This window comes from Cyprinus carpio, chromosome A24 (genome assembly GCF_018340385.1).
Source record: "Cyprinus carpio isolate SPL01 chromosome A24, ASM1834038v1, whole genome shotgun sequence".
In the NCBI taxonomy this organism is placed as follows: Eukaryota; Metazoa; Chordata; class Actinopteri; order Cypriniformes; family Cyprinidae; genus Cyprinus; species Cyprinus carpio.
The window spans coordinates 17,432,214-17,696,386 of NC_056595.1; the positions used below are offsets into that span (position 1 = coordinate 17,432,214).

At 36.3% G+C, this 264,173-nt stretch overlaps 11 protein-coding genes across 31 annotated transcripts; 6 read left to right on the forward strand and 5 right to left on the reverse strand.

Annotated features, from left to right (window-relative positions):
* Nucleotides 1-613: 613 nt before the first annotated feature.
* On the reverse strand, nt 614-14,054 carry phex (phosphate regulating endopeptidase homolog, X-linked). Of its 2 annotated transcripts, XM_042714446.1 has the most exons (23): nt 13,359-14,054; nt 12,041-12,067; nt 10,419-10,475; nt 10,018-10,179; nt 9,853-9,936; nt 8,471-8,697; nt 8,258-8,326; nt 8,038-8,154; nt 7,841-7,924; nt 7,058-7,200; nt 6,742-6,835; nt 6,517-6,645; nt 5,890-5,991; nt 5,722-5,799; nt 5,518-5,621; nt 5,375-5,433; nt 4,561-4,615; nt 4,370-4,437; nt 4,143-4,273; nt 3,975-4,040; nt 3,341-3,445; nt 1,259-1,335; nt 614-1,162 (listed from the first exon to the last, which is right to left on the reverse strand). In XM_042714446.1, exons 1-23 carry the CDS (start codon nt 13,480-13,482, stop codon nt 1,060-1,062), a joined length of 2,265 nt encoding a protein of 754 aa, XP_042570380.1. In that variant the 5' UTR covers nt 13,483-14,054; the 3' UTR covers nt 614-1,059. The 2 variants fall into 2 exon arrangements, with proteins under 2 accessions (XP_042570380.1, XP_042570381.1); XM_042714447.1 differs by lacking the exon at nt 12,041-12,067 and having other exon boundaries at nt 13,359-14,050.
* Nucleotides 14,055-21,418: 7,364 nt separating this feature from the next.
* On the reverse strand, nt 21,419-26,901 carry LOC109077056 (membrane-bound transcription factor site-2 protease-like). Its single transcript, XM_019092674.2, has 11 exons — nt 26,647-26,901; nt 25,915-26,063; nt 25,441-25,579; nt 25,217-25,320; nt 24,500-24,627; nt 24,225-24,343; nt 23,963-24,143; nt 23,340-23,434; nt 22,861-23,056; nt 22,705-22,780; nt 21,419-22,326 (listed from the first exon to the last, which is right to left on the reverse strand). The coding sequence occupies exons 1-11, from the start codon at nt 26,719-26,721 to the stop codon at nt 22,104-22,106; spliced, it is 1,485 nt and encodes a 494-aa protein (XP_018948219.2). The 5' UTR covers nt 26,722-26,901; the 3' UTR covers nt 21,419-22,103.
* Nucleotides 26,902-29,073: 2,172 nt separating this feature from the next.
* On the forward strand, nt 29,074-38,390 carry smpx (small muscle protein X-linked). Of its 3 annotated transcripts, none has more exons than XM_019092681.2 (5): nt 29,074-29,175; nt 33,048-33,109; nt 35,135-35,221; nt 36,009-36,143; nt 36,765-38,390. In XM_019092681.2, exons 2-4 carry the CDS (start codon nt 33,071-33,073, stop codon nt 36,132-36,134), a joined length of 252 nt encoding a protein of 83 aa, XP_018948226.1. In that variant the 5' UTR covers nt 29,074-29,175; nt 33,048-33,070; the 3' UTR covers nt 36,135-36,143; nt 36,765-38,390. The 3 variants fall into 3 exon arrangements, with proteins under 3 accessions (XP_018948226.1, XP_042570396.1, XP_018948225.1); XM_042714462.1 differs by lacking the exon at nt 29,074-29,175 and adding an exon at nt 30,372-30,540 and having other exon boundaries at nt 33,045-33,109; XM_019092680.2 differs by lacking the exon at nt 29,074-29,175 and adding an exon at nt 30,373-30,540.
* Nucleotides 33,152-114,536, reverse strand: LOC109104264 (connector enhancer of kinase suppressor of ras 2-like). 13 transcript variants are annotated; one of them, XM_042714459.1, is made up of 21 exons: nt 113,879-114,536; nt 98,850-99,013; nt 91,673-91,875; nt 84,669-84,774; nt 80,536-80,577; nt 78,607-78,726; nt 77,548-77,607; nt 75,823-75,891; nt 73,009-73,155; nt 71,941-72,077; nt 70,744-70,937; nt 69,806-69,895; nt 65,570-65,778; nt 59,518-59,566; nt 58,795-58,970; nt 58,033-58,106; nt 57,820-57,959; nt 57,070-57,173; nt 53,821-54,340; nt 49,124-49,323; nt 35,051-35,183 (listed from the first exon to the last, which is right to left on the reverse strand). In XM_042714459.1, exons 1-21 carry the CDS (start codon nt 113,940-113,942, stop codon nt 35,142-35,144), a joined length of 2,910 nt encoding a protein of 969 aa, XP_042570393.1. In that variant the 5' UTR covers nt 113,943-114,536; the 3' UTR covers nt 35,051-35,141. The 13 variants fall into 13 exon arrangements, with proteins under 13 accessions (XP_042570394.1, XP_042570393.1, XP_042570384.1 ...); XM_042714450.1 differs by lacking the exon at nt 35,051-35,183 and adding an exon at nt 47,015-47,914 and having other exon boundaries at nt 57,070-57,170; XM_042714448.1 differs by lacking the exon at nt 35,051-35,183 and adding an exon at nt 47,015-47,914 and having other exon boundaries at nt 113,879-114,534.
* On the forward strand, nt 39,554-42,971 carry LOC109077055 (kelch-like protein 34). Its single transcript, XM_019092673.2, has one exon. It carries the CDS (start codon nt 40,139-40,141, stop codon nt 41,903-41,905), a length of 1,767 nt encoding a protein of 588 aa, XP_018948218.1. The 5' UTR covers nt 39,554-40,138; the 3' UTR covers nt 41,906-42,971.
* A 4,380-nt stretch (nt 114,537-118,916) lies between the features above and the next one.
* LOC109099385 (acetylcholine receptor subunit delta-like) lies at nt 118,917-124,193 on the reverse strand. Of its 2 annotated transcripts, XM_042714464.1 has the most exons (13): nt 124,033-124,193; nt 123,828-123,962; nt 123,335-123,480; nt 123,117-123,161; nt 122,903-123,012; nt 122,673-122,828; nt 122,456-122,568; nt 122,176-122,376; nt 121,898-122,009; nt 121,620-121,734; nt 120,241-120,451; nt 120,021-120,139; nt 118,917-119,373 (listed from the first exon to the last, which is right to left on the reverse strand). In XM_042714464.1, the coding sequence occupies exons 2-13, from the start codon at nt 123,883-123,885 to the stop codon at nt 119,191-119,193; spliced, it is 1,569 nt and encodes a 522-aa protein (XP_042570398.1). In that variant the 5' UTR covers nt 123,886-123,962; nt 124,033-124,193; the 3' UTR covers nt 118,917-119,190. The 2 variants fall into 2 exon arrangements, with proteins under 2 accessions (XP_042570398.1, XP_042570397.1); XM_042714463.1 differs by having other exon boundaries at nt 123,828-124,186.
* A 952-nt stretch (nt 124,194-125,145) lies between these two features.
* Nucleotides 125,146-127,563, forward strand: LOC109102887 (calcium/calmodulin-dependent protein kinase II inhibitor 2-like). Its single transcript, XM_019116232.2, has 2 exons — nt 125,146-125,584; nt 126,257-127,563. The coding sequence occupies exons 1-2, from the start codon at nt 125,416-125,418 to the stop codon at nt 126,325-126,327; spliced, it is 240 nt and encodes a 79-aa protein (XP_018971777.1). The 5' UTR covers nt 125,146-125,415; the 3' UTR covers nt 126,328-127,563.
* Nucleotides 127,564-155,954: 28,391 nt separating this feature from the next.
* LOC109049917 (kelch-like protein 24) lies at nt 155,955-173,535 on the reverse strand. Of its 2 annotated transcripts, none has more exons than XM_042714470.1 (7): nt 173,458-173,535; nt 168,119-169,097; nt 166,253-166,437; nt 164,200-164,318; nt 160,640-160,828; nt 157,555-157,743; nt 155,955-157,400 (listed from the first exon to the last, which is right to left on the reverse strand). In XM_042714470.1, the coding sequence occupies exons 2-7, from the start codon at nt 169,036-169,038 to the stop codon at nt 157,200-157,202; spliced, it is 1,803 nt and encodes a 600-aa protein (XP_042570404.1). In that variant the 5' UTR covers nt 169,039-169,097; nt 173,458-173,535; the 3' UTR covers nt 155,955-157,199. The 2 variants fall into 2 exon arrangements, with proteins under 2 accessions (XP_042570404.1, XP_042570403.1); XM_042714469.1 differs by lacking the exon at nt 173,458-173,535 and adding an exon at nt 170,188-170,362.
* A 43-nt stretch (nt 173,536-173,578) lies between these two features.
* On the forward strand, nt 173,579-217,049 carry LOC109062124 (SH3 domain-containing kinase-binding protein 1-like). 4 transcript variants are annotated; one of them, XM_042714466.1, is made up of 19 exons: nt 173,579-173,888; nt 184,946-185,103; nt 200,401-200,524; nt 201,337-201,363; nt 202,790-202,896; nt 203,009-203,138; nt 204,664-204,857; nt 209,599-209,674; nt 209,806-209,900; nt 210,151-210,252; nt 210,579-210,630; nt 211,609-211,680; nt 211,968-212,127; nt 212,624-212,697; nt 212,953-213,056; nt 213,653-213,802; nt 214,734-214,954; nt 215,131-215,194; nt 216,284-217,049. In XM_042714466.1, exons 1-19 carry the CDS (start codon nt 173,885-173,887, stop codon nt 216,320-216,322), a joined length of 1,953 nt encoding a protein of 650 aa, XP_042570400.1. In that variant the 5' UTR covers nt 173,579-173,884; the 3' UTR covers nt 216,323-217,049. The 4 variants fall into 4 exon arrangements, with proteins under 4 accessions (XP_042570400.1, XP_042570402.1, XP_042570399.1 ...); XM_042714468.1 differs by having other exon boundaries at nt 212,983-213,056; XM_042714465.1 differs by having other exon boundaries at nt 173,580-173,888; nt 212,947-213,056.
* Nucleotides 217,050-221,850: 4,801 nt separating this feature from the next.
* Nucleotides 221,851-251,056, forward strand: LOC109061838 (mitogen-activated protein kinase kinase kinase 15-like). Its single transcript, XM_042714471.1, is given in 31 exon segments — nt 221,851-222,836; nt 224,077-224,216; nt 225,587-225,610; nt 226,668-226,745; nt 227,668-227,861; nt 228,556-228,724; nt 228,841-228,947; nt 229,080-229,250; nt 231,239-231,351; nt 231,449-231,608; nt 231,791-231,941; nt 232,013-232,120; nt 232,205-232,254; nt 232,753-232,849; nt 232,937-233,023; nt 233,107-233,240; nt 234,062-234,189; nt 234,283-234,413; nt 234,495-234,600; nt 235,429-235,586; nt 238,057-238,240; nt 239,701-239,709; nt 241,365-241,527; nt 243,796-243,970; nt 244,059-244,244; nt 245,368-245,473; nt 245,585-245,816; nt 246,728-246,843; nt 248,334-248,443; nt 248,580-248,656; nt 250,283-251,056. Coding segments are annotated over 31 exon segments (4,134 nt in total). The 5' UTR covers nt 221,851-222,529; the 3' UTR covers nt 250,446-251,056.
* Nucleotides 251,057-258,650: 7,594 nt separating this feature from the next.
* Nucleotides 258,651-261,509, forward strand: LOC109061817 (C-C motif chemokine 20-like). Its single transcript, XM_019078905.2, has 4 exons — nt 258,651-258,970; nt 259,349-259,451; nt 260,261-260,338; nt 260,449-261,509. The coding sequence occupies exons 1-4, from the start codon at nt 258,868-258,870 to the stop codon at nt 260,483-260,485; spliced, it is 321 nt and encodes a 106-aa protein (XP_018934450.1). The 5' UTR covers nt 258,651-258,867; the 3' UTR covers nt 260,486-261,509.
* Nucleotides 261,510-264,173: the final 2,664 nt, after the last annotated feature.

Consider the following 264,173-nt stretch of genomic DNA (forward strand, 5'->3'; position numbering starts at 1 on the left):
GTTCCACCGTTTTGTCTCCACAAGGCTTGCTCTGTTATTTCAGAGTAAATGGAGGTCAAAGCAATTGATTTTGGTTCACATCTTATCTGCATTATTGGACTGCTGCAATGTGTGTGTTTGTATGTGTGTGTGTGTGCTTAATTCATGTTCTGAGTTAATGTCCAACAGGGCTGGTTCCGTTTTTCATTCATCCAATTTCCTCATGTGCTTTATTAGACTGGTATTCATACACGTTTCCTTATTGGTCTTGTGAAAATGAATGATTTCCTCTCCTTGGGTGGGCCGGGAGGCATTGAAGGGCTTTGCCCTCCCCCTCCTCTCCGAACCTGATCGATAACAAAAGTGAAAGTGAAACCAAAAAAAGAGTGAAAGTGATTTCAGGCTTTCATGATCTTCTGCAACTGCATGTAATCGGGATTTGGTCATGATTTAGTCTCCAGGCTACATTTTTTTTTTTTACTTCTTCAATAATTCATTACACTCTGATGTCACAATACCGATGCAAAGACCTGTTTCATCATGACTTTACCATGTGAAATACACCCAAATAAAGTTGTTTTTCTACGAAGAAAAAAACTAAATAAAACAAAACCACAAAGACAATAAGAAAACCTCAGGAAAACACTAATTATTTACTTGCGTTTTCAATAAAATCAAATGACAGACAATGTTAACTGTTATCAACAACAACGAAAATTACAATAATAATTTATAGCACTCTTAAAGCGACAGTGTGACCTAATTTGTTTGTGTAAAAAACAGTGATGAATCAAACAAAGGCCTCAAAGTAATTTTATGGTCCGTTTGGCATTTGCACATTTTTAATTGAGGTCAGACAGTAAAATGCAGATCTGGCTGAAACACTCAGGTTTGTTGGCACTGTACATTTTATCTACAGTGTTCCAGTGGCTGAAGGAGGGCTAGGTGCTCAGTCGTCAGCATGGCCCCAGGATTCAGTGTTAGTAACTGCTGTTTCACTATAAGAAACCAGTGAATGGGACAAAATAGGGAGGTTTGGTTTGTGCTGTGATTGAAATCTTCACAGGGTCCTCTTTTTCATTACCACACTCGACAGGACTTCATTCCCCTGTTCAGGATTGACGTCTCAGGGCAGTTAAAAGCTTTATGGAACTCTTCATAGTTGCTCATCGCCCCAATAACCTTCATCATAGTAACAAGAGTAAAGTGAATGACACTGAAGAAAATAAGGGATGTAATATAGATGTAAATGAGCTGTGTGTATATTAATGCATCACACCTATATTTAGGAGGGCTGTGAGCTCCACTCTGGATCTGATCACGTGCTGCTTCTGGTCTGTAGGCATTACAGCGAACCTAGTAAATTACAATATATACACAACAAATCAATAGAGTCCCATTTAAACTAGACACTACAGGGAAAACCATTTTTATTATTATTATTTGATTGATTTCAGTTACATTATATCTTTAAAGGCCATTTTCTCAAAACTTCAGTTCAATAGCACTTACACACACCAAACTTCCACTTGTGTTCTATATTCTGAAGGTTCTTACAAAGGTAATTTTGTTCATATATAATTTGCCTGATTTTATACAAAACTGCATTCCTAAAAACATAATGAAAAATGTATTTTTTTCTGACTGTTGGCACTATTTTCTGATTTATGGAGTAATAAAAAAGGCATATCCAAAATCATTTCAAAAGAAAAATGAAACAAAAATCTTGAATCTGGATTTATCCAATGTACAGATTCTATTTTGGAAATGTATGCAAATGAGTGCATATTTAATTGGACAATCCATCATTTGGGGAAGTGTGGTGATATCTATTAGTTAAACTTTTTACCCTGTTTACCTGGATTGTCTTGTCTTAAATTACATGTGCAAATAACATTTACTTGAAGTATTCACTTTGAAAGTTGTCTGTATATAGTTGCAATCTTTCTTAGACAAGCACAGAGTTTTAGAAGTATATCAGTTGGGTTTTAAAGGTCTTCATAGCACAGAAACAGTCCTTTTAAAGAACAGTCCTTTTGTTTCCTCATCAGCACCACTTGGAGTCCCCCAAGGCTCTATTCTTGGCCCAATGTATATGCCATGTATATGCTCCCATTAGGGTCCATTCTCAGGAAATATTACATTTTGTTCCATTGTTATGCAGATGACGCACAAATTTATCTGCCATTAAAACGGAAACGTGCCAGTCCTCTACAACTTCCGTTTGACTGCCTCAGAGTCATTAAAGATTGGATGGCCCTAAAGTTTTTACATTTGAATGAGAGCAAGACAAAATTATGATATTTGGTCCAAATTGTACTAATAAGGCCTCTAACATTGATCTGTGCCCTTTGCTTCCCCATTTTAAATCCACTGTTAAAAAGCTGGGTGTAATAATGGATATGGATTTTAAACGTGACAAACAGATAAACAATGTAGTAAAGTCAAGTTTTTGTCAGTTAAGGCTTTTATCTAAAGTTAAGACTTTTTTGCCTTTTAATGATTTTGAAAGGCTTATGTTTTTATTTCATCACGTTTAGACTATTGTAAATTTGCCCTATATGTTGGTCTTAACCAGGCCTCTCTCTCATGCTTGCCGGTAGTGCTGAATGCTACAGCTCGACTTTTAACTCAAACGTGTAAACGGGAACATATTTACCCCATATTGACTTCCCTATGGCTTACGATCCATTTTAGAATTTTAAGGTTCTAGTGTTTGCTTATAAATCCTTAAATGGCCTAACCTCAACCTATCTTTCTGAACATATACAACTGCACGTTCCATCCAGGTCTTTGAGGTCTGCTGACCTTATGCTGCTGGCTGTCCCTAGAGTAAGACTGAAGCACAGGGGAGATCGTGCCTTTGCAGTAGCTGCCCCTAAACTCTGGAAATTTATTACCATTGTCTGTGAGGATGGCCCAAACTTAGTCTGCTTTTAAAACATTTTTATTCTTTGGCATTTAATTCATTTTGAGAGCTGTGTTTTCTCTCTCTCTCTCTCTCTCTCTCTCTCTCTCTCTCTCTCTCTCTCTCTCTCTCTCTCTCTCTCTCTCTCTCTCACACACACACACACATTTTTATGTACAGTACCTTATTATTGTTTTTTTTGTTTTTTTAAGAAATAAATTAAACTTGAAACTTGATAGTAATGAGAACATGCATACATTTGGGTGAGTACTAAAAATACCATGCTACTATGTCATAAAATGCTAATTCTAATCTTGTAAACTATATAGGATACACATATAAAACCCCTAAAAATTACTTTTTCAACCCATTCTAATATTTTAAGAATAAAATATGTTTGTGACATCTGACATTTAAGCCTAAGTATTTATGTGTGAAATGCATAATACTGACATGAGCATAACTGAGGAAAAACAGCTGGTTGTTGGTCAGACCCACACCAGGTAGGAGAGGCTCCTCGACTCCTGCTCTCTCTTTTTCAATCCATCTCCTATAGGCCTACAGACAAGTTCACATATACACGTATAAATATATACACCAAAACCGACACATTATTAAAGGAATCATTGAAAAAAATAATCTTCATTTCATTCCAAATTTTCTTTCATCCATGGAACACAAACTGGGGAATTTTAGGTTCTGGTCATTTTTTTCTGTGCAATTAAAATGGTGCTTTCAAGCTTAAAAAAAAAAAAAGGATAAAACAAAAAGAACCATTAATATATGATGACATTAATAAGATATTTAGGAATTTATTCACTGAGAATCTGGACTCTCCTGAGAAAAATAGCAATGTCCAATTTGTGAATGAATCATTATTTCGAGTCACATTTTTCTATGAATCAATTGATCTGATTAGCAGTCTGAATGATGTGTACACAAATCAACAACAAATTGTAATATATTCTCCAGATTTCCCTTTTTGTGATCCATCAAAGAAAGTCCTACAAGTTTGGAATAAGACAAGTTAACGGTAAATCAGATTCAGGTCACTTTGGGATAATTATAGTGGAAAATGCTGTAATACCCTGAAAGATTCTCTCATCCCTCCATTGTCAGCAATGTTCTCTGCCAGAGTCCTCTTCCCCTTGACCGAGAGGGGATTGTGGGTATTAAGTATTAGATTGGTAGCTCTGCTACATTTTGATGACACATTTGAACAGAAATGCATTAAAAAGGCTGGTGCCTACTGTACATTTAGTCCCGCCTCTTTCCAGTAATAACTGTTGTACTGGTCAATTATGCACTGTGTCTTTTCAGTGAAGCGCGTGATTGAGGAGTTGCTCCACCACTGGTCCAGGTTCCCATCTTTGTCGTATTTCCTGCCTAGATGAACACAGATAAACACAGATGTCCTTAAGAATCAGTCGTCTCCATGGCAACACATGTTGCGACTCACCTTCCTAAATCAAATGGCCTCACCATTGTTATCAAAGCCATGGGTCAGTTCATGCCCCACAATTACACCAATCGCTCCATAGCTCAAAGATCTGACACAAGAACACATTTTACAAATTATTTTCCCTAGAAATCTACATCTCAATATATAGGAATGAGCATACTATGAAAACATTAATTAAAAAACATCAACAAGAAAAAGTGTCTATTCTTACCTAGGGTAGTTAAGTCCCCAGAAAAATGGCTTCTGAAGTTCTCCCGCAGGGAATCCTGGGTAGAAAAAGACGGTTCAATTAGCCACAGAATAAAAGAATGTGATACAGTATATCTAAACACACATCAAACATCTAAAACAGTGAATACACAGCTATTACACCTGATAAATACCAAACCAGAAATGTGTTTTATAACTCATATTATATCGAATATCATTTATCATTATTAGTAATACACTTTTAAAGGCAAAACTTGTTACTGAGGTTGATTTGTACACCAAACAGTGTAAAAGTCTACGAGAGAAGCATGATATACACACACAAAAATGTATTCAAGTATTTTATGATCATCAAGGCTACATGTATGTCAAAAATAGAGTAAAACAGTGATATTGTGATATTTTTAAATATTTTTTTTTTTTTTTTTTAAATAACCGTTTTATATTTTCATATATTTTAAAATTTATTTTTTTCGTGTTATTGTACTGTTTTCCGTGCAGGAATCATTCTAATATGCTGATCAGTGCTCATGTAACATTTTATTTTTATTTTTATCAATTCTGAAAACAGTTGTGCTTCTTAATATATTCTTTAATAATTAGAAAGTTCAAAAGATAGATGAGCATTTATTTATTTCAATTTAATGCATCCTTGCTAAATAAAAGTATTAATTTCTTTCAAAAAAAATTTTTTACGTCTTAATATTTTTCTGTTTTACAGAATATTATGACCACTGAACAGTGTAATTGACCAATCAAAACCAAGTATTCAACAGAGCGCTTTATCTATCAGTGAACTAAAATTCATAACTCACTGATCTGGTTGGTAGAGGAGCTGTAAAATGCATTTACTGTTGTTGGGTTGGTGAACCACCTAAGGGGAAAAAAGCGATGTTTCATCATGTTCAAAGCCAGATTCATCTAATTTTAACAGGCTTTGAAAATGCTGACAATTTACTCTGTGCGTGGGACTGTTTTCCTCAGCCAGCCGATGTCAGACTGAGCTATGAACTTCAGGGTCTGCATGACATTCCCAAAGTAGTCCGTCTCACTGAATGACAACTGTGCATAAACATAGAAATCTTAATGACTTTGATATCTGCCAAACACAATTAAAACAATTAATCATCAGCAACTAAATCCAAAAAGCTTGCAAACATACTCGTTTGATGTCCTCGTTAATATAGGTGTCATTTAAGATGAACTCTGGGTAACCCACTTTCGCCAAGACTGCATGAGCTTATGTGAGATATAGACAGTAATGATGTGAAAAAGAACAGTTTCATTGATGCGGTGTATTCATAGCTGTCACAAAAACAATGGAAAACACCTTTTCTGTTGCTTTTCTCTTTGTTTCTTTATCCATCCAGTCATTCTCCTTCTCAAGCATGTCAATAAATGCCCATCGGATACCATTTATCAATTCCTCCATTTCATAAATGTTGAAAGACACCAATCAGAGAAGCATTCAAAAGCATGTTTATCAGTTTTACAGTAAAATGAGATCTGGTGTTTTATGCTGTTATTCATGATTAGTTCCACTAGATGGGGACAGCAATTGCATCAATCACACCGAAGTCTAGTTCTGGGTGCTGAAAATTCAGCTTTGATGTATTATGTAAAAAATAGAAACAATTATTTTAAATTTTAATAATGTTTCACAATATTACTTTGTTTACGGTATTTTAATCGAATAAATGCAACCTTGGTGCATTAAAAATCTTAACAAACCCCAACTTTTGAACAGTAGCATATGCAAAAGCAATTTATTCCTGATATAACAAAGCTGAATAAATATTATACGAATAGTTTGCATAACTTCTGTATTAGGATAAAAATCCTAATATTGTGAAATAACTGTTTTCTATTTTAATCTATCCTAAAATATAATTTATTCCTGTAATGGCAAAGCTGAATTTTAATATATATATATATTTGCACTTGATATAAATCGTACCATGTGTTTCTTGTCCTCCTGGAAATGCTTATCGACAAAGAGCCTACCGGTGGCATAGATGAGTGTGTTTTCTACATAATTCACACACTTGTCCCAGCGAGGGGTCAGAGAGGTGGTCCCCGTGGTAACCTGAGAAGAGACAGATATTTAATATTGTTAACCCCAGCAAATCTATTTTTATCCAAAGATTGGTGGAGAGTTAAAATGAGGTGGTGGTTAACTAACCCGAGCAAAGTCCAGATATCTGTAGAGAAAGCGTCGGCTCAACGTGGTGATTCTGGAAAAAACTGATCTCCATATGACATAATTGGCAACTGTCCTGGGGCGAGGGTGGAAAAAAAGAAAAAAAAAATTGGAGCAGCTGAATTACAGAGTAATCTTAACTGTTATTGAGCAAAGGAGGTAATAAACAGGTAGGACATATAAACAGCACACACAGTGACCACACAAGTGATATTGTCCAGACCAACAGAAGCAGAACCTCAGGGCTCTGATGTAGGTTTTAATGAGGTTTTAATATTTTTAAAAGCTGTCTGGATACCTGGTTTCTGTGGTGTTGATGAGTTTGAAGAGGTCTTTAAAGTATTGTGGGGCACGTACAATAACCTGCTCCGAAGAAGAGATTTTCAGGTCTGGGTACAGCTCAGTGTCAATCACTGCTCTGACAAAACCCAGCCAGTTAAACTGCAAAAAGAAAAAAAATAAACAATAAGAGATAATTATATTTAAAACAACAACAACAACAATAATAGCTATGTTTTGTATGGAAGCTTGTTTCTGCCACAGTTTTAAAAAATAAAATAAAAAGGTAATTGTGACTTTTTATATACAATTCTAACGTCCTTTCACACAATTTTGAAAAAAAAAAAAAATAATAATTAATTACCACCTCAGAGAAAACTTGTATCTAAATAGAGTCACAAATCAAGTGTAGTGTTAGTTCTGGCAGGTCACATTAGTCAAGCTTGCAAAGTCAGAATTGTGAGAGCAAAAAGTCCCTATGGCAAAAAAAAAAAAAAAAACCTTTGTGAGATGTCAAGAAAAAAACTGAATTGTAAGATGTAAATGAGTTTATAACTTGCAAATGCAAGATATAAACTTGGAATTCAGAGTAAAAAAGTCTGAATTATTCATAAACAAACAAACAAACAGAACACTGAATTGCAATATGTAAACTCGCAAGTACGCTGCATAAGCAAAATTGCATCATTCTAGGCAATTAATCAGCTTGGCTCATATTTTCGTCTACCATTAAGTAAGTGCGTGTGTATATCAGTATGACATGACTTGTAATATACATTTATATTAATAGTAATGTACTTACGTCTGGAACAGTACGCTGCAGTTTGGACAAGGTGTACTTGTTGTACATGTTCTCACTGGTGCGGTTCTCATATGGGATCACAATCTACAGAAGAGCACACACTCCACTGAAGCATCAAGTACCTTGACAGTACTATTTTCTTTCTCAATGCCAGTGATTTGAAGGAATTTGGTTTCTCCAGTGTTTTTGGTACTCACCTGTGCAAGTTTGATTTCAAAGTCAAGTACTGGTTTCATCTGAGCCTCAGCATCTTGCTCATTGGCTCCCAGCATGACAGAAACGTCAACCATCAACCTTAAAAGAGTTTCTCGGTACTACAGAGAGGCATGAAAGAAAGATCTGAGAATGCTGGGATATAAGCAGGGCTGACTGTGACAGTGTGTAATGATATACAGGCTGACAGATATACCGATGTACCATTTGTGCCTCAGTTGTATTGGTGATGTAATCTTCTCTGGATGACAGTGACAAAGAGGCCTGATCCAGCTAGAAAAAGAAATGAATAATAACTAGATGTTTTTTTCACCTCAATTTTATTGTTTAGACAAACAGGTAGCCCTGCCCTAAACTCACACCATTGGTTTGGGCTAGAAGTTGACATGTCAACACGTTTTGACATATAGGTCTCACCTTGATGATGTACTGGTTTGAGTTCTTGTCATCAGGAGAGACAAAAAGCCGAATAAGGACGGACTTGCTATGCTGACTGCGGATCTGCGCCAGTGTCTCCAGCAAGTTAAACTGAGACTCCACCCACCGGGAGGAAGAGCCCAAGGCGTCACCTAAGACCGGCCAGCGGAATTCCTTCTGCTTTAGATTTTTCAGCAGAGGTTTTGCATCCACAATCTCCAAAGCAGCTGTCAGGACAGAGGGAGGAAGGGAGTGATTCGCTTGGCAGATGCTTACATTAGTAAAGCAAGGATTCCGAAACTCTAAACTGAATTCTTAAAATATTTACTTAGAGTATGCCCTGAGATTTTAAGCAACAAAGTTAAAAACATATTTGCTTATTCACAGTTCTCTGATGCTGTTTATTGGTAAAAAACAAAACAAAAACAAAAAAACACACACATATACTGCCATTCAAAAGTTTGGGATCAGTAAGATTTTTAAAGTTTTTTAAAGAAGGTTCTTATGCTCATCAGTGCAGTATTTATTTGATCTAAAAAAATACAGAAAAAAATGTAATATTGTGAAAAATTATTGCAATTTTAAAAACAGTTTTGTATTTTAATATACATTTAAATATTATTTATTCCTGTGATGCAAAGCTCAATTTTCAGCAGGCATTACTCCAGTCTTGAGTGTCACATGATCCTTCAAAAATCATTCTAATATGCTGATTTATTATCAATATTGGAAAGAGTTGTGTTGCTTAATAATTTTTTGGAACCTGTGATAATTTTTAGGATTCTTAGATTAATTAAAAGTAAAAAAAAAAAAAAAGAGAAAAAAAAAGAAAAGCATTTATTTAAAATATAAATCTTTTATAACAATATATACTAGCTTTAGAGTCTAACATGATGTGTTAAATTGATAAAAGTGATAGTAAAAACTTGTACTGACATTTTATATTTTATATATTTATATTTATAAATGTGTGTGTGTGTGTGTGTGTGTGTGTGTGTGTGTGTGTGTGTGTGTGTATATATATACAGTATATATTATTATTATTATTATTTTTTTTCCCAGGAGTCCTTTGAGAATTCTAATATTCTGGATATTGTCACATACTGTGAGTGTTTCATTGTTTTAATTATTTTGACATTTATTTAATGCCATAACTTTCTTGGTAAAATAACAGTTGTTGGTGTTTAAATGGATAGTTGTTTTTTTTCATATTACATTATATAATACATAATATAATAATATCATATTTAAGATGTCCCACATCCCAATCAATATATAAAATGACAAACATTCTATGTTAATAATTATAATATAATTTAGAAAGTAATCATGTCTGAATATTGCTGCGCATATGAAACTGCAAAGAGTTCTTCTGTTCTTACATTCATTCATGCAGGACACATAGAGGACTTTGGCCTTCTTCACTGCCTCAATATCATCTCCTCCGATGGGCTGCTCTAACAACTCTGTCGCACAAAGATTCAAAATTAAAGCACCTTATTTGGGCTGAAGGTTTATTTCAGTAAGAATAATGTGGATCAATTCACCTTTCAGCTTGAGGTCTACATTCTGTCTGAGCCATGGGTAAATCCCATAGCTGGATGAGTCTTCCGGAATGGGGTTGTCCCGGAGCCAGCCTCCACATGCATACAGGTAGAAATCATCACATGGTTCTACTGACTGATCCATCTTACTCAGGATGGAACCAGCTAGAGAAGACACATCACCAAACACAGATTCAGCATTACAGTAATCTCAAACAAGTAAACGCACCGTTTCAACTAAACAGAGGCGTTTCTAAATGATAATGCCTACTTATTATGTTCAAAGTAAGAGTGAGTGCAGTTTAGGGAATTGCTACTGTAAGTGGTTGTCTGCTGGCTAAAGTTTTTAAAAAAGTCCCCATTATATTCTAGGGTCTGTATATGGCTTTATGATATAAGTTTACCTGCTTCGATACAATGTGGGGTGAGGCAGAAGTCATCATTGCTTGCTTTGTGTGACACTACAGTGGCAGAGAAAAAGAAATCTGTCAAGCAGAACGATCAAGACAACCATGCCCTGAAATGACCACCATGACATTATGAGTGCGCGCACACACACACACACACACACACACACACAGATTTAGTTCCCACTGGGCTCAGGCTTCAGCTGTCCATGCTCTGGAAGTCACAGGACAAAAACATAGTGCATGCTCTACTACACACATTCCAAACAAGCTACACATCTACAAACAGGACTGGCGAAAAGTAACGTTACATTATTTACTTGGTATATGTTACTCCATTAAAAACAGCAAATTAGGTAACATTCTTTAAAAAATAAGAATTGTATATATTTATGTATGCATGTATCCATTATTACATTGAATAATATTAAATTAAATAACACAATATTAATGAAATATTTTTTTATCATATAAATATTTTTTAAATAACATTTATTTATTTCTTGCTTTTCTGTATTTAATTTAATTTAATTTAATTTAATTTAATTTAATTTAATTTAATTTAATTTAATTTAATTTAATTTAATTTAATTTAATTTAATTTAATTTAATTTAATTGTCCCCATATAAGAACTTTATCCCTGTGTAGATGCACTTCTTGCAATGTATAAATTTGTTTTAATTTAGGGTTATTATAGTTGACAAACTAACAATAAATAAAATAAGAAGAAGAAGAAGAAGAAACTTATTTTTTCTTGAAATAAATGTCAACTGAAATAAAATGTGTGTTTATATATATATATATATATAAACTTCTAATTGAGATAGTTGACAAAGTAATATTTCTATTTTGATTTAGTTTAATTTGATGTACTAAAATTAAATTACAAACTAAAATAAAAATGAATATAAACTATAAACAACTTTAAAAAGATATGATAATAAATATAAAACTGACAAAAAAAAAAGCAAAAACCAAAAACTTTAACTTCAATTAAAATAAAAAACTAATAATGAAAATACAAGAATAAAAAATGAAAATGTTTATTTGATATATTTATCTTTTTACAGAACTTTTAAGAACTATATTCCTTTGTAGATGCACTGCTTGCAATGTACACATTTTTGCTGATGAGGATGGCAGGGATCCAGTTTTGTTATATTTGTCATAAAATGGTGTAAATTTAGAAGTCTGGTTACACAATGCTGTGTTATCCCAATATTGTTTGCAGATACGGTGTACATAGACCCTGTAGTAAACTGAATTAATGGAGAAAAATAGTAAATACATTTTTGCAATATCTGTTTCAGTGCACTGAAACTCAATCTGCACAAACTCTCCATGCAGAGGTCAGTGAAGCTGTGTGAATTTGTTTCAGTGAGTTTGACTAAGCACAAATCTGCATATATCATGTGAAATCAGACAAGCATTGCTTTTAAAGGCCTATGTTTATGGTTCAGTCCACAACTGGACAGCAGATGACCACAGCAGGATCCAGCACCCGGCCCCATGGGACTGAGCCTCATTATCCCCACAATAAGCAGAGAGAGCCTTGTGTGTGTGTGTGTGACTGGAATATGTACAGAGAGAAATGAGCATAATTACACCGTAGTCTCACCACAAATAAGCAGGTAGCCCTCAACAACTGAGAACAATAAGAAGAACATCATTTATTTGCTGTCTCAACTGTACACCACACTTATGTATACCAAAATACATCCACACACACTCGTACAGCATTTCATGAAAAGTACATTCACAACATCTCAGGTTCCACGAGACCCATTCACATCATTTCAGCACTCTTAAAGTGACAGTTCACCCAAATATGAAAATTCTGTCTTCATTACTCACCCTCATGTCATTCAACAAGTTGTACGGGCCATTTTTGTGCTGCTTTTTTGGAGTTTAACAGCCCCTGAACATTACATACTTCCTTTTTTTTTTTTTTTTTTAGAGAAAAGAGCAGCATGAACACTCTTTGAAACATCTTCTTTTGTGTTACAGAGAAGAAAGCAAGTCTATGGAAGCTTGTTTCGGCCATAGGACATATATATATATATATATATATAATATATATATATATATATTATATATATATATATATAATTCTCAGTATTGCAAAATATAAACTCAAAATTCTGACTTTATATCTCCAAGTTTATATCCCATCTTCCCCTGAATTCTGATCTCTCAATTCTGTTTTTTTTCCCTGTCACATAGAAAAGCAACTGTGTGACTTTTATTCCCAGAATTGTGACCCCCCCCCAAAAAAAAATCATTATTTTTTAATATCTCACAATTCAGACTTTCTTCTCTGAATTCTGAGTTGACATCTCTCAATTCTGTTTTTGTTTCAGAATAAAAAATAGAAAAGAAAAAAAAAAAAAAAAAACTTTTTTCTCACAATTATTTTTTCCTTACAATTCTGAGTTTATATCTCACAATTCTGGAAAAAAAAGGTATAAATGAGATATAAAACACACAATTGCAAAAAATAATAAAAAATAAAGTGTCAGAATTGTAAGAAAAAGAAAAAAGCCACAATAACCTTTCTTATTTTATCCCATGGTGGAAACAATCTTCCATACAAGTCATACCAACTGGGAATTTTAATTTTTAGGTCAACTACCCCTTTAAAAACACGCTCTTTCCTAAACTTAAGCACTCAGATTCCCAAATGACACAGAAATACACACTCACAGCCCTTGAGCCTCAAAACTTTAAAGACACATATACATGTTTTCTAACCAAAGCTCCTACTTACTGTGCTAATTACAGCCTTCAAAGACACACTGTGCGTGTAACAGTATACACTCCAAAAATAAGCTCACACACAAACACACAACTAAACACAGCTCAACTGACCTTAAAGCACAAATATCTATTTATACAAATTAGCACTAAGTAGGTAATTGTGCATGCAATTTACTCACCCGTGATGACAGCTATCAGTAGTGCAATGCAGACACACATACACACTGCTAGCGCGGCTTTCAGGAGAGTGTTGGGGCCCACACTCGGTTTGGATCCTTCTCTCCCCAGCCTTTCCATTTCCATACTACCACTGAGTTAAATGCGTTCTCTCTCTTTCTATTCCTCCCTCTATCCCGGTTTTCACCCCACCTAGCCTGGAGATATGTGCTTATAATTCCTGATCCCAGGTCAGTGGTCCTTGTGGGGCCACGCAGAGAAGTCTCTCCTCACAGGTCTCAGATCAATGGCAGATGCACAGCATGAAGAGTCATGCTCTACATGCCAAAGAGTGTGCCAGACTAAGAGAGAGGATAGGAGAGAAGAGAATAATCCAAAAGGGAGGGGAAAGAGAGCAAATGAGTGAGAGATCCAAGAGTAGGAGGAATTCTTCTCCTTAGAGCCAACTGGAGCACCTTACTTACAGGAGTAATTATGTGGCGTCCTGCAGGAAGGGTGGGATGACTGGATGTGTGTGTATATATGTGGACCCACCTCTATATAGTCTGTGTTTATGCTCAAGGTGTGTGTTTTCTGAGTCCCTGCACCTGCCCACTCAATGCTAAGTTTGAGATGATGAGCCCTACGATTAAATGTAACCACTTTTCTATTTGTTCTCAGAATGTCAAATAGAATGAGGAACATACACGGTGTGGTGATGATGTGCCTGTGCCAGGACACAATCTACACAATCTGGCATGAGATGCTGCTTATGAGAAAAATATATTTCATATTTTAAAAGATTGTGATGATTAAAACAGAATATATAAAAAATAAAATCTAAGTTAAGAATATTAGAAATTATAACAGTGTATCAGTGATACTAAACTGTATGTACATGGTACATTAATATGGTACCATGGCATTAACATCACAGTACCATGGTATGGACACTGTGCTTTTTAAAAAATCTGTTAATTTATATACAAAATTATTAGCTGTTTTTACAGTTGTAATCATCTCAAAGCAACTAAAAAGTGTTTAAGGTATGGCCTCCCAGTAAATAACCAATTTAAACAAACAGACTGCAGAGATTCCAGTGAACATATAACGTAAGCTTCCTTAAATTCTTCATCTTATCTTCTGATAAGAAATACATGCACTTGCTGAGCCATCAGGAGATGACAGGACTGCTGTCTGGTTTAGTTAATGGAGGGCAGCTTTCCATATGTTTTGAGTCAGAAAGATTTCAAAAGGGTTAAAGATCCACAGCTGTTAGTAGCTGGAGTGAATAACCAATTGTAATGTGCAAATGGGAAGACCTGACCTTGTCATTTTTCCAGCATGTCTCTGAGGGACTCTGAAAAGTTGTCCAAAATTTATTATAGTATATAAATTATACCAAAATAACACTGATTTAAATGTGGTCTTAATTTTGCTGCAGCACTGTGGATTCGTAAACCATTTTTTTGTTTTTTTTTCAAAAAAATAAAATAAATAAATAAATAAAATCTCTTAGAAAATCTTAACTTTTCTTCAAAAGTAAACACTATAAAACAGATAACAGAATGAGATTTATGTGGAATGTATCAACAAAGCATAGAGCGTCTTCTTATCGCCTGGCCTTATCACCTGTGACTCATCCCTAATTGACATTAGAATTGCACAGGACGTAACTCCCATGAATTACACCGGAAAGAGATTAAATAAATTGTGTGGTTAAAGGTTGGGCTCTGACGCTTGAGTATCTTATCAGTGTTGGACTCTTCTTTTCATTCCCCAAAAAGACTTTTAATGTAGTTCAGATCAAAACGATCTGTTCTCATTTCTGATTGTGTGCATAAGACATGTTCCTCAGTAAAGACAACACAGTCTTACTATGTGCATCCTGTAGTCGCTAAATCACACATCATTTCAGATGAGTTAAAGGAGATAGAGCTCCTGTTTTTGTGTGATGAAACTCTAACTCTATAAATTCATAATCAGACCCTTGACAGATCATCAGTGAAAGACTTCCTGAAGTGATAAAAAGCCACGTCTGGTCTCTCACCCTGAGGATTGATAACCCTGATGCCGATTATGTCTTATCAGTCAGTGTTTTAAATTGGTTTCTTTTGCAAAGAAAGTTTTACCATTGTGTTACTAGAAGAATTCAATATTTTAAAAACTTGAAAGCTTATTAAATAATGCTGTAAAGAAGTTTTTTTGTTTGTTGGTGTTTTTTATTGTATTTTTTTTAATTATTAGTTAATTTATTTATTTTTTTTACTGTTCATACTCACTCTCAGGTCCAAATCCATATGTTGTTTTTTTTTCTGTGGAACACAAAAGAAGAAATACTTAAAAAGGATTTTTAAGGGCTGAAAAAAAAAAAACACCATATGGCTGATGTGCTATATTTCTAACTCTCATATGAGGAATAGGCTGATATGTAAGTCATTATTAATCACTGGTCATTTTCCGCTCTTGCTGAAGCACTGAACGATACAAAAAATGATGGCTCGATGTATCGTGGCAGGTTTAATGTTTCTCATGGCTCAAAAAGGCTGCTGTAACATAAGAAATGTTTCTTAAGAACCAAATCAGCATGACTTCTGAGGACACTGAAGACTGGAGTAATGATGTTGAAAATTCAGCTTCTGTTTTAATATACTAAAATATATTAAAATAGTAAACAGCTATTTTAAATTTCAATAACATTTCACAATATTACTACATTTTTGATCAAATAAATGCAGCCTTGGTAAGCATAAAATAATAATAATAATAAAAAAAAATTCTTACTGAACCCCTAAATTTTAGTCTGAAAATTCACTTGTACATTGTCAAGTTTGAAAACAACATAAAAGAAAATAATGACAGAAGTTTGTTTTGTGTGAACAGTTCCTTTAAGGCATTTATTTAAATGAGTTTCTGAGTTTATTTACAAGTCACTCTCCAATATTTTATCACATGTGGAGTTAGATATTTATTTTTACTGGTATGAACTATGACGAATAACACCTGTGAAACATGCAGCAAGAATTCCCATTTTTACAGAATTTGCTCCAAAATGTCAGTTCTACTTTATTTTCATCAGATTAAATTTTAAATTCATTTCAAATGTATTTCTATAACACTTTTTCACAATAAATAATATTAAAAAAACAATCCCAAGCAGCATTACAAACTTTCAAAAGCTATATTTATACACAAAGCAATTGTGGTTAGTGAGGAGGCGAGAGCTTCTTTTTTTACAGACATCATTTTCCAGGGGAGCATATCGTGTCTCATTATGTTGTTAGTGAACAGGAGGCCGTGGTCAGGAAGACCAACTACACAGAGCGGGAGGGTCGGCTCCTCAGCACGGGACGTTACAGATGAAACCGGTATTTAAAGGCAAGACAAACATTAGTTTAAACACAGGCGGTAGAGATATGGAACATATGGAGACTCAATGAGAAAACGAGTGAGCCAGTGAGAGAGGAAGATATGGGGGATGGACTGCAGACACAACACTGGGCTAAACCTCATGCATCGCTGCTCTGTTTACTGTATGCAGAGAAACAGACTGACAGTGTGTCATTACACTGAGATACTAAACACACACACACAGCTCCTCAATGCATACACATCACTGACAATAAAAAAATAAAACTTTATACATATTAAAATATTTCTGAAAAAAAAAAGACTGACAATCTAGTTAGACATTCCTTACAAAATTGAACCATGGTGATTATAATAAAAAAATATTAAATAAATGTATTGTTGTTGATGATAATTTAATTTAATTTTCAGCAAACAAAAATAGTAAATAAATAAATAAATTCCATAAAACACTAGTTACTAAAATATAATTAGCTAAAAATACATATTAATCAGCATATTTATATGGCAATGGCAACTAATGTTTATACATTAACTCATCAAAATAAGTTGACCAATTTCAACATTTATTAAGTTATATGAAATTTTCTAATTACATTTACTGTAAAACAAATTGCAAATGCAAACAATTAGATATTTAGTAATATCAGTAAAAACTTAACTTTAAAATTAACTATTGAGCTATAGTTACTGTCAACTTATCAGTTTGTAAATTGGAGTTACATTGCATTATGGTCTGTTTCATAAACTTAGAATACTGTATGAAGCCAAGCTTACTGTTACTTATTTATCAGCGCAAACCTTCAATTTAGAGCATTATGGCAGAAACAAGCACTCCTATCAACCAATGATATGCTTAATGAATTTTGTGTGAACAGACAAGCTGGAATAGACAGCTTAAGCACCTATAGGGATATTTATGTCAACACTTCTTTTTTTGTTTCTGTCTAATAGAAGTATTTCCCACTGAACTAAAACCATAGTCTCACATGTTTTTTGTTGTTGTTGAGTTAAGAACAATCTCTCACTCTCTCAAAAACCACCAAACATGCATATCCCATACCCTGTAACAGATTTATCTTCATAGAAAATGTACACACTGATACTGCCCTGATATAGAAAAGACAGAGAAAAGGCGTCTGTCTCCTTCATGGTGTCTGAACATTGTCTGAGCTTATGAATTACATTATAAGCTGACTACAAAACAACAAAGCACATTGTCAAACTAAAACAGAAATGCTGGTTTAATAAATACAAACTGAGTCATGAAAAGGAACAAGAAATGTATATTAAATATAAAAATCATTTCTACAATAATAAATAAAATATAAAATACATTTTAATAACACAATATTTAAGTCATGATGACTAATGAAATAAGTGCATCCATTGCACTTTAACAAAAATAAGTAATGTATAAATAATATATAAATAATAAATAAGTAAATTATATATGTGTGTGTGTCTGAATATAATTATATAATAAAACATTAAATTATTACATATTAAATTAAACAAAGATTCAAGTCATAATGACCAATGAAATATTTAGTTTGTGCTTTGACTTGAGTCATGTAATCCCAAAAATAATACGTCAGTATGAAGTATTATTTCCATGGAAAAATTACCTCAGATTTAAAGATTAAAGAGGCATTAAAATAAATAAATAAAATTAAACAGCTATGAAGGATGAATGTACAATAATTCAGATCTCATTCTCTGGACACAGTTCCAGATATATATTTTAAAGCCAACAATTAGTTCATCCTCCTAAACTAAGAACAGATACACGTATAAACAGCCTCAAGGCTTTCTGGGTGACGTTAAGAAGGGAGGAGTCTGGTCTCCCCACGCAAAACCACATCCATGTGTAATTATTTTCCCTCTGAAATAACAGATATACAGTCCTCCATCTTCCCAGGGGGCACGTCCCAAACGCAACATCAACACACCCTTCTTCTGAGGAAATGAGCCACGAAAAAAAAATAAAACATAAAAAAATCTACAGAAAACTCCTGAAACATGCACAACGAAAGCTTATTATAGCAGTTCATCCAAGACACATAAAGCCAAAAGATGCAACCCTCAAAGGAGACCAAAGGATAAACTAATGGACAGATGTGCTCTATGCCTCCATCAGGAAACATTTAACAACACGCAAGTGACTAAATTGAGTCATGTTTCAGGTGTAAACTCCTCAGATATCATGCACCAGGTTGATAAAGATCTTCAATGATCAGATGCCATGTGATTTAGATACTAACTGAAGTAATAAAAGTCATAAATGCTGGTGCATAAAAAAAATCCCTTAACTGAAGGACCTGAAGGGAAACTGCAACTGACCCATGAACTTCTGTCCCTTTCTCATAGTGTGCTGTTTGCTTTTCAGATCAGTTAGTCCCTTTCCTCACTATGTTCTAAGCCTCATATTGGACATTTCCATTAATCAAAGCTTCTTCCTAAAAAGAAAACATGGATCACATGTCTGACGACAGCAATCGATACAGTTCTGACAGTCTGAAAAGTGCAAAAATGTTTGCAGATCATGCAGGTTGTCCAAGAACGAGCCGAGATTCCCATGGAATGATCCCTCAAGAGAAACTCTGGGTACAATGGGCCATAAACTAAGAACCTTGTTAAAATTGGAGCAAGAAAAAGCTTACAGTTATGCAAGTTCAGATATATTTAGTTGGAAACAACAAATGCTTGCGAGCTGACCGCATAATTAATAATGTTTTCCCATAGAGCCTTGCAGCAGGGGAAAATAGACATGCAGAAGCTATTAACTCGCTGACAGCCACCATCTTTGAGATCAATCCGCATTCTGATGTCCTTGAGAATGAAAACCCACACACACGCATACAACAAAGTGTCCATCAGCCAACAAGCGCACTACACCCTTCTCTCTGACACTTTTACTGACATCAGCTGAACCTAATCAACACATTTCTATTGGCATAAAATAACTTTATCCTCCCGCTGAGAACTTCAACACCTTTAAAAACACAGCTGTCATCAGCAGCTCATCTTCTTACAGTCCTGACAACACCCAGTCCACTCGAACCATTTTCAGAGCATCACAGATTTCTATCACCCATGAAGCACTTCTCTTCACTCCCTTTTTTTCAAGATGGCCTCACATCATGTCCAGCCTGATTGGGAGCTCTTGTCAGTGTACTGTAGTAAGATGTTTCTAAGAAGGAAATGCATTCAGTATCACAATTGGGTCTCTACATCATGGCTAAACCATCTACAACAACAATAGAATGAAACACTCTTCCTACAAGGTCTAATTTTCTAGGACTCAAAATTCAGCTTCACATGGGACAATGCTGACATCTAATGGCAGAAAATGTTCTGCAAGAATTATAATACATTTTTATTTAGCTTCCAGTGTAATTTTCCATAGTTTTTCATAATTTTCTCCATCCGATTTCAAATATAAAATTCACATTATCAACTTCCATGTGACGTTGCAGACAGGAAGAAGTTCATCAAACATGTTCAGAGCAGCACTGATGTCTCTACAAACAAATAAATCAATGACACAGGAAGGTTTAGGCATTTTTTTTCTTTTTTTATAAACATGTGTACAATGGGTCAGGAAGGACAACAAAGATAGACCGATAACGTATCTTAAACACAAGTGATAATTCCTATTTTAGTGCATTTTCAACCCACAGGCTAATTGTTGGGGAAAATATTCACAGTATACAGATCATAAACAATATGAACACTTCCGATGCATATTAGAGCAGGTCTTGGTGAACAATTTCAGTTATGTCAGAACATACATTTCTATAAAAAATGAATCATTAGCCATTGAATCTCTGACTAAGCGACTAAAGCTAATCTGCCAAGTTGAATAATACAGCAGTAGAGTGCAGTTTCATACTGTATCCAGTCCCTATATATATGTATATATAAATGTATAGTTGGTTAACATTGTATGCATTTCATTTTCAATTTAGATTGCTTTTAAGGTGGGCTCAGATTTTTGGTTGATGCCACGCTAGCTGATGGCAACCATCTTTAAAGGGTTAGTTCAGCCAAAAATTTAAATTATGTCATTAATGACTCACCCTCATGTCGTTCCAAACCCGTAAGACCTCCGTTCATCTTCGGCTGCTGTGACTGTTGACGTACGACGCTGCTGACGTGTTCTCTGGTGCGCCCAATATCAAAGAAAACACGTCAGCAGCGGCGTACGTAAGCGGCGTCACTGCAGTGTTGTGAACGCGCTCACAACAGACCCGGAAGAGAAGACAATGCTGAATAAAGTCAAAATAATTTTTGTTTATTTTTGGACCAAAATGTATTTTCGATGCTTCAAAAAATTCTAACGGACCCTCTGATGTCACATGGACTACTTTGATGATGTTTTTGTTACCTTTCTGGACGTGGACAGTATACATTTTCAATGGAGGGTCAGAAAGCTCTCGGACTAAATCTAAAATATCTTAAACTGTGTTCCGAAGATGAATGGAGGTCTTACGGGTTTGGAACGACATGAGGGTGAATCATTAATGACATCATTTAAATTTTTTGGCTGAACTAACCTTTTTTTTATGTTTTGATAAGTTTTTTTGTTGATGCCACGCTAGCTAATAGCAAACATTTTTTAGTTACATATGCCATCATATAAATGATTTTATTGCGTTCAATTATAGGACTGTTACTGAGATAACAAGCAAATTTGGCTGGTTGCGTGGTCTTTTAAACATGACACCATTTCTATTTTATTTCAGTGACTGAATTCTTCCTTACATGCAAGTGTACATGACTGTAAATGTATATTTCAAGCCTAATATAAATTACTGAGTGCACCTGTTTTATGTTTTTACTTGCCAAATTTTCAAGCTGGGGTCAATAAACTCTTCTAATTGGCTCTATTTATGTAGTACACTTGCAAATGTTTGGGTTGAGCTGGTGTGCAGAAAACTGAACGAACAGACACAAAACTACACATACTATGTGTGTCTATGTACTTCACAAAGACGGAGGACAAACAGGCAAGTAACATCCACAAAGCCCTCCATGTATTTGCTGATATAGTGTCACTTCCAGGTTTACATGATGAAGTAAACACACTTTTTACATAATGTGATCAGGTATTTATCAAAGAGGGCACTATTGGCACTGTCCTGAGGTCACTGTGGAAAAGCATGCAGTTTCAAGATCATTTTACTGCTTGTGTCCAGCTAAGCCATTGAAACCTAAAAACACATTGATTAAGAGTTTTCTTGAGTACAGCAGCACTCTTAACCCTCAGGCCACCCTCTCAATCTGGCAATTACCAGCAAAGGTCAAACCACCCAGTCGATTCCTCCATCAGTTCAAGAAGGTTCTTCAGTAAGCAATTTCCCCCAAACGGTCTGTTTGGTGGAGACGGCTGTATGCTATCGTGCTGTGACCATCCATAGACCCAGAGCCACATTGGCTGCTAGAAGGGCACTGCCTCCCAGCAAAAAAAAGAAGCCAATCAGCTCTCGGTTATTCCTCTCTAGGATCACAGAGCTCAGTGTGGCTTCTAGGAACGCTGTGAGCATCCACTGGCCGTCCAGAGCAAAACACGGGACAGCGTTTACCACCGCCAGGGCCCCCGACAATGAGACCAGGTATCTTAACACACAAGTTAAGTTAAGGCTAGTTAACAGCAGTATAATTTTGACAAAACCTATACAACCTGGTCAGAATTCATGGACAACGAGTAATTACACAGATTGAATGGAGATCACATTACAAATTTAAATGAACAAAAAAAACTGCAATGTAGTTGCTGTATTCTGTAACTTTTGAACGATAGTGTGTGTTTATTTTTTAGTTATGCTTGATTTCTAAATGAACCAGGAACCATTGTTGTGATTTCTACTATAGTATCATGAGACTAAATAAGTAGCAAATTATTTTGGCAAAAGGAAAAACTCTTCAACATGTCCCTGTTTTAATAGCAAGTCAAGAAAGTTGAAATCTTTTAGAGTGCTTTTGTGGGAAGGATACTTGCAGAAAGTCTCCAGCATGACAGGCAGGTCTGGATGAAGAAAGGCCAAACGAGGAACGAAGCTGGTCAGACTCACTAAAGATAAAGAAATTACCATTTTTAAAAACAAGCCTGTTTGCACAAACCTGAAAAGAATAGAACAGAATCTGTCTGACCTGAATACTGTAGGTGTGACGGGTAGCCGACAAACAGCATGTCTGTTTGCGGCGGGTGTTTGACCCGAATCAGTCTGGTTTGGTTCTCCAGAGACGGGATTAAACACAAGCTTGGGATGAAGTCTGTTTGACAGTCTGTGTTGGTACGGCATGTACGGCTCGCTTCAATGGTTTTTCTGACCGGCAGGCAGGCAAACTAGCACGAGTGAAAAGCAGCAATAGTTTAGAGTGTCAAAAATACCAAGACTGAGATGTCAATAACGCAAAAATGAATCATTTAAGATATTTTTTGGATATCTGTTTCAGACATGCAAAGACTTGTTAGCCAGGAGCACACTTTACATATTCAAAATATAACATTGATAAAATATTTGCAGTGTTTAGCAATAAGGCCATTATCTGAGAATGCAATATAGTTTATTGCGAATACTAAGAGGAGCGAACAGTTCTAATTCTATTTCAGAAAAGGTCTGTCTTACCAATTTGCTCTCGACGTTATTACTATAAGAGAAGCAGAAATCTGTCAAGCTGTTGTTCCCACAGCACTCCATAGTGCCATCGAGACGCTTGAACGCTGAGTGGAAGAAAAATCTGAATCAGCTGACAAATATTTGTAATATTGAACCTATACATCTCTAGTTACACTACCATACAAAAGTTTGGGGGCGATATGATTTTTGATACTCTCATGAGCAGTACAGTAAAAACAGTAATATTGTGAATTATCATTAAAATTTAAACTAACTTTTGATTTGAAAATATTTGAAAATATAATTTATTCCTGAATCTTCAACAGCCATTACTCCAGTCTTCGCTGTTACATGATCCTTCAGAAATCATTCAAATTTGCTTATTTGGTGCTTTCAAATTTCTTATTATCAATGTTGAAAATGGTTGTGGTGCTTAATATTTTCATGGAAACCATGTTATTTTTTCAGGGATTCTTTGGTGGTTCAAAAGAACAAAATTTATTTGAAATACAATTTTTTATGTAACATTATAAGCATCTTTATTGTCACTTGTGATCAATTTAAAAGCTTTCAAAAAGATGATCTTACTGACCCCAAACTATTAAACAGCAGAGTATAAGGCAGGTCAGTACCTCTTCCAGCCGACCAACTGAGCTGCAGCTTGGCAGTGTGAACGCAGTATCCCATCTGAGGATTATGGGATAGATGCTGAACGCAGTTGTGCCAGTCCTGCACTCCCCAAACAGGACAGTCCTCCAGCTGGGTAACCAGATCTCCTAAAAACAGCCCACGAGGTCCACTTGATGGAGAGCCCTATGAAAACAAACCAAAACTGATCTCAGATACTAAGGACATCATCTAAATATAAAAATTAAAGATGAAAGTTGGCCTGACCTCCACCACCTCAGTGACAAGCGCCCCTGCTCCAGTGTAATAAAAGGGAAACAGGATGATAGGGAGCAGCAACAGGAAACTGAGGGCCACAACACACAGCATGAAGTTGTGCCATACACCTACACAAAGACAGACGATGCGGAAAATGTTATATAGGTTTATAAATGTTGTTAGAGGAATAAGTAGTGGTTAAACAAAATGTAAATTTTTTATGAATTGCATGTGTAAGATTTGTGAATTTGTGCTTGTAAAATATCTGGGTTAAAACGTCTCACCTGCACAGAATATTCTGAGCTGCTGGACTGGAGAGATGAGGTTCAGATGTGTGGTGAAGAGGTCCACAAACGCTCCAGGATAAACCACAAACATGAACACGCCAAAACCATTCAACCTCACCTGCTCCCTGAAAAGAACATGCAGAAATATGTTTACACTCAACATTATATTAAAACAAGTTTATTTCCAACACAACACTTTGGAGAGATTGCCTTGCATAGCTAGCCTTATAATGGAACAACTTCAGAAACACACTTTACTTACATTACCCACAGACTTCAGAGAATTTTACTAGTCAAATGGGGTGAGATTTGAGTTTGCGATGGAGCAGCTTGCCCCAAAACTTCTGATATTAATTTACAGTGACTCACTCACTTTTATCTCATAAATGTGCATGCAAACTTTAGACGACTTGAGTATTATTATGCAAGCAACTTTCATAGGAATTATGAGACATTATAAACAACAAATGGACTTAATGTTAGTGACTCTTCTAAAAGTAAACAACATTTTTGCATTTATGCAAAAATCTAAAGATTTACTCCGTGAGAATCTAAATGTATGATTGTACAGACAATCTTGCTTTGGCTCCATTAGGACACAGTTTCATCTTCAAGTTGCAGTAATTGTAAAAAGATTCAACAAGTAAGTGTTAAAATGTTTGTCATTGCTACTGACACAGAAATGACACTGCATCTTTGAGATGATGAGTTTACCTTAGTGCTGCCACCCCATGGCCAAACTCATGTATGACTCCACTGACCAAGATAGCAATGAAAAAATAGGCCAGCTGACTGACAGGAAGGTTCACACCAGGCACCTGATGATAAAGCAAAGAAAAAACAAAATTACCTGGAATGATCAGGCTGAGCACCGACGATTCACACTTTCATTGTTGTTCAAACTAAAGTGCACCACTATTATCTTATTCTGTACTCACCACCACCTGCAAGATCTGTTCGTGAGACCCTTCTGGCGTCTCTGCCATCATCTGACTCAAAGTCTGTAGCAATGTTTTGCTCAGGAGAACCACAGACCCAAACATTGCCAGAACCCCAAACACCATTCCGGCACTGAACCTAAAACAGCAACATGTGGGAATTTTTGGTATGTTTTCAGGCTTAAATTAGAATTTAACAGCTGGATTTTTCATTCTCTTACTATGATGATTGAGAAATAGGAGAAGATTGTTTGTGGATATGTGGGTATGTGTTGGGGAGGGAGGGGGTTACCCATAATCCCCTGCTCTCATCATAAGCAGCTTATTAGTTTATATTGAAAGATGTTGATTTTTATGCAGAATCACATGGACAAACAAAAGAGTGACAGCTCTGTATATTACAGCAATACATGTTAAAGAGCTAATACTAAGCATCACTGTCATCAGAACTGATTTGAAGACAGTAAATCATACCAGATGTAGAGAAAGCGAGGGTTGAGATGAGCACATCTGGCAAAAAGACGGTTGAAGACGCCGGTGTGCCATTTAATATGGAACGGAGAGAGAGTGAATCCATTCGAGGATAACCAGGATTCATAGCGGTTCTTCAACGAACTGGACGACTAAAGGTGAGAAAATCAGTTATTGTTGCTAATGTACAGAAATATGATGATCTCATTTATAAAGTTAGCACAGTTTTACCACAGCTGTTAGAAACATTAGTTTACATTAGTGAGAGTAATCATTTAGAATTAACTTTTAAAGTGGAAAATAAAAAACACGGCAGTACCATGGTACAGTAATACATCAAATAATAATATTATGATACTTTGAGATATATAATGTAACTAAATTGATAATGGTATTTGTATACTACGAGGTAAACCATAATAATGCACAAAAACATGGTAACACTGTGGTTCAATGTCCAAACATTTTTACTATTTTTTGTAAATGTACTGATAAATGTAAACACAATGGTACATAAACATGAAAAAATTCTGAACAATGGTATTACATCACTGTACCATGGCACTTCCAAAATGCTGCTCTTATCACAATGTCCTTGACAAATAAATCACATTCGCATTAGAAAGTATCAATAACAATCGATTCCATTATTTAAGGAGCAAACACCTCTGTGTTGTGAACGTACTCTCTACCGTTAACTAGATATGAAGGGTTGTATGTGTGAGATCCGCCTACCCGCAGCAGCGTGTCCGCCAGATACACGGTACACCACCCGCCCATCACACACACCACCACCGCTATGGGAATCATGGCACCCCGGGCTGCATGCGTCTCAAGAGCGTCCAAATCCAGAGACAAATGACCTTACGATTCCGATTGTCATGCACGACGCTACACATGCACTGTGTTCAAAACACCCGTGGAAGCCGTGGCTTCCGCGTTTGCGTGAATTACGATGTCCAACCGCAGTATTACTAATCGAGCCAGACTGTTTACTTTTGTCAGAGCAGAGCAATCGATCACGTAGCTTAAGTGATAGGCCGGGAATTCGAATCATTTCTCTGAATCGGTTCTTTCAAACAAAACGGTTCAGCGTTTTTCATTTTGATTAAATAATTATCTTAGTAGTAATTTGTGTGTCCCAGTTCAGTGTGTTGCTGCTATGATTCAGCTAATAAAACATGAAGTCATTCAAAACCTAATATAATTTACATTCAAATTAAAAATACTAAACTTGATTCCAAATAGGCTATGTGTGTTGCTAAAATTGCAATACAAATCATACATTTCAAGTAGGCCTATGTTTTATTTGCAATAGTTTATCGATTGCGCAAAAAAGTATTGGCTACTTCATTTGGACTGTCCATGTGGCGTAGTATAATTTTCATAAAACGTTTCAGTCAAATCTTAATTTTCACTCCAAAAGTTCTTACTATCAGCTGACTATCAGCAGTCAGTTCTTAGCTAATTATAAATTGTCGAAAGGTGATCCTCTGTTCAATTAATAAGGTTGGTGAGTTGATGACTCTGATTTGAACAGTCTGTGCACAAACTGTTTGGTCTGATTCATGAATTGACTCTGACTCCCCAGTCTCCAGTACATTTACTATGGGCTTTAGGGATGGGACCAGTGAAGTAAAATTTAAAATTAAATAATTTGCCACAACACCAGTTTTGCAAACCTTTTTAACTGATTCAGTTGAATGACCAGACACACAAAAGTGATTTGAACCTTTTCAGGAACTGGATGTCACTATTTTGCAATGCACCTTGATAATAATAATAATAAAACTACATGTTCTTTTCATTTGCATTTGCTGAAGCATGAGATCACATCTTATTTGCACTATAGACCTATCTATGAAGTATGTTTCCAGCTGAACAAATTTGGCCTCTGTGGTTTTTGTACTCACAAGACAAGAAATGTGCAATTTAATTAATATGTATCAGGTATTACTGTTGACCTATAAGCAAATGATGCCAGCCAACCAAAAAGGTGGTCAATTTGTCACTAAAAGCCACTGTTATAGTAAAACTTAGGAAAAAAGTGCAACGGTTTTGAATGTAAAACAAATGGGAACAAATAACAGGTTCAAATGTGATAAGTACCCACAAACATTTCCATTTAGGTGGGAGTGATCTTTTCGGTCCCTCAGGCTCCTAAAGGTTTTATGAAATGATTTATTATCTGAGATGTTGGTCTAGATAGACAGCAATTATGGCAGCCTTGTGTGAATACAGTACATCAGAGAGGGTGCCGCTGGTTTTATAATGCCATGGGCCCATCAGGAGGGTTTAATGTAAAATAGAGATGCTGAAAGGACAGTGTCATACAATTAATATTCAACTCACCTTTTAACAATATTTGCATTTTTCAACCATGCATTTAGCCACTTTCAAATCCCATTAACTTTTAAGTGTAATGGGATCTTTGCATGTAATTGTTACATAGACATTAAAAAATTCCAAGATTTAATACTTCTGTTTGACTTATAGTACAGTATATGAGCTGACTGGCAGGAAGAGCAGGAAGTTTATGATGCCAAGTAGAGGGAGGAGAATTCAGGTGAGGATTTGCATAGCTCTGCTGTCGGTAAAGGACACCTTTCGCATCAGCTCTGAGCTCTAGTATAGAGGTTTATACTCAGCAGTGAAGGAACTAAGTGAGCAGGATAACGCGTCAAATCCTAGGGGCAGCAGGTAAGGACAGGAAATGCTTTAACAGTCTTTAATATTCCGTTTTATGGTTGTAGTTTGATTTTTAGCCTCGCAAATAGTTAATTCAGTGCATTTAGCTCAATGGTGTTTAACATGCATTTCGCAGACGCTTTTATCCTTGTGAGTGGAAGCAACATTATACCAGTTTGTGCAATCAAACCCATGACTTTGGTGCTGCTAGCACCAAGTTCGGTTTAAGAAATCTATTTTTCCAGTGAAATTATGTGCAACCTCCATCATTTGTTTATACCTGTCCGGTTGTGGGTCAGAATCAGCCTAGTTTAAAATCTCAAACTCCTCTAAACTGGCAGTGCTGTTACCACTGGGAATGGGTCGTCATGTTAAACCGTGGGCCAATCAGATGCCTCCCTGGGCTCTGCATGCTGGAGCCTAAATTAGGTCATGATCTTAATAAGTATTGTTGCTCTGTGATTCTCTGATTATGTGAAGGACAGCAAAAGAGGAACAGGCAGGGCTTTTGACTGGCTATCATAACAGAACACAAAGCAGTGAGGAGGTGTGGACCTCACGCTGACAGCTGAACAGGTAAGGGCACAGCAGGGTCATGATATCAGGGTCCTGTGTCGTGCAAAGGTCAATGTCTATTCATCTGTTACCATTCACTCTTTCTGTACTCTCTCATTATTTGATCTAGTAATGCTGTTATTTATACATTCTCTCTTATGTTCAGGCATATTGAGGACATTTCGATCTAGGTTATAGTCTCCTAAATATACCCACTTAGCACACATTTATACATATATGCAAATGTGCATCTTACACGAACTTGGTGGCAATTTAAAAATGCAATTTTAAAGTGATGCTGTTGTAATTCTGTGTTTCTGATGGGCATATAAAGAGGGGTCCAAAAATTCTAAGATGACTAGGCAAGTTTATTTATTAAAAATGATATATATAACCATTAAACCAGTAATATTTAGATTTTTCCATATACTGTCATATATCATTTCTAATTATTTTTTTAATAATATAAATAAACTTGTTTTATGAATAACTGATATAACATAATATATGTAGTATATCATTTATTTCAGGCAACTTTATTCATACTAATAAGTAAGCAAGTAAGTAATTACATAAATAAAATAATTATAATATAAAATGTATTTCATGTTATGTATGAAAAGTCTATTGTAATATATATGTTTATGTGGACAGATAGACAGAAAGATATTAAAATAATAATATTTATTATTATTATTATTATTTATTAATAATTAGCAAAAAATGTTGTTATTATTATAATAGGCAAGTTTATTTATTTTTATTATTAATATAAAATAAATAATCATGTTTTCCAGCATGATTTGAAAATGATCCAAAGACCATCTTGTTTCAGTGGAAGAAAAAACATCTGACCATTTGTATGAAGGATTCAGCTGACAAGTGACACAAATTTATTTGATTAATGACATAAAAATAGTGCATAATATCTCTTATTCATTTTAATATTCTTATTCAAATCTTTATTTCAAAACTTTAAATCCCAGATTCTCATTTACAGAAGTTTGGACCCCACTGTATCTGTATATAGTGAAAGGACTGTGAATGAGGCTATAATGGATCATATATAGCTTCTGTGAAGTGAACAGTCAGGGTGGACAGAAAGCAGGTCCCCTCTGTATATCACACTACTATTTATAGTGTGAACAAATCCCAGATATGATTGGCATCCCCTGCTCCACTACAGTCTGTAGTGAGGGACAGAAAGATTGAGAGAGAGAGAGAGAGAGAGAGAGAGAGAGAGGTGTTGAACAGAACCAGAACCACACAGGAGTCAAGACTGCCTTAGTCCATTAAGGGAAAGGCAAAAGAGGGAGAAAGAAAAAGATTGTCATTTGTCCTGTCTGTCTCACAGCGGGGAGCAGCGGTTTACTGTTACGCCAGGAGGTATGTAACTTTTGAGGACAGTGTAAGGATGAGTGTGTGTTCATCTGCATGTCTGTGAAACTAACACACTGTTAAAGGTCACAATAGATATACTGGACGGCCTTTCTTTAGGTAAATTATGTCAGATAGTATTATGATGATAATGAGACAAATAAAATTTGTTTAAATCAGAACATTTCAAAGTTTGACCTCGTTACATTGACCTTTCTTTTAGCAGCTTCTAAAAGTATACTCATGTTTCACTCATTTCATAAGGAAGTATGATTTATGTATATGTTTTGTTTGCGGGGGACTCTGTGATAATAACTCAGGCCTCTGGCAGGATTCAGGCCTATACATAACACACTCTGAAACAACAGGCAGGTTAAATTTGAACTGTAACTGTACTTTTACATAAGCATTAGCATTCTGTGATGATACGCATGTAAATTATACTTTTTCTGTCTGTCTTGTGGTTTTGGTGCAGCAGAATTAGATCGCATTTAAACATATGATTGGGATGACGTTTTATGATTTACATAATAAACAGAGTTGTTCCAAATAATACCTTCAATGAATTTGACTTTTTGTTGGATGTTAACCATTTTGAATATCAAATACACTTCTTTTTTTTTTCTTTTTTTTTTTTGAATAAAAGAGAAAATCTTGTCAGACCAGTTGGAAAGGTCTAGAACTTCTGGAAGATTTCCAGCCATAGAGGGACTTAAATGCAAATAAATTGCGCCTGTGAAAACATTGTGAGAGTTTTTGAAAATGCATTATTCAGTGTGAGATTTCAGTATCTGGTGGGGTTTGTGTTACTGTAGGTGGTTAAATTTAGAGTTTGAGATGGAAGGTAATTAATCTAGAAACAAAAAACTATTTTTTTATTATTATTTATTTATTTATTTTTGCCAAAGGTGATTTGGTCCTAGTTTTTTGCTCCAGTTATGTTTTTTGATACTGACAATAGATTTAGTTTAATATTTTGGACATTGAGGAGCTTTAGAAGGGTATTTTGGAGGAGTTTTGGACAGCTGCTCTGTTGCTCTTTGAAAGGTAAATTTAGCTCAACACTCGGCAGCAGTGACTCCACACCACTAGTACTAATGCACTGCTGTTGATGTGCAAACAACATCGCAGGTTACGGTTGCTAAGGTTGTGACCCTCTCTGAATCCCTACTGACATGGTCAATCCTGGCTCTCCCACAGAGTCCTGTATTAAGTTAAAAATGAAAGAGACCTTGAAGACAAAGTGTTAATATAAATATTGCAGATGCATTACCATGCATAATGGCCTTAGTACACTGGAGGATTCCTCTTATATCCCAGGTGTTCACATTGTGACGTTCCATCAGCAGCATAACCGAGCAAATTACAGGCAGAAAGCTCCCCGCAAGCACATAATCAAAGCTCATCTGCCTACAGCTGTGTTCATTAGGACAATGGATGATTTTACGTGTGTTTCTGAACAGCTTCCTGCCAGAGACCAAAATTAGAGTCATTCAACATTCATTCTCTGTTTGAAATGTGACGGTAAATGTGCTTGTTTCCGTGTTGGTTTGTGCTGTCAAATATGTAAATGTCTTCTTTTTAAATTCTTCCCTTCCCCCGAGTGTCATTCTTAAGAAACAGTGCTTTTGTCGCCATTCAACATTATTATTAATACAATAATATTATACCAATAAAAAAACTGTGTACACACACACACACACACACACACACACACACACACATATATATATATATATATATATATATATATTTGTGTAAATTAATATAAAATTATCATGCTTAATTTTCCTAAGAAATATAGAATTTATAATTCTGATTTGTCCAAATAAGGCTATTAATCATTTGCTCAGACCTTTAATTCTATAATGTTCAAATGTTACTAATACTGATAAAACTGAGCATATAATAAATATCTATTGATAATAAATAGTTGAGAAAGTTGAGAAAAAGACCCTAGTAACCTCATATTTAAGAAAGTGTAGACCAACTATTCTCAGATACACCAAAATACGAAAGTTCAGTAAAAACTGTCTAATTCTTTCTCTTATAATTTATGCATTAAGAATCATCTGAGACAGCATTTCATTCAGCATTTATATATATATAATATAGTTTTCATATATTCATTATATATATATATATATATATATATATATATATATATATATATATATATATATATATATTTACAATATCAGTAGATATTCCACCTCACGTTTCATATCCAGTATAAAGTGTGTGTAGCTGTGTGTTATCCCAGCCCTGTTTTCTTCATGTTAACATAAATGATTCAGGGGTAAGAACTGCTACCTGCTCCACACTGCAGGAGTCACTAAGCAACTGAAAGACTATCCACGGGCACCTGAGAGCCGCAGTGGGGCTTTACTTTACCGCGGCTCTCTGTAACATACATACACATAGCCACACATAAAATACATGCATTCAAACCCACACCGGGCCGGTCTGTCCATCTGATCAATGCATTCAGTCTCTTTCTGTCTTTTCTACACCAGGAAGGTGGACACAACTGCACACAATGTCTAAACAGCCGTCGTCCAACGTAAAAGCCCTGCAGGTGAGTATTACGCCAGCAGTGTGTGGGGGTGTCTTTTGTTTGTACATAATTTAAAGAATAGTGTACAGTGAGTTTTGAAGTTCTGTATTGATTTTATTGGCACTAAAATGGTTCCGTGTGCTTTTCTTTGCTCAAAAACACTCAAACATGTCAACATTAAATATTTTAATCTGAAAAGCCAGTTCCCTATTTTGAACACTGAGTTAGAACTGTAAAAACACATTTCAATGTACATTGCATTACAGTACTCACACAAGGCCATTCACAAGTACATGAAATACATTATGGAGTTGATGTGTGTCCAGCTTTTTTTCTTCTTGGTAGGAAAACATTTCTATCCAAACAGAAACAATTTATATAAAAATAGACTTGTACACTTTAATTAAAGTCCTTACAGCCTTTTCCCTTTTACTAACCAATATATACAGTTGAAGGGAAAAAATATGTGAACCTTGTAGTTTTTGTGGATTTCTGCTTAAATTGGTTAGAATGTGATCTGAATGTGAAGTCTGCTTAAACAAATGACCAAAAATATATATATATATGTTTTCACATTTTTATTTTCAAACATGTGAAAGTATTTTGTAATATCTGGTTAAATGTCCTTTGGCAGCATAAATCTCCATCAAATGTTCCTTTGTGTTCAGAAAAGACTTGAAAATGTACCATTGTTTGTCTATTGACATGATGTAGTTAAAGATCAGTCACATTATGACCAATTTATGTCGACATCAGAAGGGTTCACTTATTTTTTTTTTCCCTGTAACTATATGTCTGGCTAGGAGCAATAACGTAGACAGAAAGAAAGACTTTTAACAGTTCACCACAGTGTACAGAGAACATTTTTTTTTACAAACACTGAACACTTAAGCCAAAAATAGACACCTTTATCTTTCCATAAAAACTCTCCATATACACATGAATCCAAAAAAAGCCCAAGCATACACAAGAGTCAGGATATGGTCCGTCAGAGAACACAGATAGAAGGAAGACATGCAAAGACAGGAGCACATGGTCACTACTGTACAGCCTAAAACAGCCAACAATCAGAGTTCATCCAGCAGCCTGTACAGATGGAAAGCCAGAGAAATGAAAGAGGGAAAGAGAGTGAAAAAGAGAAGAAAGTCAAGCATTTGATGTACTGGACCATGAAATGCATGCAAAACTGGAGTAAATCCAAATATTTAAGAGCATTTGGGATTGGTCGAGGGATCTCACATGCACTAATCAAAACACTGAATTGCAAAACTTTAAAATGAATTGAGTGTTTGACCTTGTGTGACCAATACAGCAGGACAATAATGTATAGAAAGATGCAGAACAGAAGAGATTTGTAAAAGAAAAGTGTTTGTGGTTCTACATGGAAATTAAATCAAGTCAATTTTGCATTGTAAGATTATTTTTATTATAAATAAACATTTTCCCCTTTAAATTTTCATTACCATAATGCAGCAAAGTATAATTTCTTTTCCTTTTGGGTTGAAATGTGACATGGTTTTTGTGCGATTCACCAAAATGATAGGATGGTTAAGGAAAAAAACAATAATAATATATAAGAGAAGAGATGTGGCAACAATCCAGATACTTTCTTCCTAATGTAAAGCTGTAAATACATTTACATTTTCACATTTGGACATGCTGCGTTTAGATGCCACACAATAAAGACCAGAATAAAAAAAGACAGGCTGTCTGTGTTGGGCCTCAACAAACACAAGGATGTCTGTCATCGCACTGTTTTATCTGCCCGCAGCTCATTTTCATACAGGCACTTTGCTCTTTATGAAATACAAACTCCAGCAGGAAGACAGGTCCAGCAGGTTTTGTGGAAAGGTTTGGTTTCGACAGCTATGCTTGACCATTGCACAATATTACGTGAGCTTAAATGACTTTGGTACTCTGGTGATTGGATTATAGGCGCAGTTACAGGAGGAAATGAGCAGTGTCAGGGGTGGTTTCATCTCAGCATTCTGTGAGGTGTAGCAGCAATGGTAACCGTCTCATTAGATTTTCTTGTCTGTTTCAAAGGCCAATCTTAATATTCCGATGGGGGCTCTGCGTCCTGGGGCGGGACATCCTGTGAAGAGGAGAGAAGATACAGTAGAAGCAGATGAGGTCAGATTCTGCTGGAAGAAAGCTCACATAAAGACATTTGCACAATTGTATAAATAATCAAATTAGACACTTAAAGACAATCGTAATCATGTTATCAGATCATATTTAAATGTATGCAAGTAAGTAAATAAATAAATATTTTACATAAAGCTAGTTTATTTTTGGACCATTTAAATATTGTTCCATTATAAATTGTCTTTCTTTCTTTCTTTATTTAAAGTAAACGAATCCAGTTCTGGAATATATATAGAATTGACATTATTTATCAGATTTACATTATTCCTAATGATGATTCTCATTAGAATAGTATGAATGTGATACTGTACTTGCAATAATGAATTTGGAAAGTAAATGAATAAATAAACAAATAAATTAATTTTTATGATAAGTAACAGACGGATGTTTTACATTGTTTTTAATAATGTAATGTGTGCTGTAATTTTCACAATGTTTATTTAAATGACAAGTAGGCTACTAATAAACTGTTTAAATATGCTTTTCTTATATTTAGTTAAAAGAAATATGCTTAAAATAAAAAAATAAAAGCAAATCAAGTAAAATAAGAATTTAGGGGCATATTTGCTTATCATAAAATGTAAGAAAACAATATATTAAACTAATATTAAAATAAAAAAAAATGTGCTCCTGAAAAAAAGTTTAATTTTCAGTTGTTAATTTTAAAATTAATTTTATTCCTTCTTTTTATTTTGGGAGTAAAATATGACACAATCTTTAAAGAGGTTTTGTGAGGGCCACTCAGTAATATCTCTCACAATCGGTTTCATAGGCGTCCCCAGTGACTCCAGAGGAAAAAAAGCCCCTGCCCGGTGCTGTGAAACTACCGGGCCCCGCCGTCAACCTTTCCGAGCTCCAGAATGTAAAGAGTGAACTCAGATGGGTCACCAAGGACTAAACAAGTCAGGTAAATCTGACAGTCAAATTATACACTCTCACACCCATTTTCCCCCATCTACCATTTTTGGTTAGTCAAAAAACATTGGTGGTTCTCAATCTTATGTACACACACACACACACACACACACACACACACACACACACACACACACACACACACACAAATACAAGCAGGAACAAAAGAGCAATCGTTTTATTCTAAATGCATCACATCACTGAAATCATCTAGAAAGGCCCCATGCTGTTCACACAAATGACCACATGGTGTCAGTAGCTGTAAAAGTAGTTTGCATGTGCGTTAGTGTGGATATGTCAGTGCTGTGTGTGAGTACGTTTTTTTTTTTTTTTTTCGAGTGTGTAAAGGGGTATGAGGGTGAATCAGACTCTATTAATACCCCAAAGATCAGTGGGGCAGTGAAAGTCCGTCTGTTGTGTGCAGTCCCAGCATGCCTCACCAGACCTCCCAATTATAGAGCAAAACATGCTCTGTGACCCACTCCCTCCATCTGTAGGACGTGTGTCTGTGTGCAAGAAAAACAAATAGAATTTGCTAAGCAAACTACCTTGAGATTATACTGTTTTTAATACTGGTAACCCCCATTTAACTAATTCTTCTCATTTTTCACAGGTGACTCCACCCCCATTTTATCCAAGGATTTGGTTACTATCTCCCTCCAATCAGGTTCATGTATTTACCACAAACTCCCAGAGAATCAGTCGCAATGGAATCAACGACAAGCCTTAATGACGACGGTACCTACTGACCTGAGAATAATAACTGAGGGGGTGGATTCTATCGGAGCAAAGACTGATGGGAATTGAGCAACTCAAAGCTCTAAACCAGGGTTTAGTCTGTCTAAAATAGGTCATCACTTTTTAAACCTCCCTGTATCCAATTCTGTATTTTGTGTTTTAAAATGTATTGTGTGTTTAACTTAAAGGGATTGTTTACACCAAAATTCTGTCATCATTTACTCACCCTTATGAGTGAACTATCTCTTTAAGTTTGATTTTATGGAAGTTCTGTATTCTCCTACTACCATCAATGAATCATAAAACAGAATATATGTCACTGAAGACATTGGCTAGTACGATTCCTCTTAAAATCCCTCCATTCTCCTTTAAAAAAGCCAGATTGTCTTGTAAAACAACTCGAACAAATGTGACACCATAAAATCAATATTCTTTCAATGTATTTTACATATAGAGTGATTAATATGCAAATAATTGCTATAATTTGATTAATTAGTCAGAATGTCATGCATTTAATTTGATTAAGTTTCCTCCGATTGACAACCCTTCTTAAAACGCCTCACGCTGCAGGCTTGCTTTCACTCCCTACACATCTCTTTCTTTATCTATGGCTTTGTTCTTGTGTGTTGCAGTACATGAGCAGGGTGTTGCATAATAAAACATGATTTCGCATTCTCTCCAAGAGCAAACCCGTAGGAGGAAGTCAGCACTTGTTATCCTTGAACAAATAGAACTGGATTTCAAATGCCGCACCAATAGTTTATGTACATAAACTGGGATCAGTTTAAAAGTGTAATGCTGCTTGTCTCCTCGCCTGTACTGTAAGTCACATCATATGTGTCTGTACTGCTCTGTGATCTAGTTTACTAGCAGCAGGTGTCATGACCTTTGGGTGAAAGTGTCCTTATTAAAGATCACACATTGCTCCTAAGATCAGAGTCAGTCTACATTGGCAGCAGGGAAACACATGCATGTATAATTCAGATAAATTGTCTACATATGAATTTCATTAATTTAATAAGACTATTTTCAGTAATGCCACTTTGAAACAATGTTTATTGTGAATTGGATCACAAAGTGAAAGACAAGCAACCAACAAGTGTCCACTGAAATACATCCAAACCTGTTGGAAAAGCTTCCCAGGATGCACCTCGTGATGTTGGTTGAGAGAATGAGAGACTGAGCACAATGATATAAGAGGAACTATCAATCATGCGGAATTGGAATGGATTTTTTTAGGATTATTGCTTGGAACACAGAGAGAGTGAGCAGCTGTCTAACTAATCAACAAAGCCTTTCATAATTCCCTTATTACCCATAATGCAATGCAGAGAGAGCCTGTAGTTTTAAAAACTTCTAACTGAGAAGCTCAGCATATCTAAACTTTTGTCGATTTCTTGATATAGTCATCTTCTCTGCTACCATATGCTTACCATTATACATTTCAGATTGTATATCTTTGAAATATGTGTGTTAATTAAAAGGATTTTCTCACCTATAAGCCTTGTGTTCATTAGAGAATATCAAAATAATTCACCATGACCACCAGAGCCAAACAAATCCCCTAACAGGAAGATCAGACACTGTTAAATTTAGAACGCCACTCAGGTCTGACAGTATTCTGGACTGAAGGGTCAAAATAGGGAGACCAGAGAGTACAAGCACACTCACAAAGTGCCTGAACACATAAATCAGATGTATCTGCAATTAAATGCATGAAAAAATATCAGATGTAACATTGTTTATCATAAATAGTATTTATAGATTTTGCAGTGACGGAAGAGAGCAGTGTCCTGCAAAAGATCTTCAAGCATGCAATGTGCATTTGGAAAGTGGAGTCTGGTTTTGCTGACGAAATATAAAAAGTGTAGCATAACTAATGCATCAAATTTAGACCCCTGCAGTTGTTACATGTGTTTAAATATGTCCACTGATGCACAACAAGGCAGAGTGGAAAGATATGCCAAGGTCCCTAAAAGGCCAATTACTTGTTTTAATGCGAGAATCCAAAGAGGTTGTTAGGTGAGCACAGGATTTGGCAGTACAAACAGTGAGACTACAAAACCACTTCCTTGAGACACAAGTAGCACACACACATGCCCCTCTAGGATTAATCATGACCCATTGCAGTTGCACTTGAGTGCGAGTGCATTCACAAGTATCTCCAGTTACCAATTACCTTGTAAATGTGTTGTATTGCGAATGCTCTAGACAGTGGAGAAACCAATGTGATCATGAGCAGAGGGTGTGAGAATGTAACCAGAAACTCTATCATAATCACCCCTTGCTCTAATATTTAATACCCCCCGCAACCTGGCCTGATGCTGCCCCATCCCAACTCTGAGCCAGCAGCTATTCAGGGAGGATAAGGATATGATGTTCACGAGGTTGGGATGTGTCCTTTTCGTTGTGGATCACACTTACACACAATTACTATAAGTCTATAAATAAAACTCACTCATCAGTAATCTAGCCAACATAAACAAGTCAATTTCGGTAGTCTCCTGTTAACAACAAACTTTTTCGTCTTTGTGTCTTCCTGACAAACAATCTCCCTATGGTTCTCATTGTCCTCTAGTCAAGATTCTCATTCTATCAATCCTCTCTCTTTCTCTTTTCTGGCTAGACTGTGTACTTACTGTCCCTCTGATCAACTCTGAGTTTCTATTCCTGTCACCTTGGTGAGATATGGCTTCTGGTGGCGACAGACAGAAATCCACAGTGCTGACTAACTCCTTTATTTATCAAGAGATGACCTCAGATCTGCATATCATAATAAACCCCCAGCCTGATCCCTCCCTCTCTAGCTGTTCCCATCTATCTAAATGGAAAGGGCAACTAGCTCGAAGATGTGTTTACCTCCCGTGGCCCCAAAATGTCTGCCCATCATTCCCCCCACCCTTCTAGTGATCTGGTAGAAAACATGCCAATCTTGTTGAGGCAAAAGATTTGGAGTCTGCCCACTGGATGGAGGAGAAATGGTCGACCCACCCCTTTGCCCTCCCAAAACATGTGCATTTGTTGCCTGGAGAAGTCATGGACCACATCCCAACAGACGTGGCTGGTGTACTGACCTTTTTCTTTTCTTCTGTCTTCTTTAACCTTGACAACTTGACAACAAGTGGATCACCTCTGCCTCCTTCCATTTTTTTATTTTCTCTTCTTTCTGTGCTGTGTCTTACTTTCGTTCGGTCCTAACTCACCTGTTCCTGACCCTGGTCTTCCTTATTTCTCTCTCTTAATCTCCTAATGATGAATTACTACCTGATGCTCAGCAACAGTCATGGAGAAGGTGTTCTGTCTCGGTACCAGAGCTTGCGTCTAGAAGGTCGAATGTGTGATGTTGTTTTGGAGGCAGAAGGTGTGGAGTTCCCTGCTCATCGCACTTTGCTAGCCTGTTCCAGTGACTACTTCTGGTCCGTGTTTAAGGACTACAATCTGGAATCTGGTGCTCACACTATCAGCTTGCCAGCCTTGTCATCTCTGGGACTTGAGCAGTTATTGGACTTCATCTACACCTCATGGATCTCACTATCACCCTCCACTTTGGAGGCCACACTACAGGCTGCCTGCTATCTACAGATCAACCATGCTGTGGAGCTTTGCACTCAGTACATCTCCGAAAGCATTGCTCCCGACAACTGTTGCTTTTTTGCTAACATAGCAGCTCTCTATGGCCTTTCTGAAGCATTCAATGACAGCAACTCTTTTATTGGAAGTAACATGTGTAGGATACTTGCATCTGAGGAATACAAGGCTGAGCTAATGGAGTTAAACATTGATTCTCTGCAAGAGGTTCTCATAGCTGAGGAGATGCCAGGAGTGAAGGAGATAGATCTTCTGCAGCTGGTTTTGGACTGGCTAGAATGCAACCCACAATCTGCCCTGCAGAGTAACGCATTGCTCAGTCGGATCCGATTTGGTTTGATACCACCTAAAGAGCTGTCTCAACTTCGTGCACTTAAACCTGCTCTACGTACACCCTTCATTCACAGCGTAGTGCAGAAAGCACTTAACTACCACCTTCAGGGTCCCCTACAACCTCTACTACAAAGTGTCCACACCAGCCTAAGAGCCACAAAAAGCAAGATTCTTCTGGTGGGAGGAGGACCAGAGGCAAACAGACCCCAGAATCAGATCCTAGCCTACGAACCTCACAGTAAGAAATTCCAGCCACTCTCAGCATCCCTGCCAAATAAGCTACAGCACCAGGGAGTATGTGTTGTTGGGAATTTCCTATTTGTACTAGGTGGTGAGGTGGTGCAGGTGGATGAGGAGAATGAGAAGAGTGCTGTGATGACTGTAACTAACCAGGTGTGGCGCTATGACCCACGGTTTGAGCAGTGGGAGAAGATGGAACCACTCTTGCAGAAGAGAGCAGAGTTTGCCTGCTGTGTGGTGGAAGGTGTTATCTTTGCTATTGGCGGACGGGGCCAGACAGGTGAGCCTGCTTTGTCATCTGTAGAAATGTACAATATGAGTGAAGGGTGCTGGCACAGTGCTGTATCCTTACCGTATTCAGTTCATGGGCATGCCTGTGCCACTATTGGAACAGGAATCTACATCTCAGGTGGCATCCATGTCAACAGCACAGAGAGCAGCAAAGAAGTGCTGTTTCTGAATGCCTTTGAAGGAGATGCCTGGCAGAGACGTTCTAACATGTCCATAGCCAGGTTTGGCCACCAGATGGCAACAGTGAGGGGAAGAATTTACACCTTTTTGGGAATGTATGAGCCCTTCTGTGACATTGAACGCTACAGTCCTGAGCAAGACCTGTGGAGCCGTCTAAAGCCCCTACTGAATGATCGCTTCTGCTATGGTTTGACCACAACAGAGGGCAGACGTGTGCTTATGTTCGGAGGCAGGAAATGGCAGGAAGGACAGGAGGTGTGTACAACAAATGTGCTGGAGTACGACACAGAATATGATTCCTGGAGGGAAGTGTGTAAACTACCAGGGCCCTTGTGTGGGATTCAGTGTGCCATAATGACTCTTCAAGACCCTCCGGAGACCTAAAAGTCAATTACAAACACCATCCCACATACACACAGACAAACAGATGGCTGTCATGGGGCAGAGAGAGTTGAAGGACAGGGGTTATCTTTGTGTCATGGATCCATGGACTGTAAAGTGGCAGGGAAAACAGGATTTCTATACACCCAGATACAGAAGACTTTAACGGGGGGGTAAAATGCTGTTAAATGTTTTAAAGCAAGCAGTAAAGAGCTCCTGAAACTACAGTAGGTCACTATGAATAGAGTAGACATTGATAGATGACTTGTCATAAAGACGTTGTCCTGAGAAATGGCTTAGATCCTATAAGGACACTGGAGAAAAGGACAGAATAAAGGATGGAATTACAGACCACTGCACACTCTGGTCATTGAGTCTTGAAAGGCCTAAAGAAAGGACAGATTGGACAAGATTTGACTTTTTGGGACTGAGTGAAGATCAAAGGTTACAGTCATAATGTCGTATGACAGAGAGACAGCTGCCATGAATGTTGGATACAGACTGTGAAAGGAGGCTACACTCACAGACGCTGAGCGAGAAAGCCAAATTAGACCATTGATTTGGAAGGGTACAAGGAAAGTCGAAGTGGGCAAGGACAAGTATCAAGATCACTGATTGTGTGTGTGGGATGCAGATGAGCCAAAGGAGGATGAAGAGATTTTAAGTGAGCAATGATCAACAAAAACTGCATAGTCACACCTATATCTGACAACTCAGATAAGTCAGGCCATGCATGGAAATGTAGATTACTCATCACAGATAATATAGTGCAATTAGAATATCGCTATAAATTAAAGTGAACTGAAAATACAGTAATTGAGCAGAAATCTTATAACAGTGAGATACACATCAGTAACAATAATTAGGCTGGCATAAATATTGTAACTTCATCATATACTTCAGAATATATAATTTTAGACCTTGTAGCAACCATTTCTGGGTTATATAAAAGCAAGTAATCTTGAGATTGTAAAATGAACGATGTTGACATGATTCTTCAAATGAATCAATGGAAATAAGTATCTAAGACATAAAAGCATAAATAAAAGATTTGACTGCATAAAATTTATTTTGCAGCTTGTGCGTTTCTTTAAAGACGTTTGTACTAATTTATTGTTTAAAGGTGTGAACACCAATTTGCTGGTAATAATAGCAAATTAGTTAGATTTGAGAATGAGCACCTTAACCTGGTTTGCTGATTAGAAAATTAGATTTTCCCCATCTGAACTGCCTCTTGTGCCCAAAGAAAGGAACCCCACTGTCAACCCAAGACTCAGAACAAACCCAAACAGTATATCTCCATTAATTTTTGTAAATTGAGTCCATTACCTTCACTGAACAGCCTGGAAATCAGCAAACGTCTAAAAGAAAAAGAGAAAAGCTTTCTAGGAAATTTACATGGGCATTTATTTTTAATCACCCATTAGAGAAAGACTCTCAACTCATTGCTCGACAGGCTGCAAGCTCTCAGGTGATTGTTTATGGTTAGGCACTCACCTTTAAGCCAAAGATGGCAACATCCAGGTTGGAAATGCCAGCTGATAAACTGCCATTGATGAATGGGAATACCAACAGACAGCTTTCTCCAGTTATAATAAAAACTTATGGGATTCACCAGCCTCAAAATTTGTGCACTTCTCTTTGATTAGATGGTCTCATTTTTGTTTAATGGGGTTTATATATATATATATAAAATCCAAGCAAATGCAATAAATATAGCATGATTACATCCAAAATGCAGTTTATTGACTCTAGGTATAATCACACTGAAATCTGGAGAAAGCAACACGTCTCTTTTAAATTGATGTAATAAATAAAGTAAACTTTACCAGGTTGTATGCTAAACACAACACATAGGAAACTGCACTGCCCTAATGACATGCCCTACTCATAATAAAGACAGGCAGCAGCACAGATATTGATAAACTAGATTGTTTTACAACAACTTTGTGTTAAAAAATGGGCTGCTAAAGAAACATAACATGGTTTCCACTAAATTAACAATAACTTTGATATATTACTAAAGTAAAATACCAATAGACATCCGTTCTAGTAGCTCTAAATCCACTTGTAATCACTTTTGCTAATAGCTAATGCATTCCCATGATTCTCATGGACACATTAGCACCTGAGTCACTCACTGAGTCAAGCTAATATTGTCTTAGATTACATACAGAATGAAATGTGCTCCATTATATCATCAGAGTCATACCTGAAATATCAATGTACATCATATAATACACATCTTATCATACAATAAACTCTCTTCTGAACATTCATTATGTTCCTAAAAATCTCAAATAAAGCGTTTATGTGTCTGCTGAGTGCCTGAGTGCTTCTTGGTCTACACAGCCTTCCTGACAGTTGAAACACTGACATTAAATCATTTGGCAGCTTCGGTTTAGAAACAAAAAATAAAATGTGACTCTGGTATATCTACAAGCCATGCAGAAATAGATGTTTTGCTCTGAGAGTTTATAAAGATGGACAACCTCCTGAACTTTGAAATACATGTATTTTCAGGAGTCGAGTTGCTGCTTCTGACAGATGCTGGGGTGAGTTCAGGGCAACAGCTTTGATTGGCCGAGCCGTGCGGCGAGTCCCTGGGCTGAGACCAGCAATGTGTCGTGATGACCACGGCTGTCACAAAAACTAACTGTTGTCTTAACACAAATGTCACTAAACTAGCAGCACTGTGCAGGACAGCTGCATTGCAGCTTGTAGAAATGGAAAACTTGAATCCAAACAGAGGTATGCAATAATGAAACATAATACTATCCTTCAAATTCTCCAAAACACAATAGTGAATAAAACTTCTTACAGATTAAGAATTAAAAATGAACAGCACACCTTGTGCACATACAGACAATCACTTGTAAGTGCCGTCCCTGCTCACTCAAGGATGCAAGTTTTTGAACTAGGAACATCACGTGTAAATCTGTTTTTGACTATGAACCCTCATTTGCCAAGAGACACATAATTTCATCTCATAATATCAGGAAACTGTAGTGAAGAGAGAACTTCCATAATTTGACTCATGTTACAGAGATAATGCTGCTTCTGGATAATGGAGCCTGTGCAATTTTCTACTAATCAAAGCCCACACATTTCACTGAACACTCATCTGTTATCAGAGGCTGAGTCTGGCAAGGCGTTACGCTTTGTCGAGAAGTGTTCACGGCACAGAAATATTCCAGGTTCAATACAAGCTGAACACTATCTACAGCATTTTTAGCATTCTGTCAATTACCACATTCAATTATTTTGACTGGTTTCTAATTGGGACAAGGCACTGGACCACAATATATGCTAAAATAAGGTTTAAAACATCAAAAACTCATAGATATAAACATTATGTAGGATAATCATAATAATAATAAGCATTATAATTATTGGAGATGTACTGATATATAAAAAGTGGCCTATACAGATAAGCCAATAATTATATCAATGTTATGGACAAGAATTGACAAAATATAAAAATTCTATATTGTTTTAAATTAAATGGAAAATCTAAATAAATCACACATAAAACACTTAAATTTGCATTCAATGCATTGAATTTATTGCATCACATTATTACAATGTACAATTTATTAAAAATCTATATCCAATTTTATACTGTAACTCTTGACTGTGTGAAGTCTATAAACTTTGTAATTTTTGTAAGATAAGCGCAAGTATACCAGAAAAGGTCTGTTTGCACATAGACAAATCCCCCTTCAGGAATTACCAGAAGGTTTGCTCCAAGAAAAGTCCCACAAGGATTACTTAGACAACTTTAGAGACACAAACACAAGCTGCTTTTCTGCCCGAAAATTGCCTTGCCCCATAGCCTTCCATTTTCAGATCATTACTACGAGTCGAGTCAAAATTGTTGACTGTGGAAACTGGCACCAAGCAAAAGATGCTGTCAATAAAACTAATCTGATTTTGAACCAGGAATATGCCTTTTCTTGGTATATCTAAACACTCTACACAGATTGTGGTGAGATGAGAACACCACATTAGTGTTCCATGTTCATGCACACACACACAACTTCCACACAAATGTACAAGTGCTATAAGTCGGGGCCAGCCGATGTATAACATCAGATCATAAATATAGTATGATACAGTAGAGTATATAGTATGCTAAAGTAGCAAATAAACATGGCATATAACTTGTGTGATGACTGTCTGTGTCCACTGATAGATTTGCTTCCAAAAGACAGACAAACACAGGTACAGCAGCACAACAGTGTGCCAACAGTGTGCTTAGAGTTCGAACGGCGCCTCAGATGTGCATTTCCTCTCAGAGATCAGTCCGTAGCTTCCATTTATGAAGTTCAAGTGCTCTGGTTCTACCTCGGCTTCCTGTCTAGCGGTAGGCCAGGTTTGTTCTCCGTGCGACGGCATTGTCTCTCCTTGTCTGAGTCACTTGGAGGACTGTAACCATGGCAACCCCTCGTACAGAAGTGGCATACTCTGAAGCTTGCGGGTTGTGAGTCGAGCCATTGAGAGAGCTTTGTTTGTACAGCTATCTGTGCCTGCGTAAACAATGTTTTTCAAGTATTTAAAAAGCACATGTAGACTGAGTCTGTGATTGCTGTCAGAATGTGAAAGCACAAGCAAAAGTGAGAAGTGAATTTGTGTTTACAGACCTTAATCAGGGAAGATGCTGCATCAAATTTGACATCAATTAAAACAAGGCTGTGAGGCATAAAAGTACAGTATGTTTAACAGAATGAAATGTTGGAGACCTTGATGTCGACTGTTCAGACTTAAAATGAAACTTTGGGATGAACTGAAATCAAAAATCATAAAAACTATGGCTGATACAATAAGCCAATAATTATTTAAATTTCCTCCAATTTCTTCTAAATACATAAAAAAAAAAAAAAAAAACGAAATAGTGTACCGTGAAATGCTACAAGCAAATTTAGGCATCACAAAATTATAATGTACAGTATTAATTAATTTTTTTTAAATGATTGATTGATTGATTGATAGATAGATTGTTTGTTTGTTTAATTAATTAATTAATTAAATAGATTGATTGATTGATTAATTAATTAATTAATTAATCAATTAATAGTTTTTAAACATTCATTTTAACTGAGTGTTAGATGACAGGTAATTTAAATGTAAAAACAGATATGCATGCATAATTAAATATCAAATATTGACTGATATATCAAATATTGCAGGATACATTTAAATTAAATTTAAAAATCGTATAAATTAAAAAAAACAAAAACAAAACAAAAATCTGCAAATACAGGCAGGGTCAAAACTAACTATTACTGGCAAGTCTCAGCATATTGTGATTCCAAATATATTCTGAAAACATTATACACCATAAACACTATATTTCATAATGGAGCAAGAAAATAACAAATATTAACTTGCATTGCTTAAATGGATACAAACAAATATGAAAAATGAGAAAGAAAGACAAACTTGACAGTATTTAAAGTGCACCCTGTGCATGTAATCCGAGATGCTGTATATAACACCTTGGTTTATTTTATTTATTGAAATTTTACATCTTGATTCACACATCAATGCATTATTATATCCCTAAATGTTAATTCTGTACATAAATATTCCTCACAGCCTCATAATTAAAATGCAAAATTACAGTCCTCAAACACCAATTCAACCCTTACTTTAGCTTGAATGTCTAGCCTAAGGTCCATGATGGAAGTGAGACAGTGTCCGCTGGTTGTGAATAACAACTACTTCAAATAATGTGGCAGAATTTTTGTGTAGAGTGCTCGAACCGTGTGTTTGTGTGCATCAGACGTGAGTCTCGATGTAGGAGTGCGTGTGCGAGAGGGAGGGTGTGCGAGGGGCGGGTTCAGGCGTGGCAGCGGGGCTGGGCTCAGAGGCAGGGCTTGGCTGACGGTCCCGCTGTGGCTCTCCTGAAAACAGCTCCATGTAAACTTTCTTCCATTCCTGGAACTCTGAGGACGTGAGTTTAGGATTGGCCAGCAGCTTGTCAATCAGTGCTACCTCGCCCTCCCTGTCCTATGGGAGTGAAGAAAGAGAGCAGTGGAGGGTGGGCATTACAGATACAGTCTCCTTCATACAGTGGTTAGGATGTCATAGTCAAAGCACGCCACTGGCGGTTAGCGTAGACGTGAAGCGATGTGGACTCAACCTAGATGAGCAGAGTGACACACACGCAAACACACATAGCATGCTCAGACTTGACTGGAGTCCTCTGCCACTGTGGAGCTTCGTGCCCCCAATTAACCTTCGTTCATTCAAGTCTGAGTGATAAGGGATGTTTATAATATGGACTCAATGCAACGGGAGGCTCTGCCCCAACATAATAAGCACAGCATCCCAGAAAGGGGAGGGGGGTCACAGCAGAGGCACGGACTGACTGACCCAACAATAGGAAGAAAAAAAAAGGGCACCAGGAAGGCAGAGCCTAAACCAGGCTAACCCACACAGAGAAGCTGGGTTCAGAGAACCAGTTTGGCTTACCAATGGTCATTATCTCATTTAAGTTGGTTATTAGCTGGTCAACATAGTGATTATCTGATCTAAGATGTTATTAGCTCATCTAAACTGGTTATTAGCTGGTCAACATGGCGATTAGCTAATCTAACATGGTCATTAGTTGGTCTAAGATAGTCATTAGTTGGTTTAAACTTGTTATTAGCTGGTCAACAAGATGATTAGTTCGTCTAAACCGGTTATTAGGTAGTCAGCATGGTGATTAGCTGGTCTAAGACGGTCATTAGCTTGTCTAAGCTAGTCATTGGCTGGTTTAAGCTGGCCATTATCTAGTGTAAAATGGTCATTATCCGGTTTTTAGCTCATCATTAATGGTCCATCCTTGATCCTATGTTTTGGAACCTTTCTTTTCTATTGACCGAGTGTTTTTAATACCCACAATGCAACTGGAGGCTCTGCCCCAACATAAACCTGGGGTTGGGGGTTGGGTGGCAGTGTGGGGACTGACTGACCCAACCTCGGCCAGACAGAGAACTCCGTCTAACATGGATGGGATTCTGGGATAGCAGTTTGGCTTAGTCATTGTCAAAATGGACTACAATAAAAAAAAAAAAAAACACAAAACAAAACAAAACCTCACAAAGTTCCTGCTTTCCCCAGAACCCCACAGACATCAGACAGACGGAGAGGGACGGACGGGCAGACGGGACAGATGAAACAAACAGGCACACACGGTGCAGTGGGACCCATGAGGCAGCAGAGGTCAGATACCTTTATCGTGCTCTGCAGGATGCGGAGATGATGCAGTTTGTCATTTAGCTGTGGATCGTTGCAACGCCTGATGAAAAGGTGTTTGTACTCCAGACGGGTGGAAAGGCGGTGCTCACCAATAGGCGACAGACTGGCACGCTCCAGCGCCCGGTACAAATCACCAAGCGAATCCACCTGCCGGTGGCACTCCTGCTCCCCGCCTGTGGGGGGCGCCACAGAAAGCCAGAGTTAACGAGGGGTGGCTCCACCAGCAAGGCACATTTTTGAGTGGGGTTGGAACAGAAACAGACTGATTGCAACATTTTAACTGTTTATTTTAATGTTCAATCAGGTGTATAGGCTGTTATCTGTATGCTGATGATGCTCAGCTCATTTATTTTGTTCGTTAGTCTGGAATTGTGAAGGTAGAAAGAGAGAAATGACATAAGACCTGGACGAGAAGTGTTTTTCGTCAGGCTGGCATAGATAAATGCTTAATCAGGCTCAGATTTATGTAAATGTGGGAACATTTTCTCTCGCTGTCTCGGTTTTTATCTGTTATCATTTGAAGAAACGGGTGCTGGGTTTCTCCATGCCAACACAACATCTCTTTATCTCTCTATCGCCGTCTGTCTGCAATGTACACACAGACATACATCTGCCCTTCTCAGTGTGTTTAACACTATCCTGCTTAAAAAAAAAAACAAAGTAGAATTAGCTCGTCTAACATGGACTAAACTGGTAATTACCAGGTTTAAGCTGGTCATTAGCTTGCATGATCATTTCTTGGTCTAAGATGGTCATTTTAAGCCGGTTTAAGATGGAAACGTTCTGGTCAACATAATCATTAGCTGGTCTAACATGATCTAAGCTGACCATTCACTAGTCTGACAGTCTGAAATGGTCATTAGATTGTCTAACATCATTGAAGATGCTAAGATGGTTATTCACTGGTCTAACATGGTATAAGCTGATCATCTGATTTAAGCTGGTTATTAGTTGTTCAGAATAATCATTAATCTGGCAAACATAATAATTAGCTAATATAAGATGGTCTTGAGAAAGGGGTTGAGTAAGTGCAATTTGGTGATACCTAAAGAAAGACAGTAAAACTAGAAGACTTCATGAGTGTTTAAAATGACATGTTCAATTGATTTAACACAGCCACCATCAAAAGCAGAGAAAAACTCCCTTAAGGCTTCTCAGGATTGGCAATCAATCACTCTGACAGACACCGTCAATCAGGTGACATGCTGCTTGTTTCTTTGCTCTTACTGTCTGCACACGTACTGTATATGATGGGTTCTCATGTGTTAGTCAAGAAATAGGTTGAGTCACTCCAGTCTTTTTGGTGCAGTGTTTGTGTAGGTAAAACATGTGCACCATGAACAATATCTAGTGCTGGGTCTTATTAACACATGTAGGGCGTGTATTTAAACACTATTTTAAACAACCACAAGAGGGCAGCAGTCCCACACTGCGCCTCTCACCACATGCTGCAGATGCAGTGTGTAATGGATGTCACATTCAGCAGTAGAATCAAGTTTAAATAAATACTGAATAAGGAGGTTAAAACAGAGCGGCTGTACATGAAAATCAGTTCAGTAGTAAAAAAAAAAAAAATGCATGAACAAGTCTTAAAAATTATTAATTCTGGCATTATCCATATGCACCAAAGCCTCATATATCTGATGATATATCTGATGTCAAAAATCATTGTAAAATCATTGTCTATTTAGTTCAGCAAGTCAGGTGATGTCTCAGACTTCCTTGGCATATTACTTTTTGTGCAAGCTGGCAAGCCCTGCTTTTATTACAAGCCTGCAATAATTTGAAAGAAAAAGCATTTTATCGACCGCTTGGTTAGCCATGTGACGGATTACAATAACAGCGACTAAACCTGAGTAAATCAATAAAGTTTTAAAGCTCTTTGTGATTCTTTTATAACTTGTTAAATGGCACAGAACTCTCCAAACTCTGGCATTGCACGACACGATCTTTCTCTCCAGTTGCCGAGGAACATGCGATTGAGAGTCACGATCAATAGGCCGTGCCTCTCTTTTCTCTTCAGTATGTAGTACAGCACGCATTGGGCTCTGCGGATGACTAACAGATGCCCCTTACTCCTCCAGAGAAAGATAGAAACAGAGCGATATAAAAGACACAGATAAGAGGGAGACTCATTAAAAGCCATTGGGATTATATAGAGTGCTGCTGGAGATCTGTCTGAGATGACGAAAAAGGGGAATATTAGAAGAAAACGTTAGAGAGGGGCCGATGGGAAGTGAGACGGGCAGATTGCTGGTGAGATAGTGAATATGGGCAGTGAGATGGGGAATATAGATGGTGAGATGGCAATGAGCCATGAGGCGATAGACTGCGAGACAAGGGGAAGCTGAAAAGTAATACGGGGGAGATAAACAGAGTGGTAATCCAGCAGCAAATGGGCGGCTTCCTGTGAGGTTTGTGGAGGGAATTGAGTCTATCCAGACACCAGACCAAACAGAAAACAGGAGAGAATTAATAGCCCGTTCAGAATTTACTGCTAACTACAAGGTTAAAGCAATAATCCATAAGGCAGAGCATTATAGTTACTTAAAAAAAGAAAGAGGTGGCTATGTTCACAAAGTTATTACATTAATTGATAATAATCCAAATTAACAATAATTCCTCCAAGTAATATAGTTCATTAACATATCTGTAGGGAGTTTATGGTTGTCAACACAGCAACTAATAATACAGAATTCAAGTGACATGCAATCAAAATCTCTGTTTCCTGGCTTTGACATGTCCAATCAGACTGTTGTTTTATAATCAACAGTGTGATTATGTACTATAAGAGGGTTCTTCAAAAGATGATTCACAAACAGGTATTCTCAAACTTTTTTTGTCAGCAGAAAATATTTACTTGAAGTACGACTGGAGAAGTTCATATTTCAATAATTTAACATCACACTTGCATGTTCACAGTTCTTTTATGATGTTTAATGGTCAAATGACATGCAGATAAACACATTTTTTTATATTTTTTATTTTATTATTATTTATTGTAATTTTGATTATCAATTTCTTCATTGATTTAATCAATTATTAGCTTTTCATCAACATACAACCCCCCTGCAGTTCCCTCATTAACCTAGTTTTGGAAACCTCAGTTTAGTCTGAAACTATTTTTTGTAGGAAAAAAAAGATGCATTAAAAATTTTTTTTTTACATTTTTGAATAAATAATAAAATAAAAATTAATACAAAGCTAAATTTAAGAAGCTAAAATGAGAAAGCTAAAAGTTCTGCTAAATGTTTTATTGTTCCTCAGGGGGACAATATATAAAATATAATAATATATATATATTATAAAAATATAATAACAAACATATATATATATATATAAGTATTTACATATATATATATATATATATATAGAGAGAGAGAGAGAGAGAGAGAGAGAGAGAGGATAATAATATATATATATTATAAAAATATAATAACAAACATATATTTTTGCTTTTTGCTAATGATACGTGTCCAGGTACAAAAGCTGAAAACAGACTTACAAAAATATGCACTGTCCTTGTAAATCAAAATCCAAAGTGAAGTGGGTGAGTAGCTTGTGACGGAACCACACCAATACTGCAGGGTTAAACTGAGTTTCACAGGAAAGTACATGCAGCTATTTCTGGAAGAAGATGCCTGGATGCGCATGTGTGCACGTGTGTATGTAAGAAACGAGTGGACAGATCTCAGTGGGGGACCTCACAGCACAGCTAAAAAAAATCTGCAACTGAGACACTGTTTATGCTTCATACAGCAACAGCACACACTCAAGCAAGGGAAAAAGAGGAAGATACAGAAGCTAAGAAAACACAGGAAGAGATACAGACGGAAAAAGACCCTCAAATCCCAGCACACGTCTCTCTGTGAGAAGACTGCTCTTAACAATTTAACATCGAAGCACTCAAATAAATTCACACTTGCATTAAAATAACTCTGCTGTGCCTACTGTTCTCATAATGAAAGGGGTTATTAAAATCTAATGTGGTAAAGAGGTTTTAGAGAACTGATTTGAGCCGATCTTGTCCTCAGAACCATTTATTTTCTGCCATGCACGGCTACTTACGTTGCAAAATAATAATAAAGGGTAGATTCAGTAGTACCTTTGCAAAAAGCCTGATCAAGTTTGTCATCATTACCAATTTGTGTGTACACTTGGACTGTCAATCAATTATAAAAAATAATTATACTAATTACAAAATTTATGGGTAATGTGAATTTTTTATAAAAAATAATTAATTTGACAGTCCTGATATAATTAACTAATTAATTAACAAAAATTTGTTAATTATTTATTTATCATAAAATTAAAAAAAAGATAAAAATGTATATTTTAAATAAATAGCATTTGTCTTTGCTAAAAAAATTATCAACAACAAGAATAATAATAATAAATCAAAATATAATTTACATTATTTTAATTTTAAACACACACACACACACACACACACACACACACACACACACACACACACACATATATATATATATATATACTTCTATACATACAGTATCTATATAAATAGAGCTAAACATATATACATAGATATATTTACATATATATCTCACGACCCTATTAGTATCTGCGGTTTAGTCATATCTTATATTTTGGAGATAACATATACAGTACATTATATATATTATAATTCTGAATCACTGCTGACCCACCGTTATTGATGCAGTGGGAACGGCTGAGCTCCCTACGGCCGGGGTCCCGCTGTTCTGCCATGCTGGCAGAGGGTGTGAGGAGGGCATGCAGGCCACTATCCCGAGGCAAGGTGAAGCTGCGAGGTTTCCCAGCTGTGTTACCAGGGTCTCGGAGCCTCTCCCCTTCGAGCATTGGGAAGGGGCCGTAATGTTCCTGCATCATTGTGCGTTGGGCAGGCAGAGTGGATTGGCGGCGATATTCTGGAGAAAGACCCGGACCTGGCTCGCAGAACACAGCGTCCTCTAGGGGCAGGGTCTGCAGGTAGTGGAGGCCTGAGCTGGTCAGAGGGGTTTCAATCAGGTCCTGCCATGAGCGTCGTTGGCTGGTGGACTTCCGAGCTGGGGAACCTCCTCCGCTGCTGCTGCCCCCTTGCGGTTCAGAGCGGTACTCCTCGTGAGAGGAGCGAGACTGTGAAGTTTCTGTGGATGAGAGGCGGCCGTGCTTGGGTTCTAGGTAAGGACTGGCACAACTCACCTGGTTCTGAGTGAGAGAAAAAGGTGAACATTAGGTTAAACCCAAGTATATGCTAGACTGTACAAAGCTTTTACTCAACAACTAAGCCAGACAAATTTATTCTCTTCTTTGGGGCACCAAAGACAAAAACATGAACAAAAGGAAAGGAAACACCAAGTACGACCAAGTATTTTTTGCTCATCATGCAACTACATTTTCAAAGGTAAAAATCATTCATGCCCTTTAAAATTCTCTAGGTTTAAAAATTATGAATGGAAATAATGCTTTTGCTCTTCTGCACGTATCAACTTCATGCTAAAGGCAAGAATAAAGTGTGCTAATGAAGAAACTCAGAGAGTAGACCAGGCCCCTGAATACCCGCTCTCATCTAAGAAAGGCAGATGAATAATGAACAGAGAGAGCTCTGGTTTCGGTGAAAACCACCGAATATAGAAAAATGGAGGGATAGGGGACAGAGGAGTGAAGGGAGAACCTGAAGCTGTGTTAGTGTGAAAATAGACACTGAATATGGGCTAACTGCTCTTCCTGCTTTCAACCAATTGGCAATTTTCCAAAAGAACGTTTAATTATATATGATATTTAACTAAAATAAATTATATGATAGTTGGGATAGAATGATAGATAGAACGATAGAACAATAGATAGAACAATAGATAGATATATGGAACGATAGAACAATAGATAGAACAATAGACAGAATGATAGAACAATAGATAGAACGACAGATAGAATGATATAGAACGACAGAACAATAGATCAATAGATAGATAGATAGATAGATAGATAGATAGATAGATAGATAGATAGATAGATGAAATACCTGATTGATAGACAGACAGACAGACAGACAGACAGACAGACAGACAGACAGATAGACAGACAGACAGATAGATAGATAGATAGATAGATAGAGATAGAAGATAGATAGATAGATTAGATAGATAGACAGATAGATAGATAGATAGATAGATAAATAGATAGATAGATAGATAGATAGATAAAATGCCCGATCGATCGATAGATAGAATGACAGACAGACAGACAGATAGATAGCAGTGTTAATTTCGTTAACGAAGACGACGACAAAAAATATTCGTTAATGAAAATTTTTTCTGTGACTAAGATGAGACATTGATGAACTAAAAATAATATCTGATGACCTTATGATGAAATTTATGCCGTGTCTTCAAAACTGTGACTGGACTATAATGTTATTTGAAGACTACCGGACATTCAAAATGCATCCTATAGGCTATTGTCCTTCAAAATGTGCGTCCCTGTCATTGGATTGCGATCGGATAAGGGGTGTTTGCATATCTAGTCAGTATAGCAGCCTTAGTGGATGGATAGGCTAATAAAATGCGAACTAGTGATCTGAAACAATGGCCTCAGCACCCAAAGCGGTAGGGATAAGGTAACCAGACATCTCGTTTTTCCCTTGAGTCACAATTTGTTGTTGATTAACTTAACGTTAGTGAAGGTGGGATAAGTGGAATCTGATAGAAGTGTTCTCTCTCTCGCTCGCTCAATAGTTCAATAGATAGTTCACCCAAAAATTAAAATTGTCATAATTTATTCAAGTTTTTCCAAATTCAGTCCTTGATTCAAATTTCTCATAAGCTTAATTGATTTGGTCTAAAGTGAGAAGAATTAATAATTATTTTAGTTTAAAGACTACATATAAAAATAGCTACCAAAATAAATTTTGGTAACTATAGTTTGGCTAAAACTATGGACTAAATGTAATGACTAATGAAATGACTTTTCGTCGACTAAAACTAGACTAAAATTATGAAAGACTCAAATAACTAAAATGTGACTAAGACTATTAAGCATTTTCGTCTTAAGATAAAAACTAAGACTAAATCAAAAATGCCTGCCAAAATTAACACTGATAGATAGATAGATAGATCTGTGTGTATGTGTAAATGAGAAATGAAGTGGCCTTGTAAAAGGAAAAAAGAAAACTTAAAGGAAAGGACAGCATTTAATTCATGTGTTTTTGCTTGCTCTTAAATAAGGCATTGCTGCTGTGTGGCCTCTAGCTGACCTGCTCTGCAGTACTGCACTGAAAATACACAAAACACAGTGACTAATAACCGGTACACACACAAATTAAACCACACACATTCAGGAATGCATACACATATAATGGCTTATAAATATTAATATAATAATAATTTATTTGCTTAATTTTTTCACTTTCTTTTTGTTTGTTTTTTGTTTTTTTTTTTTTTGCTTTATGGTAATGAGAATTGTCATAGAAATCTTAAGAATAGGCTTTGTTTTCTCCACAAAAAAAAAGATATATCTCAGTTATTAATATGACAGGTTTCACAAGACTTGCCAAAAAGGAAATAAATATCCGATACTGTCTGTCAAGAGCACAGGGTAAACATAACAGTGACTCACAAAGACTGAGAGACGTGTAGAGAGAAAAAGAGATAAGACTCAATCTCATCACATCTCTACAGTGGGCTCAGAGATGAAGTGGTCTGACTCATTCACACACACACACACACACACACACACACACACACACACACACACACACACACACACACACACACACACACACACAGTCATTCAGTGACGTGGTAGGGCCAGAACTGGGGGACGGCACTACAAAACAGCTCTTTTACCAATGCCAAATGTCAAGCATCATGAAGCCATGCTATTGTGTGGGATTACACAATGAGAGAGAGCCGTGTGTGTCTGTGCGGATGCTGACTCACCGAGGGTGGCCGTGGGTATGTGTCATAAGGGGGCGGTGGGCTGTCTTGCTTGGGTGTTGAGGGTGTCTCATTGTCTTCGTGTTCACTTTCACTCCAGTAGTCTGCTGGAAGAGAGAGAGGAGCATGGAGACAGTCATTAGCTTGTTGCAAAACATGTCCATAAAGTAAACAATAATTAAATTAAAGCCTTGGAGATCGAGTGGAGCACAAATCTACTTTGTAAATGCATTTTATAGATCTTACTGTAAATGATTTATCTGTGTATATGTTTCAAGTTTGTAATATTTTGTAACGTTTTTATCAGAATGTCAATTTATAACTCAATCTTTCTGTAACTTCTCCAGTCCCTTCCCTTGGAGATCATTTGTAGAAATTTTTGAGTGCAACACCCTCATCTCAAAATCCAAACAACAACCAATGCATAGAACCAAGTTGGATAATCTGTTACACTCATGTGTGTCACAATTCAGAAAAAAAGACCTGTCAATCTTGTGTTTCACGGCGACTTTAAGATTTATGGCAATGGTTTCTATGGTCTCCCTAGGATTGCAATGTTTTTGGGAAAGGCAGCTCTGATTAGGCCCTCTGTATACTTTGGTTGACCGCTCCCACAGTTTTGCTCTGCCCTTCTCACACATACATCGATACACTTGTCAGATGCTTATATTGAAAGTGACTTACTCTGCATTCAAGGCATACATATTTCCTGGGAATCAAACCCATAACCTTCCTAACTACAGGAATTCTCACCCTGTTCTTGACGGATTCGCTCTCTTTCTGCGTAGCCGGCAGCTGCCATGTTGAGACGACTCAACCATCTGTTCATATCATCCACGCCGTCTGCTGCGAAGTAGAAGCTCTTGATTTTGGGATGGCACGCTTTAAATGCACTGCGTAGGGAGCGAAGACACAATAAGAATCCCTCAAGCATCATCACGTTCCTCAAAAGATAAAGTTACTCACTATTTTTTGCGACATTCACTGGCTCTGTCGATCTTAAACTCAGGGAGGCTGACGAACCCTTCGGCTTTCTCATCCTACAAGGTAGAGAAAAGAAAGAGAGAGGACTGTGTGGATGTTTCACCCCACTTACTCTCATCTGTAATGTCATTACATCCTCGTTAGGAGTAACATCTCCCTATTCTTCTCTCTCTTTCTAGGTTCATTCCATAAAATTTTTCTCTAGCATTAAATTGCAGCAGCACCGCTGACAGGAGCTCTGCATAAATAAATGAAAAGCATAAATTGTAGCGGCTCTCTGTAAACCTGTCTGTGTTTACAAAACCCAAACAGTAGAAGATCAACAATTATAGCAGAACCGGACTATGTTGCAGGATTCTCATTGGACCAAAACCAGGCCGAGAGGAACACTCCCCTCCACATACTTCCTCCGAAACCCCCAGAACAGCAACCATATCCCACACCCTGGCCGTGATAAAAAGCGAAAACATGGAGGGTAATTAATCAAAAGCGAAGGAGCAAGGGAACAAGTACGGGAGAGAAGGGGAGTGTTTGTTGGGAGAAGATCCTTATCTTCATTACAGCAACAGCGTCTGTAGTAGACTGTTTTGTTGGGGTAGATGAGCATTAATCTTGTTCCACACAAGAGGGTAAAGCCGGCACCAATTAAAGCCTCATCTCTAGATCGATAGAGTTTCTGCTGTGCTGGTGGATATGAGAAACAACAAAGATATCTGTATTGGCCAAACACACACACACACTCACCTCTTCGTTCATGTACCAGTACAAGCAGGCATCCTTCAAAACAAACCAGTACTTCTTCCATTTCTGCGAGAAATAGCTCTTTGCGTCCTTCTTCTTCCACAGCCAGCCCTCACAGTCTCCACGACCCAGGTCCTTACAGGAGATTCGTCTCTTACTGATGGAGGACAGCGGAGCCGCTGGATACCATATAAGAGAACAGTATGTGATAACTTATAAAATGAATAGTTCTGTATCCCAATTGGATAAAACTGTTGCAGCATCATCAATTCATTTCTGTATTAAAATTTATCTTTTACTCATTTGCATTCTTCAAATCATGTTTAACTTTCGTTCATTTGCAGACCATATAAGGACATGTGCAAGATGTTCATGCTGCTCTTTTCCTTATAATGAAAGTGAATAATGACCAGTAAAACCCCAGAATGGAAAAAAAGCACGAGAAAAGTAATTAGTTTGGCTTGTGCATTATATTTCTGAAGCCATATAATAACTTTATTTGAAAACAGCCCAAAATTATGACATTTTTGAAAAATGTTTACCCATCTGCCATGAATGTGCCAAAATGTGTCAGAATGCTTATAAGTATGATGGAAATTAACTTTCTTTAGTCTTTTAGGATTGTATTGGTGCATATTTTGCCTGAATAAGGAAAAAAAAGGCCAAGCAGTGTAAGCAATGAAGACAATGTTCACAAACATGAGGATAAGAAAGATAAGTGATCACCTTTACTCTTTTTCTTGGTCTTGGAGAGCAGAGAGGATCCCTGGAATGTCTGTCAAGCAAAGCAGAAGACATAACATAAATACATACACATACATACATATACACTCACAAACACATATGTATATACATTTTTTTCTACATCTCTGTATTTGTATTTATCCATAAGTATTATATAACTATATTAGAGTTACATTTAAATTTATTTATATAAGATTTATGAATAAATATAAACGGAGAAAAAAATGTCACGACCAAATTATCAGCCAACACATTCTTTTCTCCTGAGTGGAATCACATGGAGGAAATGTGTGAACATAATGATCTCCGAGCATCAATCCATCGCAGAACAAATTAAAATCAGAGACAACATCCGAACAGATGAAGGCACGAGAGCCCAAACAGCCAGAGAGAAGGAAGACGGGAAGGCATGGAGGCATGGAGAGAAAATAAAGAAGATTTCTAACATCCTTGGCCCGTGTGTTTATTGAGCAGTATTTCTTGGATCAGCACGCCCAGACCAAGTACATATTTAAGATCAAAACCCTGTGGCAATTCTCTTCCATGAAGAAAATTCCTGCAACCTTGAGCATTAAATTAGAGATAAACTTGTGTTGCCATGCATCCATTAGCAACAGTATGGAGAACACACTGACTAACATCACACTAATTGATTTATTGATATCTGCCTGAAGAGGGAAGTTGCCCTGCAGCCTAAGAGGAATAACTGAAATTGATTAATGGAATATGTTTAGAAACTCACTCAACCGGTTCGTAGAATGTCTTTATTTATACAGGAGTATCTGAATAAATTGTGTCCACTTCTTGAAGATGATTTTCTGTTTGTTCAAGTGCCCTTATCAGTTATTCAATAAAAATGGTAGTTGTCTCAGTTCAAGTTCAAGTCCTGGGTCAATCCCACTCACTCTCTATTACTTCACTTTCCTATAAAATAAACCCAAAAATATAAAATGACAAAAAATTGTGGTTTTCCCAGCATTTCACCTCATCACACAATTCAATGTCAACACAATTCTCTCCCAAAGCACTGTGGGAATCTCCTCCCAGAAGATGCAAATTGCAATTGGTGTGTGAATTGGAGCAAGTTGCAGTGCGACAAAACACTATAATCAGTGATACACTGGATGTGGTGAGACACGACAAATCCCCGACAGAAAACTGCTGCTGCGTTCTATGTATGACATAAATTTCAAATGATTTTCAATGGTCGCTTTGTCGCGTCCAATGTAGACAGACTTTAGCTGTTGCGGCGTGGCATGACAATTGTCCAGTGTAGACACCGTGTTAGACACAGAAAGAAAAACTTCCCTGAAGATTTAACACTTAAACATAAACAAAGCAATATGATTTAGCAAAGTATAGTGACACAGCATATACAATGCCCGTCCAAAAAAAAAGTCACATACTCCAGTATTTTGTTGGACTGCCTTTAGCTTTGATTATGGCACGCATTCACTGTGGCATCATTTCGATCAGCTTCTGCAATGTCACAACATTTATTCCCATCCAGAGTTGCATTAATTTTTTGCCAGGATCTTGTATTGATGATGGGAAAGTTGGAGATTCTCATTGGGGTAAAGGTCTGACTCTGGACTCTGGTGGCCAATCCATGTGTGAAAATGATGTTGCATGCTCACTGAGCCACTCTTTCACAATTTGAGCCCGATGAATCCTGGCATTGTCATCTTGGAATATGCCCATGCCATCAGGGAAGAAAAAAATAATTGATGGAATAACCTGGTCATTCAGTATATTCAGGTAGTCAGCTGACCTCATTCTTTGGGCACATAACATAATCATCCATGCGGTAATTATCCAATGGGAGGATCTTAAATATTTGCTTAGTTAAATCCAGGTGGTGACTTTTTTTTTTTTGGCCGGGCAGTGTATATCAAGAATCAAAACAGACTTACACTAAGCGGATGATGGAGACATAGGGGATGGATCGCCTATAGGCAATACTCAACCTTCATTTTCAATGTCACTGAAGAAACAGAGGGGGTATTATTGCTGAGTTAATGGCTCTGCTGACCCTCAAACAACATTCAAACTTGCTTGAAACAATCACTGGTAATCACTGAAAAGTTTTAGGGGTTGAAGAGCAACTCCTACAGTGACTTTAGAATTCTCTTTGCTTGGGTTTCATGAATAAGTCTAAATGTTGGGGAACTGCAAGCTCTTGACAATGCATGAAGCACACCAAGAACAAATCCTACAAGACTTGAACATGAGATGTGCATCAGCAGACAGAGTCCAAAGATCTTCTAAACTTCATTTCTTATGCCTCAGGGGTCATGATCCTCAAAGAGAGAGCATTATGGAATGACTATGGCCCGTGTGACTTGAATAAACACAGTGGTTACATCTCAGCATGTGGCATGGACATGATTTTTGCTTCCTACAGTTTCTTCTGGTTGCCTTCTGCTATGGTGAAATGGTTCTGTTCATCCATTCTCTCAGTCTCTGATGTGGGTCACTCTCAGAAATTAAGTGAATTTGTTCTCTCCATTATGTTCACTAACACATCATCCTAGATGGCATGCTAAGATTTGCCATCAGGCTACAACTGAATGCCACATGGCAACGCAGGCTCTCCATTCACATGACATATGGTACCAAACCTCTTCCGCTGTGATATCAACAACTGACATATGCTGACATATGCTCCATCTTATGGCCTTAAAACATGCATTAACCTCTCGTTACATTTAAACCAAACCTGTAGATAAGCAGCACCTTCTCTTCACTTATCTTTGATTTATTGTAGTTTTCAAATAGTGTAATGATGACAATGGGTTGCTCAAATGAATAGGACTGAAGGCACTGGGTTGTGTCTAAAGTGTTTTGACAGTCAGGCAAAACACTTTTTTGTGTGTGTGTCTGATGGGCAGAGTGAGTGAGTGTTCTCCTTGAATATGAGGTCAGTGTGCTGGCATTGTTCAGACAAACTGCAGCTCTCTTATCAGACTGCATAGCAGGCAATAAAACACCACTGTAAACAACAGAGCTTAATGCAGTTACACTGCACATTCCAACAGAAGCAGGCTTATTAAATCAACGCCATACAGCGTGGTCTCTGCGCTCTGCTTTTCTTGCATCATCTCATTGCATCTTCTCATATGGCATCTTACTCATCTTAATTGACCTTCTCTTTTAATGTTAGTCTAATATTGCTACTTCTTCTCCTCATTTCTTCTCTCCTCTTCTTGCATCATCTCGCAAATTTGCTTCTTGCATCTTTTCTTATCTGATTTTCTCTTCTCATCCAATCTCTTCTCATTTTGCATCCTGCTGTCTTGTCCTGTCTCTTCTGGTCTCCTCTCATCTCTTCTCGCATCTTCTCTTCTTATTTAATTTTGTCTCTTCACCTCTCATCTTGCCTCTTCTACTCTCCTCTAGTTTTGAATATTCCCTTCTGCATGTTATGTCTTGTCATGTCTCTTCTCTTCTGGTCTCATCTCATATTGTCTTTTCTTTTCTCTTCACAACTCTTCTCACAGCTTAGGTTCTCTTCTCATTTAATTTCATCTTTTCATCTCTTCTCATCTTGTCTCTTCTCTTCCGATTGTCTCATCTTTTGTATCTTCTCTCATCTCATTTTTATTAATCTCATCTCATCTCATCTCATCTCATCTCACCTCTTCTGGTTTTGAATGTTCCTTTCTCCACATTCCTTCTTGTTGAGTCCCTTCTCTTCTGGTCTCATCTCAAATTGTCTCTTATTGTCTCATTTCACCTCTTCTCACGTCTTACATTCTCTTCTTATTTCATTTTGTCTCTTCACTTCTCATCTGGCTGCTTCTCTTCTGATTTTGTCTCACTATTATGTCTGTTCTTGTCTCATCTTGTATTCTCTTCTCCTTTTGCATCTTCTGGCATCTTCCCTTCTCATTTCATTTTATATAGTCTCATATAGAGCTAGAGAAAGAACAATTTACAAGAGTGCTGAGACCAGCACATTGGTTCGGGTCCAAACTATTGGTGATGGAGTAGTCAGCAGAGTTCTCCCACCCCTGCACACCCCTTATCCCACATCAGCTCACAGGACAAATGGACACACATACATCACCCTGCTGAGGGTGTCTATAAACAGACGCCGCAGGTAAGATACACTGTGAAAGTCACTCTTACGCAACACTGTAACACCCCAGCTGGGATCTCAGAGTGGCACCTTTCACACTTTTTCACGAGGACCTATAATTAGACCTCATTTTGGCGAAAAAAATTTTAGAGAACTAAACACACATAATCATTTCTCATGGTCTGGCGGACATATCAAGCACAACATATTGACATGAAGACAGCACATGGACGAGTCTTGGCCAATCACAGGTCTGTTTCAGATGGAGCTCGGCCAATCACGTCACTCTGTGCCCTGTGACAGATGACAACACGACTTAGCCCCGCCTACCCCCACAGAACCACCATCTGCCTACTCAGCATCCATATGCACACTGTGACACACCACTGTGAGTCACTTTTCCCCAGATTATTAGTTTTCCCTTGGTGTTTGTGTGTGTGGTTATGGCTGTTTCAGTGTGTGTGTTCCAAGAACATCGACTGCCACATTCCCTTTTAAAAATGACAGCTAGACCTCACCTCCACTCCTAATAATTTCACACACAGGGCAGCTGGTCTCACTGAGAAAATCCACCAACCCACCCACACATACACACAGTATATACAGGGCTGAGCACAAACTCCCACACATCTCCACGCTGACTAAAGGCTAAAGGACTAACACTCTCATTACATTCGCACACACAATCTCTCTCTCTCTCTCTCTCTCTCTCTCTCTATCTCTCTCTCTCTCACACACACACACACACACACACACACACACACACACACACAAACACTCACCTAGCATGTGGGTGTAAGTATGCATTCTCCTTCTGCACACCATGACCTGGTGCTTTCAATGAAAACTCTTTATGTAAGACTTTACCTGCACTGATCACAGAGACCTTGATCGAACGAACAGCTGGTGAAAGCAGCCAAGCCTTGAAAATAACTCTTTGTTACTTGAACACAGACACTGGGCGATTTTCCTCATAATCTCTGAGTTTAGCCTGATCCAGACCAAGACACTCAAAAGAGATATTCTTAGACAAAGAAAAAGAACCTGATTGAGACATGTCAGATAAAAGGCGCACATACTACCACACTACAAGCTCAATAGCAAAGAAACTTTCTTAATCAGTATTTTTGTCTTGTTTTGCAGGTAACATCCGTAAAACAAGATCAATGTTCTTGAGAAGCAAAACTGCACAAGATATTTACATTTTTTAACAAATGTATTTTTATTAATCCATTATCCAAAACAGAAGTCTATTATGCTTACCAAGGCTGCTGATTAAAATATAGTAAAAACTGTAATATTGTGAAATATTATTGCAAATTAATATAACTATTTTCTATTTTAATATATTTTACAATGGAATTTATTCCTGTGATGGCAAAGCTGAATTTTAAGCAGTCATTATTCCAGTCTTCAGTGTCACATAATTTTTCAGAAATCATAATATACTGATTTGATGCTCAAGAAACATTTCTTATTGTTATCAATGTTGAAAACAGTTTAATATTTTTTATGGTAAATGTGATATATTTTTTCAGTATTCTTTGATGTACAGAAAGTGCAACAACATTTATTTGAAATAGAAATCTTTTATAACATTATAAATGTCTTTAGTGTCAATTTTCATCAATTTGTTGTGTCCTTGCTGAATAAAAGCATAAAAAACTCATACATTTGAACAGCAGTTTATCTTTAAGGCTATTTTAGGATATACATTGGAAAACAAGCCAAAAATATATTTACAGTCCAACACTATTGGTCGCTGCAAAAAATGAAATCCTGCCTTTAAATCCAAAGAACCAATCACTTTAATTTGGCAGGCTGCTTTGGAGATGGCTTTTGTTACCCATTCAACAGGCCTGGTACTAGCATGATTACAAATAGCACCGCCAAGATGGCCACAGAATAAACCAACTCCCTTCAGAGGACTTTGACAGAAAGCACACTACTTACATGGTAAACAGAGGTGGAGTCTGGGTTAGGCGTGTTCATGGACTCCTGACGGAGAACCTCCATTTGGAGGGTGGGGAGAAGGGCATAGTGGGTGGGGCTCCCGCTCTTCTCGCTCTTCTTCTTGCCGCGTTTTCCTGTGTCTCTCTTCATGCTGCGCCCTGCTAGTTCGACGGCCTTCTCATCACTTACATACCGCAACATAGAGTTTTCTGAGAGAGTGAGAAAGAACAGTATCTTTAGGTGCCAGTACCTGGTGAATATATGCATATGTCTACAAAACTTTTGTGTTTCATTGAAGAAAGTAAGTCATATGGGTGAATACATGAGGGTGAGTAAATGATGACAGAATTTTCATTTTTAGGTGAACTACCCCTTTAAATGCTTTGCACAACTATCAGTTGTTTAATTGTTTAAATACAACTGTTTGATTAGTACTTAAACTGCAAGGCTACACAACCCCTTATGCAAAGGAAAAGATCATTTTTCCAACAATGTTACCATTTTATATGGTTAATCGGGCATTAGAAATTTTATTTGGCATGTTCAGTAAATCAAAAATACATTTGTACATCCAGCTTTCTCAAACAGTCCGGCCATTTTCCAGGCTGTAGTACTGTGTCAAATCACTGAATAAGCTCTAATCAGTATTCCATCAATCAAGCATCCCAAACCCTTCTCGAAATACTCCAAACCTCAATTGTTCAATCACAATGATTCATTCCCTCAATAGAGGTCTATCATTAGCACTACATAAGCCTGTACACTCTTCCCAAATCAGTTGAATCCAATCAAACTCTATAGGCTTATTCTTGCCTAATGAGCATAACAAGCCGATTGGTCACAGCCATATTAACGAGCCAAACCAACGGGCTCCCAGCAGTCCCGATTTATGCTCATCCTTTAATTTAGGAACCACCGCAGCCATTGTTGGGTTTCCCTTCTCCCACGCCCATGTCCACCGTTGCCCGGCAGCAGCCAATGGGACATGAAACACTCAGGAGAGCTCCTGTCAGAGTTTCCATGGCAACAGCATGCTTCCAGAAGAAGTTCCCTCTTCTTTACGGCTCGGTTTCCCTCACGCTGGAGGAAAAGTTGAAGAGGTGGCAGATTTTAAATTATATGTTCCTCCAGGCAGGGTACACAGCCTTGCAGAGTCACTATAAATTCTTTTTTAATTAATTGTAACTTCTTGAGTGAATGAAACAATAAAAAACACATTAAATTGGACAAGAAGTGGATCGATCTAAAATGTCAGTCTGGATGATCCAACAGTAACAACATACCTTTATGTAGGGCTGCACAATTAAACAAAATATAAAATGAATGGCTTAGTGTGATGAATATAGTGTGATGTGTGAGGGAAGCGCAGCACTGAGTTCATTTACACATGAGCAGCTCATGTTCCTGGGTTTGCAGTGTCTCAGAGTGGTTCGGTTCACAGTAAATGTTGCTCCAAACTGCATCTGCTATGAGTTTGGGTCACTTATGTGAATTTGGGAATGCAACATGCAACAACTACGTTTCCAAACTTGTAATGGGAAGTGCTTATAACTCAGCTGTTGTCAAGAAAAGAGAAGTTTTAAGTGCTCTCTGATGGTTTAACATTTGAAAATTCAAAAATTAAGGCAGCACTAAATAATAATATTGTAATTTTACAGTTATACTGTAAACTAAAATTATTATAATTATTATTATTAAATACTTGATATTTTATTTTTACATTACAATAGTATTACAGTAATATTTGTATTATTAATATTGAATTTTTTTTCATTGTTATTAATTTTTATTTTTTATTTTTACATTACTAATATTATTAATATTGAATTTTTTTTCAATAATAATAATAATGTTACTTAATTAATTTATTTTGTTTGTTTCATATTTTTATTCTGTTATAATAATAATAATAATTATTATTAGTAGTAGTAGTACTAGAATAAAGTCATACTGATATATAATCACAACATTTTTGCACAAACTGTGCAGCCCTATACACAAGTGCAGCAAGTCTGCAGTTTTTTATTATTATTATTATTATTTTTTTTTTTCTTTATTAAATAAAATTTTAAAATCACAATTGCAATTTTTATCCCCCCCAAAAAATACAATTAGATTTTTCCCAATTTCTGCAGCCCTTCTCTTTTATCATTGTTTTTTGAAAAGCAAACCCCAAAACTGAATGTGTGAATTTTCTGAATTTTGAATGGATTGCCAACAATAACTTTGGTAGAACACCCATTCTGACAGTAAAAAAAAAAACTGTCACTCTTACCCGGAATGACAAATTACCAAGATTTCCGAGTTGTGGATGACCTTAATACATCTTTATCCTTTCTGAACCCTCCCTCTACTCTCACATTCTATCACAATCTTCTTCCTACATCACTCTCCTTTGAGTGCCTCTTTCTTTTACCATCTTTCTTACTCTCAGCTAAACACCATCTGGCAGCCTCACCACCAGCATTTTCTCCCCAGCTTTTTTCGGGGAAAAAAGGAACTGCAGAAAGCAAGGGAATATGAGAGATATCAAGGCGCCACACAATGCGGATAGACAGAGCTGCTTAACGGGAACAAATAGCAGCCAGGAGACAGCCAGGTGATCATCCACCCCCACGCTCAAAAACCCATTTACAGACACACAAGTGCCACAAACAAGAGAGAAGAGAGGGGTTTGGGCAACTGCATGTCCTGGAGGAGACCACCGAAAGAAAACAAACACGTTAGCGTGGGAAAGCAGTAAGACATGACGTGAGTGAGTCAAAACAAAAGATGCTGCCCCCTCAGCCTCAATGAAGATGGTGATGAGGACATGATGCAGACTGACTAACCAGCCAAACTTTAACCCTGAGCTCATAATAAAAAAACACAATACATAAAATGTTGATGAAAGAGCTTCATTGACATTATCTGTCTACGTTTTCTGCCACAGTCCAACTATTTCTGTAAAGAGTTCTGGACTGTATTTCTAAAGGTCCCAGCGCACAGTGGCTCGGTGTTGGTGCTCAGAGACTGCCAGTGTTATCCTGCCACTGCATGCAGTGCAGCCACAGGAAGTAATCAGCAATGCCCAGCGCACTTCAGAGCCACCGTGTAGCGAGGAGAATTAGATCCATGGAAAAGAGCTCAGCTAAACTTCACTCCTGAATAAGAGCCATGAGAATGTAATAAAGCAACAGTGAGAAAGAATGAAGAGAAATCCAGGCAGAATGAGAGCAAAAATGAGAAGAAAGATCAACAGATGGTGAACGAAGATGCATTCTGAGAAATCCAGGCAGAATGAGAGCAAAAATGTGAATATTTATAAAATGATTGTGATGGAAGATGTTTACTTAAGTAATAATATAATTTTTTTTTAATATTTATACATTTTTATTTATGCTATTCTATTTTTACTTTGAATAAAACAGACATAAATGTTCCTGTTTATTTTGTGTAATTCATCAGTGTAGATCCTAAAAAGAAAAAAAAAATCTTCAATTTCTAATCTTCCATTAAAATCTAATAGCATTCTCTACCTCTTTTTCTGCTGATGTAACCAAGGCCATGCAGATGGGGAAGCATAATGGCAAAACTGGAAAAAAATAGCTGACCATATTTGTGTCTAAAATGTCAATTACTCTACATTAAACTCTTGACTTTAGAATTGCTGCATAAAAGCATTATCACAATGTTGTAGTATAACAGCATTTTTGCTCATCTGAAACTGATTTAATACCAGTCCACTTTTCACAATTCAATAAAATTCTGATGGTTACAATGAAGAAAGAGATACTGGAATAAAAATTCAAGGGGTTTTAGCAGTTCCCTGCAGGAGGACATGCTATCTAAAACTATTTTAGCATATTATATTATATATATAATATATATAACACCATGTTATAAATTATATTAAATTATATTATTTTATTTATTTTTTTATATGTATTGTTTTTTTTGTTTGATCATTTTAGGTTGAAGTTTTTGTGATTGTTCTATTTTTAAATTGTTATTTTTTTTTTAATATTTTTTTTTAAATTTTATTATTATATATAATGATTTGTTATTAAAAACATATAAATTTTTTAATTAGTTTTTTTTTTATTTTATTTTATTTTATAATAAATTTATTATATTTATTTTTAATTAAAAAATATTTTATAATATTTTATTTACTTTTGCAGATTGAAAAGAAGAACAATGAATAAAAACAAGAGAATAACCATGTGCATTTTACTGTGACTGTCACAAACTCACCTCTCCGACCTTCCCTCTTCATTCTAGCTGGGTCCTCGTAGTCAGGAACCCAGTTATACTCTACAGGCATAGAGATGGGCCTCAGACGACCTGAAAGCACAAACATGCGCATATACACACACATCACTTTCTTTGTGTGTGTGTGTGTGTGTGTGTGTGTGGAGAAAGACAGGGAATATTCTTCACAGATGCCAAGGTAAGTCTGTGCAAGTGTGTGTTTGTGTAAGACAAACTGTCACAGTTAATGTGTCCTCTCGTTTTCTAGGGAAGCAGTGGGCATGGAGTGTGTGAGGTGTTTTGCGCTGGCATTTAACGACTTCAGTTCTCTGGTTCTGGATATAATGCCACACACACACACACACACACACACACACACACACACACACACACACACACACACACACTCACAACAAAGTGCAGCCCAGCTCCCTGGAGTTTAATTACATAAAATCTGAAGCCGACTCCACTATGCAGGAAACTTGTTATAGACATGCTCGCTTTATAAACCTCAAAGAACATTCAATCACACACAGCACTGCAAAACATGTAGCATATTTTACAGAACATATTTAGATTAGCAGAAGCTTCCCATACCAGTTCTTTAGCCAGATCTAAAACCGATTTCTTATTAACTGCTTTTTTAACAACTCAACTTAGTTATGCAACATAATTGGGGTACATCGTGTTTTTTGGTCATTACGCGCTGTTTTATAATCAGCAGATGTTCACTAAAGTTTGGTCTGTGCCTTGAATTACTTGCTAGGTCAATATTCAGTCTCTCAGGCATCTGCTGTAAAAGCTAGCAGAAAATACCGAAAGCAGAAAGGCAGAAACATATTTTCCATGCTAAAAGAGTCAATAACCCTGATGTACCATTTAAGCTTGTACTGAAATGCGCTCACAGATAAAACATTTTGTGCCTGTGTGTGCTTGTGTACCGTAAGTGGGTGTGCTGTCTCGACGGGACGTTGTAGGTCCGTGGTTGGGGTCATACTCATAGCAGTACAGGACAGCCTCCTCTTCCATGAGAGGAAATCGTCGTCTGTACTCTTGATCCAGGAATGAGTTTGGTGATTCTGACCCTTTTGCGATAGGTACCCCAACTTCACCCGGGACAATGCCTTTCTCATCTCTGAAAACACAGCATAACATAACATATTCAGTTCGTACTGAATCTACAATATTTAAAATGTTTTCTATATTAATATATTTTCAAATGTTATTTATTCCTGTGATGGCTAAGCTAAATTGTCAGCAGCCAGTCTTCACTGTCACATGATCCTTCAGAAATCATTCTAATATGCTCATTTGGTGCTCCAGATACTATTTTCTCATTATTATCAATTTTGATGAATAAAAAGTGAAAAACAAAATAAAAAAAATAAAAAAACAGTATTTCTTTGAAACAGAAATCTTTTGTAACAACTTTTACTGTCACTATTTATAAATTGAATGTGTCCTTGAGCAGTAGTGTAGATCAAATATCTCAGAAATTTGTCAGTTATATTTGTTACTATGGCAACAAAGGAAAATTCTATTATGTTTTGTCTAGAAAAAAAATCAACCATTTTACAAGTTAAAAGTTAATTTAGGCATCACAACATTTTGCAGTATGATAAATGTCAACTCGTACTGAGATTTGCTAACATTTACATTTAAGAGCTTCATTAAAATATTATTGTTTTTAAAGATTAACTTTAAGTGAGCAATAGATGTTGGTAATCTAAATGCAAAACTGTACTTAAATTAAATTGAGTACTGTTCGACAAATAGATAAATTAAAACTGCTGATATATGAAAATAATGCTGCTAAAACAGATCATTCAGTAGTGATGTCACAACCATCAGATCATTAACTTATTCCAGCCCACTCATACATATACCTATTCAGTTTTCTGCAATAGTAGGAATTATGCCCATACAGAGACATTAGCCAATTAAAACAGGTATATTCAAATATGTTTTCTTGTATCAAATGTACAGTAGCAAAAGTAGCAGCTTGTTTAATTCAAAGGACGTTGAACAAAATACAACTGTTTTTGATGTAATATTGATTAAGATGACTAAGAATTCAAGTGAATTTCAAGAAACAAAGCAGCTGAAGTATAAAAAAAGCCTTTACTGGATGGGTTTACCTGGGTGTGTACGGCTCGGATGGAGGGGGCGGGATATACAGGTCTTGGAGGGCGGAGCTATCACGCTTGGAGGGTGTGCTGATGGTGCTTGTGGGCGTGGCTGAGCTGCTGGTCGGACTCCTGGGAATGACTGGCTGCTGGGCAGACAAGATCATTGAATTAAAGATCAAAGTTCACATCTACTATGAGCTCAAACTACTGGTAAAACGTCTGAGAGCACAACTAAATATAATAATGGAGCTCTGTTCCAGGACGTGACCGAGGCACTGATATCTGCAGACAGTCACAGGGGCGAGGGTTAGAGATTAATAGGTCCCTGAGCAGCAAGACGGCGGCACATCCCTCTGCAGTGCTGTCTGCAGTAAACGGTGCACTGGGATCTCTGGGTCAGGATGCTTTGACATACTGAGTGGGAGTCTATGGAAACATTTGCAACATCTCCAGAGAACACAATGGTTTCAGAGACTATAGACATGTGATTAGTGTCTCCATTGAGCTGAATGCCTGAAAACAGGGGTAATGACACAGACTGCACAGTTGGATGTACAGACATGACATGCACAAAGAGGCACATGCATATAATCATATAATCATTGAAATGAGCATGTAAGATAACAGCAGCCAAGACAGAGACGTAGACAGATCTGTTTGGGGAAAATGGCTAAAAGTTTAGCCTTGAGTCACAAGTCTAGAACCAAACTTGAATCCTTCACCAAAAGACGATTAAAGCTAATCTGCTCTCTCTGGTGCAGACACAAACAATTTCCGCAACACTTTTAAGGCAGGTTAGTGATGTTAATGCGAATGACTTAAAAAGCCCCGTAAGGACCACAAAGGCAACTCAGATATCCAACAGTCCTCTTATTTACACAAAACAAACTGATTTCTATAGTTTTGTTACAAAGTTTCAGTCAGAAGTAGGACGATTGAATGCAAAGCGACATGTAAGCAGGCAGGTGCATCATGGGAAATGGAATCAAAGTGTCAGTTCCCTATCTAGGATGAGGCCAGGGAGTGGGTGGCAGATAAAAGGGGAAAGTTTTTGGGACAGGGCGATCTGAATCCTACCTGCAGGGCCAGGGGCTTCCATCTCATGTTCTTTAGTAGGGCTGGGGCGGAGGTGAGCGTGCTCTGGGGACGCTTTTTCAGGGTCAATGTCACACCGGCAGGGTCCCCGCGCAGAGAGTTTACCAAGTTTTTCAACTGCCAGCCCACCTACAGCAGCAAATACAGGGTCAACATACACAGACTCGACAAGAACGCCACACAGAGACGTCGACAAGGAACTTTTAGGAAATGCTTACATTCATCTCTCTATATTCTGTGAATAATTAGAGAATATAATGCAACTGTGTATCACACACATACATTTCCTGACACACAGCTCATGTTGATTAAGTTTACTATGTGAAATGAGTGTACACTAATGAGGCTTGATGTTTGCTAATTTTTCACATAATTCCACATTAAAGTCTATGAAAGAACTTGACATTCAATGTAAAAGTCAATATTTGAGCCTTGGGTTCATCATAAATTATGCATAATCATGAATTCTGAAGCATGAAAAATGAACCAAATGCATAGTGTGGAATTTTTTTTTTTTTTAAATAATTCAGGAAAATGTTCAAATGAAAGATAAATAAAAGACATAAACATATAGTCTATTGCTGAAATATTTCTGCTGCTATAAAAATGCTTACTGAGCCGGCAAGTGAAACTAATAGCTGGAGGCAATTGTTTAAATATAACTGTAAAATAATGTGACACTACTGTATAAGCAAACTCTACATTTTTAAAGATGTTTACGTCAGATGAATTATTAAACTGCAATAATTCACTACATTTCACAGTGCTGTGCAGTGTACCACAAGTGATTTTAAGCTGGTTAAGATGTACTGTTAGACGATACAAGGCCACTTAACCATGGTAAAAATCATTGTACATTATCACTGACTCAAGTGGCTTATAATAACAATAACAACATGATAAAACGGGTTAAAAAATTAAAAAATAAAATAGGTCTTTACACATGGAAATATATAGCTGCCATAATATTTTAGGAATGGGCTCATAATATTTGGGGATCTGTGGCATCAAAAAGTTTGAAACTCTGTGATAAAGGATACCCATGTTAAATAATTAATTTAAATATTTATGAATAATCACAACAAACAATTCTTTCAACTGCTAGTTCAGGTTGTTCATGTGCAGTCAATCAGATTTTAGAGCAGAAAAAAAATTTTTTTTTGTTGTAGTTCAGGTTGTTCATGTGCAGTCAATCAGTTTTTTGAGGGGTTAGTTAGCTATATTATATGTTTAGTTTCAGTCTATGAAAAGATTTTTTGAAATTAATGTTCACCCATTCACTTTTACAGTGTCAGTCTTTTGAGTTTTTTTATGATAGTGGGAACTTTTGACTGATTTCCACGATTAAACTGAGCTAATGATACTTTATTTCCCCTAACCTAGCCCTCACAGAAATATTTATGCATTTTTAGACTGTCATTAAGACATAATTTATTATATTTACTAACCACTGTACTGTTGGCTGGTCCCCAAAATGTGGGTGGTTTGAGGTTTTACTATTCTTTATTATCCTTGTTGGGACACTTAGTACCCACAACGTGGGCAAAATGCAACCCACACACACAGATTACACTGTCCTTCACAGACAGAAACAACTACAATACACAACTACAAATACACACACACACACTGAGATGGGCTGGATAGTCAGACCTGATCCTATAGCAAATGGGGACTAATCACAGAGGTTACATATAGAGCAGCTCCCACAATGCACCATTCTTTAACGCCTGCTGATGTTGTTCCTGAGCATGTACCGCTCATTGTTACGGTACTTGTTTGTTTGTGTGTTTTTCGCTACGAGCCGAATTCGTATCGCTTATCACACATTAGAGCCACTTTTATCCAGTTATGAAGGCGACAACAATCTAATTATGTGAGGATTAATGAGGCCTTAGTGCTGCTGATTTTTCATCACAAAACAAGCTCAGCATCCCTCACCACGGCGACAAGATGACTTAAGACAAGCAAGAAAAACTGATGTAGAAGTTGAATTTTCATGCCTTGAGGTAAAACTGAATAATAAAAAAAAAAACATTTAAATCTGAACAACAACATCAGAAGACATTGTGATCAGCGATGATGACGAGGGAACACTTAGCTTTCTGCTTTTGCTTTAACTTCATAAAACATGCCACCACTTGAGAATAAAATTAAAATATTCAAAAAATTATTCAGCACCTTATGCACATCAAACACTAAGGAAGTAATTTCAAACAGAATAGATTTCAGAAGCTAAACTCCATGCGCAATTACTTGTACACAGACGTACACAGAAAAGGCTCTTTATCAATTATTTGAAGGGAACTCCACAGGGTAAGATCACTGGAGTACCTATTGATGCACTCCATATGCACACAAAAAATCACTCAAATACAACCTTCCTTAAAAACACACTCCACTGCCCTTCATTACATTTAAAGCCTCTCATGCCCTTTAAACACTCTCCAGTCTCACTCAGAAATGCAGTTTAAAGCATAACACATTAAACCAGCACTCTGAATTTTGCCAAATTGGAATATAGCTGCCTTAGTCATAAAAATGAGCTAAAAATACATCTAGCAATATGTTTTAAACATCTTGGTGCTTTAACAAGGACACATTAAAGTTCTTAAATTCAAATGCACCTCATTTTCAGTTTCCATGATTCCATACACAAACAGGCAGGAGAGGGGCAACTGCTGTTGAATGCCAAGTGAGACTTACATATATAAATATAAAACTGATGGATGGATGATAAAATAGAAGAATATATGAGCCAAATGGATTGAGTGACTAAGAGAGACTGACACTCACCACTGTCTGATGGTTCACCTGGATGACCTCATCACCCGCGTGGATCTTTTTACAGCGATCTGCTGGAGACTAAGAAAGAGACGGAAAAAAGGAGAAATATAAAAAGACAATAATAGAGGGGAAAATAGAAGTCAAATGACAAAGCAGTTGAAGTATTTAATTTACATTCAAATCTAAGAATTTGGTAGATGCTTTTATCCAAACCAATTTACATTGCATTCTAGCCCAAATTCTCTTTTTGTTCTGCATGTATTTGAATAAAAACACAGTAATATTGCTAAGTTTTATTACAATTTTAACATAACTGTTTTCTATTTCAATATATTTTAAAATGTGGTTTATTCTTGTGGTTACAAAGCAAATTTTCAGCATTATAACTCCAGGCTAAAAACATTTGTGCACTTAATATTTTTGTGGAAACCATGATACTGTCACCATCATGGGCTTTTTTTTGTTTATTTGTTGTCTTTCCTCTTGTTTCCCTGTTTTGACCTACAGTAGTTTCTGTCTTCCTTTGATTAGTTCATTCAGTTCACCTGTGTTCATTTATTATCTCATAAGTACCCTGGTTTAGTTCTTGTATAAGTTCTCTCTGTTCTGTTTTGTTCAGTCTTTGTCAGGTCACGTTTGTATTTATGTGTGTTCCCCTGCCCTTTTGGATTATCTCTTGTGTGGATTATTGTGATTAAACTTTGTGTTGGAATATATTCATCTTCATCAAGCCTTCTTTGTCAACACACCGTGACAGATACACTGTCCTTTACTTAAAAGTCTGGAGTAAGATTTTAAAGTTTTTTTTTTTTTTTTAAAGAAATTAACTTTTATTTAGCAGTTACACTTTAAATTGATTAGTGACCATATGAAAATTTACAATATTAGAAATATTTATATTTCAAATAAATGCTGTTCACTGAACTTCTATTCATTTAAAAAAAAAAAAAAAAAAAAAAAAAAAAAAAAAAAACCTTCAAAATCATCTCAAACCTGTCTGGTTGTGTAAATTTTTATCAGTTTATGCATTCCCTGGGATTTAAACTCATACCCTTTATGTTGCTAGCACCATGCTCTACCCCTTGAGCTATGGGAATTGCATCATAAAAACGGTCTATTCTTATCATATTGTAAATTGGACATATTTATGATATCATGGTTATAGTGTATTAAAAAAACAATTAGAATAGAGCAGTGATTAAAAATAATGTAGATAGAATAACTCAAGATGATTTGGTCTGGCAAGAATTTAATGTAAATTAAGATTCTGTTGAAATCTCAGGCTTCTGCATCTGCACACTTCGACGTCTGAGAAGTTTGTGACAGATATCTTCTAAAACTCTGAAGACGACCTGATCAAAAATAAATAAATCTTCATTTGTTATCCATGTAATCTCAGTGTGGTCTAGGGGACGCACCTGAAATATGACATGTGAAGTGTATATTGTAGTGCTTCTTATGTGTACTGCATATTGCAGTTTAACAGGTGATTTCCACCAACTATTAGAGTTACAACAAAAACTAAGAGCTTTCAGTCACATGATCAGAGGATCTTTATTTAGAGCACTCCTGTCTGTATAGCTCTCTCTTTCTCTCTCTCCTGCTCTTTAATTTGAGCATGTGCAGTAACAGCCATACAATCAATTGCTGAGCTTTACTTTTATCTGCAGCATACAGGACATTATAAAAGACACATGAATTAGAGCACACACTTTAACACTGACTGGTTCTTACCCCTTCTGTGGTTCCTGTGATAACGTGAAGACCATCATATGTGGATTTGATGTACATTCCCTAAAGATATAAAAGACACAGGAAGAAATGAATAGACTCTAATGAATAATCTCCTCATCTCTTCCTCTTTCTGTCTCATGCACACATTGAAGAACACTTCAAAATGCTTTTAGTCTATTAATGTATATATAGAGAAATTAAATTGCTTTTAATAAAAGAGATTTTGTAACACAAGCAAGCATGCATTCACACACGTTCGCTGATTAGAACAAAGATCAGTGTTGGGGAAGTGTCTCTGAAACTGAAACAAAGATGCACAAGCTGCTTATAATTACAACTAAATCAACTAACTAAAATCAAGCTACACTGCTAACAAAAGGTTACCTTTATATAACCATTCAAAAGTTTGGGGTTATTATTATTATTATTATTTTCACCAAGGCTGCATTTATTTAATTAAAAATGCAGTAAAAACATTTATTTTATTTTATTTTATTTTATTTTATTTTATTTTAATTATTTTTTTTTTTTTTGATGGCAAGCTGAATTTTCAGGAGCCAATACTCCTAATCATTCTAATATGTTGATTTGGTTCTCAAGAAACATTACTTCTCAACAAAAATTTTTTTGTGGAGATGATTATTTTCATAAGAAATATTAATTATAAAAAAAATTTATTTTTAGTATGTATATTTTTGTACAATGATGTCTTAACTGTCACTTTTGATCAATTTAATGCATCCTTGCTTCACAAAAATATTAATTTATTTATAATAAATCTTACTGACCCCAACCTTTTGAAATGAAAATATATATATATTAGTTATTTGTTATTATATATTAAATAATTAACTGTATTTAATGTTAATAAATTATCAGATAAATTGTTTCATTTTTACAATCAAATAAGTATTCATCAATCACAATTAAGACAGTATTAACATGGAGAGATATATTTAGATTTTCTTTTAGTTTATTAAATAAAATTAAAAACATAATGATAAATAGCAGTGATTAGCTCAATGGTCAGTAGTACAGCATAATTGTGTGTGATCTTACCAGACCCTCTGTAGGTTTAATATTAGCCAGTTGAACCACCTCCAGATGTGCCGACTGGGAGACCAGGGGGTCTGACGACAGTGAGATGATGTGGTCACATACTCCAGACAATGTCTTACACTAGTGAGAGAATATAAATTATTTTCTTCATAGATATGCTGCACTGGGCGAACATTTATTAGATATCACCCAGCCTCATAGATATGATCAAATTTAGGTTTAATGTCCCGTGACCACAGAATGCATCTTTAGCTGAAGTCAATATTCAGCTTTTGTGGGGCACAGTTTTAATAAACAGGTGCAGTTCTGAAGCCATTTCCGTTGGGAAGCACTTTGTTATGCCTAAAAAGACTAAAGCTATGGGTTGGTCAGGTATAACTATGGTGATAAATTGGTTTGGAAAATGTGCTGTATTAACTGGCACGAAGTTGGGTTGCATAAAGTTTTCAAAAGAGTTCATTCAAGTTATATATTTTTTTCTTCCCCATGTGCTCATCAGTCTTCCCTATACTCTCACCCTTTTTCGTTCATTTTCTCAACAGCGTTATATCAAACTCAGCAATTATGATCAGATTTCACCTCTCTAGGATATTGGTGTAGTTCACTCAAGGTGAAGGAGCTGGGAATCGATGTTGTTTCATTTCCTGTTAACCACTGCACTATTCCTCTGGTCTCCACTTTTCTCTCAACAAGCGTTTTACTGGCATGACTATAAAGTTACTGACTATAAACTTACAAAATTGTTGAGGCATTCAAGAAACTTTTCAAAAATAGTAAGAAAGAAGCCAACAGTGCTAAGAAAACTACAACACATAACTGGAAGAAAATATCTATCTACTCACAACACAAAACACTTGTCTATCTATCCAGTTACCCACCCACCTAGTAAGAAAACATTACAACATAGGTTTATCTACAGTATGTACAGTAGCAACACTATTGTCATATTACTGCTCTTGAAGCATTTAAAATTTTACATTGTATATCATAATACGTGGCATTTTTCACTTTGCTACTGGATTTGCAAAACGTGCACTGGATTTCTCTGCTTAGCATGACTGCAGTTATATTGCGATTTGTATTTGCTTTTTATGGTTCTGTAGCACTTTAATTCACTTTGTTTTATGGTTTCATCTCTTTCTCTGCTTCTGCTTTCATCTGGTGTCATTGGTGTGTTTGTTTCTCCTCCTACAGTCAGTAGCTGAGGTGGGGGGTGGTGCTGGGGAATGAAATATGCTGCTAGCAGGCGCAATGTGTAGGTATTTATAGCTGTGGGACTCAGTGAGAATGACAGCTGTGCCCAGCCCAGCAGTCTGTGGCGACAACAGGACCTGCCACACACACTGCTGTGTGCTAGTGTGCATGAGACAGGAATCTCACAAAGAGCCTAGCTGTGGGTCTGCTGTGACTGCAAAGGGGAACTTCACCTCAGGGCTAAAACTAGTAAAATACATGTTCACAAAATGATTCCCTAAGGATGCAAAGATTTTCTAAATCCCTCAACTAAGTTGTCAGTTTGAGAATAAAAATTTAAATATGTGGGAACATTTGAAATATATATATGGTACTAAAGCTTACACTGAGGCGGTACCTTTTCAAAAGGTACATATTTGAACCTTAAGGGTTAGATTCTTTGGGGCCGAAAATGCAGGCACTACTAAATGATGACTCAAAACAGTCAGTTTGTTAAATGGTTCATTGAAATGAACATTTAAAATGTCTATTCACATCACTGTGTGGTCATAAAATCAGTCAGGAGTTAAAATTTTGTCTACCACAGAGAAATAACAACAGGCAGAGAGAGTATGTGTATGAGCATCCTCACGGTATTTCCTGTAAATGAAGAAATGAGGGCAGAGCTCCGAGGAGAAACATTAGAGCTCATTATCAGCATCATATTGCAGCGTAAACTAGAAGAGAAACACTTACCACATGGAGGATCTTATTTTCGGTTTCATAGACGGTGCAGTCCTGCGAAGAGGAAAGAGTAAGATATTACTGTCATTTTAAACAGTTTAGGCCTCTCACGTACACACTCACCCACACAGAGTGCTTGAGAAAACATTTACTGAGCAAAGTATCACTGCAGATGAGATAATCTACCAAACAGCTGGGTCACTGTGTTCAGAAATGTCTCTCTCTCTCAGATGCTGATCTAATATAGGAAAGGTTGAACAGAGGAGAGCCCCGGGCTCAATTTAACATTCAGGCTCTGATGGAGACATTTCAAGGAGCTCCTGAGGTTCCTGCTGGGGGCCGGGACTGCTGTGAAAGTTCATGGAGAAATAGCAAACCTGCAGTGTGACTGTGTTTGTGCTGGTGTCATATACAATAAGACTTACATGGACTGTATACATACACGCTAAAAAACATAAAGGAAACTTCTATGGTTATTTGCTTGTCCATTGGTCACAAACATCAGTTTTATCAAGTACATTGATAACCATTACTATCAAAATCTGACACTGGATGTGTACACTGGGAGCAGCTGATGGAATGAGGTGTTTTCCATGCTGCAAGTTTTGAGGTTGTATGTTCAGAATATTCCCTAATAATGACACTGTATTTTTATTTTCTTTTTTAGAAATAAATATTTTTATTCAGCAAGGATGCATTCAATTGATTAAAGTGACAGTTAAGACATACACAGCATTACAAAAGATTTCTATTTAAAATGAATGCTGTTCTTTAGAAATTTCCATTGTAATACAGTATATTACGTTTTACACAACGGTTTTCAACATTGTTGATAAAAAATGTTTTATGAGCAGCAAATTAGCATATTAGAATGATTTCTGAAGGATCATGTGACACTGAAGACTGAAGTAATTATGCTGAAAATCCAGCTTTGCCATCACAGGAATAAATTACATTTATTACAATATATATATTGCATAATTATATCAATAGAAAACACTTATTTTAAATAGTTTTTACTGTATTTTTCATCAAATAAATGCAGCCTTGGTTAGCATAAGAGGCTTTTTCCAAAAACATTAGCAATTTTACGTTAATTATTTATGTAATGTTTGTTATAACTGTTATTACTACAACTGTTATAATAGCATATAAATATGATTAGGAATAAAGATCAAATTATCAGCACATTTTGATGTAATGCAATACACAATTTAAATATTTTAAATACATATAAAATAAAATACATATGTAATTGTTATAGAGAAATGAAATCAATAAATCCTTTTATTTTAATAATATGAAGAAAATAATCTTTGACTTAAGGCACAATGCAATTTGCAACAGTAGCTGATTATTACTGAAGTGACATTTGAACTTTTTACTGAATAAGGCATAATTTAGTGCTGTTGTGAAGCAGGTTTTTCTTGTGGGAGCCAAGAAAGTCAATTAATATTCTTAGCAGTCCTGTAATATTTCATAAATAGTCAATGTATCATATACATCAACCAACGAATATGGTATAGTTTTCTATTCATGGAACAAATGGCTTTATCATTCGAAAAAAAAAAGACATTGTGAGGACAGACAAACAAGATCATAAACACTTGTTTCATGTATACAGATGAATTGAGCATTTATGAAATATTAAAGAAAATGAATTGAAGAAACCAATCTCAATCACCATGGCAACACCCACTCTGCTTCCTGTATTCATCACTGATACCCAAACCTAACAATGTCCAGTAGGAGGACATGATTCTCTTTTTCTTTGGTCATTGAAACTATCTCCATTTCTGCAGCATCTTACCAAGAAAGCCTATTTTCTGTCATAGTCTTTAGTGCTCTCAGCAGCACCTCTTATCTTTCATCACAATAAAGTAATAACCAGCCCTCACACCTGAGACACAGCAAAGGCCTTGAGAGAGAGAGAGAGAGAGAGAGAGAGAGAGAGAAAGAAAAGAGTGTCCCCAGCAAATTAAACCGCATTGCTTTACTTCCCTTCTGAGCACCCCTGAGCATCTCTGTACCTATTCTCCAGTACTGTCACTCAAGCCATGGATCATCATACAGGACGCGTATGTGTGTGTGTGTGTGTGTGTGCGACTGGAGGCAACACATGCATTCTCATGCTACCCTATGGTGTTTAAAGTTCACACAAAAAATGAAATTCTGTCATGATTTATTCACCCTCACGTTGTTCCAACGCCAAATGACTTCAGTCTTTTACACAAAAGAATAGTTCTGATGAAAATGGACAAGGGACTGGAGCTGTACAGCTTTAAAATCACAATAAAATGGTCATAAAAATGGTTATTTTTGTTACTGTATAGTCGTTTTAAAATATAATAATATTTCACAATATTACTGTTTTACTGTTGTTGTTGTTTTTTTTTATCAAATAAATGCAGCCTTGGTTGGCATAAGATACTTTTTTTTTAAACGTTGTGAATAAATCATTCAGACTGTCTTTGTAAATTGGATCAAATTATTAATTGAAAAGATCTGAATCAAAATAAATTATTCACAAATCAAACATTGCTAAACATTCCAAAGAGAACTCTGTGGATGAATTAAGATTCAGATTTTGGACTGTTTAACACAAACCCATCGTATCACTTTGAAAGACTTGGAATATATGTGCACAAGTCATGTGGACACTTCTTTGGTGCTTTTAAGGTGTTTTTTTTCCCATCATTTTGAAGCTTGGAGCACCCACAGACCTTGTTCAATGCCACTGTATTGAAAAAAGCCATGTTCCACAGAAGAAAGTACGTTTGGAACAGCATGAGGAGCAAATTAATGAGAAATTTGTATTTTTGGACGCAATATTACTTTAAATTATAAGCAAACACCACACTGAGCCAAACAATGAGAGAGACACACACAAACACACCCAAACTAAGGATAGAGGTGATAGTGATGCCAGCAGGCGGTGCTCTTCCATACAGTCTATGTAAGTTACAATGCAATAGTATAGTAATGGGGACTGTGGACATTGTAGCTTGTTTAGATGTTTGACTAGAGGCCAGTGATAGAATATCAGCGACCATCATGGTCAAGTGCCCTGGCGGAGAAATCAGATGGTCAAGCAGGTTTTTGGAACATGCTAGGCTAGTATAATATTGTCTACCAACTCAGTCAGGTCCCATCCAGCTGGTAGTCCATCTGGTCAGCTAAACCAATTTGGATTATCTTGGATCAGTTAATTAACAACTTGGATCAGGTAGAAAACAGCTAAAAACACACCTGCCAATTTAATTTTTGAGGGAAAATAGTGTGAAAAAATAAGAGGGAAAGGAATCCGACCATTTCGACCTAATCTCACAAGGGCCGATTTGGGGAAAAGTACCCCTGCTGGTCCTAAGCACTACTATACTATTTGCAGTAGTTAAGATTAGACCCAGATCTCTGGCTTCAATGCTGTAATCTGTCCTGGATTAAGAGAGAGTTTGTGCGCAGCGTTCAGGCTGAGCTGGCTGTGACAGACTCATCCATTTAATGCTGCTCTTACTGGCCATGATCTTCTGACCCTACCAGAAATAATCTGCTGTGTACACAAACACACACACGCGCATTACTGCAGGGGCCTTGAATCCTCCTCCTTTTTCATATTTCTCTTTTGTCTGACAGCTGTTTCACACTGATCATGTTTCCCTCCTTGCTTTGCTCTAAAGGACTGCATTACCCACAATGCACAACGCCTCAGTAGCGAATGAGCTGTAGTTCTTAACATCCTAAGAGTGCATTCTAAAACATTCTAGAGCCTTTTTAAAACATGTAAAAGAATGAGCAGATGTGTGTGAAAGAGGTTTAAATAACATTTCATATAAATATCTTAAACATGCACTCAGTAATTTTTCGTCATTAAAAATATGTAAAAGAAATTTGGTGCATCTGGTGTCAATGTAAAGGCCAAGAACACTTAGATTAAGGGATTTAAAAGTTTGGAGTCTGTAAGAATTATTATTATTATTATTATTATTTATTATTATTTTATTTTTTTTGAAGCATCATGTGACACTGAAGACAATTCTTAAAAATGTTGTTTTAATCAGAAGTGTCCATTTCAATGTGTTTGTTGCATCTCATACAAGACTGTCAAAGTGTTTGATCTAGTTGGTTTAAATGGTGAATGTCATTACCTGCTGTACTATGGTAGTGAGTTCCAAGCACAGCTGAATCACGTTGTTCCTGGTCACGGAATAATCTGTAACAGCAGCAAATGGTGACCTGCAAAAGAAGTAACACCTGAAATTAACCATTAGATTATTCTTACAGCCAGACCCACAAGATGCGCAACTTGAGTGTGTTTACAAATTGTATGTATCTATTGGTGTGTGCTATGGTATGTGTTATCCCTGTTGACCGTCAATTTACTCCAGACCCAGTTTTTTTTTTCTTTTGATTTGAGTGGTGAATTTGGTTTGTGTGTTTTGTGTTTGTGTTGTGTTTTTTAAGGGCTGTAGGAACATTGGTTCATCGTTTCCATCCTGTCTCTAAATATTCCTCTAAGACCGCTGGGAACATCAACTGACGCACGCCCAGAAGCCCCTCACAATTTAAGAAACTCTAACATTCTTTCACCGCTGGGCTAAAAATCATTCATTCAGAGATCTCACAAGCACTTTTATACCACCCGAACACACTAAACTCGCTTTCCTAAACAGGATTTGGGATGTGGCTCTCGGCGAATACCAAATCTCCCTTTGCTTAACTCCCAAATATCACTTTGCAATACTGTAGATAAGTACGCCGTCAGTGCCTGACCCCGGTTCAAGGACACCTGCTAGCAAGCATGGACGCAGTGGTCAGAGATTTCACGAGAACGGTCTGAAAAAAGACCTGAGGGGAGGGAAAAAGTGAGAGGTAGAAAAGACAAAATGTGAGATAGAGACAAGGAAAAGATAGCGACAATTTTATATATTTTTTTAAATTAGAAAAAGTTCAATTCCAAGTCATCTGAGCTAGACTGAGAGACGCTGAAATCTATGCAGGCTGACAGGAAATCCTTCAGTTGGGTAAAAAAGTCCACTACCATCTCCTCAAGGCAAGGCCTTAAAGTTTTACCTCATCCTGCTCCAGTTTTTTAATCAGTGCATGAGAGTCTGGGAGCTGGTGTGTGCTTGTAATTGCTTATGTGCTGCTGTCTATCTTCATTTCAAAGATCCCTTTACACTCAGAGAGAGGATCCGAATACTTTCATCTCCCATCTGTGCAAATCAATGAAAACGCATTAGCACTATTAAAGGAGACATATGATGCGATTTCTCAAGTTTTCCTTTCTCTTTGGAGTTTTACAAGCATAGATAAGATCCCTAAAGTTGCAAAGACTAAAGTCTCAAACCCAAAGAGATATTCTTTATAAAAGTTAAGATTCGACCACCCCCTTCTAAAACAGCTTGTTTAAACAAGTCTCCACATGTCTACGTCACTGTGTGGGAAGATTTGCATAACACCGTCCATATGTTCATGCAAAGAAAGAAGGCGTAACTTTGATTCTCGCAGTAGTATTGTTGCTGCCTCTGCCTTGTCGTGGAGACGCTGTGTGTTTCGGTGTGAAAGCGAAACTAATTTGTTCTGCCATCCAAAAGAGGACAGGACTAGAATCAGTGGTTAAATTGTATTTACAACACTGTTCCACAACAGTTCAACCCAAAGATTCAGATGTGTTCAGCGCATTTTACAGAGGACCTGGGAAAGCATCCTACAATGCCTTCTACACACAAAAGCTGTTTCTATAAAGTGGTGCAGTTCCAACTTTGCAAGGACAGTCTGGCACTTCTGACTCACAGCCTGTAAGTACGTTTTCATATTAAAAGAATTGGCCACTGATGATTCAAACATGAGTTTTGAGCAGTTTAGAGTAGCGCTTGTTGTTTGTCATTTCTCCGTTCACAACATGGTTTTATGTTTACGTGGCGTGATATGCAACGCAACACATAAAAACAGTATAAGTCATTATGATCAGTAATTATGTCCCCACTGGATGCAACAAATGCCTCGTTTGTAATGGGTTTTATTGGTTTAGTGTCGTCGCGCCAGGATACGGCATTACAGTATGGTACGTGGCATAACATGTCCGTCACACACTCACGCATTTGGCCAATCACAATGCACTGGATAGCTAGCCAATCAGCGTACACCTCGCTTTTCAGACCGATGAGCTTTGTAAAAATGTACGTGTTTTAGAAAGGTGGGTGTATTGAGGAGAAACAATAATGTACAGTATGTGGAAAATGTGTGTTTTTTTAACCTTAAACTGCATAAACACATTGCATTACACCAAATACACGTCATATGACCCCTTTAATGTCAGGCCATTTAGATCTATGCATTTGGCAGATGCTATTATCTAATGTGACTTACATTGCATTCAAGGTATACATTTAAGCAGTTCACAGATTCCCTCAGAATCAAACCAATGACCTTGGTGTCACTAGTGCCATGCTCTACTGTTTGAGTGTCAGGAACCTTTATCCAAGTAAGAATAATCACACCATTACAAGTTAATCTATTGGCAACTAGTGGTGCACCATTCAAGAAACTGACGGTTTAACAGTTATTGGACAATACCGATCCAATCTTTCGATATATTTTATATATTAATATAATTATAGTGTATTTATATCTTAGACATGTTTATATTATATATAAAATATAATTATAATGTATTTTTTTTTTTTCTGAACCCCCATCACACTTTTTCAAACAGTTTCTGCCAATCTCATGTTAATCTTAAATACCTATAGAGTAGTATAACATCCTTCATATCTCAGAAGAGGCTTTAGTTTTATCAGATTTATAAAAGACAGATACAGCTGTACTGCTTCTCTCTGAAAACAGTCGAGCTCCTGGAGGCGAGCCGTGGGTGGGGCTAAAGAGTCACAAGCACACTGTAAAAAAGCCAACTAACAAAAAGTCCTCCCAGTAAACATAAAACAGTAAATTGAACTAAGATATTTTGATTGGAAGGGTTCATGCATGATAAATAGATTCAACAAATTTGTTCCTTAAATGTTAAAAACATGCAATGTTTTCTTGATCTTACTAAGAAGTTTTAGTTTGTGGCCTAGGGGAAGTTGTGGCCTAGTGGTTAGAGAGTTTGATTCCTAACCCTAAGGATGTGGGTTTGAGTCTCGGGCCGGCAATACCCCGACTGAGGTGCCCTTGAGCAAGACACCGAAACCCCAACTGCTCCCCGGGCACCGCAGCATAAATGGCTGCCCACTGCTCCGGGTGTGTGTTCACTGCTGTGTGTGTGCACTTGAATGCATGCACACTTTGAGACTTTATCTATGGGAGTTTCCAAAAGTTGATGCTAGGGAAAGTGAAAGTGACGTAATGCAGTTCCATACTCTGAATTTGTGTTCTGCATTTAACACCATCTAAGTGCACACACAGCAGTGATTAGTGAAAAAGCACACACCCCGTGAACACACACCCGGAGCAGTGGGCAGCCATTTTTCCTGCATGCCCGCAGGAATGCCACAAATTTTAAATGGAAAAAAGGCATTATCAGTGTATAGTTGCCTGAATTATCAACAGTCAATATGGCTTATACTCTGACTATGATATTATGCCTCTTAATGTAATTGAAAGAACCTCCTCTGCATTCCAATAAGCCCCTCCCACCTGGAGTGCCACCCACAGTGAATGAGAAAGAGGGAAAGCCCACCACAAACCCAACAGAAGCAGCCAGGTACCATTAAAATGATGATAACAGACTTGGCAAGTGGCAGAGGAGAGCCAGTGACAGCCTGGATGGATATCAACCAATAACACTTAAGGGACCAAGAATCTCAAGTAAGTCATAATGTCTCTTGGCTTCCGATCCATTCACCTGCGCTAGTGTAACTCCATTCCTCCCTCTCTCTCAGAGTTCCTTCTGTTCTTCCACTATGTCTGCAGGGGAGACGACAGTTCTACTGGGAACTCTTTTGGCAGAGAAGAGAGGCTGGGGAGCGTAATTAGGCCAGCATTAATGAACGAAGGGAACAAGGCACACCCCCTCCCAATCGGTGGCCTTGTTCCTACAGTGTACGATCCTGATTATGGACACTGAAACTCAGAAACCTCCCTAACCCAAATACTGACTGGCTATAAGTTCATCTTAGTCAGCAAGCTGATGTGGATCCTCTCAGTTTGATCCCAATCCCGAATGTGCCAATGTGAACTGTGTGTGATATGGACCGCTCTCAGGTCCAGGATCAGAGAGCGGGGTGGCGGGTACCCGGGCACAGCAATAGAGAGATAGCGTACTCAGCAGGGTGAAGCTGAGAGGATATCAAATGCCGTCTGATGGAAAGGGTCCTACTGTGCAGTACTGTCCCAGTCCAGAGCTTTAAGCCAGGCTCAGTACCAGAGGGAGCTGGACCAAATCAAGTAGCTGGGTGCCAAATGAATCATTCAGCACAAACCACTCGCCTGATTTACCTTCATTTCTAAATGAAAAGTAGAAATACTGCAGGACTACAGTCTATAACTTAAGTGTTTCTTTTGAGGTGTTTAATACTGACAGTAATTTGCATCAACAAGATGACTGGAAGCAATTAATTTGCAATGGGAGCTGGAGAAATTTCTAGTAAATAAGAAGTGATGCAGTACAACGACAACAAATTTGTGAACTCTCTGCTTTAACACGCTACTAACTGTTCTTACTGATGCTTTCAAGTCTATAAAATAATCTTTGCTAATTTGACAAAATCACCTTTATGTTACCCAGCTAGACAACATTATCTTGGTGACAAATCAGCAGAATTGTAACAATCTGCAATATATGATAGAAAAGTGAGTGGGAGGCTTTTTGAGTCAAAAAGGTTGAGAAACACTTGAGACAAAATCAATGGATGTGAAATTTTCAGTGAAAATTTTCACAGATTTTTCCTCACAATCAGCACCAAAAAACTGCACAGATACCATGTTGACCTGCTTTATGAGAAGAATATAAAACCGCTGGACAGAAATGTTCCATTTCTCACTTTCCTCACGTATCGATCTCTCTGAAACACTGCTCATCAATACATCATAAAGAAATCACAATCCAAAGACAACCGTTCATGAACAGAAGCCATGTGGTTAAAACCTTGAACCGAAAGAGGCCGAGTTACTAAGAGAGAAAGAGTCTGAGTTATACAAGACCTCTTCACTCATCACTGTACCTGATTGCTGAGGGGAGGAACTCAAATCAACATGATTGAATTTGAACAGACAAAAGCTGACCTCACACACACTACACAAGAAACCCCAAGTCTGTAATTTCTGCCTGCCCTGTCACACAAAGTGTCACTCTAAGGGTCCGTCTCCCTCCTTGTTTCCTCGCTCCTCCGTCCTTCATCCTCTGACCTGGAAACTGATCGAGCTCAGCCATCTTGTAGGACATCTCAATTCTCTAATTGCACCGCGAGGAGGCGAGGATCGAGGCGTGAGGAGGCTTTCTGAGGAGTCATGATCGAGGAAGTGTTTTATCGACTAAACGTAACGCACATATAAATTCTCCTCCCCCTTCACATCTGGACCAATTACTAACTATGGCAGAAAATACAAACCCACATAAATGTGAGTATTAAGCATGAAGTTATTGTAAATTTGGGTTATGTTTTGACAGTGCCTTTAATTTCGATGTATAACATACTTTTCAGCACAGTTTTAATTAAATTTTTTACGTCTCTTGATTTGAAAGGCTTACTGCTTTAAATTTTTAAATGAATGCCTCTTATATTGGTTAACAGGGACTAGAGAATGACTTTAATGTAGGACAGTTGCAGAATTATATCAAAGCACAAGAAAATTAACAAACTGTAATACTACAGAACAAATAAAAAGCAGTTAATAACTGGAAATAATTCATTGTTAATAATAACAACTGGTAATATATAAAAAATATATGGACAAATGTGGTATTTTGTGGAGACTGAAACTATTACAATATAAATAATTATCTCTATTGTTCAAGAATCCCGACGTGCAAGCTACATCCAGCGGTGTAGAGTCATCATTAATTGACAACACTTTGAAGTGATGCTAAAGGGAGCGAGGATATGTCATTCCACTTGATTCAATTCCTCCATCCTTGCGGAAAGGAAGCGAGGAAAGGAAATGAGGATGCACAAATAAGAATTGAGAAGCACCCTAATTCTCAGTGCCATCCCTTGACTGGAAGAAAACCATGCATGACATGATTTAAACAAACAGGAAATGTTCCTGGATCAACACCCTCTGCTGTTCCTGGAATAACACTCCAGGAATCACAGCCATATCTCTGAACCCAAACACCCAAAATCAACGGCCCGGGAAGGAACAACAAAGGATGCTGATGAAGGAATACATCTTTGATCCATAAAACCAAGACTAAGTTTGGGGTGAGTAAGACTTATATTTTTGAAAATGAAAGGCTGCATTTATTTGATCAAAAATACAGTAAAACAGTAAAATTATGAAATAACAGCTTTCATTAACAGCTTTCTATTTGAATATATTTTTTAAAATGTAATTTATCTCTGTGATGATAAAGCTGAATTTTCAGCATCATTACTCCAGTCTTCAGTGTCACATGATCCTTCAGAATTCATTCTAATGTGCTGACTTGCTGCTCACAAAACATTTATTATAATGAATGTTGAAAACGTTGTGCTGCTTAATAGTTTTGTGGAAAACTGTATACATTTCTTTTCAAGATTTTTTGATTAATATAAAGTTCAAAAGAACAGCAATATTTGAAATATAACTTTTTTGTAACGTTTACTGTCACTTTTGATCAATTTAATGCCTCTTAGTTGAATATCTTATTATACTGTATTATGACCCCAAACTTTTGATCAGTATCCAAGTGAAATATCTGATTACTCAAATATATAAATTATATATAATATATATATAAATTATATATATTATATATAAATTAATCGCTTAATAACAGTTATTCTAGATAGCTGCAGTTCTAGATTTATCACTATCAAGTCATCAGAAATCTCAGTCAGTTGTTCACGTCACAAAATCATTCATCTGACTATCAACAACGAAAGGTGACAAGACACTGGAGTTCACGATGAATTCGAATTAAATTCAATCAAATATCTGCTTGTTTATATTAAGTATGTATTAAATCATGTATTGATTTGGTGTGTATGCGGCTCTTAGCAGGACTAACCTATCCAGCCATGCCAGAAGGCTCTTAGCAGCAGCGATGAGGTCCACCACAGATGTGAGGAAATCGTTGGGCAGCTTACGGGTCGTCCGGCCGTCATAATGACCGCTGCGTCTGCGGCCCGTGATGAAGTTCTGCAGGTTTTTGGCAGAGGCATTGAGCTTGTGAGAGAGAGTTTTCAGGTTTTCAGTCTCCAGCCCGTAGTTCTGTCAAACAGAGATAAAGACAATGAAGTGTTTTAGTGAAGAAGAAAAAAACAACTGGTTGGCAAACAATTGCAGGAATGACTCAATCAGAATTGCTTTTCGTTTCCCCGCTGTTCTGACTCATTTTAGATTTAAAGTTCTCCTCTCTCTGTTTTCAATTTCAGTTTTACTGTGCTTTATTGGCATAACAGAAGTTGTACATTTGTAATTGTGCAAACTGTACAAGTAAAACTAGAAAAGGAAAGTTTATTTATGAAAGTTTATAAATTCTGAATGTTACTTGATAATAGTTTCTTCAGCCAGGCCTTAAATTTAAATTAATTTAATATAAATTTAACAGTTCATTTTAAATTGTAATGAATATTTTTAATAAAATATAAAATAAATATAATTTATAATTGTAATGGTTTATTTTTATATTATTTTAATTTAATTTTAAAAAGTTAAAATACCTAAAATATTTTAAAAGTTAATACCTATTAAAATAAAATAAAATAAAATAAAACATAAATTAGGTTAGGTTAGACTAAAGATTGTATATGATTTGTGTGGGTTTAAGTTTGGTTATATTTAGTAATGCAGAAAGAGGATCTCTCACTGGCAGAGAATCTCTCTCTCTCTAACTCACACTCTCAAAGAGCATTCAGAGATCCCAAATGAATATTCAGCACCTAGCAGAGAGAGAGAGAAAGAGTGAGCGCTTCATATGCAGAGGTGCGTTGAGTGGGTGGAGACAGAACATAAAGTTCAGGCTATGAATAATGCACTGAGAGTCGTGCTGCCAGCTGATAGGAGCTTACACACGCCACACTCCACGCTGAGATAACGCAATCAGCTCAGACAAATCTGCATATCTAAATCGGACAAAAAACATGTCAGAACAAAAGAGCCAAAGAGCACACTTTAGTTTCCACATACACATTGGCGTTTACTTCTATAGGCGTCTTTGGAGTATCTTAAAATCAAAATTGCTGATGTCTGTGTTTGTGTTAGAGAGGTCACAGCAGGTGCCTTTGGAAAAGAACCAAATTACCTTGTTCCTGCATAAAGAGTACTAATCAAGGAGCAGAGACTGATCAAACACAGCATCATGCAAACCATGAACTGCACGGTGACACGAAGGTAGAGGATCCAAATGCAGTAGTTTATTGAAGGGGTAATTTACAAACATAATCCAAAGGCAGGCAAAGGTCATAAACAAATAAGCAAATCAAAAATAATGACAGCGTAAGGGGCCAAGGAATTTGGCCCCTTAATTATATATATAGGGTGAGCTAACCATGCTAATGAGACACAGGTGCAAACAATAAGTGCTGATGAGACTGGGCAGAGGATTATGGGGAATGAAGTCCTTGTTAGAATGGCAGAAGTCTGGGATGGACAACCAGGGCACTCTAGCCGGTGATCGTGACACAAACCTGTCTACACGATAACAATGCAACCAGAGTTTTTAAAAATCCTCCCCCTGGCAGTTTTTTAAAAAATATTTGTTTTCAGTAACCTATGATTTATGTGTGGACGAACGGCCAAACCGCATAGAAAAAGCTGAGGTTTTAAAAATAACCGCGTTCGTGTAGACAGGGCCTAAAACATCCTGGATGTGGTCCGCAAGAGGTTGATTACCTTGACGCAGGTGGATGATTCTTACTGCTGGATCCGTAAGTCTTCTGTCATGAACTGCAATTTGACATGAAGATAGAGGATCCAAATCAGAGTATGTGAGCAGAGTGGAGCGGCAACAATTTCCGCACTCCAAGCATTCAATAATCACTCCGCTCCGGGTTCACCATTTCCCGCTCCTCACTCCACCGTTTAGAAACACCACTCCGCAGCTAAATTATTTCACTATGCTTGAAAAATCTAAGTTCTGTTCAGAAATTATATTAAATTAAAAATAAATGCATAATACTAGAAGAATAGTTTTACATGGTTTATTGGAACACTACAATTAGCCCAAGTCCATATTGAATGACTGCTTAACTTGCTTAGCTTACTTGTCTGTGCATCTTCTCTCTCTACTATGGCGAAGCTGAGGGTAGTTACTTCAAAAACAGAAAGAATATCCTGTAACTTTTGAGTTTTTCTTAATTCCTGAATGTATGCGCGCGATCTGTACATTATGTGCAAGCTTGTGTGCTCCGTCCGTGTGCAGCAGTGTAGCAGCACATTAGTTTCGAGCGGAGATTAACAAACTGTACAATTTACAATATGCTTTAACCCCCCACACTCGTCCCTAATTATGTTTAATGCATGAGTTGGCATTATTTGTGCTCGTGACGGAGCGGTAGCGGAGCGTTCTCGGAGTGAGTGAAAACCTCAACACTCCGACTTTCAAAAAATCCGCTCCTAACTCCAGGCAAAATCATGCCGCTCCACTCGGCTCACATACTCTGATCCAAATGCAGTAGTTTATTGAAGGGGTAATCCACAGGCCTAATCCAAATGTACGCAAAGGTCATGATACAAAACAACAACAGAGTAATCCAGAAAACAGGCAGAATAACAAGACGAGGAACCAACACACGGGAGAACCAGGATACAAGGTTTCGAATTGCAGTAATGACATATACAACACTTATGCAAAATATGCAAATAATGACCGTGAGAACTGGGCTTACAGTATATAGGGTGAGCTAACCATGCTAATGAGACACAGGTGCAAACAATAAGTGCTTATGAGACTGGGCAGATGATTATGGGGAATGAAGTCCTTAGAGTGGCAGATGTCTGGGATGGTGTGCCCTCTAGTGAACAACCAAGGCACTCCAGCTGGTGATCGTGACAATGCACATACATTCAAGAGCACAGACACACATTTGTTTTTCAATCCATTGACTTTTAACTCTAAACATAACCCTCACAGAAATCTTTTTGCATTATTAGAAGGTGATGCATGTAATTATTTTTGTAATCCATTGTGAATAAGCACAACAGCATATATTGTTACTATTAATAAAACAATTAATATATATACTGTATATTCACTCACAATATTTATGCAATTACATATCACATTATATGTGTGATTGTATTTCTATTGATAAATAGTAATGTTATATTATAGAATTTTAAATATAAAAAGTATACATACTGGGATATATATAATATAAAAATATACAAATCTTTTTCTAATCCTATGTGAATAAACACAACAGCATACATCATTACTATTAATAACATAACGAAAAAATATAATATTTTATAATTTATTATAGAATTTCACTGATAAATAATATTGTTATATAATTTTATATATACACATTTTATTTCTGATAGAAATAAAAATAACATTGAAATATAAAATTTTAATTTAATTTCTAAACTGTGTGTTGTGTGTGTGTGTGTGTGTGTGTGTGTGTGTGTGTGTTAGTTTGAAATACAAAAAATAACAACCATTTATGACTAATTGTTATTAATAAAAATTCTGTTTTTTAATTGATTAGCAAAAATTGTGTGTGTGTGTGTGTGTGTGTGTGTGTGTGTGTGTGTTGTGTGTGTGTGTGTGTGTGTGTGTGTTATTTTGTTATATAAATACAAAAAATAACAGTCACCATTTATGACTATTATTGTTATTATTATTCTTTTTATAAAGAGTTTCTCATAAGATATGTTAATTGATTAGCAAAAATGTATTTTTAAAAATCTACAAATAGAGAATCTGTGAGGGCTGTGTAGGGGCTGAAGATAGAAAATATCATTAATTCAGCATAAAACATCAGAAGTCAATGCAATGTGTGCACCATGATAAAAAAAAAGTTGTGTGTGTGTGTGTGTGTGTGTCTGAAATGTGCATCAATTTCAGTATCTCCTCTCACATCAGAAGGAGATCGATGAGAGTAATATGCTCCATCTCGTCTGAAGAACAAATCCATCACACACAAAGTACAAGTACAGGTAATAAACACATACCTGGAACACTAAACCGGGAGTGTACAACACACACAAACACACACACAGACTCACGAAAGATACATTAATCAGCTTGTGAGTGGAGGGAGATGGGGGGGGGGGGGGGGGCAGATAATGTGTGGGGGGGGGATGCTAAAAATCCTTCATGCTAATATGTTTAGAAGCTCTCTGCATGAATGCAGCAGATAACACACACCACAATGACAGAAAGATAAAACAATATGGAGGGGAAGAGTGAGAGAATGACAGCCTTTGCAAGTCTAGAGAGGCAGGAAACTAGAGAGTGGGCCGCTCTGCGTCTCTGAGGTCAATATGCTCAAACAATAAAGACTCAACAGTTCTCTGGCTCTCATCGATATTTGCATGCGAGTTTGTGTCTGTGATGGTTTCAAAGACACCTACCGGTGGGGAAACAAGACCTCAGTGAATTAATACCGTGCTCACAAGACAATGCCGCAGAATGCTTCATTGTTTACAGTGATGAAGTTTTCGATATGAATAAGAATGTTTGTGGCATTGTTCTTTGCTACACATATCTGGGGAAAATTACAATTCTGTCATCATTTACTCACTCTCTTGTTGTTTCAAACCTGCTTCGTCATATCTTGACCATTGTTATGTTAGTTTTAATTTGATACTATTACAGTTTTTATTAATATTTTGAATTTTTAGACTTTTATAATATATTTTCAGTTTAATTAAAATTTTTATTTTTTATTTTTTGGTAAATTGTTACATGCTTTTGTCATTTTTGATTTCATTCATACATTTTTCAGTTTTAGTAATCTTCTTAAACTTATTTTATTTATTTTAAACATATTTTTATTTTATTTTATTTAAATTAAAGAAAATGACTTTAATAGTTTTAGAAAGAACAATAAAAATACTGGCCTTGACGTGCCATATTCAGTTATCCACAAGTACAGCAGAAGCAGAGCATGTACAATTTGTTGATCAGTATTCGGCAACACTAACTTGACTAACATGACCAAAGTCAACACACAGATTCAAAATAGCGATTTATTTTCATCTTTCATGTAAAAAAGTTTAATTCTCATGTTCTAGCAAGTTTAAACCTGAAATTAAAAGCTGCAAAGACTTGAGTGTTAACAAATTTGGGATAGTTCACCCTAAAATGTAAATTCTACTGTCAATCATTTACAATTGTGTTGTTGGAAACATGTTTGACTTTTCCTTCTGTAGAATATAAAAAGATATTTTAAGAAATACAATATGGCTATTTTCTTCCGCACATGTCTACAGGCTGACATTCAGACACAGGCTGTATAACGTGAATGTCATCAGATCTGATTTGGGATCAGTGTTCAGAGCAGATAGAGAGCACAGCAAAGTCATCTATTTATGATTACCACTCTCCTAAATGTCAGCAGCACAGGCCAGTGGTTCACAGTCCCTCACAAAACCTCACACTCATTATAGCTGACCTTACGTTAACTCTACACTGAAATTCAATCTCAGGAAAAGACAACGAAAAACATCTCTCTTAGAAAGACAAGACAAGTTGAAGTGAAGATATAAAAAAAGAGCAAAACATTAAAAGGACAGGTTGAGGAGAGACTCAGGCTCACACAGACGTGATAAATATCATCCTGTCGTCTGTTCCCTCCCGTCATGATGCTGACATTCTGAAAGCATGGGTTGGTAAATACCTCAACTGAAAGATTCGAGAGAGAGGAAGAGGAGAAGAGAGAGAGAGAGAATTAGATGGAAAGCTAGTTATTAAATGCTAGATAATGTAAAAGGCTCAATCGGTGAAGAGCAAATTTCAGCTTAAATCCTTTTCCCATCTCCCACACTATCTGTACTCTTGGTACCTTTTTGAAAATCATTTTCTAGCCACGGAATGTCACCCAGTAATAAAAATTAGTCAAGACACACACACACACACACACACACACACACACACACACACACACAAAGCAGATACAGATTAAGGCCTCAGTAACAAACCCGCCTAGCAAAAAGCCACATTTACATACTGATTGAGTGAGTTTTGTTTTGAGAACAAATCTATGGAAATATTTCCCAGGAGAACAATATTATTATCTCATAAAATTGAGGCTGACTTTTAAGAGAACATGAAATGACATTTGCTAATTATTTCACCTCCATAAAGTGATGTTTTTCAAAGTCAAACAGAATATTGATTTGACTGGATTTCGCTCCAATATTCTTAGTTAATTTTTGCCTTATTTATTCATGTTTTTTAATACTTATACATATTATTTTCAAATGTTTAATATTATTATTTTTTAATTTTAAGTAATTAGATTTTTAAGATTTTCTTCTGAAAATAAAATTGAAAATTAAATACAGCCATTGTTTTTTTGTTTTTTTTTTTTTTTACATTTATTTATATTTTAAATGTTATTTTACATTTTAAAATATTATATTTTTTCCCTGATATATTATGTGAAATAAGACCTTGTGAATTAGGTCATTTTATAATTTATAATTATTTATAATATATATATATATATATATATATATATATATATATATATATATATATATATATATATATATATATATATATATATTTGTTCATATTATTTTAAATATTTATTTAATTTTAATTATTTAATTTTTAAGTTAATAAATTGCTACATTTTTTCTTTTTTCTTATGGTAAGTTATGCAAAATAAGTCCTTGTAAATTGATTAAATAAGTAAATACAGTCATTTGTTAATTTTCTTTACATTATTTACATTACATATTATAATTACATAGTTACATATTCATTACATAGTATTTACATATTATAATTTTTCACATTTATTCATATTTTTTTTAAAAAGTTGTTATTAGATTTTTTTGCCTTTTCTTCTGATATATTGTGTTAAAATAAATTTAGTAACCAAGTAAACAGAGTCATTTACAATTTCAATGATTGTAGACTTTTCATAATGTGATATTGTTTTTCTCAAAGTGATCTCGATATCTTTGTGAACATCGTGCAGTAGGAGACTCAGTGTCCACCAAATGACGGGGTGTTAAACAGCAGATGAAGGATCAAGCATATAAAGGAGCGTGAAGACTCTCACCAGAGCGCACAGCAGGTCCACAGCTTCCAGGATCAGCTCCTGGTGTCCGATGCGGGATACCCCCAGATCTTCCAGCTCCTGATGGGTGATCCTCAGCAGCTGGTCACCTCCTACCTTCTCCCGTTCAAAGTTCTTTATATACTGCTGCAAACAGTCATCCAGACCTGTAGAGACATCAAGTAAAAATCATTATTTGCAAATTAGAACATTCAAAATCATCCCAAAGTATGTGGGATTAATGGTTAAATTGCCCATATGGTAGAGGGCAAAAGTGGAAGATGTCTCCCATAAGACCAGTGTACATTACTACTAAATTGTAACATTTAGTGATGAGTTTAGCATGTACAAGATAATCATGAACACTGCAATGTACAATATAACATAAAAGCAATAATAAAAGTATCTAATATAACCCTTGTGTGAAATACTGTATATTAAGCATTAGCCTGGTTTCTGTTAGAGAGCCCATGAATCATGCAGGTGATGCTGAACATTTAATAATTGCTCATCAAAGCAATAATAGTGGACAAGCGCAAGGTTTCTGAAATAAATATTTATGTATATTCTGTTAATTAACCTTTCACTTTACCACTATTAAAGATTTATGCAATAACAGTCATTTAGACATCTGCATTGTATGTAAGCATCTAAATAAAAAATTAAATAAACATTGCCATATACAGTACATAATATGTACTGTATATTAACAAACATAAATGTGTCCATTACTAGCACAATACACAGATCTCATACTACACAAACTAAGATTTATGCCCATTTTGGTATAATTGATTCCAAAACACTTAAAGTTAATTTGAAGGAATAGTTCACACAAAAATGAAAAATTGTTAAAAATGTACTCACCCTCAGGCCATCCAAGATGTAGATGTTTATTTGTTTATATTTGTCAATATATGTCTCTTTCATCAGAACAGATGTGGAGAAATTCAACTTTGCTCACCAATGTTTTTTGCTTTTAAACAGTGCTTTCTGTGCATGGTTCTCTCCTGATTCAGAAGAGAAGATTTTTTTTCACTGGAGAAAGAAATATAATGGATAGAAGACTCATATTTTATCCGGATGCAATGGTTTAAAGCTAACAAAACAAAAAAATACAATATGTTAATTGATGGACTGGAGTTTTATTTAACTCTCATTCTGACGGCAGCCATTCACTGCAGAGGATCCACTGGTGAGCAAGTGATGTAATGCTTAATTTCTCCAAACTTGTTTTGATGAAGAAACAAACTCATCTACATCCTGGATGGCCTGAGGGTACATTTGGAGCACATTTTAATGTGTGAACTTTTCCTTTAAAGCAGTGGTGATTGATAATGAATTACTGTATAACCTCATCAGGTTTGTCCATGCCAAATTTCTCTACAGCACAAAATCTTAATAAATTCATCTGCTTCAGACTCAGTTTACCCCAAAAGACAAACAAGGTGTGCCACACTTACACATGATGACTGACAACCTGTGTTCCACCTTCACTGTGTCACATATCCATCAAACTGACCGTAAATGACATCTAAGCCACATTGCAACCTCTAAGCCTTCCTGTTTGAGCAAGAAGTACATTTGATGGAAAGGAAACATCGCTGTCCAAAAAAAATGCATTTAAATAGAATTTGTGATGGACAGAAACAGTTTATTTAAATTAAACATAATCCATTTTGAGATCTATAGCAGTCTAAAGCTCAGTGTCCAGAATGAAACCCTTCCTAAATCAAATCAGAAATTATTGCTGCACTGTCTAATACCTCTGAAAACTGATAGGATGCGCACATGAATCAAAATAATAAAACTACTGTCAGCTGTACAGGATAGATGGAGCTTTGAAGGCTATAGACTAATAAAGGAGTGATCTAGCAAGTTTCAAAAACACCACTATTCACAACTGTCACCATCAAACAGGTGACAACACACTCTCCATTGTGCCACACACTTGTTGGACTGCATTTGTCAGTTTTGAGCAGTCTCTCCCCCAGCGGCCCCACTCTCCGAACAGCTGCTGTTCGACACAACATACATAACTGCAGGATTTACATATTTTGCTTACAGCATGTGCATGTGTTTATAATGGCGAATGGAAGAAGGAAGGTCCCAGGAACTCTTTTTAATCTCACTAGCTGCCCTTTAGTAATTAAAGCTAATGCAACTATCATCATCCAGCTCATTAACAGGACATGCCAAACTCATTTACAAAGACAGCAAGAATAACAATAGCTGTCATTACTGTTCATAAACAATATCTGACTCATGAATGAGTGACTGCTTCACTTGTTAGATAATTAGTTGGTGATCCGAGGTCTGAATTTAACCTGGAAGGGACTGCTGAAGAGGAGAATCTCAAAGTGAACGTGATGACTAACTTCTGCTGATGCCGTGACCCTGATTCACATACTAGACAGGTGCAGTGAACAATTAACTGTTAGCTAATGTTGTTATCAATGAGGTGTGGGCAACAGGATGAAGTGATTTAGAAAGAAAAGTATGAAATAAAGGAAGAAAGAATGTGAAATCCCATTGTTCATTTTGACAATATACCTGTGTTAAGGGTGGCCCCTTAAATATTCTGTTTTGGGCCCCATGAATTCAAGCAAAGACCCTTTATTTTGGCTAATACTCACAGCCATTATGAATTTTTACACTATGGCTAATAACTGAAATGACTGCTATTATATTACAAATCTATAAACTACTGTCTGTTTTTTATTGTTGTTGTTGTTTTATTTTAAGTTAACTAATACTCTTAATGGTGCACAGAGGCACAAAAACTAAAATAAATTAGAGATATTACAGGCTAATAGCACTGTAATAGCACTGTAGAGAAAAAGTTTATAATTATTTATAATATTGTGACCAAATCTAGAGTTTATCAAGTTTTATCGGTTCTGTAAAGATTAACTTACTACCATTCAAAAGATTTTATTGTTTTTAAAGATGACCCTTACGCTCACTGAGGCCGCATTTCTTTGATCATAAATACAGTAAAAACAGTATTATTATGAAATACTATTACAATTTAAAATAACCATTTTCTATTTGAATATAATATAAATATATAATAAATTTATGGGATAGAGTTGTGTGTGCGACATGATGCTTCAGAAATATGCTGATTTGGTACTTTTTTCTTTTTTTTTTGCTGCTTAATATTTTTGCGGAAACTGTGACTTTTTTCAGCATCTATTTGAAATGGAAACCTTTTATAACAATGTCTTTATTATCACCTTTGAACAATTTAATGCATTCTTGAGAAATAAATGTTCATTTATTTCTGTGAGAAAAATCTTACTAACCCCAAACTTTTGTACAGTAGTGTATGTTTTCATGTTTGGGGTCCCAGAGACCTTATTTTAAATATGTTTCTCTGACTTAATCAAGCGCCTTTACAAACATATTATTAAAGAATTAACTTTCTGCTGTACTACAAAAACAGAAAATGTACTCCAGTACAGTAAAGAAACATTTTACTCAAAAACGTTTTAAAAGATAGAATCAGCTTAATTTGCTCCCACCCATATAATGTTCCATCCTAATCATGGATGAACAGAGAAAAAGATGAGAAATACACACTTAAATGAGCAGACACATGGAGCAGCAGTGAAGACACACTGTTATCAGACAGCAAAGGTGCCCCCTGCTTACACTCAAGCACCTTGCGATTAATTCATCACTGTAGTGGATTTATTAACGAATCTGAGATATTATTTACAGATCATATACTCTTTCCTGAACAGACCCTCCTGTCTCGCTGTTTCTGCAAACCCTCACTCATACAGGAGTGTTAGAATAGCCTCGCTCTGTTATAGTGCATTATTCATTGCACACAGCCTGCTCCTCTGACAGGTAGCACAGTGAAAAATGCAGTGAAAGAGAGAAAATGCCGGAAAAATTATTTATTGCACACAGCCTGCTCCTCGCCGTATTAAAAAGGATATAAAACAAGAAAAGCTCTTAGTTATGGACTGAGCACTCTTAAAATTATGACACATTTATTTATGCTTTTTCTTTTTTTATTCTATTTTTTTTCATTTTTCTTTTAGTATTGATTTTTCTTCTATTTTCTGGCAGCTTCAAGGGCACAAAGTGCTCAAGGGATTATGGGAAATTTATAGTGTTTTCCTGATTTGTTTTAAGGTGATTTGAGCAATTTAATGGTACACAGATAGCAGCGATGGAGTAACTATTTTGAAACTGTTGGATTTCAAAGCTACATTTAAAATAGTTCAACTAATCTCAAGCTACACTTTAAAAAATCTTAGTTACAGTAGCTACACACAAGTTTACAAAGAAAACCAAGATAAGCACATTGACGCCATTTAAGAGGGGAGCAAAATCGTTTTTAATACACACTTACAAATATATTTTTTAATATTTACAAATGAATGTTGTTGTTTTGAACTTTTTTTCATCAATGAATACTGAAAAGTCCACAAAAATATTAAGCAGTTAATATTTATTAGCAACTTTTCAAGGTTGCTAGTGAGTGTTTCTTGAGCAGCAAATCAGCTTATTAGAATGATTTCTGAAGGATCATGTGACACTGACAACTGGAGTAATAGATTATGAAAATTCAGCTTTTGCCATCACAGGAATAAAATTATCATTTACAATAAAATTTTAACTCAAATGAATCAGTGAATAATTTTAACAGATTCATTTAATCAATCATTCAAAAGCTACATAAGAGAATTAGCGTTTTTTACATATCAGTATGCCAATCAGGAAGTCAGCTTGTTAATATGGAAGTCAGCTGGATAGACTCAGTGGAGGGAAAGTGAGGTGTTCAAACTTGAGGAAAAACTACTGTATACAAGAAAAGCTTTTCTCTCTTTCTTCTCATCCTCGTCTTCTTTTTAACCTGTACATGAAATTGCTGGCTTCCATGCCATATTATCCTATAAATGTAAAAACTGACTTCAGTGGCCTCCATGTATGACAGCATACTGCTTACTACTGCTTAGCCTTAGTTACAGTTACAAAAATGTGTAACATCCCTGAAAAGAAACATGAACACAGACTGCAAAAGGATGGGATAAGAATGAATCAGCTGTGAACTCCTACACAGGCTTTTTGCCATTCTGTCATGACACCACCTGCGATGAGGCTCTAAAAGTGTGTGTGTGTGTGTGTGTGTGTGTGTGTGTGTGTGTGTGTGTGTGTGTGTGTGTGTGTGTCCATCACTGAATCATCCTTCCTCTGCCATCACTTAATCTCAAAGCCAATGGGAACTTTCTAGAGATGAGAAATTCATCAGTTAAATAAACCCTGCCTCAAAATGAGCCATCCAGCTGTGCAGAGCCGGGCCTCAAGCCTCTGCTGGAGTAGGACAGCTGAAGGACTGGATCTTGGACCAACAGTGAATGTTCATAAATACAGTCTTCTACAACAAAATAAACACACAATCCCAGATTGGTTTCTTCTCTGTGATTGTGAACAAAATATAACTGGTTTATTGTGTTTCTGATGTTATATGGTCTTCAGAATGACATTCTTGAGGCTACATTATAGGTTCTTCAGATCAGCCTGATCTACAGCAGTTATCTGAGAAAAAAAAGTGTGTATGCTTTGACATGTGATACAACCTGAGAATGAATGATTTCCCAAATTCCTATCCCACCCCTTCCTTGTCTCCCTATTATTTCCTCTTATCTCTTCACTTTCCTTGCAACGAAAATGGACGGATGAGTGTAGGTTTTAATGCATTGGAAATAATATACTTAAGGTAACCATATAAGGACACTAACGAAATTTAATAGCTCAGACGTTTCTTTTTCAGGAGACTCAATTGAGTTCTTAATTAGGTTTCACTGAAGTATCAGCTAGTAATAGGAAGATCATTTCAATGACTTGATCTTTCAATCTCTTTCAGAAAAGAAGCATTTATTTAAGTAATTTTGTTCATTAGTTAAAATGTTATATTTTCAACAGCTAAATTCCCCAAACACTTCCACATATGTGATTTTTGCTACTGTGAATTAGGATATTGGGACAATCCAGTCCAAGATCATTTATTAAAAGATTTAAAGAATCAGACAAATATGAGTTCATACTGAGATCTCTGATTTTTGATTCCATAATCTTGGCAAATCTGAAATCACAAATCAAAGTTGACTCTCCTGAAATCTCCTCTGAAACTCTTTCTGAAATCCCAAACCCAAGGTGAGAATTTAAACAAGCAGAATTCAACAAGAAATATTTGAGATCATGTTTCTGTTCTCTTGTCTAATGGATCTAGAGCAGTAACACCTACTCATGAATCCCATTTTCATCTGCCTAAAAGCCAGTTTCTGGTCTCTCTCAGGTACTGACCAAATGATCTAAATCCAGAGTATTAGCAGAGGAGCCCAGGTGTTCCCCACCCAGTTTGTCTCCTAACAGATGCTCTTTTCCCTGCAGACATTAAAAAATTGTTCAAGAGGATAGCAAGCATCACCATTTTCCTCCCATCTGTAAAACTCTACAGCTTTGGCCTGTTTTTGTGAACGCCCTCTGAAGAGTTGTTGTGGTTTCATTCCTTATATAAACTACAGATTAGGGCTGCACGATTATGACAAAAATCAGATGATCTTTAGATCAACATCCAAGACAAATGTGAGCTCTGAAAGACGGGAAACAGCACAGCATGTACAGTCTCTTACAGAGTACATACCGTATCGGTACCTTTCTGGAGTATTTTGCTGAATATTTCTCTCTATATTGCAGTTCTTCAGTTCTATAAAGTGATTCAGAGATGACTCACACCCTTTACACCCACTGACAGCACACAAACACACTTTTACACTTTTTCACAGGAGGGAAGAGTCGCCCCGAGCCAAGCCACACACCCACACACCCACCCCTCGAAGCTGCAGCCCAGGACGCAGCACTAAAGCTCTGCGTGTGTGTATTATTATTCAAAGGTCTTTAACCTCACTTTCTTCCTCTCGCTCTCTACCATTTCTGTATTTCTGTCACACACACACGCAGGCAATCCTCCCCAGCTCCGTCACATGTCATATGTTCCCTTAGGACAAACCCCGAAGGCAGGCCTGGAATCCCCCAAATGTCTTAGTTGGAGAGCCTGATACGTGTGTGTGAATACATACGCTCTAATGACCTCCATAAGTGTGTGCTATACATTTTCCACTCAAGTACACTTATTTTAACCTCATTAACAATCAGAGAATGTACCAAACCATTCTGAGCTGAACGACAGCGTCCTAAAAAGCTGTTAATGCACCTTCCTACATGACAATCAGTTATGACAGTGTGGAGAGAAAGAGACGTGTGGTTACGTGGTCTTTCATCTTTCTGTCAAGATATTTCAGCTGAAGCTGCGATTCTTCTTCTGCTCAATTGGTAAAAAAAAAAAAAAAAAAGTTTAGGGGAAACATGTCATAAAGGAAAATGAGTTCAGGTTTTTTGTTCAAAGTGAATGAGCTGAAATTCTTGAAGCGTTTTGAATTATATATAATCGTTAGATATATGTGCATGTAGCAGCCAAAGGGGAAAAACACAAATGCGATCTCTTTAGTATCTCAGTTGTTTCCCTTGGACAGTCATGATATACTGCTGTATCCAGCTGTATCCAGCTTTTTTTAATCTATTTATTATAAATAATGTATTACAGAAATATTCAAGTTTTGTTTTCCCAAAGGAATTTCCAAAGGAATCTTTGGAAAAAAATCTGAAACAAAGTTGATATTTAAACAACCATAATATCCAGATTCTCAGAGCTTTTATTCACATTTTTGTTGTATAGTTTTGTAGTCTTACTGTATTTCAATACGTGCTTCTTTTAATTGTCTTTTTGTAAAATTATTATTATTATTATTATTAAATTACAGAAATATTTAAGTTTTGTTTTTCCAAAGGAATTTTAGGCGAAATCTGAGATGAAGTTGATATTTAAATAAACATAACAGTCAGCTTCTCAGACTTTTTTATTCACATTTTTGTCACATAGATTTATAGTCCTACTGTATTTTAACAACTGTTTCATTGAATTTTCTTTTTATAAAATAATAACAAATCATTTTATTATTATTATTATTATTATATTATGCAATAATATATTACAAAAAACATTAAAGTTTTATTATTCCAAAGGAACATCTGAGACAAAGTTGATATTTAAATGAGCACAACAGAGTCTAATGAACTATAAAAGAGCTCTGACTCAGTCATTTTATCTATTCATCGTGGCATCCATGTGATGAACAATTCTCAGTCGAATTGATTTTGATACCAAAATATCTCAGTAGGTACTGATTCGGGACTTGAATGGTCCGTCAGCAGATTTATAGGCTCTAGCACACAGCTCCCAGCGCCGGTCAGTTATATTGAACACTCCCTCCAAGGCAATGACTCTATCTGAAGCACTGCCGCCTCCCAGAAAAGCCACAAGCCACAAAAGCACAGCAAGACCAGGACCACAGTCTAACTGGGAAACCACAGATGCTAGTTCTAGTTCAGTCAAAGTACTCCACCCTAATCTTTACAGAGATGCAGACATTGGCATCAGAGACGGGCCTTCAATCAGAGGCTGAGATGTTTACTTCTCTGTTCTCTGGAAATGTGTTGGCCAGCGTAGCAGATACATGCCGCTTTCCACAAATAGGGGCCTAAAAAAGTTTTTTCTAACATTAATTTGGATAAAAGAATTGACTGGTTAAGCTGTATAGCTTCATCCCCACAGCTTCATGTTAGGTTAATTTTATATTACATTTCTAACATTACTAATACTTCTCAAAAAAAATAAAAATCATGGGATTTGTGTCTCTGATGCTTTTACTAAATGAGCATACTGTATTCATGGAAAGTGATGCACACTGGTAGCCGCAGGAGATGATTATACATAGCACTTATGGGAAAGAGCAAGAAAAGGAGAAACAAAGTAAGAACTGGAGATAGAGAGATGGAGAGAGCAGGCTTGCTGTTTGTGAGGCTGCAGTGATGTGACAGAACTTGATTAGATATAAAGCCCTGCAGTCAGAAAGCTAATCAAGAGGAAGGAGCAGTCCTACACACCCCCAGACACCCTGAAGCTGTGTTTCTAGCTGTTGCATTCCAAAAACTGTAAAAAAAAAAAAAAAGGTGTTCGGTGTTCGATCTTTAAAAAGTCAGGATATGAAGGCCACAGCTGACTTAATTATTTCCAAGGAAATGCCTTGAATAACCTTATAAGGTAATGTTTCCATTAACTAAAATCTGCCATCATTGTAACAAATACAAACTTAGTTTAAATAACACTAAGAAGTTGTTCTATGCAAATTGCAATATTACATATTTCAAGTTTTCGATGAAAAATGCATGGAGAGCAAAACATCACATGAATACTCAACACTGGAACATGAGACTTCAGTACATGAAAACTGAATTTTAAAAAAATATTAAAATATTTATACGGTTAAACAATTAAATCCATTTTTAAAATAAAAAACATCAACATACAGTAAAACTATATAACAAACGATAATTATCCACATTCGTTATATCTTTATAGTTTTACTGTATGTTGATGGTTTTTCTTTTATAATAATAATAATAATAACAATAATAAAAGAATACAAAAATATTCAAGTTTTGAATATTTTTTAATATTTAAATCAAATTTTTTAAAGTTCTCGTTCTGTCTTTATCTAGTCAAAACAATATTGGTGTGATGAATGATTCTCAAAAGTAACAATGATTATTAAAAAAATTATTATTTATTATATTATTTATATTATTATTTGCAATGATTTTTTTATTTAATTATATTGATTTTGATTATATAAGCATCAGCAATATAACAAGGTTACAATATTGCTGTTTAAATCACAAACACAATATTTGAGATCTTTTTGACTAAACTGTGCAGCTCTTGCAAACAGTCACACACCGAACTGAACACATTGTTGTTTGTTGGTTTGCAACATCTGTTGATTGTAACCTTTTAACCAGACACTGAGTGCATGCTATTTCAGAACGGAGCAAATCATTCTGTTAAATCTTGTAACTCTCCAGGGTACAGGCTGATGTACCATTAAATATCCTGCTGCATCCTCAGCCTCATTTTATAACCACTGTTTATTAAAAGGCCCAGCATATGAGACACCACAACTATTAAACATAGGAAAGTTATATATTCATTCAAGAGCATTAAAAATGCAAGACTTAGAAATCCTCCATTTAACAATAATCAGTCCTAGCACTACGTCTCACTTGCTTGCATCTTCATCTTCATGGTCCTTCTCCATCTCTCCTCCATCTTCAGCTCCACACCTCCTTATTAAATGCATATAAATCACGATGAATGCATGTGGTGCTGCTGAAATAGAACACGCATTCGCTGCGCCTTGTTTACGCATAAGTCGTGGTACTCTTGTGAATGGTGGCAGAGAGACTGACACAGAAGAGAAGAATTGAGAATAAAGTTGTTATTTCTGTTTTATTTGCACACAAAAATTATTTCTGTAGCTTCATAAAAGGTTGGACCACTGATGTCACATGGACTATTTTAACGATGTCCTTACTACATTTCTAGGCCTTGAAAGAGGTAGTTCTCTTGCTGTCTATGCAGGGTCAGAAAGCTCTCGGATTTAATAAAAAAATATCTTAATTTTTGTTCCAAAGATGAACGAAGGTCTAAACGGGTTTGGAATGACATGAGGGTGAGTAATTAATGACAGATTATTATGCGTTGGTATAGACTTTATTTTTATTTTGGGGTTAATTTTAAGTTTAATGGTGATACCTGTAACAATATAGTTTAAAAAATAGTTTTTGATTTAAAAGAATAGTAGAGTTCACACCACAAGCATAACGATAATGGCATAGAGCAGCGATGTCATTGGAATCACTTTCAGATGTTTTTTTTTTCAAGCTGATGAATGATAAAAACATTAACAGATAATCCTGCTTTAAAGAGCTTGACCATTTAAAGTGACAGATGACAAAACTGCATCAAACAATAAACAGAACATTATTATGCGTTGGTATAGACGAATTTTCATTTTGGGGTGAATTTTCCCTTTAAAGGCCCCTTCACACCAAGGACAATAATGATACCTGTAACGATATAGTTTAAAAAATAGTTTAAAAAAAAAAATAGTTTTTTATAATAATATATATAATAATATAGTCATTGTTACAGTTTTCTTTATAGTTATCATTCTTGGTATGAACGGACCTTAAGTCTGTTTTTTGTTTTCAGGTGCTGGATATCATTTCTTGGTCTGCAACACTGACAAAATTGGTCTTGTGTCCACATCACTTTAAAGTGTCATCATGAACAGACAAAGCTGTTTGAGACTTGCGTCCCACCATTCGATGGTCTCTTCCAAATGCTTTGCTGATTCTGAAGTAAATGAGTTTCTGCCACTCCAGGCAGCCTTCAGAGCACCAATACACCATTCCAGCATTCGCGAGACTTAAAGGGATAGTTCACCCAAAAATGAAAATTCTGTCATTAATGACTCACCCTCATGTCGTTCCAAACCCGTGAGACCTCCGTTCATCTTCGGAACACAGTATAAGATATTTTAGATTTAGTCTGAGAGCTTTCTGTTCCTCCATTGAGAATGTATGTACGGTATACTGTCCACGTCCAGAAAGGTAATAAAAACATCATCAAAGTAGTCCATGTGACATCAGAGGGTCCGTTAGAATTTTTTGAAGCATCGAAAATACATTTTGGTCCAAAAATATCAAAAACTACGACTTTATTCAGCATTGACTTCTCTCCCGGATCTGTTGTGAGCGCATTCACAACACTGCAGTTTAGTGATATCCGGTTCACGAACGAATCACTCGATGTAACCGGATCTTCTTGAACCTGTCACCAAATCGAACTGAATCGTTTGAAACGGTTCGCGTCAACAATAAGCATTAATCCACAAATGACTTAAGCTGTTACTTTTTTTAACATGGCTGACACTCCCTCTGAGTTCAAATAAACCAATATCCCGGAGTAATTCATTTTACTCAAAACAGTACACTGACTGAACCGAGCCAGATAACGAACGAAACATTGACTCGTTCTCGAGTCAAGAACCGGTTGCATCGGTTTCGGGATCACCGGTAGTGATGGGAAGTTCTGTTCTTTTTCGCGAACCGGTTCTTTCGGACAGTTTGGTTCAATAAACCGGTTGCCGAAAACGGTTTACCAGTTCTTTTGCGCTCGACGTAATGACTTCATTGGCGATGATTGCCCTTGATTCAAGCCTTCGGTTTACCCGCGCTCATAACATTAGCACAGAATCAGTTCAGAATCAATCACCAAAAGAACCAGTTCGGTTTAGACGCGCTGTGTGTTAGTCTGCTTCACGCTGAATCACGCATGCGCAGTATCATCAGCTCCTCGGTTCTCAAATCAGACGCGTCTGACAGAAACGGTTCTTGACTCGAGAACGAGTCAATGTTTCGTTCGTTATCTGGCTCGGTTCAGTCAGTGTACTGTTTGAGTAAATGAATTACTCCGGGATAATGGTTTATTTGAACTCAGAGGGAGTGTCAGCCATGTTAAAAAAGTTAACAGCTTAAGTCACTTGTGGATTAATGCTTATTGTTGACGCGAACCGTTTCAAACGATTCAGTTCGATTTGGTGAACTGGTTCAAGAAGATCCGTTACATCGAGTGATTCGTTCGCGAACCGGATATCACTAAAACTGCAGTGTTGTGAACGTGCTCATAACAGACCCGGGAGAGAAGTCAATGCTGAATAAAGTCGTAGTTTTTGATATTTTTGGACCAAAATGTATTTTCGATGCTTCAAAAAATTCTAACGGACCCTCTGATGTCACATGGACTACTTTGATGATGTTTTTATTACCTTTCTGGACGTGGACAGTATACCGTACATACATTCTCAATGGAGGAACAGAAAGCTCTCAGACTAAATCTAAAAATATCTTATACTGTGTTCCGAAGATGAACGGAGGTCTCACGGGTTTGGAACGACATGAGGGTGAGTCATTAATGACATAATTTTCATTTTTGGGTGAACTATCCCTTTAAATAATGGCATTTAGAGAGGGCCACGGAGGGGGTGTTCTGAGTGTAGTGTGTAGGCCTGGGGGTGTGCGCAGCATGTACATGCATCGATTAAAACACTCACTGACTCTCTGAGTCACAAACTGAAAAATGAATTTGCTATAAGTCACAGATGTAGTTTGACCTAAAGCTCATGTACATATGTAGCCCTCCAACACACACACACACAGCAAATAAGCCTCCACTTCAATTCAGCCTGAACCAGACTGATTCAGCTACATCCTGTCTCTCTGTAAGCTGCATTAGCTGTGCTATTAAATTAATCTGCTCTTCACAAGCAGGTATAATACCGCAGCTCTATCTTTTGCAGGTTATGTGCTTGTAATTGGGACAGTAAACGGGGGTCAGTACCAAGTCACTAATGGGTCTAGGCAGATATTACAGCTTACAGATACAAGTCTAAATGGATGAATGATGCGACAAATTGATAGAGAGCACAATAAATGTAATTACAATCACTAAAAGTGGTACACATAACAATTTGAATCCAAAATGAGGGCAAATAGCCCTTCTTAACAGTCCTGATGAAGTCTTCTGCTCTGATGAATAGTCTCTCAGCTGTTCCTCACAGATGCTCACATTGATGCACAAATGACAAGACACAAACACTGCATAATTCTAGTATGCACATGCAAAAGTCCATAATTTAATGAGAGAATTTAGTTCCAGGCTAAAGCTTTGACCACATATTCAGGACCAAATGTATTCATTTGTGTTAGTAATCTGAATATATGAGGATGTACCTCATCAAATCCTATAATAGTTGTGAACCAATGCAAAAAAAACTATTATAATAGTTGTGAACCATTGAATAGAAAAATATTATTATATCATAATATTCTTTTTTTGTAAAGTTAGTTATTTGATAATGTAATTTCTACTTCGTAGTTATTTCTACAGCTCGAAGACATGATATGAAGAACAATTTTATGTCTGAAATCTTATACCAAGCCTTATATCACAGATCTGTGAATCATTATCCCACTGGGACGTGCTCGAATCCTGTCATACAACCTCGATAACTCACTGCTCGATTTGTTATTGTGATGACGAATCTGGACACGCCGCCCACGCCCACGAGAGCAGAGAAGGTGCGTAACTGCCCCCTCCGCCTCCGCGCATCAAAGATTCTGCTTCTCTTCTTCAACTAATACACGAGGAAGCTCCTTCACTTTACATCTAAGGACCCCATAAAATCATCTAATTTAATCCCTGTCTAGTGAAAAAGGTGCTTTTTGATGCCCTGTCACCATCATTCCCATTTCTGGTAGTGTACCGCTATGTCGTGTTGATTCGGAGTTCAAGCTCCAATGTGCCATAATGAAAGTTAAATTCTCACGACTGTAGATAAGACGCTACATTTCTTTTCTTGGCTGAATTGCGTGATTTGATATCTATGGCTTTCAATGCGGTGGGCTTTTTAAAGGAATTTCTGTCTGTCGACATTTCTAACTGTATTTAGTGTCAACTGTCTTAAAGACATTTTAAACGCAAAGCTTGTACATTTGCGAAAATCTATAGTAAAGAGATAAATAATTACGTTAATCGTGTTTAATCGTAACGGGAAGCGCTCGAGCAGCGAACTGTTGCTATGGTTACCTCCTCAGGCAAACGGGACTTCTGTCTGCTAGCGGCGATTAAGTGCTTTCCAACTAACTTGCAAAATAACTTTTGTGGATACTAAACGATACTAAAATTGAAACTAACATACAAGTAAAACAACAAATACTTTTAAGACTTTTGTTTTATCTTCCTTCGAGTCACTCAACTGATGGTCAGACTCCAGCTCATACAGTAGGCTAATTCACACCCTGATTGCCATCATTAACATCAGACACCTATACGCTTCACAACTTGGAAGAAAAGACATCAAGAATGTCCAACTAGAACATAAATGATCTGATATATCAAGTGAAATGTAAGACATCATGTTCTTTCTTTACTACCCTGCGCCATTAGGTAAGTAAACGATGGGTTTAGGGACCGAAAACGTATCACGTACCTTTCATCCAGTCCACAACTTGACTGGGGCTCCATTTACTAACAGGTTCCATGACGAGAGCCATCGCGAAACTTTCTGTGGCTGCCCCCTTAACACGGCTGCGAGGGGCAGAAGATGTGGTTTAACGCAGCTCTGGGGAGCTCAGATTGGTGGTCTTACGTTAAGCGCCTAGATTTGGCTCCCGGTTACGCGATTTCATCCATCCAGATTTGCGCATCCAAAGCGTCACACCGAACGACATCAAGCTCATTCCCAACCCTTTACTCCTGCAAACTTAAGGGTTTCTTATTATCAACACCCATATCTAAGAGCCCGAATCTTCTCCCCGCTTCAGTTCAGATCCTGGCATAATGTGCCATGCTCAGCCGGGTCCCCAACAGTCGCGTCTTCATGCCATGCACCAACTGCAGTCTTCTCCTATTTCTCCCTTCCCCTCCCTTCGTTTTCTTCTCTTCTTTAGGGGTCTGTACCTTTCAGAGGTGGACTAGTGGGTATATAGAGTAAGACAGAGAAACGAGCGGCGTACCCACGGGGACTCAAGTGAACGTCGCTTCCAAAGGCAGCGGCGAGCGTTGATTCAATTGGGCGCGCGCTCCTCCTGTGGGTGGTGCGGCAAAGTGAATTTGACTCGCGCGCTCGGTTTATTTCCCACGAGGATAAAAGGCTTTCGGCCGTATTCATTTTAATGAGGGCACGCTGGTTCGCCCTGCTTCAGAAACTCTGCAAAAGCAGTGCACGTAAAGTATTTGTCTGGAATATCTAATGATCCTCATAGAGGGACTATATTTGCATGAGACTTGGCCACTTATGGAACTATATGTGGCTAATGTTATGGTCTAAACCAAAATGATGGAGGACTATGGGAGCGTAAACCATAAGAGTGACAGGAATAACTCAAAGATTCATAAATGGGAGGTCAATCGGTACTAGTTGCCACAAATTTCACTCTAGTGAATATCTCTCAGGGTAGGTTTATTTTTGAAAGTCAATTTTTTGAAAGTCAGGAACATACCCTAAAGTCTTAAAACGCTATTAAATTATTTCATTTCCATGAGAATATGTAAAATATGCAGCTCATTTGACAAAACTTTGTTAAACTATATGAGAAGTTGCCTCAGCTGGAACCTTGCAAAACTTAAAACAACTGTGGAACACAAAACAAGCTGTCATGAAACCGCAAAAACCTTATTTTAACTATTGTTTTGGTCAGAAATGTTGGCCTTGGCCCTAAAATGTAAAGAAAAATACCCTTGAATTTCAAAAGAAACAAAAATATAAAACAGCTATTTATATGTAACTCATAAACAGAGCCATTTGGCTGAAGGCATTTAATTTAACATTACATAGGTCTAATGAAAAATATCTCAAAATTAAGCTCCAAATCATATTCCCAATGCTTAAGTAAGCAGCTACAGCATCTATTATTCACAGAAAGAGCCCCAAGAGAAATATAGGTTTTTAGCATAACAATTAGATAGAAAAACTTTATTATTGTTGGCAGCCATGTCTAAAGTAGAAAAACAACTTTCTTTGCCTTAGGAATTCTGTCTTAGACATCTTTTCACTGAAAGACAAATATAACAAAGTACTTTGTCATAAACATTTCTGTTAAAAAAAAAAAGTTGAGAAAATATGGCATGTTTTTGCCATATGATGCTGAACAAAATCTTTTTGACTGTTTTCTAAATCAATTGAAGTTGTCTAGCATGGACAGTTTCAGCAGTTCACCATCATCCCTGGCCTTCATCCTGGCTGCCTATTGATTTTGTTCCAACTCATCCTTACTTCAGAACCAGAGCAGATGGAGCCAGGAGGCTGGAGTCGGGCCCAGATCAGGCCCTAGTATGTCAGCATGAATCATACAGCAGATTCTGTGGAACCTCACCATAGAGATTCAGTGATCAGCGGGCTCTGCCCCATAAACATGCACTCTTAATCACAGAGGGAGGAAAGAATCAGAGCAGGAAAAAAGGAGCTGTTAGATTCATTTGCAGCGCAGCATGACCCATGGGCTTTTTAGCGCCTGATTTCATATTTGTCCCCTAAGTGTGCTCTTTTAGCAGAGCTGTGTGTGGCCGCAGATGCTTTTGAAACTGATCTTTGTCACAATGCATGACATTTTAGTTCTATTCTCGCACATTTGGGATAGTGTGCCCCCTTCTGATCATACAGAGACATAAGCAAAATTTGCAATATTTTTCTAGCACCTTTAAGCAAAACAAAAATGATTGATCTCACTATTTATGTACTGTAGGCTATGTTTTATTTTTTATTTTTTAGTGTTGGGTTTAATGTTTATTTATGTGTGTTTTGGTTTTGTTATAGTAACATGCTTATAGAGTGAGATCTGGATATCATAGTTTTAGACACAAGAGAAAAGCTTGTCCTTTGTTCTTGAAGTAGTTCGATGAGAAGCAGGGAAAGCACTGCTTCCCGAGGCAATTGAACGTCAGATAGAAAGATTCTGTCAGCTCTGCTTCCTTATGCTGTTTTTGCTGCGCAAACAGGGTGGTAAACAAACACCTCCAGATGGATGGAGGGGGGATCGGCTTCAGAACGCATTGCTGCTTTTGAGTGGGAGGAACTAAGGTTTTTTTATTTCCTGCCGGCCTAGATGTTGTGGAGATGTTAAATTTATTCCCCAAACCATGCTGCTTCTACTCTTCTCAAATAGCAAAAAAGAGAGCGTATGCTGTTTTGAAAAATGAAGTGGGTTAGCAGTGCTGTCTGACAGCTGCCACAGGGCTGCTTATCCATAATAAACAAAGCTGGGTGGAATATGTTTGTTTGGCACCAAGATACCTGTGTGTCCTGAGAGGAAGCTGAGAGGTTGCATACTTGTTCCCTTAAAGCCAGAGTTTCCTTTTGCAAGCATGGTGTTAAAGGAATGGTCGGTATCTCTGTCATGCTGCCAGTTATTACAGAAAATTTCTCCACAGTTTGTAAGGAACAAATAAACAAATGTGTTTTTACAAGAATAAAAATGTAAAATACACACTGTGTAATAAATAAAAAAAACAACAACACATTATTCATGTTAACATGGCAGTAGGGGCAGAAATCTGTCTTTTTAATTGCTAAATAAATACAAACACTCCAAAATGTATATTCAAAAAAATATACATTTTGATGTTTTTATGTAGGTTACTGTTAATGTTTTGTAGCTCTTTGATTGAAAAAAAAAATGTGTTTACCTGCAGAGACCTACTCAAAACGTTACACGTGAAGGTGTTGAACTTCAAGTCCTCATCACTGGAAATCATTAGGATGATTTTTCAGGCTTGTTTCTGATTGTAGATAAATATTCACTTAATCCATCGTTCTGTTTGTTCTCAGACTGAATCGCGACCCAGTTTTTATGAACCAGTTAGGGTTTTGTTAACCCGCTTATCCATTCATGGGAACGAACTATCTAAAAAAAGAGTGTTTCCTTCACGGACTGAGCATTGCAAGTTGAGATTCTAATCAAATTCCAGAAATTATGGGAAATGCGATTGATGATTAACATATTTACAAATATAAAATGTAAGAATTCATAAATGTCCTTTTACAAAAAGATGAGCTTTACATTTCTGCTTTTAGTACATGATACTTTCTTACATCAATGTTACTCAACTAAAGATTGATAGATCACTTTGGTTCAGTAATCACAATGCCTGTTTGATGAGCCTTCTTGAAGCTATTGGTCTCGCTGGTCTGAGCTTTTCTCTCTCTCTCTCACTATAATAGCATAACCGCTCTGCTGATGGATGGCCGTTTCCACAAAACTAAACAAACACTCTCCAACAGAGCGATTGCAGGCCATTAAGCCATTCTATCAAGACCAATGGACAAATGTCTAGAGCAGCTGGGGTCCCTGTGGTGGGGATATAGATCTATTCTTTGGCCGCCCCACTGTCAGCAACTTTGGATTAATCTCCAGTTTAGATTTCAGATCCAATCTCAAAACCAATTTGTGTGGACCACAGTAACAAGGTTTTTAAGAGTCAATCGATTACAACTTACTACCAACTTCCAGATCATTTTTAAGTTATTTTCACTTAATAACCCACAGCATATGGACTATTAATTATTCATTTCACAACTTCAGGAAGGGTTGAGCAGGAAGGAAGGGCCTTGAACTGTAATGGAGGGAAAATCCTAATTTCATCTAAATGGGGCAAAGACATTCTAGAAAGGACAGTGTGGCCTTCTATCTGAGGCTTGGTCTTTTCTGCAAAAAAACAAAAAAAAAAAGATAATGACAGTCTGAGTTTACTAGGGCCTCCAAGCAGTGGTTTAAATGACAAGATTGTGTATGTACTGATAGGGAGAGAGTGCTAACTATTTGTTATGACTGTATGACTGGCAGACAAAAATTAAGCAAAAAAATCTTGTAGACTTGCATTAAAGTAGGGGTAAAAAAAATATAAAGGTGGGTTCTTTTGACTGGGGACATAAGTGGCCCCCTAGCAACCACATAGCAACACCCTTGCATCATGACAATGACATTTGCATGGGTAGGTTTGCACACAAAATCAAGTTTTCTCCATTTCAAACCTGTTTTTACTGTGTCTGCTTCTCTGCGTTTCCACCACCAAGGAAGATTTATGTACTTTAATGACAGGATGTAATTTAGACCTAAAAGTTGAATGATTCAACTACGGTCTATTACACTATGCATAATCAAACCTCTACATTTTTCACTCCAGTGGTTTTTCTCCTTCTCCTGTCCCTGTGGTGCTATATAATAGCTCAAGTACTTCAATAACACAACAGTGTTAATTATGAAAGGGAAGGATGATGAACAGATTTTGAGTGCAATACTAAACCCTAGTGGTGAAATATTGCAGTGCAGAATTTATGATTTATTTAAATAACTGCATAACAGACTTTCAAGCTGGTTTGTGAGCTGTTCCATTTATAACTGTATATATAATTTAAAATAGTGGGTTCTGCTTTCCTTGCATGTCCATGATCCTCTCAATGGATTAGGTTGTTTCTGTTCTGAACATACATGTCCCTGTGAGATTGTTCTGCAATAACAACACAGCAAAAATGGCTGTGGAAAAACTTTAATTAACCACTGAAACAACAGTTACACCCAGGAGGAAATCGCAAGCATTATTATTTTATTCCTCTTCTCACAGCAGAAGAGACACACTTATTAAACCACATAGGCTACATAATATTAGTAATCACGCCTGCATAAGCAGCTTAAATGGAGAGTAATTTATATTCATGCTCTGCATTGCTGTCAGAATATCCCTTATGATATTTCACAGAGTGCTGGTGCTATTATTCATCTAGCACACTGGTGTGGTGTACAGAGATCATGAAAAGCGCTTGTTTTCTTCTGTATAGGTGAAAGTGTCTCCCTGGAAGGGCAGCGCTGGTGGCTGGTTGTAGATGCCCATCAGGAAGATGCAGATGGTTCCTAACGTCATAACTGGAGTGATCACATAGAAACAGAGTCTGTCCACTGTCCTGGCAATCCCACTCCAGTTGTCCTTTTCCTGGAGTAGAAACATGTGTTTAGCTTGTGGAAAAAAATTATATTTATATTTAACAACAATAATAATAATAATAATAATAATAATAAATAATAATAATAATAATAATAATTCAATACACCTTTCACACAGCACCATCTAGTTATGGTCATGTTGTGCATGTGCTTAATGTAATTAAATGAATCATTAAATTAAATGGATTAAGAATTTATTAAATTAATAATTAAGTTAAAATTAAAAATATATTTTTATAAGATAAATTCATAGTGGAAACTAATATTTGTATGTATTTCTTTATGTATGCAGTCTACTCTATCATTATTAAAATATGATAATATTTAGTATTTTATTTAATTTATACAAAAAATAATAATATAATAAAATGATATTACATAAAATTATAACATATAGTATATAATATATCATTATATTAATATAATATATTCATATATTAAAGGATACAAACAAAATTAACAAACAAACAAAAAAGTTATATAAAAAACATCACTACAAATGATTCAGAAATTATATTTATTTATTGTGATACCTAAATTACTATGAAAACCTGCTGTATCAAATATGCTGTATCAAATGGGTTAAAGGGAAGAGGGAATCATCTCCTGCAAAGTTGGATTTAATTGTCTTCTTACCTCATTATAGTCATTTTTGTTGTGCATGTGTTTAACGATGTAATTGGCTCCTTCCACAGCTGGCTTCATCTCGTTGTAGAGCTGTTCTGACACCTCTGAGTCATTACTGGATGTGTACGCTGTGAAGAATTTACTCTTTTAATGGTATTAAACTATGGTAACACTTTAAATATGATTATAATGTGAGTTTAAAGTGTCATGCTGATCATGTGGGACTGACTAGCTTTGGGAGTGGGGCGAGCAGCCATGCCATGCCTCTCAGACTGCTTCTCGAACATCAGTTCGCTGCGTGATTTAACACTATAGTACTCCTCGGCCTGGGCGATGTACCCCAGTGAGCTGGAACGCCGCGGCAACGCCCCTTCCAGGCTGGGTTTGTCATCGGCAGGACGGGACATGTGAAGAAGACGAGGCAGTCGCTCCAAAAAGAACTGTAGCAGACAAGAAGAGCAGTCGTTAAAAAGATAATGCATATGAAAATTTGCTAAAAATGTAATCACCCTCAGACCATCCAAAATGTAGCTGATTTTGTTTCTTTGTTACAACAGAAATGTAGCACTACATCACTTGCTCACCAGTGGATCCTCTGCAGTGAATGGGTGCCGTCAGAATGAGAGTCTAAACAGCTAAATATATAAAAATTATTTTAAAAAATCATAATAGTCACAAAAGACTTCAATCCTTCGATTAATGTCTTAAGTAAAAAGTTTTGTGTTTGTAAGAAACAAATCCATCAAGTTGTTTTAACTTTAAACTGTTGCTTCTGGCCAAAATCCCTAATAACGCTTTCTCCTATGAAAAAGACCATCCCCTGTTGTCCTCTCACATCAAAATCCACTAACACTTTTAATAGAACTGTTTTCGCTTGTAAATGGTGCTTTATCTGAGCATATCTCTCCTGATTCAGACAACATTTTCACTGGAGAAAGCAATATTATGGATATAAGACTTGTGCTTTGGCCGGAAGCAAAGAAGTTAAAAATAAGTTGGATTTGTTTCTTACAAATACACAGCTTGTAGCTTTTCGACTGGATTTGTGTGGATCTCATAAAAATTTTTATGATGTTTTTATCAGCTGTTTAGACTCATTCTGATAGCAACCATTCACTGCAGAGGATCCATTGCTGAACAAGTTATGTAATTCTAATGTTTAATACATCTACATCATAAATTTTCAAAAAAATTTCATTGACGAATTGCTTTTGTTTCTCTTTTAAAAGCATCTGCTGAATGCATAAATAAGTAAGAAAATAAATAAATGTAATCTTTAGCAAATCTCAATCCCATTTTTCATACTGTACATTATAATATTGTGAGATCGAAATTCATTGAAAGTATTTAAATTACTTGATTTTGCTATTGTGTTAATTTTTTTATTTATTTAGACAAAATACTACAGAATGTTAATATTGAACATGAAATGAAAATAATTTTCAAAATTCTGTATGCATATGCTGCTACTATTACACACCATCAATAAAAAGCAACATTTTTGGACACAATAGTCAAAGTTTATCATGAATGAGATTATCAGCTAGGTTCACATGCAAAAAAAATAAAAATAAATGTAATTATAACACAGAGAAGTTAGGGCCTGACCTCTTTGGTCCATTCGGTCATGACATGGGTGCTGGGTGTCCGAAAATGCAAGTTGAGCACAATTACGCAATTCAGCACCACCACAGTGACCAATACCATGATAAACATCAGATACCTGTCAAAATAAAAAAATAAAAAAAACATTTTATTACTTTTTTACTGTTGCTAATTAATAAATAACTTCAATCAATACTTTAGTATCGTCAATAGCTTTTTGAATTTATTCTATATTAGTGATACCGAAACATTCTCATGCAATATATCTGATATTGGCATACTTCACAATTAAGGGAACTGCCATAGACGTCTCAGGAAGGCGCTGTGAAATTAGCAGCAGAAACACAGACTGAGCCAGCAGCACAGAGATGGACAATGTCATCTTCTCACCACCTGAAACAGGAAAAAGATGTAATGACATACAGTTTTGTAACATGTATGGAAATTTAAAATACATAACAAGCAAACATATATTTATTCTGATATATGTAACAAACATATTAACTGCTTCTTTCAATACTCTGTCATGGTATTTCTGTCATATGTGTAGTACACTCACTGTCCGCAGGCAGGTAGTAGACGAGTGAGGCCAGGAAAGAGATGAGCACGCAGGGAATGATTATGTTGACAACGTAGAACAGAGGTTTTCGTCTAATGATTAGGTAAAAGGTGATATCCTGGTGCTTGTTGCTTTCCACTGGGATGTTTTTATAAATGTTGTTCCTGGCAGGCTTGTGAACAATTTCCCACTCGCCATTTTCTGCAAGAAAGGAGACTGATAGATTGAATATTTGGATGAAACAGCAGAAAAAGATAAATATCTTTCTGTCAGATCTCACCTGTGAATCCCTCAGGATCGATAATGATCCATTCCACCTTGTAGGACTTCCCATCCTCGTCCTGCTCCTCTTTCAGATTTAAGCTAATCTCTTTGGCATTGTAAGTTAATGAGCTGATAGAGACAGAATGAGTGTCATGGGGGTCATTAGGCAATAAAATACATGAAGTAATTCATGCAGCAGGTACAAATACGTATAAACATACTACAAAATGTACCTAAACTTTAGTGTGCAGTTCTGCCAATCAAAAGGGAAGTAGTTGACGTTTATAGAGCAGGAGCTTCGAAATATAGCTGGAGGCAACCAGTACACATATCCACTGGAATAGATCAACACGTTGCAGTAATAGGCCACCTGGAACTGGGCATCATTGCTATTTTAAAGAAAAATAAATGTAACTACTTTCATAAAAACCATAAATATCAAGGATGGAGAAAGATAGCCTACTTGTTTTCAAGAACAATCTCTGGTAACCACACCATACTTGGTGGCAGGCGCAGGACAGGAATGTTATCAAACTCTGTTTCATTCCACTCAAGTCTATAATCAGTCCAGACCTTAAGAAAATATTATATTATATATTATATATTATATATTAAATACTAAACAAAAAAATATATAAATAAAACAATACATTTAGGAATTCATATAATGTACTTACATGCTCCATCCACACATTTGTTAGTAATGTTTCATCAACTTCTTTCTGTCATGGAAAAAACATCTTTGTTAGACAGACTGGCACAGTATCAGACAATATTTATTTGACATATTGTACAGTATGAAATAGTCCATACTAATATTTCTGGTTTATAATATTTAATATCTCCCCTGCTCTGTGTACAAAAACTGTTTATAGTGGCAATATTATATACTCACCAAGGAAATAAGATTAGAAAGTGTCAGTGCCAGATAAATATCTACAGTATCATCTTTATTTTGGACCGGACGAAGCTCTTTGTTGTAGCCACGCTCCTTAAAAAGGTAGTTGATGAGGCGTTCCTCTTCATTCCGGCCCCAACATTCTGCGAAACAGAACATATCTTCACCTTTCAGAAAGTTTTATCAAATATGTGTATTTGGGTACCACATTTTTATGATGAAAATAGCTATGTATATAGATGTAGTACTCTTACAAAACAACAAAATTATAGAGGTTCCGCTACTCTAAAAATATTTTACATTGTCATTGTTAAAACATAATGATAATCTTCTACTGATTCAATAACAATCTTTAATATAATGCAATCACCATTCAGTCCTTAAAGTGCTATAACTTACCATTTAGTAGTTGTTTTACTATATAAGCATGAAAGATCACCTGACAGATAGAGGATATTAAGCTATTAAATATTTATTTAGTTTGTCCTACCTTGGAGAAAGAAGAAAAACAAGGACACCGTCAACAGATGAAGAAAGCTTCTCATCATGTCATGCGGTTGTATGACTTCCTATCACTGTTATTGTTGTGCCCATCCAGGGCTTTACTGCACCGCTTTTCCCTTGACTGACACAGACAGGTGTGGAATCAATCCAGAGAGGAAAAAAACACACACATAATGTCCAATGTTGATTACCTGCACTAAAGAGACTGTTGGAGTGCTCAGCAATAATTAGGGGCCCAAACTGAGTGAGCAAAGTGATCAAAAATATATGTCCTTTTCCCAACACTCATTCTTATCTCAACCGAGAAGTCGACCCAAACCACCCCTCATAAACTGTGAGATGCCAACTGCACCGCTCTCCACTTTTGTCCACATGGCTAGTCTAAAAATGGATCAACAACATTCCATTGGTGTTCCTACAGCAGGCCACCTGTCACCGAAACAGAATGTGTTTACACAGACTGTGAGTCTTTAAGGCAAACGTCAGATCTCATGGAAGCCGTTGGTGCTGGCTGACATGAGTTGGAAAAGAGAGTTGGATTGTCATGTTTTCATCAGGGTTTCTGTTTTTTTTTTTTTTTTTTAAATTATTATTTTTATTTTTTTTTTTTGCTACTATACAAGCTCTATGATGTCTTGAAAATGCCCAGCAGAGGGAGCCAAAAGATAACTCAAGGTTTTTAACAAGGAGACAACAGAGCAACGCCAGGATGGGCAGCAGTTTTTCACATATTTACCCATATTTACTCAATGCTTTGACATAAAATTTAGGATTAGTGAGGTCATAAATTGTGTATTTTAGATCATGTGATTCTGAATTCACTGATAAGTAAAATAAATAAATAAATAAATAAGCACTGCTATATCTGGTTTTATTTGTATATATTTAAGTCAAATGTTCATTCTTGTTACTTTACTAAAGCCGACAAGGGCTGATGAATGGCTACTAGTAAGTAAAACTGGGTTCCATCAACAATTGGAATACATACCGAACCACAAATTTGCAATTGGTTACTAGTACCAAGCTACTTGGAAATATTGGGATGCAAAATAACGAATAAACACAAGTGGGGAATTTATATTGGAGTAAACAATGAAATTAAGATATACTAGTCAATAACTGATTACTTTCTAGTATAATAGGTACTAGTAATATAGATACTAGTTTAATTTCTAGTTAAACGTCTTACTATAGTATTGTACTGTCTTTCACTCGTGTATCCTTATTTATTTATTTCTCCCTATTCCCTCCCCCTTCAAACCCGGATGAATGACTTCACTTTTCCCTCTGGGTTTCCTTTATGGTCTCGGAATCTCCCTGTATTTCTCACAAGAGCTCATCTGCTGGCGGACGCATCCCTCCTCTCTCCGGTACAACCGACGGTTCGGTTAGGAGAGCAGCACGACTGCACCTGCTGATAGATAGTTGATCCAGGCTTTTACCTGGACTGTATTTTCCGACACTGAATTAAAAAAAAAAAAAAGTAGTAGTTTAGACAGACTTTATTTATATCTTCCTACAAATAATATTCGCTTTTCCCCACAACTTTAGCTGGGATCTTGAGTAGGATAGCCATGTCCGAAGTGCTGCCATACAACGAGGGGAAGATGAACGGCTACGGGGCGGACAGTGATGTCAGTCAGCTCTCCTTCAGCTGTCGACTGCAAGACACGAACTCGTTTTTCGGAACATCACAGTCCAAAAGGCCACCGAAGCTCGGGCAGATTGGCAGGGCAAACCACGGTAGGTATCAAGCGGGTTAATATTACTTTGAAAAAATAAATGTGAATATGCAATCATCATAACATATTAAAATTGAACTTACCTGTAACGATGGCTAATAAACATGACAAACAGAGCACAAGGTTACACACATAAACACAAATTAACATCAAGTAAACACATGAGACAAAAACAGTAATAGTAGCCTAATAAAAAAAAAAAAAAATTGTGAATATGAAGAAAGTGTAAAATATACGCTTTAAAAAAATTAATCTGATGCAACATGCAGAGAACTCTTGGAATGTATAAATATGCAATATGAATTTACATTTTACAGTAAACATACATGTATTGTCTTATGTATTAGCATTTTCACTCAATTTTATGGGAATTGAGTTTTTTTATTTTAATTTTTTTTTTTTTTTTTCTCTACAGTATTTTTACAATATTTTTGCATTAAAATAAAATCTAATATAATTTTTCACTGTATGTGTTGAGGGAACCTACAGTTAACCAGTTACAGTTATTATTATTTTTCCACTAAAATGAAGGTTATCTTAGTGTACATACAGTACATAAAAAAACAGCTCTTGATAGCACATTTTCCTGCTGACATAATTAGATAAATGCTACTTTTCTTGCCTTTATGCATACAATTTAAAAGCTCTACTAAACTGTGTCCTTTCTCCACAGTGGTCATTGAAGATGACCGAATAGATGAAGTTCTCAAAGGGATGACAGACAAGTCAACTCCTGGTGTGTAAACTTGAACGATTATACTTTGTCAACCTTTTCTTTTAATCACCGGTTTGACGCACTTGTCGCCTGTGCATGTGAACGAGAGGTGAAGATGATGGTTCAGTGTATGAGTACAGGACGAAGGATGAAGAGCCACTCTGCACGATGGGTTAAAATAGCGAGATTTGAAGACGCTGGCAATTCTCCAACTGAAACCCATCCCAAACCGCTGCTGTGAAGAAAGCATCCCATGATTTCTGGTCATTTAGCCCCTCGTCTCGTAGACGCCGTGGGTCTGGGTGTGAGATTTCATCACGACATCAACAAACAGAAGCCCCTGTTTCATAGGCATCTATCACACTATGAGCTGCTCGTTCAAGGGAGCTGTCCAGTTCAGCACCTGACGCACAACTTGACTGTCTTTCCAGAGAAATAAGCTACATTTATATCTTGCATGGAAATGGGATGATGTATGTAATCGAGGGAAGATTGATTACATGTTTTATTCACTTCCTTCACATCTACATCCATTCCATTTTCAATCCTTGACTGATCATATGCCCAAAATACATTTTATAGCCAACAAAGCCACTTAAAGCCAGCAAGGAAGATCTGAAGAATCAGCAATGGAGGGAAAATAAGAAGGAGTACTTCTTGTTTGATTTATTGCATCTTTTCTATGACTGTTTATTTGTTTGGCGTCGTGTATAGATTAATATATACAGTTCTCTTTGCATGAACTTCTCTCTTGTGCCATTGCGGGTGTTTCCACCTCTTTTAAACCCAGGCACGCTTGTTTTTACCAAAATCAATATTTGTATTTTTTATATCTGAATATTTGTTACTCAGAACAATACTAGATCATCAACACAGACAGGGTATGTGAGGATACAGAGGCATAAAACATAATCATAAAGGACAGACTGAATGTTATTTTGGGGAGGGGGTTTCACAAATCAGCATAAACACGCTTTCTGTTGCAATAAGTGCTCATGTCTTTGTTGATAATGAAATGGTTTGGAAATATAATTTCAGAGTATGTTCAACAGCACTCTCACTGTAATTACATCAGTGGTGTGAGCATCTCAGTTGATTATTTATTTATTTGTTTGTTTTTGTATTATTTTAAAATGTTCAGTGTGTGGTTTATTGTGCATGGGATATTTTTCAAGCTTATAACCAATTTATGAAGCAAAAAATTGTACACAAATGTCTCTACATTCTACAAATGAATGAATAAATGAATTCAGATGATTCATTCATCATGAGGTTTCTTTCTTTATTTTTTTACTTAAATAACTGGAGGGGAAATGAGAACATACAGTAGATTCATAAATGACTAGGAATAACAAATACTGAGATGAAAAAGAGTGAACTGCAGATCATGGGCAATCCTTTAATTTACATATAATCTGGTGAGTTTAAGGGGTCTCTAATGCAGGAATGAGACCAAATTCGATAAATTCAGCTGTTATCAGAAATTAGAGTGAGTGTTGCCCCGTCAGTCAAGCTGAGAGCATGAGGAATAATCAGCAAACAAACCAACACTGTGGCGCATGTGTTCAGGGCATGCAAACCTTCAGCTAGTTTAAATTAACTTGCAGAAAAATATTCTTTACTAGTTTATACTCATAAAAATAGTTATTCTCTATTCAAACCAACACAATAAACTACTTAATAATAAACTATTACTGTATGTAACCAGATAATTATCAACTTAATTAAACTGTATGCTATATCTATAATATCCAAATGTGATCACCGGACACCCAAACACTGCACAGTACACACTGCTAAACCACCCGTCCTTCTCACCTGTGTTCCCTTAATTGCACTTACCTGAAACACACATCCATACACCCCTTGGAGATAAACACGACTTTAAACAACTAGAGAACATAAGCCATTATTGAGTGCTCTTTCCACCAGGCTTAAACAAACAACAGGAACAGGAAGGTGACGTTTGTTTTGAAGCAAAAAGTGTGTCCAAATTGACCAGTTTGACAACAGAGCAGATATTTGTTTAGTCATTTTTCAGTTTTCAAGTGAACATCTTTGCTTTAGGTGTTTGCAACAAAATAATATTATAAAATATTATTAGCAAAAGCCTGCAAAAAGACCTAATATTAGGTGATGCTGAGGTCAAAAATATCAGTAATAACTTTATAACACATACAGACAGCTTAAAAGCAGAAGATATTTCATTATTTTACCCCACAAAAACTGTTATTTTCTATCACTGTTTGAATAAATAAAATACCCACAGATGTAGCTGAAAACATCTGGGCCATGTTTGCATTTTCCTCACATTTTAACCTAGTTTTCATAACCTCAGATTATAGCCTAAAATAATGTCTTTAGAATCATTCATACATGGGAAAATCGCCCAGCAAATTGAACAGCTAGTATTAACCTGACTCAGACAAAGATAGCAATCATGCCTTTGTGGCAGTTTGTATGATTTCTTCACTTTACAAATAGTTATTGAAATCAAAAATGCTACAAAATGCACATCATATTTAGTGAGGAAGTGCCAATAAATGAGTAAGAAACAAGTATTGGATTTCATTCAGCAAATGTGATGCAGGCTGGTTACTGCAGAAAAAAAAATTAAATAAATAAAATAATATTTGATATATATAAAACAGGGTTAAAAATAAACACTTCTTTAAATAAACTGCATCAGCGATTTACATATTTATGCATATTATGAATAATTCCATTTAGCAGTTCAAATGTGCTTTCATCTGTATTACAACCACAAATCCTGATCGAAGAAGGTTCAGTTTCAGTTCAACAGTTTTATTTGCTGTATCAGTTTTCATGATGACCCAAACAAATGCGTCCTAGAAGGTGTGTAATGGGCCATGAAGTAGTGCCTCCACTAGCACAGAAGAATCTAAACAACCCTCAAGCTCCTTTTCTTACCGAGCTCTAAAATAGACACAAATTACATTTCAACAGCGAATTAAAAATGAATGATTTCTGGTTTATTAATGCAGGACTCAGAAGAGTTTGTGTTCCGCTGCAGCACGGTGTGATGTTTGATGTTTCTTTGCAACAAATCCAGAGGAGAGGCGTCCGACCACGACAGGAGCTCCAGGAGGCAGGACACCCAGCTGGGATGATCTGCATGTTTATACTTTACAAACTGTATGTGCTATTGCCCTACACCAACCCTACACCTAACCCTACCCTTTACAGGAAACTTTGTGCATTGTTACTTTCTCAAAAAAACTCATTCTGTATGGTTTATAAGCGTTTTGGAAAATGGGGACATGGGTTAGGTCCTCATAAGTCACCCTCTCCTTGTAATACCTGTGTCATACCCATGTCATTATACAAAGTTGTGTCTGTTATGTCCTGTTATGTCACACAAAACACACACACACACACACACACACACACACACACACACACATACACGCACACACCAACATGTCATTGTGAGTTTGAATTTCAGATTGAATGTTAGGGAATATTTAAGGCAACGTACTGAATCTGGATGGAAGAAAGGCTGAGTATGTGATAATAAATAAGGAACAAAAGAAAGGTCAGATGAGGAGAGACAGAAGAACAAAGAAGAGGCAAAAGAGATTTTTGAGGAAGGGAGGGTCAGGCTGTCTTTTTTTTAATTTAATGAAATCTGTTTTTCTTATCTTATCTTTTATCTTTTCTGAACTTTTTTCTTAATTAACTGAAATAAAATATGCAGAAACTTATTTTACTTATTTTATTTTAGCTTTTAGTACTAAAATATCTAAAACGACTAATAAAAAAAACTAATACAAATGACAAAAACACATCAAAAAGTGTAAACAGAAAATATAATATATATATTTTTAAATATCAACATAACAGTATAACAATGATACTAAAATAACACTATGGAAATTTGTATGTAATATATATATTTGTATATGTTATATTTGGCATATTTATTTTTGGCACAATCTGATAATTATTTATTCAATTACATATTTAATAGATTTTTGATCACATGTGTTTTAATACAATTATTTGCATAATAATTATAGTTATAAAAGAATAGAGTGGACTTTTTGAATGTTGTGTTAATTGTTCTTACAGTATTGGCTATATTTCAGAATTTGCAAATATACTGTCTATTCCTGCTAAATTCTACATGCTGTATCACAGAATAAATAGTCAGCATCCAGTCAAAAATTAATTCATATTTTGGCACAGAACTTTTTTGAGATTGTTTTGAATTGTATGTTAGCCAGTTTACTAGGTTTGTGTTGGGTTAAGATATGTAATATATTGCACATTTATGACTTGCTTTTATTGTTTTTATACCTTATACCATGAACACACTTTCTATCTATCATTACGAATTCTAGAGCAAAAGGTTTTCCAATTCATAACTATGACATTCCAGCCAGGCAGATGAGGAGACTGTCAGAAGGGGGTGGGGTGGAATTAAACATTGTCCTTCAATGACAAGAAGCTTTAAATGGATGTTTCATGAATTCAAATGTTTATATAATCCTTGAGCATGGGATTATACCTTTATGGGAGCATCCCATAGGAATTCCATTAATGGGATGCTGTATGCAGTGTTGAAGTAAGCCGATATATATCCTTAACGTTAGGAGGATTAGATGAACATCCTTCACAAGCAGTACTTCACTACCATTCATCCTAGACTACAGTGAATAGAAAAAGTTGCATTATTCATTACATCTTTAAAATACAATAAATAAAATACAATATAGAGGCTTTTTGCATGTCAGATATAATAATCTGTCATTTAGAATAAAATAAAAATACAATGCTATTAATATATTATGCTATATATATTTATACTGTATATAAACATTTTCAAATATATTAAACTAACGCACACTTAATTTTTATTTCAGTGTACTTTAGATGAAGTAACAAATAGGTCAGTCTGGTAGAGACTATGGGGTAAAAAAAGACCCTTTTGCTCTCATAACTCAAATCATCCATAAATTATTTATAGTAAAACTGCACACTGTTAAATATGCTGTTGTAAGCTGTGTCAGATGTGTATTGTTTATTTGTCCTCCATGCAAAGCTAAAAATAATCACTTGATGTTTTTCTCCTAAAAAGAGCAGGATAGTTATAAACAGAGCAGTGACTACTGACTTACAATTCAGTTCAAAATAAAGACAAATGTGAGAGATGGAAAAACATTCTGTATGAAAAACAGATAGTGATGGAATATTGGTAATTACACCACTTGCTCACCAATCTGCAGTGAATGGGTGCCATCAGAATGAGAGTCCAAACAGTTTATAAAAGCATCACAATAATTCATAAGTAATTCTCCACTAATTCATCTATTTAATGCATGGCCTAAGGGTGAGGGACTAAAAGCCCCCTTAAGGACAATGTGATGAAAAAAGTATATTACATTAGATTAAATACTGATGTCACAATATAATATGGGTAAAAAGAAATACTAACATTTTTTATCATGCAAAAATCATGTAAATATAAAGAAAAGTATGACGTAAAAGATCAGTCAGCATTTTATTTCATTCAAAATTACTAGCTCAAACCTCACATAATGTTAACAGGCTATTTTCTATATATCTGATCTGATTATGAATGACATTATTGCTGTGATTCATTGTACAGTATGTGTGAATGTGACCCACAATTCACTCTTCATTAGCTCAATGTGGGGCTTCCTTCAAACACCAGCTGCTGGAATGTATTCAAGCAAAATTGGACCACTGTGTCTCTTGACCAATGAGTCCGTGTGTGTGTCTGTTTTTAACAGCTGTGGGAAATATGAGGTGTTTCTACTGATTATTTTTACAGAACATGACCTGATTATTAACATAACATGAGTCTGTTATCTTGAGGACAAACCTCAGTGTCAGGTTATATTATGTCATTAAGATTTTATTAAATAAAACACAAACAGGACTCAGACTGACTCTAGCATGACTGAATTTAGCACTACATCGCTTGCTCACCAATGGATCCTCTGTGGTGAATGGGTGCCGTCAGAATGAGAGTCCAAACAGTTGACAAGAACATTGCAATTATCCACACATAAGTAACCAACATGACTCCAGTTAACCTCTTGTGAAGTGAAAAGCTGCTTGTTTGTAGTAGGGTGAACCATTCCTTCAAAATAATAATAATAAAAAAATTTCTTTCTGATTAAAAACTATGATATTATTAGAACAGAAAAGTAGTTGATTAATCTAATGATTTTTGACCGGTGTTTAAAATGCATTACACAACAAAAACGTCTATAAATGCATTGAATTCTATAAATGCATTAAAAAATTACATTATAAATACACCTATATACATTTAAATTAATAAATCTCATACCATGTTAAAGGAAGTTTACCTAAAACTGAATATTTTGTCATCACTCATCCTCAAATTGTTCCAAACCTATATGAATTTCTTTCTTCTGCTGAACACAAAAGAAAATATTTTGAAAAATACTATAGTATGGAATAAAAAATACAATTGAAGTCAATGGCTACCAGCAAATGGCTGAAATTAATACAATATATTCATTTTTTGGGTGAACTATCTCTTTAGACAGTGCATCAAACAAAACAAACAAACAAACAAACAAACAAAAAAATTGTATCTTATATTTTCCATGGTTTGAACAGTATTAGAAAGTTTAAAGTAAGGTATATTTAATAAACCGGCCATTTCACACTTCAGATGTACCACAGGTGACCTTCTCACATGTTTGAGCACTTCAGTTCTGGCATTTCTTTAGCATGAGTCAGACAATTTTCCTTGAAGCGTGCGCTGTCATCTAGTGCGCAGAGACCCATCGTCATGGCAACCTTTTCTGGATTCAATAGTAGACTGTTATTAAAAGAGCGAGACGCGAGATACCATTCATCACAGCACAATGTCTCGGCTATCAAACATTTAAAAGGAGAAGAGGCAAATGTGAATTATTGAATAAATAACGTAACAGATGCATAAAACGTCATTTAGCTGAATCATGTTCCCAGTCCGGCTGAGGCCTTGGTGACTTTTCTTAAGTGAAATGTTTGAATGTTGTATAACTTGCATTGCTATTTTCTCCACACCTGTATTAATGCAAAAAATATTTTTGACTGCACCATACAGTCGCTAAAATACCTCTCACAAAACACTTTAATAGTTTGTGTAAATATACACTAGAATCTCGAATCGCAAATTTTTTTTGTCTCACAATTCTGCCTTTTTTTCAGAGTTGCACATTTATATCTCACAATTCTGAGTTTATATTATACAGAATTGCAAAAAAAAAAAAAAAGTCATAAAAAATGGCACTTTCTTTTTTGTTGTCACCGTCTAAAAATCACAAATTAGCCTCATAAACTGAAAACTAGAATTCACAATTCAATTTAAACAAAATGATCTAAAACAAAATAATATACACAATTAATTAAAAAATAATTTCATCTGAATTTAAGATTCAGGAGCATTTTCACTAGTGATCTCCAGACCAGCTCTCTTTATGAAGGATATCATTTTGTAATGTTTCGTGTTGTTATCAGAACCTCTCTTTGACAGGACTGCGAACAGACCTACCGCCATCTCATTCAACCAAGAAAGAGGATGAAATCTCTCTCATCCACTGGGCTTTGTTAGATCACGATCTGATAACAAGTTGACCGCAGTGACTCATGCCCTTTTGTGTACCTGATTCAATCTGTACTGGAAGTATTGCAGCAGAGAGAAGCAAACTGGCAATAAGAGCCACACAGACAGCCAGTCATCAACTGGCTCCATGCTGCCTGTTATGTAAGTTTAATGTACTATGCTGATAAGATTTGAAAAGGCAGGATAAAACTTATATAAAGACTTATGTAGATCTCTCAGTAATAGCACAGGCTGAGAAAATATTTAGAATGATTTTAAGAAGGGGAAAATGTATTTATACATACACATTTTCAAACAATTAAATCTCAGAATCCAAATCTCTTTTAAATACCATTAAATGCTCAACTGTAGGAATTTATCTTGGTTACATTCTGAATTCTTCTCTACTTGAAACCAAATGTACAATAACATATAAAGATGCTGATGTTCTGTCTTCAACCTGCTCCAAAATCAGTCTTTAGTCTATTGTTCATGATCTGAAAGTGTGTCTTTTGATTCATCAACACGAGATGTTTTGGGTAAGAGCACACTCCATCTTGTTTTCTGTAGAGTCGTTATTGTTCAGAGGCTTCAGGAGAAGTAGGGCAAGCCGTCTGTCTCTCGTGCCACCTCTGCAGACCCCAGGGATGTGATTGTTCTCGAAGTGTGGGGGAGATCCTTGTGGGTGACAGGACACATTTGCCTTGTTTCTTTGCCATCCTTCTTTTTCTCTCTCGCTCTACCTGTCTTCTTATTTAGGATGGCTTTGAAATAAAAATCTGATGACAGTGTAAACTGTCTTTATCATGAAGCACAAGTCCTGGAGCACACAGTTTAACGACATGTCTCTCTTGCATATGATCAGCTTCGCTAGTGTGAAAAAAAATTTTGGTTGCTGCATCTGCCTTTCAGTGATGGTTCACCCATGAATCAAAATTTTGTATGTGACTACAAACCCATAGAACTGTATATTTTGTGTATTTGATTTTAGCAAGATTGGTTAAACAAACAATTTACATAAAAATTTGTTTTGATCATGTTTTATGCATTTTCTGCTAATTTCTGTTATATATGCAGTGGATGCCATACCATTATATGGATGAGTGGCAAATTTATTAACCTCCTAAATATATATCCAACCCTAGTCAGAAAGCAGTCTGATAATCAGTCAGATGTTCTGTTCAGTTGAAGTTGGCCAGGATTTTTTTTTTACAAAAAAAAAAAAAAAAAAAATTGTTAATCCTAATTATGATTATTGAAGTTAGAAGTTATAATAAGTTATAATTATGAGATTCAAAAAAATGAGATAAAAAAATTATAACATAAAAGTCATAATTTTGATGTGAAAATAATGACATTAAGAGTTATATTTATGAAATGTTGATTGAACAAAATGTTGAAATTGACAGAAGTTGAAATTATAAGATACTGTCATTTATAAGAAACTGCCATGACTAAAACTTTTGATTTATGTCATAATTATGACTTTTTATCTCATGTTATGATATTATGATACAATTGTTTAAAGGGGTCCTATTATGATTTTGTTTTGGGGGTGTACTAGAACAGGCTCTCATATATTTAACATATATTACATACATTAACATATATTTTTCACGTATTTTACATTATTACAACACCTCTCTCCCCAGTCTGGCATGAAGTGCTCAAATAGTTCCTGCATCAAATGAAGGCCCGGCTTCTGAAATACAAAATGCGCTGTGATTGCGCTGCGCCAGTCTGTTGTTGTGATTGGTTAGCTGGGCCAGGGTGTGTTGTGACTGACAGCACTCGGCGCCTGGCTGGAAAATGTCATGCCCCTTACCATAGCCGCCTGCTGTGAGCTTCATGTAAATATTGCGTCAAAATGAAATCAATTTGACCGGGATTAAAACCTGGATGATTGTAACCACTCTAAGCTTGTCTGCCTTGGGAACACTAGCATGTCTCCGACATAGTGATAACACTCGTAGCCTTCTCTTGTGCAGCTCAACCAGGTCTCGTCCCATTCGTTGATTTTGTGATATCACAAATCCCGGAAAATATGCGTTGTAGTCCAAAAGTCGTTCGTTGTGGTTTTTGAAAAGTGATTTCTGTTTAATGAAATATTTCCTTTTGTATTAGACTTTGAGCTTTGTAACTTTGCAGATCTTTTTTATGCTCAAACAGCAACATTACAGATTAACTAAAGTTGAAAAAGTGAAAAAGCATAATAGGACGTGATTTCTGTATTATAAGTTGTTTAAGTGAAATTGGATTATAGGTCTAATTTATGAGATATAATCTTTTTATATGTGTTTATTTTATGAGAGTTTCTATTTCTATATTGTTTGACGTGTTGTAAATGGGCTTCCACAATGAAATGACAAAAAAAAAAAAAAAAAAAAAAAAAAAAAAATAATGCAGGACAACATTTTTCAATAAAACGAATTAGTACCTGTAAAAGTCCCTGATAGGACAAGTGTTTCCATATACTTTTTAAACTTCATAATCCTATTCCATATAAACTATTACTTCATTACTGTGTTTTCAAAATGCCTAGTAACACTGAAGTTCAAAATAGCCTAGTAACACATTTACTTCTTATCATTAGAGTCCTCACAGAAATTAGGGCCATGTGTACTACATTGTGTTTCTAAAATTCCCTCCTGTGGATAACTCGAAAACAGCCCATGAAAGCAGATTATAGGCACCGTGTGTGTGTGAAGCTCCCTCGGGAGCTTGCTGAAGGCTCGCTTGCTCCAATCAATGTAGCAAGCCTGGGTACTTTAGGCAGCTGGGAGATGTGCTTGCCTGGATCAATGAGCAAGAGCTGGCAGCCTGTTACCAACTGACTCTTATTAAAACAAAGCACAAATACAAGAAACAGGGGAGAGAAGTTGAGAAGTTGTGTGTGTGTGTGTGTTTGGGGGGGGGGGGCAGGGTTAATGGCAACAAAAAGAAAAAAATGGGTAAATGATGATACTAAAAAGCTCACACTCACATATTAGTGAGAATATCAATGCAAATGCCTGATGAATTACCTCTAAAGTTAGTTGAAGAACTTTGATCAGCATTAAATGTTTGCTCAAGGGAAGGATTAACCTTCCTGTTTTTCAGAATGAATCAGGTCCTTCAGCTATTGGCACAGGGCCATGTGTTGATCAGGCCCCAGATGTCATTGACGTGTGTTTTTTCAAAGGCAAGATGGCGGACTTGTCCATGTCCTGTCCAATGATGCCTGTCTGAGCAGACCTGTAGTAGAAGAGAAAGAGTGTGTGTACAATCGCTACAGAAATAAATCAATGCGTCCTTTCACTGAGCCAAGAAACATCCTGCTGATCAAAACGACCTGATGAGGGAAACGAATAATCTGTAACGCTCTAGGGTGTTTGTGTGATGTGATGAACCATGAAAATATTTGTCATAAGTGTGACCACTAATTGTCATTAATCAGTGAATGGACATAAATATACTGTATAGCCTAAATCAGTTGCCAACCAGGAGGACTTTTATGTCGATTAATCAGTGAATGGACATAAATATACTGTATAGCCTAAATCAGTTGCCAACCAGGAGGACTTTTATGTCGCTGGGATAAATGTATTATTTTTATACAGTGTATATCACTCCCAGAATATATATATATCTAATGTATATATAAACTATATATAATATATATATATATAGATATATGTATTTATACACACACGCACACACACACACACACACACACACACACACACACTTATTAAGTAATTATACTTAATATTCTCAACTTTGAATGCAATAAAGTATTATAATATTTATTGTTTTAAAATAATTTATATATATTTCATTTTACCCAATTTGTGACTGTACCTTAGTTTTGGTGTCATTTCCAGAACAACCAACCATTTTATCCATTATAAATATGTTTCAAAAGTTACTGTACTGTAGTGTCTATGAAGAGACCTAGATACATGCTGACATGAAAATAAGAAAAACAATCAAGGTAAAAACCAAAATCAACAAATCAAGGTAAATATCCCTTAGGAACAGAATATTTTATTGTATGTCATTTCCAGTCCCATTATGCAAAAATTATGAAAATTTTGGACACCTAAAATTCTAGCGATGAAATTGGCCCTAAAGAGATAGTTCACCCAAAAATAAAATTATGTCATTATGTACTAACCCTCAAGTTTTTCAAAACCTCTAAAAGTTTAGTTCTTCCGTTGAACGCAAAAGAAATATTGTGAAAAATGTGGGTAACCAAACAGTTGCAAGTAGCCAAAAAATAAATAAATAAATAAAAAATAAGGTGGTCAATGGCTACCAGCAACATTCTTTAAAATATCTTGTGTGTTCAACAGAAGAAAGAAATTCATACAGGTTTGGAATAACACAAGAGTGAAAAGAATTATGACAAAATTGTCATTTTTGTTTAAATATTCAGTTTAAAGCACCTATTTTATTCCTGGATTGTTTAAAATGTAATTTCCACCACAAAATGCTATTAAACAATACATATGTTTTGGAAATATTTATGACTTGAAAATTAAATGAAAACACTGTAAAAATTAAATCTATTATACTTGAAGAACATGTTTGAAGGAAGTCTAATTTCCAAAAATCCACAGGACGGCAGCCCTCTCTTATTGCTGGAAACATGAACACAGGTAAAAAGTAGAGTAGAACTTGATCATTTATTACATTTTTCCTTCATAACCTCAACTTTTCAGTGATTTCCATCTCTTTTTTCCCGAGAGGTGCATGGAGGAAAGCACAGTATAATTACCAAAGTTTCTGACTGCTTACCCAACTTTTTCTTAAGAAGTTCTGAGCAAACGTTTTCATTTTTATCAGACTAGAAAACCCAGTTACACTTTCAGTCAGATGCAAAGAAACTCATAACAAAATATAAGAATATTGCTTTATGGCAGAAACAAACGCATGTGTACATTCTCGTGAGTCGATTTCTCCTACACAACTCTGCAAGTGTAAATGTATCTGGTCAAGTTTGACAACTTTTAGACAAAGCTGTTAATTTCTCCCACCTTCAGCACAAGCTAAATGAAAAATTCTGTTACTCACCCACACGATCCAAAATCTGTGTGCTGTTGTTTTTTCAGATAAACAGCCTCATACAGCTTTTGCCATATAGTTCATATTGATCAGGGAATGTCAAATATCAAAATCATTCACATCAAATGTGAATAAAAAAGAATAAAATGCAAAACAATGCAAATAATAAGGCACAAGTTGTCCTATAGTTATTTAGAATCTGTGTGTCACAGTATGAACAGATATGACCGCTAATGATTTAACAACAAAACAATTCAAGTTTATTACAGAGATTCTGTAATAGAACACAGATGAAATGAAACAATGCAGATTAAGGTAAAAGTAAAACTATAGAATATACAGGTCCTTCTCAAAAAATTAGCATATTGTGATAAAAGTTCATTATTTTCCATAATGTAATGATAAAAATTAAACTTTCATATATTTTAGATTCATTGCACACCAACTGAAATATTCAGGTCTTTTATTGTTTTAATACTGATGATTTTGGCATACAGCTCATGAAAAACCCAAAATTCCTATCTCAAAAAATTAGCATATTCATCCGACCAATAAAAAGAAAAGTGTTTTAATACAAAAAAAGTCAACCTTCAAATAATTATGTTCAGTTATGCACTCGATACTTGGTCGGGAATCCTTTTGCAGAAATGACTGCTTCAATGCGGCGTGGCATGGAGGCAATCAGCCTGTGGCACTGCTGAGGTGTTATGGAGGCCCAGGATGCTTCGATAGCGCCCTTAAGCTCATCCAGAGTGTTGGGTCTTGCGTCTCTCAACTTTCTCTTCACAATATCCCACAGATTCTCTATGGGGTTCAGGTCAGGAGAGTTGGCAGGCCAATTGAGCACAGTAATACCATGGTCAGTAAACCATTTACCAGTGGTTTTGGCACTGTGAGCAGGTGCCAGGTCGTGCTGAAAAACGAAATCTTCATCTCCATAAAGCTTTTCAGCAGATGGAAGCATGAAGTGCTCCAAAATCTCCTGATAGCTAGCTGCATTGACCCTGCCCTTGATAAAAACACAGTGGACCAAACCAGCAGCTGACATGGCACCCCAGACCATCACTGACTGTGGGTACTTGACACTGGACTTCAGGCATTTTGGCATTTCCTTCTCCCCAGTCTTCCTCCAGACTCTGGCACCTTGATTTCCGAATGACATGCAAAATTTGCTTTCATCCGAAAAAAGTACTTTGGACCACTGAGCAACAGTCCAGTGCTGCTTCTCTGTAGCCCAGTCAGGCGCTTCTGCCGCTGTTTCTGGTTCAAAAGCACACGCCTGTGCAATACTCCAGACTCAGTCCACTGCTTAGGTCCCCCCAAGGTCTGGAATCGGTCCTTCTCCAACAATCTTCCTCAGGGTCCGGTCACCTCTTCTTGTTGTGCAGCGTTTTTTTTGCCACACTTTTTCCTTCCCACAGACTTCCCACTGAGGTGCCTTGATACACCACTCTGGGAACAGCCTATTTGTTCAGAAATTTCTTTCTGTGTCTTACCCTCTCGCTTGAGGGTGTCAATGATGGCCTTCTGGACAGCAGTCAGGTCGGCAGTCTTACCCATGATTGCGGTTTTGAGTAATGAACCAGGCTGGGAGTTTTTAAAAGCCTCAGGAATCTTTTGCAGGTGTTTAGAGTTAATTAGTTGATTCAGATGATTAGGTTAATAGCTCGTTTAGAGAACCTTTTCATGATATGCTAATTTTTTGAGATAGGAATTTTGGGTTTTCATGAGCTGTATGCAATTTAGTTTTTTGGGTTAATAAAACAATAAAAGACCTGAAATATTTCAGTTGGTGTGCAATGAATCTAAAATATATGAATTTCCAATATTACATTATGGAAAATAATGAACTTTTATCACAATATGCTAATTTTTTGAGAAGGACCTGTAATCCCATTAAAAGAGCCATTTCTATCAGGAAATATATGGGAAATTTGTGAAATGTAAGATGCTGTTTCTAATGTAAAATGTGTAGCTAGCTACAGTATACTGTATGTGTGTGATTGTGTGTCCTGTGGTTGAGAGCATTATGTTATGGATGGTTGGTTCTCTTGTTAAGGGGGTCCACAAGGGCATTCCTTGGGTGAGATCAGGAGCTCAGTGAAAGGTCTGGATGACTTACCCAATTAAAACTCGCTGCTGTTGACAGTGGTGGAAGTCGCTTATGCATGAGATAATCCCAGAGCTCATTAACAGTAATGTGTGCAAGTGTTTGTGTGTGTGTGTACAGTACATAAGGTGTGTGTGTGTGTGTGTGTGTGTGTGTGTGTGTGTGTGTGTGTGTGTGTGTGTGTGTGTGTGTGTGTGTGTGTGTGTGTGTGTGTGTGTGTGTGTGTGTGTGTGTGTGTGTGTGTTTGCTTGTGTGCGCGTGAAAGCTGCAGCACGTGCGGTAGATTCACATGAGGCTTTGCTCACTACGGAGGATCCAGGCTCCGCTGTTGCCTGGTTACCAAATTAAACCCAGATTATCTTAAACATGATCTTTTCGAATTGTTTTGTTTACTTTTTCATCCCTACAACAAGAGCAAAATCCTGCAAGTAAGAAACACATATGGCGTTCATATCAAGCACAGTATATGAAATGTAATTCAGAGTTACAGGTAGTATATCTTTAGCTTGACCTAGAAATATAGAGAATTATCAGATAGAACTGAAGAGAGTGGGATCACAAGAGTACAGAGGGTGAAAATGGCTGGCATTACTGAGGATCTGTTATGAACAGAAGTGGCATTTGCAACAATTGATTTTCACATCCAGAGGCTCTTCTGTGGTTACTTGGTTAGAATATAAAGTTTATTCATATGATGCAGTTAGAAGTTTAGTAAACAATAATATATAAACAAAATATATTCGTAAGCAAATTTTTGTAAGACAACATTATGTAAGATTACAAAAATATATGTCTTAATAATAAATTAATATCTTAATATCTAAACATTAATATCTTAATATGTGAGAACATATTTCTTTCTACACTGGAAATTTGTAAAATATAAATTTAGCAAAACTTTATGTTTAAAACAAGTTTATTCATATGATTCAGTTATAAGTTTCCCATAAATTAAGTTACAAGATTTTGCATACAGAGATAATAGTAATAATAATAATAATAATAATCAGTATTTTTTCTTGATTTTTTATTAATATTATTATATTAAAACAAATATATTCATAAGCAAAAACATTTTTTTATTAATTAATTGATTAATTAATTAATTAATTTCCTAATATCTAAAAATTTATGTCTTAGTATTTGAGAACAAATCTTTCCTAATTGGAATTTTTTTTCTTTTAAGGTTTTTGTGTTAAAAAAATAGATATATATATATATATATATATATATATATATATATATATATATATATATATATATATATATATATATATATATACACACACATACTACAGTATATACAGTATATATCATATATATATATATATATATATATATATATATATATATATATATATATATATATATATATCAATCACATACTGCATGGCCTGACATATAAAAACAAAGTTTATTGAAGATGCACTAAAACATAAAAAATTTAGGTTAACTATTTGACTAATATCTTTTAACTTGTGTCATGATCTGAATATATCTATATGTATCTTAGTCCAAAGCTGGCTGACACAGTTTGGCCCGAGCCAAAACACATATCTACCTCCTCTCCTGCCTTGTTTCTTCTCTTCCTCCCTCTCTCTGACCCTTCCACACCTACATGCACATCCATCATTGGCAGTGAGTTAGTTACCCGTGTGGAAAAAAGCTCTCAGCTCCAGAGATTAACCAAAAAAGAAAAAAGCAAACAAACAAAAAAAGCTGTTTTCCCAGCCATCAAGAGATTCTCTGCACCACAGAAGAAAGTGGCTGCCACTATCACTTCTGCCAATTACCTCCGGCCCCCTCAGGCATCTCCAGTTTCCACGGTAACTCATGGCACCCACTTTAGCTGGGATGCGCATCACCATGACAACCTGAATCGAAGCCCGGTTCCCCAGTGTCCGTAGCTTGTCTTTGCAGTGACAGTGCGGACTACCCTCATTACTGAAGGGCTCGTGCTGAGGCTATGAGAACCCTCTAATCACATGACCCAATTATGGCAAATATCCAGTATGTGTGACAACCACAGACAGACTAGTTTCAGCGAGCTTATTCACAGCAGTGAATTCAGATCATGACACTGCTAAGCATTATTTTTTTGTCCCAATACTGCACAAAGGTTTCAATCATGTAAAGACTCAAGCTATATTCTAATAAGATTTAGTCAAAGATGTAACTGATGTGATCTTCACAGCTAACACTCTTTAAAAATTTGACACAAAAGGCAAGTTCACAAAACTCACAAAATTAAAGTAAAATAATAAACAACATAAGGAGCTTCGGACCAAAGTATGAGAAAATATATGAGAAAGTATGAGAAAATAAAGGATGACATGTTCACCTTTATTTTTGAATATTGTTGCAATTGTTACCATGTTTAAAGTTTATAATATTTTCCAAATGTATCTGTACAAGAAGATGTAACTGTACTAAAAAGGAATACATAAACTGAAAGCAATAAATGAAAGGTACAGTATATTTTTATAACATGTTTCAATAATCACGTGTGTGTGTGATTACTGTAAATATTATTTGATTAAAAGTTTACACTGCTGAAACAGAACAGAGACATTTACAGCAACAGGTATGTGACTACATGCCGAATATATAAAGTATATAAATATATAAATTTATCAAAAATTGATCAAACCTTTAAATAAAATGCTTTTAAAAAAAAGGTAAAAGTTTGCATGTGTGTTAACATATTTGATACATCAGGGTCTTATGGATCATATAGTATGATATAGGAAAATATGGAGCTCATACTCAAAGAGGCTGGAAAAACACCCCAGCTTTATTCAGAGGCCCAAACTGAGCAAAAATATGCATTTTGGTGCAGTTGCTGATATTTATATGGCCAAAAAATAAGAAAAAAATATAAATATATAATATATATTAATTTAATATATCATATAAATCTCAGTTGTCACTCTATATACATTTAATGAAATGCATGGATGATTGAGAGATGTACGAATTAAGCATTCCTCAAAAGCAAAGTTGATTTACCAGGAGAGTTAGTATGTTCTCATAATGTGAAAATCTAACTTTAGATACTCATATTCTCAACATAGTGTCTTCTCTTCCTCTTAGTCAATTATTAAAAAAAATAGCGTATATAACACAGTCAAATGCAAGTGGATACTGAGGGCAGGGAGTCAGACATTTCCTGGAAGATTACATAACTCGCTCCGATCACAGACAACCATTTATAATGGCCTATCATGGTAAAAAAGAACTGCTGAATTGTTACAACCTTAAAACTAAGCTATTACTAGGACCTCAGGAAACAAAATTCAATTGCAAAACAGAATCATATATATTTACACATTTCTAAAAAATTAATTGCATATATGTACACGCAATTAATTTGACTTAATAATTGGCAAAAAAATTATGTGTTTTCTTTTAACAGCAGTACTATATTATTATATTATAATGTTTTTTTTTTTGTTGATGATGTTGTGGTGGTGGTTGTTATAATAATCATAATAATTATTGTTGTTATAAGTCTTATGGAGGTTGTTTCCTCTTTGAAGAAACACAGAGAAGCGGAGCAGCAGAGAGAGTGTATAGCTATTTTTGATCACATGATGAAATATTCACTGAGCTCCTCATGATGAAATAGCTTTCATATTTTCTCTCTTCTTCTCTCCCACATACAGCATCTTCTGCAGCTTCTCCTTTGACTTTGAAAAACGGGGTTCTGTCTCAAGGTTTCAAGCTGTCACTCATGCCCCCAAGAAAACAACTTAATTACAAAGGATTTAGGGCAAATGGCATTATTACAACTCAGACACATACACAAGCTTTAAGAAACTTCTGGTGCAAAGACACTAATTAGAAACTGATTGCGAGTATGTTGTGTTGCTCTATTCTGTGTGTTTGTGTGACTGTTGATGCCTCTGTATGTGTTCGGGCATCAGTGCTCAATTGACTGGGTGCAAAGACAGAGCAATTTATCACACAATGACCTCTTCTGTCACACGGGGTGATGTCATTTGCCATGTACTGTAAGTGGACGGATGAAAGGGTCACTAACCAAAGATCCTCATGGATGAATAATTTTAGCAAACGCCCTATAGATTTCACAGACACACTCCATGCACTACCTACAATTACATTCTGCCCTGTGTTTGTCAAATGGACAGTGTTGGGAAACATTTGAGATTTTAACATTATATTAATTACATACATGTACTTCATAGATATCCTTAATTTCTAATGGCTCCATTCTGCTCTCTGTTGTTCTGTTGACATTTTTCTTTTTCTGGACTTAGTACGAGTACAGGAGCGCAGTATCAGGGCCGATATCGGTATCAGTGCATCCCTAATAAAATTAATATTTAATTCAGAGCTATATTTTAGCTGGCACAAAAATGGTGAGGAGATTTAAATGAATGATCAATTTTCAATTATGATGACAGCATCAAACTTAGAGGTAAATTTATACAGTAGCCTACCCTGTCAAACTGAACAGAGACTCAAACCAGTAAATCATTTAAAACTCTTCATTGACAAGAACCATTTCCCTTAACAGAAGTGGACTTTCCAATCCTATATATAGGATCATTTAGGATAAATTGATTCACTTGAATGATTCAGACTTATTAATCCTACATACTAAATTTGAGAAAGAACCATTTAGGACAAACTGATTCACTAGAATCATTAAGACGTTCCAGAGCTAAATAATGAGAGAGTAAAAACTGTTTCAAGACCAACTGATTCACTAAGGAATCAGACTTTCTAATGCTACCTTGTGAGAAAACCTTTTAGGACATGAATGAATCTGACATTCCGATGCTACAACGAGAGAGTGAGAATTGTATGGGACGAACTGATTCACTGGAATGAATCTCACTTTCTAATGCTACATATGCGAGTGAGAACAGTATCGGATGAACCGATTCTCTAGAATGTATCAGACTTTCTAATGCTACATATGTGAGATAGAACAGTTTAGGATTAACTGAATCACTAGAATGAATCCGACTTTCTAATGCTACATGTGAGCATTATGTGAGCAGATGTGCAGAGCTATTAAGAGTTCATCAGACACACACACCGACGGTTTGGTTCAGTCGGAGGCAGGTGCTTGTGGAGAGAGCGGGAGGCTTTTGTGTCAAACTAAAGGATGTGAGGGCTGGACAAGAACATAATGATGAACTGAGATGAAGAGGAGGAGTGCAAAGATTTGGTGGAATGTTTGTTGGTTTTGTGCGTCGTAGGCAGTGAAAGACCCTGATGCCCGTGGTGAAAGCACATTGACTGTGCGTGTGGGTTCATCTGTGTTTGAGAGTGACAGCTGAGGGACGGAAGAATCACAGACTTACATAACCTCGTTAATGTGTAAATGACTTGGCATTATGCCTCAGACAAAAATGTCATTTTAGGGATGAGAGGTTTTATTCCAGGGAACCACCAGACTATTATCACTCATAAATCAGTCAAAATACTCGGCTACTGCAATCCAGAGCTGAACAGAGTTGTTATGTGATTCCCTCCAGCCATGTGTGTTCTTAGAAACAGCTTGCTGCTTCTACTTACCAGACTAAAAGTTTATCATGTTACTGAAAAAAAGATTATGCACAAGACTTATAGCCAGAATATTTACTGCAAAAAATCTTAATCATTATTTTTGTATTATTTTTCTCAAAATCTCCTTAAAATAAGATGAATTTACTTAAGAAGAAAAATTTATAAGATATTAACATTTATTTCTAGAGAATATTTTTTAAATTGCATTTATATACAGTATATTGCATGCATTGGCAATCAGGCTTTTCTTTGTTTAAGCCTAAATAAGACAAAATGGGGTGAGGTTTAAGTCTTATTTTTTTAGACAGTTTTCTTTTCCAAGTAAATGTATTTTGTTTTAAAAATGCTTAAAAAACTGAAAAATACAAAAGAAGACAGGGTATAAAAATTATTTTTAGGATGTCATTCAGTCCATTTACATAATTGTAAATCTTGCATGCACATCTGTCTCTGTCTTGTTCACACACACACACACACACACACACACACACACACACACACACATACTCTACAAACTTTATCTTCCACACATTTACATAGTCGCACACACTCACACACAACAGTCCAAATCAGCTCTTAAAGTTTGGAGAGGGTAAACCACTCGAAACGGTTCCCATAGTGACAGTCTCTTTGCAGGCAGCAGTTTTAGATTTGTAAATGTACCCTAATGATACAAATTACTGGCACAGCCATCCTTCTTTTCTGTCTGAGAAAAGATAAGGAGAAGAGAGTGGGGGAAAAGGGTGCACTACTCAAGATTAATTCTTTAAAGCTTGATATCTCACTGTCACTGAGGTACTTTATAATGGAAACACAGACAGAGGCTGAGATGGGTCTGAGAGTGAAACCGGGCTTGGACGGTGTTGAAGAAAGCAGCCTAACTGCCACCAGTTACATTCTCCCTGAGGGACTCTACTAATTAGTGATGATGAGGCTTCCAAATTGATCTGTCACAAGCAAATGCATCCATTATGTATGCATGGCAGCATTCACTTAACATACATGGGCAAACTTTAATTGTGTGAGTGTGTGTGTGTGTGTGTGTGTGTGTGTGTGTGTGTGTATGTGTGTGTGTGTGTGTGTGTGTGTGTGTGTGTGTGTGTGTTTGTGTTATGTGTTTGTGTGTGTGTGTTTGTGTGTGTGTGTGAATGAGTGTTATATCCAGTCTATTAGTGCTGCATTCACTATTTTAATTTCATTAGTGATATTGAGCACTTCTTTATTCTTAAAAAGAGAGAAAAATGTTCATTTCAGTCTCTCTGCTTTATTACATCCCTTTGATTTTAAGAGAAATCAATATGTGCAAAATATTTTGCAAGAGAGTTATTCCATGTTTACATCATCTGTTCATTTATTTCAGGCCACAATATCAGTTTCTGCATACAATATATAATCTGCTATAATACACAAACATTGTAACATTGTAACATTCTTTAATCTTAATCAATATTTTTATTTTGTTTTCCAGTAAAAATATCTGAATAGTAAAATTGTGTATAAAATTAAGATATTAAGATTCTTTTCTGAGAATATATCTTTATTTTTCTTATCCCACTGGCATTTTTGGTATTGGTATTTTTTTGTTTTCATGTTGAATTCAGTGTTATTTGATGTTTCTTTGTAATTGTTTGTGAAATTTACTAGCAATTTTTAAATGAAAGTTACATCATTGTTTTATGTTCCAAAATAAATAAATACATAAAAATAAAAATGTTTTCACATTTAATGATTCACACTTTATTCTAAATGTTTTTTCATCAGAATCTAGTGCATTTGAGTGCTTTATGTACATGTATGTCCATTTATTGAGATTTCTGTAGGAAGAACATGAGATTAAAAGGTTTACAGAGAACAGTCTGTCTCTTCTTGACCCATCATGTCCACAGAGGAAGAGTCTCAGGGCTCTTATACCAGCACACAAACAAAATCAGAGCACTGATACACACTTCCTCCTCTAAATGGCTCTCACTGGTGTATTTAACCCTTGTGCAGCATGTACCACCATTATATTTGATGTTATATCTCATCTAGAATCAGTTTAAATACCTCTCAAACTCCTAAGAGGGCAAAGTACAGCCAAACTTAGCAGAACTCTAGTTTTAGCCTGCAGTGATGGTAACAGAACAACTCTGTCCCTCTTTTAGCTGATCCCCTCGGTCTGGCCAGTCCAGAAAGACAGCATTACAGGGCAGATTAAGACCTTCATTTTTCGGAGGAATGCTTTTGGGAAAAGCGGCCAGAGGTCTATTACAGTAAGAGGGGGAAGGAGTCCAGCCTGTGGCGTTACATCACCGATCCTGGGGGATATTTTAATCAGCACGGACACAAGGCAGACCGGGCACTGGTTTCAGACCTACCGCCTGTCAGTCAGGGTCTGTTGCCCCGCAGTCCTTGGGAAGCGCAGCAGATTATAGTCAAGGTCGGGACGGACCAAACATATGTCCAGAGTAAGGCATGACAAGAAAGGAGGTCAGAGAAATGATTGCATGCTGAGATTTTAACTTTCAGGATGTATTTGTGCTCATGTGTGATCACCTTTGCTTGCTCAGATTTATCTCTCATCCAGGTGTAGTCTCCAATTTTTTTGGTCTTAGGTCACAGGATAGCCCTGTCAGAAAGGTTTAAGTACCCTTTCATCAACACCAAAACTGTAGCATTATATTTAACATTACTAAAAAGGCCCTGATGATGTGGTTATAAAACAGGCTCGCCAATCAGCAAAAAAATTATCTGAACCTTTCTGGTACCAGTCCAAGCACATGGTAATGTAAGGAATCATACACAGCTCCCTTTATTCTGCACCCTTTTGCTTGTACTCCAGTGTCTGCAGGAAAATAGGTCAGTGTTTAATAAAAACTAAATATTGATTTATGCACATATGGCCATACTGCAGAGCACTTTTACAGAGGTGCAATCCAGGATAAAAAGTCTGTAGTCATAAAACATTTGCTAAACCCAAGGTCTCCTGTTTGCGTGTGTATGTGTGTGTGTGTGTATGAACTGTGATTGGGTTTTAAAGGCTTTTATTCTCTTGACGGTTGCTAGCAGATTTTAATCACACACTGAAGAGGAGAGAGAATGACAGAAATGGCGAGGGAGGGAAGAATCAGGAGTGCGGAAACATCAGATAATCTCCTGTACATCTCTCTCTCTCTCTCTCTCTCTCTTTCTCACACACACACACACACACACAATCTGACAGATCAAAACCTCTTCCCAGCTTTGTCATACAGCGTGGTCTCATCAGCACACATTGTCTGTGATGACCTGATCTTAACATGGTACAGTATTACAGAGGCAGTTACTTCTAACCTTTTTTATAATTTTTAAACAATACTGCAGCTAAACACAGAACATACAATCACTATTATAGTAGCAGGATTTTTTTTTTTTTTGGGGGGGGGTATATCTTGAAAATGAGAGATGAAAAGATAAAATCATTGCTGCATTTTCTAGAATTAATATTTTTTCTAGCATTATTACAATTGTATTTCAAGGTGGCTTGGCTGGTGATTTGGCTGGCAAGAACTTTAGACAGGTTAAAGACTAATTCAAAAGACCTAACATTATGACATCAGGTGATTCAATCAATTTGCATTCAGTATAAGTGCTTAATTTTGATTGAGTCGTTTAAATGTCAGTCTATGTCATCTCACTTTCTTCTGCTAAGAAGGTCCAGAAGCATTCTAGTAAATTCTGTGATGTGTCTGGGAGGGGGAGATGGTCGGTGAGCTGGGCTTCATTAGTGAAACTCTCTGGATAGATGTTTGCCATTCTGTCTTGAGAGCATATTAGGGGGATTTACTCCTAAACAGATTAGATTTTCTGCGCTGTAGGAGAGTGGAAAAGTACAGACTGTACAAACAAGATGCAAAAACCATGGGCAGATGTGTTCTCTGCTGCAGTCCAGAAGATGCAAATCCATTGTATTATTTGTGCATGTATGCATGTGTGTGTTATAGAGATTTTAAAGTTGTGTGCATATTTCTGGGTTGGCTTCTATCTATCTATCCATCTATCTATCTATCTTTTTTTTTTTTTTTTTTTTTTTTTTTTTTTTTAGAGTTTTTATATCTATCTATCATGTTAAAGTTCAGAACAGACAGACCATGGTCATTTATTTTTGGATGTAAGGATGAGCTCATGCCTCGATGACATCATCATATCTTCTCAATTCCACAGACCTCTGTCCCACTGACCTGTGCTTCCCTGTGAGTCTCAGTTATTATTTTGCAGTTATAGGTTTTAGTGTCACTAAAGCTTTCCCTTGTTGCAAATGATTAAATTAGTATGTGAGAATAGCTATTTAAAAAATAAATGTTAACATTGACATATCTCACTTTCTCCCTCAGCACAACCGTCTCTCACCTCTACTGCCCAGGAATCAGAGATTTTGGACACATATCACAAACTCACTGCATCCCTGCAGATGGATGCCTCCCATTGCCTGTGCTGTCCATGTGCATACAAGCCCAGGGTTCCTTCTCTTTCTCGAGTCGTCTGTGACCTGAATGTAATTGGATTCTTTAGGGGGAGACTGTGGAGCCCCTTTGCCTTCCATTCAACTCCGAATCTCATTCATAAGAAGCAGCACCACTGACAGAAGCAGAACTAAACAGGGGAGGGGGGAATCGCCCCGACGCTCTCTCTGCTGCAAAACACCAGCAAAACATCAATGAGTGCAGAAAGCATACCAGACCCAAGCGTGCACCTGCATACTAAGTAAGGGATGAAAGAAAAAAGCACAGAAAATGTAGTCTCTCTCATCATACAGATAAGTGAGGAAGCATTTGGATGATATTTTAGAGCATATTGAGGGTGCTCAGACACACTGACACACAGAGCTTTGGCATGCTCATGGATATTTCAGCAGGGTAAAGCTTCTTTGGTTTCTCTCTCGCTCCCAGCCGCAGGTTGTATATGTATGTGGGAAGCATTGCTGGACACAAGCTAAAGTGGTCTGCCTTGTTATGATGCATTTCATGTGTCGCAGGGCATGATTGACAACACTCTTCCTGTCAGGTATAATCAAAAATATATGGAAATATCACCTTTATCATACCATTCCAGAAATTTGAAGAAACTGAATATATGAATATATATTCTCTATATATACTGTAAACTATAATAAAATATATACAAATGGTTGGAAATTTTATATGCAATGTTTAGAATTTATTTAGTAAGAACAAAAAGCTACTTTTGAGGTTGCCAACTGGCCATCAGTGAAGAAAGATGCTTTTTGCAGCCAGATGGTATAGTTACACCATTTACCAGCAGGTCTAACTGGCCCGTGCTAACCAGCCTTGGCTGTTTGGCAGAAACTATGGTTAACATGGTAAATCTTAGTAAGGGTTACAAGAGTATGCATCAGTTTTAATTGAGAGGTACTGAACAGGGAGCCAAGCATGCAATGTGTCTCTGGAATCACTGTATTACCAGTCCATATAATGTGGGTAAACGTTAAACGTGTTTAAATGTGCAGGAGCTTGGGTTTGTAGGGCATGACATTAAACATGCATGTGTGGAGAAGCACAAAGACATGTGTTTCTCTCACTGAGAGCATGTACTGTATACCCCCCTCTTCTCCCACCCTCCACCTTCTTCATGGATTTCAGAACACATTACATGCATGTCAGTCCAAAATTAAGGGTGAAAAATTACACAGCTTTGAGGGTGGCTGGCTTGGGCTGCCAAACTAAACACGCATAGGACAGAAATTCTGTATTCAGTTAGAAGTGGAGAGACAGTTGTGGTGACTGTCAGGGATTCTGCAACAGTAGCTGCTGCCGTGCCGGTCCATTAAAGTGGGGAGAGTTCTAGACATTCCCTAACACAGATTTCCAAGCCCCACAGGTGATGCTGTACATACATAAACTTCTACGCAGTTCTTCAGCATACTGCAGCTCAACACTGGCCCCTATGGGCTGATGAAAGTATAGCACCATATATTCCCATTATGTTTTCCTATACACTCTCTCTCTCTCTCTCTCTCTCTCTCTCTGTGTGTGTGTGTGTGTGTGTGTGTGTGTGTGTGTGTGTGTGTGTGTGTGTACATTAAACCACATATGCTCTCTTTTCTCTCTAAAATAACAAAACACATTGATTTAAATGAACCTTAAGTGGGTTTTTCCACTACTAGTAGCAAAATTAAAGGGGTCATATGATGCTGCTAAAAATAACATTATTTTGTGTATTTGGTGTAATCCAATGTGTTTATGTAGTTTAAAAAAAAAAAAAAAACACGTTATTTTCCACAAACTGTACATTATTTTTTCTCCTCTATGCCCCGCCTTTCTGAAACACGTCAATTTTTACAAAGCTCATTGTTCTGAAAAGCGAGGTGTGCTCTGATCGGCCAGGTATCCAGTGCATTGGGATTGGCCGAATGCCTCAAGCATGTGACGGAAATGTTACGCCCCTTTCCATACTGTGATGCCATGTGTTCTGGGACGACAAGACAAAACCATTGAACATTTGGGCGGCATTATGCAAAGTTTGTTTCTTTTCTTTCCTGTGATGCCATGTGTTCTGGGACGACAAGACAAAACCATTGAACGCAACTTTGCAGATCTTCTTTATACACCAAGAGCTTGTAACACTCCAAAAAGAAAGGAAAATTTGAAATCGCATCATATGACCCCTTTCAGATGAAAAGCTAATGATTGCTTCCAAACAGGTTTCCTGAACGCTCTTCCCCTTCAGCATAGCCTATATAGTCACGCCCCCATACTCACGCCATTGGTCAATATTTTCAGGGAACTGTATTCTGATTGGCTAACTTTTAATTAGTTAATGGCTGTGATATAGAATATGTGTGATTTCAGAGATATCCATCAGGCAGTATGAATATTTATGCTTGTAATTTAAAAGAATCCCTTACAGCAGCTTTATTTGGGCTGCTCACAGTAAAGCAATGGTTTCGGCCTGATACTGACACCTTCTGGTTATACAGTTGCACGACCATAGAATGCTTCTGTTCGTCTCCTACTAGTCTCAGCCTCAGACGTCACACCCACGGACCGCTGGCCTTCAGTCTGAAGGTCTGACTACGCAAGAGTCTCCTACTGTCCAGCATCTCTGACAACAAATAACTCCATTCTCAGTTTTCAAATACATCTTCTTATGTACTGCATTAAACATCTCAAGAAGTCCTGCCTGCAGTCAGTGATCATTTTTAAATAGATCAATCCATTTGTTTACGCTAGCGATTCTCAATTCCAGTCCTCGCGCCCCCCTGCTCTGCACATTTAATTATGACACATTTAATTATGAATCACATTTAAGAAGCATTCCACAGGTCTGAATAAAACACTTCCTCGTTCTTGACTTATTCCAGGTAATTCACATGACAAACACACACCCTCTCACCCCCATCCTACTGTAATAGTTTCTTCAGTCAAAGAGCCTTAGGCCAACTGTCTGTGTAAGATCTTCTCAAATGCCACTCTTGTTTTTTACTCTAAAAGCAAATACTGACACTGCATGTCAGAATTCTGAAACTTATTTTTGTTTTTCCAGTAGAACATTGAGAAAGAAGTCATAGCCTTAAGCAAGAGCCAGATTCCATAGGCACATGTATCATTTTCAACATCAATATGTCCAGTTGATAAATGTTCCCATGTTGCCAACGGCGACAATTTACAGTTCCTCCCTCCTCCCTGGGGTTCTGTGTACAGTGACAGGTACAGAAGTTCCATTTGGCTAGCTGTGGGCATTTATCTGCAGGTGGTTCTGTAATTCAACACTTCATCTGCTCTTTGTTTGACTAGTGTGGCATTTTTGTCAGTTAGCCGACGGTTTTTATTCAAAATAACTTAGTACACAAATTAATGCCTCAGTACACTGGAAGGAAACCAGGGCTCAGGTGTTTTTTGGCAATGCTACAGCAGAAATACATGACCGGACAATTTAACAGTACTTACTACTTAGGTTTTAATCTAAAACTTTTGTGTTACCATGAAAATGTGAGTAGTGTTGTTTACCTGCCAGGGTTGCTACGAGGTTGCTAAAGTGTTTAATACTTGAAAGATATTGTGGTCTTATATGTCTCAGGTTCCCTTGTTTAGCATAAGTATATGGGATTGGAATTATCTTTGAGATGAAAACTGTAAGACATGGCCTAAGGGTTAAACAGTCGTACTTATAACCAAAATGTTGGGGTTTGGGGGGAGTGAATGACCATCGCTCTCTTCCACCCTCAATACCACGACTGAGATGAGACCCTTGAGCAAGGCACCGAACCCTCAACCCGCTGCCCACTGCTCCGGGTGTTTGTTCATTACTCACTGCTGTGTGTGTGCGCTTGGATGGGTGAAATGCAAAGCATAAATTCCGAGTATGGGACACCATACTTGGCTACACGTCACGTCACTTTCACTAAATCTGATCAGTTAGAAATATAAAAGCTTACTTATACTGGTTTTTAAAAAAAATTCAGTGTAGGTTTCATAGAAATTTGAGATACGAGAAAGAAAACAAATAACAATAGTGTACAAAGCCATATAAAAATAGCTTTATTGAAGAAACGTATGCATGTACACCACATTAAGCTCTCGTACATTTCAGGTACTCAGAACAAGAACATTTTAGTGACAGTTTTACACGTGACATAAAAGGCTGGCAGTTTCTTTTACAATATTGTATTGGAATCAACACAGAAAAAAACAATCCCACATCTTTGGCTAGTTGTCAAATGTGTATCATTCCGCAACAAGGCAAAAAAATAGCCACTTCTTTTAATGAACTTCAGTAATAGTTTCTTAAGTTGTCACTTTTCTCTGCCAAACCATCACTAAATAGCGCTAAAGGCGCATCTTCTCCCTTACGATTTTTATTTTTTTTTTTTTTTTTTGGACATACGTTAATCGTTTTTGGCATGCACAGATAAAGTGTATAAGGACTCATTCAAAAAGAAACATTTGTAAAAATTTAAATTGTAAAGAAATTTATAAAAAAGAAACTTATTCTGTATTTGAATTTATGAGAGTGAAAGTTATCATATATGGAAATGAGTATATGGAATTAAGCCATTTATTTACACAAACACACGATCATAAAACTTCACACCACAAAAAGCTACACTCAAAAAGGTTATAGAAAGGACATGTTGTGTTATGTGCATATATGTGCAGGGCCTTGCAGGTGCACTGTACAATTCCCAGAGTAAAACGAGCAATGTGTGTCCTCTATTGTTCTGGTCTTGCAGCTGACAAAACTAAACAATCCTGTTAACCAAAAGCAGGAAACAGAGCTGACATCACTGCTCCCCAGAGCACAAACACACAATCTTTTGCTGCTACATCACTGCACTGTACACACAAATACTAAGATTTGATTATTGTGAGAACAAAAAAAAAAGAAGAGTTTTATGGGAGCTGAGAGTGTGAACTGGCCATTTGGCCTGATGCTTCACCATTGCAAACACTTACTGATACAGTAAACCTGAAGAAGGATCATCATATTCATATTTACATTTGAGACACTGTGATATATAGACTTAAGTGCCAGGTTGGGGCTTTCAAACATCTATAAAGAATAAATAACTTAAAAAAGTGAAAGAAAATAATATGATTCACTTATAAATGAGACATCACTGCTTGTATTCTACATGATATGCAAGAAAGCATGTTGCTAAAGGATACCGAATAATCAATTATTAGTTATAATCATAACATAGTAATGCTCCATATGGATGGAATTACTATAAAAGAGCAAACACATAATCAAACACGGTTTTTTCTTTAAAGGTCATGATTGCCGCAATTTCTACTACAAAATACAGAAAACAATTAATATCACCCAAATACATACATGCATACGTAAAAAAAGAAACACAATCATTTTCTGTGCCTGATGGATTGTTGTGACCCATTTACTGTACCCTTTAGACATGGGAGCTCAACAAAAAGTGGTTCCTGCATATTCTGTGTCTATCTGTCCCGCACACACATCCAGAATCTTTTTTTCAAACACACTTATATACACATGGATTTATCACAATCGAACACTCTATCCAGCAGACACAAATAATCACGCCACTCACCCACTCAAAACAACCACTTACACCATACATTAAAATACAATATAAAAAGCAATAATAGTAATAAAGTGGAAAAAACAAATCACAAATAAAAACGCTTAATCGGTGGGATCAACAAAGTCAGGTTGGGAGATCAGAGACCAGCTAGAATTCCCAGCCAATCAGCTGTAAAACAGTTTAGAAGTATTTGGGTAACAGATTTGGAAATATGCAAATCCATACACAACCTGTACCTGACTATTAGGCCGGTAGAAGATAGTTGAGAAAAAAAAAATGTTACAGTGAATCAGTTGGGGTGTAATTTTGTTTTGGACAAAATATCTTCTTTTATTTCCTTAAGAAGAAAGGTCATGTGGGTTTGGAATTACATGAGGGTGAATAAATGATAGAATGTTTATACTGTACACTGAAATGAGTTATTATGTAGTTGTCAGTTTAACTGACTGGTCTCAAAGTTTGTTAACTGGACTCACCTTACTTATCATAATACTACGTTATCTACAGTAAGGCTCAGTTTATCCATGTCCCTGTGTGAGTGTGCTTTTTAATGTCATGAATGGTAGAACTTCTCGTTGTAGCGGTGGATGGTGACGCAGCCGTGGTAAGAAATGGGGCGGGGCATGGCGGCCACACCAGTGATGATGCCGGTGGACGGGTCATAGCACAGGATTGTGTCTGACGCCACTCCGTTTTCACCACGGCCACCCAGGATATAGATCTTTCCGTTACATACTGACATACCGCAACTCTCCTGAAAAACAAGAACTCATTTATCACACTGGTTTAAATAGGATAATCTTGTACCATATAGCTGTAAAAATTGCAAAGAGTAAGAAAATATATTCCATTTGTTGTAATTAACAACTTGAAGTGCATTAAACATTACACTTCATAACAACCAGTACCTGTTTGCTGAACGTGTGGACCACATGCATCCAGAAATCTTCAGTGGGGTCATAACAGTAGATGGATTTGGTCAGGCCTCCAGAAACATAGATGAGATTGTTCTGTGATACGGCCGTGATGCAGCGCTTAGCGATGGGGATGTTGGCCCTTAGCAACCAGGAGTCAGACTCTGGGTCATAGCACTGGACCTGGGGGAAAACACACAATTGACTATGCAATGTCTCCTCAGGCTGTAAAGCAAATCCAGGAATCACAGACATTTATCATTCCCCCTGCCATTTTAAAAACAAGGGTGTTGATAATAACTTCACAGAGTTTTTGTGGTCTTAAAAATATAAAACTGCCTCAAGGAAATACCATCTCACAAAACAGTAATCAGTGATCATGTGCCTTGATAAAAAAGGAAACATAATCACACAAAGACACGATATCTCCTGAGAAAAGCCTGAATGCATTTTTATCCCCCCTCTGTGTGGAGTATGTGACGGTATTACAGGGGCTTCACACATTTTGGAAATAGCAGACACTTGTGCAAAAGAACGCTCCAGGCACAAATGATCCGGGAGACTAATAGGATAGAAACGGGACTACAATATCTGTAATAGTCAAATCACACACACACACACACACACACACACACACACACACACACACACACACACTTTAACCAGTCAAGAGTTAAGACGGGTGGCATTATTGCCATAAGAACTTCTTATAAGGAAACAGGAAATGCTCCAATGGTATCAAATTCCCTGTTTTCTTCAATATTCTAACCATCACAAGTATTTTAAAAATACCACATCAATTTATACTCAGTGGAATTATGGGTCCAAAAAAGGTCAGCTAATTCAAAACCAAGACACTGAATCACAGCAAAATGCATTAAGGGAATCCAGTGAAATATCTGTGGCTGAGAGTTTCTCTCCAAAGGACACCTGGAGAATGTATCAGAGTGGGCTGACAGATCCAGGTCAGATGGTCATAACTGTTGATCTCCATTAGGGGGCAGTATACAGCACATTCAATGTCTCTCATATCTATTGTTCTGTTAAGGCAAAATTAGGCCATGATGAAGGAAAAGTACCATGGTGTAAAAGTAAACAAGCTGCCATCATGTAATCTAACAGCTGGCATACTCAGGGTTTAAGCAACTGATGCCGTTTTGGTCACACACAATGTCGTAGTTACCATGCTAGGGACTTTGTATACTTAAATTATCTGTCATTTGTCAACTGAACGTATTCAAACGTAGACTGACCTTTGCTTCAACTCAATTATACTGTACATTGAGAATTATTAAGCTTGAGTTTAAAGCAGTGTTGTCAACTAAACTAAAATGATCTCAAAACATTTTTTTTATTAAAATGAAGAAATAGAATAAAAATAGATATTAGTTTAAAAACATACTGAAATGAAGTGTAGAAATTTTGCCTTGGCAACTAACTGAAATAAAATAAGTTGAAGTTGAAGTACTAAAATGACTAAAAATAAAACTGAAATAAAAATAAATTAAATATAAATAAAAATATTTAAAAAAGAAAACCCCACAAGAATGATAAAAGCAATTAACAAACTCACTAAAACTAAAAATAATAATAAATACTATTATATTAGTGCATACAGTGGGTATTGAAAAGGATCACCCCCCTTTAAAATAATCACATTTTGTTGCTTTGCAGCCTGAAATTAAGACGGACACAGTTTTTGTTTTATCCAGCTGTATTCAGTGTAACTTATAACATCCGAGTGATAGTTTTTACTCAGTGATTTTTGTAAAAAAAAAAAAAAAAAAATAGTAAAATTATATAAAATAAATAAAAAAATAGATTAAATGATTTGGTAAATGAGTTGGAAAAATGATAAAAATTACTTGTAAAATCAATCAGGTTTAGCTAATCACATTCTCAATGGCACACAAAGCCATTTGACTTTCAACTGTGATGAGCTGTGGTCCTTTTGATTAGCTCAGCATGAAAAGAGTCTTCCTGGAGCATTTCAATAATCACAAATTCTCCACAAATGTGGCTTGTATAGAAGGGTTGTAAGAAAAAAGTGACTCCTCAAGAAAGACAACATGCAGTCAAGACTGAGCTTTGCCAAAACGCACCTTGAAGATTCTGAGGCAGATGAGACTAAAATTTAATTATTCGGCCTCAACACCAAACAATATATATGGTGGAATACAGCTCACCATCAAAATAATTGCATTCCTACAGTAAAGCAGGAGGTAATAATATCCTGTTATGAGGGTGTTTAAGTGCAGCAGGGACTGGAGCACTTGTCAGGATAGAAGGAAAAATGGATGGGGCAAAATACAGTCAAAGTCTTGAGGAAAATCTGCTGCCCTCTGCAAGATTGTTGTCAATGTGGAGAAAGTTTACCTTCCAACACTACAATGACCCAAAGCACACAGCAAAACTGAGCACACAGTGGTTGAAGGTGAAAAAGGTAAATGTTCTTGCATGGCCTAATCAGAGCCCAGACTTAAAGCCCATTGAAAATCTGTGGAATGACTTAAAGACTGCAGTCCACAAACAGTCCCCATCAAATTTAACTGAACTTGATCAGTTCTGCAAAGAGCAGTGGGAAATATTGAAATGTCTAGATGTGCAAAGTTAGTAGAGACAAATCCCAACAGACTAAAGGCTGTAATTAAACCAAAAGGTGGTTCAACAAAATACTGACACAAGGGGGTGATCATTTTTTCAACTCAGTGATTCTGTTTATTATTATTTAATTTTTTTTCCTGACATGTTGGTGTTATATCTTTCACTTGGATGTTATAAGTTGCACTGAGTAAATACAGCTGGATTAAACAAAAACTGTGTCCATCTTCATTTCAGGCTCAAGTGAAAGTATATAATCAGAGTTCTTTTATTTACTATGGCTGGGTTATGGTCCATTGCACTGTTTAGAGAAATCCCAAGATGACTTCACTGGAAAACAAAGCGTGTCACACCCTCCAGTAGCATGACCCAAAAATAAATGTGATGTTTACATGCAGTAAATGCACAATGACATGCAGAGGGCGGTTTTCAAAGATGCCCTTCTCCTCAAAACCATGAATCATACTCTTCAACAAACCTTATCTGAGCACGTGTTATCGTCAGGTCCTCCTCCAATCACAAATAGTTTGTTGACACAACTGGCGACGGCTGGTGAGCTGACGGCCTCCTTCATGGGTGCCACCTCTGTCCAGCGGTTGGAGAAAGAGTCATAGCATTCGACGCTGCTTAGTCGTGACTGACCGTCATATCCACCAACGGCATACACCTGTAGATGAAAACAATTTAAGTTACACAATACATGTAACCTGTACACACTTGTATGGGCCCGTACACAATACATATTAGTGTAGTGTTGTGTAATGTAGGTACGTTCAAACTGTTTTTGTCTGTTTTGAATTGTACACATGGCATTTCTGTGGATGACACAATCTGGAGGTGAAATGAAGCGTGTAGATCTAGCCAACTGTTTACCCATTCGTATCACAATTCTAAATTGATGTAATGACAAAGGGATTGTTATAGATATACACACATGCACAAACCTTAGGCTAGCACTGCATTAGCGACAAAACAAATCTACTTTTTTTTTTTTTTATTACGCAAGTGGACTAAACAAACCAGATCCAAACAGCCTGAAGACAAATGGCCATTCACAGGAAATTCTATATCCAACTGAGAATGCATTCTAAATAGTCATGAGGTGAACACGTCACTTCTGACTGTGCCAGCGGTTAGACTCTTCTGGTTTACTCGAGTAACCAGAGGCAGGTACTTTGAATAACTTTGTAGAAAGTCTAAGATTAATATAAGGAAATAAAAAAATAATCGAGTAACCAGAGGCAGGTACTTTGAATAACTTTGTAGAAAGTCTAAGATTAATATAAGGAAATAAAAAAGTGCATAGAATGTACTTTTTATCTGTTGCAAAGTTCATTCCTCATCAAATATAGTATGTGCTTAGTATGAGATTTTGAACACAACTATAGTATTGAATGATTCAGTGATTCTAAAAATGTCAAGTGGTATAACCATTAAGCGAAAAACAAATGTTTGTTCATTATAAAAAAATAAATAAATAAAAAAAATAAAAAAAAAACTAATATATTGAATGTGATGATTTTTATGGGTTTTTTAAAGATTTTTCTCTCTTTTTTTTGGAGACAAAAGTTCTAATTATAATAATATTTTTTTATCAATTCTGTTTCACTGTTAATATTTTAAATGAAAAAGTATTATGCCTAATATCAAATGTTTTTATTTTTATTCCAGGAATTTCAGCCTTAATGAGTTGCACTAATTAGACACAAAACCACAATGCAAGAAAACCTTGTTTATACGGTTTTCAGAATTTCTCTGGTTTTAATGTCAAAACATAAAGAGATATGCCCTTATCAAATAAGTCGTGAAGAGGTTTACATGCAGAGCAAAATAGGGGTAACGGGTGGATGTGTGCAAATCTAGTTTTGCATAAACACTTTAAGACAGTTGAAAACTACAGTTGAAGGCATTTCTGTAACCTGGGTTATCAACCAGTCAATAAAAGACTCACTGGCAGCATCCAATATGTGACCAAAACATCACCACTGAAAAAACATGACCTTTGCAAAGTGTTGACAGTTCTGTGTTGTAACACATCACTCAATCACTCTTGTTTTTCTAAGTCCCCAAAGAGATTTCAGGATATTTCCCATTAACTCTCAAATGAAAACACATGGAACACAAAAACTCTAAAGTGTTTTTTCTCCTCTCTCTCCTGCCACATGTCTCCATGCTGTTCAAAAAGAACAAGGTAAACATGTTTCCCTTAATGGAACGACCAAGAAAACCGGTCGGACCAGCATCGGTGTACGAACATGCTCGAACACAGAGGGGCCACTCACCACTTACGCAAAACAAAGCCACGTGCTTTCTGATGAGCTCTTTGTTCAGACTCAGATATTATTGAGACAGTCCTTTCACCCCTGGGACTGATAAGATGGTATATCAACAAAATAGCTATATAAACCATGTTTCATCATCGAAGATTATAAAAAGTCTTCAGTGGAATTCAGTTTCCTGTTAACTGTGGGCTGACAGGGTGTGAATCATTTCATTTAAATGTTAATTAAACTTTTGTGTCACACATGCACAATAATCACATACAGTATATCTAACCAGTGTCAGCACGGTTCATATCACATTATTGCAGCATGACCCTGTGGCAACATGTTTTTTTTCCACGTCTCGTTGTTGTGACTTCAGTTGATTAGATTTCATCTGTCAGTCATGAATCTTTCATAACCAATAAATCCAACCACAGTCAAACAATCCATATGTCTGAAAGGCTGCTGTTTGAAAACAAACCCAAATTATCTTTTGGGATCAAATGAGTTTGAGTCCAAAACTATTGAGAGACTCTAGCAGACACCCAGAGATAGGACGCTGGGGTGGGGGGGGGGGTGGTCTCTGAATAATCCGTAATAAAAAGCATCAAATAAACAAACCAAGAGAAAGAGGCGTTCATGCAGACAGCTGGCTATAACTTACATGGCATGTTAATTAGTTATTGCACAAGTAGCTTTTGTTGGCTCGGCTCATTCCATTCACAAGAAGACAGTCTTGATTTATTGAACCTTTGAGCTGGTTCCTCACTGAGTCCATAAAATGCATCAGATCCTTCGCAAACAGAACCGAACAAAGCTATTTTACCCCCTGCCAAAGTCAATCAGATCTCTGGAGCTGATTTTGGTCATTAAAAAATGTTGAAAACAGCCTGATATGAGTGATGCAATATCAACTTAAGTATACAGATCCAAGCACTTTTGGCAGAGTCGTCCCTTTATGGTACAGGCCGTTCACATGTCTAATCACTTCAACGTCAGTTACTGATTATTAAAAACTGCCCTGTAAGCAAACCACCTCCAAGGAACAAGTTAAAAATGATGTCATTGTTTAATTAAAACAAGGAACCAGTTCCAAGCAGGAAAAGGGGACAAATGGAGGCTTTGAAGGTGATAGAGGAACTAAGACAAGACAAAGGTCAATAAATGACAAACAGGCAATAAATTATAAGGGTGGGAAGATGTTCGAAAACTAAACATGGGTTAAATTACCCCAACAACACCCATTTCTATATGTAGTAAATTTTAATTATGGTTAGAGGTATGTAAACCATATAGCCATCATCAAAACAGGAAGTCATCTTCTTCCATGTGGCATGACTACTAAGCCAACAGTTTCATTCATGGGACTTATTGAAAGGCCAACAAAAATGCCCTTAAAAGTTGGAATGTATTGTTTTGTTGTTGGTTTCAAAATATCTCTTAAATAGTTTGATGGATTCATGCTCTGCAGCCAAAAATTCACCACACAATACACACCACACAAGGCACTACAAGTCCACTGGCATTAAATGTAGTGCATGTAGTAGTTTTGTTTATAGTTGAGGGCATGTTAAACAACCTATTAGCTTTAGCATCTATTTTGCAAACTAATTTATGCTGAAATGCCTTCGTTTCATTGGGCGCATGGCCTTTGATGTCAAAAACAAAAGATATGGGGAGCGTTTCCTCCTCCCTTTTAAATTCTGATACACCTATTCATTTTTATGATTTGTATCTAGCATAATTTTTGCTGTCTTGAAATGACTGAACTCACCTTTCCCAACAAAACTGCCATTTTGTGTCTCCAGCGGCCCTTGTTCAAGGAGGCAACCCTGATCCAGATGTTGAGCTGGGAGTTGTACATCCAGACATCCCTGCTGTTGATTCTACCACCTGAAATTGTATCACCAATTGGTCACAGTATTTTATGTCTCGCTATGCACTTATTATTATACTTATGCAATAATGTAAAAAGGTAAATTACCCATGACACACTAGGTGAATGTTACTTGTTATCTCACATAAACACATGAATAATATGTGAATAATAAAACTACAACTGCAGACATCTTGCTCCATTTCTGAGATAATTCCAGGTGAAGTAACAAAATTAGAGACCAGCTTAACCAGAAATATGCTGTCAAGTATTTATGAAAAGAATTATGCAACTCAATGAATATTTACATTCATTATTTACATTCAAAACAATTACTTTTTATGTTTGATTTAATACTTCGATATTTTAATGCTTAAAATAGGTCTTGTACAAAAAAAATTTAATTAATAATATATACATTTTTCACAAATAAACATTTTAATTAAATTTTACATAAATGTATTTAATTTCATTATTTATCTTTACAACAGATAGTAAAGAAAATCAGCCAACAAGTGTCTGGGATTCTACTGTCCCATGATGCACCTCATGAAGTTGTTTGAGAGACTGTAATCTAAGCTACTTTGAAGGACTACAATTATTGTATAACATTCATTTAGTCACCACATAATTCCCAAACCACCATTTTTCCATTATTTCATAGTTTGAGTGTCTTAACTACAACTACACATCATAAAAATAGTAATGATAAAGAATGACTGGGTAAGTGGTAAATGTGACCAAACATTTGCCTGGTATCGGTTAACGCATGTGCATCTGTGGGATTATGCTAACAGAGCTAAACATCTACAAAACTGTTCCAGTTCTTCAGGAAACACCGGCAGTGTGGAAAGAATACACTGGACTCAACAAAGCTGCTCAACCTGAAACTCATCTTTCTACTATGTCAATTTTCCATTATTTTCTGACTCTTAGTCATATCTTAGTCTTGAGTTTGACGCATACAATATATATATAGTTTGACACATATACAGGCTTCCTGCCTGGGAAAGCCTGCCTGTCCCTGGCTTACTAAACAAACTTCAAAGAAGGAGAAGTAACAAGATGTGTGGGGAAGGAATGAAGTTAAAGGAGGTTGAAATTACAGAAAAAGAGAGAAGTTTTAACTAGCAGGACTGTTCTCATGGAAACACGTGAGCGCTTGGCACATGCAGAATGCAAACTGATCACTCAGGATTCCAGCCCCCTCACTCACCCTTGCTCTCTCTTTCCCTCTCTAACAGTCTTTTCTCATGAGATAGCTGCCAGTCCTGGTCTCTTTTAATCATGTCTTTTAAACAGTCGGTTTGCTGAACCTGCTTGCTGCTCAAAGCGAGCTGCTCTGTAAAGCATGGTGTGTTTAACAAATCCCCGCAGACTAAACCATCCAGGAGGTAAACATCAAACTAGGTCATCTACAATAATTGAGAAATTAATGACAGATGATACAAAGGATTGACAGATGAAGGGCATACAAAGATAAGTCTTAGATGTAAAATGAATGCAATACTAGTACGCCAATAAAAAAACATGAAGTTTTGTGTTAGCTTTGATGTCATCTATATGCTAAAGTACCCTTAAAAACTGATGAAATTAGCAGATATATGCATTCAAAATAAATAGTCTATGTGAGACCAAAAATATTAATAGCTTATATCGCACTGACAAGATTTGCAACATTTTATCCAATCAAATGCTGTCTAGAATGAGAATGTGCCTCCCCTTAATACTAGCATTAGCAAGAAGCAAATCATCTTCCTGGCTCAGACGTAAACAAAAGTCTACTGGCATTTTCAAAAAAGGAACAAGGGCTTTGATATTTCCTGCCTAAACTTCATGTCTCGATAGGAAATGCATCAGCACAGGGAGGAATACCAAGTCTTGTCTTTCCACCACTGCCTGCGAAACAATTTAGCATTCATGAAATGGTATCACAAATATCCATGTTTACCTGAGACCAGAATGTCGTTCCTGAGGGCACACACAGCATACTCTGACTTGGTGAACTCTGGGAGTTTGGCTAAGGATTTCCATTCCCCAGTTACCGGATCATAGCATTCAGTATACGGCAGGTTGAAACCCCCCATCCTCTCGCACCCTCCAACTATCACAATGACTTCTGAAAATCCAGTAGACCTACAGGGACACGACAGGATGTCAAACTTGGACACATGAACAAATGAAAATCATTAATAGCACTGAAACATGGAAAGGGACCACATTCGAAACAGCATTCTGTAATACATCTAGCACTGCACAATTCATTGTTTAACTTAGAGTTTAGAACCCCTTCTAAGAATAGCAGTAAACAACACTGTCTACTAGTGCCCAGAGCATGCAAGAACCAATCCACAAGCAAACACATTTCATCCAGAGCTAATCCACCCCCCACCCAGTTTTTTTCCCCTGAAATCATCTGCCTAGAAGACTGTGCTCTCTGTGTAAATGCTCAGGGGGCTGGAGAGTGCATAAGTGAAGACGCTAAAGTTGGAGTTGAACTTTGAATACACTCTCCGGGGGAAAGAGATTAGAACAAATTGAGACTGTCACACGCCCAGTCAATTCATGCAAACATGGAAAATTCAAAACAGCCTTTCATTTGTGATGTAATTAGTCTTTATGCATACAATCCCTGAGAGCAATTAGGGGAGATCGGCCAGGCCCTATCCAATAATTCAAATTTAAGAACCATACCAAATCTGCCTGGAAACAAAGGGCGGAACTACAACTTTTCTGCCAACTGTAAACCTACACCCATCTGAAAACTCCAACAAGGCCCTGTGAAGCCGAGGAGGTGTTTTGAGAGTGTCCTAAATAAAATAATAAAAAAAAGATATGTTGAATTGTAAACAAAGCACCCTCTTTTGTTTTGCTTGAATATTTAGCAAGATTTTGTCAGTGTTTCGCTGGTTGAATGAGACTGGGACTGCAGCTATCCTAATAACTGTGCTACACCTCTCAGCAAGCAGTCTATAATGAAGCTGTTAATAATATAAGCCATGTAAGGTTGGCAGATCTTTTAGCGAATCACGTTCAGGCAGATTCCAGGTCACTATACATTCAGCTCTGAGAAAAACATAAGTGTGCAGTGTCCCCTCCCCCTGCCCTCTCTCACCCCACGTTCCTCCAGACGTAACAAAAACAAAGAGTGCGTGCTGCAAGCAGGATCAGGTCAACAGGAACATGTTTCGAAACTCAGGTGTTTATGTGTTATGAAGCTTGTGGAGGAAGAATTTGTATGGGCAAGCCCCGCTGAGACTTTATTTTCCCTCAATGCACTGCAATACAGTGGGCCTGAAGGGGCCGTCTCTTCTTGTTCCATCTCGCTGTACTTACAATGTGGCTTGGATTGTTCCATATACATAAATTAAAGCAATGGGTTTCCTAATGCTCAAATATGGAGTACTTAACAAACCTTCAAGTTGCTTCAAACATCCACTTGTTGAATCATGCCTTCAGGTTTTGAAGATAACTGAATCTATAATGTAGCCTTTCTGAAAAAAGGTTCCAGAAGTATCTAGGATCTTTAAGGACATAGAAGAATGTGTTTCAACTAAGCTTGACAACTACTAATAACTAGTAAACCACCATTTGCTTGATTCTGTTTGTTTCGGGGCAAACAATTCAGGAGGGGCGGGGAAGTCTTTTTTTTCTTACTATAATCATTTGTTGTTTTTTTAATGTTTTTTGTGTTTTTTGTATGTAAAGACTGAGCCTTAGATTAATAGTGTGATTGCATCAGTGTACATTTCTAGGTGATAATTTTAATAAAGACCTTCAGGGCACAGGAAATGCCCAGGTAAGATGCCAGTAATACCTGCGTGGACGGGTTCTAGGTGACATCATTTCATTGCCCAAGACATGATAGCGTCTGGCTTCGTGGAGGAGCTGATAGCACTCTGGTGCATTTTGGATCAACTGGTCACCTTCTACCGTCTGCACGAAATAATTTGGATGCAGCAGGGGCAGGCGGACGTGGTTGAGAAGGTCTCTAAGCATGATTCGACGGTGGTCCACTTCGTAGTACACCCAACGCATCACTGCCTCGAACACGGTCTCCTCCTTTCCAATGACTAGCTCATCACTAGCGATGTACTCCTCCAGTTCCTCCTTACGCAAGTCCAAGAATTCTTCATGCTGGGCCACATCGGTAAAGCTCTGCAGTGCGTAAGAGAAGCAGCGACTGGCCAGTTGCTTGAGAGAGTGCGCGTCTGCAAACCGCTGGATGCCCAGGCAGTTGCAGGGGTCAAGTTGGTCTTCCAAGAACTTGGTACAAGCATCACGCAGAGTGTTGATCTGGAAGAGACTGGAGGTCTCGAAGAGGAACTGCACATTATCTGTAGTGATGCGGGCACGTCCGGTGTACACGTACTGCAGGAAGGTGTCCATGGCTTCGGCACGGATGCCGTTGATCTCCACCAACATCTCATGGCTCTCCCGGTGGTCATTGCAAAACATTGCACGGAAGTAGCTACTGCAAGCTGACAACACGGCACGGTGGCACGGGAACTCACGACCCTCCACGCTGATCACCACGTCCGTGAACAGTCGGCCGTCACGGAACTCATTAAACATCTGCAGAATGCTCTCGGAGTGGCACGGGCCGGAGGAGAAATCGAAGACATCATGATTACTGAGGGACTTATTGTCCATCTCCAGAACCTTTCGCTTGACTGCCGGGGACTCACGGACTCCAGAGTCCTCCCGGTTCAGTCTTCTGCCCAGAATAAGTACCATTGCTATCACACTAATGAGGTCCAAGGCCTTGTAGACAATAGAAGAAAAGGATGCCTCAGCTGAAATTAAAAAGAGAAACATTATTTTAATCAGGAAATTCATGAACTTGTTATAATTATATAAAAACGACAATATCTGCAACATATCTAAGTTGCTTATGTAACCTTTAAGTGATAATACATAAAATATGAAAATGTGCTTTATTAAATTAAAATTAGTTTAAAACAACAACTAAAGCATATACAGCCTTTCAGGCTTAATTTACAAAATATGTAGGAGTAGCTAATGTCACAACAACAACACAGTATCATGTCAGCAAAGTGTTGGCATGTTGCCAACAAACGTGACACACATTAACTAGTAAATCTATCTTTAATAAAAGTTAAATAACAGATTTTTTATATAAACATAAAACATTAAGGTACAAAAATGTAACTAATCTACACAAATGACCACACTTTATCCACTTTAAGTTGACGTTGACATTGTTTTGATAACCTGGCAACCTTATGTCTGTCTCACATTGCCCTCTCAATGCCCCAGGTGAATTCACCTTTAAACTAAACATGATGCTTTTCTTGTGCTGCTGCCCTCTAGCGGTCACTTCCGTATTCAACAAGTGGATCAAAACAAAGAGCTTAGGGAACGTCAACAAAATCTACTTCAAAAATGACCTGCCAGCACGTGTTGACTGACAAATAACATACCTTTTTTTTTATTCTTTTTTTTTTTAATGCAACCAAAACATGACTAAAGTCAGTCATAACAAAATTAAAATTAAATGGCATTCGCTTAAAAACTGATTGTAAAAACACATAAAGCATACTGTAAGCTTAGTCAAAATTCCCAAAAGATCAGACCATCATTTTTGTGTCGCAGTTATTGCTTTGTGCCACACTGTTAATAACAGATACCTCGATATGAAGAATTTTAAATAAAAGTGCACAAATAATATTTGTTTTGCACTGGTTACGCGGGACTTCTATATAAATACATAAGCTAATTTATAAATAAAAAAAATCGAATTAAATGTCACAAAATGTGTTTCATACTCATATTTGAAATTATCATACCTACAAAAGTATTACTGAACAGAACAAAATAGAATAGAATAGAATAAACTTCATAATATAACAAGCATAAATTTACCCGTTTAAAAAGTGAAGAGTTTGTTATGGAAGTCTCGTCAGTATATAAAATGTGAAAATCAGTCCAGGAAAACTCTGCTCGTCTAACCCTCGGCGGTCATCTCTATCCCAGCAGTGAACCAAAATATCGTCTGGAAAAAAAACGGTCCGCTGGGTGCTTTATTGCCGTCATCATATCCGAAAAAAACAAACAGCAATCAGCTGATGGCGCGGGGGATTCTGGGAAATGTAGTCGTCAAAGCAGGCTGAAGGAATGACGGTAAAGGCAGAGAAGACTACAAGTACCAGAGTTCTCAAAACGCCACATGGCCACAGATTGTTTGTAAACGTTTCATCAGTCGCAGGAGTGGCGGCGGTGCATCTCATGTCCGAGAGATGTTCAACTGACGTTGTGTTTTTCTCTTAAGAGTTTAATAGAAGCTTATAAATGTTACAAAATAAATTTTGAAATTATGAAACTTGATGAAAAATAAAGACATTTTAGTAAATAAATATAAACGTATCTCTAAAAATCACGCACACGTGACTTTCCATCGACGTATTTTGTTATTGTAGCCTAGGCTACTGCGAAAATTGTATTTTTATCCCCTAACCCTAAACAACGCAGAAGACATTTGGCTTCTTAACATTTTTATTTAGACATCATCTAGTGTTTTGATTTAGCCGTCTAATCTGCAGTTTTTTTTTCCATAGCAGATTCCAGTATTTCCTACACTGTGAGACATGTACTGTACTCTCTTGTAGCCTACTGTAAGTGAAACAGAAACACAGACGTTTGCGGTAAGGCAACGTTTTTTCTTTCGAGTACAATAACAATCTGGTCGAGGTTCAAGACAAAGATTTCCTTCTTCCGCAGTCATTTCAACAGCAAAGGCACAATTTTAAACAGTGACTGTTGGAAAGCAGACGAGGCGGTTGAACTTCCTCACTTGGCCTGGAGGCTAAACGTACAATACAGACTGTAACTCACGAAGACATGTTCAGGTAACTATCCCATCTAAAATAAAACAAGTTTAAGGTCTGATCATGCAGTCATTTCAGTGTAACCGTAGATACATTTTTTTTTAGAACTCAGATAAATAAATAAATAATTTTAAAAAAAGGCCATCCAAGATGTACATGAGCTTGTTTCTTCATCAGAAGAGATTTGGGTAAACATAGCATTACATCACTTGTCGCTCACCATTACAATACTCCACAAGTAATGAAGTCCACCAGTTAACGTCTTGAGAAGTTAAAGCCTTAAGAAACAACTATTGCCTCTGGCCAAAATACGAGTACATAATTCATAATAATGCTCCATCCAATGAAAAAGTCCATTCCCTGTTATCCTCTCATATCAAAGTCCACTGACATATTTGTTTAGAACTGTTTTAGACCCTTTCTGTAGATCTGTGCATATTTCTCTCCTGGTTCAGACTTGTTTGAAATTTGCATCTTCATGATGGATTTATTTATTACAAACACTCAGCTTTTCACTTCACAAGATGTTAAAGGGTTAGTTCACCGAAAAATTTAAATTATGTCATTAATGACTCACCCTCATGTCGTTCCAAACCCGTAAGACCTCCGTTCATCTTCGGAACACAGTTAAAGATATTTTAGATTTAGTCTGAGAGCTTTCTGACCCTCCATTGAAAATGTATGTACGGTATACTGTCCACGTCCAGAAAGGTAATAAAAACATCATCAAAGTAGTCCATGTGACATCAGAGGGTCCATTAGAATTTGTTGAAGCATCGAAAATACATTTTGGTCCAAAAATAACAAAAATTACGATTTTATTCAGCATTGTCTTCTCTTCCAGGTCTGTTGTGAGTGCGACTGCTGTGACAGTTGACGTATGACGCTGCTGACGTGTTATCTTTGTTATTGGGCACACCAGAAAACACGTCAGCAGCATCGGTGAACACGCTCACAACAAACCCGGAAGAGAAGACAATGCTGAATAAAGTCGTCATTTTTGTTATTTTTGGACCAAAATGTATTTTATTACCTTTCTGGACATGGACAGTATACCGTACATACATTTTCAATGGAGGGACAGAAAGCTCTCGGATTAAATCTAAAATATCTTAAACTGTGTTCCGAAGACGAACGGAGGTCTTACGGGTTTGGAACGACATGTGGGTGAGTCATTAATAACATAATTAAAATTTTTCGGTGAACTAACCCTTTAAATGATGGACTGGAGTCGTGTGGATTATTTATGATGTTTTTATCAGCTGTTTGAACTCTCATTCTGACGGCACCCATTCACTACAGAGGATTTATTGGTGAGCAAGCGATATAGGCCTAATGCTAAAATACTACAAATCTAAAATCTTAGTTTGATATTGAGTAGACTGTTGGACTGTAAAGTTCTATCAGATAAACAGACAAGGGGGAAAAAAGTAATGTTGATGCCTAAAGCATTCTCTGTCTGGAAGTATTTTTCTTTCTCTTTCAATGCTTTCACCTGCATTCTATCTCTGTTCTCACTTGGTTTCCACACTATTAGTCCACTGCAGCTGACTGCATTTTCTGCTGTCTAAAGCACATTCTTCTGTCTCTGTGTGTTTATGTGATTAGTAGTCATCCCAGCATTAATAGTGCTAAAATAGAGCTTGGATCTAATCAGATAAGCCCCACTAAAACACAACAGAGGAAAGCCCAGTATAAGTTCACTGACTTAAGACAAGCAGAATATAACACAAGCAGTACTGAAAAAAAAATATTATTTTATATTTAAATATTCATTAAAGAGGCATGGCCAAAAATGAATTCAAACTGGCTGTTGTATCCTAGACTAGACACAGGGTGGCAGCAATGGCTAATGGAAACAGTGTAACAGGACATTTGGGATTATTTGTTTTAACAATAGAAGTTTAGAGCTTGTGTGTATTTAATACACATGAATCCATGCTCTATAATATACCTGTAATTATTTGCTTAGCATGGCTAGGTCCAATCAGCCACAGAGTTCATATAATAGCATTTTATTTATATATTATAACAACAGCCTTCTATTTGACATTACACTGTTTAGAAATAAGTAGTAGATTTAGTATACAAATTTGGGAATATTTATAGTTTTAGACGTTTAAACAAAGCTCTTCCAAGTCTCCCTACAGCTTACATTCCTTTCAGACACTTTAAAGTTGTTCAAAAGCACCCAAATGGGTTACACTTCAGCGATTAAGCTCTACAATGATCAGTGTCGAGTAAACCTTGACCTCAAATCAGTCTATATGTCCTGAGACATCTTGTTCTTTTTTTTAGAAACAATAACCTGCGATTTGCAGGCTCCAGGCAGGCCTATTTGTTTGTTAAGCAGCGGAAAATCCCGTTCGATGGCCTCGATCATTACAGCGCATCTCTCCAGTTCTCGCGAGAACTTTCGGTTCATGAGCGCCACTGAGCGCAGTGACGGCAAGCTGGAGTTCGTAAAGCGACGGAGGCAAAACTGGCTGGGGCAACATCCACATCATCTCTTTCCCCTCTGCATTGTTGCCCCTGCACTTTTTTTGCTCATTTTAATGAAGGGCAGAATAATCTGTAAGAAATATGCTTAAAAGCCGCGTTCCTCTTTCATTTTAAGTGATTATTAGCAGTATTTCCGACCCGGGGGCTGCATCTCCCGAAAGTAGCGGATTTCTGGCTTTTTCTCTACATTGAAAAACATCCTACACAAACACGCCGCGTAAACAACTTCATAAATGGGTGAGTACATTAGATTTGTGGAAAGGCAGGTTATTTTAAACCAGATCTTGATCTGAGTGTGCTGTTGGTGTGTAATATAAAACATCAACGAAACTGAAAATCATTGAGTGTTTGCATTATGCATCCGTCGCACTATTAGAACTACATTGAAAGAAGATCTGATGATTTCAAGATGTGGACACGTTTGCATGTTTTTCCTCTTCTCCGCTGCTCGGAGATCATCAAGAGTTAAAAGCTGAATTTCATTTCCCTCTGAGGTTTCCTTCTCTCCTCCAGCTGTCCGTTATGTTTCTCTTCACAGATGTGGGTTTTGCTACATTGTTTCATATGAGGAACGCTCCTTTTAATATGTATATCATTTAATTATGACATTAAAGTGCAACGGAAACTGCTTATGTATTTTAAATTGCTATTTTTAAATGGTCAGTATCAGCATGAACTGTACTAGATTGGCTGTCAGTAAGTATTAAACAATGCACATGTTTTATTTTCAGATATTTTAGTGAAAATTAAGTAAATATTTGTGTAAAGTAAGTGTTCATTTGAATTCAGTGAATTGTTTCCAAAGAGAAAACAAAAATGGTTTTGAGATTCAATTCTGTCTAAATGCTAAAGTAAAAAAAGTTCAAATGTTAAATATTAAAGTAAAATGCTTTGTATTTCGTATAGCAGTAAAAAAGTAAAAACCCACCATATCCATTTTCTAAATGCATGTTATTGATCTTATTGTAAAGTTTTAAGCATGCATGTTTAATTTTTGCAAATTTTTTTGACATGATCATTTTAATCAAAATATCATAACTTGATCTTCTGGTGAACCAATGTCCCAGCAGTATATTTTCTTTCTTTTCCGATAATCTGTTTCAATTGGATGTACATCACAATACGGAAGAAAAGGTTGGTTGCTACTTCCGTTTCATTCATCATGACCTTTAAGTAGAATAAATGTAATAATATTGGACAAACTGATTTTCTGTCTATTTAGTTTAAAAGGCCACAAATGTTTCTCACTTAAGGTTGTATCGGTTAACATCATGTTATGTGCTACGTTCTTGAAATGGAGTTGAATTAGTTTTTTAAACAGACTTTTAGACAGCTTATCACGGTCAATAACTGGGTAGCTGCAGCCAAAGCTGTTTTTAGCATTTCAGTCCAAAAAATAGTTGCCGGTGTCGTTTTCTTACATTGCACTGATGATAAAACAGGATGGCAGACATTTTTTAAGAATTCCACACTATAGTGGAATGAGATGTTCAGAACTGCAGAGTCATTACTATAATCTCAAATGCTGTGTCATGCTAAGCAGATCAGAGCCTATAATTGACAATGCATTACAACCATTTGTGATTTACATTAACAAACTCAAAACCACTTATTGACTGAAGCACTAACAGATATACAATCCTCTTATGATCCATTCTGTTCTATCCACTCTCCTGTGACAAACTCATTAAAAGTGGAGCATCTTTGACAAAATACCAGTGTGAGACAGTCTCGCACATGTGTCTCTGATCTTTTGGCAAGATTCATCAAAGTGTTTAGATCAACAGATATACGTGTTGAAAATTTAAATAGCACAATATAGGTTTTGAGCACATCGCACAGCACATTTGGTTACATTCTTTAGTGACCTAAGCCATCCGTGTACAGACCCACCAGAGTGTTTGTTAGGAAAAGGTTTAGTCAGTTTCTGCATAAATATAAACGCTAACGGTTATTAATGACCGAGGGCCAGCTGTGTGTACCAACTATTTCAAAACATAAATCAATGTCATAAACAAGACTCCAGGTATTATATGATTTTAAAATCAATCTGACAAATGAGCCATGCTCTGCTCTAAGTTCAGAAAAATTGTTTGGAACATATGTGCAAACAACTTTGTACATTATTAGCCCCTAAATATTGTAAATAATAGTACCTTAAAGGGATACCCCAAAATTCTCTTCTTATTTACACACTTTCATGTCATTCCAAACCTGTACAACTTTCTTTCTGTCGAATCATGTTGAAGACAAGGATAAGATTTGAGAAATATACAGTGGAAGTCAATGAGGTTCAAAACAACATCGTAGCCCATTAACTTTTATTGTAGAGACGGAAATACATGAAGACATTTTTAAAAATCTTTCCGATTTTTATTTTGTGTTCAACAGAAGAAAGAAAGTTGTACAGGTTTGGAACAACATGAGGGGGAATGAAGGCCTGTTCACACCAAGAACAATAAATATAACTATAAAGATAAAGTTTTAAATTTAAGAGAGTAGCGGGGTTCTCACCATAACTTTAATGAGGAACAATATCATTGGAATCCCTTTCAGAATAATATTTTCCAGCTGATGAATGCTTAAAAACATTGACAGCAAATCAGAATCCATACTGCTTTTAAAGAGCTCAGGCATTTAAAGAGGCAGACGACAAAACTGTGGTGCATGCTTATAATAAACAGAATGTTATTGTGCGTTGGTGTAGACGCTAATATAGTTACTGTTATAATTATCCTTCTTGGTGTGAACAGGCCTATAATGTTGAGAAAGGAGAAAAGGTACAAAGGTTTGCAACAATACTGAGATAAACACTATGCAACATCTTAATATTTAGAATCAGCGATTTCATGTGATGCTCCCGAAGATATGCATGTATGGAATATTTGTTGACTTATTTAATGATTTAATGAGAGTAATTAACAGGCCAAGCCTCAGAAGGAATCATTTTCAGACGAAGTATACATGACCCACCTGTGATTTCGGGTTCAGCATTGAACAGCGCGACTGATAGCATTCTTAAGCTGAAATGCATGGATTTTTGGCTCTTATTTTTGAATTAAACATGCTATCACTAAGTGAGTTCATAGTGATCAAGGGCTCTTTGTGAATCCTCATATCGCATGCAAGTTATTAAAGCCCTAGTTTCCTCTGTTACTGTTTTTGCTGCAAGCTCAAGCTTCGCTTTTCCTCCCCAGTGATGTGGTGAGCTTAGGATTCTGGAAAGTGTTGCACTGTACTCCGGTCTCTTCACTATCATGGCTGCTGTGTCATGCTCATTCATTGCCATTTGGCAGAGAACAGGGAAGTGGTGAGAGAGGTATGTTTCTGTGTATGATGAGTTCCCGTTATGTAGTGGAGCATTTACACATCTACCTCATTTTCCTCCATGTTATGATAGTTGCTCTTTTATTGCCAGTGGGAACGGTGTAGGGGAACCAGTAGTCGTTGTACTTATCACTAGATTTGGAAGATCTACACATCTCCAACTTCTTTTGTTTATGGTTATTTGGCTAATTTGATTATTCTTTCAGCCTTCAACAAGAGTATTAAACACTCTCCGTTTAACACATCTTGCATGTTTAAATCCATTGCTGTTGATTTTCCCCTGAATGCAGCATAAAAATTTTCTGCAGATGCCTTCGGAGCATCCCTATGTTGGATAATAATTTTCATAGATCTTTCTAAAATATTCCAGAATAGAGCTATTTTGGAAGGAATTGACGTAATAATTTTCTGCACAAGGCACTATAGGGAAATGCACAATATGCAGTAATAAAAACCATAAGGTTTTGTTTTAAATAAAAATAACGTTTTCTCCGAAAATATAGTGTTATGTGTGTTTTGGAACATGAGTAATCGTTGATTACTCAAGTCTGCGGAAGATTGCTTCATTCAAGAATTAAAGTCATGTCACCTCATGCAATAACAGAGAAGTTCCACAGCTAGTGTTAGAGTTTTGTACGATATTGTGGAATAGCTCCAGATTTATTCATCACATACATTTGAAAAAAACATCTGCTGAAAGAGCTTTTGTAGATTAATAATTTAAGTGTTACACTCGCTGAACATTTCGCTTTTAAATCATGCAATTAAGCTATGGTGAAACTTTGCGAGAATTTTTTTTTCATGCAAGTAAAATTCATGATTTATTATTTATGACTTCAGAGAAGTAACTTTTAAGAGAGAGTTGTTGTAATGGAAGTTGTAATGATGAAACACTCAAAGATTGTTGAGTGATGGCTTTAAGGAAGTATGGTGTTAGACTCTGTGCTCAGGAATGGAGCAGCAAGAGTGTCTGTTCTACATACTACATCATTTAATGGCATGTTAACTGCATGTTTTATGCTTCTGGGAAAAGTGAGTCATTTTGTTTCTTGCACCAGTCGTTTGTTAGTTTCTCTGAATTTCTGCACATGACCCAAGTCTAACCCACAGATTCAGTGGCTTGGCTGACACAATTTGGGAAGCCAGGACACATGGCGAGCCACATGTGGTCATGCATTTAAGAGGATCTTCCCCTTTTCTTCTATAGAGGTCCTGTAAATTTGTGGTTTGCTTGGCAGAAACTAGGATTGTAGTGGTATACCATAATCACTATATCATGATGTTAAAATTGATGGACATATTACGGTGTACATTTGCTTATTTACAATGCAGTAGAGCTGTGCAGTTCATTGGAATATACAGTATCGATTTCAGCCTCCAATGATTATGAAAATATAATAATCAAGATAAAATTATTATAACCCCCCATTCCACCCCCTTTCCAGTGGTACACTTTTGCTCCTCCATATATCATGTGCAAATCAGTAAAATCCTGTAAAGTGACTTTTGCAAAATGGGACGTGCTTGATTTATTAAAGTTGATTTAGTCATGTTTTTAAAAGCACAAAAGAAAACTTGCGCCGTTCCTCTGGAGGATTTCTGTGCATGCGCTCAGAGACGTAACAGAACACAGACAAGCAAGTGAAGTGAAAGTGGCGTGTGGCCAAGTATGGTGTCCCATACTCAGAATTTGTGCCAAGTGCGCACACACAGTAGAGGTTACTGAGATTTTAGTAGAGATTTTATTTTATTTTAATTTTTTTGCTGCAGCACCCGGGGAGCAGTTGGGTGTTAGGTGCCTTGCTCACCTCAGTCATGGTATTGACGGTTGAAGAGGGCACTGGTCATTCACTCCGCCTACCTACAATCCCTGCTGGTACCAAGAATTGAACCCAAGACCTTTGGGTTACAATGGCGAAAGCAAAGGTTCCTGTGGCTCAGTGGTAGAGCATTGCGTTAGCAGTGCAAAAGGTTGTGGGTTCAATTCCCATTGAACACACATACTGGTAAAAAAAAAAAAATTATAGCCTGAATGCACTGTATGTCGCTTTGGATAAAAGCATCTGCTAAATTTATAAATGTAAAATGCAAAGTGACCATTTAGCTTAAGATGAGTGCCTAAACGGTCAAATACACAAAAGTGTGCCAAAATGTGGCGCTTGGTGATTATTCACATAAACCATCATCAGTCATGACTTAAGTGAATGTAAACAGTTGAAAGTGAAAATATGTGTGTAACAGTGAATTGGATCCGTGCGGCTCTTAAAGTGACAACAGGCTATTCCTGCTGTCGGCTGTGTGCTTAATATTAATCAAACAACAAAAGACAAAGAGAAAATAACTCACTATTTTTGACTGAAGGACTTTTTAGCCTTTGTAAGAAACAAAGAAAGTTTTATTCTCACAGTGAAAACCAGACCATAGCGCAGTGTAGTGAAATGGGTCAGGACTACGCCTGCGTTCACAGCACTGCTCTAAATGTGGTATGCTTGTGTTGGAATCTGCTGTATTTCACAGTGGTTGTTTGTGTCCGGACAGTGGCTTTATGCAATTATATTTGGCCCACAGTTCATTCAATATAGATTCTGAGGTGTGTAATGGGTCAGGATGGCATGAAATGGTTTGGCTGTGAAGGATATCATCTGTGTTCTTTTCTTTGACTCATCTTGGGGTCATTCTGAGCCATTCACACCTAATGCTTATCCAGTCAGACTTGAGCATGAGGGTCTGCTGTATAAAAATACTTTTGCCAATGTAATTCATTTAATTCATGTCTGTTCCATGTAATGCAATTTAATAACATAAACTAAATTTGATTAACCTTAAGGGATTTTTCGAGGGAGATGCAGTTGGTCTGAGTCAGTAAGCGAGAATGAACAATTAAAATCAGCTGTAAGTCACAGGCTCCCCATAGATGAGAACAATGAGGGATTTTAGTTCAGCTCAATCACATCATTAGCCAAAAAGGTTGTTCGTACAATGCTGGAACATTATTGATCTTGTTCCGAATCAATGGAACCTAACAATAATGCTTTCATGTCTTAACTTATGCAGTGGATTATTGGGTACAATGCTTATATGATTGACATTAACGCTTGTTGAGGCTCCCGCAGCCTGTCAACAGCACGCGCAAAGAAACAAACATGAACAAACATACTGCAGAAAAAAAAGTAAAGAAAAATATTCTATATAATATATGATAGAAGTAAGCAACATCACATGAACAGGGTGATGTTTTCCCGACTATCAGCACAATTGCAAATGTGACACTGATTTTATACAACAGCAGTTTAATAGTATTTAATATTAATTGACTTACATTTTAGACAGATTTTTGACTGTTTTTGCTCCATTTCAATTGTTGTAAGCAAAGCCACAGCAGAACAGTCTCCGAGCCACACACAACAGTGTTTTGTTACTGAATGTTTCAGCATTTTTGAACGAATCAGGTGAGTCAATGATTCAGTGAGCTATTCATAAAGCCCCTGTCCCAAATTGCACCCTAAGCCCTCACAGTCTTCCTCTGAGTCCACACTTTTGTGACATAATGGCGCTTTGACAGTTGGGTAGAAGTCTGCTGCAGAGCTCACCTCAGTGTGGATTCGGCAAAAGTGCGCATCGAGGGTGCAAAGCGGCCGTAAAGGGGAGATATGGTAACAACTGAATAGTAATGCATTTAACAAGGTAAGGAAAATATTGCCCTTCATGAAGTAAAAAAGTGTCCTAGAAATCAATTTAAGGCAAGTATCCAAATATGCTGATTAAAGTAAAACCTGATAGAGCACTGAGACTATTGCTTCAGATTATATTTACACCAAAAAAAAAAAAATATCTCCCAGACAAATATCTTTTTTACTCAGACAAGTGAATGCGTGTCAAGGCTTAATGTTGAGCCCTGCTTGTGATGGGTTAATGGGTCAGGCCCAGGGGCGTAAATTTCGTCTAACAGTTGGGGGGGGCAATAAACACAAGATTTCTCAAGAGCAGTTTTTGTAGGGGACACAAATAATACAGCTAAAATTGTACTTTTAAGGATATTTATATACAGAGGAAAGCCAACTTCAAGCTGTGGTCGCGCCGAGACAGCGCTCGTGTCTGTTGTAGACATTTCTATTCGTCTGCCAAGTCTGCTGTTTTTCTGCAGAATTGGGCTACTTTATCACTGTTTCCGCGGGTTGTTTTTCATGTTCGCGGGTTGAAGTGACCCCAATAACGTGTATAACGTGTAACAATTGCGGGTTTTGTTGCAAAAACCTTTTCCGTCAAGCAGGTGATGTTATTATTGCTAACATAGCGGATTCATCGAAAAATACATCATGGTCAGACCTACATAAATTTAGTCAGTATTACAAATCGAGTGTGTTGATGTTTAATGCTTGAGCTCAGTGAGTTATGCTGCTGTGAAAGTGCATCACATTGTTTCACTGAGGTCCTGTAAAGCAGACAAACACTTGACTCACATCAGTGCAAATCAGCTGAGTCGACACACAGGTTTAAAGAGCTATTTAAGAAGAGGAGTATTTTTAGCTTCTCAGGGAGATGACCAGCACGCACTGATGCTGGTTGGAACAATACCTCTAATCTTTAATGCGCACACGTGGTGCATAGGTAACTTTGAAAATGAAATGAGTAATCACATGACATCAGAGTCAGGTGGTTGACCAGTTAAACACACAAAGCCCTTATTTAGGTCAAGTGTTGCTGTTGTAGTAGTTACTAGATTTTTAGATTTTTAAGTGGTGTTTGCATTGCATACACTGCAATGCTTCCAGTTAATGGGCACTATTTGAATTAATTTTCTTGTATATTTTTACCTTTATGGGGACTTTTTTTTAATGAAATATTTTATTTAAACTAATTAAATAAAAATAATAGTTAAATATAGTTAATATATTGTATTATATTTAAAATAATATATTTTATTTAAAAAATATTCTGTAATGTCAATTACTTTAATATTATTAATTACACACAGATAACACAAATTATCAGTAAATCGATTGAAAATATATTTTGTCTTACAGATAAAACTAAATTAACAAAAATCAGAGGAACTCTTTATAGGGATATTTCCTTTTTTAATTTATTTTTTATTTTTTAATCAATATTCTGTTATTCTTGATGTCAAATAGTTTTATATAATCAATTCATTAACACAAATTCAGAGTAATTATTTATAGTTCCTCTTACAGATCAAATTAAATTAACAGAAAGCAGTCCCCATATTTTGAATTTCTAACTCTGAATGTAAGTATTAGTATCAGATGTGTCAGTAATATGATAACTGGTCCTGACTAATACTATTTCAGTCTCTCTTGTGACCATTAAAAAAAGCAGAAGAAAGACAAGAATTAAGAAGAAACAGCTTTGTGGTTTTTTATGTCTTTGTTTGTTTTGTTGTGTTGTTGTGTGTAAATGTGTTTGTGTTGGTCAGCTGAAGAAGGGTTGTGCTGAAAAGTCAGACAGAGGCTGACATTTGAGGGTGTGGCGGAGATTCAAGACAAACTCCAGTATTCTCGTGCAGGGGTGTAAGTGTGGGTGTGAGGCTTTTTTGCAAGCTGTTTCACCATAAACATGGCAGCTATGTCACATCTTTATTTCTAATCCAAACCTCAAACAACCGGAAGATGACAAAGGGACAAATAGCGAGAGGGAAGATACTGCTCAAAAGAAAATCACAGATGGACCTACTTGATTGTGATCACTCAGAATGTTATCAAGGGGTAGTACAACATCCTTTAAAGAATGAAAGATCCAGCATTGTGTTCCAAGCCTGTAGAAAGGTCAAGGAAGAATAGTTATAATTTAGGTCATGTTATGATTCGATGTATACGAACTATGACTGTAAAACTCCACAGAACACAGGTGATTTCCAATAAAAATGGAACGCCCATCAGTTATAAATTGTATATATTTCCCAATCCTTGTATGTTTATTTTATTATATAAATATATTTTTATACTGTCCTGGTAAATTGTCCATTCGTATTTGATTATAAGCTTTTTAAAACTGAATTCTACACTTTTCCCAACAAAATAAAGGTGAAGGAATAGAGAGAAAAGTCTGTCTGGGCCTGATCAGTCATTCAAGATGATAAATCACCATATGACAAAACAGACTGTAGCATTTCTGTATTTATGTGTGTGTGTGTGGGGGGGTTTGTGCCTGTAGGTTTTTTTTATATCTGTGCATATGCGTAGGCGCGTTCCACCACATGTTTGGAAGTATTCGTTACCTTTGTGTTTGTTATGGCTGCGGGCTGACCGATTTCTGTTATACGACCTCATGCTTTTCTCCCTGCATTGCTCAGCAGTTTCCAGAATATTCTGCAGGCTCATCTGAGGGATCATATAGGCCAATGCATTAATGCATTCTTGAGTATCTAATGGTAGGCTATCGATATCCTTCTGCATGGAGCAATAATCCGGGTGGGTTGGTATCCTATATGAAACCTGTAGTTTGGGGCTACTGATATAGATCGAACAAATAGATATAGATTTGTATAGAAGACACAAAGGATGTTTGCAGTATCCTACTGTGTGTGTGTGTGTGTGTGTCTGTGCAGTGTGCATTGCATTGGAGTGAGGCATGGGTGTGATGACTCATCATTGTGATGTTCTATCTCCATCTCTCATCTACATCCTTACTGTAACCCCTCCTCACCGTCATGACCTCATGCAAACACACAATTCAATTTAAATCCACAGAGAGTCACAAAGCTGAGTGGATGGCATTCTCATCTTGCACTTCCCGAACAGAAATAGCACCTGTGTAGTTCACTAGAGTTCAAAAAGTTACTTTTAATGTTATAAGCTGTAATGTGAAAAAATCTTGTCACTTTAATTCCTCATCTTCTTGTTTTGTTGCTTTCTCTCCTGCCTTGATCTCACCTAGAGTAATCCTCCTATCTGCAGCGAAAACATGATGCCTGCTTATGCTCCAGGGGCCTATTAGCTCTTATTCCTATGGAAGGACTTGTATCTTTCTTTGCTATCTCAGTAAATGTATTATTGCTACAAATATATGATTATGTGATAAAATAAGTTATGATGTTGTCAGAGAACACATGATAAAGTAGTTTTTGTGGTAAGCATCAGTATTTCTACTGTTCATTTGGGGATTTGCATAAACCTTAAAGGGTGTAATGTGCAATTTCTGCACAGTAGTTTCGACAAATTAAATAAAAATTAAAATAAATAATTGGGATTAAAAGTGATTACACTTACGATTTTCTCCAACAGGACAATAAAACGGGTGAAAAACTCCCTTTGACTTATATCGAAGGAAAGTCCCAAGCCATGTCTAGACAACAAAATATCATAGAGATTTGGGAATGGGCAACTTTTACTTGAAACAGTAAGCAACCAGTCAGAATGCCCTAAAAACCACCCAGAACATCCTAGAATCACTTAGAAAGACCCTAAAAACCACACAAAACAACTTAGAAACAAGCAACAACTAAAAACCATCTAGAACACACTAGAATCAACTCGGAACACATAGACAACATGTATAACAACATGCAAAAACCTTCCAAACACTTTAGTACCCACATAGCAATGCTCTGGCAACCATCCGGAACTCAACCAAGAACCATTGAAATAAGCCAGAACACATAGCAGCATAACAAACATTTTAAACATCTTGGTACCTACATAGCAACACCTTGGTAACTACCTATAACAGCCTAGTGTTTTTGTTACCAAAACAGGATCTGTGAAGGTTGGGCATGTTGAATTACAAAAGCTACATTAAAAATGTGTTTGCAGTTCCTAAGGTGAAGTGTAATGATGACAATTATATCTAGTTTTTAAGAGACATAATTAGATCTAATGTAGACGGAGCTGTCATTTTCATTTAATGTGAAAGTTGCGTGTCTGTGTGAGTCTCATACAGTAATACTGTATATCCTGCTTCCTGTATGTAACCATGATCTCTAAATCTCTGTTTGTTTTCCTCTCTCTCAGTGGAAGCCATTGTGGAGTTTGATTACCAGGCCCAGCACGATGACGAGTTGACCATCGCTGTCGGTGACATCATCAGTAACATCAGGAAGGATGAGGGCGGCTGGTGGGAAGGAGAGCTGGACGGTCGGAGGGGGCTCTTCCCCGACAACTTTGTCAGAGTAAGTGCTGAACTCAGCATTTCCCTTTTGACCTTTCCCTGCAGGAGGAAGTGGATGGATTCACAGCCTAGACTCACCACTGGTCGTGAGTTGCTCGCCTTAATTTAGCATGCCCAAGCATCAACACTGTTTCGGGGTGTTAGTGAGTGTGCGTAGAGTGTTAGTGCTGTGCGAAATAGCAAAAACAGTTCTATCTTGAAATTTCACACTTTTGACAGTATGAAATAAACATCTCGAATGCGACCAATTACTCTACCGTTCAAAAGTTTGGGGTCAGTACAGTAAGATATTAACAGTTTAACTGACTGAAAAATTTTTACAATGTTACAAAACATTTCTATTTCAGATAAATGGTGTTCAAAAATGTTAGTCAGCACAACAGCAGCAAAGCAGCATTTGATAATTATTTCTGAAGGATCATGTGACACTGAAGACTGGAGTAATGATGCTGAAAAACTGCTTTTTTAATCAGGAGTAAATTACATTATAAAACAGAAAACAGTTATTTGAATTATAGTAGTATTTCACAATATTACTATTTTTACTGTATTTTTGAACAAATAAAAGCAGTCTTGGTGAGCACTGGAGATGACTTTCAAGAAAGGTTTTTAATATCTTATTGATCCCAAACTTATGAATGGTAGTGTAGATTCAAAATGTTTAATCAAATAAGTTAATTACAGTAAAAATGTAATAATCTAATAATTGTTGGCTAAATGCGCAGTGAAACATGCATTTGCATTTGGAGGAATTTCCCTTTCAGACACAATTTATGGAAGGAGAGTATTTAAATTTATCATGCAAGGTGGTTTACTAATGTTTGCAGTAGTCAGTGTACTGGTATTTGCGCCTTTATTTAACTTCCAAAAAAAAAAGCATGATTTAACCCATGTTGCACTTATGTTTTAAGTAGATTACCCACAATAGATTTTCATGTTCTGCTTGTTTGCCACCCTATGCTAATTTGCGCTGCTCTTGTTAGATTGCATTGGTCAGTAATGTAAATGAGCCGGCTGCATCTGTGTTCTTTAATTTGTGCTGAAACTCTCCACTCCAGTCTGTGCTTTTATGGGATTGCATTCTCAGTCTAAAATGTGGCGCTATATCTCCAAATAAAAAAAGAATTGTTCATGATTTGCTGCCAACAAGTCATTGCGGATATATATTTAATTTTCATTGTATCGCTTGTTATATTGTTCAGCACTAGAGTGTGTTGGCAAGTGTGTATGTTTGTGTTGAGCTGAACTCAGTAGGCCTCTAATGCTGACTGTCAGAGCATGGCGAGTTTGTGTGCTGACTGGAAGAGTGTTGGTCACACTGAGCTGCAGCACTTCAGACAGACAGGATGCTAGTGTTGATTTGGAGAGAAAGAGAGAGTGAGTATCTCTACGACTTGTGCACTCACTCTCTCTTCAGTGACACCAGTACATCAGCGGCATATTGCAGCAGGAAACCTCTGAGCTCAGGTGTGAGGAGTCCATGAAAGCTTATTAGCGTTGTAGCGCCACATACTTGTTAGCACCAGGAAGGTGTGAGATGGGACTCTTTCTAATCACACTGGGATTGTTCTTAGTACTTTATTAGTACAGTTCTTATTGTAACCTCCTTTTGTTTATTTCTTACTGTAAACACATTACTTTTCAACAAGTAATACCACTAATTTTGGTGTGAACTTTAGAGAAAATCTTGTGGTTGGCTGAAGTGTTTACAAGTCAAGACTCAAAGCCCTTGTAATGTTTAGTTGTTTAGTGTGTGTGTGTGAGTGTGTTAGAATTTTTTGTATGTTGCAAGTTAGTTTTATAACCCTGTTGCAAGATGATTCATTTTCTTGTTCTTTGAGTCTGTTTATTTGTTAATTAAGCCATGCTTGTGTAAATGAAAGCATGTGAAATTGTACTTGAATCAAAGTTGGCAAAAGAAAAAAAGAACTGTTCTAAACAACAAACCATTTTTTCTTTCTGTAAAAAGCCCACTCAAAACTTTTTCATGAGTCTTTAAGTCTTTCAAGTCTGAATCAAGTCTAAATTTAGTCTCAGATAATTTGAGACTATTTTATGATGTTTTATGATTGATTTTAAAAAGTACAAAATACTATAGATCGGAGGCAAATGTTCAGTTTATTTCGATTTCACAGAGCCATCAGCTCGTCTGTTTGCTTGTTAAAGATGCAGTTTATGCAGTGAATGCGGTGTATAGAGAGACTCTGCAGCTTCGTGAGGTCACTTCCTTTTCGATGGTTCATGGTAGGGAAGTGCAGACTTCCTCTGATGGCACTGGGGAGAGAAGATGCTTAACAGCGAGACGGTGTGAAAGTCAACGGTGCAATTCAAACACGCTTTTCACAGCTTGAGCACAACTGATGAACTCATTCTGAAGACACTAAAACAGTCGTCATGAAATCATAGTGAAGTTTTTCTTTAAATAATCTTATGATTCTCTTCACAGACTGCATGTGTAAACTTGATTAGAAAAATAGATAGTGGAATAGTTCAAGCTGAAAATGTACCTTCATGTTGTTCCTTCTAAGATGTGGATGAGTTTGTTTTTATAATCAGAACAGATTTGGAGAAATGTAGGATTAAATCACTTGCTCACAAATGCATCCTATGCATTGAATGGGTGCCGTCAGAACAGCTGGTAAAAAACATCACAGTAATCCACAAGTCGACTCCAGTCAATCATTTAATGTACTGTTAAGAAACAAATCTTTTATTAAGTTTTCTTCAAACTGTTGCTTCTGGGTAAAATACAAGTCCTCTCTTCATTCTTCAATATTGCTTTCTTCAGCAAATAAGTTGTCGTCTGATTCAGGAGAGAAATATGCATTGTGCACTGTTTTTAGCGCAAACCGTCCAAAACAGTTCTAAACAAATGTGTTGGTAGATGATGTGAGAGGATTAATTTCCATGTCATTTTGTTGAATTTTTAATAAGACTGCCTGTTAGGTTTCATCACATTGTATCTCATTAGCTTGTTTACTGCCACCATGTGTATTGTATTATGTTAGCATGCTAAATTTGAGCTTGCCAAATAAATGGCTACTAAACAAGCTAGAGCAATGTTTCCATTCTCAGAATGGTTCGGATAGTTACCTTACACCCACATGTCTTACATAGTCATTTAAAAAAAACACAAATCTAACCTTTAAAATGGATGCTCAAGGGTATGTACACATCCAAGTCCATTGTCAGAACAATAACACTAACGTAAACAGCAGGTTTTGGCTGCGGTGAAGTGTTTCAGAAGCAGTTCATGGAGCCTGCATAGTACTGAAGCAGGGCCAGTTTGTTATGTTCTCTCTGTGGGTTTGGATAGTGCTGAGTTATGGTATCAGTAAAACAGTGCATGAGTCATATTTCCACTTGAACAGCTCAGAGCACATCCTCATCGTATGGCTCACAGTGGAACATTCACACTTTTTTGTTTATGCTAAGGTAATCATGCACCATGCTCACGGTTAAGTAGTGATGGCGTTAAACATTTAGAACAAAATCAAGATGCGTGAGTGTTGTGTGCTGGTGTGTATTGAGGCCTTTTCTAGAGGAAAGTTTTATTGCTCAAGTGTTACTCTTCTAGCCTGTTTACATTGATGATTGCTATCTGACTTGGAGTTTCTGTTTATACTTGACCACATAAAATGTGTTTCCAAAAATAAACATGTAAATCTGGTCTTCTGTTCCTATGCACTATACACAAATATTCTGGTGTTTATTCCGTGATGACGCTAATGCCAGGCAGCAACATTGTCTGTTAAACGATCTCTTCCCCTAATAACAGTTAGTGTTTGAGTTTTCCAAGCCGCATTCAAATTGGGTGGCAAATCTAAACATCTACTAATACTTTATTTAATATTTCAGGAGAAAAAATACAGTAACAAGTAATATTGTGAAAGATTATTACAACTTTTTTCTATTTTACTTTTTTATTATTATTATTCCTGTGATGGCAAAGCTGAATTTTCAGCAGCCATTGCTCCAGTCTTCAGTGTCACACAATCCTTCAGGAATCATTCTAATATGCTTATTTGTTGCTTAAAAACATTTCTATAAATGTTGAATTACATATACAGTCAATGCTGCTTAATATTTTATTTTTTGGTAAATCTTTTCTAAAACTCATGGGGAGGCTCTTTTTTTTTTTTTTTTCTGTTTTTCTCGGGAGAAAAGTCTGAGAAGCAAGAAACTGAGAAGCAGAAGTCTCCATTCTCTCTCCATTTACTCATAATTCTCTTCAACACAACACAAAAATGTGACATATTTTCTCCAGCTTCATTCCCAGACCCCTTGAGAAGAATGTAATCTTACATAATCTCTTCTATACTTTTAGCATGTTTATTTATGTATTTTAGTTCATTTTAGGCTGTGTTTTAAAAGGAATACTTTTAGTTTAGAGATTTCAGATCATTTATGTCTCTAAAGTACCACTGCTAAAAGATTTACTCAACCACACTTGGTCAGCAAGTTAAATAATCAATCAAGTATGCATGTTGCCATCTACAGGTGTTTCCTGTTTGAGGTCTGCCACAAGTAAATCTCACCCTTATCCTGTTTGTCTGTCGATTGTGCTCTGCCATGATGCTGGCACTTTCAAAAAGCTCAGTCAGATCTCTTGTAGTTCAGCTGAGCCCCCACATGCAAAGGTTAGGTCATGATAATGAATGATGATAAATGAACAGTAGCGAGCACTCTGTTGGGCCGGTCAGTTCTTGAATGGGGGGTTTCCTTTCTGGCCGATTGGCTCAGTCATGCATGCGCTTCAGCTTCCTGTTTTGGTCATGTGATAATGGACTGGTAATTTAGCCTCTTCTGTGATTAAATGAGCGATGTAATTTAGAATAAACAGGCATCCGTTCTTCACAAATCACTCAATCATGTCTGGACTCGTGCCAACCCTCTATCTGCCTGGTTTTCATCCCTTCTTTTTTTTCTTCTCTTTTTCATTATACGATTCAAGTCGACACAGCTGGCAAGGATTGTTTCAGTATCACGTTTTTAATTAACCTCACATAATCTGCTATTCTCTGAATTCAAATAAAGAGATTATGTTCTGTCATAAATGACCTTTAACCTTTCATTCTCCTCTCTTAATTTTTGTTCGGTTCTTCGGGGTAATTACAGTTTATTTCACTAGATTTTATTTTTATTTCATTTTATATTTTGGATTTCATCTTAAGGCATAAATAGTGCTTTGTGTGTGTGTGTGTGTGTGTGTGTGTGTTTGTATATAAATTACATAGATCATATTATGATGTTATCATGGAACAATTTGTGGAAAAGCCATTCCATGACGACATCATAATATGATCTTTTCACCACAACTCATTTAATGGCATCAAATATTTATTGCGTACTTACAGCTTGCATAATTTCTGATAGTGAAATGTGCAATAAATGTGCCATCACTGCTACACTTAGCAGTAAATTGTAACAAGCATTACTCCAGCATCTCAAGAGCATTTATGATTCAGCAGCGCAGGCTCGATCCACTCAGATATTGTGTCAGATGGTCCGCAACGCAGAACATTTAATCACTGGATTTGCCAAAGTTTGCATGATTCATGACATTGAATATTTGGAATATATTCATAATGAGCTTAATGAGACTCTTCATTTTTTGTTGTTGTCTTTGCAACATTTCAAAGAGACAGTTGGCATTATTTATTGCTATTAGGAAATGTATTTTAGAGAGAGAGCGAGAGAGAGAGAGATTACATATGTATTAACTCTTTCTCCCCCAACAACGGAATTTTATTTTATTTTTTTTATGAGGAATTTCTTTCCAGTTATTTGTTTGATTATTTGTTTGTTGATCTGAATGTGTGTGTTGTGTTTGCTGGATAAGTTAGCTATGAGTGATTTTTTTTTCATGAAAATTACCTACTGTAATGCACGGATCTAATGTAATGTTACACATTAGATGTTTTTCCCCAACAGTTCCCCAGCTGTTCACTTAAGACATAACAGTGTATTGTTATGTACTGTTCTAATGTAATGTTACACATTAGATGTTTTTCCCCAACAGTTTATGGATGCCACAATTACGTAATTGTTCAAAGCGGCAGTTAATCGTTCGAAGTCCCCTTATGTTACTCTGCATGCTTAAGGTGTGTTTTTTTCTTTCTACTTGTTATCTTAAGGGCTTTTCCCCCATTATTTACATTTTTGTTTTAGAAAGACATTATAATACCATTCATATTTTTACTTTTTTATAATTTAAAGAAGAAACCAATCTGATGTATAGTTGACTTTTGAGGCTTAATACTATAGAAAAGCACTAAAGGTTTTTCAGTTAGTGTTTTTATGCAGTTACAATGGTATAAACATCTTTCAATGTAAATTGTGATAATCGTAATTAATAATCGCAATTACAGTTTCAAGGAAATAATTGACAATTATGATTTTTGTCATAATCATGCAGCCCTAATACGTATCGGGATCGCACTGTCGGAAGTGCCTTTATGCGGACACTTCGGATGACAGTCAGTGCAAGAAGCGAGCGGAGAAAAGGTACTCCTCTCAGAAAACGTACAAATAACGATAATTTTAAATGTTTAATTGTTAATGGGGCATTGGGATCGCTAGATGAGGGTTTAATGAACTAATTTTTGTGAAAATCTGAAATTCAACTTAAATCGGGGTTTTTTACTTTATGGTGTTTAGCTCAAAATTCCCCCGTGCGCATTCTGATTAATTTTGCCAGCACAGGTCACATATGATTCAAATGTAGTCTTTGATAAAAGAATAAAAAGATAAAAAAGAATGCTTGAAGCTAGAATAAAACTGATTTTTTTTTTGTTGTTTTTTTGTTGTTGTTATTGTTTAAAAGTAGAGGCTTTGTTCATTATTTTGATGTATTGCATGTTCTGATATTCATGCAACAAAATATTCTGGAGGCCATGAAATTTTTGTGAAAATGATCAAAAATGCTAGCAGTGGCTGGCAACCTTTTTCAAAAATGCTGGCGGGGAAAGAGTTAACATATTAATGATTTTTTTTCCACTGCTTGTTTTTGTCTTCATACCATAAACATGCTCTCGTTAAGGTGCTTTACATTTTACTTTCAGCTTTTTTGGCCCCTGAGATGTCATTTCTACCTATCTGTACTTTTGTATATATGTGGGAGTATGTGTCTCAGCGTGGGGCTGTTTTCACTTCACTGCACTGATAATCCATGGGGCGGCAGCTCGCAAAACTGTGTCACAAGCAATGATGCATTCCACCCTGAAACGTGGAATTCGGTGTGTTACTGAGTTGTAGAGCATTTCACCTCCTAACCTGAGAGGGAGGTTTAGGTGGTGTGCTGGATTCTTAAGAGTTTTACATCATTCTTTGTTCTCGCTACAATCTTCTGTTCTACTCAGAACTGCACTTCACTGCAGTCTCGACATGACGTATTCCCAGCCCCCACTACTATTCCTAAGGACCTTTTTTGGAGGATTTCACAAAGCCTTGGAAATTTTTGAATGACCTTAACAAATTAACCAATTGAATACCTATTTTAAGACCTGGATGCATTTGGTTGTCTAAACAATGAATGGCCTAGTCAGCTGATGCAAGAAGCACATGAATAATTTGACTATTTTTTTATGGGGTTAAACTTAGGTCAGGTTACATTATTTTGATGAAATGTTACAGACAAAAAAGATCCCTTGTCTGTTGTCAATAGTGTAGCAGAGCATGAAGCACATCTCACACAGAAGTCACTATTAAAACGGTAACTCTCTGTTTGTCAACACAGCTTATTTGCATGACCTATTGAACCTGTTGCAACATCTCCATAAGGAAACCTTTCACCTTCACACAAAATTCCTGTTTTTGTGTAAACTACTGAATTTTGCCTGTGAACAACAGTAAATTTGAAAACATCAAAAGACATTAAAACACCATTATTAAAACAGCTAGTGAGAATAGTGAGCAGATGAGAATCATAAAAAAAGCATATTTACACAATATTTTCAAAGAAGATTTTAACCTGCCAGTTGTACAAGTGTAGAACACTGTTAGCACGCTAATGAAATCAAAACTTAAGACAATCCACACCTAGTTGATCATTTTGACCCAGATGCAATAACTTGCAATAGCCTGAACCTATTTTTGTAAGACTGCACATTGTATCTGTATGTTAGCTTGCTAACTTGCAAGCTACAATACATACGTGTTGACCATTTTCCAATGCAACAGTTGATGTGGACATGCAATCTTTTTTTTATAGCTGCTATAGACCTTAGTTAGGGTTGTGGTTTTTTTTATTTTTTTGTTGGAATTGAAATGTGTGTGTGTGGGTTATTAAGACAGTGGGTTGTACTGTTGTTTAACAACATGCTGATTGTGCAGTTGATAAAAAAGCATGAGCAGGCCTGTGGCATTGATCAAAGAGCAGCACCAAGGTCGTCTACACAGTTGTGTATGAGAGGGCCTGTCATTCCCCGAAGCACATGACTTTTTTTCTCCTCCCTGTGTAGTGGAAGACCAAGGAATGATGGGATGCTGTGGAAACCAGCTACCATTGACCATCTGGAGCAGACGAGTGAGTGGGGGAGAGGAATGTAGATCACACACACTTGCAGAGCTCTGTTAATGCTCTTGTGAACAGGAAGTCAGTGAAAAGAAGTCTTGTGACAGGCCTGAGTAGGAGCTAAATGTGTGTGTGTGTGTGTGTGTGTGTGTGTGTGTGTGTGTGTGTGTGTGTGTGTGTGTGTGTGTGTGTGTGTGTGTGTGTGTGTGTGTGTGTGTGTGTGTGTTAGTGTATTAAACAAATAACCATGTTAGTGATTCATGCGCGTGTAGTCGGCCAGTTTGAAATGAAAGTTTAATGAAAGTTGACTGCTTTGTGGTCTAAAGTATGTGAACACCCCCTTCTAATCTGCTCTTTTGATAAACAGACTCTGTTTAGGTTTCTGTCAGGTAAGTCTGATTAGGCCTCTGCTGCTCCCAGAATGCTTTGCAAAACCACTGTTTTTGCTGGGATGTTTTTTTTTTACAGTTCAAAGGGAAAAGGTCTCATCTGGTCTGGTCTGTATGTCTGTGTGTGTGTACAGTATCGTTAGAAGGGGCGTACTGCAGAAGTTTGCAGCTACATACTGTGGTTTGACTTGACTTGAGTTCTGTCGAAGCCTATGACTTTGGCAGGAAGTGTATATTTAAAAAAAAAAAGTGAGCCTTGCAGCTGCGTGCCGTAAAGCGAGATGAGTGAAAAACGATGGGTTGTGATTGTCCCCTCCACAAACACCACAAGTACCTTTTGTGCACAAAAATGATTAATTGTGCATAAAAGGTTTTATTAAGAATATTAAATTGTTTTAATATAGCCATCCAAAGGTGTCCTTTGTGAATATGAATTTGTTGGTGTGTACATTAGTAATGTGTAATACTGTACTTATCGACTAGTTAGTTAGTGTGGATTACTTACATGACTAGTCAACTAATCGGTCAGAGATGTCTGTTGTGTTGATTGTGTTTGGCTGCAGTGGCAGTTCTTTAAATAGGATGAATCTAACTTTTCCAACAGGATTTTATCATGCAAATTGACTAACAGTTAATATGCAGGGCATTGCTTACAGAAATACTGCTAAAATATCAAAACTAAATATGTATATATATATAAATATGTATATATATTTATATATATATGTTTTTTGGTGTTTTGTCTGTTTTTGTGATGTGTTTTTGTTTTTTTGTGTGTGTTTGTTATTCAGCATTGTTCTTGCTCAAGTTTCAGTGTTTGACTACTATGTGATCTCCAGCTGTACTTTGGCCCCTAGGGGCCTGGCTTTAATATGTTTCCATGGCAGTGGCACCATAAGGTATACAGGTTGACCATTACACATATGCCACACAGTCTATGCTTTAATTAGGCTGCTGATGATAGAGCCGCATTGTAACTTGTTTAACACATAACCAAAACCAAGTGTGGTTTAAATCATTGGTTGAAGTCAGTTCAACCTTTTAGAGAGGAGCTTCAACAACCACAAAAATATAATTCAGGACTGATAACTGAGCATTTATCATTGATGGTATTCTACACTATAACAATAGCTGCAGTAATGCACGCTTCTGAACACTGTGATGTTTTCAGAGTTCATCAGCTCCATGCTGATGACTGGCACGGGCCGATCCCAATCACACAGTAGGACTTTGTGAGATGTGGAGTCTGAAGATGACCCATCAATCAATGAGACCGTCTGTCTGCTAACAGTGACTGAGAGAACTTACCACACTAAAAAACAGTGTAGCTATTGCTAGAGCTGCAACTATTTTGATAATCAATTCATTTTCCAAATCGTACCCAATGCTGTCCGTCAAACAGTGACAGATAAAATTATAATTTATTCGGCCTAATTTCAGTTGTGCATAACCTGAATCCTATTTCTAAACTTAACAATTTCACAATGTAAAACAATATAAAACACATAACAGACAGATAAAAGTACAGTCACAATCATTTTGGATGGTTTTATTCATATAGGACAGTACAGGATCAGATCACAAGCAGAAATTCGACGTTCAGCACACCGTGTTTGAGTGCTACAAACAATGGTAAAACAATATTTAAAAATAGAATTTCTCCTTTTCAGATACAGGAACAGCTGATTAAACGAAAAGAATTAAATGCACAGTGAAAATATATTTTTTAGGCTTGCAAAATTATAAAATATAATCTGCTTTATGATCACAAAAGTAAAGAGTCCTTCGAATCTTGAGTCAGTCTACTCCAAAAGTTATTTAAAGTAATATGTTACCAGACACATCAATATATAGACCCCAGAGGGTGATTTATATATATATATATATATATATATATATATATAAAATAAAAATCACATTTATTTACATAAAAAATAAGTTTGTTTTTAATTAAATAAGAATTTTGTATAAAAAATTAGTTTGGGTGTATGTGTGTATAGATAGATAGATAGATAGATGGATAGATAGATAGATAGATAGATAGATAGATAGATAGATAGATGGATAGATAGATAGATAGATAGATATGCCTGATCTGTTCATCAGTGTTAAAACCATTAAAGAAGAAACCACATCTTCCCTATTTCATGTCTGATAAAAAAAGAAAAAGAAATAGATCCAAAATTACACAGACCATACCTGTGTATTTTTGAAAATGGTTTAAATAACCAAAGTTACCAAACCACAAACTAAGTGTTAACTTTTAAGTGTTAGGATGTCCTGCAACACAAACACTTCCTTCTCTAAACATAGTTAAATGCTCTATTGTAATAACTTAGAGTTTTGATGGAAATGATTGCTTTCAGTTTCTCTGTTGTGCCCAAGTGGATTGACATTGACATGTATGGACACATTCAATTAAATATTTTAAGTTTAACCAATTTTCTGGTCCACCAGCTAAACTGGTCCACCAAACCAGCAGGAACAATCCTAAATCAGCTTGAACTAGCATGAAATTTTTCTGATCTTTTCAGCAGGTCGGTTGCTGTGAGCTCTTTTCATCATAACTTGATAAAGCACTTATGGCAGAGTGAATGGAATTTTGTTTTCAGGGTTTTTTTCTTGGATAGAATGTTTCTTGGATACACACCAATGTGTTCGCGCACACACACACATTTTGTTTTAAAGTATTTTTCCTTGACTAATAAAAATACAATATAGAAATTGACAGTATAGAGTTTGTGATGTTCTGGTGTGTGTTATGTTTTTTTTGGTACAGAGGGCTCTGTCCTTTCAATCTATTATCTTCTGGCTTCCCTGCAAGTGTGTGTGTGTGTGTGTGTGTGTGTGTGTGTGTGTGTGTGTGTGTGTGTGTGTGTGTGTGTGTGTGTGTGTGTGTGTGTGAGAGAGAGAGAGAGAGAGAGAGAGAGAGAGTGTGTACATATTGGTGTTAGCACTCAGTACTAGCATTCTTTCTTAATTATGTGTCCCATATTTTCCAGGGAAAAACAGCTTCTTTTTAGCTAAGTTAAGCTATGCTTTAAGTCACATTGTGTGCTGTTTTAGCTTATATTTTGTCTAATTTTGCCCTGACTTTAGCATTAAGGCCAATACCTATATACTTGTGTATTTCTAAAAGTTAGTAAAATTAGCTTTTAGCAGTACAGTATACTGTATGCACTGCAATGTTTGTTCTTTCTATTCCAAGAAAACAGCCCAAAAACGCTTGATTGTGTTCTATTTTAAGTGTCATATTTATGCAGATGAGCAAACGCTTTAGTGACCAGTGATGCACATAAGTGATGCGCAGGTGCACATGTGCAACCAAAATAAAAAATGAACTGGGTAAATAAGTAAAGAGCACTCATTTACATACCAGCCTGGTTGACAGCTGTTAATGCCCATTCATTGTTTTAGATCGACTAACTGTAATACTGTATAAGATTAATAATTTGTAATACTATTCAAACTGAAAGCATAAATCTATGCCGCACTGCTGGTTTCAGAGCAATAGGCAAAACTGTGACATTTCATTCACTGAAGCGCTTCACTTGGCAGCGCTAAAACCAGCAGCGCATACCCTACTTACTTGCCGGAAGCCAGCGAAAATAATAACTTAAAAAAATTCAGGTTAAAAAATAATATTTAAAAAAGTAATAAAGAAATTAAAATGGAAATGGACATGGAAATATTAGTATTGTATTTTTTAAGTATGATATAAAATAATTGTATTTTCACACATTATTTATTATTTAGTTTATAATTTTAATAATACTGCTATTTATTTTTTTATAGCTATATTTAATGGCTCACATTATGTTCAGAGTGAGCGCTAAACCAAATCTTCAGATGCTCTCATGGGAACCAGACTGAAAAACTTATGTGCATCCATGTTGATGACTTATTCCCTATAGAAATATACACTGACATCAAATTGCGTGATATCAGAAGGATCTTGTGTGGTCTGTATTTAAGTTCTTGTGCATGTGATTGGTCTGCTGATCAGACGTTAAATGCATGATGAAACACATGATTATTATGGTTGAATATTTTTTCCAAATGCACACATTTTCACTGCTACTTTCTCATTTCATGCTGTCTTTCTCTCCTTCAGTTTATCTCTCTCTCACACACACAGTCAACATAAAGAAAGCGAACTACTGTAACCTTATTTCATTCCCTAGCTGATAAGTTTTAAAGTTAATATTTCTACACATTATTCAGAAAAGAAAATCACATTTTCCTGTGTGAGAGACACTTCCTGGTTTGTGCTACGATAAGTCTTTGCATTTTAATTAGTTTTTTAAAACATCTTTTATCTCTTGGATTTCGGAAACACAAACTAACTGAAAAAGATTGCAACTTTGTTTTGTTTGGTGTTTTTGTTGAATGTTAATGAGGTTTGGAACTGATTTGTAAAGGTGGGAGAAGCTTTTATGAAGGATATGTGAAGACTGAATGTTTTGTGATACTAATGAAGATTTTAATTGATAGATAAAAGACCATGTGAATCTAAAATGAGAAAATTATGGTATGTAGTCAATGTCTAATAGCTTTAAAGCAGTCTGTATGTGTTTAAAGTGTTGATAAAATTCACTTAGCTTTTACACATTTAAAATGAATGAAAACGGGACCAAAATATACTTTGTTGACGAGACTTTCATTTTTTGTTCTATAAGTAATGTTAACCACAGACCTTGTTTTTATGTTATAAATCCAAATCTGCTTTTGTAAAAAGCCATTCAAACTGGCTCGAAAATGCTATTTCTCTTATGGATTTTTAGAAAAATTAACTATTTAAAATAAAAGACAAACCCTTCATTATGTCTTGCCATAAGTTCCTGTTTCAATTGGAAGTATGTCACCACAGGAAAAAAGAATTGCATATATTAAACCATCTTATGGGGTCTTAAATAAGGGCCCAAGATACATGTAGACATTAGACAGATTAAAAAAAAAAAAAAAGGTAGGCTGTGCTCTTGAAAAATTGTAGTTGAGATTTATGATACCTGCTTTAAGTATTGTCCACATGCAGAATGACAACTTGATCTGCAAGTATGAAGCATCCAACAAGCAGATAGTCTGTTCTTATTCCTCTAAATATATAACCATGTCAGAGTGAGATGTAGGGTTGTAAGAAGTTGGAGGGTAGTGAGGACGAGAAAGATAACATGCAGGAAATTGAGAAAGGATGACAGCTCTGTGTGAGTCAAGAGATGCTCGAGATCTATTTCTGCATTTCTCTTAACCTTTGCACTGGCCTTAAAGTCAGATACCTTAAATTCACGCTATAAACAGAACGAGAGAACGAAGAGAGCATACTGTGTGCACACTTTAAATTACTATCACATTACAGCTCATTGTATTATGTGAGCTCTCCAAACAGCCCCAGACCATATCAAGCAATGGTCAGTTTATTATCCTCATTGTGATTTGCATAGATATTGTCCATTATGAATACAGTGCACTTCATTTTTGGTGCACTTGCATAATTACTAAACTTTTTGACCATTAAAAGTTACCAAGTCCAGAAAAGATGACCGCATTATTGCAGATTTGGAATGAGAAGTATATATATATATATATATATATACAAGTCCAGAAAATATATATATATATATATATATATATATATATATAGAAGTATATATATATATATATATATAGGTAATCCTCCTCTATGAAAGGGTTTAACCTGATTGCTATACTATAAAATAATTTGTGAAAGTTAAGAATTTAATATATATTGTTGCAAATCAGTATTATTAAATAATGATTATTATTTTATTTTATTTTATTTTGATTCATGCAAAATATAAAATATGTACATCATATTTAAAATGTTTATACTTTTATTATTATTGTTATTGCTGTTATTGTTTAAAATGTTCATATGTATATTTTTGTTAATATTTAGTATTATCAGTATTAGTATGATTTTTACCAAGCCATTTATGTTTTCAAGCTCAACATGGACTTCTTCATGTGTATTAAACTGAAATGAGCAAAATAAACAATTAAATTATTAATCACAATTATTTGTATTACAGTAAATCATCAGCCATGTTTTTATAGCTTTAACAGCTCTAGTGGAGGAAGAGTGCATTGCAGTACAGACAAAGCTGCTACTTCTGCTAACAGACGGACAAACAGATGGAGAAGTGTTTAAAAGTTGTGTGCGTGTGTGTCTGTGTGTGTTTAGAGGTTGACTCTGAGTCACTGTACTGCCCCTCCAGGAAATGAGCGCCTCTCTGCTCTGCTGCACTAAGGCCTACATCACGCCTCTCTGTCTGTCTGTCTCTGTCTTACACACACATACACACACAGTGTATGAGAATGGACTAGAGCTCCCTCTAGAGTTTCTGTGCATTAAGTGCCCCTTTTCTATTTTTAGGAGATAAAGAAAGACTCAAAAAAAGAGGTGAAGAAGGAGTCCAGTTTGGCCGGATCCAAATCAGACCTGTCCAATGGCAGTGCCAGCCCAAAATCAGAACCCAGCCTCAGATCCGCCAGGAAAGGTAGTGTATCTGATCTATTCCAGATCCGAAAAGTAGTCCAGTGCTTATTCAGCACAATACACCCACACAAGCATCCCATCATGTATCACAGGAAAGGATTTGGGGGGTGGTTAAATTTTCTGTCAATCAAAGATTCAATTAAACAGAGGTCTGGCTCAGGTTTGCTGACAGTTAAATCAAAAAATACTCTTGCAAAGACACTCAAGCCGGGTCAGAATATGTCTATCAGATTGTGTGGGATTGTGTGCGTGTGTGTGTGTGTGTGTGATTGGGCCTTTGAGAGTAAGTACAGTATTACTCTTCTCAGACAAGATACCTTTTACTCCTACCACTTCATATGTGCGTGTGTGTGATGCGTAATTAAATTTTTACTCCTGAAACTTGATATGTTGTTTTTTTTGGTGCGTATTTGAATATTATTATTTGTCAGTTTTTTTTTTAATTGAGGATGTTTTAAATTTAAATTATTTAAAAATGAAAATTAAAATAATTTGATCTTATAAAAATGACTCACTTTTTAGTAATACTGTGTAATCATGTGAAGATATAATGACATTCAGTATGTTTGCTAAATGATTAATATTACTTAATTAAACAATTAAGTAAATAATTAAGGTCATAGACATGTATTTAAAAAATAAATAAATACAAACGGATCTGCTAGATACCATTTTCACTGTTTTATTTTAAATGGGACAGGTATTTAGCCGGTTTCTGAAAAAAAAACTCTGTTCACAGCCCTTAATTTATATCACCTGATTTTCAGACAACAGTGCTAGTGTTGGTTCATGTGACTTTAATTTGTTTTACAGATAGAGATGTTGGCTTCCAAAGGAAAAGTGAGTCAAAATATGTGTATCTCATTGGTTTTCTCCAGCGTATTAAGTATTGAAATCTTTAGGCATTCTCAGTGCTTTATGGCATCAAGATATTAATATCAGTAGGTGAGAGCTGGACTGCCCAGTTTCTCTATTCTGTAGAGAACTGAAACTGTGTATCTGTTGTCAGAGTCTATTTATTGTCATGAGCCACAGAGCTCTATGTGTTTAGTGAGTAGTCTTGGAGCTAATTATTTAGTAAAGAGAAGACAGACATCTAGTGCTAGAATGTATAAGTGCAGCACAACTGTTTTCAATATAGATAATAATAATAATAAATATTATAGCAAATCAGCGCATTAGAATGATTCCTGAAGGATCATGTGACACTAAGGACTGGAGAAATGGCTGCTGAAAATTCAGCTTTACCATCACAGGAATGAATTACATTTTAAAATATATTAAAGTAGAAAACAGTTCTTTTAAATTGTAAAAATATTTGACAGTATTATTTTTTTTAACTGTATGTTTGATCAAATAAATGCAGAATTGGTGAGCATAAAATACTTATTTCTAGGGATGTAACAATTCACTCAACTCACACTGCGATATGAGTCACGATATTGATTTCACGATATGATTTTCTCTGTAAAAAATAGGAAAATTTACGAATACAATTATATAATTAGTACAAATTTTTAATGAAAAAGTGTCTTTTTATTATTGCTTGGACAAAATGCTGCGTATTTCTTTGTGAAACTCAAATATTTAAAATAACAAAACTAAATTGAAATTTTTAAAATAAACCCCAAATCAAATAAATAACACAAATAAAAGAAATCTCTTCATATAAAACAAAGCTGTGCCCTTTCTTTTTTTAAATTACAGGCAATCACTGTTTTTTTTTATCACAATCCAGAAAAAGATGCTACATACATGCAGCATGGGCAGTTTTTAATCTAAATTAGATTGTATAATTTTAAAATTTAAAGCAAAATCAGAATGAGCTGACTTTTATTTTATAAAACTATACAACATGAAACATATCTGCACAAAACAGAAACAGCAGACATGCTGAATGAAAACGCAAATTAACTCTCTGCCAGCAGGTGGCGCTTATGGAACAGCAGCAACACAGCGTTTCCTTGGTTACAGCTGTAAACAAACAGTTTAATATGCATTATACAGAGGCAGGATGTAAAGAAAATACCATGTAAACATTTCTGAAGAGACACATTCATATAAACTCTTACCTCCAGCTGTATTGTGATTCGTTTAACCTCTAAACCGATTTAAATCGTCACATATTTGTATCAATTTTCAACCGGCTCAGGGTGTATTGTTACATTCCTCCTTCTTTCAAAACATTAAAATTCTTACTGACCCCAAACATTTGAAAGATTACAAACATTATTTATTATAATTTATCCATGTTTCATGAAAACAGGTGAGGCAATCAGAAAAAGGCGTTGCAAAGCTGCCTTTAGCTACGCTCCGCAGAATGAAGATGAGCTAGAACTGAAGATCGGAGATGTTATTGAGATTCTGGGAGAGGTGGGTACTGCATGATCATCCTAGTCACATTATCATGGTTTTTTTTTTTATATATAGAACCTCTTGTTTATTTGTAGTTCTTAAAACTGCTTCTGTGTGTTTGCTCGCTCAGGTGGAGGAGGGATGGTGGGAAGGCTTTCTCAATGGCAGAACTGGGATGTTCCCCTCTAACTTCACCAAGGAGCTGTTGGCCGAAGCCGAGGATCTGACCCCACAGGATGACACACGGAGCACACAGACCAGTCAGTCTGCACTGCATACTCATTTGCCCACATCTAAAACTGCTTCCTCACATCCAGGTCATGATAAGAATGGAATGGAATTTATTTTGGAGCATGTTTTTTTTTTTTTAATTAAAGGATTATTGTCTTGCTGAAGTGGCAAACCAGCAAGCAAGCAGATGGTGAAACATGAAAGTGTATGAATATGACATTGCGATTCACACCATTAAGCAAGCAACTCCCACAGTAATTTGTGAGTCTTGTGATGTTACAGATTGAAATGAGGTTAAGTGTGGGGGAATCTCCACCTCCTCCCTACAGCTGATGAAGTCACTTGGATGAGTAGTAAACATTTTTAAAACATGGAAGAAATGTATCCAGATACTTATAAGGTTTACAGAATAACCAGCCACAGCTAAATAATTATGCCACATTCGTCTTTAACCATTCACTTCCTCTTCTGTTTTTGACCAATCACAAGTATTCAGTTCAATTCAATTCAAAACGCTTGCTAAAAGAATATGAAATATTTTACATGTTTAGTTGCATGGCATGTGACTATTAACTGGCAACAGCGAACTGTGAATATGCAAATGTGCTTTTTTAAATAATTGAAACATTAACTTAAATTCTCAAGATGTACTTAAACTAAATATTTTACGTCAAATAGATTTGTCTGACAAAAAAGTTTGAGAATCCTTAGCCTAATTTTTTATATTTTTTGTACTTTCATTTTAATTAATATTATTTACACTACTGTTGAATAGTATGGGGTCAATAAGATTTTTTTCATGTTTTTGAAATATGTATCTTATGCCCAACAAGGCTGTATTAATTAGATCAAAAATACAATAAAATAGTGAAATATTTTTACATTTTAAAATAACTGATTTATATTTGAATATATTTTCTTAAATTGCATAAACCAGAAATCATTCTAATATGTTGATTTGATGTTGAAGAAATTGTTATTATTAGCAATGCTGTTTAATATTTTTTTGTGGAAATTATAATACATTTTTCAGGATTTTTTTAGTCATTGATGAATAGAAAGTTCAAAAGAACAGCATTTTTTTAAATATTTTTTTTTAACAATATTAATAATGTTACTTTTGATAATTTAAATGCTTCATTGCTTAATAAAAGTATTAATTTCATTAAAAAAAAAAAATCTTACCAAACCCAGACTTTTGAACAGTAGTGTATTATATTATTATTTTTCAAATAAAATACTGTTTATTACCATATTCATTTTAGCTGTGACATTGAAATTTATGTCAAGAATTGTGAAATTTCACCTATAATACCAATACCAGAAAGATTTCACAGTCAATTTCAATGTCGCAGCTAAAATAAATATACTAATGGTCCCAATCATTTATTACTGACCTACTGAGATTTTGCTATTGTGACAACCCTACACAGCACTCTCGACGAGGATCCCTGGACAGATCAACTCTAACAGTTCAGCTGCGAAGAATGCTGCATGCAAAGCTGCATGCAAAATACTCAAATCCTCCTTTGAAACTTGTTTGTGTATCTGCAGGCATAAAGGACAGCACCGGCTCAGAGAGTGATGGCGGCGACTCCAGTAGCTTACGGTCTAACACTGGCAGTGTGTCCTCCAACTCTGAAATTCAGCCCAAAAAGGTTCGGGGGTTCGGCTTCGGGGACATCTTCAAAGACCAGCCCATCAAGCTCCGCCCACGATCCCAGGACATGGAGAGTGAGGGAGAGAAGGTGAGTTTGTCTCTGTACTTTAATGAAGCAAAAAAAAAAGTGTATATGCGTTTCTCGGATTTTACGACTCTGTAATTACAGTCAGACCTTGTCTAGCTTGGTCCCCTGCGTTCACTCTGTCTTCAGCCCCACAGTCTCTCGTTCATTAAAACCTTCCCGTCTTCCTGTCCCACTGAGAGCAGCATGCATCCCTTTGCTCATTGCCTCATTTTCTCTATCCACCATTGGCTCTCATTATTAGTCCCACATATAAAGAGGTCTTTCATTTCTTTTTTTTTTGGGGGGGGGTGTTATTGTGTGTGTGTGTGTGTGTGTGTGTGTGTGTGTGTGTGTGTGTGTGTTTCTCGAGTTCTTATTCAGAGGTGTGAGACAGTATGGTTAAGAAGTCAATAACTGTGTGAAATAGCAAGGTAGCATACTGTGCATACTATGGCTTAAGCCTGGGTGATATGGAGAAAAATGAAGTCTTGATTTTTTCAGAACGTTTGACGGATTCTTGGTTTTTACGATTTTTAACTACTAACTTGAAAATGTTACTACACCATGATTCCAGTAACTTTTTCTTTATTAACCCTATAGTTAAACAAACTTGTACACGATGTAGATGTACGATCTTATACATATTATAGGATTAGAAATCATCAGTGTTGGGCTAGTTACTCAAAGAATGTACTATATTACTCATTACTAGTAACTAGTTTACTTATTACTTTCTGGCAACAGTAATTAGTTACACTACTAGTTACATAACTTTTTCTTCATGCCCCACAGAAGTTGTTACTGAGTATCTTCCACATAAAGTTCTTCTAGAATGTTACTAACAACATATTTCTGCCTCATCATTTGACCAGAATCCACATTGGATCGCAGTCAGAAGTTATTTTCAAACACTCAATAGAGATAGATAGTGACATTCAAGTAGAAATGTTGTATTAATCTTTTTTATTAAACAAATTAATTGTCATGTGTAGCTTGAAGCTATTTGTAATTTCTCTGTTACCCATATACGATTATATTTCATTATGTATTTTACCAAATTACATACTTTTGTTAGAAACTATTTAATTTTCCAAAAAGATTTTTAATTATAGTAATATAATGTACCACGTGCTGATCAGAGGGATGTGGGTGGGATGTAATGCCAGAGTAAAGTAAAGCCACAATTTACACAACAGTGTTCAGATCATCTTTTTTTCCTGACAAAATCAATATAATGCAATATTTCCATCTGCTGAATGTAAGCTTTTCCATATTCCAAGCTTGGGGACATCACATACATGTGTGAGTCATGAAAATTATGAAAATAAAATCTAGGAATTATTTGATTGTTGGATTTTAAATCAGATGGGTTGAGGCATCAAAAGTAACTAAGTATCTAAGCTGTTTAAGGGATGGTAACTGTAATATAACTGAAATCTTATTAGTAATTAGTTACACTACTACAGTAGTTACTGCAAAAAGTAATATTATTACAGTAACTAAGTTACTAGTAACTAGTTACTGCCCAACACTGGAAATAATACAAAAATCTCAAAAGTCAAGGTAACTCAAATTCAAAATGATTGGCGGGATTGACAACCGCGACAGTGACCAGAGTAATATTAAAGATGGCGATGTCCATAAAACTGATATCTTGTAAGTTTCTGACACGACGAGTCCAGTTGAGGCCTAAGTTCATCTGTCAAATCTTCATTAACTGACAGCTGATTTAATTTTTGTGTGGAGTGGCTTATTGCTGCTGATGCCTATGTAACTCTTTATTTGATTTATTTTTTGGCATGCTTTAATGTGTAAAAATTTTTTTTAATTTTTAGTTAACTGACAGCAGCTTTTTTTGTATCACTCAGTTTTAGATATTTAATTATGCATGCTAGTTTCCCCTATTTTTACGTTTAGATTACCTGCCATCATCTATCACCTAATGTGATAATGTAATATTTAGCAAATATAAAAATGAAAATGAATTTTGCATACTGTACATTATAATGTTGTGGGGCATCAGTTCACTTGATTTTAGTTTAAATACATTTTAGCTGCATTTTTAATTAGTTGCATTTCAAACAAAAATAATTAATATCAATATGTAAAATAAATATGTATTGTTTCAAAACAGTGTATGCTACCCTCATTATTGTACCAATAATGCAGTGTTTTCAACTTGATTTCCTGTGATAATGGGTTAATGTGTAATTTGTATTTTATCTTCATTTATTGTGGTTATGGGTGTAGTTGTAGTATCTTTTTTTTTTTTTCTTTTTGTTTTCATGTGAGAACAATGTGGCTCAATACTCTTTAAAAATGTTTATAGTTGCATTTTGTTATTTAAAGAAATAGTTGGCAGTACGCAGTAGGCAAGTAATCCATTTAAAATATAGCATCTGTGCTTGTTTGTGTGTGTGTGTGTGTGTGTGTGGACAAAGATGGCACACAAATAGCTCTTCTGGTACTCTCGACCACTTAGAAAGGAAGTCATTATCAAAGAGTGTTTATGGAACGTCTTCCGCACTTTGTGTGTCTCTCGACCTCACTTTGTTTAGTCAGAAAGAAAAGGAAGTCTCTCTAGATTGTCTCTGAATATCTATTATTAAATATCCAGTGCTTAATTCTTCCACCTGTTGCATACAGAGACAATTTTCTACTTTGCAATGAAAGTAATCATTGGAATATGGAAATCCAGTGTCGCTTACAAGCTGTAGGTTTACCCATATACAAATTTACCACTCCCTGACACGGCTCTCTTTCCATATCCACCCCTCTCTTCCTCTCTCGCTCTGAGTGGTTTCCTGACTTCAGGGCTGTTTTATAGCAGAAGTAGGGCTTGTAAGACTGTAAGAGACTGTCATGACTCAAGGGGTGTGAACCGCAGTTAGACTGAAAGCTTGTTGGAGGTTCCTGTTGCAGGCAGGACTTAAGCACACAGATGTAGGTATCTACACCGGCCATTTCTTGAAGGATTGTTTTGTCATTTTGCTGAAAGGTAAATATGAAATTAGCTATTTATATCTGCATCTATCTTGATCTATTCGTCTTTCTATGTTAATGATGTGAAACTGTGGCTTGAAGTGAGCTGTTAAATACGACCAAGATGTGTTTTGTTTCATGTGGCGGTAATTTGGGCTTCGAGACACAGCATTATGGGTGTTCTGGGCGTGGAAGTCACCGTAGGGACTTCACAGAGATGGCATGAGGCCTTTGAGAAGAGCAGCACAGCCAGATGTTATAATGATGTTCCTATTATGTTGTTTGGTTTTTGGCTTGTTAATCCGTCTCCATCATGACTGCTCTAAATGAGAGGAAAAGGAAGAGAGGGAGAAGGAGGAAGAGTTTTTTTTTTTCTTTCTCACCGAACACAGCAAATGTGTGTGTGTTAAGACCACATTGGGAGTGCAGGATGTTAAAGAGCTTGTTGTATGTCGAGTTGGATTGATTCCCTGCCATGTTTGTGGAAGGACTGTGGCTCCCCTGCCAGAAAGAGGCCAGATAAACAGAGCCAAATGGAGAGTGTGCTATTCATATACGTATGTTTAAATTCACTGGGCCGCCCCTGACAGCTTTTTATGGCCACAGAAATGCACATCTTTTAACTAATACTGTAAATTATTGCAGATTATTATCAAATAAATGCATCAGTTTTTGCAAGGCTGTTGGAGGAAATAGTGCCGCCCTCTTCAGGATCTGGGTCAATGTTCCTAGTTACCCTCATTGATAACCATTAACTTATTTTTAATATGAATTGAAATTGTGAAATGACATTTGAAATTGATTAGAAATTACTTATTTTATATTTTATATATTCTATATATATATATATATATATATATATATATAGGTAACACTTTACAATATGGTTCATTAGTTAACATTAGTTAACTACTTTAGTTAACATGAACTAATCATTCACAATACTTCTACAGCATTTATTAATCATAACTAATGTTAATCAAAAGGTGTTCTTGTTAACATTAGTTAATGCACTGTGAATTAACATGAACTAACAATGAACGACTGTGTTTTCATTAACTAACATTAACAAAGATTAATAAATATTGTAATAAATGTATTGTTCATTGTTTGTTCATGTTAGTTAATACATTCAATAACATTAATGGAACCTTATTGTAAAGTGTTACCATATAATGTATTATATAAATGTCTGATATAGATATAAATTATGTATGATAAATTTGTTTTTATATTTCTTTTACACTACTGTTCAAAAGTTTAAGGTCAGTAAGATTTTTTGTTTTTTTTTTAAATAAATGTATACTTTTATTTAGCAAGGATGCATTTAATTTATCAAAAGGGACAGTAAAGATTTTTAAAATGTTACAAAATATTTCTGGTTCAAATAAATGCTGAACTTTCTGTTCACCAACAAATCTATTCTGTTCCACAACAAATATGAAGGATTCATATATAGTTGCAATGTTTGCAATGTTACATAAGAGATGTTTCTTGAGCAGCAAATAAGCATCTTAGAATGATTTCTGAAGGATCATGTGACACTGAAATGATGCTGAAAATTCAGATTTGCATTCAAGGAATAAATTACATTTTAAAATATATTACAATAGAAAACGGTTATTTTTAAATTGTAATATTTCACAATATTACACAATTTTTTTATTTAATATTAACTTATGTATTTTTGTGTTTTTTATCTTACCAACCCTAAACTTTGAACGGTAGCATTTATAGATTGTTATTACAGTATTTGATATAAGTATTTGATTCTCCTCAGCCTCAAATGGTGAAGAAAGTCACTCTAGCTGTTGCCCAGGAAACCATGAAGGCAGAGCCTGAGAACAAGGCCAAAGGTAACAGGATTAGATCACACCTGTGCTGTGGTTTATTTAAATGCTCAAGTTGTTAATGTACTCAAATTGTATGCAAATATGACATAATTGTTTCTTGATGTGACTTCTGACTGTGAAAATTCAAATTACAGCAAAGGAGCTTTGCAAAGTAATTTTCCCCTACGAAGGTCAGAACGAGGATGAGCTGTCAATCAAAGAGGGAGATATCGTAACGATTATCAATAAGGTGAGTTTGGTGAATACACCTCAAAATTGTGCTAAAAAACAATAAAGTGAGCTAATAAATAACTATTTTATTCTTTTTTTTTTATTATTGGTCCAGAATTCCTCTTCAGATAACTTTATAATATATTATACATCAAATATGTTCTAATTGGTGTTTACACTTTCAGCGTGGTTGAACAAATTGTCACTGACATCACGTCTGGCCTATTTAGAACACGGACTGATGAAATATGTGTTTTCGCTGTGTGTAGGAGTGTGCAGACGCTGGTTGGTGGCTTGGAGAGCTGAACGGCAAACAGGGAGTGTTTCCAGACAACTTTGTGAAGTTATTCATTCCTGAGGTAGAAAAAGAGGTGAGATCTTCTTGTTTGTTTCTCACTTGACACACTTCAGCTGTTTCCAACGGGGAGCTCCCGTCCTTATGACAGCGGGCCTCAGTCTCTGAGTGAAGGCAGAGCTGTGGTGAAATACACACACACACACACACACACACATGCTCCCCTCTGCCCTGTTCCTTTGCCTCCCTCTTCACCCGTTGCCTGATGTAGCAGCATGTCCTTTGATGTTTTAGTGCTGTTTGGCCTGAAGGGATTGTGTTTTTAAAAGTCCAAATGTGTATGAGTCCATGTGGGTGTTTTAATAGGTGTACTGTGTGTTTAAACTGTGTGTGTGCTTACAGAGACCTAAGAAACCTCCTCCACCTGCAGCACCAACCACTAAACAGACCACAGGTAACAAACTCCTCTTCTTTCTACTTTTCTTTCTGCACTTTTCTTTATTGCTTCTCACTATGTGAGCTTACATGCCCATCTGTGACTGTTTTTCTGCTCGATTTGTTTACATATATCGAAGTATGAACATTCAGAATCAGGTTTAATCACCTGAAAATGACAGCTGGGGTCTTTTTCAAACTGATGCTACCTCACTTCATGTACCATTTTTGAGTATGACAAGCCAAATGACTTGCTACATATGTTAAAATGTGTAGCATACAGTCAAAGTATTGTATCCCACAATGCAAAACTCTAGTGTTGACCTTCCATTTCCAGTGTGACAAATGGAATCGAGGATAGAATAATTATTTGTTTCTGTCACTAAATTAAACATGCAACAAGGTCATATGAAGTTATAAAAATACAATATAGCATTCCAGTTTAAAACAGGTTTTCAAAAATCGTTATATTATATTATATTATATTATATTATATTATATTATATTATATTATATTATATTATATTATATCATATTATATTATATTATATAATCATGTCTCTTCAAGTGAGTTCTGGCTCCATCTTGTGGAAAATGATAAGTCTGTCTGTCTATAAGTCTTATATAATATAATATAATATAATAAATACTCAAGTTGCAAATAACTTTTTTCAAGTTTTTAATTATATTCTTCAGCATGATTTAAGATGATCCAAAAAATATCATGAAGAACACCTGATTGTCTGTACTAAGAGTCACTTGATCTGTGTTTGAATTTGTTTAATAAATAAATAATGTATATAATTTAATTAGTGACTATAAATAGTGCAGAATTTTTTTTCAAAATTTCTGGGTTTAAATTGGATTTTGAAACCCAGATGTTCAATGTGGTATACCCTTTAAGTTTTGACATGTTTCTGTGTCACTTTATCTGAAAGCTTGGCAACCAGTCAGCTGTTCCCTCTTGAACCCTCATATTTTGTGTATTGATCCCCAGACAAAAAGACAGAGGCTAAAAGGGTTCCACCAGAACGGCCTGAATCTCTCCCACACAGAGCTGAGGAAAAAGGTAGGTAACATCTCTCTCATCTGTTTTAATTTGCTTTGGTCAACTCTAATTCTGTGACTTTGACCTTCTACAGCAAAACCTACAGCTCTATGCTGCCTTTCTCTGAAAGATTTAGATTGGCTTACTGCTTGTGTGTTTTGACTTCTTGTTTCTCGGAAGTAACCACATGTTGGGAATAACATTTTCCCTCTCTGCTTTGACAAACCCTCACTTAGTTTCCTGTAAACAAACTTGTATGACTTTCTATGCCCTTTAATAATGATGATGATGATGGTGATTACATGTAGGCGAGGAGTCGAAGCAGAGTGAGACTGCAAAGCCGTCCTTCCCAGCTCTCCCCCCAAAGAAGCCTCTCCCCCCAAAGAACAACAACTCATTCAATCGACCATCATTGCTACCACCCAAACGCCCAGACAGACCCGAGAGACCAGCTGTGCCCAATATACCGTCAGTCTCACACACAAACACACATGTATCAGCATCACTAATACTAGATTACGAAACACACACATTTAAAAATAACAAGATTCTCAGCCCATTTTATACTACTATAAAAAGATCTATAATAATGGTTAATGATGTTTTTTGAGTGTTCTGTTGATACAACAGTTTTTGTGAACTTTATATTCACCTCTAGTGATATTTGAATGAATTCCTTTAGAATCATGTGAACATCATCAATGAATCAAGTGAATCATTTTGTTTTCTCAACCGATTCATTTAAAACCATTCAAAAAACTTAAATGCAATGATTCCACTTAATCAGTCAATTAAATCGGTTCTGAGTAATTCATTTAAAACCATCTAAATAAACCTTTTCACTGGAATGAATCAGACTTCCAGTTCTGCATGTTAGAAATCCTCTCCATCTCTTATCACAATATTTCTCAGTACATTTGCATGTTTTAATAAAGCTCATTTGGTTTAAATCTCTTTTGTACAGGTGTGACAGTCCGAAGTCTGACGGCAGTGGTGTGGCAGCTGACCGAGGCTCTGCAGACAAATCCGTAGATATCGGTGAGTCTCTGTGCAGAGCTGCCCTTCAATCCAGAATAACACTGTCATGACTAATAAGATTTATAATAATCCATATCTAATCCGATTACAACAGCTCTCTGTCCATTTCACTTCATTCACTTCCATTCCTGGAGATGTGCGATTAGGGTCTACGATTACGTGTTTTTTCCTGTGGTCGTGATTCATATGCATGTGATACATATGTGGTCCTGTGTGTTTATGTTTGTGTTTGTGTGACGCTCGACTGAGATGTAGAAGACTTCGACTCCGTCGTTTTATCCACAGAGAAGCTGAACCACCCGACCGCATCACGGCCCCGTGTGATGGACCGACGGCCACGATCACAGGTCTTCACAACTGTGAGTCCACCAGTGTTACATTAATAGAGATACCATTTTTATGTTATTATTTTTTTATTTTTTTTATTTTATCATTTTGTAGTATTTTTGCCATTTTTTAAAAATATGTATTTTTTAAAAATATGTATTTTTTAAATATCAATTAATAAATATTACTATTTATTATTTTAGTTTTAGTAATTTTAGTACATCAGTTTAAACTAAACAGAAATAAGAAGGTTTGATTTTTTTATATATATATATATATATATATATATATATATATATATTATTTCAGTTAATGTTATTTTTTATTTTATTTTTTTTTTGTGTTAATTAATTAATGTTTTAGTTAACTATAATAATCCTACTACACAACATAAACATGCTGGTTTGTTATTATTTTTAACCAATTAATGTGTCAAGTCAATCACGTTTGGTTGTTTTCACACCTATCAGATGCAATCAGCTGATGATGACATATATTTGTGAACTTTCAGGTGTTAATCCATCAGATATGATTGTGCTATTTGCTATGTGTGAGTCACATGGGCTTACACTGCTTCGCCTGTCTGTGGGTTATCTGGTCAAAATCATTTAAAAATGTCTCTCCTTAGTCCTCTCTCTCTAGTCCTGACCTGCTAGACTCCCCATCTCCAGAGGAGGAGAGGAGAGACAAGGAGTTGGGAAAGGAGGAGCAGGAATCATTCACTCATAAAAATCTTGACAACTCCAAGAAGATGCCCAAGGCAGTGCCTGTCATAACAGTAAGCCCCGCCCCCTCCCAGTCACCCCACCCATCCTTTTGCATGCACACCTCTGTCCTACCACAAGGGAGCGCCCTAGTCAAGCATTGTATGCACAGTGACACAAAAAAGTATTACTTTTGGATACCTAAGTCACACTTTATTTTTAAATTATGTTTTATAATGTGAAGGTATTCTTACAATTTTAGTGTAAGTTCAGGTAAGTGTAAGGTCATTCACCCAAAAATTAAAAGTTTGTAATGTTTACACACCCTTGTGTCATTCCAAACTTGCATGACATTCTTTGTTCTGTGGAATAAGGAGGAAATTTAGAAAAATGCTTTATTTGTCCGTACATTAAAAGTCAATGAGGTCCAATGAAGTGCTGCATGGTCGCATGTTTTCAGTGTCACCATCATTAAGTTTCCAACAACTCTTTCAATCTTAAAAGCGGACTAGTGTGCAGATGAGTTTACCTGTTCGGCATGATGATGTTTAATGTCCCCAGCAAGCTCCGTAGTCTAACTTAACCAAAAACCCATTAAAAACCCCCATTGACTTTGGGACGATGAAACCAGAAGTGCTCTGGTTTTGGCCTAAAAAACTGGTCATCCCTGCAGCACTCTGTTTTGTTTTGGACCCCATTGACTTTCAATGTATGGACAACAGTTCTTCAGAATATATTCTTTTGTGTTCCACAGTACAACAAATGTCATAGAGATTTGAAATGATGTGAGGATGAGTAAATAATGTTAAGAGTTTTCATTTTTGGGTGAACTATCCCTTTAAGTGTCCAAATACTTTATTGTGCCACTGCACTGTATATACCCTCATACACAAACACACACAGAGACTGAGGCCCTGTGGAATGGCCTGAAATGGAAGACAAACATCTGAGTGTAAATGTGTTTGATAAGCTCTTATTCTGATATCTCATGGGGGTTTTCCACAGGTTCCTGAAAAATCATCTTTGCCCCCTAAGCCCAGTGCCCCTTCATCATCTTCTGGGTCCAGTGGGGCATCTCTCCACCAGGGCAGCGCTGGTCTGCGGCCCCATTCCCCTTCTGTTGATGCCAGAGTGAAGAATGAACAGGGTACCTCTACGCTGGAGGAGCTCAGAGCACAATTACGAGACCTGAAAGGAACTGTGGAGCTCATGAAGAGCCAGCACAAGTATGAACAGGCGGGATGGGGTCAGGAATGTGGGTTAGATGAAAGACAGACAGACAGTGAAGTCGTGAAAGAGGGAAAGGAAATTGTCAAAAAGTGGTGGAAATTAGATGTAGGAAGAACAAGTTGATGTTTTGATGTCTGTGAAATGCATGTAATTCTCAAATTTGTTGTTTCAGACAAGAAATCAAACAGCTGGTGAGTGAACTGGATGAGGAGAAGAGGATTCGTATATCACTGCAGGTGAGGAGACATTACACTAGTCATAAATGTAGCCCTAAGCAGGTGTGACACCATTTTATATTTTATATATATGGGACAAGGGAATATTGTTGCGCTCAGATGAAGGCTAGTTGTAAGTCCAGGTGCGTGAAAACCAGTAAAATATTGAAGAGACTGTAGATGGTTCGCACTCTGAAAAACTAGACAAAGTCTTTAACAAAAAGAATCAGTCATTTTATTAGAGCAAGAGCAGACGTTTCAGCCATCCAGCTATTCTTCATTATGAGCATTTTATTAGGTCATTAGCTTATGTTTATTGCATGCATTTATTCTTTATTGTTATTATTGATTATGAGCATTGAGAATAGCGATTGGTATTATTATAAGTTTCTTCATTATGAGCATTGAGAATAGCTGGATGGGTAAAACGTATTCTACCATTCAAAAGATTGGAAAAGATGTGTTTTAATTTTATTTGTATTTTTTATTTTAGAATATTTTTTTTGATTTTTGGTAATATGTAAGTCATTTAAATTAATTTTTATTAAAATGATTGTTAAAATAATTTATTAATTCTTTATATATATATATACACACAGTTTACAAAAACTTTCAAATAAATGCTTTGCTTTTGGTTTTCATTACAGAATCCTGAAAAATGTTTATCTCAGTTTTCACTAAAGTATAATGCAGCACTACTGTTTTAAACATTAATTTAACATAATAATACATTATTAATACATTATTTAAACATAACAATAATAAAAATAAAAAAAATCCTGAGCACCAAATCAGCATATTAGAATGATTTTTGAAGGATCATGTGACTCTGAAGACTGGAGTAATGATGCTGAAAATTCAGCTTTGCACAACAGAAATAAATTACATTTTATAATATATTAAAATAAAAACATATTTTCCAATCAAAATAAATATTTAATAATATTGTTGCTTTTACTGTATCATTTGATCAAAGAAATTTAGTCTTGGTCTCTTGATTCTTGAAAATCTAACAATCTTGCTGACATGATGTTAAGTATGTTTTATTTCATTTCTGTTTCCTGTGGCTGTGTTTGACTGGCCACATCTTTGTGTTGTGTTTTGTTTTAGATTGAAGTGGAGCAGATTAAGAAATCCCTGTCCAAATGAACTCAAGCATGCTGGATGTATCAGATGAAGGATCAGGCTGAGGTTCCACACCACAGCCGAAGTAGATTGTGCCAAAAAAAGAACAATGTATCAGAACAACTGCTTAAAGAAAATAACTGTTTACCCCCCATTCACTTGTACTCTTTCTGCTTTCATTTTTTTAAGAAGCTTTTTTTGCGTGTTGTGCTCAGACTGGCCGCTGACTCACAGACCTGTTGCCTGGGTGTGGCCTTACTGTGGGTCATGTGATTAAAGGGTGGCGACAACCCACACCTGGAGTCAGGTGATAGCGGTTGCCATGGGGATTAGCTGGTCTCCTGCACAACTGACACAGTTACCCCATCATCACCCTCTCTGGTACTGCCTCAGAACGCTAGTCAGAGAACACATCAAATGAAGGAGAAACCAGTGTGTTTTACTTAAATACTGTTCACCTTAAGTTCTTTTCTTTTGACTTGGAGGCCTTCTGTTATTTTCGTTATATGCAAAAGTGGATTTAATTTCACACCGCTTGCGGTTTTCACAGCAACCCCACATTGAGGCCTTGTTTATTTGGAGCGTTCCAAACTTTTCTGTCTTTCCTATTTCTTTTACGTTGTTGATGACAATGAGAAAACTTGTGTTTTGTTTTCTTGACTCAGTTATTTCTTTGAAATCTTCTATATATACTTTTATATTTTAATGTACTAAATGCAATTGTGTGCAGATTTTATTAAAAAAAAAGACTATAAAAAGTTGTTGCAATGTTTCTTTGTCTATTCTAAATGCATATAAACGTACTTGATGTCATCCATACAGTATATACACACAAACATAAAATTAGTTCAATTATTTTTATTATTATTTTTTTTACTTGTTCAGTTCTCCCAACTTTAAAAATGTATTTTTTAATAAATGTATTGAATATATTTAAGAAATGTTGTAAGTAAATAACAGTCTCACTCAAATGTCTTTAGTTTGTAGAAGAAATAATAATATATAGATTGTATTACCCCATTAATAATAAGTTTATTACCCCATTAAATCTATATTTATTTATTTATTTATTTCCCTGTAGGTTTGGTCCTCCATTATAGATAATCTTATGGCTAACATATTCATACTAAAAGCCAAAACACTTCAATTATGATTTCATGGGGACTTTAACTAGATTTATTTATTTATCCTAAGTTCCTCTTCAGGAACACAAGCTGCGTCGGAGACGCTTTGGGGAATGCCCCCAGCGTGAACAACTCTGAATCATGTGTGTAATCAGTCCAATGGAGGAGCGAGACGTCATAGGCAGGTGACGTCAGAGACCAGGAGGCTTAAAAGCACGTACGGTGAAGCCGGCATTAGCCTTCTGTCTCTTTAGCAAGTGCTCTGTGTGTGTCTATAAAAATATCTGTTCTGTCAGTCTTATTTACTGTTATTTGTCTTGAACAATGTCAAAACGACCCTCCAAATCAAGACACTTGGGAGAAGGCAAACAGCGTTTTAAACTGTGCGTTGTTTGCCTTGGGGCGGAACATGCAGAGTCGGCTCTCGAGAGCCAGTACACTGCAACTCCAGGGCAGCCATGGTTGATTTTAGCTCAGTCAGAGCAGGAGGCGTTCGGCATCGAGATGTCGTTCCATATGAAAGAGCTGGGGTTAAGACTAAACGCCAAGAAAAGTGTGCCTTCTCCACTAAAGAGAACCATTTATCTGGGTGTGGTGTGGGATTCGACCATGATGCAGGCACGTCTGTCTCCTGCTCAGATTGAGTCGATCCTCACTGCAGTTGCAAGAGGGATAGAAGGCCGGTCACTCACTGTCAAGCAGTTTCAAAAACTGCTGGGTTTGATGGCAGCTGCGTCCAATGTGATACCTATTGGCCTGCTGTACATGAGACCCCTACAGTGGTGGCTCAAGACCAAGGGGTTCTCCCCGAGGGGAAACCCACTTCACATGATCAAGGTCATGCGGCGCTGCCTACGTGCCTTGGACATGTGGAGGAAGCCTTGGTTCTTGTCTCAGGGCCTGGTACTGGGAGCTCCTCGTCACCACGCAACGCTAGTGACGGACGCGTCCCTCACCAGTTGGGGTGCGGTCATGAGTGGCCACCCTGCCCGTGGTCTGTGGAGTGGTAGCCATCTGACATGGCACATAAACTGCCTGGAGATGCTGGCCGTGCTATGAGCACTACAACATTTTCTCCCAGACCTAAAAGGTCACCATGTGTTGGTGCACACCGACAACACAGCGGTAATCTCTTTCATCAACCACCAAGGAGGTCTGCGCTCACGCCGTTTGTACAAACTAGCATACCAGATCCTTGTGTGGTCTCAGGACGAACTCCTCACGCTGAGAGCAGTTCACATTCCTGGGCATCTCAATTTGGGAGTGCTCATCCTGTCAAGGCAGGGGCCAAGGATCGGGGAATGGCGACTTCACACCGAGGTGGTGAAGCAGATTTGGAGAGTTTTTGGCCAGGCTGAGGTGGACCTGTTTGCAACTCGTCAGAAATCGCACTGTCCCCTCTGGTTTTCTCTGACTCATCCAGCTCCACTGGGGCTGGACGCCATGGTACAGACTTCGCAGAGGCTTCATCTGTACGCCTTTCCCCCGATCACTCTGCTCCCGGCAGTTCTGGCGAGAGTGCGCCAGGACAGGGTTCGACTGCTACTGGTAGCCCCGTTCTGGCCAGGCCGAGTATGGTTCTCAGACCTGATTTCCCTCCTCGTCAGGAGGGATCTCCTCTCACAGGCAGAGGGCAATATAGTCCATCCCCACCCAGAGCTGTGGAAGTTATGGGTGTGGCCTCTGAGGGGGCACAACACGTAGCTTCTGGTCTCTCAACCGAGGTTATTGAGACCATCCTCCAATCCAGAGCTCCCTCAGTGAGGAAACTGTACGCCTTGAAGTGGAAGCTCTTCACTTCTTGGTGCGGAGACCGCCAGCTCGACCCAGTTAACTGCCTGATTGGTACAGTGCTGGAGTTCCTGCAGGCCTGATTCTCCGTAGGGTTAACCCACTCCACCTTGAAGGTCTACGTGGTGGCCATTGTGGCCTACCATGCCCCTCTCGGTGGCCAGTCAGCCGGTACGTTCTCGCGTCCCCACGTGGGGCCTGGCTGTGGTGTTAGAGGCTCTCTGTAATCCTCTATTCGAGCTAATTGAGGAAATTTCTGATCGCCTTCTTACTATAAAGACTGTTTTCTTGTTAGCGATATCTTCTCTCAAGAGAGTTGGGGACCTACAGGCCCTTTCCATGGCCCCGTCCTACATTGATTTTGCGCCCGGTCTGGCCAAAGCTTTTCTTTACCCTCGAGTGGGGTATGTCCCCAAGGTCCCCTCCTCTACACCACGGCCTGTCGTACTCCAGGCCTTCAGTCCTCCTCCCTTTAGGGAGCCAGACCAGCAGAAGCTTAATCATATGTGTCCAGTGCTCGCATATGTCCACAGAGCTGCCCCCTAAGAGAGGTCTTCCAGCTACTAAACAGACCCTCAGTCGGTGGATAGTAGATGCCATTGCCTTGGCTTATGAGTCCTCTGGCCTCCCCTCTGCCCTGGGGGGTCAAGGCTCACTCCACTAGAGGTGTGGCGGCCTCCAAGGCCTTCCTAGCAGGTGTCTCTATGCGGGACATCTCCGATTCTGCGGGTTGGTCCACGCCCATGACCTTTGTGAGGTTTTACGGCCTTGAAATGCGAGCCACTCCAGGCTCTTCTGTTCTCTTGCCATAGCTGTGCAGTTTCCCACAGTAGGCAGAGATTTGTAAGTCTGGCGGCGTGGGCATTCTCATTCCCCAAAGAGTCTCCGACGCATATCGAGTTCCTGAAGAGGGACGTCTCAGGTTACGCATGTAACCGTGGTTCCTCGAATGAACCATTTCCCTTACTAGAACATATCAGAAACCTCCATCCACGCATAAACAGCTGATCTGTGATCAGATTTTAAATTCCTAGAAATGTGTTTGGATATGGCTTACTGTTATGTAACATTTTAAAGGTCATGTATATGTGAGATGTTTTATGTGAAGGTCATTTTAATTTCAGCTCCTAGACAGGGTAAAATCATACACCTCAAGCAGCTTCGATACACACAAACATTCAGTCCTCCCTCAGAAGTACACACTGTCTGCGTGTAGTGTCCATATGGACCCCGCTGTCTCTCTCTCTCTCAAACACATTTAAGACATTCACTGATATCATTCCATAGGCATCTGCTGCTCTTTATGGTATTTGATTTGGTAATTGAGGATCAGGTTTCCTGGGTGCTGTCCAGTGAGGCCTGCAGATGACTGGGTCTCCAAGGACGGTCACACCACTAATGATGCCCATGCAGAAATGAAGATCAGAGCTTCTAAAGTGCTCTGATAAGGTAAAACCAGGAGATGTGAGCCCACCTAAGATATGGGTGTAAATTTGGGTGAATTATTTGAAAAAAAAAAAATGTTTTGCATTTGATTGCATTACATTTCTTTGATCCTTATTTATTCTTTGATAATTCAGATGTGTAAAAAGTTAAAATACCAATACATTTGCAGACACAATAATTGGAAACGTATATTTTATTCAAAAAAACAAAAGATGTATCATCCTAAACCCTTTAAACGCACTTTTGTCAAAGAGTTAAGTTTGAGGAACAACAGCATGTAATAGTTCAGCATTACACCACAACCACACCGGAGTTAACCACAGAGAAACCAGTTTTATCGAGTCGTTTTAGTCTATGACGCCAGTATGTTGACCACATGTCTGAAGAAACAAATCCTGTGTTGTAATTAGTATTTAGATATATATATATATCTATATATATATATATATATATATATATATATATATATATATATATATATATATATATAGTAATTTCTGTGAGTTAAGTGATGTATTATTCACATAATCACATATGTGTTGCCTGGCTTTTCCATAAACAACTGAAATAGATTACTTAGTGATATTATTAAATCTTAATAAGTAACAAAAGACAAATTAGAAAATAAATGTGTGAATGTATTATTATTAGTAGTATATTAGTATCTCACAAAGTTAGTTATTGGTCAGATGATGAATTTGACAACTTCTGCTTGACAATAATATATTGACTTGTATACACATTCAGTACATACAACATGTATTTGGTTACATCACTTGACATTTGTGAAGTCATAAAGTAAAACTTATTGAGAACTTTTTTTATGTATTTATTTATTTTACTTGTTTATAGACAAGGTAGGCATACATATTAGAAGACAAATGAAAGCAAATTTGAAAATAAAAGATATTTATTTGGTTGGTGCTTAGAAAATTGCCAGTAGCAATTCACAGCGTATGTTTGTTCAATATGTAAAAAACGAACTGTTGTTTAAAATAAAAATGGTGCAATAAAAAAGAAACATTGTAATATTTATTGTGTGAAAATTTTTAATATCAATTACGAATGCTCCTCAATTATGACGTCACTTCCTCCACAACAATTTTTTTTTCATTTTTTCTCCTATGGTGAATTTTCCAGCAATGCTATTAAAACAATGCACAATTTCAGATGTGGTGGAAATGATAAGTTTAGAGAAAAAATTAGTTTTAATGTATGTGCACTGTTGGAGCGTATGAACAGTTTCCATGAAGCCTTATCTAATATGAAACTAAACGAAAATTACAGTTAAGTAAACCAGTTTGGCTAGCTGGAGTCCTGGACCTGACGTAGCTCTGTTTGCCATGCGCGTATCAACACGGACAAGTTTTATATTTAGACATCTGCTCCAGATGATTTAATAGTGACTTGCAGTAACCGCCGCGAGCTGTTGCTTGCGCTCTAGATTTGCGCAGTTTTTCCTCGCTTGTGAAATATACCCACGCCTGAACGGAAGAACACACTATGAGGAAATGATCGGATGGTGCATTTTGCAGAAAGGGCAGGAGGAATGACTTCCTTAAAATAGGATGGTAACGCGTGTATTTGGAGACATTGCGCGCACGGTGCGCCTCAAGTTTGTCTGACTTTCTGCACTGAATTCACAAATCGTTTCGTGTAATTGCATAACCGCTGGCGCAAACAAGATAAAACTGGACCACATTGTAATATGTAGTGATGCGCGCTGCTTTAATGAATCGCAAGACGCTGGACGTCACAGCCACGCGCCTCTCCGTGCCACAGGTGCGCACTAAACGTTGGTTATTCATTATTGATTAACGGTGGAAAGAAAAGGAGGAACGCGCAGAGGGACAAAACAATTATTCGCACTATGGAGATCATGTCCAATCAACCTACAGCAGAGGCTGGTGGCGACCACACCGCTGCGACTTCCATGTCTGCAGGCGTGGAGAGGACTGATGTGACCAGCCCGAGTCCGGTGACCAAACAGAGGTCCCTGAGGGCGGTTTATGTGCTGAATGATGGACTGAAGGCAGTGGCCGCGAACAGCCCGGAATCCGGGGCGCTCCAGTGTCTCCAGCGCGCCTGCGACGCGGAAAGTGCCATATTAACCACAGTAACTTTCGGACGATTAGATTTTGGGGAGACAACAGTGCTTGATACATTTTATGACGCGGGTAAGTGAACACTGCAAGGCTTTGGTACGCGAGAATAATTCCTGCAGCCCCTCAATACTACATTCTGGATGTCTCCCTAAACTGGCACTCCCAGTACAGGTCTTCTACTTTTTCAGAATAGACTGATTGAAGTTGAATCATGTGTGTTGGATTAAGGAAACATCCAAAATGAGTAGTTTTGGGGGGGCTCCAGAGATCAGGGTTCCCACAGAGCAGCCAGTTCTGCAGGATGTAGAAGAATAGAAACTAGTTGGCACATCAGTATAGATTTAGAGCTTGATTGTGTTATTGAATTAATAATAGTTAACAATAGGCTACTTGATTGTTTCCAAAGAGAAATATGCAAGAAATGTAAGTAATAGTGAAAAAAAAATGTAGATGTAAATGAAGAGTAAATAATATAATGCAAAAAAAAAAAAAAAAAAAAGTGTGGAAGGGTGTTATTAGAGTCATGACTGTCTCTGCCTCCAGCACATTCCTTTCCTGGAGTTTACTGGCCAGGTCTAGTATGAAGTCTCTCTCACGCAGGTATGGCTGCGCGCATTACTTTGGGTGATCAAACAGTCTTACATCTGAGCTTTGGGAGGGTGAAAAGGGCAACTTTTTTAAAGTTTGATCCTGTGCATTTTTGTGCATGCAGAATGTAGCTCACGTGCAACACATTTTCTGGGAAATAACTCCATAAAGGAGGACCATAAAAAGTGCATTTTAGAGCTGAAACTTTGTATCCCTGTTTGTCAAAACAGAAGTAAACAAAACAGTTTTAAATATCCTCCCTATATAGCATTCTACAGATCCATTTCTTGTAATTGTATCACCCTCCATCACCCTTTTCCTTATAAGACTGAGTCATGCATCAGCTCCTGGTTACATCAAGTCTGGTCTTGTATTACACTGTTGCGTGGCTTTCAAACACATTTTCAGATGTTTGCATGGTTTCCATAGAATAAGCACAGATTGTGTTTGACTGGAAAAGAACAAATATAGCCATATGCAGTAGAACAAATATGCCCTTAGGACTACTTTAAACAGACAAAAGGTTATTTAAAGATTTTATAATGTGTGATTTAATGGAAAGTCATGATAAACAAAAAACACTCATAGAATTGTAAATAAATGATCGCTTTTTAAAGAACATGCATTGAGACTGATGCTACAGTGCACAATGTACTGTTCTGCAGTAGTGGTATTGTGAACTGTATGGTCTTATCGCATGATTACTGTCTCTAATTGATTTCAGACATTGCAGTTGTGGACATGAGCGATGTGTTCAGACAGCCCTCTCTGTTTTATCACCTCGGTGTGCGTGAGAGCTTTGACATGGCCAACAATGTCATCCTCTACCATGACACGGACCTTGACACGGCACAGTCGCTTAAGGTGAGAGTTACAGTCTACACACATAAATACAGATATGTTTACTTAGCAATCTAAAGAAGGACATATCATTGACTTCTATTGTTTTTAAAAGGTGGGTTGTGTCTTTTTTAGATGTTCAGTGGTTTCAGGAAGGACATTTGTAGGTTGACTTCTCCAAAAAATTAAAAAGCTCTGTCACCTTTTTTTGAGAGGCCAACAAAGTAATATTGATTTAATCAATAGTGTGAGTTTGAGGAAGGACTGTCTGTTTGTCAGTGGAAGATGGGGAGTGTGTTTGGGAAAGGGAAACCTGTTTGGTAATAATAATATTTTTGCAGTTCTGTTTAGTGCTGCTAATAAAATACAAAATCAGTGCTGTGCATTTAAATAAAGATAATTATAAATAAGAATAAAAAAGTAATTTTCCCCTTTAAAGACATCTACAAAAAGAGGCTATGTCTCATCTAGCTAATTTCTAGAAAAAAAACTTTTTATTCATATAAAATAAATAAATAATATTACTTTCCCCTTTAAAGTCATCTACAAAAAGAGGATTTGTCTAATTTAACTAATTCCTAGACAAAAATATATTTTTATTCATTTAAAATAAAACAAAAATTACTTAAATATTTTCAACTTTAAATACATCTAAGAAGCTTTGTCTATTTGTTTTATTATTGTCTTATTCAGCATATTTCTAGAAATAAATAATATTTTTATTCATTTAAAATGCCCCTTTAAATATGTCAATAAAAATACACTTTGTCTTATTTAGCATTTTTCTTTTTTTTTTTTTTTAATTATATATTGTTTATTAATTATTTTTTTTTTTTATTTTTTTTTATGAATGCCACACAAACACTAGGAAGGATTGGTGGGGGGTTATACCTTCAGGCCTATAGGCTGTTACACTCACATTTGGTATTTTTGTCATCTGAACAAAGAGGCGGCCAACTACCAGGTCCTGACCTGCTATTCTCAGCTTAGGAAGGGGTTTATCTTTTCTGGGCACTGGACAGTAGATCTGCCAGAACAACACAGTCTGTATTCGAGCTAAGGCATGCAGCCAGGACAGCTGCACATGGCCACGTTTCCAAAGAGACATTGGGGGGCATGTGTTCTAGCATACTGAGATGATAACAATCACGCATGGGGAGAAGTGTCATGCAGTATGTTTGTGTATTGGTTAATGTTCTGTGATGCTGCTGTGCCCAACTGTTTCAGTCAGGGTTCATTCACTGCATCACACGGCCATCAGTCATGGAATAAATGTAAATAAATGGCATGATGGCAAAACTTTTCCAGCTGCTGTGGTCATGTGAAATTAAGTAATATACATGCATTTTTGGAGAGTTGTGTAATTTTTTTTTCTTTTCTTTTTTCTTGCATAGGACATGGTGGCACAAAAAAACACAGTAAGTATCAAAACACTCTTTGCAAGACTAGTAATCTGATGAGGGTGGTGGACGGGCTGGCATTCATTGTTGGTGTGCCAAGAGCTTTGTGTATGGGACTATTTTTGGAGCTCTTGTGACATATGTGTGTACTTGCTCTTCTGTGTCAGTTTATATCCAGAACTTTACATAGTGAGCAGATCGTTTCCTGAACTTTACGTTATGGACATGCACTAATCTGTGAGTGGACACGAGGTTCTGGTGGCTCATTGTGTCCCAGTCGGAAGACTATTGCTGATTCAGATGAACTCATAAGGGCTCTCAAGGAGTCATGGCCCTTTGAGTTAGTGGGTGTTAGTGGTTTTAATAAAGGAGAGGGTCACTGAGTGCAAGTCTTTGAATAAACCTCTTATATTGAATGGCTGCTGAGAAAAAGCTGACCTTGACAGCATTTAATAACTGTGTACATTTTATAATATTTATAAATATGATTCATTGAAATGGCCCAGAAACAAGCAAAAGATGGATCTGTGTTAACTTCTTATGATTAGTTATGTGAACAGAATTGAAATTCTGTGTTTGCCCTTATTCTACATTTTCAGTCTTAGAGTGCCCCTATTATGCCTTTCATGCAATGTGTAATGTAGCTGTGTGAGAATGTAAGTGTAACTTGCATGCATGTAAACTTATTGTTAGACACTCGCAAAACATTAGGAACCCTAAAAATGGCAAAATAGGGGCAACTCGCAAAACATTAGGAACCCTAAAAATGGCAAAATAGGGGCAATTTATGGAATTTTTTTTTAATTTATTTTTGTTTTGTTGGTTTTGGTTTTTTTTTGTTTGTTATTTTTTTTTTCATGTTGTTATTTTTTTTTTAGTGTTTTTATTTAGAGTTTTTTGTTATTGTTTTTTTTCTATTTATTTTTTCTTTCATTTGTAATTTCTGTTTCCGTTAATACTCTTTAGTCTGTATATTCTTTATCTGTCATTCTCTTTTTCTCTTTTCCTTTCAGTTCCCTTCACTGTTTGCTCTCCTTTTCTTTTTTCTCTCTTTTTTGTCTGTTACCTGGAGTAGGCTGCAAGGTCAGTTAAAATAGGATTCCCATGGGTCCAGTTGCCTTCCGAGTACAGGGGCTCCGGCCTAAGAAACAAAGTAGGTGCTGTGAGCATTCTAGTGCATGCTGGGAAAATCCCATATGCATGTATCAGAATGAGAGTGACCACTGATGTCTGTTACTATCTGACTCACTTCCTTTCAGTCTGGCTGACGTCAAGAAATTAAGTGCTCTGAATCAAAGTCAGTGAGTTATTTATTACTGAGAAACTTAGTTACTTTTAATGATGATTAATTATAATTATGATGATGTTATAATGATTAATCATTACTCTTAAGTGGATCCAAAGACTTTAGGTGCCTGCATAACAAAAATACAGATTTGTATAATATCATAATATCATGTACAGCAGATTTTAATGATCTCATCCTTTTTTTTTTTTTTTTTTTTTTTGGAGGATTCTGTATTATGTAAAATAATAAAGAAATAAAATACTGTATATACTTCATACATATATTTTGATTAAACATTTTTAACAGGGTTTTTTTTCCCTGACCCCTTAGCAGGCTTTTGTGGCCCCTTGGACCTCCTTTTGAAAACCATTGTGCTTTAGTTGAGAGTCTTAGGATTTGCTCAGTATTTATTCTTACACCAAATGCCTGACAATTTAAATAGTCTAAAAATGTATGATGACTGTTTGACTTGAAAGAGGCTTGGCTTTAGGTGACCCCTTACATTTGAGGTGTTGATGTGGTAGAGTGCTAAGATGTGCTTTGGCCCCCTCCTCCGTTTTGCTCTGGAATTCTAGAACAGTACATGATCACAAAGGTGTTAACAAGATTTCCTCGGCGCTTCAAATTTCTTGGCTGCCAGCTGCTGAGTACATGATCACTAACACATAGGCAGTCTGTACTTTTACAGTGTTGCAGACAGTCATGAATTATACGACATGACTAAGAATAGGTCTATATTGCATTTTTAATGCACAAATTTAGAATTTGTTTTGGTTTTTTTTTTTAGGCCTCCAGTGGGAACTACTATTTCATCCCCTACTTGATGATGCCCAACAATGAGTACTTGTGCTGTGAGAACGTGGCCCAGCGTAGAGCATCGGAGTACATGCAACCCAACTGGGACAACCTTCTTGGACCTCTGTGCGTCCCATTGGTTGACCGCTTTGTCAGCTTGCTCAAAGACATTCATGTCACGTCTTGGTAAGTTTTGGCAGGATGCCCATTCTCAGATGATCCTTTACAGAGTTACATAATGGTGTCACATTTAGCTAAACAGAAATCAAGCAAGCATCTTCCAATTTGTGACTGATAAACAATATTACATGAATAATTAATATAAATTACTTTTTTAAATAACAACAACAAAAAAAAAATGATTTGCTCTGGAATTCTGTGTCTTGTGTTCAACATTGCATCATGGATCAAATTAGGTGTCAAATGATCCTCAAGAAACACATCTTCTTGTCCCTGGTGTGAAAAAATGGGACTCAACCCAAACTGGATGAAGGACTCATATAATATCTTCAAGACAGACATGCACATGTGCATGCAAGATTTATTAGGAACTCCATAGCTTCTAAAAAGTGTCGGGGTGTCCTTTCACCTGGAGCTCAGATATCAGAAGTCTAGAACATCCCTGTAGATCGTAGTGCCAGGATTTTCACATCCTGTGAAGCCAGATTTGGACTATTAGTATGAAGTCTGACCCACTTTGCAGCTGCCCAAGAACATACTGTATGTAGTGACCAACCACAATTCATTTTGTTGCTGCATGATGTTTAAATGCATCGGATGGTCAGTGAATTTCGGTGGTCTGTGAGCATCCCATCTGAAGGTGAGAGTACCTATGAATTTATCCGTGAAAACTAAATCCCATTTTCTTTCTCCCTCACAGTGCTTCATACAAAGACACCCTACTGAACGACATCCGAAAAGCTCGAGATAAATACCAGGGTGAGGAGCTGGCCAAGGAGCTTTCCCGTATCAAACTCCGCATCGACAACACTGAGGTTTTGACTCAGGACATTGTTATGAACCTGCTTTTCTCCTACAGAGATATACAGGTATAAAGTACATCTATATATAGTACAGGTATATAGTACAAATAGTACATTGTTATGAACCTGCTTTTCTCCTACAGAGATATACAGGTATATAGTATAAAAGTGTGTGTTTTAAGGATTATGATTTTTTTGTTGGTTTTTTTAATGGTTTTGAGATGTTGCCAACCTGTGACTTGGCCGACCAGCCCATGGTTCAGTTCCACTATGCTTTTGCGCTCAATAGGTGACCACAAATCTGCATTGTGTGGTATATTCTCCTATTCATATGCTTGGCAAACAGACATGTATCTTTTACAGCCCTTTGATCTCAGGAACAAATGCATTTATGTTTGTGTGTGTGTGTGTGTGAAAACAGGCGAAATAGCCCTGGAGATCGAGAGAAGGCATTGCGTGTGATGTTGCAGGTTCTTCAGTCATGTGATCACCCCGCACCTGACATGTTCTGCTTGTGTGGCCGCATCTATAAGGACATCTTCCTTGACTCTGACTGCAAGGACACCAAGAACAGGGACAACGCCATCCAGTGGTGAGTGAGTTAATGAGCTTGAAGTGCACTGTTTCAGTGTGTTTATCAGTGATTTGTTTTTTTTGATGAATGAATCCCTTGTACTGGGCTCTGTTGACTGAACCAGGAACAAGAAGGTGCATTAAATGTGATTGAATACACCCAAAACACCTTAGCAGCCACATTAAATGAACTAAAAACATCCAGTAACTGGATCAAATGTGTGAAAAACACACAAGTAGTCGCATTATATATGTTAAAACCAGAATAACCTTGCATCTACTTTAAATGCACTAAAAAAAAAAAACACCCAGAACACCCAAGCAGCAAAATTTAAATGTTTTAAAAACACATTAGAAGCTGCATTTAATGTACTAAAATCATTCAAAATGTCTTATCAGCCAGATTAAATGTGCTGAGACACCCAAAACAACCAAACAGGTGCAATAAATACACCAAAATCACCTAGAACAGGGGTTTCCAATTTTTTTTCATTCCAGGACCCACCTAAACAAGTAAAATTAATTTTAAGACCCACCAAAATTTGATCAGTTTGTGCAAATCCACATGGGTTGGATTTTCACATTAATTTTACACGTCTAGTACAAATATGAGGTTTTTGTTTCATAGCTACAGTGTATACTTTTTTCTTTATTTACCCCAAAAGAATGGAAGTGAAATGTGATAAAATGCCCCATAGGTGGGACACATTGTAACATCTAAGGGGCATATTGTAACATGACCATGTTATCTGATCTATTGAAAAAGGAAAACACAGAGGAAAACAATCCTCCCCTCTCTGCACACACAGCTCTCACAGAACAGGAGACAAATAGACGAGCCAAAATGCTTTACATTTCTTGAAATATTAATTTCTAAACAGTGAACATTACTCTGTCATTATTCACCTGTTTTTCATTAAAATTCATGAAAGCGTTTAATGTAAATTACACTGCTAATGTCATAGAATAGCACAACTCTTATAATAGCGTGGCACATTGTAACGCAGTGTTGCAACATTTCCCATCTGCAAAACTGGAATTTAAAACTGGTTAGTATCTTACGCTAGTTAGATTGGAGATTAAAATAAAAGCAGATTTGTCTCATTTTAAATAAACACTAAAAATTGAGATGAATATTTTACTTCAACCAGAAATTTACTTTTGCTGTGGTTAAATAAATGTTCATGGATGTTTTCAAAAGATTTGTATATTTTGTCACAATTTTTTAAATATATTTATATATATTGTTGATATAGCAACTAGTAGATTCCATAAGTTTTGTTATGCTAGCATGTGTGAAAAGTTACAAATAACCGCGTTAGCTTGTGCCCGCTCTCCCCCTACATGTGAAATGCTTTTTACAGACAGTTTCCTTGTGTTGGTAGGTAAACAAATGCATATGAAGGAACGAAAACAACAAACTCTATATAGTATCTCTCTGAAAGACAACAGAATTGAGTTGAACAGATGACAAAGATGAATGAACAGACCTAAAACAGCCTTTCGTAATGTTTGAAATTTCCAGTGTAATGCAATCTCATGCAGAATACAGTGTGGTTATTGGAGTGAGTGAGTTTCTTCTCTTTAATAATGCGGACTGAGCCACTTAATAATGAACCGAGTCACTCTGAGACCCTCAGTGTTATCATAGCTTGTGTGTGCGTGCTTCAAAACACGCAGCGCATGTTTATTAATTAAATTGCGGTCAGTAAGTAATATTGCAATTTTTTATTTAATGTTGGTATATTGTGCAGCCCTAGACTAAACTGCTTGTGTGTGTGTGCTGCAGCTAAGTGACTTTGTGTGACCCACTTTTTCCCACTCTGCGACCCACAGTTTGAAAACCCCTGACACAGAACAGTCTAGCAGCTGCACTAAATGTATTAAAATCACCCAGAACACCCTAGCAGCCATATTACATAAATTACTTAAATTTGTTATAACACCCAGAATACTCTAGTATCACATTAAAAAAAGTTATTTTGTATTCATGCATGTGTGTTGTAGGTATAGAAAGGGCTTTGAGTTGCAGCCCACTCTCTATTCTGGCATTAATCTGGCAGTGCTGCTTATAGTGTCCGGACAGCAGTTTGAGACTTCCATAGAACTCAGGAAGATCGGTGAGGAGGAACACACTTCCTGTTTCCTGTTGCTCTCAGACCATTCACTTCATAAAGGACACAGGTTGCCCCTTCTCACCCTCTCATTCTCTTTCAGGTGTGAGGTTGAACAGTCTGCTCGGACGTAAAGGCAGTCTGGAGAAGATGAATAACTACTGGGACGTGGGGCAGTTCTTTACTGTCAGCATGCTGGCCAATGACATCCCCAAAGCTGTGCAGGCTGCAGAGAAACTCTTTAAACTTAAACCACCCATATGGTACATATAAAATAAATATTCTGCAGATGTATTGTGCATGTAAACTATAAGAAATAGACTTAGAGCTGTGGCCTAACAGTTGTGATGCAGGAAATAGGAATTTGAATCTAGCCACATGCTCCCTCTTCTACTTTTATTGTTAAAACGGCATTAATGCAACTCGCATTCATTTCCTCTTTGAGGTACCTGCGATCAGTCGTCCAAAACCTTCAGTTGATTCAGCACTATAAGAAGCAGAACACTGAGCATTCTCCTCAAAGAGAGAGACTCAACTTCTGGATGGACATTATTGTGGAGGCCACACAAGGAACCACCAACGGCCTGCGTTTTCCGGTAGTACACCGCCTCACACCTGTATTGACTGAACAGCATTTCATGGACTCATCACTTCTTCCATTATACAGGTGTTGATTCTGGAGCCGACTAAAGTGTACCAGCCCTCGTACGTGTCCATTAACAGTGAAGCTGAAGAGAAGAATGTTTCTATATGGCATGTGTCACCTTCTGAGACGGTCAGTGGTTTACATGACATCATGTCTGCCGTATAATGTTATTTTGTGTATATTATATAATCTTCCTAACTGACATGGTTACAGAAGGGAATACATGAGTGGAACTTCACAGCATCATCCATCAAAGGGATTAGGTGAGAGTGAAATTCTTTTCTGAATGTTGATTCAAGACAGACAAACAAACAATATTAAAGTAGGAACTAGTTCTATTAGTCTTATCTGGCAATATCATCAACTTGTGTGATACTGGTATCAAACAATTTTATTTATTTTTTATCATATTGGTCGACATTGTATATTTAATTGTACTAAACTAATAACACTATAATTTTTTATATATAATTATAAGAGTAATATTTGTAAAAATATTTAAAAACATATTTCTAGTGTCCTTTATACCTTTATAGGTAATATAGTATATCATTTTAAATTTTAATATTGGCTATTAATCAGCCATAACATGAAAATGGCAGAATTTTATTATTAGTGCATCCCTAGTCTTTACCCAGATTCATCTTCACTTTGTGCCTAAAAACTAGCAGATCCGATGCTACTGCTAACATCTCACACATTGTTTCAGCAGCAATCCTTCCATTTAAATGAACTAAATCTTGTATTCTTCCACTCTCTAGCATCTCAAAATTCGATGAGCGCTGCTGCTTTTTGTATGTCCATGACAACTCGGATGACTTCCAGATCTACTTCTCCACAGAGGAACAGTGTGGAAGGTTAGTGTTCCTGAAGTCAGTCGATTAGGTTTCAAACTCTGCTACTCATGGAAGTTACTGATGCATGGATGGTTGTCACTTATTTGAATTCTGCTCCATGGTGAAAGAGCTAATCACTGATGGATCAGGAAATGCTGTCGAGCTGGAGGGGGAGGGAGAAGGAGACACCCTTGAGGTGAGAGCTTCAGAAACTCACCTAAAGTTAGTTATATTTGGATTTGTGAGGTTTGGGTACTTAAATCCTGAATCATTCTGCAGTACGAGTACGACTACAATGAGAATGGCGACAGGGTGGTTTTAGGTAGGGGAACTTATGGAGTGGTCTACGCAGGGAGAGACCTGAGTAACCAGGTGCGCATTGCCATCAAAGAGATCCCAGAGAGAGACAGCAGGTGAGATACTTATGACAACTCATCTGACCAGCAGACCAGCATGGATGCGTACTGGATGTTGTTTCAAGCTTCTTACAGGATAGTTCAGCCAAAAATGAAAATTCTGTTACCATTTTACTCAACCTCATGTCTGCATGACTTTCCTTCTCCTGTGGAGCATAAAACAAAAAGAGATTTTTGGAAATGTCTCAGTTTTTGGTTTTCATACAGTAAGTCATTTGGCTACAATGTTGTAAGGACACCAACATTCTTCAAAATATATTTTCTTCTGTTCCAGGTTTGGAACAACATGAGAGTGAGAATTCATTTTTGGGTGAACTGTCCCTTTAAAGCAGCAAAACCATTTTACGTTTGTAATGTAATTCTGAGCGAATATTCATTCAGGTTGCATGTTTGTTATCTATCACCATATCAAAAAGAATTTAAATTAATAATTTAATAATGCAATAATTCTGAAAAAATGATATATAAGCTGGAAAAACAACTCTGTTATTGTCTTCTTGCATCATTGACAAACTATTTCATGTTTTACACTGTAAAGCTGCTTTGACACAACCAGAATTGTATAAAGTGCTATACAAATAAAGGTGAAACTAACACACACACACACACACACACACACACACATATACCGGTATATAACCAGTCTACAGTATATATATAGACCCAAAAACTAGAACAAATGACAAAAGCACATAACAAAATGACTAAAGCTTAAACTAAAATGAAAATTAAAATATAAAAATAAATGCTAATTTGAAATATGGATAAATACTATAATAGTATTTAAATAATACTAAAAATAACACTGATACATTCAGGTATTCCCAACCACTGCATGAGGAAATAGCCCTCCACAAGTACCTGAAACACAGGAACATTGTTCAGTACCTGGGCTCGGTGTCAGAGGACGGATATATCAAGATCTTCATGGAACAGGTCCCTGGAGGTACATGTGTAGTTTCTAATAGAAGAATATTAAGAATTTCTTTTCTACTTTAAATTTGATTTGTTCTTCATAGTCATCATATTTCCTCTACAGGAAGTTTGTCAGCATTGTTGCGTTCAAAGTGGGGTCCACTGAAAGAAGCCACCATAATCTTCTACACTCGGCAGATCTTGGAAGGACTCCGTTATTTGCATGAGAACCAGATTGTTCATCGGGACATCAAGGTAGCTATGATAAATCTTTTGGATCTATATTTGGGTGCCCTCAAAAATGTGAATGTTTATTGACCGTTCATCCTTCCACAGGGAGACAATGTCTTAGTCAACACCTACAGTGGCGTGTTAAAAATCTCAGACTTCGGCACGTCCAAGAGGCTGGCTGGAGTCAATCCCTGCACAGAGACGTTCACTGGTATTTGTTTCACTTTTATTGTCTTTTGTTAGTTGGAAAATGCACCCTCCGTGTGACCATCTCGCTGTTCCATTTGACCTGTGCTGTGTGTCATGCATCATACATCCTGGTGGTCTTGGAGTTTTAGGCTTAGTTAAAGTTCGATCTATCATTAGCCCCACCAAACAGGATCTAAGGGAGTTTCATTCCTCCCCTTTTAGTGTATAGGCACCTCCTCCATCCAAACGCTGGCAGGATACATTTATAAAGTGTGTATTAATGCTCTATATAAGGGGTTTACAAAGAGTTTCATGGAGAAAGGTTCAGGGGAAAATTGTGTAAAAAATGTTAAATAATGAATAGATTGATTAATCATTAAAAAATATAAAATATTTAAAAATATATATTTTTTAGAATATTAAAAACCCTTGTCCATATACCATATACCTTATCCATAAACCCTTGCAAAATGACTAAATTAGCCATACACTGGTGTGGACTGGTTCACCTCTCCAAGGCTTAGATAACTTTTATTTCCTGACACAAAAGAGACTGCGTTCCTTCCAGTGCGTCAAGCGATTATGAGTCCTGGTCACTGGTAACATGAGAATGTCTCCTGTGAGTGAGTAATTAGATTAGCATAGCATCTGAGACAGGAGTGTGTTTGTGTTTCATTAGTGACTGCTGAAGCATCACAGCAGGTGCGCTTATCTGTCCTCCCCCTCGCCTTCCACTGTCATCTTCACTTCTGAGCTTCTCTCCTTGATTTATTTTATTTTGTGTAACATCCTGTCACAGCACATTCTTATCTAATGAAGTTTTGATTTTCCCCTGTAAATCTCTCTCCAGGCACGTTACAGTATATGGCCCCTGAGATCATCGATAAAGGCCCTCGAGGTTACGGGGCACCTGCTGATATCTGGTCCCTGGGCTGCACCATCATAGAGATGGCCACAGGCAAACCTCCTTTCCATGAGCTGGGAGAACCACAGGCTGCCATGTTTAAGGTATAAATATATTTTCTTTAAAATGTAAAAAAAATAAATAAATAAAATAAAAATAAAAATAGTCTATTAATGCAGATTTTGATTTGATTAAAAAAAGTGTAAATTAGTAAAGTAAATACAGGTGCATCTCAATAAATTAGAATGTCGTGGAAAAGTTCATTTATTTCAGTAATTCAACTCAAATTGTGAAACTCATGTATTAAATAAATGCAATGCACACAGACTGAAGTAGTGATTCTTTGATTCTTTTAATTGTGATGATTTTGGCTCACATTCTCAGCAAATTAGAATACTTCATAAGACCAATAAAAAAAAAACATTTTCTTCTGGCCTTCTGGAAAGTATGTTCATTTACTCTACATGTACTCAATACTTGGTAGGGGCTCCTTTTGCTTTAATTACTGCCTCAATTCGGCGTGGCATGGAGGTGATCAGTTTGTGGTACTGCTGAGGTGGTATGGAAGCCCAGGTTTCTTTGACAGTGGCCTTCAGCTCATCTGCATTTTTTGGTCTCTTGTTTCTTATTTTCCTCTTGACAATACCCCCATAGATTCTCTATGGGGTTCAGGTCTGGTGAGATTGCTGGCCAGTCAAGCACACCAACACCATGTCCATTTAACCAACTTTTGGTGCTTTTGGCAGTCTGGGCAGGTGCCAAATCCTGCCAGAAAATGAAATCAGCATCTTCAAAAAGCTGGTCAGCAGAAGGAAGCATGAAGTGCTCCAGAATTTCTTGGTAAACGGGTGCAGTGACTTTGGTTTTTAAAAACACAATGGAGCAACACCAGCAGATGACATTGCACCCCAAATCATCACAGACTGTAGAAACTTAACATTGGACTTCAAGCAACTTGGGCTATGAGCTTCTCCACCCTTCCTCCAGACTCTAGGACCTTGGTTTCCAAATGAAATACAAAACTTGCTCTCATCTGGAAAGAGGACTTTGGACCACTGGGCAACAGTCCAGTTCTTCTTCTCCTTAGCCCAGGTAAGACGCCTCTGACGTTGTCTGTGGTTCAGGAGTGGCTTAACAAGAGGAATACGACAACTGTGGCCAAATTCCTTGACACGTCTGTGTGTGGTGGCTCTTGATGCCTTGACCCCAGCCTCAGTCCATTCCTTGTGAAGTTCACCTCAAATTCTTGAATCGATTTTGCTTGACATCCTCATAAGGCTGCGGTTCTATCGGTTGGTTGTGCATCTTTTTCTTCCACACTTTTTTCTTCCACTCAACTTTCTGTTAACATGCTTGGATACAGCACTCTGTGAACAGCCAGCTTCTTTGGCAATGAATGTTTGTGGCTTACCCTCCTTGTGAAGGGTGTCAATGATTGTCTTCTGGACAACTGTCAGATCAGTAGTCTTCCCCATGATTGTGTAGCCTAGTGAACCAAACTGAGAAACCATTTTGAAGGCTCGGGAAACCTTTGCAGGTGTTTTGAGTTGATTAATTGATTTGCATGTCACCATATTCTAATTTGTGAATTGGTGGGTTTTTGTTAAATGTGAGCCAAAATCATCACAATTAAAAGAACCAAAGAGTTAAACTACTTTAGTCTGTGTGCATTTAATTTATTTAATACACAAGTTTCACAATTTGAGTTGAATTACTAAAATAAATGAACTTTTCCACGACATTCTAATTTATTGAGATGCACCTGTATGTATATTTATTTATTTGAGTCTACTATATGAAAAAAAAATTATATTTATGCATTTAGCAGACTGATTATATATATATATATATATATATATATATACTGTATATATGTATGTGTGTGGGGGTGTGTGTGTGTGTGTGTGTTTGTGTATATATGTAATAGTGAGTGTATATATAGAGAGTGAGTCATTTTATTTTTTTATTTAATAATGTCATTCTTTACAGAAAATATTGGATTTGGTGCAAATATGGAATATAACAAATCAATAAAGTGATATAATTATATTAACAAGTGTTATTTATTTATTTGGGTCTTTGAAGTATTATATAACATAAGTATGTATGTATGTGTGTGTGTGTGTATGTGTGTATTATATATATATATATATATAATATATATATATATATATTATATATATATATATATATATATATATATAGATATATATATATATATATATATATAAACCTCTGACTCAGTTTGAAGTAGCTCATAGAGATCATTTTGTTTATATAATCTCTATAAATTCTTGCAGAAAATTTGTATTTGGTGCAAATACAGAATATAACCAACCAAGAAAATGATGAGATTTTTTATGTTTATAGAATTTATTTTAAAAATGTATTATAAATACTTTTTAAAAACATCTTCTGAATAAAATTATGGATTATGGGAGTATTTTTTAATATACAGATGCAATTTTTTTTTTTATATTATTTGTTGTAATATATTGTGTATTGTTTGTATTTTTTAAACAGACTATTAATCAAAATCATCTCCTCCATTCATTTCTGTTCTCTTTGTACCAGGTGGGCATGTTTAAGATCCATCCAGAGATCCCAGAGTCTCTTTCGTCAGAGGCCAAATCCTTCATTCTTGCCTGCTTTGAGCCTGACCCAAATAAACGAGCAACAGCCGGGGACCTGCTCAAGGATCCATTCCTACGTCAAAACATCAAAGGCAAAAAGAACAAGATCGCTTTCAAACCCTCAGGTAACGTCTCTGACCAAGTCTAACATGCTTTCTGCAGCTGTGATAATAATGAGACCTAGGTTGACCCTTCCGGTCACATCCATGGTGTGTAAGGCATTTTGGGCCTTGTGAGAGCGCACAGAACATTTTTCGCAGGCAAACACGTAGAGCTGCCAACCCCTCCCCCCCTTCATAACTCAGCATGCCTGCATCTCGCTGCTGTCTGGGATACTCGCAACAGGTCCAAACTGCCCTCAGCTGGCCAGTTACAGTCCAGATTGAACTTACACAAGAGATGAGTAGGAACAACAGGACCTGGGAAAATCAACAATAAGGCCTCACACTACCTTCACAGATGATTTCCATCCAGCCGCACATGTCAGCTATCCCACTGTCCATGAAAAGCATTCTCAGGGTGTGGTGTTTCACACAAACATGCACTCTGCTTTTTCAGAAAACGTTCACGATTTCTCTGACATTGTCAGAGGAATGTTAGTGAGTGACAAGCTCTGATCCAATTTCTAGTGAGCTGCTTACTGCTATCCAAACTGTCATTTAACCTCATAAGTGACTGATTTGAAAAACTCTATACATAGTATGCAACCTAAATAGCCTTTTACACAGAATAGTTCAGTAGTTTGATGTTAGTGTGTTGCTAAGCTAATGGCTTAATGACCTATTATTATTATTATTATTATTATTATTATTATTATTATTATTATTATTATTATTATTATTATTAAATAGAAGTTATATGCTTACACTTCAGTTTAAAAGGGGAGTTTTAAGGTTTTTTAATGTTTCTGAAAGAAGTCTCTGATGCTCCCCAAGGCTAAAAATGCTGTAAAAACTGATATATTGTGAATTTAAAATAACCTTTTTTATTTTTTTTTAAATGTAATGTATTCCTGTGATGGCAAAGCTGAATTATCAGCATAATTTCTCCAGTTTTCAGTGTCACATGATCCTTCTGAAATCATTCTCATATCCCTATTTGCTGCTCAAGAAATTTAACATTGAAACAGTTGTGCTGCCAAATATTTTTGTGAATGCAGTGATAAAACTTTTTTGGGATTATTTGATGAATAGAAAGTTCAAAAGAAGAACTGAAATATAAATCTTTTGTAACATTTTAAATGTATTTGCTGTCACTTTAGATTAATTTAATGCATCTTTGCTGAATAAAAGTATTAATTTCTTTAAAAAAAATCTTACTGACCCACCCTAAACATTCGAATAGTAGTTTATAATCAACATTCAAGTCTCCTCTTAGGTTCAGGTATAATTTGGAACACACATGTGATGTCTCCAGAGACAATGCGCTATATATTTGGAGCAAAGAAATAGCTTTATAGGCCTGGTGTATTCCCAGTTTTGTATATTAGACATTATAGTACAGGCTAAATATTAATATATCAATATCTCCTTCTTCCTTAATGCCATCCAATCGGCTGCTTTGGCTTGGATTCTTTGTGTAACAGTGTGGCAAGGTTTGTATCCACCATCTATGTATCCTTGTGTGTTCTTGAGGACCATAAGCTCATAATCATTGGTGTTTTGCTGGTTACTGGTGATGGTGTTGAGTGTATGCTCTCTGTGTGCTCTGATTGGTTCATTGTGTCATATCTTTTTCTTCATTCTCTTGATTTTTGTTTTGCTTTCTCTTCTCTGTGGTTTACTATTAATTTGGTTCCAGTGTTTTAACTTACTGTGGAAGGTTTTTGGAAGAGTTAGAAAAAGTAACTGTAACATTGTGGGTAACACTTTACAATAAGGTTCCATTATTTCCTGTTAGTTGAACAATACATTTGTTTCAGTATTTATTCATCTTTCTTCACATTAGTTAATAAAACTGTTCATTGGTAGTTTTTGTAAGCTCAGGTCCATTATATGAACAACTTTTGAATTTAATAATGTATTCGTAAATGTTGAAATTAACATTTACTTTAATTAATGCTTTAAAAGTATTCTTCATTGTTAGTTCATATTCACTGTTGTGATTGACAAATAATAACAAATCGAATCTTATTGTAAAATGATACCATATTGTGCTATTATATATTGTGATAGAAATATATAGTATATTAAATTAACCCCTTAGCCTGTAAAAATTGCCTACGCTGTGTACCGTGGAATGTTTGTACAGTTGAATTGTAGAAGTTTGATTTGATTTGTGGCTTTGAATTAAGGTAGTTTTGATTTTTTGATTGTTAAATTTTATCAATTTTGGCTGTTTAAATTAAATTGGGGATGAAAATATATATAGTTAAGTATCATACTGAACAGGCATTAACAAAATGTGTCTTTAGAACATTTAGCTGTTTTTATTTTCCTAAAACCCATGATTTACTGGAAATAATTTAAGAGCCCTAAATTTATTTAAGGTGTATGTATTGTTGTATCTCACTATAAACAGTTTGCAACATTACAAAAGTGACTTGATGCAAAAATACAAGTAATATTTTGAATATAGATTACAACTTGGTTTCTATTTTTCCATTATCATGTGACCGCATAAACTTTTCAGCAATTACTGATCCAGCCGTCAGTGTCACAAGTAACATCCATTGGCCTGATCAGTAGGGGCAATGATTTATGGTGTTGGAACCCGTTCTGCTGTCTGATGAATAAAAGGTTTTTTACTGGCATTTTTTTTTCAAAATAAAAAAAAACATATATTCTAAAAATATATTTTCTTGGAGCTGATCGTACGTGGGGGTGTTTATCACTTTAACACTCCTTGCTGAATAAAAGTATTGATATTTATTAAAAAAAAAGAAAGAAAAAAAATTGGCACTGCCCTAAAATTTATATGTAGAATTGTAATAAAAATCCTAAAATGTGTAAAATTAATTAATTTACCAAATAAAACATATATATGATGTTCTGTCATGTGATCATCGCTCCTAAAACTTGCTTTGCATCACAGAAATATGATATAAGTATATATATTATAAATGTGTATATATATCAGATATTTGTATGTCTGTATGTATTGGCAGAAGTTACAAATAGTAATGTTTCCAAACTTTTGACCTGTGTATGTATGTATGTGTGTATGTGTGTGTGAGTGTGTGTGTGTGTGTCCATTCATATTTTTTTCAAAGACACATGGCCATTTGGATTTATGTTCTCCTCCCTTTAGTTTACTTACGAGTTGTTTTGTAGTAGGAGTATGCAGGGAGCAGCAGCAGTGACCCGGGCTCCGTGTCTCCTGACTGCGACTCCAAACAAGACGTGTTCTTTGAGAAGAAAAAGCGCTCTAGCTCAGAGAACCTCATCAAACCACCCAGCTCAAACTTCCTCAGGTGAGCTCAGAAGATGAGCACTAAGGTGAATACAGAGCCATCATCAAGACTAACAAGGGTTCGCTAACCGGTCCAGACGAGTTTAGGTCACGCGCTGGTCAGCCATAGCTGAAAGTGTGTATATGTATGTGTTTATGTGAGCGTTGGATTAGCGTCTGGAATGTTAATGATGTGACTGTGTTTACGGAGCTTGAGAATCCACAGCCGCTTCAGCTCTCAGGCCAACAGTAAATCAACTTCCTGGGCATGAAGCGCTGAGGCCTGTCCTGACAGCTAGTTGACTCCTTGGAAACGCTGTTTAATTAACGCGGTGGAATGAGGAGACAGGTGTGCTGGGCCCTGGTTTCTGGGCAGGTGTATGTACATGTGTGTAATGAGATAATGCCTTTTACAGCAGGTACTCTCTGGTTGCTCATAAAATAATCCCATGAACACTTTACAGACCACTTCTTCACCTCGGTTTCAACGCACACACACCAAATCACAGAGCTGTCAAACATAAACCACGTTTCCTCTTTATCTAAATGAAATCATGTGTTTTTTTTAAGGGGTCATATGATGCGATTTTAATTTTTCCTTTCTCTTTGGAGTGTTACAAGCTCTTGGTGCATAAAGAAGATCTGAAAAGTCGCAAAGACTAAAGTTTCAAATCCAAAGAGATATTCTTTATAAAGGTCAACCACGCCTACCTAAAACGCATCATTTAAATATGCCCCCACATGTCTATGTCACTATGTGGGAAGATTTGCATAAGTTTCAAATCCAAAGAGATATTCTTTATAAAGGTCCTTTTATTCTCTCGCTGTTGCCGCCGCCATGTCGTGGAGACGCTGTGTGTTTCGTTGTGAAAGCGGAACTACTTTGTTTGGTCTTCCAAAAGAGGACACAACTAGAAATCAGTGGTTAAGTTGTATTTACAACACCGTTCCAGAACAGATCAACCCAAATATTCAGATGTGTGCAATTGCATTTTAATGTGGAGTGGACTGTCGGACAATGCCAGCGCTTCTTACTCACAGTCTGTAAGTACGTTCACATATGTAAAGAATTCACCACTGATGATTCAAACGCGAGTTTTGAGCAGTGTAGAGCAGCGCTTGTTGTTTGTCGTTTTCCTTCCTCTTTCTTCCTCCGATCACAAATGCAGACGACATGGTTTTGTTTACGTGGCGCGCATGCACTGCAACGTGTAAAAAGAAAAAAGTGTAAGTCAGTGGTTCTCAGTATGTGGAAAATAATGTGTGTTTTTTGAAACTTTAACCGCATAAACACATTACATTACACCAAATACACAAAATAATGTTCTTTTTAGCAACATCATATGATCCCTTTAATCATTACTCCAGATTTATATATACTTTGGCTGCTAAAGTTAACACTGACATTTAAGTGAATTGAATGTTTAACACGGTTAAATTCACAGTTAGTTAATTTGCCTAAACTGACCTTTAAAAGCTCAACAAGTATGAGAGATCACCTATGAGCGAAACATCCCTTATAAAACCACCTTTCTGCTTTAATTTAATATTTGTTTTTGTTTTGTTTTGTTTTGTTTTGTTTTGTAAAAACCAATCAGAGATTGTGATTTTATTTTTTTTATTGATAGCTGCCTTAAAAAAATAAAATATAAAAAGGTGCATGATACAGTGATGGCATCAGATGATAAAACATGGAACTGAATGACTACCATACTGTATCTGCAGATTTCTACATCAAATAAATTATATTCTTTTGAAATTTGTTCATCAAATAATCCTGAAAAATAACAGCACAACCATTTTCAACATTGATAAGAAATGTTTGTAAAGCAGCAAATCAGCATATTAGAATGATTTCTAAAGGATCATATGACACTGAAGACTGATTTTATTGTGATTAAAAGAGTTTTTATTTTGAATATTGTTATTTGACTACATTTTAAAATATATTAAATATTATTATTTAATGTATTTATTATATTATTGTTATGTTTTATGTTATATATAATGTTATAAATTTATTTATTTATTTTATTTTTGTTTTAGTGTTTGTATATTAACAGATATTTTAAATTGTAATAATATTTCACACTATTACTCTTTTTACTGTATTATTGATTAAATAAATGCAGCCTTGGTGAGCATTAGAGACAGCTTTCTGAAACACTGAAAAAGTCCTACCAACTCCAGACTTTTGAACAATATTGTATTGTACATAATGTAACATCTGCATGAAGCTGTTTAGATTCATATTTTCTTAGTGAATCAGTGTGAAATGTGTGTGTTTCAGTGTTCCAGATGAGAGTTCTACAGCAGAAGACCGCAGCTCTCCAGCCTCCTCTGAGAACAGCGACTCTGGCCTCTTCCTGCTGAAGAAAGACAGTGAAAGACGTGCCATACTCTACAAGGTCCTCAATGAGGACCAGGATAAGGTGACATCCAACCTCATGGAGAACCACATCCAGGTATGTATCCCTGGGTATTTGATTGTGTGTGTTAGTGGTGTATGGACTATCTGAATCATACAGTGAGGACTGTGTCCTTGTCTTTTAGGGTCACGAGGAGCTGAAGTTGTCAGTGGACCACATTAAACAGATCATCTGCATCTTACGGGACTTTATACGTTGCCCAGAGCGACGTGTCATGGCAACGACCATCTCAAAACTCAAACTGGACCTGGACTTCGACAGCACATCAATCAACCAGATCCAGCTGGTTCTGTTTGGTTTTCAGGACTCTGTGAGTTGACTGCAGTATAAATAGTATTGTTCTCGATTGCTACTGTACAATATACAATCTCAGTTTCCTACCCAGGCATGATCCACTATTGATAAAATCATATTTATGCTGCAATATTCATTTTTAAAACCCTAAATACAGATGTTTGACATGCAGTACCATTAGTAAGTTTGACATCAGGAAGATGTATGTATATATATATATAAATACTTTTATTCAGCAAGCATGCATTAAATTGATTAAAAGTGACATTTAAAGACATTTATAATGTTATAAAATTTATTTCAAATAAATGCTGAAAAATAAATCATGGTTTTCACAGAAATATTAAGCAGCAAATTATATTTATTATATTATAAAATTTATTTTGTTTATTTGGTGAAAAATATATGTTTGTTTTAATGATTTCTGAAGGATCATGTCGCACTGAAGACTGGAGTAATGATGCTGAAAATTCAGCTTTGACATCACAGGAATAAATGAAATTTTAAAATATATTCCTATAGAAAACTGTTGTTTCTAATTTTAATATTATTTTTCAATAGTACTATATCTTGATAAAATACATGTAGTCTTGGTGAGCATAAGAAACTTTTAAAAACATTTAAAAATCTACGCATGTTACATCCCCTTTTTTAAATTAATTTAATTTTTAAAGAATGATTTTTAATGAACAATGCACAAAGTCACTAAGAATAACTTTTATATGATTTATTCTAAGCTCTGCTTGTGTATTGCATATTTTTATTGATCTTATTCAGCGTATTTCGTTGTTGTTGACCTGATTTATTTAGTTTTTATTTTACACCTATATTATATTTATTTTTCTGCATCCTGCCATATTTTGCCTCTATTTATTATTTTATACTGAATCTTTCATTTATTTTATTGTCAAATATCGGCGCAATCTAATGCGAGAAGATACATGATTTTACTCATCGATCAACATTATGGAGCAAATTTTGCTTCAAAACAATAGATGAGTCTGTTCTCCTCTGATAAGGAGATTTGTATTTTGTTAGTTTCTCTTGCTTGTGCATCCTTAGTGTATCAGTGCCTCCCTCTTGTGTTTGGTTTGAGATTGATGAGATTAAGATTCCTCTTTCATCACTGTTTGTTTCAGGTAAATAAAGTGTTGAGGAACCACCACATTAAACCACACTGGATGTTTGCCATGGACAACATCATCAGACGGGCTGTACAGGCAGCTGTTACCATTTTAATTCCAGGTGTGTGTGTGTGTGTGCCTGTGTGAAAGAGAGAGGGAAGGAAAAAAAGAAACCAGAGGACTTGTGTGCAAAGAAACTGTGCGACTCATTTTGCATCTGTCTCTCTTCTAGAGCTACAGACGCATTTCGGGCCTGCATCGGAAAGTGAGGGTGCAGATAAGGACGCAGATGAAGTTGACGAAGAGGATGATGGGGACTTTGGATCAGTGGCACGTACGACCCAGGAAGATCAAGCGCTCACGTCTGGAGTCAGCACCCTCAGTTCAGTCATATCCCATGAGGCTCAGCGGCCACAGCACCCGCTGGGAGCCCAGATTGGACGCCTCAAGCAGGAAACCAGCAGGTACACACTATGATTCCTTAAAAAAACACTTACCATCATTCTGTTTAAGGCAGTTAAATATAAACCGTACACAAAATACTCTTTTGCCACCCCCTCCATTGGTGAGTGAATGGAAAAAAATACTCAAAATAGTAACTAAAAATACTAAATATTAAATATTTGTTCCCGGTCACGGATCTGTATTTCACATTATTTACTACAAATATACATGACAGTTCAACAGTTTGGGTTGGTAAGATTTTTTGAACATGTTTTTGAAAGAAGTCTCTTATTCTCTCTTATACTGTCTTTTTATTTAATCAGAAATAATATGAATATTCTGAAATATAAAATTATTAGGATTTATTATAACCAATTACTATTTTAATGGATTTTAAAATGTAATTTATTCATGTGGTAGCAATGCTGAATTTTCAGCACAATTACTCCAGTCTTCAGTGTCACATGATCCTTCTGAAACCATTCTATGTTAAAAAACCATTTAATATGCCGCTTATAAATATCTTTGTGGAAACCATGCTAAATATTTTTCAAGAATAATTGATAAATAAAAAGTACAAAAGAACAGGATTTACTTTAAACAGAAATGTCTTGTTCACTTTTGATGACACTTGACACTTTTCTGAATAATACAGTAAATCAATGTTTTAAATATATTTGCAATACATTCTATTATTTTTCATTCAAATTATTATTTACTTGTTTTACTTATTTTTTTTTTTTTAAATTTTTTTTTTACTTGTTTTACTTTGTATTTTTATGAAAAACAGCACAGGTCATTGTTTATATTTTAATGGTTTTATGATTAGATGTGTTCTGTCTTTTCTTGTTGGATTTAGTCTGAGAAGGATGGCTAGAATGTGTTAATAATGCTTTTGAAATGTATCTCAATGTTATGTCGCCCTCTTCAGGCTGCTTGAAGAACTGGTACAGAAGGAGAGAGAATATCAGCAGGTACTGAGACAAACTCTCCAACAGCGGGTACACGACATTGAGCTTATCAGGATCAGACAACAGCCTTCTGCAGGTTAGCTGTGTAACTAAATCACACACATTTATTGATTTAGACTTACGTAAAATCCATTCACTCTGTCTTTATTTACACTGAAATCTCATGTATGTCTGTATGCCAACTAAGGTAATAGAGAAAGTGTCAGCTCACCTTTATCTGATTTCCAGTGTCCTGTTCTGACCTTTAGAGTTGTTTACAACCAGATTATAGAAAAAAGCAAATACAAGTTCTGTTAAAAGAAAACTAGTGAGCCGCCGTAATGTCTGCTACCTACCTGCCCAATAAGTGACTAAGTTTAAAGTGTGAATGTGAGTCTTGAAATGCTGTCTATACTGTATAGATCTAGGGCTGCAATAAACGATTATTTTGATAATCGATTCATCTAACGATTATTAAATCAGTTAATCGACTAATCGTCGATTATTTCACTGATTAATCAGTAGACATTTACTGATAATTCAGCTTTTGCAATTAGTTCAAATATTGAGTTATACATATACTAACAAATAAATAAAGGTAATCACTTCAGCTTTTAAAAATCATATTATTTAATTACAATTATTATACAATTAATTTATAAAAACAATAAATATTTGGCACACAAAATGAGACGACAGAGAAACTATTATTCACCAAATGAGTCACGTCACTCATTTGGCACACAAAATGAGATGACAGAGAAACTATTATTCACCATTTAATTAGCTATATGAAAAAGAAACTGAATGACACATCATTGCCTAACATCTCTTTTTATAAGTCATATGGATAAGAAACAAAATAATCTTAAAATACCTTATAGGGTTATGATAAGCAAAACGGTCCTGAGCTAGATCAAGCTTTGATCTCTACAAACCAAACTATCAATTTAATAAATTAATATTTTTTCCCCACTAATAAAAAGATTTTATCATTAGCTAGCTCAACACTGGAGAGCTGCTTTTTAAAATCAAGTTGTAATTCTAACCGAAAGCGACACTGACACTGATGTTTTTCATGTTTTATACTGTAAAGCTGCTTGATTTAAAGCTATCTATTGTATAAAGTACTATATAAACAAACATGATGTGACTGGACTTTACTGAAGTACCGAACTACAGAGCTTGTGCAAGCATCCACATTGCTGTAATCAGATGCTTTCTTAACTGCTGCTTTCTCACCGCTGTCAGTTTTTGTTGTGTTTATTTCGTTATTGGGAGGAAAGCGCAGCATATATTAATATATTCATCCAAACGCCGTACAGCACCTTCAGGTTCAGCCACCTTTGCTCTGAAGCACTGTGTCGTCTTCTCTTGAATTGCATCCAGGAGGGCGCTACAGCCCCACACTGGTCAAATCACATTGTTGCAGGCTGTTACATTAGGTCATATGAGATCAAAGACTACTCGACAACAAAAATATTTGTCGACAGTTTTTGTCGATAATGTCGACTAATCATTTCAGCCCTAGATAGACCTTAGCATCTGTGTTTTAATATTCCTATATCTTCCCTTTGCCTTTAACAGAGATGCCCTCAACCCCCTCTATATTTCACATTGTCGCACATCCTGAGCCTGACAAGAAGCTCACTGACTGGCTGAAGGAGCAAGGTGCCGACTCTGAGACCATAGACAAGGTGAAACATATCACACTAAACTGTCTATATCGTGTCTTTCCCACGATTAGAAAATGACTCACTTTTTAATTGTCCATAAATAAAGAAACTGAAGATTTATGCCAAGTTCTTGTGGTTTCTCTCTGTGTCTGACAAGTTTGTTGAAGAAGATTTTACACTCAACGACGTTCTTTGCGATGTAACAAAAGAAGACCTGCGCTGCCTGAGGCTTAGGTGAGGGCTTAATTTGTAAGCATCCAAGTGAGTGATTGATTGTGTACACCGTATACTCTTCCTATTTTCTTTGTCAGGTGAGCCACTTATAATGGAATAAATACAGTACAGTAATATTAAATAGATTAAATTATATATGATATTTATAATAATATTTGTAATATAAAATATTCCTACTATTAATGTACACAACAGTATAAAAGTTTGGAGTGTTTTTGAAAGAAGTCAAAGTATGTTCACTAAGACTGCATTTATTTGATGAAAAATACAGTAAAAGCAGTCATTTTATGGAAAATTATTACAATTTGAATCAACTGTTTTTTGCTGCAATGGCAAAGCTGAATTTTAAGCAGACATTACTCCAGTCTTCAGTGTCACATGATGCTTCAGAAATCAAAAACATTTATTTTTATTATCAGTGTTGAAAACTGTGGTGCTTAAATTTTCAGGATTCTTTAATGAATAGAAAGTTTAAGGGAACAAAATTTATTTGAAACAGAAATCTTTAGTAACATAGTAATCTTTAGACAGAAATCTTACTGACCCTAAACTTCTGAATGTTTTTTTTTTTCATTTATTTAAATCTAATTTATTGTAAAATATATTTAGAATCAAGGGTATTTACATTTTACACTTACATTTACATTTTCATTTTAAGGGTATTTACACTTTATATAGCTTTATATTTACTTTATAAAAATATTATATTCATCATTTATATATGGGAACTACAACTACAAAAAGAAAAAAAAAATGGGCCAAGCCAAAATAGTACTTTTTAACCACAACCATTTTTTAAAACCATTTTAACCACAAATCACTGGTCTGTAAATTAGCAAAAACTTAGCAAATACTGTAGATAAAATAATTTAGTGCTGGATAACTTTTCCTTTTGTTTTCTTTAAATGTTTAAGCTGTGTAGGTAAAGTTGCACACTACTATTTACAGGAAGATGAGTCAATGTTCCACTCAATATTGATGGCTTCAAACAGTTCATGAGTTGCTAAAAATATTCTCCCAGTTAGTTGGAGTTTAATGAGAGAACAAATATTCTTTTTGGGGTTCAAATCTGGACTTATTCTCAAGCCACTTCTTGGTTGTCTTTGCAGTGTAGGCAGGAGCATTTTCTTGATGAAAAATAACATCTGATCGTTCCTCTTTAGACTACTTTTCAATTGTGGGAAGCACATTCTTCAGTATTCTTTCATACTCCAAAGCATTACTTGACTTTTCACAAGTACCAGTGGCTGAAAAGGCTCCCCACATCATAACACATCTGTGGTGGAGATGCATTCATTATTGTATTTCTCACCAGATCTTCAGACACCGCTCTGGTGCATCACACAGCTCCACTGAACCACTCTGAATCACACTTCCCATATTCTGCCAAAAACTTTGTTCTGTCTTTGATGCTTTTCCGAGACAGAAATGGCTTTTCAAGGAATGCATTTGCCTAATTCTTGCTAATTTCCTTGCAAGTAATTTGTGGTTGAGACTATTAGAAGCTTAGAGTTTGGCCCATTGTTTTGCCCAGAAGTGTACACCTGTAGTTATTCTGCAAGCTAAGTTGTCTCTAAGAAAATGTCTGCAATTAATAAAAAATATTTAATTTATTTCCCACTATAGAGGAGGAGCGCTGTGTCGTATCTGGAAAGCCATTCAGAGACATCGTAATAAAGGGCTTAGAAAGTTTCCGAAGGATGAAAACTGCGAGAGGTTGCTGTTGACGGACACCGATCCACACAATCATCCCTATAATGAGAGACCCTTACTGGCCCAAACCTTGTAATTATGTCATGCTCTGCACCAGCTGGACATGGTTACTTCAGTCTTTCACCTATGACCTAATGTGCTATTTTAGTATATATTTTCAGCCTCTCCAGCCTTTCCAAACATCTTATTTCCATTTGATTTCAATAGGAATAGCCATGAGGATGTAAACGACTCTATCTAGGAAAGACTGCACTTTCCGCTTTTTACACTGCCAGGCCAAGAGGGGTCATGTGACCCTCTCCAAGTGACTTGGGAATGGGCCTAGGACGGGCAGAGCAAACAGTGTTACCTACTTCACGTAGGACTTCAGATCATGCCATTTTAAAAGAGAGAAAATCTATGTTTATATTTGTTGTAGCTTAACAAGTCTGGGAAATGTATTATTCAATATAAAACATAGTTAGGTTTTTTTTTTTTTTTTTTTTTTTTTTTTTTTTTTTTAATGAGGGACTGTCTGGACAAAATGACCACATACCTCTCGGACCAGGGCTAATGAGCCTCTTTTAGACATACAGTATTTTGATAAGTTTCGATGTAATTACCCCAGTATGTAGATAAATAAACATGAACTAGTCATAACATTCAGTTGCAACTTGAGTAGCTATGGCACTTAATAGTTGCTTGGACTTCAAGTATTACTCAACTGTCTTTTCTTTTTTTTTTCTTTTTTTTTTTTTTTAATGTGCAAGACCAGGCTTGCTGAAAGTTAGTAGCAGTTTAAATTCAGTTTCATTCAGCCATTTTATAGTCTGAATGGAACAAAGCACCAAAAATGCTTATCCAGGATTCACAGATTCTTATATGATTTGTTTGTTCATTTTGTTTTAACGTTTCAACTGCCGTGTTTGAATGTTGACTTGTACACATGAAAGTGAAAAAAAAAAAGTGACACTTTGAGCACATCGACCTATTGTGGGAACGGTAGCACTTTGAGCACCATTGTTCCATCTAAGCTATTTAAATTATTTCTCCGCTGCATGCACCGAAAGTGATGTGTCGATGAAAGATTCTTTTCTCTGTCTTTTGATTTGAATGATTTGTAAACTGGATTTTCTGGCTGTGTCGGAGACAAAATGTGCTTTACTTTTTGTGACTTTTTTTTTCTGGCTTCTTTAATGAATAGAAAGTTTAAAGGAGCAACATTTATTTGAAACAGAAATCTTTAGTAACATTATACATTTTTACTGTGACTTTTGATCAATTTAATGCACCCTTGCTGAATAAAAGTTTTAATTTCTTTAAAAAAAAAAAAAAACTTACTGACCCCATACTTCTGAATGTTTTTTTTTTCATTTATTTATTTATTTAAATCTAATTTATTGTAAAATATATTTAGAATCAAGGGTATTTTACATGTGAACTACAACTACAGAAAAAAAAAAATGGGCTAAGCCAAAATGATTTCAAGACTTGAAGACTTAAATGATTTGTAAACTGGATTTTCTAGCTGTATCAGAGACAAAATGCCAACTTGTTTCTCCGAATTGCAAAACAGGTGAATAAAGTTCAGACATGCACTCCTGAGCTACTGCAAAGGTTGAAATAAACTTTTTTTGTTGTTTTTTTTTCATAAGATGTCACATGGCAGTTATTAGATGCCTTCAAATATTTGACATAGTTTAAGCTGTGGAAAATGTTGCAATCGCTGGAAACACTGTCAAAAGGAAAAGACATACATTTAAAAACAATAAATGTTAAGTTATTTAAAAAGACTAAGAATTAAATGGAAATGTAATATTTTATAAGGACATAAACATTGTTACTGTAACATTTCCTGTTCTGTATCATGTAAAGTGTTTTCTGTAAATTTTCAAATGTGTCCCTGTGTTGTTGTTGTTTTTTGTAATTGAGCTTATTGTTTTAGATTCAACGTTATTTTTATGCTTTCTGATGGTGACATAATGTGATATGATTTCACCTGAAGGTCACACCTGCACATTTTGCATGTTTTGCAAACAGATTAAGCCTCAGCTGCTCTCTGGTAACACGTCATGTTTTGGAAAGTTTTTCAATCAAAATGAATCGATCACGAGTCCATCTGCTTCACTAGCACTATATAAATAAGGGGTTTCGAACTCAATTCCTGAAGGCCCGGAGCCCTGCAGAGTTTTGTTCCAACTTGCAAACCATGCAGTTTAAAAACAAGCCTGAAATACTTGATTAGTTGGATCAGGTGTGTTTAACTAAACTCTGCAGGGCCCCGGCCCTCCAGAAATTTGACACCCCTGATATAAATGCTTTATTCATCCATTCATTCATTCATTCACTCATCCAGTCACAGCGGTTCTTGATTTAGCAGCTTGCTGTGGAGAGGGAGTTTTTAAGTAAAAAATGGCATGCATTTCCGCCTGGGCCTCACGCAATGCTATCATGTGACTTGGAAAAAAGTGAATGTGCCAGGAAGCATATTTCTATGTTGTTTTTAACTTAAGAACTAGTGTGTAGATCTTGAAGTAACATGTCTAATATATTTGTTCTATGGTATATTAAAAGCATATGTGTTTGGAATGTGAAGCTTTGAAACAATGAATGTCACTGACCAAATTTGTCAAACTTCTGAGATGTAAATATGATTAAATGGTGATTTTTACTCTTGTCATTTCAAATCAAGTCAAAAATGAGTTAGAAATGCAGAAAGTCTGATTCTGAATTGTTGTGAGCATTAGCCTAAATTGAATGTTTGCATATGAAATAACATTTAAATGAAAGTGACTTATGCATAATTTCTTGTCAGCGAGTCTAATTTAGAAATGACATTTTGCATGATGTCTATTTGATGCTCAGCTATCCAAATGAAGTGGTTATTGCAGACGGTTTTTAGTGAAGTTGGGGGGAAATTTACTCACTCTCAGAACAGAGGATTTTATTATAAGTGACAGCCATGTTAGCAATCGTTCATAGCTGCAACATAAAGAAGTGTAAGAGAATAACCTCACACTCTGAATTATGCACAGATACTACAGTGCCAGTAAAAGAATGGAATTTCTTGTGTTGGAAATATACTATGAGATCTGTATGAAAACGTCAGGGTGCTTATTAGACAGGAGTCATGCAAGTCCTTTCATGGAAGAACGTACGCAAACACCCAATTATGTGGGCTGTTGTGTTCAAAATGACTGTAGCTGGAACTCATCCCCTTCAAAAGGATGCAAGCAAATTGTTGATCAGATTCTTTCTGAAGCTCTGGTTCAATATCATTTATTCTTAAGTTAAAATGAAAGGTTAAGGAAGGAAGGACATCTGTGCAAGTGATCTGTGTGACTCAAACCATTTTATGAGAAGTGATCAACTGAGTTAGCCATGTTGTAAAAATGTGTGGCATTCAAACAACTGTCATGGAAATAAATTTGGTATACAAGGTATTTCCTCAAAGATAAACAATCATACAAGAAGTGTGTTGCAGAATGCCTTATTTAGTGTTACTTGTCTGCTTTCAAGACACGGTTCTTAAAAGAACCAATTTTGTCTTGTTGTGAAGAGCATTTTAATGATCTGAAGAATCTTTTTCTGCTATAAAGAACCTTTAGTGCAAAGGGAAATGTTATTTGGATGTTAAAGCTTCTTCTGATGAAGAACCTTTATTGCGAAGAGCGTGTGCTTTTAACAAATTTAATAACATGCCTGCTCAGCCACAGAAAACACTAGATTGTGGAAAAATCAATAAATTTTTATACATTTAAATACATTTAAAAATGTATTAAAATGAATGCAGGTTACCATAAATACTGTATATACCATATAAATATAAATAAATATAGGAACTTATTTCACAAGTAATAAGCATACAAACTTAAAATACTTATAAAAAGCTTAAAGAGCTACATAAAACAGTCAAAACCCCTCAAAATGACCTTATGGCAAACAAATATTTTTGGATGTTGCCAGCATTTTTGAACCTGCCACATCTACGTAATACATGAAATTATCATTCTTCTCATGTGCAGAACATTATTGAAATGTTTTTTCTGGGTGTTATTTATAGCTCTGAAGGGCATCTAAATTTAGCACTTTAGCTTATTTTAGAATTCTGTATAAGCAAAATACATATGATAGCTGGAAAAGAAAAGGGGACAAACTACTTTAAGCTCAGATGCAAAATTGTACATTTTGATTTGACTTTTTTTCCCACAATTGAAGACATTTAAAGGGCACATCCAAAATTAGCCAGTGCTATTTTAATCCTTCCTACAGTGAGTTAATCATTCATTTCTGCACATTTTACACCAACTAGAGTTGATGGAATTGGTGACACTTGGAGTAAAATAATAACCAGCCATTTAGTAACAGAAAGCTATCATGTTTTCTTCATCAGCACCATCACTTCTGTCCTCTACTTTCTCTTGTTCTCTTTCAGGTTCATTCATGCTAACACTATATAATTTGCTTTATTCACTCACAATTCATTTGACTTTTACTGGTGAGTTTATTCTCTATTTGAATAATTCTAGAAATTAGCATGACAACGGATATCTTGCACAAAGCAGCAGAACTGCAACAAAGAAAATGAACCACACAAAAACAAAGCTTTTCATCAAGGCAAATATCTCAATGTAAGACTAGAACCACTTTAAACTAGGCATATTTTGAGGTGATCAGGGTGAAAAAGATTAAAAGCACAAGCAACACTTGAAATCTGAGCCTGAAGCTCCTTTCAAACTATTGTTAAATTTTGTTAATCCAAGTTAAATAATAAAAAAGGTATTCCAGTAGGTTTGTTTGTTCCTTAAAGGGACAGTTTACCCAAAAATGAAAATTCTGTCATTATTTACTCACATTTGTGAATAAGTTAGGGTCAAAAGACAATACTAGATCCTATTTGTCATTGTATGGAGAGAAAAAAAAAGACATTTATCAAAATATCTTCTTTTGCTTTCCACACAAAATAAACAATATCTCTTTAATGCTCTTGACCAGTTTAAGTAAATCCTTTATATAAGTGTAAAGTCGGCACATCTTTATGTGTCAGCAGTGACATGTTCAGAGGAAGTCTCTAACTGCCCAGATTAAATATTAACTGACATATAATTTATGCAAAACAGGTGTGACAACTGTAAATGGTTAAGTTGTTATAGTTGATAAGTGCAAGGTTTTGAGTAACTATGTGGATTTAGGCCAATGAGATGATTCATAACAGTTTTTTTTTTCTGTCATATCTCTGTTACATAAATTTGTGTACAAATCATCAAAAATGAATGTCCAATGCCATATGCATTTAAGAAACTGGATTTGTTCCTCAACATAGAGTGTGATACATTGTTGACAAAAATGACTGGCCTTTAGACACTTCTTTTTTGCAAGGGTGCAACATGATGATGATGATGGTGATTTCACGAGTATTCACATATTTCATGACTATTCCTAATATGTGGTTCTACTTCTACCATATTCCATTATTTTAAATTGCAATAATATTTCACTATATTACTGTTTTTTTTTCTGTATTTTTGTTTTCAAATACATGCAGCCATGATGAGCAGAAGACACATTAAAAATCACTGATCCCAAACTTTTGTACAGCAGTGTATATGTTTTAGTAATAATACAATATATTTAGATAACTAAATGCATTGTGCTGGCCTCCAGCATGCCCTTAAAAAGGATGCAAGCAAATTGTTGATCAGATTCTTTCTGAAGCTCTGGTTACCTCTAAATATCATTTATTCTTAAGTTGAAATGAAAGGTCAAGGAGGGAAGGACATCTGTGCAAGTGATCTGTGTGACTCAAACCATTTTATGAGAAGATATCAACTGAGTTAGCCATGTTGCAAAAATGTGTGGCATTCAAACAGCAGTCATGGAAATAAACTTGGCATTCAAGGTATTTCCTCAAAGATAAAGAATCTTGCAAGAAGTGTGCTGCAAAATGCCTTCTTTAGTGTTACTTGTCTGCTTTCAAGACACGGTTCTTAAAAGAACCAATATTGTCTTGTTGTGAAGAGCATTTTAATGATCTGAAGAATCTTTTTCTGCTATAAAGAACCTTTAGTGCAAAGGGAAATGTTATTTGGATGTTAAAACTTCTTCTGATGAAGAACCTTTATTGCAAAGAGCGTGTGCTTTTAACAAATGTTTAACATCATGCCTGCTCAGCCACAGAAAACACTAGATTGGTAAAAAATTGAATGGAACCATTTGAATGTTTCCCAGAGTGAGATTGGATTGAGTGATTATGTAATGTTACAATTTAATAGATGATCAGGCATTTTAAGATTTTAGAAGGTTATTCAAGTACTCAATGTTAGGTGAACATTAAAATAAATGTCATATTAATAAGTACATATAAATATTTATAAATCACATTTATTCATTTTTAGTGTTCAGTTGATTGCATGAATCATGCAGTTTGCACTTTTTATTTTTAAATGGCTAAAATACACTAAATATATATTTAGAATAATACATTTAAAAATGAATTTAAATGCATGCAGGTTACCATTAATATATACCATATAAATATAGGAACTTATTTCACAAATAATAAGCATACAAACTTAAAATACTTAAAAATAGCTTAAAGCTCTTCAAAAATAGCCAAAACTGCTCAAAATGACCTTATGGCAAACAAATATTTCTGGATGTTATTTTGTCTTGTTCTATACTGAAATGCAGAATTGTATTTCTACATTCTATTTCATCAGCATTTTTGATCCTGCCACATCTACTGTACGTAATACCTAAACCTCTGAACTTATCATTCTTCTCACATGCAGAACATTATTAAAATGTTTTCCTGCTTGTTATTTATAGCCTTGAAGGGCGTCTAAATTTAGCACTTTAGCTAATTTTAGACTTCTGCATAAACAAAATATATATAAGAGCTGGAAAAGAAAGGGCGACAAACTACTTTTAGCTCAAATGCAAAATTGTACATTTTGATTTTACTTTTTTTCACAATAAAGACGTCCACAATTAGCCAGTGCTATTCTTAACACTTCCTACAGTGAGTTAATCATTAATTTCTGCACATTTTACACCAACTAGAGTTGATGGAATTGGTGACACCTGGAGTAAAATAATAACCAGCCATTTAGTAACAGAAAGCTATCATGTTTTCTTCATCAGCACCATCACTTCTGTCCTCTACTTTCTCTTGTTCTCTTTCAGGTTCATTCATGCTAACACTATATAATTTGCTTTATTCACTCACATGTAATTCATTTGACTTTTACTGATGAGTTTATTCTCTATTTGAATAATTCTAGCAGTTGACAACCGATATCTTGCACAAAGCAGCAGAACTGCAATGAAGAAAATGAACCACATAAAGCTTTTCATCAAGGCAAATATCTCAATGTAAGACTAGAACCACTTTAAACTAGGCATATTTTGAGGTAATCAGGGTGAAAAAGATTAAAAGCACAAGCGACACTTGAAATCTGAGCCTGAAGCTCCTTTCAAACTATTGTTAAGTTTGGTAATCCAAGTTAAATAATAAAAAAGTATTCCAATAGGTGTGTTTGTTCCTTAAAGGGACTGTTAAGCCCAAAAAATGAAAATTATGTCATCATTTACTCACATTTGTAAATTAGGGTCCAATACAATACTAGATCCTATTTGTCAATGTATGGACAAAAAAAAAAAAAAAAAAGTAATTTTTCAAAATATCTTCTTTTGCATTCCACACAAGACAAACAATATCTCTTTAATGCTCTTGACCAGTTGATGTATATGCAAGTAAATCCTTCATATATGTGTAATCAAGTCGGCACATTTGATCATCTTTATGTGTCAGCAGTGACACGCTCAGATGAAGTCTCTAATTGCCCAGATTAAATATTAACTGACATATAATTTATGTAAAATAGGGTGTGACAAGTGTAAATGCTTACCACATACATTTACTTAAGTTTGCACAGACACTTCAGTAGCACTGATGTATTGACAGCATCTAAAACCTAAATAACTTACAAATGTCCTTTAAAGATGTACAGATGTATACAAATCCTTTTTTAATCTATGACTATTTAATTCACGGATTCTTGAATTCATGAATCAGTCGGTTGATTGATTGTATTTATAATGTATTCATAATCACAGGTGTGTATTACAAAGTATTCCTAAAGGCATGTCTAAAATTAGAAAATTTGTATATAATGTTAAAACGTTTTAAATGAATTCATTTATTTGTAAATTAGTGTTTAAATGAGTATTTTCAAGCATGTGAATAACATTTGACCCTTCGCTGGTTTAAAATCAGACACATTAATCAGAGGCACGTGGTTATGGAAACAGGAAGTAGATTACATTTCCAACTGTCTCACACACCTGCCCCGACCGCAGCGTATATCCACATCAGAAGAGTTTCATTCGGGGAGTGAACATAAATTCCAAAGGGTGGGGGAAATTCCAAATGAAGGTTTAAATTGAGTGTTCATCAAAAGCTCTTCAGAACGTTTTCTGTGTGGATTACCACTCTCTTAACAACACTTAAACACTTTATGAGATACTGGAGCGCTTCCAAAGAACCAAAGATGGCTTGCCTTAAAATCTACACTTTGAGTTTCCTCATACTCATCGCTTTTTTTGTGGAGACAGATGCAGGTGAGTGAATGTGCTTTTAAAATATATGTGAAACATTCTTTTAAAGCACTGTTCTGCTGAATGTGTTAATGATCCGCTGTTATTTGAGACATTTTGTGTGATATAACACACTGATTGCATGGAGTAGTATTTTCACTTTACAAATAAAGATTTTGTGCTCATGGGCACAGATTTAGTATAGTGAAAGCTGGATTACGTATTCAGCTTTCCTGGCTGAATGGAGACTGGGAAACTTTTGTATTAGCATGCATGTGAAAGTCCTTCTGGTCCAGTTACTGTTACAGTAGATACAGATTTTATTTTAGACAATAGTGGAACATTTTACATAGCCTGCAAATGTGTGAACATCAGAATAACACTTTCACTCCTGTTTCACAGTGAGTTGCTGTCTTAGTTACACGAAGCACCCTCGACGCTGTGGAATTCTGAAAGGCTACATTATCCAAAACATGACTGGCAGCTGTGATCTTGCAGCAATAATGTAAGTTATATTTTTGCATACACGTCTGATGTAATTAATGTAAATGATGCAACATTTACATACTCACAGAAATATAATAATATATATAATATACATTTGTATACATTTTTATAATTTAGAAAAAAAAAATGTTGAACAAATTACATATCTATAAATCATTTTTTATGCTTTTTTTTAAATGAACTTTTTTTAAAAATATGTAAATGTATTTTTACTAAAAAATAAGTGCTATTTTAAAAAAACATTTTAATTTTATTATTTAATATGTAATACAAACAAACAGTAATTTTACTAATATATATGTGGTTTTATGCATATCTATATTTTTTTTATATTTTGCAAATTTGACAAATATGTGTATAAATATAGATATTTTTTTTGGTAACTCATATCATAATGCATTACCTATTGTTATCAAATCCCTATACATCCACCTGTGTTATTTTGATGACTTCACTATTGTTTTAAACAGTATAATAGAATGAGTGTGCGCTGTTACTGGAGCAGTACCATTTCAAAATTTACACTTTTGTACCTTATTTACTCTTAAAGAGTGCATATTCTTAGAGTGTGTGTTCACATTATTGTAATGTGTGAATATATAAGAAAACATTTAAATATATAGAATATTGTTATATTATTAATATAATATAATGTATTCTTTATATATTTTGGGGGGTTGAGAAAGAGGATCATGTGTATTTGCAATGCCACATGCATAAGCTTTGTTGACAATGACTTTATAGACATTAGGCTGCTGATAATGTTGTCTCTGGTGCTAAAGTTCACTGTAATTTACATCATTGCAGCTTCCAAACTGAGAAAGGAAAATCTATCTGCGCTGACCCAGCACAGAATTGGACACAGAAGAGAGTTGCATGTCTGAAGTATGAGAGCATATCTTATCAATCACTATCATAAAGTAATGCAGTCTTACCACATATTGTGCCCTTAAGAAAATTAACTGATGGAATGAAAAATGTTCTGTGCCCTTTAGGATGAAGGCAGCAAGAGTGAAGACTGGCGGTTTTTAATGTTTTAAGAACACCAAAAAGCAGAGGCTCTTCTGGAGTTTTCCTCTTTAAAAAAGAGAACTTATTTTCTTTATATTGGCATCACTTAAATGCACTTTCTTGTACAGAGTATTTATGGAGGGAAAATACAAGGCAGCTTTACTACACTGTGGATTTTAGGCCTCTTGTTGTTTTTTAAACTATGCAAAATATTTTAGTTAACTCACTAACCAAGTTCACAATTTTTACTAATTCAAATACTATTTAAATGTCATCTATAAAGACTAATATAGGCAAAGGAATTATATATTTGATATCGTTCACAAATGGTTTTTAAGGGTGGATGTATTTTGAGCTTTGTTTTGTGGAATGGCCCCTTTGGTTAGTCAGTGCTGCCCTCTACTGTTAAAGCTATGCCAGTATGACAAAGTAGGAAATGTTTTTCCATCTTTAAAACTTAATTTATACATTTTATACAATTGTATATATAAATTGTTTTTGTTTTCTGTTACGTTTCACTTATATGTGTTTTTAAATAAAGGTCACCAAAATGAAAACACAAACTAACTTTACTATGGATTTTCAGGTCTCTGTTGTTTTTTAACAACTTATTTATAGGGCAAAATATTTCAGAACTCTATGTATTGAAAAAGGTTTATTATTAACTCACTAATTCAATTCACAATTTATTCATTCATTTATATGTACTGATTAAAAAAAAAAAAAAAAAACTTTTAAATGTACTCATTATTGTGCTCAATACATCACAGTAATCCACATGACTCCAGTCGATCAAATGGCATATTAAGAAGCAAAAAGCTATGTGTTTGTAAGAAACAAAGTAATCTTAAAGACATTTTTAACTTCAAACTGTTGCTGGACTGAAGTCATATGAATTACTTGTGAATTATTGTGATGTTTTTATCAGCTGATTGGACTCTGACGGCATCTATTCACTGCAAATGATCCATTGGTGAGCAAGCGATGTAATCTTGTGCACACCATGTGCCAAGCATGTCATCAAATTAAAATGAGGGTACAATCATTTTTCCTGCTAGTCAGTTCATTGATAATTCAGTGATGTCATCCAGTTCAGCTCTCTTCCAGTAGTGTCTGTGCAATCAGTCAAGCGTCCCCAACTTAGCAAGCCAAAGGCGACAGTGACAAGGAACTAAAACTCCATCTATGACAGAAATGGAGAAAAAACCTTTTAAATTTATGGCACATCTAGTTGACATGGTCTCCGCTGACATTCAGGGCTGTATTGGTCGTCTATAGGTGCTGATTCACCATCTGGTCTAGATATAGACTGGATCCGGATGGCTACGGTGACCTCAGAACCTAAGAATGAATGAGACTAATTTGAGCGTAGATGCCATTCTTCTTATGATGTAGCGAGTATATCAGGTTTTATGGGAAGTGTTCCTGGTTCCGGATGACTTAACTAATGCAGCCTAACAATCCTTTAACTGATTTGAATTATAGAAATGCAATAGTGTGTTATGTGTAAACCAGGTTAAAGAGATGGGTCTTTAATCTAGATTTAAACTGACAGAGTGTGTCTGCCTCCTGAACAACACTAGGTAGATCGTTCCAGAGTTTGGGCACAAAATAGGAAAAAGATCTGCCACTGCAGTTAATTTTGATATTCTAGGTATTATCAAATGGTCAGAGTTTTGAGATGGCAGTGGACGTGAAGGACTAAAATGCGTTCAGGGCTTTATAAATAATTAGCAAGGTGTAATCGATGTTCAATGAGGAGTCAGTGCAGTAATGATAGAACTAGGCTAATATGGTTCTACTTCCTGGTTCTAGTAAGAACGCCAGCTGCTGCATTTTGGACCATTCTGGAGTTTATTAAGCGCGTAGAACAACCACTCAATAAAGCATTACAATAATCTAACTTCAAGGTCATGAACGCATGAATTAACATTTCTGCAATTGACATTGAGAGCATAGGTCGTAATTTAGATATATTTTTATGATGAAAAAATGTGGTTTTATAAATGCTAGGAACATGGCTTTCACAGGAAAGATTGCTATCAAATGGCACACCCAGATTCCTAACTGATGACAAGAATTGGCAGAGCAGCCATCAAGTGTTAGACTAGCTGTTTCCCAAATGAGGCACTATACACTATGTTCTTCTGCACTATGTACTCAACCATGTAGTGTATGAATTATATAAGGTTATTTCATCATTCATAATCAGAGTCTGATAGCCCTTCCCCCTTCTCTATATAATTTAAGTTGCAAAAATTGAGTGCATGAAGTGTCCAACGTACGGGTATTTGAAGTGCACTTTTTCTTATTGGAATTTTCGATGTGAACACACTACTCGCACTGTTTATACTACAAAACGTCAAAGAATAGTGCATGTGATTTGGGATGCACATTAAAGAATACCCTAGACATGTTACTTGTATAGTTTTGAATGGGCAAAAATGCAACAGTCTCTATGGCAGCTCTATTGAAGGAAGCCCCGGTATAAGTCATCGCGTCACTGCAGCTGCCATTAGAACAGAGCAGATGTTTTCAAAAGAACTTCTAAACAAAAAAAAAACCGATACAAATAGAACCACAATAAAACAAACATACAAAAAACAATGACAGGATAAGATGATTATCAACAATAGTAGGTAACACTTTACAATAAGTTTCAACGGCTCTGCTTAAGAAATCCCAGTTGCTATGGAAACAGTCAGCGTTCTGAAGAATAAGCTTTTTTAACGTTTCACAGCCAAAAGTTTTTTTTTTTCTTTCTTTTTTTTTCATTTCCACAATTATGTTAATAACATATGTCAGGGCATGAAATTCCCATTTGCCCGTCACTGTATGTCATGGGAGAAACAGTCAGTCACACATAGGAGTGGAGCTGCAAAACTCTGGATAAACTGAGAATCAAGATTCTCTAAACAAAACAGCTTGTAAACTAGATGTTCTGACAAAAATTAATGTTAATTGCTGCAGTGTTGCTGCAGACCGGAGGTAATTTTAACACACTCAATTCCTTCAATCAAAGCTAGTGTGATGACACTTAATCTGCACATGCTCAGTAGGATTCTCTCACTGCCTGTGAAAAGGTAGTACAATCATTTCATGATCACAGAAGTTTTTATAAAATACTGATTTTGAGGTATTACACATGGCCCAGTGTATTCACCTTTTTTGTCTGTTGACATATTTTCTATTAGAAAATGAACATATTTAAATGTAAATCTACATTTAAAAATTATTAGTGTTAAAATGTGTTGCTTTTATATATATATATATAAAATTTAAATATATTTTACTCAAATACATAATAATCAGCTGATGAGTCATGAACAGTCTTTAACCAAACTTTAATACAAGATAAATTTTAACAGAATAACTCAATGAGATCATGTGGAGATAAAAACCTTTAAAAAATAAAAAACATTTAAAAGCAACATTATTAGATACTACATCAGTAAAGTGATTACTTTGAGGTAGGCTTTTATTTGAGATACAGTGGGTTAATATGACTTATTTTTCATTGTTAAAACTGCATTTAATTTAATATTATAGTCGTGTCCTTATTAGTGAAAATAAGAAAATGTATCAATTGTTTTATTAATTCGTGTACCTATATTTGTTTCTTGTATCAAAACAAGACTAGTGTATTTCAAGTAGTCTGTAAGTTATGAAGGAAGACGTAAAGAAAAAAAAATGCCCCCGGTCTCCAGTC

Bases quoted from the DNA above. Each gene is read 5' to 3' on its own strand.
- phex (XM_042714446.1), bottom strand. From the start codon at position 13,482: ATGGAAATGGAAAGGCTGGGGAGAGAAGGATCCAAACCGAGTGTGGGC. The intron at 12,068-13,358 runs GTGAGTAAATTG...TATTGTTCTCAG, and splicing joins ACTGATAGCTGTCATCACGG to TTGTTGAGGGCTACCTGCTT. The intron at 1,336-3,340 runs GTCAGTATTATG...GTAATTTACTAG, and splicing joins TTTTCCTCAGTTATGCTCAT to GTTCGCTGTAATGCCTACAG.
- LOC109077056 (XM_019092674.2), bottom strand. From the start codon at position 26,721: ATGATTCCCATAGCGGTGGTGGTGTGTGTGATGGGCGGGTGGTGTACC. The intron at 24,344-24,499 runs GTGAGACGTTTT...GTCTTTGTGTAG, and splicing joins GCTCAGAATATTCTGTGCAG to GTGTATGGCACAACTTCATG. The intron at 23,057-23,339 runs GTAAGACAGACC...CACTCGTGCTAG, and splicing joins ATAACGTCGAGAGCAAATTG to TTTGCCTGCCTGCCGGTCAG.
- smpx (XM_019092681.2), top strand. From the start codon at position 33,071: ATGTCTAAACAGCCGTCGTCCAACGTAAAAGCCCTGCAG. The intron at 33,110-35,134 runs GTGAGTATTACG...TCTGTTTCAAAG, and splicing joins CCAACGTAAAAGCCCTGCAG to GCCAATCTTAATATTCCGAT. The intron at 35,222-36,008 runs GTCAGATTCTGC...TCGGTTTCATAG, and splicing joins ATACAGTAGAAGCAGATGAG to GCGTCCCCAGTGACTCCAGA.
- LOC109077055 (XM_019092673.2), top strand. From the start codon at position 40,139: ATGATGAATTACTACCTGATGCTCAGCAACAGTCATGGAGAAGGTGTT.
- LOC109104264 (XM_042714448.1), bottom strand. From the start codon at position 113,942: ATGGCTCTCGTCATGGAACCTGTTAGTAAATGGAGCCCCAGTCAAGTT. The intron at 84,775-91,672 runs GTTAGTCCTGCT...GGTTAATTTCAG, and splicing joins CTTCTGGCATGGCTGGATAG to GTGTTACTTCTTTTGCAGGT. The intron at 72,078-73,008 runs GTAGGATTCAGA...TTGTCTGCCCAG, and splicing joins GGAAGCCCCTGGCCCTGCAG to CAGCCAGTCATTCCCAGGAG.
- LOC109099385 (XM_042714464.1), bottom strand. From the start codon at position 123,885: ATGATGAGAAGCTTTCTTCATCTGTTGACGGTGTCCTTGTTTTTCTTC. The intron at 122,829-122,902 runs GTAGGCTATCTT...TCTTTAAAATAG, and splicing joins GAGATTGTTCTTGAAAACAA to CAATGATGCCCAGTTCCAGG. The intron at 121,735-121,897 runs GTATGCCAATAT...TTATTTTGACAG, and splicing joins GCAGTTCCCTTAATTGTGAA to GTATCTGATGTTTATCATGG.
- LOC109102887 (XM_019116232.2), top strand. From the start codon at position 125,416: ATGTCCGAAGTGCTGCCATACAACGAGGGGAAGATGAACGGCTACGGG. The intron at 125,585-126,256 runs GTAGGTATCAAG...CTTTCTCCACAG, and splicing joins GATTGGCAGGGCAAACCACG to TGGTCATTGAAGATGACCGA.
- LOC109049917 (XM_042714470.1), bottom strand. From the start codon at position 169,038: ATGGTACTTATTCTGGGCAGAAGACTGAACCGGGAGGACTCTGGAGTC. The intron at 166,438-168,118 runs GTATTACTGGCA...GTGTCCCTGTAG, and splicing joins CCTAGAACCCGTCCACGCAG to GTCTACTGGATTTTCAGAAG. The intron at 157,744-160,639 runs GTTTGTTGAAGA...GTTTTCCCCCAG, and splicing joins ATAACACGTGCTCAGATAAG to GTCCAGTGCTATGACCCAGA.
- LOC109062124 (XM_042714465.1), top strand. The intron at 204,858-209,598 runs GTGAGTTTGTCT...GATTCTCCTCAG, and splicing joins TGGAGAGTGAGGGAGAGAAG to CCTCAAATGGTGAAGAAAGT. The intron at 213,803-214,733 runs GTAAGCCCCGCC...GGTTTTCCACAG, and splicing joins AGGCAGTGCCTGTCATAACA to GTTCCTGAAAAATCATCTTT.
- LOC109061817 (XM_019078905.2), top strand. From the start codon at position 258,868: ATGAGATACTGGAGCGCTTCCAAAGAACCAAAGATGGCTTGCCTTAAA. The intron at 258,971-259,348 runs GTGAGTGAATGT...CCTGTTTCACAG, and splicing joins TTTTGTGGAGACAGATGCAG to TGAGTTGCTGTCTTAGTTAC. The intron at 259,452-260,260 runs GTAAGTTATATT...ACATCATTGCAG, and splicing joins TGTGATCTTGCAGCAATAAT to CTTCCAAACTGAGAAAGGAA.